This window comes from Mobula hypostoma, chromosome 8 (genome assembly GCF_963921235.1).
Source record: "Mobula hypostoma chromosome 8, sMobHyp1.1, whole genome shotgun sequence".
Classification (NCBI taxonomy): domain Eukaryota; kingdom Metazoa; phylum Chordata; class Chondrichthyes; order Myliobatiformes; family Myliobatidae; genus Mobula; species Mobula hypostoma.
The window spans coordinates 127184833-127473190 of NC_086104.1; the positions used below are offsets into that span (position 1 = coordinate 127184833).

Consider the following 288358-nt stretch of genomic DNA (forward strand, 5'->3'; position numbering starts at 1 on the left):
CTTCACTGTGACACTGACACACACCTCACCCCTCACTGTGACACCGACACACCCCACACCCCTCACTGACACACACCTCACCCCTCACTGTGACACTGACACACCCCACACCCCTCACTGTGACACGGACACACCCCACACCCCTCACTGTGACACCGACACACCCCACACCCCTCACTGACACACACCTCACCCCTCACTGTGACACTGACACACCCCACACCCCTCACTGTGAAACTGACACAACCCACACCACTCACTATAACACAGACACATCCCACACCCTTCACTGTGATATGGACTCAACCCACACCCCTCACTGTGACACCGACACACCCCACACCCCTCACTGTAACACTGTCACACCCCACACCCCTCACTTTAACACTGACACACCCCACACCCCTCACCCCTCACTGTGACACCGACACAACCCACACCCCTCACTGTGACACCGACACAACCCACACCCCTCACTGTGACACTGACACACTCCTCACCCCTCACTGTGTAACACAGACACACCCCTCACCCCTCACTGTAACACTGACACACTCCTCACCTCTCACTGTGACACCGACACACCCCTCACCCCTCACTGTAACAGCGAGGCATCCCACACTCCTCACCCCTCACTGTAACACAGACACACCCCTCACCCCTCACTGTAACACCGAGACATCCCACACCCCTCACCCCTCACTGTGACACAGACACACCCCACACCCCTCACTGACACTGAAATACCCCACACCCCTCACTGTAACACTGTCACACCCCTCACCTCTCACTGAGAAACTGACACACCCCACACCCCTCACTGACACTGACACAGCCCACACCCCTCACTGTGACACTGACACACTCCTCACCTCTCACTGTAACACAGACACACCCCTCACTGTGACACCAACACACGCCACACCCCTCACTGTAACACGGACAAACCCCACATCCCTCACTGTGACTCTGACTCTCCCCATACCCCTCACTGTGACACTGACACATCCCACACCCCTCACCGTAACACTGACACACCCCACACCTCCCACTGTGACACTGACACACCCCACACCCCTCACTTTAACACAGACACACCCCTCACCCCTCACTGTGACACTGACACACCCCACACCCCTCACTGACACTGACACACACCTCACCCCTCACTAAAACACTGACACACCTCTCACTGTAACACTGAAATACCCCACACCCCTCACTGTAACACTGTCACACCCCTCACCTCTCACTGAGAAACTGACACACCCCACACCCCTCACTGACACTGACACAGCCCACACCCCTCACTGTGACACAGACACACTCCTCACCTCTCACTGTAACACAGACACACCCCTCACTGTGACACCAACACACCCCACACCCCTCACTGTAACACAGACACACCCCTCACCCCTCACTGTGACACTGACACACCCCACACCCCTCACTGTAACACGGACAAACCCCACATCCCTCACTGTGACTCTGACTCTCCCCATACCCCTCACTGTGACACTGACACATCCCACACCCCTCACCGTAACACTGACACACCCCACACCTCCCACTGTGACACTGACACACCCCACACCCCTCACTTTAACACAGACACACCCCTCACCCCTCACTGTGACACTGACACACCCCACACCCCTCACTGACACTGACACACACCTCACCCCTCACTAAAACACTGACACACCTCTCACTGTAACACCGACATACCCCACACCCCTCACTTTAACACTGACACATCGCACACCCCTCACTTTAACACTGACATACCCCACACTCCTCACTGTGACATTGACACACCCCACACACCTCACTGTTACACTGACACACCCCTTACCCCTCACCGTAACACTGACACACACCACACTCCTCACTTTAACACTGACAAACCCCACACCCCTCACTGTGACACGGACACACCCCACACTCCTCACTGTGACACTGACACACCCCAGACCGCTCACTGTAGCATTAACACACCCCACACCACTCAGCGTAACACTGACACACCCAACACCCCTCACCCCTCACTGTGACACGGACACATCCCACACCCCTCACTGTGAAACTGACACAACCCACACCCCTCACTGTTACACTGACACACCCCTCACCCCTCACTGTAACACTAACAGATCCCACACCCCTCACTGTAACACTGACACACACCTCACCCCTCACTATAACGCAGACACATCCCACACCCCTCACTGTGAAACTGACACAACCTACACGCCTCACTGTGACACCGACACACCCCACACCCCTCACTGTGACACTGACACAACCTACACGCCTCACTGTGACAGTGACACACCCCTCACCTCTCACCCCTCACTGTGACACCGACACACCTCACACCCCTCACTGTAACACACACATCCCACACCCTTCACTGTGACACGGACACAACCCAGACCGCTCACTGTAGCATTAACACACCCCACACCCCTCACCGTAACACTGACACACCCAACACCCCTCACCCCTCACTGTGACACGGACACACCTCACACCCCTCACTGTGACACTGACACACCCCACACCCCTCACTGTAACACTGACGCATCCCACACCCCTCACTGTAACACAGACACACCCCACACCCCTCACTGTGACACAGACGCATCCCACACCCTTCACTGTGACACTGACACACACCTCACCCCTCACTGTGACACCGACACACCCCACACCCCTCACTGACACACACCTCACCCCTCACTGTGACACTGACACACCCCACACCCCTCACTGTGACACGGACACACCCCACACCCCTCACTGTGACACCGACACACCCCACACCCCTCACTGACACACACCTCACCCCTCACTGTGACACTGACACACCCCACACCCCTCACTGTGAAACTGACACAACCCACACCACTCACTATAACACAGACACATCCCACACCCTTCACTGTGATATGGACTCAACCCACACCCCTCACTGTGACACCGACACACCCCACACCCCTCACTGTAACACTGTCACACCCCACACCCCTCACTTTAACACTGACACACCCCACACCCCTCACCCCTCACTGTGACACCGACACAACCCACACCCCTCACTGTGACACCGACACAACCCACACCCCTCACTGTGACACTGACACACTCCTCACCCCTCACTGTGTAACACAGACACACCCCTCACCCCTCACTGTAACACTGACACACTCCTCACCTCTCACTGTGACACCGACACACCCCTCACCCCTCACTGTAACAGCGAGGCATCCCACACTCCTCACCCCTCACTGTAACACAGACACACCCCTCACCCCTCACTGTAACACCGAGACATCCCACACCCCTCACCCCTCACTGTGACACAGACACACCCCACACCCCTCACTGACACTGAAATACCCCACACCCCTCACTGTAACACTGTCACACCCCTCACCTCTCACTGAGAAACTGACACACCCCACACCCCTCACTGACACTGACACAGCCCACACCCCTCACTGTGACACTGACACACTCCTCACCTCTCACTGTAACACAGACACACCCCTCACTGTGACACCAACACACGCCACACCCCTCACTGTAACACGGACAAACCCCACATCCCTCACTGTGACTCTGACTCTCCCCATACCCCTCACTGTGACACTGACACATCCCACACCCCTCACCGTAACACTGACACACCCCACACCTCCCACTGTGACACTGACACACCCCACACCCCTCACTTTAACACAGACACACCCCTCACCCCTCACTGTGACACTGACACACCCCACACCCCTCACTGACACTGACACACACCTCACCCCTCACTAAAACACTGACACACCTCTCACTGTAACACCGACATACCCCACACCCCTCACTTTAACACTGACACATCGCACACCCCTCACTTTAACACTGACATACCCCACACTCCTCACTGTGACATTGACACACCCCACACACCTCACTGTTACACTGACACACCCCTTACCCCTCACCGTAACACTGACACACCCCACACCCCTCACTTTAACACTGACAAACCCCACACCCCTCACTGTGACACGGACACACCCCACACCCCTCACTGTGACACGGACACACCCCACACACCTCACTGTGACACTGACACACCCCACACCCCTCACTGTTACACTGACACACCCCTCACCCCTCACTGTAACACAGACACATCCCACACCCCTCACTGTGAAACTGACACAACCCACACCCCTCACTGTTACACTGACACACCCCTCACCCCTCACTGTAACACTAACAGATCCCACACCCCTCACTGTAACACTGACACACACCTCACCCCTCACTATAACACTGACACATCCCACACCCCTCACTGTGAAACTGACACAACCTACACCCCTCACTGTGACACCGACACACCCCACACCACTCACTGTGACACTGACACACTCCTCACCTCTCACCCCTCACTGTGACACGGACACACCTCACACCCCTCACTGTAACACACACATCCCACACCCTTCACTGTGACACTGACACAACCCAGACCGCTCACTGTAGCATTAACACACCCCACACCCCTCACCGTAACACTGACACACCCAACACCCCTCACCCCTCACTGTGACACGGACACACCTCACACCCCTCACAGTGACACTGACACACCCCACACCCCTCACTGTAACACTGACACACCCCACACCCCTCACTTTAACACAGACACACCCCACACCCCTCACTGTAACACTGACACACCCCACACCCCTCACTGTGACACGGACACACCTCACACCCCTCACTGTGACACTGACACACCCCACACCCCTCACTGTAACACAGACGCATCCCACACCCTTCACTGTGACACCGACACACCCCTCACCCCTCACTGTGACACGGACACACCCCACACCCCTCACTGTGACACCGACACACCCCACACCCCTCACTGTAACAGACACACCCCACACCCCTCACTGTGACACTGACACACCCCACACCCCTCACTGACACACACCTCACCCCTCAATATAACACTGACACATCTCCACTGTAACAGTGACACACCCCACACCTCTCACTCTGACACCGACACACCCCACACCCCTCACTGACACACACCTCACCCCTCACTGTGACACTGACACACCCCACACCCCTCACTGTGAAACTGACACAACCCACACCACTCACTGTGACACTGACACACCCCTCACCCCTCACTGTGACACTGACACACTCCTCACCTCTCACTGTAACACAGACACACGCCTCACTGTGACACCAACACACCCCACACCCCTCACTGTAACAGACACACCCCACACCCCTCACTGTGACACTGACACACCCCACACCCCTCACTGACACTGACACACACCTCACCCCTCAATATAACACTGACACATCTCCACTGTAACAGTGACACACCCCACACCTCTCACTCTGACACCGACACACCCCACACCCCTCACTGTAACACTGAGAAACCCCACACCCCTCACCCCTCGCTGTGACACGGACACATCCCACACCCCTCACTGTAGCATTGACACACCCCAGACCCTTCACTGTGACACCGACACACCCCACACCCCTCACTGTGACACTGACACATACCTCACCCCTCACTGTAACACTGACACATCCCACACCCCTCACTGTGAAACTGACACACCCCTCACCCCTCACTGTAGCATTGACACATCCCACACCCCTCACTGTGACACCGACATGCCCCACACCCCTCACTGTAACACTGACACACCTGCACTGTAACGGTGACACACCCCACACCTCTCACTGTGACACGGACACATCCCACACCCCTCACTGTGACGCTGACACACCCCTCACCCCTCACTGTGACTCCGACACACCCCACACCCTTCACTGTGACACTGACACACCCCTCACCCCTCACTGTAACAGCGACACACCCCACACCCCTCACTGACACTGACACACCCCTCACCCCTCACTGTAACAGCGACACACCCCTCACCCCTCACTGTAACAGCGACACACCCCACACCCCTCACTGACACTGACACACCCCTCACCCCTCACTGTAACAGCGACACACCCCACACCCCTCACTGTGACACGGACAAATCCCTACACCCTCACTGTGACACCAACACACCACACACCCCTCACTGCGACACCAACACACCCCACACCCCTCACTGTGACACGGACCCACCCCTCACCCCTCACTGTGACACTGACACATCCCACACCTCTCACTGTGACTCTGACACACCCCTCACCCCTTACTGTAACACCGACACATCCCACACCCCTCACTGTGACACCGACACACCCCACACCCCTCACTGTGACACGGACACACCTCACACTCCTCACTTTAACACTGACACACCCCACACCCCTCACCCCTCACTGTGACACCGACACAACCCACACCCCTCACTGTGACACTGACACACTCCTCACCCCTCACTGTAACACAGACACACCCCACACCCCTCACTGTAACAGCGAGACATCCCACACTCCTCACCCCTCACTGTAACACAGACACACTCCTCACCCCTCACTGTAACACAGACACACCCCTCACCCCTCACTGTAACACCGAGACATCCCACACCCCTCACTGTGACACGGACACACTCCTCACCTCTCACTGTAACACAGACACACCCCTCACCCCTCACTGTGACACTGACTCTCCCCATACCCCTCACCGTAACACTGACACATCCGACACCTCTCACTGTGACACTGACACACCCCACACCCCTCACTAAAACACTGACACACCTCTCACTGTAACACTGACACACCCCACACCCCTCACTAAAACACTGACACACCTCTCACTGTGACACTGGCACACCCCACACCCCTCACTAAAACACTGACACACCTCTCACTGTAACACCGACATACCCCACACCCCTCACTTTAACACTGACACATCCCACACCCCTCACTGAGACACGGACACACCCCACACACCTCACTGTGACACCGACACACCCCACACACATCACTGTTACACTGACACACCCCTTACCCCTCACCGTAACACTGACACACCCCACACCCCTCACTGTGACACGGACACACCCCACACTCCTCACTGTGACACTGACACACCCCACACCCCTCACTATAACACTGACACATCCCACACCCCTCACTGTGAAACTGACACAACCCACACGCCTCACTGTGACACCGACACACCTCACACCACTCACTGTGACACTGACACACTCCTCACCTCTCACCCCTCACTGTGACACGGACACACCTCACACCCCTCACTGTAACACAGACGCATCCCACACCCTTCACTGTGACACCAACACACCCCACACCCCTCACTGTGACACAGACACACCCCACACCCCTCACTGACACACACCTCACCCCTCACTGTGACACTGACACACCCCACACCCCTCACTGTGAAACTGACACAACCCACACCCCACACTGTGACACCGACACACCCCACACCCCTAACTGTGACACTAACACACCCCACACGCCTCACTGTGACACGGACACACCCCACACCCCTCACTGTGACATCGACACACCCCACACCCCTCACTGTGACATGGACACACCCCACACACCTCACTGTGACACGGACACACCCCACACCTCTCACTGTAACACAGACACACGCCTCACTGTGACACCAACACACCCCACACCCCTCAGTGTAACACTGAGAAACCCCACACCCCTCACCCCTCGCTGTGACACGGACACAACCCACACCCCTCACTGTAGCATTGACACACCCCACACCCCTCACTGTGACACCGACACACCCCTCACCCCTCACTGTGACACGGACACACCCCTCACCCCTCACTGTAACACAGACACATCCCACACCCTTCACTGTGACACTGACAAACTCCACACCCCTCACTGACACTGACACACACCACACACCTCACTGTGACACCGACACACCCCACACCCCTCACTGTGACACGGACACACCCCACACCCCTCACTGTGACACTGACACACCCCACACCCCTCACTGTAACACCGACACACCCCACACCGCTCACTGACACACAGACACATCCCACACCCTTCACTGTAACACAGAGACATCCCACACCTCTCACTGTGACACTGACAAACTCCACACCCCTCACTGTGACACCGACACACCCCACAGCCCTCACTGACACTGACACACCCCACACCCCTCACTGTAGGATTGACACACCCCACACCCCTCACTGTGACACTGACACACTCCTCACCTCTCACTGTAACACAGACACACACCTCACTGTGACACCAACACACCCCACACCCCTCACTGTAACACAGACACACCCCTCACCCCTCACTGTGACACTGACACACCCCACACCCCTCACTGCGACACTGACACTCCCCACACCCCTCACTGTAACACAGACACACCCCTCACTGTGACACCAACACACCACACACCCCTCACTGCGACACCAACACACCCCACACCCCTCACTGTGACACGGACACACCCCTCACCCCTCACTGTGACACCAACACATCCCACACCTCTCACTGTGACTCTGACACACCCCTCACCCATCACTGTAACACCGACACATCCCACACCCCTCACTGTGACACTGACACACCCCTCACCCCTCACTGTAACACCGACACATCCCACACCCCTCACTGTGACACCGACACACCCCACTCCCCTCACTGTGACACCGACACTCCCCACTCCCCTCACTGTGACACTGACTCTCCCCATACCCCTCACTGTGACACTGACACAACCCACACCCCTCACCGTAACACTGACACACCCCACACCCCTCACTTTAACACTGACACACCCCACACCCCTCACTGTGACACGGACAAACCCCACACTGTAACACAGACACATCCCACACCATTCACTGTGACACGGACACAACCCACACCGCTCACTGTAACATTGACACACCCCACACCCCTCACTGTGACACCGACACACCCCACACCTCTCACTGTGACACTGACACACTCCTCACCTCTCACTGTGACACCGACACACCCCACACCCCTCACTGTAACACAGACACACCCCTCACCCCTCACTGTGACACCGACACATCGCACACCTCTCACTGTAACACTGACACACCCCACACCCCTCACTTTAACACTGACACACCCCACACCCCTCACTGTGACACGGACACACCTCACACCCCTCACTGTGACACTGACACACCCCACACTGTAACACAGACACATCCCACACCATTCACTGTGACACGGACACAACCCACACCGCTCACTGTAACATTGACACACCCCACACCCCTCACTGTGACACCGACACACCCCACACCTCTCACTGTGACACTGACACACTCCTCACCTCTCACTGTGACACCGACACACCCCACACCCCTCACTGTAACACAGACACACCCCTCACCCCTCACTGTGACACCGACACATCGCACACCTCTCACTGTAACACCGACACACCCCACACCCCTCACCGTGACACTGACACATCCCACACCCCTCACTGTAACACGGACAAACCCCACATCCCTCACTTTAACACTGACCCACCCCACACCCCACACTCCTCACTGTAACACAGACACACCCCTCACCCCTCACTATAACACTGACACACCTGCTCTGTAACAGTGACACACCCCACACCTCTCACTGTGACACCGACACACCCCACACCACTCACTGTAACACTGACAAACCCCACACCCCTCACTGTGACACGGACACATCCCACACCCCTCACTGTGACGCTGACACACCCCTCACCCCTCACTGTGACACCGACACACCCCACACCCCTCACTGTGACACTGACACACTCCACACACCCCTCACTGTAACACTGACACACCCCTCACCCCTCAGTGTAACACCGACACACCCCACACCCCTCACTGCGACACTAACACATCCCACACCCCTCACTGTGACACCGACACACCCCACACCCCTCACTGTGACACGGACAAATCCCTACACCCTCACTGTGACGCTGACACACCCCTCACCCCTCACTGTGACACCGACACATCCCACACCCCTCACTGTGACACTGACACACCCCTCACCCCTCACTGTAACACCGACACATCCCATACCCCTCACTGTGACACCGACACTCCCCACACCTCTCACTGTGACTGACACACCCCTCACTGTAACACTGACACACCCCACACCCCTCACCCCTCACCGTAACACTGACACACCCCACATCCCTCACCCCTCACCGTAACACTGACACACCCCACATCCCTCACTTTAACACTGACACACCCCACACCCTTCACTGTAACACTGACACACCCCTCACCCCTCACTGTGACACCGACACAACCCACACCCCTCACCGTAACACTGACACACCCCACACCCCTCACCCCTCACCGTAACACTGACACACCCCACATCCCTCACTTTAACACTGACACACCCCACACCCTTCACTGTAACACTGACACACCCCTCACCCCTCACTGTGACACGGACACACCTCACACCCCTCACTGTGACACTGACACACCCCACACCCCTCACTGTTACACTGACACACCCCACACCCCTCACTGTGACACCAACACACCCCACACCCTCACTGTAACACAGACACACCCCTCACTGTGACACTGACACACCCCACACCCCTCACTGACACTGACACACACCTCACCCCTCACCGTAACACTGACACACCCCACATCCCTCACTTTAACACTGACACACCCCACACCCCTCACTGTAACACTGACACACCCCACACCCCTCACTGTGACACGGACACACCTCACACCCCTCACTGTGACACTGACACACCCCTCACCCCTCACTGTGACACGGACACGCCCCACACCCCTCACTGTTACACTGACACACCCCACACCCCTCACTGTGACACCAACACACCCCACACCCCTCACTGTAACACAGACACACCCCACACCCCTCACCGTGACACTGACACATCCCACACCCCTCACTGTGACACTGACACACCCCACACCCCTCACTGTAACACTGACACACTCCACACCCCTCACTGTGACACTGACACACCCCACACCTCTCACTGTGACACCGACACACCCCACACCCCTCACTGTAACACTGACACATCCGACACCCCTCACTGACACTGACATACACCTCACCTCTCACTGTAACACAGACACAATCCACACCCCTCACTGTCACACTGACACACCCCACACCTTTCACTGTGACACTGACACTCCTCACACCCCTCACTGTGATACTGTGATGTGTGGGATGTGTTTGCCGAGGGGAATTGTTGTTGAGGGAATAGTGTTTGCGGGGGTAAGGTATGAATAGATAGTGTTTGTGGTGGAAGGGGTGTTGAGGGTGTTTGACGAAGGGAAGGGGTGATCAGGCCAATGTGTTTGCCAAAGGAAAGGGGTGTGTATTAACCACTTACCTACACACAATGGTTGGGCTCAGGGTCTGTGCAGTAATTGGGAGGTGAAGGATTAGTTCTGTGGCCTCCTGCAGCCCTGCTGGAGAAGAGGGCCTTTGTGTTGATGGGATTTAGAGGTCTCACTAATCAATGCCTGTTGTTCAAGATACAAGGGGGGAGGGAGTATTTGGATTGAGCAATTAGAGCTGGCAAAGCCAGAATGTGACTCCTCATCTGCTTCACACACATGAGATTAGTTTTGGTTGCTGTCTGTGTGAAGCCCTGAAGTCACCTGAGGTTTGGCTCAAGTCTCACTCTCTCCCTGGGACAGGATCTGCTAGTTTAATTATTTGTCTCAGTGATTTGTTTGCAGAATGAGAAACAAAAGGAACGTGAGAGCGCCTATCACCAGTATTGCAGTCATAGAGCACTGCAGCACAGAAACAGGCCCTTCAGCCCATCTAGTCACTGCTGAACTGTTATTCCCCTCGTCTCACCGAGCCATGCCTGTACCATAGCCCCCCACACCCCTCCCATCCATGTACCGATCCAAACTTCTCTTAAATATTGCAATCTAACCCACACCCTCCACTGACATCGGCTCGTTCCCCAATCACACCACCCCCCGACTGAAGGACTTTCCCCTCAAATATCTCACCCTGCACCCTGCACTTGTGACCTCTGGTTCTCGTCACACCCAATCTCAGTGGAAGAAGCCTGCTTGCATTTATCCTATGACTACCCTTCATCATTTTGTATAGTTCTATTACATCTCCCCTCGTTCTCCTCCACTCCAGAGAACAAAGTCCTCACCTCTTCAACCTTTCCCTTTTACTCCAGTAAGCAATGTCCTTGTAAGTTTTCCCTGCACCCTTTCAGTCTGATTGACATCTTTCCTGTAGGTGGGTGAGCAGGCCTCACAAGCGTGTTGTACAGCTCCAGCACAACACCCCAATTCCTGGACTTCATACGTTGAGTTATTAAGGTCAATGTGCCAAAGCTCTCTTTAAGACCCTATCTAACTCCAATGCCATTTTCAAGGAATTATTGACCTGTTTCTCCTCACTCCTCAGTGCCTTACCATTCACTGTGTAATTTCTACCCGAAGTTAAACACCTTACATTTGTCCGCATTAAATTCCGTCTGCCATTTTCCAGCCCGTTTTCCCATCAGGTCCAGGCCCCTGTTACAAGCTTTGGGAGCTTTCCTCGCTGTCCACTCTGCCCCCAGTCTTAGTGTCATCGGCAAACATGCTGATCCAGTTAACTTTGAGACAGATGACAACTTTGATAACTTTGAGACAGATAACAAGCAGGGAGAGAGGTAATCCTTTACCGCTGCTCTCAGTCCTCTCCGACGCCAAGATTGAACCCAATTTCCTACCTCATCTTGAAGGAGGGAAACGTTATATAGATAGTCGAGTAGGTTAAAGTTTGGCACAACATCATTCACCGAGGGGCCTGTCTCATATTATAATGTGCAATGAATCCCCACTGCTTCCACTTTCACCTGCCCTGTGTACCACTGCGGCCAGTCACTTTTGACAAAAGATCAACATGAACCGTTAGCTTGGTTTCTCTCTCTGCGGGTACGGTCTGTTTAGTGACTCATTTTTCCCTTCCCTGCTGCAGACTGCATTGCGGTCCTTGATCCGTTCACTGGTCGATTGCTGTGTTCTGAACCAGCATGCAGGGTATCTACAGCGAGCAAAAGGGTCTTCATCGCACTCAGGCTGGGTATCACAGTAAACAATACGGCTGCTGCAGGCATCCTGACTGGTTGCAGACGCGGTCTTTCCAGTGCCCGGCAACTTGAGACGTCTGTGCTCCCCGCCACCGAGACCACGTGCAGGAGGCGCTGTCTCAAGAACGTGGCACCCATCAGAGACGCCCACCCTGCGGGCACCACCCCCTTCTCAGTGCCACCATCGGGCAGGAGGCACAGAAGCCTGAAGTCCCACAGAATCAGGTTCAATATCACCAGCACATGTCATGAAACCTCTTGTTTTGTGGTAGCGGTACATTGCGTGGATAATAACAAAAAACTCTCAATCACAGCAAATAAATATAAATTATATCATCATCATCATCATCAGGTGCCATGCCCAGTTTGAGCTTTGACTGCCATGGCCCACACACTCCTGTTTCGGGTCAAGTGGATCAATTCATTGGTATTCATTTCCAGTTCTCTGGCTGCTGTCTCCATCATCATTTGTCTTTGCCTTCCTCTTGCTTTCTTCCCTTCAATCTTTCCCATAATTACCGTGCATTCTAACTCCTCTTTCCTAATCACATGTCCAATGAAGTCACGTTCCCTTTTCATGATCTCATACATTATTTCTCTTTTTGTGTTTGCTCGGTTCATGACATCCTAAATTATATCATAAATATATATCATCATATCATAAATTATATACCGTATAAATTAAACTAAATGAGTATTACTAAAAGAGAGAGGGAAAAATACTGAGGTAGTGTTCATGGATTAATTGTCCATTCAGAAATCTGCTGGCGGAGGAGAAGAAGCTGTTCCTGAAATGTTGAGTGTGTGCCTTCAGGCTCCTGTACTCCTCCCTGGTGGTAGCAATGGAAAGAGGGATTGTCCTGGGTGATGAAGAACTTTAATGATGAATGCTGCCTTTTCAAGGCATTGCCTTTTGAAGGCGGTGAAAAAGGCGAATGGTATGCTGGCATTCATAGCAAGAAGATTTGAGTACAGGAGCAGGGAAGTACTACTGCAGTTGTACAAGGCCTTGGTGAGACCACACCTGGAGTATTGTGTGCAGTTTTGCCTAATTTGAGGAAAGACATTCTTGCCAAAGAGGGAGTACAAAGAAGGTTCACCAGATTGATTCCTGGGATGGCAGGACTTTCATATGATGGAAGACTGGATCGACTAGGCTTATACTCTCTGGAATTTAGAAGATTGAGGGGGGATCTTATTGAAATGTATAAAATTCTAAAGGGATTGGACAGGCTAGATGCAGGAAGATTGTTCCCAATGTTGGGGAAGTCCAGAACGAGGGGTCACAGTTTGAGGATAAAGGGGAAGCCTTTTAGGACCGAGATGAGGAAAAACTTCTTCACACAGAGAGTGGTGAATCTGTGGAATTCTCTGCCACAGGAAACAGTTGAGGCCAGTTCATTGGCTATATTTAAGAGGGAGTTAGATATGGCCCTTGTGGCTACGGGGATCAGGGTGTATGGAGGGAAGGCTGGGGTGGGGTTCTGAGTTGAATGATCAGCCATGATCATACTGAATGGCGGTGCAGGCTCGAAGGGCCGAATGGCCTACTCCTGCACCTATTTTCTATGTTTCTATGTCCTCGATGCTGGGGAAGCTAGCACTCATGACGGAGTTTACAACTTCCTGCAGCTTTCTCTGATGCTATGCAGCGGCCCCTCCAACCAGTCAGAATGCTCTGCACGGTACATCCATATACATTTGTGAGCGCCATTGCTGACATACCTAGTCTCCTCAAACTCCTAATTGAACATGGCCCCTGTTATGCCTTCTGAAGTAGGTGTCCGGATGACCCAAGCACAACCATCAGGAACAGCTACTTGCCTTCAGTCACCGGGTGTCTGAACTGGCCCTACAACCCACAGAACACAACATTAGGGTCCAGCATTGAGTTGAGTCTGATGGTGTCGTTATTTTGTGCTAAGCTCTCGCTTTAGCACGGCTTCTACACCGCCATCAGATCTCCGAATGGTCCCCGAACACCGCCTCACGTTGTTTGCTCTCATTTTGCACTAGTTGAATGGATTTTTCCACTTTAAAAATACAGGTTTCTGACATCGGCAGACAACACACACACACATTTTCATAACATATGTCAGTGATAACAAACAACTTTATATGTAATTTACACATACCACATACACATATATGAGGAAATCTGCAGATGCTGGAAATTCAAGCAACACACACAAATATAATTTTCTGTGTTGGTACCTAGGTGCCTGTGATGCTGATGCAAATTTTTCATTATAACAAACTTGACTTGAACTACTTTGAATTTCCTTTTTTTTTAGTTGGTATTTCAACCGAAGGAGTTTGTTTAAACCTCCCTATCCTTTGTAAGTGACGGAGACACTCGGCAGGTCCGCTGGCTCCTGTAGACAAGCGCTACTATCGCAGGTGGGAGAGCTGCGAAAGAGAGAGAGGAAGTTAGGGCGAAGTTGGTGGAAGTTTTGCAGCATCTGTGCCCAATGTCTAATTTACCTCCGGAGCTCTCTGAAATCCGCCTGCTGTGAACGTCCTTTCTGGGGGCGGCGGGACTGAGACGTGGGTGGCGAGGGACGGGCAGGCGGGCGGGCGCTGCGGTGCCCGGGATCAGCCCGGTTTCGGAGGCGGGGACCGCGGTCCATTGATTGGTGGTTGGGCCGGTCAGTGGATGGGGCCCGGCCATTGGTTGGCGCTAGGGGGCGGGGCAAAGGGTGGGATCGCAGTCAGGCCCCGGCTATTGATTGGCGTTCGGGGCGGGGCGATAGGCGGGGCTACGGTCGGGCCCCGGCCATTGATTGGCGGCGGGGGCCAGGGGCAGCTGGCAGTCAGAGCGGGGCAGCGGGCGGGAAGATGCCGCTGAGCGGCGGCGGGGAGCTGGGGGCCAGCGACGAGCTGATCCGCTTCAAGGACGAAGGCGAGCAGGAGGGCGAACGGGACCTGGCCGAGGTCAAATCTTCGCTGCTGCAAGAGACCGAGGGACCGGAGAGCGGTGGCCGTCCGCCCAGGACCCAGGTCAGCTCCGAGTCGGTGATCCCCCTCGCAATCTCCCGCCGGCCGCCCCGGATTCCCCCGGCAGCCGGTTCCCCCCCCTCCACCGCGTACCCCTCGGCCGCTCCGGACCCCGGGCTGACGCCTCTTGTGTGTTGCAGGCGGAGCGCAGAGCCGAGTCCGAGAGTTTGGTGGAAAAACGCCGGGATCGAGAGGAGGAGGGTGAGTGAGACCGATTCCCCACCCGCCCCAGGACATCTTCCCCCTCCCCACTCGGTCTCCGTCTCCGTCTCCCCCTCCCCTCCACACACTGGATCTCTTGTCACTGCACTGGGTCTGTCTGCACCCCCCTCCCACGCACCCACTGCGCTGGATCCTCTCCCGCACCCCCGCTCTCGATTGATCCCTCTTTTTAACTGTACCGCCGCCCACCAACTCCATCTCTGCTCCTGCACTGGATCTCTCCCCCCACCCCCCCCCCACAGCACTGGATCCCGTACTGCAGGGGTTCCCAACCCGGGGTCCGCCGATCCCTCGGTCTGGCCATTAAAAATGGTTGGAAACCCCTGCCTGACTCGATCCCTGTTTCTCTCAACTTGATCTCTGCTGTGCCTCCTCGCACTGGATCTCCCCCCCCCCTTCCCCATCCCTGTTCACTTACTCTCCCGTACACCCTCCACCTCCCCTTGGCCTTCCATTAACCCCAATCGCCGCCTTTCTCTCCCCTGCAGCGCGGAGCCGGGATGGGGGCTCGTTGTCGGCCGCCACCTTACCCTTTCTGCTGATCCCGGAGTTGGCGGCGCCGCGAGGCCTGCCCTCGGGGCCGCGCACGGTGAGTCCGAAAACTTGTTCAAACTTTTCGCGCACTCGTCCCGGGGGCCGTGTGTGTGTGTGTGTAAGAGAGAGAGTGTGTGTGTGTGCCTGTGCCGGATCTCTCCCGCATTCTCCCATCGCCATGGTCCCACCCCCGAACCGGGCCTCTCAGCCTTTTGTTCTGGACCTCGCTGCACCCCCTCCTCCCGCCCCGCTGTCTATCCCACCTTCTCCCCTCTCCCTCCCATACCCCTGACGCGCGCTCGCTCCCTCCTTCCCACCCACCACCCCCACCCCTACCCCTACCCCTCACTCCCTGCCGCTTTCGACAAATTGCAAAGTTTGGCGCAAGTTTCTGTCGTGCCTCGGGGTAAATTTTTTCCCAGTCTCGCCGCGCCGGGTGTGACTCGCAGAAAGTGTAGATGCGCCGGCAGCCCGACCCAGTAACCTCCCGATATCGGGCGTCCAAACCCGACGTGAGCTGCAGAAGGTTTCCTGGGGGAGTTCGGGGGGGGGTGTGGAGAGATGGTCAGGAGAGTTGTTAGTAAAGTTAGTGAAGACTAGCCATTCTTATAGCCGGGCTGGCCACGTCCTGATGCGTGTTTAGAGAGAACAACTGGCCGGAGGCACAAGATTCTGCAGATCATAAACACAAGGGATTCTGCAGATGCTGGAAAAACAGAGTTATGATTTGGGGTCTCGGCCTGATGTGCTGAATTCCTCCGGTACTGCAGTCCGGAGCAACTCGTACGGAAGGAACTCAGCAAGGTGAACAGCGTCCCTTGGGGAATTGGACTGTGCACGCATCAGAATCTGGTTTAATATCACTGGCGTACATCGAGGCAGTAGTACCTCGCAATATATAATAATAACAAGCTATAAATTATATTGAGTATATATAAACATTTAATTAAACAAGTGGTAGAAAAAGAGAGGACAAAAAACATGAGGTAGTGTTCATGGGTTCATTGCCCATTCAGAAGTCTGATGGCAGAGGGGAAGAAGCTGTTCCTGAATCGCTGAGTGTGTATCTTCAGGCTCCTATAACTCCTACCTGATGGTAACAGTGAGAAGAGGTCATGTCCTGGGTGATGGGGGTCCGTAATGACAGATGCTGTCTTTTTGAGGCATCGCCTTTCGAAGCTGGCCTGGTCGCTGGGGAGGCTGGTGCCCATGATGGAGCTGGCTGAGTGTACAACTTTCCGCAGCTTTTTCCGATCCTGTGCGGCGGCCGCGGTGGCCCCTCCACTCCAGACGGTGAGGCGAACAGTTAGAATGCCCCCCGCGGTACACCTGTAGGAATTTGGTGACGTGCCAGGTCTCCTCAAGCTCTGAATGAAACGTAGCCACTGACGTGCCTTCTCTGTAATTGCAACAATATCTTGAGTCTGGGGCAGACCTTCAGAGATGTTGAAAACCAGGATCTTGAAGCTGCTTACCCTTCTTATCAATGTTCCCTTGACTTCCCGTTCCCGGAGACCACAGACAATTCCTTAGTCGCACTGATGTTGTTGCGATACCACTCAACCAGCTGATCTTTCTCACTCCCGTAACCCCCAACGCCCCCCCCCCACCGTCACCATCTGAAACTCTACCAGGAGTAGTTGCGTCGTCAACAAATTTGTAGAGAGCATTTGGGCTGTGCCCAGCCACACAGTCGTGGGCGCCAGTGTTGATTGTCAGTGAGGAGGAGACGACGGGGCTCTCCCAGTTGCAGAGGGAGGTACGGGGGCCCAGGTCTGGGAGCTGGTTGATTAGGACTGAGGGTACGATTGTGTTGGACACTGAGTTCTAATCAATGTGTATAATGTGTAGGCATTACTACTGTCCAGGCTGAGTGGAGGGCCATCAAGATTGGATCTGCTACAGACCAAGGCAAAACGCAGAGGGTCTAAGTGCTTGCTTAGGCAAGAGTTGATTCTAGCTGTAACCAAGCTCTCAAAGCACCTTATCGCTGTAGATGTGAATATTCATTGAGGCAGCTCACTCTGTTCTTCTTGGGCACTGGTCTGATTGTTGCCCTCTTGAATGTCCGACTGTAGTAGTGAGAGAGGCTGAACAAGCCCTTGAACACTCCCGCCAGTTGGTTGGTACAGGTTGCCAAGGACACCACCTGGGTCTGCTGCCCTGCGATGGTTCACCCAGAGATGTCCTGACGTCGGCCTCCGAGGCAGAGATTGCGGGGTCACCAGATAGTACAGGGATTCGCACGGGTAGCTTTATCCTCCCTTTCAAAGCGAGTGTAAAAGGCGTCGAGCTTACCCGGGAATGAAGCATCACAGGCATCCATGATGTAAGGTTTCACTTTGTAAAAACTAATGGTTGGCAAACGCCGACAGACCTGAAGTACATCCGATTCTGTCTGTAACCTCGATCGGAATTGCCCTATTTGCTCTTCGGAATAGCTTTCTGTGGGTTGCACCTGGCGACGTGTATTGACACAAAACCCTGCACACAGACAGGTTTTGACCCCCCAAGCGTCAACAATTACTGCCTCCCCAACCTCCCCCAGACACCGGTGGACCTGCTGAGCGTGTTACCACTGCAGCTCTGTGTCTCCCAGTTCAGAACCTAACCTAACTGTTCATTATGTCTCAGTAGGACAGCCGCCAGCTCTCTTCCCTGCACCCTGTTTAGTTCTGCAGAATTTCCCAGGCATCTAAAGCAGAATCATATGTTGCAAAATTAGTTGTTTTGCAGTGCAAGACATAAAATTTACTATAGAAATATGGAAAATAGTGCTAAAGCGAATCAGGTTTATTATCACTGATGTATGTCGTGAGATGCAGCAACTGTATATAAAAAAAAGTTACTATAAGTTGCAAAAAGAAATGTATAAACAACTAAATAAGTAATGTAAATCGAGACCCTTTGACCAGTCCTGTCAATACTGACCATATTGTGCTCATCTACACTTGCCTGAATTAGGACAGTTCTGTGCCTTGCCAACTTAATTGTCTCTCCAAATGTTTCTTAGACGTAGCAATTGTATTCGATTCCAGGACTTCCTCTGGCAGCATGTTCAAAGTGAAACTTATTATCAGAGTACATACATGTCACTACATCTAATCCCGAGATTCTTTTCCTGCAGGCATACTTAGCAAATTTATAGAACAGTAACCATAAACAGGATCAATGGACAAAAAGAACTATGCAAATGCAGATATAAATAACCAGCTTTAAATAACAAGATAAAATGAGCGTAGCTATCCCCTTTTGTCCAAAAGCCTGATGGTTGAGGGGTGATAACTATTCTTTAACCTGGTGGTGCATGTCCTGAGGCTCTTGTACCTTCAATTCCAGGTTTCTGAGTGTCTGAGGACTTAACCCTAATGCAACATATTGATACAGCTATAGAGAAGGCAAGACAGCAACTAATTTTAATTAGGAATTTGAGTAGATTTGGTTTGTCAACTAAAACACTTGAAAACGTCTACAAATGTACCGTGGAGGGCATCCTGACTAGTTGCATCACCTTCTGGTGTGGGGGGGGGGGGCTTCTGCACAAGATCAAAATAAGTTGCAGAAACTTGTAAAATTAGTCAGTTCCATCATGGGTACCAGTGCCCAAGACATCTTAAAGGAGCAGTGCCTTAGGAAGGTGGCATCCATCATTAAGGATTTCCACCACCCAGGTCTTGCCTTCTTGTCATTGTTAGCATACAGAAGCCTGAAAGCGCACACTCAGCAATTCAGGAACAGCTCCTTCCCCTCTGCCATCCGATTTCTAAATGGACATTGAACCCGTGAACACTACTTCGCTACTACTTTATTTCTGTTATTTTGCACTGCTTTTTCAACTTATCTATATTATAAACACATATATACTTAATGTAACTCTGATTTTTTTCTCTGTATTTATTTATCATGTATTTCATTGTACTGCTGCCATAAAGTTAACAAATTTCACGACATGGTATTAAATCTGACTCTACCTTTTTACCCGTGATGTACTGGGCTGAATTGTAGGCTTTTACTCTCTTTCTCTCTCTTCTCACATCCCCTTTAAACCTCACAGTTCAAAGTAGATTTATTGTCAAAGTACATATATTTGTCACCATATACTGTCCTGTGATTCATTTTCTTGTGGGTATTCACAGTAACTACAAAGGCACACAAATGAAAAACCACATACAAAGAGGAAGGGCAAGCAACTGCAGTTTAAAAGGCAACGGACTCTGCAAATACAAGAAAGCGAAAAATTAGTCATAACAAATGAATATCGAGAATGAGTTGCGGAGTCCTTGAGAGCGAGTCCATTAGTTGTGGGGTCTGTGTTGGTGTGATTGAAGTTATCCCCTCTGGTCGAAGCTCATGTAGCCCCTTCCTAGTGGAATCAGACAGAGGAATTAATCCAGTGTACTCTGCTGTGTTCTTTTGATTGACTGTAAATGAACAAAATCAGTGCCGATGCCTAGTGTGGATAATGGACTGTCTTCAGACTATTGCATTCTCCAAACCTTCATTTTCATCGTAAGATTCAAGATGATTCTTGAGGCCTTCAAATCTTCGTAGTTTCTAACTTCTTGTAGTAGTGAAATTGTTTCATTTTAACTCCTGGCTGTTTATGGCATCACCAAGACTGAATGCTTGAATCTGTGTTTCAAAAAAAGCAAAATAGTTCTGAATTGTCTTACTACTTATTTCTTCTGAACCATCAGTGACAAAAATCACTGTCTCTTGAACACAAACACATGCAAATAAGCTATTTGAAAAAAAACTTTGCTCTAAGCAAGATGAACTATCTAATGGCCACAGAAGTGCACATGACTGGCGTGAGAAACTTCACCTGTCCCAGTTAAGCAACATAGTGTCCCAAGTAAACAATTAGCTTTTGCCCTTAAAGATTTATCCCAAATAAGCAGCTGCCCCGATTAACTGATGGCCCCATTATCTGGAGTCCAAAGAATATATTTTTCTTATTGTAATTTATAGTCTTTTTAATGTATTGCATTGGACAGATGCGGCTTGGCATGGACTAGATGGGCCAAATGGCCTGTTTCTGTGTTGTGCTTTTCTATGACTCCATGCACTGCTGCCGCAAAACACCAGATTTCACAGCATATATCAGCGATGTTAAACCTGTTTCAGATTCCGATTCATTGCTTTAAAAATGATTTTCGAACGTGCCTCAGCCAGCCCTTCTCTCTCTCAGATCCTGCAGAGATTGGCTTGATTTGAATTCAGGGCCTCCTAATTGTCAGCGGCTGCTGTGGTTTCAATTTCGATGAAATTCTTCATGTTCACATTTATTTAGCACGTGCCTGTCAAAATGTGCCATCTGCAGTAACCATCAACGCCCCAAAGGATGTTCTGGGGGCAACCCTTCTGTCTCAGATCTTGCATAGGTTGGCTCTCTCATTGCCAACAGTTCCTGTGGTTTCAATTTCGATGAAATTCTTCCTGTTCAGATTTAGATTTATCGACCACGTGTCCGTCAAAACATGCAGTGAGATGTGCCATTTTTAATAACCACCGTTTTAATGCCAACCACAGACTCTGGTGCCAACATTGCATGCACGCGACCAACGATCGTATCCAGAGGATCTTTTCATCACAGGATTTATATCAGACTAGTCTATAGATCTAGTCCTGGGTAAGAGTAATGCCCTGTTCCCTTATTAATTCTTTGACTTGTTACTGTAGAAAGCTGATTCAGTGAACATTCCACTCAGTTCTTCCTTGCCAATTTGCTTTGACTGGTCTTTGTAAAGGTATATGCTCTATTATTTCACTACTCTTATTACAAGCTCCTCAAACATGCTGAATTATTCTCTGTCCCACGGTTTAGGTATTGTTATGGGACCCATAAATTATTTCCAGCAGTTACTTTCTTCCCCCCTGTGTTGGTTCTTAGCTGTGCCTAGATTGATTCTGCTTAGCTGAGGTAAGTTTCTTTCTCCTTGTGGCTTCTTATTATCATGGCTGCCCTGTCCTGTCTGGCCCAACCTCACCCTCTCCTGCCCTCCTCCTCCTTCTAAAGTCCATCTCCCCTGCTGGGGCGTAGGGTGCTGACAGCAGCCCACCGGCGTCCTCAGTCCTGAAAGCTTCCACTTTCACCCCACCGCTCCGAGGTGAAGATCCTCCCTCTCCCCGGGATGAGGTCTTTGGAGCTCCTGTTGGTGTTCCTGCAGCTGTGTGACTTTTTACGAAATGGGGTTGCATGACCCTCCTTTTGCTGCCGGGCTTGGGTCCATCTAGGTCAGAGCTTTTCCTGTCCCGTTCTACGCCTCCCTGTTGGTGTAACAGCCCTTTCTTGCATGCGTAACTTCACTTACTGACCCCCCCCCCCCCGATTTATAGTCTCACTTCCAAGGACTCTACAACTCGTGTTCTCAGTGCTTTTTGTGTGCGCAATTTGTCTTCTTTTGCTCTTTGGTTCTTTGTCAGTCTTTGCTATTTAAAGTTTTTGAGAAATAATAACTCAGCTTTAAATGTACCTAATATCTTGGCCTCCACAGCCATCCGTGGCAATGAATTCTACAGATTCACCACCCTTTAGCAAAAGAAGTTCGTACCTGGTTTTATTTAGAGATACAGCATGCTAAAGGTCCAGTAGGCCGATGTGTCTTTAGAATGTAGTCATGGGAAATGCACACAGCTTTATAGTAACCACTACACTACTGTCTTGAACACCTTTGTTCTCCTATTCTGAGGCTGTGCCTCCCGGTCTTGACTCTCACGTTGTCGGAAATATCCTCTCCATGTCCACTCTATCTTCGCCTTTCAGTATTTAATAAGTTTTTCAATGAGATCCGCCTCATTCTGCTAAGCTCCTGCGAGCGCAGGCGCAGAGTCATCAAGTTCTCCTCATCTCCATACATTAACCCTTTGATACCCGTGCTCATCCTTGCAAACCTCAACTGGACTCTCTCCTTCCTTCGATATGGGAGGCAAAACTGCTCATATCATGTTAAATCTGCTTTTAAAATCAAGTCCCCTCAAAATGAATGCATTTGCCTTCCATAACAATGACCCAACCTCCAAGTTAACCTTAAGGGAATCCTGCACAAGGACTCCCCAGTCCCCTTGCACCTCCAGTTTCTGAATTCGCTGTCCTTTTAGAAAACAGCCTATGCCTTTATTCCTTTTACCAAATTGCGCGACCATTCACTTCCCTACACTGTTTTCCATCTGCCACCTTTGCCCATTCTCCTAATCTATCGAGGTTCCCTGGTTCCTCAACACGTCCTGCTCCCCCATTTTGTTTTTTTTTTGTATTGTCGGCAGACTTGGCCACAAAGCCATCAATTTTGCGATCAAATCGTTAACCTATAACGTGAAAGCAAACACGGGGAAAGTCTGGAGGTGCTGGAACTCCAAGCAACACACACTAAATGCTGGAAGAGTTCGGCAGGCCAGGTGGCCTCTAAGTCCTGATGAAGGGTCTCGGCCCAGGATGTCAGCTGTTTGCTCTTTCTTCACAGAGGCTGCGTGGCCTGCTGAGTTCCTCCAGAATCTTGTGGGTGTTGCTCACGTAACATGAGAAGTTGTAGATCCAACACCGACACCAGCGGAACACCATGAGTCACCAGCGGCCAACCAGAAAAGGCCCCCCCTTTTTTTTTACCACGCCCTGCCTTCTGCCAGTCAGGCCCCCCCCCCCCCCCATCCTCTGTATGGAGCCTGTGCTGCACTGGGCTGTGTCCACCACTTTACACTGTAGGTGGCAAACTTCTTGAGGGGGGAGGTGGTGTGTGTGTATAGTCAGGGCAAGTTTAACATATTTTTCTTGCAGAAAACCATTCCAGGTCAGACCAAGTAGGGCTGACAAGAATAATGTCTACTTGATGTTTCAAAAACTACCCTCCCTGCAAACTGCCTTTCCTTCTGGAAAGCCTGTTAAAACAAACCTTATAAGTTTCTTTCCCCTGGCAGTTAATCTGATCAACCATTCTCCTTAGCCCCTTCCCCCCCTTCTATTACCCCCACTGTAAACACTTTAAACCACTGTGTATAATATTATCTACATTGTAAATACACACTGGTGTTTATACTCATTTAATTCCATGAATTAATTCTTTAACCTCTATTGTATATAACTCTTAGGAATAGTTGAACGGTGTTTTTTTGTTGTTGCATGTTGTACCCTGACTGGTAAATTCTTGTACATGTAAATATATACAGTGAATAAAGTTAATCCTTGATTTTAAAAAAAAGCTCAAAAGCAAGTAAGGTTAAGTGGCTCCAAGCTCCCGGATTTTTGCCGGGTGAGACTCAGTCCTTTGTAACCTAGGGTTAACTTACAGTTGGTGCAGAAGTGTGGGACGTGGAAGCTTTCAGGAGAGCGCAGAGGAGATTTACCAGGATGCTTCCTGAATTAGAGCGCACATCGTGCGAGGAGAGGTTGAGTGAGTGAGGGCTTTTCTCTTTGGACTGAAGGAGAATGAGCAGAGGTGTGGATTGAGTGGTCAGCCAGAGCCTTAGTCCCAGGGTGGTAATATCTAATATCAGGGTACATAACTTGGGAGGAAAGTATAGGGGGACGTCAGAGGGACGTTTTTATGCAGAGCTTGGAACTCCCTGTTCCAAGAGGCAGATACATGAGAGACATTTAGGAGACTCCTACGTTGGCACATGGAGGGAAGGGTTTGATTGATCTTGGAGTACATTTAAAGGTTAACACGACATCAAGGACCGAAGTGTCCGTACCGTGCTGGACCGTTCCGTATTCTATGTGGTAAGAATCTGGGGATTGGTTTGGTTTCTTTTTTATTCTGGTGTCGGGATGCTGGAGCAGGGATCCAATCGCAGACCCAGTACTGTGCACACGGTGATATTAATCGACTTACAAATCCCGAAGTGCAAACAAGGTCGGCGTCAAAGGATCAGGTAGAGTTGATATTCAGACGGACAGAGTACAGATACGAATGCTGGAAAGGCTCAGGAAAATTCACTGGCACAATCTGACAACAAAGAGGTGAAAACACAGGACTGAAATACACCGAGCAATACACAGAGGCAGATGATAGGTGGAGCACGGTGAGACGCAGGTGGCAGCAATACAGGTAATAATGAGAAACAGGTGAGGGACGGAGTAGAGCAGGAGCAAATGGCAATTCAAAACCACAGACTGACAGCTAGGGGGAAACACACAAAAAGGTAGAGTTCAACTGAAGGTACCTGGGCTTCGAGGAGTGCAGAGTGTGTGACTGTTCAGGGCTGTGTGGGGTGGGCTTTGCTGATTAATTCAGTCCGTCGTCTTATTCTACAATGGTTTCTAATGTCCTGCAGTACCTGCACATGAAATGGCCCCTGTTGGACATCCAGGCGGCAAGTTCACTCAAGGACGCACCATCTCCCGTGCACATTGTGAGTACAGCAGCGGTTTTGTGGCACTGCGTGTGTTGGGCCTTCTGCTGTAGAGTGGCCGAGGGTGCGAGGTGTGGATCTGGAGGGAACGGGGTAAAGTGCGAGTGTGTGTGTGTGTATATGTGTGTGTGTGTGTGTGTGTGTGTGTGTGTGTGTGTGTGCGCGTGTGTGTGTGTGCGCGCGCGGGAATGTAATAACTGTAGGCCAGTGGGGGAGGATGGGAGGCCACAGGTTTCTGACCACCTGACCACCACTGGAAGCTAGCTTCATCTCCAGGTCCTCGAAGGTTACTGTTCACTCGCGCCCAGCTCAGTCTGACTATGGGGGAGGTACGGGTTGGATTTGTCACATGTACATCAGAACACGCAGTGAAATCCGTCGTTCTGCGTCAGCAATTGGCACAGTTCGTGGATGTGCACGTGTCGCCAGGCCTCCGGCACCAATGTAGCGTGCGCGGCAGAGCACGGCATCGTGGGTTGGAAGGGTCGGCACAACATGGTGGGCAGAAGGGCCTGTACTGTTCACTAGTGTGGAGGAGTTGCCCTGAGGGGAGGAGATTTGCCTGGGGAGGGGAGGGCACAGGTGATTCTCCAGGACGGTAGCAGTGTGGATAGGTTTGCAGGAACCTCGCTAACTTTGCAGCTTCCTCCTCGAACACCCCAGCACAGCCCACCAGGTTTGGTCGACTGGCCTGGCAAACTGCTGCCTGTACACGCCACCCTCCCTGTGAACAAGTTATACCTCAGGTCCTTTTTGAAATCTCTCACCGGGAAACACATGCACTCGATTTTTTTTTTTGTTACCTGTTCCCGAGAAGATTAACGATTCGAGATTAGATTTATTTATCACATATACACCAAGCTAATACAGTGAGATGTGTCGTCTGTATTTAATAACCAACACAACCGAAGGATGTGAAGGGGCCAGCCCGTAAGTGTGGCCACACATCCAACATCTTTCGGTTCCTGCACTCCAACCAATAAAGTCAGGATTGGAGAGAGAGACAGACAGACAGACAAACAAACAACTCATTGGACCGAAACCAGAGCTGGAGTCCCTACGTTGAGTTCAACGCTGACTGGTAACTCCTGCGAGGCCTCTGGTGCCCAACTGTATCGGTCTCTGCCGTTCCTTTGGATTCATCAGGGGCATGGAGAGAGGAGCTTGCTGCATGGGCAACAGCTTGTTCTCAAATCGTACTGCCCTGGCTTGCATTTCTTTTCTTTATTAATCTTTTTATTGATTTAAAAGGAACATAAATACAAACAAGAGGAGAATTATCTCAAATATATATACCAATAGCAATACACACCGAGATTAAGATAGACATTACCAAAATCTTACATATTGTTAAGCTAGTATAAACTATATAATAAAAAAAAGAAAACAGCAATTCTCCTCTTATCAGTTCATGAAGAGGAAAGATAAAACATTGAATTTTAAATGAAGGAAAAAAAACAATACACTATATAAAAAGAACAAAAAAAAAGGGACTGGGCAGTCCATTTTGAGGATACAACCAAAAAAAAAGGACTTTCTGATCAAATCTAAAACTTCGAAAAAATTGGAAGAGTAATAAATCAAATTAAATGAAAATATTGGGTAAAAGCTCGCCAGATTTGCTTAAATTTAAAGGACGTATCAAATGTCCGACTTCTTATTTTCTCTAAACTTAAACAGGACAATGGAGGAAAGCCCAGGCTTGCATTTCACGTGGACAGCAGGGTCATAACATCAGTTTTCAGCCCCAGCCCAATGGAGAGCCTCTGTGTGTGTGTGTGTGTGTGTGTGTGTGTGTGTGTCTATGTGTGTGCGCGCGTATGTGCGTGTGTGTGTGCGGTGGCGGGGGTAGTAGTAGAAGGAAGGGGAGTATTTGGGAAAATGTGTGGAATGTTGTGAAGAATAGAACTGGGCTTAGTACGAGAAGAATTTTAGAGACCAGCAGAGAATGACAAATAATATCTTGGGAATATAAAATCTAACCTCAAAGAGAGAAAGGGTAACAAGCAAAAACATTGGTCACACAGTGGATTTGACAGTAGGGAATAATTAAAACAGCCGAGATGATATTAAACGATATTGTTTATGATAGAGCATATCGAAACCTGCAGGTAGCCAAATGACAAATGACTGAGGAAGTTAGTGGCGGAATCCTAGTGCGCTACTGCATAGAAACAGGCCCTTTGGCCCGTCTAGTCCATGCCAGACTGTTATTCTGCCTGTCACTTGGCCCACACCCGGACCATAGCCCTCCGTACCCCTCCCATCCATGTAGTTATCCAAACTTAAAGTTGAAATTGACACCGCATCCACCACTTCCTCTGCCAGCTTGTTTCACACTCCCACCACCCTCCGATTGAAGAAGTCCACCCACGTGGCCACATAGTGGTTAGCGCGACTATTACAGTTTGGGGCATTGGAGGTTAATTCCGATGTCACCTGTAGAGAGTCTGTACGTCCTGCCGCTGGGTTTCCTCCTGGTTCTCTGGTTTCCTCCACAGTCCACAGGCCAAAGGGCTAGGCAGAGTAACAGTCTGGCATGGACTAGTTGGGCCGAGGGGCCTGTACTGATTAGTAGGTTAATTGGTCATTGTAAATTGTGCCGTCTCAAGGCTAGGGTTACATTGGGGTTTGCTGGGCAGCACAGTTCGAAGGGCTGGAATGGCCCATTCCACATTGTTCCCAATCAATAAATAAATATTTCACCTTTCACCACTAACTTATGACCTCCAGTTCTAGTTTTAGCCAACAGCAGTGGGAAAAGCCTGCTCCCTACCCCTCATAATTTTGTACACCTCTATCAAATCTCCCTTCAATCTTCAACTTTCTAGAGAATAAAGTCCCAACCGATTCGACCTTTCCCTGTAACTTGGGCCCTCAAGTTCCAGCAACAAGCTTGCAAATTTTGCCTGCACTCCGTCTGTCTACTATTTCAAACTAAAACAACTAATTATAGAAAATGTGTCAGGCTGATGGACAGAGCCTGGTGGGCACCACCTTGGGGTGACTGAGCTGCAGAGATATCGTCACCTTCCAAACCTCTGGGGGTGGGGGGGGGGTGAGGAATAGCAAATATCAGTCTGCTACTTGAGAGAGCGAGAGAGAGATCTTTAATCATGGGCCATGTAATACTGATTTACCCTCAACGTTTTGTACTTGACCCCACCAAGACCCCTACATCAAACTTCTTCTTCATCGGATTCTCCTTCAGGTTGAACAAACAACACCTTGTATTCAGTCTGTGTAGCTCCCAACCTGGGGCATGAACATCTATTTCTCCATCTTCCAGTCATTTCTCCCTTTTCCCCTTCTCTCTTTCTCCATTCCCCATTCTGATTACCCCTCCTCCACACCTCCCCATCACCTCCTTTTGGTGACCCTCCCCTCTCCATGGTCCACTCTGCTCTCCGATCAGATTCCTCCTTCTTCAACCCTTTACCTCCTTCAGCTGTCCCCTCCCAGCTTTTCCCCTCATCGTCCTCGCCTTCCCCCTCACCCGCCCCCTCCCCTCCACCTTCTTATTCTGGCTTCTGCCCCGTTCCTTTCCAGTCCCGATGAGGGGTCTTGGGCTGAAACGTCGAACTGTCCGATCCCCTTCTCTAGATGCTGCCTGATTTGCTAAATCCCTCCGGCATTTTCTGTGCACTGCTCAGGAAATCCAACGTCTGCAGAAGCTCTGGTGTTTACGAACCTGATATGTTGTCAGCCCAGTTGGCCTTGGCTGTGGGTGAGAGTCACGTGGGCCATAATCACAATCACGGTCTCCTAGCTGGCTGATGTGTGACTCCCTCCATCCAGCTATCAGTGCCTGTGCCTCCCTGAGATTCCGGGAATGCCGTCTGAGTCGTGGCATTGAATATCTCTTTGGCGGTGTTGTCTTGTTGCTCAGGTTAATTCACTGGATTGGATTCGGTGTAACGGAAGGTCGGGGAGGGGGACTTGTGGCACAGTGGGTAGAGGTGCTGACTCATGGTGCCAGAGACCTGGGTTCAATCCCCACCTCAGATGCTCTCTGCGTGGGGTGTGCTCACTTTCCTGTGGGGTTGCCACCGGGTGCTGGAGTTCTCTCCCACGCGGGGCGCCCCGGGTAGCGGTCAGCGCGACGCTACTACTGCTGGGTGCGCTGGAGTTCAGGGTTCAATTCCAGCGTCTTCTGTAAGCAAGTAGGTTTCCTCTGGCTGCCCTGGTTTCCTCCCACAGTCCAAAGGCTGTCACTCTCACCACCCCCTGAGAGAAGGAGGTTCCCCCCCCCCCCGTGCTCCCCTACTGCGGGCGCCGCAGTAGCTTGGGGTGTCCAAGTTCAATTCCGACGTCATCTGTAAGGAGTCTGTGGTTTTCCTGCAGGTGCCCTGGTTTCCTCCCGCGGTCCAAAGACATTCTGGTTACTTGGTCACTGTAAATCGTCCCTTTAGGCAAGGATTAAATTGGTGGCTCGCTGGGCAGCACGGCTCGAGGGGCCTGTTCCGCTCTAAATCTCAAAATAAGATTAAATAAATCTGAACAGCACTTAGGATCAGAATGTCAACTGGCTGCTGTAAATTACCCCCCGACGTGTGGGTGAGGGAATGTCAGGGGCGTTGGTAGGAATGTGGGGAGAATGTACTGGAATCACTGTCAGGTTAGTGGATGGATGGTTGGGGGTTGGTATGGACTTGATGGGCTGAAGGGCCTCTCTCTCTGTGCTCTGTGACAACACGGTAGCACAGCTGTTAGCTTAACATTACTGTGCAAGTGACCGGCTGCTGTTTGTAAGGAGTTGGTATCATCTCCCCATTCCCTCCTGCGTTCCGAAGGGGTGCGGTTCGCATTGGTGCAATTGGGCCGCGTCTCTAAATAGAACGAAGCGTAGTGTCAAGGCTGAATGGCTTTCTCCTGTGTATTTATGATGGAGGAGGGGAGAAGAAGGTCAGGGAGTGGAGAAGGGGATTTCTGGTCACTGGGGGTGAGGTGTGGGTTCCTCTGAAAGAGTTTGCTGATCTCTCGTCTTCTTCTCTCCGTCTCCCGTAGACCAGCGGTGTGCCCCTGGTTCAGCACCCTCACCATGTGCACCCCCTCACCCCCCTCATCACCTACAGCAACGACCATTTCTCGCCGGGGAGCCCCTCCCCTCACCTGTCCCCGGAGCTCGACCTCAAGAGCGGTGAGTGACCTCCCTCCCTTTGTCTGCCTCGTCGCCGCCTGGCCTTCTCCTGGTTATCGCTGGCTCTCTCGCTCTCTCTCTGTCTCCCTGCAGGACTCCCTCGGGTTCGGCACCCGTCAGAGCTCGCGGCGTTTTACCCGCTCTCTCCCGGCGCCGTCGGACAGCTTGCTCACCCTCTCGGCTGGATGGTACCACCGTAAGACCCTTGTGTTGCTTACCCCTCCCGGCCCCCATTCTCTCGACTCTCTCCAGCTTCCACCGGTGGCTGCTGCTGTCTGTAAGGACATTGTAGGTTCTCCTGTGGCTGTGTGGGCTTCCTCCGGGTTTCCACCCGCATCCCAAAGGCTTGGGAGTTAGTACGTTAGTTGACCAGCGAGTGTAATTGAGCTGTGGGGGCTTTTGGGTCAGGAGAGCCTCTTACCATTCTGTATCCCTGAAAAAACAAAGCAAAGTCCAGTCCATCCCATTCCTGGCATCCGGCCAGCAGTGGGGAGGGTGGTGCCCCCGCGGATCCAGCAAACCCCCACCAGTTTGGATCCTGATCCCCGAAGCTGTCCGGGTGTTGTTTCCCCGGACGTTCCGGTCTCTCCCCTACGTCCCAAAGCTGTTCGGTTAATCGCAAACACAGGAGACCCGGCAAAAGCCTGAGCGGTGCTCTCAAGGTGCTGGTGGAGCTCAGCAGGTCAGGCAGCATCCGGGGAGGGGAATAAACAGACAAGTGTTTCAGGACGGGACCCTCCGACAGGACTGAGAAGGAAGGGGGCAGAAGCCACAATAGGTATGCTGGGGAGAAGGATGGAGTATAGGCTGGCAGGTGATAGATAGGTCTGGTTGTGGGGCGGGGGGGGAGGTGTGTGGGGTATTGGAGGGGAATTGAAGCGAGAAGCTGGGTGGTGATGAGTGGAAAAGGTAAAGGATTGAGGAAGAAGGGGAGGAGAGTGGACCATGGGAGAAAGGGAAGGAGGAGGGACACCAGAAGGAGATGATGGGCAGATGAGGAGAAGCGAAGGGGACCGGATGAGGAAGAGCAAAGAGGGAAAAAAATTACCAGTTTACTCCCCCCCCCAACCTTCCTCTGGATTCTCCCCCCTCCCTTTCCAGTCCTAATGAAGGATCTCCACACAAAACATTGACTGCTTCTTCCTTTTCCATGGATGCTGAGTTCTTCCAGCATTTTCTCTGTGTTGGCAAAGCCACGAAGGCTGGGAGATTGACTGTTTGTTGTAAATGCCCCCTGGTGGGAGCACAGATGTGTGGTGGGGGGGGTGGAATTAATGGGCCCGTGACAGCCTTTAAGAGGAAGAAAGAATCTGATAGGAGAGGAGAGTGGACCATGGGAGAAAGGGAAGGAGGGGGGAACCGGAAGACCCAAGAGTACGATAGGGCTGTTTGGCCCATTGAGTTCTCCCACCACTGGGGTTCTTCAATAGCTTTTCGAAAGAGATTCAGGTGGAGGGAGAGAAGTGGGATTCAAGGGGTTGCTCTGAGTGTCTGCATATGCTCGATGGGCTGAAGGAACTTCTGTGTCAACCCGAAGTACGAGAGTCGGCACAATGTGTACCGATTGTTACGCTGCTCTCAGACTCCACCGGGGAGTTGCACATCCGATCTCACACCATTCCCCACGCACCCGGGCACGCCGGGAGTGATCCTGTTGCTGGGATAGAGACCGGTGGAATCGGGGCCCAGAAGGACAGGAGTCCCAGTGAGAGACCGGGGGAGCACCCTCGGCATTGGAGGGAGCCAATACTGCCTTATCCCTTGAAACCTACCAACTTCAGACTGAACAGATCCCCTTGGGGTAGAGAACCATGAAGGTCCATGAGGAATTATCTGAACCTTCCAGTCCATCTCCTCAGCCTAAACCTCAATCCCAATCCTGAAAGATTCCTGTTTTCCAGCTGTGACTCTTCAATAGCTTTGAGGAACTTGGCCCAACCAGAGGTGGATACAGGTGTAATAAATGATAATTGGAATTCTTTGTCTTTAGAGGGGCCTTTCCTGTGCATCTGCCCCTGCCCTTGGTGTGTGAGATAGGAGAGTGTAGATGGGCCTACCCCTTGTTGTCCCTGCCCTATTTTTGTTTTTTTTACAATACTACAACAAACATCATCCTGTCCTTGTCAAAGATGGTGTTTATCCCCTGCGGTGCCCAACAATTCCAAAACGCCTCTGAGGTACCCATGGGCCACACATGTTGCTTTTCCGTGGTTACCCGGGCAGTCCGGCTCTCCCAGCCCCGGGAGTGTTTGACAGGACAATGCAGACGGAGCTACTGTCTGTATCTAACCCGTATCGGGATAGTGTGGAGGATGCTCCAGTTGGTACAGGGAGGGTGATCCTTAGACAGGAGGGGGGGGGCATTGGTCTGGTATTGTGGACTCAGGGAGACAAGGGAACCACGTTTCACTCGTAGTGTGGCGATGGACCAGGACTTGTGTTAGAACACAGAAAATTACAGGCTCTTTGGCCCATGATGTTGTGCTAACCCTTTAATCTACTCCAAGGTCAATCTAACTCTTCCCTCAAACATAGCCCAGCATCTTTCTTTCATCCGTGTGCCTGCGGAGTCTCTGGCTGTCCACTCGATCTGTGCCTCTTGTCATCTCCGTCAAGCCATCCCTCATCCTCCTTCGCCCCAAAGGGAAAAGCCCTGGCTCATTCGACCGTCACTCATAAAACATTCTCCTTAAATCATCTACCGGGCCGGGAAACCTGGTAAATCTGTTCTGCACCCTATTCTAAAGCTTCCACATCCCTCCTCTAATGAGACACCCAGAACTGAACGCAGCAATGTGTTCTCGGTTTAATATGTCGTGGTCTGTTTTTCTCTGTTTGTTCGGAGTGCCTTGTAATTTGGGATTTTTTTTTCTCACTCCTGTTGTTGTACCACAGGCCGAGCCCCCCCCTCTACTCGATGTTAGCGTCAGGCCTTAGGCCCTCCTACCATACAGCGCTGGCTGCCAACGCCTCTGTGGCCAGGTGGGTGAATCTCCACGACTTCTGGGTCAGGCACTGGCCCCAGCAAGGGAGTCCTGCTCAAATGCCTTGTGTAGGGGGCGGGGGTGGGGGGTGCTTTATCAGAGGTAGTGTCCCTCGCGCAAAGGACGGTGGCGACCGTCCATCACGGCAGCTGCCCTGTATCCTGTGACGGCAACAGTGTCACCTTTCCAGCCCTACGTGGGGGGGGGGGGAGTCAGGGAGGAGAGGGAATGGAGAGGGAGTGAGGAGGGCGAGGGAGGGATAAGGGAACAGAGGAAGAAGGGAGGGGAGGGGAGGGAGCAAGGAGGGTGAGGGAGGGACGAGGGAATGGAGGAAGAAGGGAGGGGAGAATGAGAGGGGGAGGGAGGGATGAGGGAACGGAGGGAAAAGGAGAGGGTGAGGGAGGGATGAGGGAATGGAGGTAGAAGGGAGGGGAGAATGAGAGGGTGAGGGAGGGATGAGGGAATGGAGGAAGAAGTGAGGGGGAGGAGAGAAGGAGAGGGAGCAAGGAGGGTGAGGGAGGGACGAGGGAATGGGGGAAGAAGGGAGGGGAGAATGAGAGGGTGAGGGAGGGATGAGGGAATAGAGGAAGAAGGGAGGGGAGAATGAGAGGATGAGGGAATGGAGGGAAAAGGAGAGGGTGAGGGAGGGATGAGGGGGAGGAGAGGAGGAGACCGGCCACGGGAGACAGAAATAGAGAGAGAGAGAGAAATGGATGGGGAAGGAGAGAGAGAGAGAGGAAGGGTTGAAGGCAGAGGGAGGCACGTCATGTATAGAGCAGGGGATGAGGGACGATCGTGCCCCTGAATTCTGTGACAGCTGGACGGTCACTGGCTCCCACCTGTGTTACCCCACTGGTACAGTGCAGAGAGGCTGTGAAGGCAGAGGGCTGTAGGTGCAGGGAAAGCAGAGTGACATTGCAGCTCTGCACCGTGTGAGGATAAGGGGATGGAAGCACTGAGCAGAAAATAGTATTGTCCGCTGTACAGAGGGTGTGAACAGAGATATTTCCCCACTCACATGCTACAAGGAGCGGTAGAACAAAGGGATCTGGGAATACAGGTCCATAATTCGTTGAAAGTGGCATCGCAGGTAGATAGGGTCGTAAAGAAATTTTTGGCACATTGGCCTTCATAATCAAAGTATTGAGTACAGGAGATGGGATGTTATGAAGTTGTATAGGATATTGGTGAGGTCTAATTTGGAGCCTCGTGTGCATTTTTGGTCACCTACCTACAGGAAAGATGTAAATAAGGTTGAAAGAGTCCAGAAAAACTTTACAAGAATGTTGCCGGGTCTGGAAGACCTAAATTATAAGGAAAGATTGAATAGGTTTGGACTTGAAACGTAGAAAATTGAGTGGAGATTTGACGGAGGTATACAAAATTATGAGGGTTTAGATAGGATAAATGCAAGAAGGCTTTTAAGAGAAGTTTGGATAAGTACATGGATACTCTGAACTTTGATTGGTGGACCTGAGTTATAGGGAAAGATTGAATAGGTTAGGACTTTATTCCTTAGAACGCAGATTTGACAGAGGTGTACGAAGTTATGAGGGGTATAGATCGGGTAAATGTAAGAAGGCTTTTTAAACTGAGGTTGGGTAGGACTACAACTAGAAGTCATAGGTTAAGGGTGAAAGGTGAAAAGTTTAAGGGGAACATGAGGGAAACTTCTTCACTCAGAGGGTCGTGAGAGTGTGCATGCAAGCTCAATTTCAACATTTAAGAGAGGTTTGGGTAGGTACATGGATGGTAGGTGTAGACAGTTTAAATGTTTTCGGCATGGACTAGATGGGGCAAGGGACCTATTTCTGTGCTGTACTGTGTGACTGTATGAAAGGGAGAGAGGTTGGATATACTGCTCCCCACACAGGATGCTGGGGAGAGGCAGAGTCGTTTTATTCCAGGTGTTGGGAAGGTGCCACTACTGTTGGTGCAGATAGCAGGGACTGTGGAGAGCCTGGGGCAAGGAACCGCAGAGTGTAAGGATCAGTGACTCGACGCGAGGAATTGACGGACGAGGTGAGGGAGGGGTGGACCGCTGCTGTGGGACTGTGATGTGGCAGCAGGGCCCCACATTCCCTTGGTCTTCGCAAAAAGTGAACCTAAAGCAACATTCGAGAATGTAAAATAGTACGTGAACCTTTGGCCCACCGGGTTCTTGATTAGTGTCAAAGGTTACGGGGAGAAGGCAGGAGAACAGGGTTGACGAGATAGTAAATCGCAGAGTGGTGGCCCAAATCCCCTAATTCAATCTTAGCATCCTGTGGACAGCACAACGTTGTGGGCCGAAGGGCCTGTAATGTACTGTACTGTTGTATGTTCTATTTTAAATAGAACATATAAGTGAGAATAGTAAAAGTCCAGTAATTTCATAGCAAATAAAATTGAGGTGGCTTCTTCAAATTGATTCCAGAGTTGGCCTCAAGTCTGGAGGAGAGGTTTCACAATGCAGCCATGTGTTCTCTGGAATATGTATGAAAGCTTAGCTATATTTGTCATGTGTGTATCAAAACATACAGTGCTGTTCGTTCTAATGACCAATGCAGTCCAGGGATGTGCTGGCCGGGGGGTGGGGGGGAGTAGGCAGCCCGCAAATGTCAGGACGCATCCGGCAGGCGCACAACTCGGCCGATCCGTATGCCTTCGGGATGTGGGTGGAAATCGGATCACCCGCAGCAAACCCATACAGCAACAGGCAGAACGTCCTCACAGGCAGCAATAGGAATTCAGCTGCGATCACCTCTCTGTAAAATCCGGCTAACTGCTTTGCTACCCTGTTGGGTGTCTAAGAGTGATTTGATCAAGGGCTTTGGAAGGAATTAGAGTAGATGGGGGTAAATTTCATGCCGGAGGGAGAGGCCAAGAGCAGAGATTCTTCCAACTCTGCGCATGGCCATTCAGTAGAGAAGTAAAGAACAGTTCTTTCATCCGATTGACCTTGGATGCGAGGAGCATTCAGAACAAAGTACTGTAGATTTTAAATACTCTCCACATCCACACTATCTAGGCCTTTCAATGTTCGGTAGGTTTCAATGAGATCCACTCTCCCTCAATCTTCTGAACTCTCTCACAAGTACAGGCCCAGAGCCATCAAATGCGCCTCATAAGTTAACCCTTTCAATCCTGGAACAATTCTTGTGAATCTCCTCTGGACCTTCTCCAATGCCAGCACATCCTTTCTGAGATATGGCCCCTAAACTGCTCACAGTAACCTCATATGTGGTCTGACCAACAATTTTTAAAGCCTCAGTGTTACATCCTTGCTTTTATATTCTAGTTCTCTCAAAATGAATGCCAATGTTGCATTTGCCTTCCTTACTTGTGACTCAACTTGCAAGTTGACTTTTAGGGAATCCTGGATTCCCAAGTTCCTTTGTGCCTCTGACTTTGGAATTTGCTCCCTGTTTAGAAAACAGTCTATGCCCTATTAAAGTCCTTCTCTCAAAGTGCATGACCATGCACTACAACCTATTACATTGTCACTTCTTTACCCATTTTCCTAATCTGTCCAAGTCCTCCTGCAGACCTCCTGCTTTTTCAACGCTACATGCCTCTCTTTGTGTCAGATTCAGATTTGGACTTGCTGCGTTTATGAAACATATGGTAAAGTGCGTTAACAATCAGCAGAGCAACAACAAAACAAAGCAAGACCGCAGGAAAACAACCCCCTTTCCCTTCATACCCACCCACCCATTGCTATCAATTCCATCGTGCAGATCACTGGTGAATGGTAGCGGACCAGTGGAGCACCACTAGTCATTTGACCCAAATGATTGGACTCACAGTTGGGTGAGCTGCCCACTGCCTGTTGGGATGGTTTGTAATCTGTCAGCGCGTCTTGTTTCTACTCCTCACTGACTCGCGTCTCTTTGGCAGGTTCTCTCCTCAGCTGGTCACGGCATCACACGGTCTACATGCAAGTGGAATCCCCCACCCCGCCATCGTAACAACGGGAATCAAGCAGGAGCCCAATCACAGCCAGCCCAGTCCGAGCCACATCTCGTGAGTTTTGTTGCGTCTTTGTTGGAGGCTTCAAAACGATGAGCGGAAGATTCAATAATTGGCACGTTGACCTTGATTTGGAGGTTCAAGGGGTCAGGGGTACAGTTGATGAGAAAGCCTCAAGCCAAGATGGTGCCCTTTGTCAGAAATGAGCAAACACAAATATATCCCTGTGTTTACAAATATACTCAGAGGCCTCTTTATCAGGTACAGGAGGGGAACCTGGTGTGGTCTTTTGCTGCTGTAGTCCATCGAACACATCTTCATGGTTGGATGTGTTGTGTGTTCAGGGATGCTCTTCTGCATGCCACTGTTGTACCATGAGGGTTATTTGAGTTATTGTCGCCGTCTTGTCAGCTTGAACCAGTCGGGCCATTCTCCTCCGATCTCTCTCATTAACGAGGCGTTTTTGCCCGTAGCACTGCTGCTCACTGGATGCTTTTTGTTTTGTTCCTCACACCATTCTCTGCAGACTCTAGAAATGTTACCTAAGCGACTTTGACGGCAGAATGATTGTTGGTGCCAGACAGGGTGGATTGAGTACCTCTCATAAACTGTTGACCTGGGATTGTCACGCAGAACAGTCTCCAGAATTTATAGATACAACCCTTTCACCGGAGCTTGTACACTAACTTTTGGGGATGTTCCGATTGAAGAACATTGATTGTAGTAATTGCTGTGTGCATACTGCCCGTACACAAATATCCGTCGCCAAGAAGCAACAGATCGCACACCCGTTTAAAATTACCAAGAAAGTATATTTATCAATTTTCAACATCATCAGACAATTAGTAGGAAAAGAAAGGAAAGAGTAAAAGGGCCCATTACAGTTAATCAAGTCTAAACGTGCACATAAACATTGGAGCTCGTATCGGTAGTGGTTGGGTGTACCACTTCACTCGCAGTGCTGAATTCCCATCACCAACCACAGGGAGAGCTCCCCTTCTCAGAATCCTGCCTCTCGGAAAGGTCTCCTTGCAACAGGGTCTCCCCTTCCGATGGGATCCTCCAGGTTTCTTCCCTGGTGCTCTGCTCTCCGCACCTCCCGCCAAAAGCCCCCAAACCAGACTACTGTTCCTTCAGAAATCTCATCCTGCCCAGCTCTCTAGAATCTTCTCTCGCATCCCACTGGGCAGGAGGTTACAACACATTCCCAGTCAGTCCTGATTGGCTGACACCACATTCTTATGCTGGGCAACATGGCTCCTTATCTTTAGCTGAAGCCAGAACTCTCTTACTAAAAGGACACACTGCTTTTACAGAAAACTACTAAAATAAAAATACCTCACAGCATAGCTGTAGAAATCTCATCCAGAGTATTACACAGAGAATGGTATAAAATGTGCTTATTTGAGTTATTGTCTCCTTCTTGTCAGCTTGAACCAGTCTAGCTAATCTCCTCTGACCTCTCATTAACAAGATGTTATCATCCACTGAACTACCACTCATGGGTTTTTTTTTTAACGTGCCCTTCTCTAAACTCTAGAGACTGTTGTGCATGAAAATCCCAGGAGACCAGCAGTTTCTGAGATACTCAAACCACCCCATCTGGCACCACATTCAAAGTCATGTAGATTACACTTTTTCCTCATTCTGATGTTTAGTCTGGTTCCATTTCAAATGGTTCAACAGCTGAACCTCTTGACCACGTCTGCATGCTTTTGTGCATTGAATTGGTGCCACGTGATTGGCTGACTAGATATTTGCATTAATGAGCGGGTGTACCTAATAAAGTGGTCACTGAGTGCATTGAGGAAGGGAGAGATTTGTTCCATTAGGACTCTCTACAACTGAAAGGGACGAGGAAATGGAATGAATCCATTGGTGTTGGGTCTCCTGAGAATGGAAGTGAGTGGTTTCATTGGGATTCTCCCTAATGGGGGTGAATGGCAAAAAGCTTTCTCCTTTGGAAATGTAATGCAGAAGAGAACGGGAGGAGATTCATTCCCTGAGGTTTCATTTACTGGGAGTGAAAGGGAGAGGTTGGATCCAATGAGATTGTATATCATGGGATAAGTTGGACCTTTCAGTTCTTTACTGGGAGACTAGATGGTACAGCCTCTGAATACAAAGACATCCCATGAAAACGGAGATGAGGAATCGCTTTAGCCAGAAGGTGGTAAATCTGCGGAATTCATTGCCACAGACATCTGTGGAGGCCAAGTGGTTGGGTATATTTAAAGTGCAAGTTGATAGGTTCATGACTAGTCAGGGTGTTAAAGATTACAGGAAGAAACAGGAGATTGGGTTTGAGAGGGATAATTCTCCATTCTGGTTCCCCTCTCACCCCTTTTCTTCTTATCTGCCCATCACCTTCTGGTTCCCATCTGCCCTTTTCTCCCATGGTCCATTCTCCTCTCCTTCTTCAGCCCTTTACATTTTCCACCTATCCCCTCCCAGCTTCTTCACCCCCTTCCCCATACCCCACCCACTGACCTTCCTCCTCAGCCGTTCTCATGTATCAGCCAAGGTGGAATGACGCAGTAGACTCGATGGGCTGAATGGCCTAATTCTGATCCTATGTGTTGTGGTCTTGCTTTGGAAATCATTTGGTTCATCGGGTCGGTCGGAAAACTTCGTACTCCGCTCGTGATCACGTTACTTCACATGGCAAATACAACTAACCGTTATCGTTCGTTTCAGGAAGCCCCTGGCCACGAAGGAGGAGGATGAGAAGAGAAAACCACACATCAAAAAGCCATTGAATGCCTTCATGTTGTACATGAAGGAGATGCGGGCCAAGGTGGTGGCCGAGTGTACGCTGAAGGAAAGTGCCGCCATTAACCAGATACTGGGGCGCAAGGTAAGCTCCAGGCTTAAGTATGTTGTCCGTGAAAACAGGCCAGACACGCCAACTCATCTAGTTCCAACATGTCCCCACTTCTCAAAAATTTCCTTTTCCTGTCTTGATGCAGCTGGGACGAGAAGTTCGGACTATGTGGGTGACTGTAACACATAGGAGCAGAATTAGGCCATTCTGCCCATCAAATCTGCTCCATCATTCCATCATGGCTGATTTATTTTCCCTGTCCCCGTAACCTCCCCCCCTATATAATCAAGAACCTAACACTCTCCTCTTATACCGAATGACCTGACCGCCTCAGCTGCCTGTGGCAATGAATTCCACATATTGCGGTATGGCAATTGTCTCATATCGGACCGCAAAGCACTCCAGCATGTGGCGAAAACTGCCCAGCAGATTATCGGCCCCCAATTGCCCACCCCATTGAGAACATCTACCATAAACGCTGCCTGGGCAGGGCGAAAAGCATTATCCAGGATGCATCTCACCCTAACTATGGACTTTTTACTCTCCTCCCATCCAGTAGGCACTACAGGAGCCTCCGCTCCCGCACTGGCAGGCACAGGAAGAGCTTCTCCCCTGAGGCTGTGACCCTGCTGAACCTCACATCACAGCGCTAAGCAGTATTGCACCCATATTGGACTGTCTCAGTACTTTTATATTTGTGTGCTGTAGCAGTTACTTTTTATTTGCAGTTATTTTGTAAATAACACTATTCTTTGCATTTCTGGTTAGGTGCTAACTGCATTTCATTGGCTTTGTATCTGTACTTGGCACAATGACAATAAAGTTGAATCTAATCTAATCTAGTCTAATATTCACCAATATTCAGTAGGTTTTAATGAGATTTATGACCCCTCCTCCCAGCCCGCCCCATTGTTCTAAACTCCAGTGAGTACAGGCCCAGAGCACCGTAAACCCAGACCAACCACTCTTTGTTGACTCTTCCCAGCAGATGGACAGACCAAGTTGCACAATGGCGTTGAGCTGCAGTCTCTGTCGAAATCATGGCTCGGGCTAAATTGTGGTTTTTTTAGGTTTGTAAGGATGGTTTTGGGGACAGAGAGGGGGGAGCTAGAGGTCAGATTAGGGTTTTGGGATGAAGACGTCGGGGAGTTCGAGGCCAGGCCTCCGGTTCGCATTCAGAGTCCGGCAGTGTAGACGGGTGACGAACGACATCCCTGGACATGGGGCTGCCCCAGAGTCCGGGGATCGGACGTCTGTGTGAGCAGGGCCAGTCGGTTGGTGCACCTAGAGTCCAGGGTCCCGTCAGTCTCTTGTCCAGGGTCAATACTGAAGTTCATTCGGAAGTCCGCAAGCTGGAGTCAGGAGGCTTATCCCAGAGCTGCAGGACTATTTATGTCTGTGGGTGGGTGGGAGGAAATGGATTTGTCTTGTTTGTATGTTCTGTGTGTGTTGTTCTGCTGAGCATTGAGATTTTTCATTGAGTGTTTCCATGTACATGTGGTAAGTAAACCTGAATCTGAATTTTTTTGATGGGTCTCCTGCCTCTCTGGAAACGGTGGACCACCTCAGTTTGAGGCACGGTAGTAATTAAAAACGTAAGATTCGGTAGTTAAGGAAGTGTCCTTTCATGCTGATGGTGACTCAGTGGGTTGTACTCCTGCCTGAGTCAGAAACCACACTCTGGATGCTTGTGCTCAGCAGTCTGAGGGCATCTGTGTTTGGTCTGTGTTGGTTTATGCCTTGCCCCTAGACTGCTGGTCTTCCAACAGCCACCCGTTTCAGTCTGCCTTCCCATTCCGACGTGTCAGTCCATGGCCTGATGATAAGGAGGAAAAAATAACCTCACTCTATCTGGGTAGCCTCCAATTTGATCAAGAACGTCAATTTTCCCTACTTCTCTGCAGCTGCTGTTCCATCCACCTTCCCTCTTTTTCCATTCCGCATCTGGTTCCCCACTCACCCCCTCACCTCCTTCTGGTTCCCCTCCTCCTTCCCTTCCTCCCATGGTCCACTCTCCTCTCCTATCAGATTCCTTCTTCTTCAGCCCTTTACGTGTTCCACCTATCCCCTCCTATCTTCTTACTTCACCGGCCCCCCCCCCCCCGTACCCCATGCACCCACCTTCCTCCTCAGCTGTTCTCACCTATCACCCTGCCCCACGTTCTTAGACTGGTTTCTGCCCACTTCCTTTCCAGTCCAGTGCAGGGTCTGGGCCTGAATCCCCTCCACAGATGCTGCCCGACCTGCTGAGATCCTCAGTATTTTGCCTTGTGCTGCTCCTAGACTGCAAAGTCTGACTTAGTCAGGCCACGCCTGTACGGGGTGGCTGCTTTAGTTGTGAAGAGGGTGGGGAGGGTGGCTATCCTCTCCACATTTCTGCTGCTGAATGCAGCCCAGTCCACAGCACGCGAGGACCCCACCTCCCTGCCATGAAGCTCATCTACAAGGAGCTCTGCTGCAAGAAATCAGCTCCCCACCATCCAGGATATTGCCTCTTGTTGCCACCTTCAGGCGGGAAGTCCCACTCCGCCAGGTCAGGGAGCAGTGATCACCCTAGAACCATTAGGTTCCTGAACCAGTGTGGGTAACTTCACTCACCCCAACTCTGAACTGACTCTACAGCTACAAGCAAAGGCAGACCCACACCACCAGGTTGGGGAGCAGTTATCACCCTAGAACCATCAGGTTCCTGAACCAGTGTGGGTAACTTCACTCACCCCAACTCTGAACTAACTTTACAACTACAAACTCACTTTCAAGTAATTTTCACAACTCCTGTCCTTTTATTTTTTTTTTAATTTTCAAAGTTTCCCTTCTTTTTCACATTGGTTGATAACAAAATTAGGTAATAAATTTTAGTTCAAACTTTTGAGTGCCTCTCCTCGGCGATCCTGTGGGGAGGTGTCTTGGGCGTAGACTGATAATCTTGGTACTGTGTACGTACTTTGATATTAAATTCCCTTTGAGTTTTGAAGTCCTGCTCCATCCTGACAGTGGCACGCGTTGACCCGAGAGGAGCAATCAAAGTACTACGAGCTGGCGAGGAAGGAGCGGCAACTTCATTCCCAGCTCTACCCCGGCTGGTCAGCGCGGGACAACTATGTGAGTAGCTGGCTTGGTTCGGCCAGGCACCCTGAGCTGCGGCGACGAGACCCTCCGGTCCCTTTGTTGGGGAAATGGAGCTGAGGGATGCTAGTAGTGCCTTGACAGGGCCTGGGCGCCGATGTTGGAAGGAGGGGTGTTGATTAATGGCTGGATGTTTGAGGGGGAAGAATGGGGAGGTGTGGTAGCCCAGCAACAGTGACCCAGGTTCAGTTCCTGCCGCTATCAATGTCACTACCTCAGTGAAGCAGCCTCCTTCTTTGTGGCCAGACACTTCCGGAAACAAATGATAAAGATCAGCGCCAAAACATACATGATCAGAATCAGATTTAATATCACTGGCGTAGGTCGTGAAATTCCTTACCTTTGTTAGCAATACAATGAAGTACATGATAAATAACTATAGAGGGAAAAAAGAGTTACATTGAGTATATACACCTCTGTTAAATAGTTAAGTTAAAAATAAGTGGTGCAAAATAACAGAAATAAAAAAGTAGTGAGGTTGTGTTGATGGGTTTAATTTAGAAATTGGATGGCGGAGGGGAGAGGCTGTTCCTGAATCACTGAGTGTGTGCCTTCAGGCTTCTGTACTTCCTTCTTGGCAGCAGAAGAGGGCACGTGCTGGGTGGTGGGGGTCCTTGATGATGGATGCCGCCTTCCTAAGGTACCACTCCTTGAAGTTGTTTTGGATACCGCGGAGGCTGGTACCCATGGTGGAGCATTGTACAAGTTTCCGCAGAAACGTGCTATTTGCGTCGACGGCCAACACCGTCCGAGGATTGTGCTGCCGTCAGCCCGCAAGCATCACCACGTTTCCGGCACCAACGGAACATGCCCACGCCTTACTAACCCCTGACCTGTACATCTTTGGAAGGTGGGAGGAAAATGGAGCATCTGGGGGGGTGGGGCAGAGGGAGCTCACGTGGTCAGAGGGAGTACCATCTCCTTATGGTGAGCAGAAAGAACTGAGCCCCCATCACCGGTGGCTGTAAAGTGTAACACTTGCCACTACGCTACCGTAACGCCCCGTTCTTCCCGCGACCAGGTGGGTTTCCTCAAACGTTCCAAAGACGTTTGGGTTCGTGGTTTAATCGGTCACATGGGCAGTGAGGGCTCGTTGGACTGGAATAAAAAGAACCAAGTGTCGTGAATGTTGTTTGTCATATACATTAATGATCTGGATGATGGGGTGGTAAATTGGATGAGTAAGTATGCAGATGATAGTAAGATAGGTGGTGTTGTGGATAATGAAATAGGTTTTCAAAGCTTGCAGAGAGATTTAGGCCAGTTAGAAGAGTGGGCTGAAAGATGGCAGATGGAGTTTAATGCTGATAAATGTGAGGTGCTACATTCTAGTAGGACTAATCAAAATAGGACATGCATGGTAAATGATAGGGCATTGAAGAATGCAGTAGAACAGAGAGATCTAGGAATAATGATGCATAGTTCCCTGAAGGTGGAATCTCATGTGGATAGGGTGGTGAAGAAAGCTTTTGGTATGCTGGCCTTTATAAATCAGAGCATTGAGTATAGGAGTTGGGATGTAATGTTGTTTGGCACAGACTAGAAGGGCCAAGTTGGCCTGTTTCCATACTGTAATTGTTATATGGTTATATGACAAGGTCTGGGACACTGAAGGTGCAAGGGGGGCTGCCGAGGGGGAGGGATGGGAATTGGACAGGGAAGAGTGGTCAGGGGTCACCACAGGTTGTACAGGGTTTAGTTATCATGGGAGGGCTTTAATAGAGGATTGGCCAGTGGGTGCGGATGGGCTGGAAGTTGGCTCAGGGGCGAAGGGGTTGGTTGGGGGACTGAAATGTTTCCCGGGACTGCGTTGCACTCACTGTCTTGGTGTCCACCTTACAGGGCAAGAGGAAAAAGAGGAAACGCGGCAAACAGCAGCAGACCGAGGAGAGTAACCAAGGTGTGTCCTCCAGACCCCGAGGGTCTGCTCGTGATCGACGTGGGGGTGGCTGGAGCTGAGATGGGTGGGGGTGTTTTACAGCCGGGGTTCCTGCCTCGGACAAGGTTTCTTCAGATGCTTCTGGGGGACGGGCAGCTTGGCAGAGTCAGTACGGGTCCAACATGGGCAAATGGGACAGCATGGAGGTGTTGGGCTGAAGGGTCTGAAGTGCAGATGTGGATCATGGATTAAAACAGCAGAGTTACTGTACGGGTGTAAAGTTACAAGTAACTCCTTAATGCAGGCAGGTGTGTGGTGCTGCACTTTGGGAAGGACAGGCCAGGGTAGGACTGATATGGTGAACAGCAGTGTGCTGAGGAATGGGGTAGAACAGAGGGATCTGGGAATACAGGTCCATAATTCCTTGAAAGTGATTGTAAAGAGAGCTTTTGGCATATTGGCCTTCATAAATCAGAGATACAGAGGAGCTGGGATGTTTTGTTGAAATTGTACTAGACGGTGGTGAGGCTGAATTTGGAGTTCTGCAATACCATAACATGTAGGAGCAGAATTAGGCGATTCACTGTCATGTCTGATTTATTATTCCTCTCAACCCCATTCTCCTGCCTTCTCCTCATAACCTTTGACTGCTTGACTAATCAAGAACCTGTAAAACTCTGCTGTTTAAGAAGTGACTTGGCATGGACGGCTGTCTGAAGCAAGGAATTCCACAGACTCGCCTCCCTGTGGCTGGAGAAATTTCTCTTCATCTCTGGTCCTGGACTCCCCCACTATAGAAAAGTGTGGGAGTCCACTCGATCTAGCCCTTTTCAATATTCATTACCTTTCAATGAGATCCCCCCTCCCCGTCATTCTTCCAAACTCCAGAGAGTGCAGGACCGGAGCCATCAAACTCTGCTTGTATGTTAACCCTTTCATTCCTGGGATCATTCTCGTGAGCCTCCTCTGGGCCCTCTCCAATGGCAGCACATGCTTTTTTTTTTAGGCAAGAGGCCAAAGACGCCTTACGATACTCAATGCAGTCCGACCGAAGCCTTAAAAGGCCGTACTGCATTGTGTGCAGTTCTGGTCACCAATGACAGGAAATGAATGCATCAGTAAAATCAAAACAGTACATAAAAAATTTACAAGGATGTTGTTGGGACTTGTGGACATGAATCATAGGGAAAAGTTGAATAGGTTAAGACTTGTTCCCTGGGGCGTAGGAGAATGGGGGGGAGAATTGTTAGACGTATACAAAACTGAGGGATATAGATAGGGTAAATGCAAGCAGGTTTTTTCCACTGAGGCTGGGTGAGACGAACACTAGAGGTGGTGGGTTAAGCAGGGATTGGCCTTGTTTGTCACATGTACGTACAGTGAAATGCACTGTTTGGTGTCATGTCATCAGTGAGGATCGTGCTGGGCAGCCTGCAAATGGCAGCTCGCTTCCGGCATGCCCACAACTTGCTCACCCTGACGCTTACACCTTTGGGCTGTGGTTGAATATTTCAGGGGAACCTGAGTGGGTGGGGGGTCCTTCTTCAGTCGGGGGCGGGGGGGTGTGGCGTGTGAGCGTGGAACGAGCTGCCAGCAGAATGGTGGACGTGGTTCAATTGCAATATTTAAGAGAAGTTTGGATAGCTGAATGGATGGGACGGGTGCGGAGAGCTATGGTCGAGGTGTGGGTTGATGGGACTAGGCCGATTAATGGTTTGGCGTGGGCTAGATGGGCTGAAGGGCTGTCGTGCTCTATGACTGTGCTGGGGGCAGCCTGCAGGTATCGCCACGCGTCCTGCCGCCAGCGCAGCGTGCCCCGCTGTGTTCAGACCAACACAAGCGGCAAGGTAAGTCCCTTTGCCTCCCCCGTTCTCGCACGCACAGACGGGTGGCTAACCCCAGGGCAGGCCGCCTCTGGGCTTCCCAGTCTCAGACTCGCAGAGATGACTCTCAGTGGTGTAAATTTATATGTGCAGTGCCTCCAGTGTTGTCAAAGAACCCTCCCATCCTTCCCTCACTCTTTTTGACCAACTCCCGCTAAGAACCAGAACTTGCCCGCAGGGTAACAGCTTCGTCCCCCAGGCTGTCTGTCCCAGCTGAAGGACACGTGCTCATCTTGCCCTGGTCATCTTTAATTGCTGCTTTTTCTCGCATGTTTGTACGACTGCATTTTTATTTGGAAAACTGCCAGTAACATTATACTGCCTTACATAAACATGCAGCTTGCACTCTATATCAGTCTGTTGATCTTCAGGCTTGGCCACTCAGGGACCTGTGCTAATTTTAATTTGAGACTGTATGCGCTGCGTGTGACTATAATGTACTGTGTTTGGCACCTCGGCCCCAGGGGGACAATCTTTCATTTAGCTGTGTACATGTGTGTGGTTGAATGTCAATAAATTTCAACTTGCGTGTAGCTCAGTCCGAGGAACCTGACCGCCCGGGTGGGCCATTGTCTCTGCCTGCTCCTGCCCCACTGAACTCGTGTCCTCATACCTTGACCCCGTTGTTTCCTCTTCACACCTCCATCTGCAATTTAATTCCCATTCCCATTCCCGTTCCTGTTCCGACATTCCCCTTGTTCCGACCTCAGGGTGGAGGAGCAACAGCTTGTATTCCATCTGAGTAGCCTCCAACCCAATGGCATGAACATCGATTTCTCCTTCCAGTAAAATAAGTTCTGTTCTGCGCTCTGGTTTCTTACCTACCCATCACCTTCCCTGGATCCTCTCCTCCTTCCCTTTCTCCTATGGTCCACTCTCCTCTCCGAGCAGATTCCTTCCTCTCCAGCCCTTTACCTTTCCTACCCACCTGGCTTCACCTGTCACCACTAGCTACCCTCTCCCCACTTTTCCCCTACCTTTCTATTCTGGAGTCTTCCCGCTTCCTATCCGATCCTGGAGTAGGGTCCTGACCGTGCCTCCGGCGTTTTGTGTGTGTTGCGTTGAACTGGTGTGTCAGGTGCGCGTGCGCCGTGACAACCTGGTCGCTGCCTGACGATCAGTTCCTTCTCTTGCAGAGTCGCTGGTGCCCGGTTCCCGTCGGAGGCTGAAGGTCCGCCAGCTGGTTCGCGCGGACGGGATCTACTCGCTGCCCGTCTCTGCTTCCGCCGCCAGCAGCAGTATCCTGGACTCGCCGCCCTCCCCGTCCACCCGGCAGCCGGTGCCGGAGGCCCGGGGCCCCGAGCAGGCCCAGCCGCTCTCGCTCAGCATCAAGTCGGACACCCAGCCCAAGCCGAGGGCACCCGCCTCCAGCCCCTCGCCTGCCAGCTCCCGGCGCCTCTCCCAGGCTGCCACGCCCACCTTCCTCTTGACTCCGCCTTCCTCCGTTGAAGCTGCCACGCACTCCCAGCACGGTTTGCAGACGCAGCCATTGCCCTTGGTGACCAGGTCACCTGAGTGACCTTTAACCCATGAACTCCCCCCTCCCACCCTCTGACCCCATATTCAGTCTCGGACCCCCTGACCCTCCAGAGAATTTTTTAAAAGATGTTCTTTGAAGCTGGTCAATATTTGACCCCACTTTTTATATTGAAAACTGTAAATAACTTTTTATTACGTTGAGGTTGGAGGAAGTCAAGGAGGGCTGGAGACGGGTGGGTGGGGGCTTCCATTGGGAAGAGAGAGGAAGGGAGGGGTGGTAGATAGAGATGCCCCTGTGCTCACTGCAGCGCATGCTTGACAGACTTTGTGGAGTTCACTACGAGGACCAAGGGTTCTGGTCAGTCCCCGAAATGTATCCTTCTGTCAATAAGGCCCAATTTATGTCCCTGGTGGGGGTATTGAGCTTCCTCAGTTTTGCCAGAGTTCCATTGGTCGCTTGGGGGGAGGGGGTTGCTGATCCTGGGCACTGCCTACTGCTGCCCTTTGGGGTGGATGAGAGGTCGGTTCAGGGTGGCCCTCTGTACTGAGACAATCACATGACTCACAAATTATAGAGATTCTTCCCCCCCAGCCCACCGCCTGAAAAACACACACTTCTTATTCGCAAACAAGAGAAAATCTGCAGGTGCTGGTAATCTGGGCGAATGACAAGTAACTAACACACACACACACACACACACACACACCATACACACATACACACACAGACACACATACACACCCACACACTCACACTCACACGCACAATGCCGGAGGAACTCAGCAGGCTCGACACCATCTACGGGAAAGAGTTTTGGGCCGAGACCCTTCACCCTGAGTTCCTCCAGCATTTTGTGTGCGTGTTACTCTTTATTTGCCCAGTTTATAAGCTGAACTGCATAGTTTAAGTAACAAGGACCATATCCATTGCTGGGGCTGGTTGTGGGCTGACCAAACTGCTTGTTCTCTTGTGGGTGATGGGTACAGTGGGTTTGACTTGAGCTCAAAGATCTTTTCATCCATTTGGTGACTGAGAAATAATGCTTCTCTACAGGAGAATGACCAAACTCGCGACTGCTTCTCCCCACAGTGGAAGAGGCTTTTGACAATTTCAACGCACATCTACTGTGGCTTCCAGTCCTGAGCAAAATTTTTCTCCCTACTTAAAGTGCAGAATGGCTGATTAGCCCAGAAGATCCACTGCCTTCTTGAGAATACCCCCACCCTCCACTCTCCATACCCCTGGGTTATTTTCACTTTGTTTAAAACATGTACAAATTTCTACATAAACGTTATCATATATGAAAGGTTCTAGTTTTTGTTTTGTGACATGGAAATTCCTAGGTTTTGGTTTGGAGTGGGGTGTGCAGATAAGTATCCCAAGGTTTGAAGGAATAGTTGTCAGTGCAAAGGTGGGAATTCGGATTTCTTCTGCTTCTTACTGGGCTGCGACTCCCAAAAGTTTGGACGTGATCTGAAGCATTCAGAATGCAGAGTTTTGTCAAGCTGGGAGAGGGCACAGAAGAGATTTAGGAGGATCCTAGAGGGCCTGAGTGATAGGGAGATATTGGCCAGGCTCAATCTTTATTCCCTGGAGGGGTGACCTTACAGAGGTTTATAAAATCATGAGGGGCACAGATAAAGCAGATGGTCATAGTCTTTTCCCCAGGGTTGGGGAGTCCAGAAGGGTAGAGATACAAGATAAAAGGGGAGAGATTTAAAAGAAACTTGAGAAGTAACTTCTTAATACAGAGGGCAGTGAGTACTTGAAGTGGTTGAGGCGGGCACAATATGGATAGATACGTAGAGGGGAGGGATTTGGAGGGTTACGGGCCAAATGAGGGCAACTGAAACAGGGAGGGAGGATGATGTGGCCAGCATGGAAAGGCCATGTTCTGTGTGTTGGGTTCTGTGAAAAGATCTGCATTGAACAATGTGGTTCTTGCCCCAGGGTGCCCCCCCCCCCAAGCTTGTGGAGATATTGAGGTTGTCTCCGATTTACGTTGTAGGTGGGTGTGTTTGTGCACAAGAATGGGGGTCTGTCGTGTTTCTCTGGAGTGTCGGGAATGAAGGGAGCAGAGGATAAGCTTCCAATGAAAATTAAGGGAGCTCTAAGGATGCCAAAAGGCAGCATTTGAAATGGCCCCCTCAGCCTCTTGAATACTGAAAAGTATTTGGCATCCTCCCCGCTGACCATCTTGCACGGCTAAATGCTTCTGAATAAAATGGTGATGAGGTGTAAGCAGTACTCTTGCAAATCACCGTCTGTGAAAGAGAGTGCCATACTTTCCATGCAGGGGAACTGTGAGAAAACTTCTCCCAATGTTTTGCTTGCATGTTTCCAATTTTCTAATAAAAGTGTCAGATCTTTCGATGAGGAACACAAGAGGGAACTTCTTCACTCAGAGGGTGGTGAGAGTGTGGAAGAAGCTGCCAGCGGAAGTCCTGGATGTGGGTTAAATTTCAATATTTAAAGGAAGCTTGGATATGTACATTGATGGGAGGAGTAAGGAGGGCAATGGTCCAGGAGCAGGTCAATGGGAATAGGTGGAATAATAGATCAGCAGGTAGCAGATGGGTTGAAGGAACCCATTCTGTTCAGTACTGCTTTATGAATGTCATACTTAAGAGGAGAATGACAAAAGTGTAAAACAAACTGATGCCAGAAATTCCCAACAGTTCAGGCAGCATCAGTGGAGAGAGAAACCGCTGATTTTTCAGGTTGAAGAAATACGCCCAGTGGCCGCTTTATTAGGTACACCTACTTGATAATGCAGATATCTAAGCAGCTAATCATGTGGCAGCAATTCAATCCATAAAAGCATGCAGACATGGTCAAGAGTTTCAGATGTTTAAATCAAACATCAGAATGGGGCAGAAATGAGATCAAAGCAACTTTGAGAATGGAATGATCGTTTGTGCCAGATGGGGTGATTTGAGTATCTCAAACTGCTGACCTGGGATTTTCAAGTCTAGACTTTTACAGAAAGTGATGTGACAAACAAAAAACACATCTAGTGAGTGGCAGTTCTGTGGGCAAAAGTGTCTTGGTAATGAGAGAGGTCAGGGGAGAATGGCCAGACTGGTTCAAGTTGACAGGAAGGAAACAATAACTAAATTAACCACCCTTTGCAACCGTAATTTGCAGAAGAGCAGGTGTGAACGCAAAACACATTGAAACCTTGAAGTGGGTGGGCTACAGCAGTAGAAGACTAAGAACATACACTCAGTACCACCTGTACCTAATAAAGTAGCCATTGAGGTGTGCTTTTCAGCAGACCTGGGTGCAAAAATTCTGACACAAAGCTGATTGTCTGCAATTGTTACATGAAATAGTGAATCTCAAAAACTAAATGCCCAATCAGAGAATGAGGTGTGGTTACCTGAGCGTGTTTTGGGATTTGTTGGAATATTACAAGACATTAATCAGTACAACACATTCGGTCCATGATGTTCTACTTGCCAATATCTCCTAAAGCACCTTCATACTTGCTAATGTCCCTCTTAGGCATAGCATACTTCCTGGCACCCCCACAGTGTAAAAAAAATGTCTAATGCTGTGTACATCTTCTGATGTCTCTGGACACATCTTCAGTGATGTTCCTGGAATCATCGGGTGTTTCGGGTCTTTCAACATCAGACAACCTCCTCCAGGTGACCCAGCCGGGGCTGATCAGACCCCAGCTTGTGTCCAGATGGCTGACAACTTATGACTCCATGGCTCCCCTCTTTTGAGTCACAGCCATCTTGAGGCCCTCTCTGCCGCATCGGTGGTACTGCGGATGGCTCTCCTCTCCCTCGATGCCCAAATTGCTGAAGGGGCTGTGAATCCTCTACAACCAACCTCCACTGGGAGACACCTCGCTCTCCATCCAGCCTGCTGACAGTTGCTGACCAGTCCTGCGTACTTGGAGAGCTTCCTTTCAAAGGCCTCTTCCAAGCTATCTTCCCATGGGACTGTCAGCTCCAGCAGCACCTCTTGCTTAGTTGACTCAGACACAAGGACAATGTCTGGTCACAGGGTGGTGGCTGCGATATGGTTGGGGAACTTCAGCTGCTGTTCGAGGTCCACCTACAGCTGCCAGTCCCTTGCAGAGGTCAGAATGCCTGCAGATGTTCTTTTGGCAGGTATTGGCTGCTCCCCAGCTCTGACAAAGGCAATGGTCTGCTTGGAGGGTCGGGACCGCTTCGCCCACTCAACTCCTGCGCTGACGGCTTCAGCGATGGTCTTCAGGATCTGATCATGCCTCCACCTGTACCGTCCCTCACCAAGTGCCCTTGCACAGCTGCTGAGGATGTGCTCCAGGGTTCTTCGCTTGGAGCACAGTGGGCACGCAGATGACTCTGCCTTGCCCCATGTGTGCAGGTTTGATGGGCTTGGAAGCACATTGTACACTGGCTGGATGAGAAATTGGATGCGGTGTGGTTTGGCTTTCCAAAGATCAGCCCAAGTCACCATCCTCTCAACCGCATTCTCCTGTCTTGTCCAAGCTTCCTCTTGCTTCATTCCCACCGCCTTGTAGGCTCTCGTCTCCTCCACTACTGCTCTCACCTCCTCCTGAACTAGACGACACCTTTCCTTCCCTCTGGTGTCCATTTGGGGAGTTGGAAAGGATCCTAGCCCAGCTCGGCCTTGTGTGACGCAGCCTCGCCTCTGCCTCCTGAACAGCTTCCTCTGCCTTCCACTGCCTGCCAGTCCTCACTTGGATCCCTGCTCTAGCCACCTTCGAGTCACTTGAGTCCCTATACTGTAGCACTTCTCTGGCTCTTGTTACCTTGAATTCTTCCTCCAAGGATTTGAAGGGCAGTTGCAGTATGTTGTGGTGTCCATAGAGTGCGATGCTGCTCAGGCTCTTTGGCAGCCCCAGCCATCTCCTGAGGTGGTTGCTAACCCTCTTCTGGAAGGTTTCGACTGTCGAGATCAGAACTGCATAGAAGAGGAAAGGCCACAGGATTCTGGGAAGAATGCCATGCTGATACACCCAGGCTTTAAACTTCCCAGGTAGGCCAGACTTGAATACGGATACGGACTTGTCCACAGATTTCAGCCAGCCATCCAACTCGGTGCAGGTCACCTGAATGGATGTTGTGTCCCTTAAAGAGCTGTCAAAAACTTTGCCTAAGCTCTTGACTGGCTTTTCTGTGATGGTTGGGATGGCTGTGCCTGCGATGCTGAACCGGAACTTGTTCTCCACCTTCCCTTTCCTCAGCACCATCGATCTTGATTTGGCAGGTTTGAAACGCATCCTGGCCCACTCCACCAGCTTTTCGAGCCCTTGCAGAATCCTCCGGCAGCCTGGGACTGATTCTGTGGTGACTGTGAGGTCATCCATGAATGCCCTGATAGGTGGTTGCCGTTGAGTGGAATTCATTCTGGGCCCTCTGCACTCTGGTTCAGCAGACTTAGTGAGCATGTTCATGGCTAGGGAGAACAGTGTCACTGAGATAGTGCACCCTGTGATGATGCTGATCTCTATCTTGTGCCAGATTGATGTAATTGCTCCTGAAGTTGCTGTAATAATCAGCGATAAGGTCTCTGATTCTGCTGGGGATGTGATATTTGGTCAGTGTGAGCTGCACCAGCTTGTGTGGAATGGAGCCATATGCATTTGCCAGGTCGAGCCACAACACTGACAGGTTGCCCTTGTTCTCTCTGGCCTCCCTGATGAGCTGTGTCACCACACCGATGTGCTCCAGACAGTCCGGCATCCCTGAAATGCCACCCTTCTGGACTGATATATCAATACAGGTGTTCTTTGCTAGGTAGGTGCACAGCCGGTTAGAAACTGCACTGAAGAAGACCTTCGCCTCGACACACAGCAGGGAGATGATGTGAAACTGATCTATCTGGGTGGCATTTTCCTCCTTCGGGATCCACACCCCTTCAGCCACTCTCCACTGTTCTGGGATCTTCCCCCTTCTCCAGAAGATTCTCAGGATCTTCCACAGACGCAGCAGGAGTTTGGGGCAGTTCTTGTACACTTTGTACGAGGTGCTGCTCGGTCCTGGAGCCGAGCTTGCCCTTGCTTTGCGGACGACCTCTCTGACTTCCTTTAGCTGCAGCTCTGACATGTCGAACTGCACATCCGGTTCAGTTGGGTCCATTAGGATGTCGCACTCTCCCAACTCCTGCTCTCTTTCAGGATCATTATATACCTTCTTCAGATGTTGGTCTATGTCTTCCTGCGAACAGGCCAGTTTCCCACTGCGCTTCTCCCCCAGCAACTCCTTGGTGAACTTGAAGGGGTTGGCGATAAAGGCAGCACGTTTTCGGGCCCTTTCACGATGCAGCCTCCGATGCCACTCTGCCCGGCGGAGGACTCTGATCTTCTTTCGTAATATGCACATCAGCTGGGCCAAGCCAATGCGCTCCTCTTCTCCTGCCTCCTTGTATTGGGACTTCAGCGCTTTCATCCCCTGCCTGATGTTGTGGATCCTCAATGCTCTTTGGTTCTTTGAGCAAGGTGTTTTGGAGCCTCTCTTCTGCGAACCATTCAGCTGCAATGCTGACAATGATTGTTATCATGGCTTGCAGCTTCCTATCGACCCCTCCCTTCGCCGTTGCCTCCAGAATTTGGTTGACATATTCATCAAACTGCTTCCACAGTGAAGTCATGTTAGCTGCAGGCCATTGGATCAGCCTCCTGTTAGACTTGATGTTAGAGGGATTAGTTTGCTAACATGAGAAAAATGATTCTGCTTTAAATGTTTATTTAACTTTAAACCTAGTTTACACAGTACCTGTACATTGCTCAGCAGCCTTGATTTTAATGTGATCCTTGAGTTTGATGGTTTTCAGCAAGAGTTGAAATATCTAACAAAAGCCTCAAGTCCCCACGTGTAACAATGTACAAGCGGTTTCTGTTTTTTTTTCTGAGTATGTGATTCTGCACTGAAGCCTCTTTCAACAAGGTAGGAGAATGGAAATGCAATGAAGAGCTGTTTGGCTCTTGTCCGAAGACCAAGCAGATATGTCAGTATAACCACATACCACAAAAGTCAGCATTTTGTTGGTAAGGTTGATGAGATTGCCAGGTTTCGGATGCATTGTGACAACGAGTGCTCACCACCTGCAGAGATGTGGTTCTTCCTGTGTTCCAGGGCTCGTCCTCTTTTTATGGAAGTACCAGCTCTAGTAACGGTCCGTCAGATCTCAAGCCTCGGTTTAGGGTACCGCTTACTGCTCCCCCGCAAGAATCCCGAATGCCCCCCGAAGACTTCTATCCCCCCCCTAACGCCCCTTTAGGACATGTAATCGCTCACTTGGTGGTGGGGGCAGTACCATCCCCGTTGGGAATCACTGATCTAGTTTTCCTTCCATTTTTCTATCATAAAATGCCTTAGAGTTTCCTAAATATCTTAAATGTCTCTACCACCACCCCTGGCAGATCATTGCACTCACCCATCACCCTCTGTGTAAAACAAACAAAAAAACAAACAAACAAAACCCTACCATTGACATCCCCCTATACTTTTCTCCAACCGCCTTAAAATTAGCTATTGCAGCCCTGGGGAAAATCTCTCTGGTTGTCCACTCTATCTGTACTTCTTATCTTATATACCTCTATCAATTCACTTCTCACTCCAAAGAGAAAAGCACTAGCTCACTCAATCTATCCTCATAAGATGCAGCCTCCTAGTAAATCTCTGTGCTCTGCTCTAAACATGCGAAAGGGAGTGTAAATGGACTGCCAGATGAACTGCAGTAAGGATATTCCCAGTGGTGGAGAGTCTGGAACTCGAAGTTCACAGTCCAGGGATAAGGGAAAGCCATTTAAAATTCAAATCTGGAGAAGTTTCTTATCCCAAATAGAGGTGAACATTTGGCCCATTGAGTCTGCTCCGCCATTTCATCATGGCTGATCCATTTTCCCTCTCAGGCCTAATTTCCTGCCTTCTCCCTGTATCTCTTCATGCCCTGACTAATCAAGAATCTATTAACCTCTGCCTCAAATATACCCAATGACTTGTCCTCCACAGTTGCCTGGGGCAACAAGTTCCACAGATTCTTCACTCTTTGGCTAAAGAAATTCCTCCCCATCTCCATTCTAAATGGGCGTCCCTCTATTCTGAGGCTGTGTCCTCTGGTCTTAGACTCCCTCAGCAGAGGAAACATCCTCTTCAAGTATATTCTTTCAAGGCCTTTCAACGTTCAATAGGTTTCAATGAGATCCTTCTCATTATTCTGAATTCCAGTGAGTACAGGTCCAAAGCCCTCGTATGATGAGCCTTTTGATCCTGGAATAATTTTCATGAACCTCCTTTAAACCCCCTCCAATGTTAGCACAACCTTTCTTAGATAAGTGACCCAAATCTGTTCCCAATAATCCACGAGGCCTCACCAGTGCCTCATAAAACCTCAGTATTACATCCTTGCTTTTATATTCTAGACCTCTTGAAATGAATGCTAACATTGCATTTACCTTCCTCACACAGACTCAACCTTCAAATTAACCTTTAAGGAAGCCTGCACGACGACTCCCAAGTCCCTTTGTAACTCATATTTTTGAATTTCCTCTCCATTTAGAAAATTCTGTTTTTATTTCTTCTACCAAAGTGTGTGACCATACACTTCCTGACACTGTATTCCATCTGCCACTTCTTTGCCCATTCTCTTAATCTGTCTAAGTCCTTCCATTGTTTTCCTCGATACTACCTGCCCTCTGCCTATCTTCATATTGGCCATAAACTTGGCCACAAAGCCATCAACTCCATCATCCAAATCATTGACATATAACATAAAAAGAATTGGTCCCAACACAGACCCTTGTGGAACACCACTAGTCACCAGCAGCCAACCACAAAAGGCTCCCTTTATTCCCACTGTTTGCCTCCTGCCAATCAGCCACGTTTTATCCATGCTAGTATCTTTCCTGTAGTATTCTGAATTCTTAACTTGTTAAGCAGCCTCATGTGGCATCTTGTCAAAGGCCTTCTTAAAATCCAAGTACACAATACCAACCAATTCTCCTTTGTCTTTGTTGCTTGTAATTTCCTCAAAGAATTCCAACAAGTTTGTCAGGCAAGATTTTCCCTTGAAGAAACCATGCTGACTACCGCCTACTTTATCAAGTACCTCTAAGTACTCGGAAGCTGCATCCTTAACGATTGATTCCCACATCTTCCCAACCACTGAGGTTAGGCTAACTGCCTCTCTCCCTTCTTGAAAAATGGAGTGACATTTGCAATTTTCCAGTCCTCTGGAACCATTCCAGAATCCATTGATTCTTGAAAGATCATTTCTAATGCCTCCACAATCTCTTTGGCCACCTCCTTCAGAACACTGGGGTGTAGACCATCTGGTCCAGGTGACTTATCTACTTTCACACCTTTCAGTATTCCAAGCACCTTCTCCCTAGTATTGGCAACTTCACTCTCTCCTGTCCCCTGACACTCTCAAGATGTTGGCATACTTCTAGTGCCTTGCACAGTAACAACTGATGCAGAATATCTATTTAGTTCCTCCACCATGTCCTTGTCATCCATTGCTCTCCAGCATCATTTTCCAGCGGTCTGTTGTCTACTCTCACCTCTCTTTTACACTTTATATCTCAGAAGGATCTTTTGTTATCCTCTTCAATATTATTGGCTAGCTACCCTTTATATTCCATCTTTTCCTTCTTTATGAGTTTTTTAGTTGCCTTATGTTGGTTTTTGAAAGCTGCCCAGGGATGTCCAAGAAAGGGTAGCACCTCTGGTGGTGAGATTGTTGTGCTCTGCCCATGAGCAGCTTGTCCACCTTTGGACCCCACCTGCAACCCAGCTCTCGCCTGTAGCACCAAGCAACTGTTTGTGGGTGACAATGGCCACACCCCGGTATCCTGCTTTGACAGGTGGACTAAACCAGGATAGGGTAGCCAGAAACCTCCAACGCCAGTGAGGTAGTGATATGTCTACCCCAGCACGTGAAGCCGTTCCGGCGGACTGGGTGGATGAGACCAGCTGCGAGATCCAATGGCCAAGAAGCCAGTGCTGCAACACTTGGTGGAGAGCGAAGGTGTGACAAGGCACAGAAGGTGTCATGTTTATACACTGCAGCTGAGGAAGTCTCCAGTCCTAATGACTTTTTGTACCATTGCACAAAGAATTTTGAGGCCAAGAGAGTGGAACTTCCTCAGTGCAACGTCTTTTTCACTGTAAAACTCCTCCGGCATAGGTACATCATTGTCAGAAACGATGAACAACCAACACATGTTGGTTTTTAAAAGCTTCCCAATCCTTTAACTTTTGCTCTATATGCCCTCCCTCTGGCATTTATGTTGGCTTTGACTTCCCTTGCTGGCCATGGTTGTGTCATTCTGCCCTTTCCAATACTACTTCCTCTTTGGGGTGTATTTATCTTGTATCTTCCGAAATGCTCCCAGATATTCCAGCCATTATTGCTCTGCCATCATCCCTGCTGGTGTCCCCTACCAATCAGCTTTAGCCAGCTCCTCTCTCATGTCTCTGTAATTCCCTTTACTGCACTGCAATCCTGATACATCTGACTTTGCTTCTCCTTCTCAAATTGCAAGGTGATTTTTATCATAATATGATCACTGCCTCTGATGGTTTCCTTTACCTTAAGCTCTCTAATCAATTCTGGTTAATTGCACAACACCCAACACAGAGTAGCTGATCCCCTAGTGGGCTTAGACACAAGCTGCTCTAAAAAGTCATCTCACAGGCATTCTACAAATTCCTTCTCTTGGGATACAGCACCAATCTGATTTTCCCAATCTTCCTGCATATTGAAATCCCCCATGACTATCGTAACATTGCCCTTCTGACATTCATTTTCTATCTCCCGTTGCAATTTGTAGACCACATTTTTGCTACTGTTTGGAGGTCTGTATATAACTCCAATCATGGTCTTTTTACCTTTGCCTTTTCTTAGCTCAACCCACAATGATTCTACACCTTCCAATCCTATGTTACTTCTCTTTAATGATTTGATTTCAATTTTTTTTTAACCAACAGAACCACCTCAACCCCTCTGCCTACCTGCCAGTCCTTTTGATACAATGTGTATCCTTGGATGTTAAACTCCCAGCTATGATCTTCTTTCAGCCATGACTCAGTGATGCCCCACAACATAATACATGCCAATCTGTAAACGTGCTACAAGTTCACCTATCTTCTTCTGTATACTACATGCATTCAAATAGAACACCTCCGGTCCTGCATTCTTCACCCTTAATGATTTTTACATTGCAACTCATCCTGTTGAGTGCCATCTTGCCCAATCATATACCTCTTATTGCGAGCAGTCTCACTACACACTGCCTCTGTAAACCAACTGCCTCTCCTCAGCCCTATTACTTTGGTTCCCATCTCTCTGCCAAATTAGGTAAAATCCTCCCGAACAGCTCTAGCAAACCTGCCTGCTAGGATATTGGTCCTCCTTGGGTGCAGGTACAACCCATCCCTTTTGTATAAGTCGTAGCTCCTCCAGAAGAGATCCCAAGGATCCAGAAATCTGAACGAACCCCTGCTTCCTCAGCCACGCATTCATCTGCTAAATCGTTCTATTCTTGCCCTCAATGGCACATGGCACAGGCAACATTTCAGAGATTACTACCCTGGAGGCTCTGCTTTTCAGCTTTCTACCTAGCTCTCTAAAATCTCTTTTCAGTACTCCTTCACCTTGTCTACCTATGTTATTGGTTCCAATATGTGCCAAGACTTCTGGCTGCTCACCCTTCCCCTTTAGGATGCCATGTACCCAATCTGAGACGTCCCTGACCCTGGCATCTGGGAGGCAACATAACATCCAGGTGTCCCTGTCACAGAATATCGACCCTACTCCTCTGACTTTGGAATCTTCTATCACCACTGCAGTCCTCTTCACCCCTGTTGTCTTCTAAGCCACAGTGCCAGAGACCCAGGCACCGTAGACCCCCCCCCCCAAGTAGATTATCTCCTCAACAGTCTCCGAAGTGGTATAGTCCTTACTGAAGGGAATGGCCATAGGGGTATTCTGCACTGGCTGGTCATTTCCCTTCCTTCTGACAGTCACCCAGCGACCTAGAGGGTAACTGTCTCACTGTAGCTTGTTGTAGATACAGGGGCAGCAAGTCAGAGTAGCGGTTAGTGTAGTGCTTTACAGCCCCCAGCACTCAGGGCTCAGGTCCCGCCCGTCTGTACGTTTCCCCCCGCGCCGACACGAGTTTCCTCCGGGTGCTCCGGTTTCCTCCCACGTTTCGAAGACGAGGTTGGTTAACTGAAAGAAGACATAGTAAGAGATTTGAAAGTGGGAGGGAGAGGGGGAGATCCAAAATGATAGGAGAAGACAGGAGGGAGAGGGATGGAGCTTTCAGATAGTCCGGACAAAGGGTCTCGGCCCGAAACGTCAACTGTACCACTTCCTATAGATGCTGCGTTCACCAGCAATTTTTATGTGTGTTGCTTTGTATTAGGAGCTATCTGGCAGCGGGATGGGTTCCAGGGCTGGTCCCCCACCCCACCCCCAACCCCTCCCGTGCCCTGCGCTGTCCGCTAACGGCCTCCAGGCTCCCAATTCTGCCTCCCGGCCACAGTTCTCATGACGAGACAATAACTCCGCTTCTCTCTGGGGGAGCGCCACCCCGTCGATATATCGTCCCACTGACGCCTATCAACTTGAGCAACTCAACGTCCCAAATCCAGAGTGGGGTCCGGTTCCTAAGCTCTGCCTGGCTGGGCTGCGTGGGACCTCCTCCTCCCAATGGGGCGGGTCTGAGGGAAGGAGGCCACGTAGCACACGTAGCGCCGGTCCTGTTCCATATTGTTGTACGAAGTGGTTAAGGCGTCGGTCTGGTGATCCGAAGGTCACTAGTTCGAGCATCAGCTGAGGCAGCGTGTTGTTTCGTTGAGCAAGGCACTTAACCACACATTGCTCTGCGACGCCACCGGTGCCAAACTGTATCGGCCCTAGTGCCCTTCCCTTGGACAACATCGGTGGCGTGGAGAGGGGAGACTTGCAGCATGGGCAACTGCTGGTCTTCCATACAACCTTGCCCAGCACCTTTAAAATACAATAATATCCAGTGAGCGGCGGCTTTGTGCGTGAAAACGCCTTGTTAGTGAGAGAGGTCAGAGGAGATGGCCAGGCAGGAAGACAACAGTAACACGAATAGCCACGCGTGACAACTGCGGTGTGTAGAAGAGCACAACACATCGGACTTTGAAGTGGATGGGTTCGAGCAGCGGAATACCGCGCCGGGTTCTATTCCTGGCGTTGCATCCCCTTTCGCTGCGTAACGGAGGACTCTCTGCTCCACGGGCTGTTCCCGGGGACGCACACGGAGACAAGCATCCGGTGCTGCTGGCAGATCATCAACTCGGTGAAAGACGCTCTTTGGTCGTATACATCTTTCCAAGGAGCAAATCCACGGTCTCACGAGACTAACGGGTGCCTAAAAACTCGCTTATACGAGCAAAATAATCTTGTATCCGAGTTTTCTTGTATGATTGGGTGGGGGAGCAACGGGGGTGCTTGGGTGAAGATTTCACTGAAGGGGAGACACGGCACCACAGATGCTGGAATCTAGAAGAGAATTGCCGGAGGAACTCTAGCGGGTCGGGTAGCATCTGGTTGAGGAAAGGGATTACCTGTACCGGCCCTGCCTCGAGTCTTGGGACCTCAGAAATGTGCCCGGCTCCTTTCTACCCAGAGCTGCTGTGACCCTCCGGCAGTTCCCTTCCCCACAACAGATCCCAGCACCTGAGGAGTTTGTGTCTGAACTCAGCCGGCATTTGGTTCCCTCTCTGGCGGGAGCTCCTCTGCGCATTATTCCCGGGCACACTCCGGAGCCAGAGCTGGGTATCAACATTTGTGGAGAGCGTTACTCCGCTCTCTCCTGCTACATGCGCGCCGATGCGGGTGCGTGTGCTTTGCTGTGAGTGTGCAAGAGTGCGAGACCTTGTGCATTGTTACCAGTGTGCAAGAGCGTACTTGCTCGCCGTTGCGAGTGCGCCGCAGAGCAAAGCGCTTGCCCATCGTTGCGAGATGGCTCTAAGCGACTTCCACCCATGCTTCGAGACCCGCGGCCACGGAAGCTACCCCTCTAGCAGGCGTGCAGCCACTGTCTGTAACAGCTGCGGGCGTGAGGAGCTCTCTGCGGGGTGGGGGTGCTGCGCCACACAACATCCCGGGCCGAGTACTCGGGGAGCGTGCACACCAGCTCACCGGCACTGACATCTTCAGTACTTCACTCATCCCGACTGCTGTCCCCACATGCTTCAAATGGCTCAAAGGTGACGGTTATAACTTCAGGAGAACTCGCACCGTTCACACCCCTTCCCCTCACATGGCCGGCGCAGCAGCGGAACCAGCAAGCGGTTTTAATCTCCTGGGAGGGCACATCACACGCAACCCCTCAAGGTCCCAGAACACAGCCTACACAGTCAAGGCCTCTGCTTTCAAGTCAAGTCAAGTCACTTTTTATTGTCATTTAGAAACATTTAGGTGCAGGAGTAGGCCATTCGGCCCTTCGAGCCTGCACCGCCATTCAGTATGATCATGGCTGATCATCCAACTCAGAACCCTGTACCAGCCTTCCCTCCATACCCCCTGATCCCTTTAGCCACAAGGGCCATATCTAACTCCCTCTTAAATATAGCCAATGAACTGGCCTCAACTGTTTCCTGTGGCGGAGAATTCCACAGATTCACCACTCTCTGTGTGAAGAAGTTTTTCCTAATCTCAGTCCTGAAAGGCTTCCCCTTTATCCTCAAACTGTGACCCCTCGTTCTGGACTTCCCCAACATCAGGAGCAATCTTCCTGCATCTAGCCTGTCCAATCCCTTTAGGATTTTATACATTTCAATAAGATCCCCCTCAATCTTCTAAATTCCAACAAGTGTAAGCCTAGTCAATCCAGTCTTTCATCATACGAAAGTCCTGCCATCCCAGGAATCAATCTGGTGAACCCTCATTGTACTCCCTCTATGGCAAGAATGTCTTTCCTCAGATTAGGGGACCAAAACTGCACACAATACTGCAGGTGTGGTCTCACCAAGGCCTTGTACAACTGCAGTAGAACCTCCCTGCTCCTGTACTCGAATCCTCTTGCTATGAATGCCAGCATACCATTTGCCTTTTTCACCGCCTGCTGTACCTGCATGCCCACTTTCAATGACTGGTGTATAATGACACCCAGGTCTTGTTGCACCTCCCCTTTTCCTAATCGGCCACCATTCAGATAATAATCTGTTTTCCTGTTTTTGCCACCAAAATGGATAACCTCACATTTATCCACATTAAATTGCATCTGCCATGAATTTGCCCACTCACCCAACCTATCCAAGTCACCCTGCATCCTCTTAGCATCCTCCTCACAGCTAACACTGCCACCCAGCTTTGTGTCATCCGCAAACTTGGAGATGCTGCATTTAATTCCCTCATCTAAGTCATTAATATATATTGTAAACAACTGGGGTCCCAGCACTGAGCCTTGCGGTACCCCACTAGTCAACTATCTGTCATTCTGAAAAGGTCCCATTTATTCCCACTCTTTGCTTCCTGTCTGCCAACCAATTCTCTATCCACATCAATACCATACCCCTAATACCGTGTGCTTTAAGTTTGCACACTAATCTCCTGTGTGGGACCTTGTCAAAAGCCTTTTGAAAATCCAAATATACCACATCCACTTGTTCTCCCCTATCCACTCTACTAGCTACATCCTCTAAAAATTCTATGAGATTCGTCAGACATGATTTTCCTTTCACAAATCCATGCTGACTTTGTCCGATGATTTCACTGCTTTCCAAATGTGCTGTTATCACATTTTTGATAACTGACTCTAGCAGTTTCCCCACCACTGATGTCAGGCTAACCGGTCTATAATTCCGCGGTTTCTCTCTCCCTCCTTTTTTAAAAAGCGGGGTTACATTAGCCACTCTCCAATCCTCAGGCACTAATCCAGAATCTAAAGAGTTTTGAAAAATTATCACTAATGCATCCACTATTTCTTGGGCCACTTCCTTAAGCACTCTGGGATGCAGACCATCTGGCCCTGGGGATTTATCTGCCTTTAATCCCTTCAATTTACCTAACACCACTTCCCTACTAACATGTATTTCGCTCAGTTCCTCCATCTCACTGGATCCTCAATCCCTTACTATTTCTGGAAGATTATTTATGTCCTCCTTAGTGAAGACAGAACCAAAGTAGTTATTCAATTGGTCTGCCATGTCCTTGTTCCCCATATTCACCTGTTTCTGTCTGTAAGGGATGTACATTTGTCTTAACCAATCTTTTTCTTTCCACATATCTATAAAAACTTTTACAGTCAGTTTTTATGTTCCCTGCCAGTTTTCTCTCATAATCTTTTTTCCCTTTCCTAATTAAGCCCTTTGTCCTCCTCTGCTGGACTCTGAATTTCTCCCAGTCCTCAGGTGAGCCGCTTTTTCTGGCTAATTTGTATGTTTCTTCTTTGGAATTGATACGATCCCTAATTTCCCTTGTCAGCCACGGGTGCACGACCTTCCCTGATTTATTCTTTTGCCAAACTGGGATGAACAATTGTTGCAGTTCATCCATGCAACCTTTAAATGCTTGCCATTGCATATCCACCATCAACCCTTTAAGTATCATTTGCCAGGCTATCGTATTTGGACCATAACTGCTGGTGCAGTACACAGAAAAAAGGAGACAAGGTTTTTCAGGACCATGGTGCTATATGAACAATACAAGAACTACACTGAACTACGTAGAAAAAAACACTAGACTACAGACCTACCCAGGACTGCATAGAGTGCACAAAACAGTGCAGGCATTACAATACATAATAAACAAGACAATATGCACAGTAGAGGGCAGTAGGTTGGTGTCAGTCCAGGCTCTGGGTATTGAAAAGTCTGATGACTTGGGGGAAGAAACTGTTCCATAGTCTGGTCGTGAGAGCCCGAATATTTCTGAGGAGGCTGACGAGAGCTGGACTATGGACATCCACACTCACGCAACAGGGAGAGCATCCTGACAAGCTGCACTGGCAAGAAAAGCGCACTGCAGTGGACAGGAAGAGTCCGCAAGGCTGTCCAACGCATCACTGGCACCAGCCTGAAGGCCATCAAGGCCATCCATACAGGAAGGTGCAGGGAAAAGGCAAGTGACACACCCTGTTCATGGACGGTTGTCCCACTCCCGCCAGGGAACAGACTACAAAGCATCCATGCTAGGGCCACTAGTCTCATAAACAGTTCAACACCCCCCACCTATTAACCCACCGCTTCTTTATTTCCGGTCAGTACGGCCTGGCGTCATTTTACAGACATACAATCAATCTGTGTATACAAGCTATCTTATGTATTTACATTTATTGCGCGTTTTTTATTATTATTGTATTCTTTATCTTTGGTGTTCCATCGAATCCTGAGTTACAATTATTTCGTTGTCCTTACACTTGTGTACATGAAACAATCTTGAATTGTGAGTGAACAGCAAGACTTGTCCAGAAAGACAGCGAGCCTCCCCTTCTCCGTTTGACTTCCGGATAGTCGGTGACGTCAGCGCATCGTGGCGTTTAAAGCTGCCAGTGACGTAGGCGCGTGGCGGCTGCTCAGCCGTCAGTGACGTCAGCGCGCTGTGCGGCGAGGCGGGGGCTGACGGCCGGACGGGGATGGCGAAGAGGCGGATCCTCAAGGTAAACGGGGTCGGGGAGGGGGGAGAAAGCGAGCGGTCGGGGCCCGGCCCGGTCTACTTCTCCCGAACATCCGTACCGGGTCTGGAGCGGCTGCTGTGGGCGGGGAAGTTAATCCCCGCACGGGGAGTGGGGCGTGACCCCCGAGTCAAGAGTGGAGGAGTAAAAGTGGGGGCTGGGCGGTGGGGCTGAGGGGGTGGGTGGGGGGGACGGTGGGGCTGAGGGTGGACGGAGGGATTGATGGGGTGGGGAGGAGGGATTGATGGGGTGGGGAGGAGGGACGAAGGGGCTGAGGGGGTGGGCAGAGGAGCGAAGGGGAAGGATTGAGGGAGATGGGGGGTTGAGGGAAGGGATGGGGCTGAGAGTGAGGGGAAGGGGTGAGGAAGGGGCTGAGGGGAAAGAAGGAAGGATGGGGCTGAAAGGGAGTGGAAGGGGTGAGGTGTTCTGGGTGCTGAAGAAGAGGAGGAAGGGAAATAGTTGAGAGTGGGTGGGATGAGGAAGGAGCTAAGCAGGAGTGGAAGGGGCAAGGGGGCTGATAGGAGGGGTAGGGGGCGAGGGATTAAGGAGGCCCAGAGGGGAAGGGATGAGGGGGTAAGGAGACTGAGAATGCGGGGAAGGGGTGAGGAAGGAAGGGGCTTGGAGGGAAGGGGGCTGAGGAAAAGGGAGTGGAAGGGTTGAGGGGTTCTGGGTGCTGGGGGGAGGGATCAAGGAGGAGGAGAAGGGGTGAGGGGGCAGAGGGAGGGATAGGGGTGAGGGATAAGGGGGCTCAGGGGAAGGGATGAGGGCTAAGGGGACAGAGTGCAGGGAAGGGGTGAAGGAGTATGAGGACTGAGTGTGTGGGGAAGGGGTGAGGGAGTAAGGGGGCTGAGAGTGCGGGGAAGAGGTGAGGGAGTAAGGGGACTGAGGGTGCAGGGAAGGGGGCTGAGAGAGAGTGGAAGGACTGAGGGGTTTTGGGTGCTGGGGGAAGAGAAGAGTGGGTGGAAGGGGGAAGGTGTAGGGGTGAGAGAGTAAGGGGGTTGAAAGGGAGGGGAAGGGACAGGAATAACACAAATTGCTGGAGGAACTCAGCAGGGAATAAACAGTTAACCTTTTGGGCTGAGACCCCTCAGCAGGACCTGATGGGGGACTGCAAGGAAAGTTAAGAGGGGAGGGGCACAGAGTGGTGTGGCTGCAGGTGAGGGGTGGCAGGGGAAAGGGGTGAGAGAATTGGTGGGGGCTATGAGGGTGAGCACAGCAGTGGTGGGCAATTTGGGCCCAGGCATGCAATCTCCAGTTGTAGGTGATCAAATGTTTTTAAATTTAAGCCCAAACTGAAATTGTTTGCGAAATAATTTGGAGAGTACACCCACGTTGAAATCACAAAGCTCTCATAACTAGGAATGAGCCCTTGATGTCTGAAGCCACCCCTGATCTTTTTGCAGCCAGGCCAGTGCAATAGGGAAGCGAGGTTGGGTCTGCTGTCCAGCTCTCTGCAATCCATTACTCACGTTGGGTTGTGCTGGGTATAGTGGATGTCCTGGCTACCTGTGTAATCAGTTATATTCACAGAATGTAGAAACGAGCCCTTTGTCCACTGAGTCTGATCTGATTATCCAAGAGTTGTGCACTGGTTTGAGGCTGTGGGGTGGTCTCTCCTGGTTACAGGGGATGCAGGGCTTGCTGGATATGATAATATCGGATACTCCAGGAAATGAAAATATTGTTGACAGGAGAGAATAATGATATCCATTGTTCTGGCAGCAAGGGAGAGCTAGCATTTTGAATCAAAACATTTACTCAGCAACCCGTGGACAGCAAATAGTGAAAGTTTCAAATCAGTAAACTATCATCAGAACTAGGGAAAATTAGAAATCACAAACAAGAGAAAATCTGTAGATGCTGGAAATCTGAGCCTGGTGAAGCTCAGCAGGCCAGGCAGCATCTATGATAAAGCGTAAACTCGGGCCAGCCTGAGATAGAAATCAAGCCTGTTTTAAGTTGTAAAGATTTTGAGGGTGATATGTTGCAGAATAAAGCAATTATTTGTGAATTTTTATGTTAATTTTGTCCCTCTGCAACTTAAAACATGATTGATTGTCTAAATTATCGTCATACTGATGTAAGTTTATAGGTTCAAAACATTAATTGTTTCCCTCTGCACAGATGAAGTATGATTAAAGTGTAGTCATTGTAGATTTTAAGTGTGATTAAAATGACATACACAATCCTCCCTTGGAATGTGTGAGCTAGAATGTATCTCATTGCTAGCTAACAATGGTTTGAAAATTACCTCACCATGTTACAGGAAACATAACTGCACTGGGGAAGCTACAGAGGGGATTTATGTTGTCAAGACTGGACAACTTCAACTATGTGGAAAAATCGCATGTTAAGTGTTTTATTTGATTGAGAGGAGGCCTTCTCAAGAAGTTAGGAGCTATGTGAAGAGGAGGAACTGGTTTCCCTTAAGGAGCAATGGGAGAGGGATTGGCATTTTTTCCCCCTTATCTGGAACAGAAACAGACCCTCTGGCCCACTCTTTTCATACCAACTATCTATTTCCCTCATTGATAAACAGGAATGAACATGGAGCATAACAACAGTACAGACCCTTCAGCCTACCATGTTGTGCTGACCTACTCTAAGATTAATTCAACTCTCCCCTCCTACATAGCTCTTTATTTTTCTTTCCTCCATATGCATTTTGGGTGCGTGTTACTCCTAAATGTCCCTAATGTAACAGCCTTGACCACTACCTCTGGCAGTGTGTTCTGTGCACTCACCCTTTTCTGTGTATTAAGCCTACCTCTGACACTCCCCGCCTATTTTTTTCTTGGATCACTCTAAAATTATACCCCCTGATGTTAGTCATTTCTACTCCGGGGGGGGGGGGATCTCTGGCTGTCCACTCGATCTATGCCTCTTGTCAACCTGTACACAAATTTTGTGAAAATGAGACTCAAGTTGTAAATGAAATTATAGAACACCTGGATCAGAAAACACCATTAAAGAGTGAAACAATGAATGCTTTGGGTTGTTGGGCTCCAGAACTCTGCCTGGAAGGGTGGTAGAGACAAACGTTGGAGCAGTGGTCTGCAAGACTCCAGTCGCAGTGTAGGAGGGTTTGTTTCAACTGAGTTATGCAGTGTGACCATTGTGGAGCGATATGCCATAAACTTGCTACGGAGCAGGGGACCACAAGCACCAACGTGATAAAGAACTGTAGTTGTTGGATGATAGATGTGTTCATTCAGACACCGGAGGGATCTTCCTCTTGCAAATGAAACTGAAAGTTAGTGCGGTGTGTGGTGCCTGTAAATTGTCAGAGGATTGCTAAATATTTTAGTCTTGTCTTCATGCTTCTTTGGCCTGGTGCCAAATATTGCCTGATTATGCTCCATCTAAGTACCCTGGGACGAATTTATTACAGTGCCTATAAAAAGTATTCACCCCCCCCCCGGAAGTTTTCATGTTTTATTGTTTCACAACATTGAATCACAGGATTTAATTTGGCTCCTTTGACATCAATCAACAGAAAAGATACTATGGTGTCAAAGTAAAAACAAATTTCTACAAAGTGATCTAAATTTATTACATATATTAAACACAAAATAATTGATTGCGTAATTACCCACCCCCTTCAAGTCAGTATTTAGTAGATGCACCTTTGGCAGCAATTACAGCCTTGAGTCTGTGTGGATAGGTTTCTATCAGCTTTGCACATCTGGACATTGCATTTTTTCCCCATTCTTCTTTACAAAACTGCTCAACCTGTCAGATTGCATAGGGATCATGAATGAACAGCCCTTTCCAAGTCCAGCCAGAAATTCTCAATTGGATTGAGGTCTGGACTCTGACTTAGCAACTCCAGGATATTAACTTTATTGTTTTTAACCCATCCCTGTGTAGCTTTGGCTTTAAGCTTGGGGTCATTGTCTTGCTGGAAAACAAATCTTCTCCGAAGTCGCAGTTCTCTTGCAGACTGCATCAACATCTCCCTGTATTTTGCTGCATTCATTTTACTCTCTACCTCCACAAGCCTTCCAGGGCCTGCTGCAGTGAAGCATCCCCACAGCATGATGCAGCCGCCACCATGCTTCACGGTAGAGATGGCGATTTTGATGATGTGCCGTGAAAACCTCCAAGGGTGAATACTAGATTTAAAGTTGCCATTTCTACATGTTAACATAAAAATTTGGAACATAAACAAGTCTACATAGAAACAGTTTAAGATTTTGTAAAAATCAGTAATATTTGTCATGGTTGAAAGAAGAAATTCACTTGGATTAAAAAGCAAGATTCAATAACATTAAACATTAGCTTTGTTACATGTACATCGAAACATACAGTGAAGTGTGTTAGCCCAAAGATGTGCTGGTGTTGCCACACATTCCAACACTGCATACCCAGCATGTTCAGTAGAACAGCGCAAGCATCAATAACAACAGCAACAGAACAATTCAAGATAACACAGGCCTCCAACACAAGGACAGGCTGCCTCCGGGCCTCTGGTCCTTAGCCCCGGACTGGCAATCTCCCTGACATCGGATCTTCACCCTCCAGTCTCTGGCCAGCTTGATGAGTATTTCCAGCATGTTATGGTTATTACAGCAACAGTTTCTCTGGCACAGTGCAGGGTGCTACCGAAGTGCTTTAGTTCAGATGCCAGGGAGGCGAAGGTGAGGGGGCAGCGCGTCGGCGGCGGCGGTGGTCCTCGCGCCTGCGCAGCCGGCTGCGCCCCTCGCCGTGCCCGCGCTCGCGCCTGCGCCGGCCTGCAGTGCGCTTGCGCGCCTGCGGGCGGCGGGGCGAGCGCGGAGCCGAGTGAGCGGTGGCGCCGGCGGGGGATGGCGCTGAGGCGGATCCAGAAGGTAAGCGATGGAGGCGTGGGGCGCGGCGCGGCTTAGGCCCCCCACTTCCTCAGTTGCGAGGCATGTCGGGCTATCCGGGCCTGGAGCCGCACAGCCTCGGGGTGGTCCACCGCCTCCAGCGGTCCCTGGCCCACCACTCCCTGGATACTGCACATACCCTCCGCCTTCCCCTCCCTGTTTCTGGATACAGCTCATAACTACTGCCCCTGGGTACCGCAAACACCCGCCGGTCTCCTCCCCGTCCCATCGCCCGCTACCCCCTCCTCAATGTCTTTCCCCATTCACCCACATCCCCGCTTCATTTCTCCCATCCCTACCCTCAGAGATTCTCAGTCGTAATCTCGTGAGTTGTCTACCTCTTTCACCCTCTTGTGATCTTTTAAATTCTGTCGAACCTCTTTTACTTCTTATGTGGTCAACTATCATCGCACAAAACATCTATCATTCCATCTTCATTAAATCCTCTGATGGGACAGTCCTTTACCATTTTCTATCTCTTTAAAAATCAGTACTTCTGTATTCTTTGGTTGTCTTATTCGCATTCTGTTCCCCTATTTATAAACTTCTGAATCATCCTTCAAAGTTTCTAAAATTTCCCATACTCTGATTCTACTGTTCCTTGCAATTTGATAATAAATCTTATGTTTCAACACTGTCTCGCCACAATAGTGAGCAAAGTTAAATAAGTAATTTGGTATTAAAAGAAGAATGAGTCGGACTGAAACTTGACATAATAAATAACCCATCTATTTGTCCTGAGGAAGCCTCTCGGCCAGAAACATCAATGGTTTATTCATCTCCATAGATGCTGCCTGACCTTGCTGAGTTCCTCCAGCATTTTGTGTGTGTTGCTTTTATTTGTTAATCTTGAGTTAAGAAATCCTGAACTCATCCAGAACCATCTGAGGTGACGTCACTGGAGAAAAGAATGTTAAAAATACTTTTGGTTGTATAAAAACAGTGCATCAAGAGGGTCAGGGAGACGTATATGGGTGTTTAAGCTGGCATTGATAAAGGAGTGCAGGCAGGGTATAGAGAAGCTGCTTCCAGCCCAGGCAGTATAAGGAAATGGTGAAGTGATTGTGGTCAACAACAGTAAAACAAAACAGATAGAGAACCACTTGCGATCTTCCTCAGTAAGACTGGGCTATCAAATTGTATTGAGTTCAGAACTCGGGGTTCTAGGTTTGTGGTACCAAACCAGCCCAGATACTCTTTTTCTCCAGTCCCACTTGCTGCACGGTGCTCACATGTTCAGAGTTGTCAACCTAGTCTAGTGTTGTGAATTCAAACTCTGATCTGTGTAACTCTGCCCTTCTAATTCACATTGTTCCTTTGCTTAATTAAGCTCCTGACTATCCAAAACTTCAGAGTTTTACTGTTACTGAGCTTCCTCTCAGTCTCTCCTCATCTCATATCCTTAAGATAACTCACAACGCCTTTGTCCCCTGTATACATTAAACATTGTTTATGGCCGTCATTATGCTTCCTTTGGTTGTTAGCACCTTATTATTTGTCTACCAGTCAGGCATTTCAATCTGTTTTTTGCTTTTTCCTTACTGCATTTTTGTGTTGTATTATCTAATTTATCCCTGGCTTGCTTGACTAATGAACTTCACATACAGTTGGCTCAGCTGAATTCCTGAAGTAAAGGTACCCTTGCCACATACCTAAACTCAGAGAGCTCGCCAGCAAACAGCAGCCTGACTTGTTAGTACTTAGAACTTTGTGGTTTACAGACTACATGCCAGACTCAGTCATAATCTTTGCCTCGCTCTCAGGACTGTCCCACTTGAGATGGTACTTTGGAAAATGGGCTGGAAGGAGTGGGCTTTTCAATATTCCAGATCTTGTGGCATCATCAGTTCACACATGGGCAAATATAACCATATACCCTCCTTCCTCAGAAGGTGAATTGATACTCTTCCATGTTATACAAAGTTTGTGTGAGATGTAGGACTTCTGAGAAACTTTGAACTTTTTTACTGTGCCATGGACTGTTCTTCATCAAGTTATGGTGTTGTTGCACTGTTGTAACTATATGTTATAATTATGTGGTTTTGTTAGTTTTTCAGTCTTGGTCTGTCCTGTGTTTTTTTTTGTGATATCACACCGGAGGAATATTGTATCATTTCTTAATGCATGCATTACTAAATGACAATAAAAGAGTCCTCATAATTTAATCTAATCTAATAATCTAAAGTTTTCAAGAACCAAAGAACGACGGATACATCGTAGGCATTTAAGAAACTCTTAGATGGGCACGCGGGTGATAGAAAAAGGGAGGGTTATGCACAAGGGAAGGGTTAGATTGCTCTGAGAGTCGGTTAAAAAGTCAGTACAATATTGTTGGCCAAAAGGCCTGTACTGTTCCATGTTCCAACAACTGAAATTAAAGCAGTCCACAAAATGAGCCTTTAATGTCCATCAGCAAGAATAAATTGGTTGGAGCAGCACAGATTAGGCTGGCCAAGTGTTGAAGGCCGTAGTTGCCAGAATACGTCTCCATTGTGTGAACAAAGTTTCATTTTCACACCTTCCGTGTTGAGTTGCATCACCATTAAAAGATATTGGTAGACCAATAGGTTTGACAATGCAAGCCTGGGTATCCCGTGGGTGTTATGGGCCATCATCTGGATTATATTCCCATGCATTCCGTAATGTCAAAGTCCTCCCTCTCCCTCTCTAAACTATCACAGACAAGCTGGGTTATTAATCAACGACTAACACAGGAACTCAGCAAGTCATGTAGCATCTTTGGAAAGGAATAAGCAGTCCACATTTCAACTGTTTATTTCTCTTCATGGATGCTGCCCGACTTGCTGAGTTCTTCTGCAGAATCTCTTGTGTTTAAAATCACCAGTCAGTGAAGTGTGCAGGACGCATGAATGAGGTGCCACTCTGCAGCTGTGATACATGTTCCAAACAATGATATAGCTACTTAATCTCCCGGCCAATGGATCCAATCACAGCTCTGCTACTAAAGCAAACCCATATGTATTGCTGTGAGCCATTAATTAATCTGTCCTATTTTGAATGTTTCACAAATTCAGAACGTTCAATGTTAGTGTTACTGTTATAGCTCCATTTGCTGATGCTTCCTTGTCCATTATCTGCTCTGTCCCTGTCACACTTTATCATTCTCATTTTGCTGCATTGCACCATAACCATAGTCTCTCAACCCGTTCCCCCCCCACCCCACCGTCACCTCTAGTCTAAAATCTTAAAGACATCTCTAGTTACCTGATATGTCCAGCCTAAACAATTCCACAGGACAGTCTCCTCTTTCTTGGTGTCAATGTCTTACAATTCAAAACCTCTTTCCCTTTCACTCTCTGGGAGACACTTTCACCTCTGCTCTGATGCTGTGCTGGTTTGCAGATGATTCGAGTAGTAATCCAGGGGTTTCTCACAGAATTACTTTTCGGCATTAACGAGTGTCAGCTACATCTTCCCAAGAGATACCCCAGTATCCAGCCCTGTGGACTGTACAGTAGAAGCAATGCAGCCTTAAGGATTTGAACTTGCAGCTGCAGAGAACAGTGGAGCTCCCTTGTGACCACATTGTATGTTGTGACCAACAGGCATCATTTGTCGGCTGCCCAGCACAAACCCCGCTGATTTGATAGTGAATGCAAGCAAGCTTTATTTCACTGAGGTTGGATGAGACTAGAACAAGAGGTGAAAGATTAAATATTTAAGGGGACCATGAAAGGGAGCTTCTTCACTCAGTGTTTAGTGAGAGTGTAGAATGAGCTGCTGGCAGAAGTGGCGGATACAGGACAGATTTCAACATTTAAGAGAAATTGGGATAGGTACATGGATAGGAGGGGTATGGAGGGCGATGGTCCAGGTGCAGGTTGGTGGGACTTGGCAGAATAATAGTTTGGCATGGACAAGATGAGCCAAAGGGTCTATTTTTGTGCTGTAGTTCTCACCCCCACCATATTACCTCCCACTGCTCTATTCCGAATGGTCTCTTGCTCCACAGTTGCATGGTCATATTACCTCAAGTTCAAGTTTAATTGCTATTCAACCATAGACATGAATACAGCATTCCTCTGGGGCTAAAGTGCAAAACACAGTACCAACAGTTGTACCCAGCACATATAATTATGATAGCAGAAAAACATAGTTACAAAAAAAAATAGCCTAAGTCTCTGTGTGTCTTGGCCTGTATGGATGTTAATCTGGAGCCATGTTTCTGCAAGAACAAGCCTACAGCGGTTCTCCTCTCGTGCTAGTGCAGCTAGAGACAAATGCAATCTAGCCTGCCTTCCACTGAGCAAACACTGGAGGGCAGTATCAATGGGAGGGGCCAGCTCCCAACCCAGCGTGGAATGGTTATGCTTGTGTTTTTGAATCCTGCTGCTTATTTTGGGCTCCACATCCTTCGAGCCCTCAAAGTTGCTGAGCAAGTTGACAGGATGGCTAAGAAGACATATGTGGTGGCCTTCATGTGTTCAGGGGATTGAGTTCAAGAGCAGCAAGGTAATTTTGCAACTCTCTTAAACTCTGGTTAGACCGCACTTGGAGTGGTCTAAATCCTCCAAAGCCTCGAAGGATTTGGAAGCTTCAGAGAGGGTGCAGAGAAGATACACCAGGATGCTGGTTGGATTAGAAAGCACGTCTTATGAGGAAAGGTTTGAGCAAGCTGGGGGGGGGGTTGATGTGATGGGAGGTGTACAAGATGATAAGAGGCATAGATCAAGTGGATAGCTGAGACTTTTCCTCAGGGTGGAAATGGCTAATACAAGGGGGCATAATTTTAAGGTGAGTGGAGCAAAGTATTGGGGATATGGCAGAGGTAGGTTCTTTACATGCATGGAACACACTGCCAGGGTTGGTGATAGAAGCAGATACATTGGGACATTTAAGAGACTCTTGCATAGGCATATGGATGAAAGACGGAGGGAAGGGTTAGATTGATCTTGGAGTAGGTTAGGCCTGTGCTGTGCTGTATTGTTTTATGTTACCAACAGTGAGCGCTGTGTGTTCCACAGTAGGGGCAGTTGCATACCGCAGTGCCATACTTGAGGTTGAGAGTAGCATGAAGCAAGAGGGGCAGAGTATGACAAATCATAAACATATATTCTGCAGATGCTGGAAATCTTGAGCAAATCAAGGTGCTGGAGGAATGCAGAAAGTAAGATTTAAATTTCTTTGGGGTGGGGTGGCGTGCCTTGAAGAGACTTCACAGTGGAGCAGCAAATCATAAACAGAACCAGCACAGCACATACAGACCCTTCAGACCATCATGTTGTGCCAGCCCTTTAACCTACTGTATAAGATCAATGTTACCTTTCCCTCCCACACAGCCTTCCATTTTCCTATCATCCGTGTGCCAAGAGTCTGTTTAAATGTCCCTCATGTATCTAACACCACCCCTGGGTTCCATGGTACTCACCACTCTATGTAAAATAACTTGCCTTTGATATCCCCCTTATACTTTACTCCAATCACCTTCAAACTATAACCCCCAGTAACAGTCCATTCGACCTATACCTCTTATCATCTTCTACATCTCTAGATATAGTTGCCTCTCATCCTCCATCACTCCAAAGAGAAGAGCCCTACGCTCGTTCAACCTTTTTCTCAAAAGGTCTGTTCTCTAATCCAGGCAGCATCCTGGTAAATCTCCTGTGCACCCTCCCTAAAGTTTCCATGTCCTCCTATCATTAGGTGAACAGAATTGAACACAGTATTCCAAGTGAGTTCTAACCAGGGTTTGACCTTGCAGCTCTTGAACTCAGTCCCCCGACTACTGAAGGCCAACACACCTTGACAGATGTTATCTTGATAATGCAGAGGGGAATCAGAAACAAGGGAAGTAAGATGGAGAGGGACAGTTGCATAGGAAATATAAGCGTGCAAATCCAGAACTGGATTAAGCACCCAGAAACGTGAGTTTTGTCTCCTCGTGGCGTCTATGCTTTGCTCCCAAGCTGAATTTAATAATGAACCACCCTTGCTTGCGGTACAGAGAGCTGTCAAGAGTTACACACAAATGCTCAAAATTATTGTTGGTTAGCTGCAGGGTGTTCTGCTTTAAAAACAGAAAAAGCCACAAGTTGAAATGAAGTACTTTTAGCGAAGGCAGTTTATCATTTTTGTGGTTTGACTGTGACTTCAGACCTCAAACTGGCCCAGTAAGTCATCAGTTGCATAATTTTAAGATGATTCAAAGGAAGTATGGGTGGAGGGCTGTCAGAGGTAATTATTTTTATACAGAGTGGTGAGTACATGGAACATTGTTGGTGGCAGAGGCAGGTACATTAGGGATATTTAAGAGACTCTTAGATAGGCATATGGATGATATAAAAATAGGCTATATGAGAGAGAAGGGTTTGATTGCTCTTGGGATAGTTAAGAAGGTTGGCATAATGTCATGGGCCAAAGGGCCTGTATTGTGCTGTACTGCTCTATGTTCTGTTTTGTAAATCACCACTATAACAATGAACTAAACTAGTGCTTCAGGGAGGCAAACCAACCTAATCTCAGAAGCAATTATGTATAGAGGAATGAAAGATAGTTGGATATGGGTAATTAATGCTGGATTTGGTCCATCACCAACAACTCAGATGTTAATTCAATAAAAGAGAAATTGAGTGTTCTTCTTGGACCAGTGGTGGAATTGCTGTGAACAGAGTTTGATATTGTCATGGGTTTCAGTGGGTTTATAGGGGCAGTAACCAGTCAAAGGAGGTTGGCAAAAGAGCTACAAAAGCTTGGCTGTAGTTAAGATCTAAAGTACGTTGCCTAATAGAGTAATGCACACAAAATGCTGGAGGAACTCAGCAGGTCAGGCAGCATCTATGGAGGGGAATAAACAGTCTCCGTTCTGGGCCAAGACTCATCAGGACTGGAAAACAAGGGGCAGAAGCCAGAAAAAGAAGATGGGGGCAGGGGAAAGGAGTACAAGCTGGCAGGTGAAGCCAGGTGAGGGGGAAAGTAGGTGTGTAGGGAAGGGGGAATGATACGAGAAGCTGGGAGGTGATGGGTGGAAGAGCTAAAGGGCTAAAGAAAAAGGAATCTGATAGAGGACAGTGGACCATGGGAGAAAGGGAAAGAAGAGGGGCACCAAAAGGAGGTGATGGGCAGGTAAGGAGAAGAGAAGGGGTGAAAGAATAACCAGAATGGGGAATAGAAAAAGAGATGGGGGAATGGAGAGAAATTACCAGATGTTAAGAGAAGTTGATGCTCATGCTGTCCCAGACAGAATATGAGGTGTTGCTCCTCCAACCTGTGTGTGGCCTCATTGTGGGCAGTAGGGGAGGCCATGGGGCAGAATAGAAATTGGGATTGGAATGAAAAGTTTGGACACCAGGATATCCCGCTTGTTGCATACGGAGCAAAGGTGCTCAACATAAAAGGGTGATGAATACTAGTATAGTGGTAGACCTGAAATAGTAACAGGATAAATAGTTGGAGAAAGGAACTGCAGACTGAGGGTGAGAGACTAATTAGTTACTGTATGGATGAGGTGATGGGCCAGTGTACTCTTTGGTTGTGCAGTGAGAGTTGCCACTGAAAGCTGACAAGCCCGAGAGGCCTCCAGCATTTCCCAGGTGAGACTATACCGACATGTCAGCTTGCACCACACAACCACTTTTTGTTTGAGAGGTTTTAAACTTGGATGAGAGTTAAATATTAGTCAACTCAAATCAATAGTCACACTGCTTAAATGTCTGTTTCTAATATCCTTTCTCTTATCATTGCTTTAGCCAGAGGATGGTGGATTCTGTGGAAGTCATTGCCACAGACAGCTGTGGATGCCAGGTCACAGGGGATATTTAGACAGAGGATGATAGGTTCTCGATTAGTAAGGGCGTCAAAGGTTATGGGGAGAAGGGCTTGAGGGGGATAATAATTCAGCCATGATGGAATGGCAGAGCAGACTCAGTGGGTCGAATGGCCAAATTCTGCTCCTGTGTCTTATGGCCTTAAACAGCCTGCAGAAATTACTTTGTGCATTGCAGTTCTAGATCGGTGCACTGCATTATGAAGGACAGAGACCTGTTTTGTTTTAAATAAAGTGTCTTTTTATGTTAAGCTGCAAATTGTGAACACAAAAATCTTATTAGTTCACCAAAAGAAGTTGTTTTGCCAAAAGAAGTGCAAAAGGTAAATCCTTACAAAAAGTAGCTGACGGTTTCAGAAATATTTACCAGCTCCCTACAACACGTGCTTTCACATGAATTACATCAGTAGTTATCTTGAGCAGAGGATGTGTTCATGCAGTAAAAGGCTGCAGGTTGTTTTGGGAAAACAATGTGGTTCAAGTTTATTGTCATCTGACTGTACATATATACAACCAAATGAAACACAGTGCACCCACAAAACACATCACACACATCACATAAAACAAAATATTACCACAAGTCAGTTAATAAAACACAATTCAAAGTGCATGTAGAATACAGCACATGTAAACAGTACACGCTACAGCAGCAGTAAACAGCTGGCTGTCCTAGTGACGAGACCTCAGTGGTGGCAGGGTATTCATTAGCCTCACAGCCTGAGGGAAGAAGCTGTTGCACAGTTTGCCAATCCTAGTCCTGATGCTCTTGTAACTACTTCCTGACGGTAGTGGGTCAAAGTGATTATGGGATAGATGGTAGGGCCCCTCAACAATGCTTTGAGCCCTTCATGGACAGCACTCCTGGTAAATGTCACACATGGGGGAAGCGGATCCTGCTGATCCTCTTGCTGGCTTTTACTGTCCTCTGTAGGGTCTTGCGGTCTGGTGCCTTGCAGCTTCTGTACCACATGGTGATCCAGCGAAACGGGACAGTCTCGATGGTGCTCCTGTGCAAAGTTGTTTGAATGGGGGCGGGGAGACTTGCACGTCTGAATCTCTTTGGAAACTGCAGACGCTGCTGTCTTGTCTTGATTCAAGAGGAGGCGTTGTGGGTCTAGGATAGTGGTCCATTGTGTGCACACCAAGGAATTTTGTGCTCTTCACTCTACCATAGATACTCTGAAAGAAGACAAATTACTGACAACACAGCAGGCCAGTCAGCATCTGGGAGGACAGAAGCGGCAAGTTTTTAAGATTCCATGAGCTTCCACCTGAGAAAAGTTAGAAGATTTCAGATTATAAAACCATAAGACGTAGGAGTCAGAATTAGGCCACTTGGCCCATCGAGTCTCCTCCATCATGTCATCATGGCTGATTTATTATCTCCCTCAAACCTATTCTCCTGCTTTCTCCCCCTAACCTCTGATGCCCTTACTGATCAAGAACCCATCAACTTCCACTTTAAATATTGTCAATGGTTTATCTATAATCGGAAGAAAAACAGAAGCAATCAGTTGACAGACGGGTGATAGTGCAGTGTGAGAGAGGGATTGGTAAATAGCAGAAAATAGGTCTGGAGGAGGTGTAACTTAAATGTAGAATAAATTATTAGGTAATAAAGGAAACAACTGCTTGCTGCGAATGTATGAAATGAAGTCCAGAAGCTTGCAGGTAGGTGTGAGTTGTGTTGAATTGCGCTGCAGCACTGTAGGAGGTTAAATACAGAGGCCAGAGTGGGATTGAAATTAGTGACAGGGAACGGAAGCTTGCGGTTGCTGTTGTGGGCTGATTGTTTAGTTCCTCCATTGTAGAGGAAACCACATTGTGGGCAGCGAAAGCTGGTGGGGAAAAGTGCAAGTCAATGACTTTTTTACCTGGAGAGTTTTTTGGGAGGGGCCTTGAATGGTGGTAGGGGAGAAAGTCAGAGGGTAGTGTGATACCCCTGCAGTTGTCTGGGAAGAAGTGTGTTGGCTGTGACTGATTGAACTAGAGTGGTTCTTTACTCTGCAATTCAGGTTTGTGTATTTCTACATCTACTGTATATTGGTGAGACCCCACATAGATTGGGAGCCTGCTTTGCTGATTACCTACACCTGAAAAGCAGGATCTCCCGGTGGTCACCCATTACAATTCTGTTTCCCATTCTAACATGTCAGTCCATGGCCTCCTCTACTGCTGTGATGAGACCACAGTCAGATTCGAGGAGTAGAACCCTGTTTTCCGTCTGGGTAGCCTCCAACCTGATGGCATGACATCAAATTCTCGAACTTCTGGTAACTGCACCCCTCCCCCTTCCCCCCTTCACCATTACTCATTCTCATTTCTCTCTCTCACCTTATCTCCTTACCTGCCCATCACCTCCCTCTGGTGCTCTACCCCTTCCCCTTCTTCCATGGCCTCTGTCCTCTCCTATCAGCTTCCCCTTCTACAGCCCTTTATCTCTTCCACCTATCGACTTCCTAGCTCTTAACTTCAACCCCTCCCTTCTCCTGGTTTCACCTATCACCTACAGGTCCACAGTCCCTTACCCGAAATCCTTGGGGCCAGTTGCATTTCGGAATTCAGAGTTTTTGGATTTCAGCACCCCCCCCCCCCCGACACCAAAAAACATGTATGCTCAAGTCCCTTATTTAACCTGTCTCAGTGCGGGGGAGTTTAGGACCCAGTGGTGCACCAAACCTACGCACATCCTCCTGTATACTTTAAATCGTCTCTAGATTACTTATAATACCTAATACAATGTAAATGCTATGTAAATAATTGTTATACTGTATTGTTTAGGGTTTAATGACAAGACATTTTATTTCCAACAAAAACTTCCAATAAAACATAAAAATATTACAGCTTCAAACGAACCGAATGAAACATATGGTAAATGACTTATTGGAATAAATGTAGAACGTCACTGTCACTATAAAACTTCAGTAACTTGTCTTTCTGTTTATTTAAATCATATACAGTGGTAGTTCCGACACTATTTTCTTCAGTAAGACGCTGCACAGACACACCACAATCAAGCTTCTGCGATAGTCATAGTAGTCATAGTCATACTTTATTGATCCTGGGGGAAATTGGTTTTTGTTACAGTTGCACCATAAATAATAAATAGTAATAAAACCATAAATAGTATACTCAGTGTTGCATCTCGGTGGAATGAGTCCCTGGGTGAATGTACTCCTGTGCCCAACCAGTACCTTATGTAGTGGATGGGAGACATTGTGCAAGATGGCATGCAACTTGGACAGCATCCTCTTTTCAGACACCACCGTCAGAGAGTCCAGTTCCATCCCCACAACATCACTGGCCTTACGAATGAGTTTGTTGATTCTGTTGGTGTCTGCTACCCTCAGCCTGCTGCCCCAGCACATAACAGCAAACATGATTGCACTGGCCAGCACAGACTCGTAGAACATCCTCAGCATCGTCCAGCAGATGTTAAAGGACCTCAGTCTCCTCAGGAAATAGAGATGGCTCTGACCCATCTTGTAGACAGCCTCAATGTTCTTTGACCAGTCCAGTTTATTGTCAATTTGTATCCCCAGGTATTTGTAATCCTCCACCATGTCCACACTGACCCCCTGGATGGAAACAGGGGTCACCGGTACCTTAGCTCTCCTCAGGTCTACCACCAGCTCCTTAGCCTTTTTCATATTGAGCTGCAGATAATTCTGCTCACACTATGTGACAAAGTTTCCCACCGTAGCCCTGTACTCAGCCTCATCTCCCCTGCTGATGCATCCAACTATGGCAGAGTCATCAGAAAACTTCTGAAGATGACAAGACTCTATGCAGTAGTTGAAGTCCGAGTTGTAAATGGTGAAGAGAAAGGGAGACAAGACAGTACCCTCTGGAGCCCCAGTGCTGCTGATCACTCTGTCAGACACACAGTGTTGCAAGCACACGTACTGTGGTCTGCCAGTCAGGTAATCAAGAATCCATGACACCAGGAAAGCATCCACCTGCATCGCTATCAGCTTCTCCCCCAGCAGAGCAGGGCAGATGGTGTTGAACGCACTGGAGAAGTCAAAAAACATGACCCTCACAGTGCTGGCTAGCTTGTCCAGGTGGGCGTAGACACAGTTCAGCAGGTAGACGATGGCATACTCAACTCCTAGTCGGGGCTGGTAGGCGAACTGGAGGGGATCTAAGTGTGGCCTGACCATAGGCCGGAGCAGCTCCAGAACAAGTCTCTCCAGGGTCTTCATGATGTGGGAGGTCAATGCCACCAGTCTGTAGTCATTGAGGCCGATGGGGCGCGGCGTCTTCAGCACAGGGATGAGGCAGGACGTCTTCCACAGCACAGGAACCCTCTGGAGCCTCAGGCTCAGGTTGAAGACATGCAGGAGTACTCCACATAACTGAGGGGCACAGGCTTTGAGCACCCTGGTACTGACACCATCCGGTTCTTGCAGCCTTGCTTGGGTTGAGACGTTTCAGCTGTGAAGCCCACCGTGGTGGTTTCGTGTGGAGAAGGGGTATAGTCATGAGAGCAGGGTGGGGGACTGTGAGGAGGGGTAGGAGGGGAGAGTGGAATATGTATTGGTTGGGGGCCGACAACAGATGACTCGTGGGGGATGGGCAGGGGCCACAGTGTCAAATCTGTTAAAGAACAGGTTAAGTTCATTGGCTCTGTCCACACTGCCTTCAGCTGCTCTATTTCTAGTTTGCCGGAACCCAGTGATGGTCCTCCTCCCACTCCAGATGTCTCATGTTGTGCTGCTGGAGTTTCCACTCAAACTTCCTCCTATACCTGTCTTTAGCCTCCCTGATCCTGGCTTTCAGGTCCCTCTGTATTGCCCTCAGCTCCTCCCTATTTCCATCTCTAAACACCCTCTTTTTAGCGTTCAGGATGTCCTTAATGTCCTTTGTTACCCATGGCTTGTTATTTGAATAACAAAGGACAGTTCTTGTCGGAACATTGCAGTCCATACAGAAGTTGATGTAATCAGTGATGCACTCTGTGAGCCCATCAATATTCTCTCCACGTGGCTCACAGAGTGCCTGCCAGTCTGTCACCTCAAAACAACCCTGGAGCGCCTCATAAGCCTCCTCTGACCATTTCCTCACTGTCCTCGAGGTTGCAGGTTTACTCTTCACCAGAGGCACGTAGCAGGGTTTTAGATGCACCAGGTTGTGATCTGACCTTCCCAATGGGGGGAGGGGAGAGGAGCTGTATGCATCCTTAACATTAGCGTACATCAAATCCAGAGTCCTCTCCCCTCTGGTTGTACAGCTCACATACTGCGTGAAGTTGGGCAGTGTTCTAGCCATGGTTGAAGTCACCCGAGATGGTAATGAGGGCACTCGGGTGCTGGGTTTGTAATCTGGCTATGACGGTGTAAATGATGTTACACGCCGACGTTGGGTTGGCAGAGGGAGGGATGTACACAACGACCACAATTGTTGCGAAATTTCCCTTGGCAAATAATATGGCCGGAGTCCAACAGCAAAAAGTTCAATATCTGGGCTACAAACACGTTCCTTGATCGTAATATGACCAGGATTGCACCATCTGTTGTTTACCAGAACAGCAAGCCCCCCTCCTTTACGCGTACCGCTCTCAGTGATTCCAATAACTCTACTTTCTGAATTATTGATAGAGAATATTCCTTCTCTTTTTCTCATTGTTTCCCATAGGTGTATCTGCAGCTCTTTTTGACATTTTCACAGTGAAATTAAACACAAAGTCAACAGTGAACACAAAATGCAGCGAACAGCAAATGCACGTGTAACCAGTACGAGCGCTGAGCCACATCTGACGTCTGGTGGCCTCTGCTAGTGCTGCCACATCACACCTGAGTGACGTCAGCTGTTGGCGAAAAAAAACTTCGGTTTTCGGAGCTTTTTGGTTTCAGAATTTCAGATAAAGGAATGTGCACCTGTACTACCTTGTACTTCTTCTCCTCCCCCTACCTTCTTACTCTAACTTCTAATCTTTTTTATCCAGTCGTAATGAAGGGTCTCTGCCCGAAACATCGAGCTGTTTACTCTTTTCTATAGATGCTGCCTGGCATGCTGAGTTCCTCCGGCATTTTGTGTGTATCGCTTCGATTTCCAGCATCTGCAGACTTTCTGTTGTTTGTGATTCGACTGCTGCACTGTGAAGTCTCTTCCGGAGATGCCTACCCTGAAGAAGTTCAAATCTTCCCTTCGACAGGAGTTCAGTGTAACTCTCTTCGACCATGTGCTCACCCAGACCCGCTACCACAGCCGCGTATCCTTCTTGGGAATGTGTCTTTGCTGCCATTTGTGCCACATGGCTTCCAGATCAGTTTTCAAGCTTCTCAGTTCAAACCCACTGGGGACCCCGGTTAATCACATTCAATCGACTGCTTCTCCTGTCGCGTTCTACGTGCTACGCTTTCTGCCATGAGAAGGTGCCTGGTGTGCCTGCCCCAGTCACTTTTACAACTCCGGGTTCTCTCTCCACCGTCTGCAATGGACCTGTCCAATACTTCATCCTCTGTAGGATCCATGTTGTCAATCACTGATTCTTCGCCTTTCTCACGTCCAGCAAGGATAGGAAGATTACCCATGTACAGATCACTGAACCGGCTGTCTCTAATGCCGGCAGGCTGTGAGCCCTGCTGCCGACCTCAACAATTCTAACAATCCTGGGCAGACACAGAACCCAGACTCCACCGCTATCAATGAGGGTTCCAACGACCCAGGACACCTTCAAAGTGCCTATTGCGCCACCTCCAACTCCAGCCTGGACCTTGACCAACAGCTCCTTCAGACTGGGTCTTTACGTGCTGCTGCTGAAACCCCAGTCTCCCCTTCCCCCACCATCACTCTGCCATTCTGTGTCTCCTGGGTTCTCAGAGACTCCATCTTTCTCCCACCCCACCTTCCCTGAACACCCCAGCCATCCTCCCCCTCTGATACCTGCTCTCATCTATGCTGGGTCTTCACAATTTCTCTGACCTTCTCCTCTCTGAGGCAGAATGTTCTGTCCTCAGCAGGGGCCACATCTTTGTCCCCCTGTGCCCACACCTCAGTGAGTTCCGTGCCTGCCATGATGCTGAGCTCTTCTTCTGCCACCTCCGTCTCTGTGCCAACTTCTTTGATAAGAACTCTAGCCCACACCAATGACCCCTTCTCCCATCTCCAACCCTCCTCCTCTTCCTGAACACTCTGATCTGGTTATTTGCCTGCTCTAGATCTTTTCATTGCTAACTGCCAACGAGACATCAGCCATCTCAATTTTACTATTTCTCTCTCCAATTCTAACCTCACTCCTGAATGCACTGCTCTCCACTCTCTCTGCACCATCAAACCCACAGACAAGGGGGGTTGTGTAGTAGACTGGCAGACTGACCTCCACTTTGCTGAAGCCAGGCAACAATTCTCAGACACTTCCTCTTACCCTTTGAACACAACCCCGCCAAGGAGCATCAGGGCATTGTCACCCACATCATCACTGATTTTTTAACTCTGGGGACCTCCCATCCACTGCCACCAACCTCACTGTTCCCTTACCCCACACCTCCCGTTTCTCCCTCCTTCCCAAGATCCATAAACTTGCATGTCCAGGCAGACTAATTGTTTTTGCTTGTTCCTGCCCCACCAAATTTATATCTGCCTACCTTGACTCCTTCCCACCTGGTCATTTCTCTTCCTACCTACATCCGTGACACTTCACACGCACTTGATCTTTTCAATGATCTCCAGTTCCCTGGCCCTGGTCATCTTATTTTCACTATGGATGTCCAGTCCCTATAAACTTGGACTGTTTACTCATTTCCGTAGACACTGCTCAGCCTGCTGAGTTCTTCCAGCATTTTGTGTGTGTTACTTTGATTTCCAGCATCTGTGGATTTTCTCAAGAAAGATTGTTTAATGTCATTTCCAGTCCGCAAATGTAAAGGAGAATGTAATAATTGTTGCTCCAGATCCAGTGCAGCATATAAAAACACACCTTAAGATGAAGAATGCAATGAGAAAAAAAGCACAATAAATACAGCACTTGTGCAAAAGCCTTAGGCACCCAAGATTTTTATATAAATTCTGTTTCAGATGTTTATATTTTGTCTTCTGCATTAGTGTGTCAATAGAAAAAGGCAAATTTTAGATTTCCTTCATTTTCCTAAGAATTAAATGTTACAGAGATATTTTTGTATTTCATTAAAGAAAACAACATTAAGTAATAAAATCAAATAATAAATCATTTTTCAAATAAAAACTTGATTACTTTGTAGGTATTTAGCCCAGTGCATGATTAAATAAAGATAACAAACAGGTGCCAATGATCAATGACATAATGAGTTGAATTAACTAAACGGTTCTACTGAAACAGAAGCGAGTGTAGAAGGAATCAAACTGGGCAAAGGACAACCAAACTGGAGGGTGAGGGTGCGGCAGATGTGACAGTTTAACTTTCAAGTCATCAATTCCTACACCATGGCAAGAGTGAGCATAGCAACAAGACACTGGTGGTCATCCTGCTTCAGCAGGGGCTCCCAAGCAGAAATTTCACAGCAGACAGGAGTTTTAAGATGTGCTGGCCAAGTTCTTCTGAAGAAGCACAAAGAAACAGGCAAGGTTGAGGACAAGAAACGCAATGGCTGGCCACAGAAACTTGAGGGCAGCAGATGAACGATCCATCAAACTAACGTCCCTTCTAAATCAGAAGAATTCCAGCACTGCTATCAGCTTTGAGCTCAGAGAAACCACTGGAACCCAAGTACACCCTTTTACAGTCTGGAGAAGTCTTGTCAGAAGTGGTCTTCATGGAAGAGGTGCTGCCAAAAAAACATTCCTCCGAAGTGGAAACAAAGCTAGGGGACTTACCTGAGCACATAGACACAAAGACTGGGGTGCTAAACAAGGCAGTAACTGCTCTCGACTGACAAGTTAAAATTTGAAACAAGAAGTAATTTGTCCATAGAAGAGCTTGAGAGTGCAACATGGATGAGTATCCGCAGCCAGCAGTGAAGCACAGCGGAGGTTTCCCGCAGGTTTGGACTGCATTTCTGCAAATGGAGTTTGTGATCTGGTCAGAATTAATGGAATCCTCAATGCTGAGAAGTACAAGCTGATCCTCATCCATCACACAGTACCATCAGGGAGGCATCTGTTCAGTCCAGACTTCTTTCTGCAGGACGACAATGACCTGTGTTGGCCGTGTGTTTGGGATCATTGTTTGTTCTTCTTTTCAGCCAAAAGAGGAACAAGGGGCTCTGCGACGGATGATATGACTTCCACAGAGCCCTGACCTCAACTCATTGAGGCAGTCTGGAATTGACTGAAGAGACAGGAGCAAGCGAGACGGCCAAAGTCTGCAGAAGAGCTGTGGCAAGTTCTCCAAGATGCTTGAAACAACCTACCAGCCAACTTTCTTGTAAACTTGCACAATAGTATATCTTAAGAGAATTGGTAAAGTTTTAAAGGCAAAGGGTAGTCACAACAAATAATTATTTGATTTAGTTTTTTTTAACTATTTACTTCTCTTTGTAGTAATTCTTTTGATATTTAGGAACTCTTCATTATTTTTGGAAGCACCTTCACTTTACAGAAGTTTTTTTTTACATGGGCTGAAGACTTTTGCATAGTACTGTATTAATACATAAGGTAGCCTATATACATTGATTGTATGCCCATAAAGTGATGGCAGGTGTAGGAGAGTCTGTATAAAGGGTGACCCTGACAGGAAATGATGAAGTGGTGGTGGGGTGGAGGTGTTGATAATCCTTACTGCTCTGTTTTTGATCTGACAATTATTCTGCCTCTTTCTGACCTATTATTCTCCATTGTCTCATCCCTTATTATCAGTCCTTTTTTCATTGAATTTCTACCCATCCATCCAGACACTAACGTTCCGTTGTTCTCTCCTTTATCATTTCTGCATTTTAAGATTTAATTTGCTTGGATATCTCCCAGTTCTGTAGAAAGATCATTGATCTGAAACATTAACAGTTTGTTCACAGATGCGGCCTTGCCTATTGAAAATTTACAGTAATATGGTGTACTGCTAAAATCAAACGTGATCATTTCCTTACAGTAATGTAGCGGCTGGCGCAAAGCTAATATTTGGGTGTTGAAGTTTGGAGTTCAATCCTGGTGTTGTCTGTAAGGAGTTTGTATGTTCTTCCTGTGGACACGTGGGTTAGCTCCCACAGTCCAAAGGCTTATTGGTTGGTAGGTTACTTGATCATTGTAAATTGTCCTGTGGTTAGGCTAGGGTTAAATAGACGGGTTGCTGGGTATTGCCAGAAGGGCCTGTTCTACACTGTACCTCTAAATTAATAAATTAATTAATAAATGGTTTTATGGCATATAATATTACGGACCAAGTGATGGGAGATTGGGTCAAGGTGGAGGGCTGCCCTCTGGATCAAAATTGTGAGTAGGTGTCTGGCAAGAGGGAGATAATCAAGGAAATAAGATAAGACTAGGAGCAGAATTATTCCATTTGGCCTTTCGAGTCTGCTCTGCCATTCAATCATGACTGATTTATTATACCGCTTAACCCCATTCTCCTACTTTCTCCCTATAACCTTTGACATTGTTACTAATCAAGAGCCTATCAGCTTTCATTTTTTATATATATATATCTATATACACACACACGCAATGACTTGCCTCCACATCCATCTGTGGCAGTGAATTCCAAGATTCACAACCCTCTGGCTAAAGAAACTCCTTTTCATCTCTGTTCTAAAGAGACACCCTTCTATTCTGAGGCTGTGCATTCTGGTCCAAGATTCTAGGGAACCTCCTCTCCATGTGCACTCAAGCTAGGCCTTTTAATATTCAATAGACTTCATTTAGATCTCTTCTCCCCCCACCCCCTGCTTCATTTTTCTGAACTCCAGCGGGTACAGGCCCAGAGCCGTCAAACGCTCCCTGTATGTTAACACTTTCATTCCCAGAATTGTGCTGGTGAGCCTGCTGGATCCTCTCCAATGCCAGTACAGATAAGGGGCCCAAAGCTGCTCACAATACCCTGTGCGGTCTGACGAATGCCTTACAAGGCCTCAGCGTTACGTCCTAGCTTTTAAGAGTCAAGGCAGTACAAAGGAATGTCTGTTAGGCAATTGTGACCGCGAATGTGCTATCTGAAAATGCGAGCAGATTTCCTAGAACGTTTCAAATGGGAACTTGCTGAACACTTGAAGGTAAAATGTAATTGCAAGAATGTCTGAAAGAGCAGTGTCTGGGGTCGGGAGGTGTGGATCTGCGGAATGACGTTGATTGAGTTACCCTTTCAAAGAAGCAGCACAGATATATTGGGCAGCACACACTCCGTAGTCACTACATTAGGTACCTCCTGTGCCTAATGAAGTGGCCACTTAGAGTCTGTTCAGAGCTTTCTGCTGCTGTAGCCCATCCACTTCAAGATTCAGCATGTGCGTTCACATATGCTCTTCTGTACACCATTGTTGTCACGAGTGGTTACTTGAGTTACTGTCATCTTCTGAACAGCTTAAATCAGCTTGGCCATTCTCCTCTGACCTCTCAGGTGTTTTTGCCCACAGAACTGCAGTGGATGATTTTTTGTTCCTCTGTACCATTCTCTATAAACAGAGACTGCTGTGTGTGAAAATCCCAGGAGATCAGCAATTTCTGAGATACTCAAACTACTCTGTCTCACACCCCCTTTCTGATATTTGGCCTTTACGACAACTGAAGCTCTTGACCATGCTTTTTCGCATTGAGTTGCTGCTACATGATTGGCTGATATTTGTATTAATGAGTGGCCACGGTTTATTTCAACATGCACAGAAAGCTTTTATCCCGTTGATAGAGGGTATGATCTCCCTCTGTTTGTGGCTTTGTGTAGAGCAAATTGTGATAGGGTTATATTTTATGTGGAGAATTGATAGTACATAAATTTTATATCTCCTTGAAACTCTTTTGGTACGAATTTGAATTGAATTGAATGATCTTTATTTTCATTATACATAGGTACAATGAAACTCTGTTTGTCTTCCTCTCAGGCAATTAAATAAAGTGGTAGATAAAAACAAGACAGTAATAGAAAAACAGTATTAAATAGATAAGTAGTAGAAAATAAGTTGCAGCAGCACCAGAATATCACAGTAATGCACAAAGTGCCGTTAGTGCAAGTATTTGAGTCCTTGTGTGTTCACGTGTGTGCTCACAGTTTCAGTCATTGTTCTGTGGGAGTGGTGTGATGGAGGCCGCAGCTCTGGGATAGAAGCTGTTCCTCAGTCTATTTGTTGTGGTTTTTAGTGTCCTGAACCTTTTGCTGGATGGCAGCAGGTCAAACAGGGAGTGGCCGGGGAGTGTGGTGTCTTTGGTTATGCTGATTGCTTTCCTCCTGAGTTTGCTGGAACAGATGGTGTCCAGTCCTGGGAGCTCCATCCTGACAAGTCGCTGGGCTGCCTTCACCACGCGATGCAGGTCTTGTCACTCAGTGGCTGTGCAGCTGGCATACCCCACTGTGGCGCTGTTGGTCAGGATGGTTTCAATTGTGCTTCTCCAGAAGTTAAGCAACAGCTTTTGTGGGAGTTTGGTCATCAAATAAATATTGCTGAAGTCTTGAGAGTTTCATGCCAATGCAGTCGACTTGGCTGACGTATGTTTTTCATTGTCCTTCAGGAGTACCAGGATTTGGAGCGTGACCCTCCTGCACTGTGTTCAGCAGGTCCAGTGGGAGATGACTGTAAGTGGACCAAATTATGGAGCGTGTTTCTGAACTGCTGCTAATACCAGACAAAGTTTTCATTCAATGTGGGAATTTGCTTGATCACACATCTATATTTATATTGCGCCTAAGCGATGACAAAATGTGCCAAAGTGAGTAACGTTGGAGCCTCACTTACTGCTGCCCTCCCCACAGAGGAGGTAGAAGACAAGTTCAGCAGAGGTTTCCAACTGAAGGTTAGATAGTGAAAAGTTGGTTCTACTGGTGAGTCAGTCAGAATCAATGGGGATTTTGTTGAGAAAGGTACAGTTAGAAGAATGTTTCACTCAGAGTAATCAGAGGTTTCAATTTAATCTGCCTTTCCGTGGTGGTGAATAATTGGCTTGTTATGTCACAGATATTCATGTTATAACTAGAAGGAAACTAAATTGTTCCTGCTGTAACATCTTCGTTTGAACAATACCTCCTCACCTTAATCCCCCCGTCACCCTAAAGGAGTTGCACTTTTTGTTTTGTTACTATATATTTTTTATTTAGTCATCATCTCCAATCTCATATGGAACATAGAACATTACAGCACAATACAAGCCCTTTCGACCACAGTGTTGTACTGACTTCTTAACCTGCTCCAAGATCAAGCTAACCTTCCCCTCCCACATAGCCCTCAATTTTTCTATCATCCCTGTGCCTGAGAGTTTCTCAGATATCCCTAATGTATCTGCCTCTACCACCACCCCTGGAAGGATTTTCCCAGCACCCACCACTCTCTGTGCAAAAAAAAAACCTTACATCCCCCTATACTTTCCTCCACTCACCTTAACGTTATGCCTCCTCATATTAGCCATTTCCACCCTGGTAAAAAGTCTCTGGCTGTCCACTTGACCTCCTCCAGTCTTGTATCCCCACTTACGCCATTCTTGCCTCTCTAATGTAATCATTCTACATCAGCAACCATTCATTAAGCCTTCATGGCTTTGTGCTCTGGAAGTCCATCATAAAGCAGTTCTTTGTCTCTTCTAACACTTTTCCTTTAAGATGATCCTTAATATTTAACCCTTTACATTTTTGGTTAACTGCCTATTTTCTCCTTATGTGCCTGGGTATCGTTATTTGATGGAATTCCTGTGAATTCATGGAATGATTTCTGTCGTAAGTTGTTGAAGGCAAATGCAAGATCCATTACAGTAGGTTCATGCTGTTAAAATCATATTCTGACAATTGTAGACGCTGTATTTTTAATAACTTCTCATTTCAGTCATTCCTTCGCTGAACAGTGTCATACTGTACTTCAATGATAGACTAGTAAATGTGGAGAGGATGTTTCCTATAGAGGGGAGTCTAGGATCAAAGGGTGGTGAAACTGTGGAATTCATTGCCACTGATGGCTATGGAGGCCAAGTTATTGGGTGTATTTAAAGTGGAGGTTGATGGTTCTTGATTAGTCAGGGGGTCAAAGGTTACAGGGGAATGCGTTTGAGAGGGATAATACATCACCCATGGTGGAATGGCAGAGCCAAATAGCCTAATTCTGTTCCTATGTCGTGTGTTCTTATGTTGGTATCAGGGTGGGTGTTATACTGAATGTAGTTAACTTGCTGCAAAATAACTAGGGAGACAAATGGTGTGTTATACTACAATGTGAAGGATTAAGAGTATTAGAAAAAGGAATCCCCTCTGTTTGTGATAAAGACCACTCCTAAGAGTATTCCCTGGCATTTGTCACCATACCTGAAGAAGAATTGCAAGATTCAACGTATTCACTGGCTTCATTCCTGAGAGGAAAGTGATGTCCTACAAAGAAAATTCAGTAAGGTTGGTTTGTGCTCGCTAAAGTTCAGAAGAATTAGCCTCACTCTCATTTGTAATTCTTCGATGGCCCTGCAGACTATGTGCTGATAAGTAGTGCTAACAACGCTGAGGGTCGAGAAATAGGAGCAACGTGTCAGGATGAGGGTCAATCTTGAGGACTAGGAAGAAGTAGTTGTGAATAAGAGGTTGTGAACTATATAACTCTGTCCTCAAGAGTTGTGGATAGTTAGCCTTGGTGTGTGTGTGTGAGACAGAGCGAGGGAGAGTGTTCAGACACTGAGGGATTGGTGTTGTGAAAGCAGAGGTGAGACAGAAGTTTCATCGTCATCATCTTGATCTTATTAAATGGCTGAAAGTGTTGGATGATCAACCTGGGCAAGACCAGTTCAGATTTGAAATGGAATTCGTAAAATTTAGCAGGTGTGGAATATGCGATTGAATGCCAGAGAACAAATAGATCGGGTTGCAATGGAAATGAATAAAAAAGTGAGTGTGTAGGTTGTTGAATCAGTTTAGTGTTGACATGAGTTCAGGAGACTGATGGTTGTAGGGTGATAACTGTTCCTGAACTTGGTGGTGTGGGACTTAGGGCTCCTGTACCTCCTGTGGTGGGTAGAGTTCTGTCCTGTAACATCGTTGTTCCAGTGAGTACAGGACAGTACTGTACCATGCAGACTCCGGAGGGATCATATGTGATGTGTTCTGTAGGAAGCAAAGCCTTGGTGATTTAGTGAAGGACGAAGAGAACAGGGATGAAGAAGGTAATCTCTGACTTTAAGAAAAAGCCATTGACACTTTCTTTCTTTCACAGATTTTCATTGGCAAGCCACTATCATGGGGCCAGTAAGTATCGCCTCTTTGTACAGAGTCCCTTTTGCTATCGCTGCCAATGTTACTACTGACATTTTCTGTATTGTTTTACTACAGAGTGACAGCCCTTACCAAGGTGGCGTCTTCTTTCTGAATATTCACTTCCCTTCCGATTATCCTTTCAAACCGCCCAAGGTAACAGCCAGAGCACAGGTCATTCAGCAGTGTTGTTTTGTTACTGCACTCTGCAGAGGGAGTTAAAGTCTCTTTCCTTGCCTTTCCACAGGTTTCGTTCACAACAAAGATTTATCATCCGAACATTAACAGTAATGGAAGCATTTGCCTCGACATCTTGCGCTCACAGTGGTCTCCAGCTTTAACACTATCAAAAGGTATGGGGAAACAATGGGGCACACTCACGGTGTTCCAGTTAAAGTAGAACTTGTTAGACTTAGCGGATGCAGGGGCTGTGATTTTAAGATCTCATCCTCCTGAACGCAAATGTTCCTTAATCTAGTCTGTGCTTGGCTGAACTTAGCCTTGGCCTCATTTGAGATAGGAAGGTTACAAAGGAAGGTTGGGTTGGGTTGATCTTTGAGTAGTTTAAAAGGTTGGCACAGCATCCTGGGCCTAAGAGCCTGTACTGTTTGGTAATGTTTTGTAGATACTCCCTCGTGGTCCTAGAATGTGACTTGATCAGTTAGAACTTAGAACAGTACAGTATGGGAACAGGCTTTTCTCCTCACAGTATTGTTCTGAACTGATTAAATGAGTAATCAAATGGCCAACCAGACCAATCCCATGTGCCTCCACAACGTCCATATCTTTCCATTTCCCTCACATCCCTGTGCCTATCTGAATGCCTCTTAAAAGTTCCTAATGTATCTGTCTCTACCACCACCCCAGGCAGCGCATTTCGGGCACCCTCCACTCTCTGTGTAAAAAAACAAAAACTTGCCCCCACATCTCCTTTGAACAACCCCTCTCACCTTAAATGCATGCCCTTGTTCCAAGTTGCTAGTTATTTGTGCACGTCAGAGATGTTTTTTTCCTCCCTGAGCTCTCTGTGATCATATACTAATCCTGATGCTAGCTACATGTACTCGAACTTGCACCAAGAATCCCATTTATGCTTCGCTCTGGCCTCAGGGACTACATTGGCTGCAGGAGACGCAATACCTATTGGTATTATAGATGCGTGGAGGCTGCTGCCAGGGATGGTTGTAGAGACAGCTACATAGGGACATTTAAGAGACTCTGAGATATGTGGAGGGAAGGGTTTGGTTGATCTTGGAGTGGGTTAAAAGGGCAGCACTACATTGTGGACTGAAGGGCTGAAAGCATGCTGCACTATTCTTAACCTTGTGTGATGCCCTACTCCCCATCTCTGCAGTCTTCTTCAACCTAAAATCTCGGTGCCCCAATTCTAGCCTGATAGTCAAACAAGAAATCGTAGACCATCCTTTGATCTCTCTGTTCGGAGCAGCAGACAAATCCATAGCCCATTATCTTATAGGGAAGAGTCAGTGAGTGAGTACAAGGCAGTTGAATAATGAATCTGTGAAATCAAATATGTCATTTAGTAATCTCTTCTTGCTTCTGATTTCCCTCAGTTCTTCTGTCGATCTGCTCACTGCTGTGTGACCCAAACCCTGATGACCCTTTGGTACCAGAGATAGCGCATACCTACAAATCTGACAGGGAAAAGTAAGTATCAGTATGCAATCTACGTACCGACTACTTGCTCTTCACTTGGTCTATTTGAAAACTGACATTGGGTAAAAAAAAATTATTTACAAGAATGAACCGTTCATTCTTACATTTGCAGACAATACATTAAGTAGTGTCCTGTTACATTTCTTAAAACCAACAAGTGAGGAGCTTTCTCACCCAGCCCATGCAGCAGCACTTGATGTCCATTTGTCCCATTTGTGTTTGTGTCCTTGGGAACAGACCGTACAGTTGAGAATCGTGATCCTGGTGTGTGGAGAGAGGAATCTGCAGTATGGTTGATCTGCCTGGTTTTATTGGATTTACAGTTGAAGAAATAGAGGACTTGTATGGACAGAGTTCTGTGAATTAAAAGCAAGCAATAATTCTCCCCCCTTTTTGCTCCCTCCCCTACTCCATCCCCTCTCCCCATCCCCACCTCCATTCCCCCTCCTCCTGCTCCCCACCCCCTCTCCCCTCCCTCCATCTGTACCCGTCCCGTCTCCCCCTCTTCCCCTTCCCTGTCTCCCCTTCTTCACTCTGCTCTCCCCTTTTCCCCCTCCCCTCTCCTCTCCCCTGTCTCACCTTTTCCACTCTGCTCTTCCCTTTCCCCATTCCTCCACCTCTCCTCTCCTCTCCCTCACACCTTGAACCCCCTTGCCTCCCTTCCCCCCTCTCGTTCCAGGTACAACAAACTGGCCAGAGATTGGACAAACAAATATGCAATGTAGAAGTGACCACCAAGAAACAGAAACTCCTTTACATAATCCGAATGCAAAAATAAAAGCTGGCTGCAGTTTTATGGAATCACCTGAGCCATTCCGAGTGAATGTTGTATTTGGTGAGGAGTTCTGTCGGAAAGCTGGGCCACCCTGCCCTTGGCCTGAGCAATCAGCCAGCCATGTATGGATGTGCATTTTGAAATATACATATTATATAAATGATATCGCCGGTTTCTGTGACAGCAGTCAGTTTGCTGGCTTTCCAACATTTTACCCGTCACAGAGGTGAGGGAGGCAATAGCAACTTTGTAAGTGTTTTGTTTTGGAAGTGTGATGCTTGTTTTCCTTGATCTATTTATGCTGTCTGCACTTCATCTTGTAGAGTGAGTGTGTTTTTTATATATAGATTATATACTTGTGTCTGTATATACACATGTAGAACTCAGCCTCTCCCAAGCACAGTTTTAGTGAATATTGCGATTGGTGGTGTTGGTGACTCAGTTGCATCTGCTGAGTCTCACTGGAAGTGAAGGTTCCTTTGCAGATGTACTGACGCACAACCCCTGGTCAGCCTCCCACCTACCTACCCAAAAGGACTCCCTTGTAACAGGGTATGTTCATCCTCTGATGCCAACACTTGGGTCCTTTCCCAGGCAGCCACCCTGTTGGATACTGTCCCATCCTCATCCTCTAGTGCATGTCTTATGCACTGGCCACCCCCCTGTCATCGCTGCACTTCAGAGACCTCGTGGAGCTGGCCCTGAATAGGTGCCAAAACTGGGACCTGGGACTTGCGTCATTTTACACTGTCTGTAAGGTCAAGGGGGACATGCCTGATTGGTTTCCCTGCCGTCGCCCTCCTGTCCCACCAAAAGACACTACTTCATGTGGTAGGGAGGTCCTGCCACGCCAGTGGGTCAGATATGAGATTCACATCTAGTACTGTAGGCTCTAGCTCACGTGTACTGTCTGGAGTTGTCCCTGGCCCCTTTAGAAACGGTGCCCTCACACTTGAATGGCAGACAGGGCTTTCAGTTCTTTAAGCTGGCTGCAACTGGTAACTGGATCTGCGATGGTTAGCAGATGCTGACGGGCTTTTCATCTACTGGTGCCAACGACCAACAGCACGATCAATGGCTGGTCTGTCACAGAGATTACTGTATCAGCCATATTGCAACCAGGCTGAAGCCTAACTCAGCAGAGGGTGGAGATCAGGTTCCAGTATCTTCCTTTCTGTTTTCTCCCTGGTTTGAGTGGCCCATAATGTAACTGACAGAAGCCTATGGATTGGGGCTTCTGATTCACCTCTTGTGTTTAATCCTTAAGTGTCAAATGGAAGGGAGAGAGAGAACAGTGATCAGAATTGAGAATGATCCAGTAGGGACTGTGCTTGAGGCTCTAATGAAGTTTCATTGCCTTTTGAGCCAACACAAAAACTCTTGCTGCCCGTACGTGTGAGGTGGCTGGGCTCTAGCCCTGGGCAGTTTTAGTAATTCTTGCCTTGCTTCACAGGGTACCTTCTGCTTTGAATGTGGAAAATTCCCTCTTGTGGAGGATTTGAAGTGAGTTTGTAGACTAGGGAATCAGTGTATCACCTTTTACCCACTCTGCCATTGATGTACACCTGCTTGGTCAGTTGTGTGAGCTGATGTCGGTTTCCTGCCAAGGTGTTACCTTGTCTGCAAACTCCAATGGATTCTTTTAAATTTAAATAATGAAGAACTATGATTGAACATGAAAAAGATCAAATATACACTTTCTTTTTAGTTTAAATGATGGGATTTAAGTCAGTTTTCACTGAAATGATATAGCTTTGTGTTGGTACAATGTAGTGTTTCGTCTTTTTTAATGGTATGTTGCAATATACAAATTCCTTTCCTAAACTGTGTGAATAAATTGGTGGCTGGTTTCTGCTCTAACTCACTTGTTGCTCAGTGTCTTTATTGAGATGAAGTGTTGACCCTCAGACCCAGGACACACATGACCATTCAGTTCTGTAGCAAGAACATGGAAAACTATTCACTGTCCTGTTCTCTCCCCCCCTCCCCCCGAAGAAGAAACATTGGACTTTCAGCCTCTTGCGAAGGGGGGCAGTTGGGCTCAGGCATTCAGCCCCCTTTAGACTAGCATCGTAGGAGGCTATTCATCGTGAGCATTAGGTAGATCACATTTAATCGGCATCTCAGAACCACCTGTTTGGTTACAGTAAATATACTCTGCATGAAACAAATTTATCAACTTTTCCTGAAATTCAGTTGAGCGTTCAATCAGTGTTTTCAGGAGCGCACTTCCATTTTTCCCATCTGACTTCCTGCCATCAGCTGTGATTAGCAGGGCTGAAGTTTTAAGGTATGTGTTTTGTTGTCTGACTCCCTTCTGTTGGACCTTTCTCTACTGTATCTGCCTTTTTATCTCAGTCACCTTAAACAATTAGATCACTAAACTGGAGAAAGGTCAGTTTTGATGGTATCAAAAATGATCTGGCAAGTGTGGATTGAGACAGGCTGTTTTCTGGCCAAGGTGTGCTTGGTCAGTAGGAGGCCTTTAAAGGCGAAATTTTGAGAGTACAATGCTTGTATGTGCCTGTCAGAATAAAAGGTAAAGATAACAAGCGTAGGGAACCTTGGTTTTCAAGAGATATTGCGGCCCTGGTTAAGAGAAAATAGGTGCATAGCAGGTAGAAGCAAATGAGGTGCTTATGGAATGTAAGAAATGCTGCAAGAGAACTCTTAAAGAAACCAGGAGGGCTAAAAGAAGACATGAAGTTGCTCTAGTAGACAAGGTGAAGGAGACTGCAAAGGGATTCTTCAGCGGTTTGAACGGGGCACGACTGCGCAAACGCGTGGAGGTCTTCCAGTGAGAACAGCAGGAAGAGTTTAAAAAGAAGACAGCTTTACAGAGCGGGCGTCGGAGGAGTGAGTGACGGAGTAGTGGGAGACAGAGTAGGAAGGCTTTGGCTGAATGGGGCTTAGGCGATAAGGGGTCAAGGCCATAACGGGTCAAGGCGATGTAGGTTATCTGTTTAGAATACAGACAGGAAGTATGCGCGTGAGGCTGGTTTTCTGTGCTCGGTGTCAGATGTGGAAGGTCATGGAGACTTCTAGCCTCCCGGACGGCCACATCTGCACCAGGTGTGTCGAGCTGCAGCTCCTTAGGGACCATGTTAGGGAACTGGAGATGCAGCTCGATGACCCTCGTCTGGTCAGGGAGAGTGAGGAGGTGATAGAGAGGAGTTATAGGCAGGTAATCACTCTGGGGCCTGGGGAGACAGTTAAGTGGGAAGGAGAGGGAAGGGCAAGAAGCAGATGATAGAGAGTACCCCCGTGGCTGTCCCTCTTAACAATAAATACTCCTGTTTGAGTACTGTTGGAGGAAACGGCCTACCTGGGGGAAGCAACAGTGGTCGCACCTCTGGCACAGAGTCTGGCTCAGAAGGGTAGGGAAAGGAAGAGGATGGCAGCAGTGAGAGGGGACTCTATAGTTAGAAGGTCAGACAGGGGATTCTGTAGATGCAGGATAGAAACGTGGATGGTAGTTTGCCTTCCAGTTGCCAGGGTCCGGGATGTTTCTGATTGCGTCCACAATATCTTGAAGTGGGAAGGAGAACAGTCAGAGGTCGTGGTACATATTGGTACCAATGACATAGGTAGGAAAAGGGAGGAGGTCCTGAAAACAGACTACAAGGAGTGAGGAAGGAAGTTGAGAAGCAGGACCTTAAAGGTAGTAATCTTGGGATTACTGCCTGTGCCATGTGACAGTGAGTGTAGGAATAGAATGAGGTGGAGGATAAATGCGTGGCTGAAGGATTGGAGCCGGGGGCAGGGATTCAGATTTCTGGATCATTGGGACCTCTACAAAAAAGATGGGTTGCACTTGAATCTGAGGGGGACCAATATCCTGGCGGTGAGATTTGCAAAGGCTATTGGTGAGAGTTTAAACTAGAATTGCTGGGAGGTGGGGACCGAACTGAAGTGACGGAGGAAAGGGAGGTTGGCTCACAAATAGAGAAAGCTTGGAGACAGTGTGAAAGGGAGCATAGGCAGGTGATAGAGAAGGGACGTGCTCAGACCGATGGTTTGAGCTGTGTCTATTTTAATGCGAGGAGTATTATGATTAAAGCGAATGAGTTTAGAGCGTGGATCAGCACTTGGAGCTATGATGTTGTGGCCATTACAAAGACTGGGATGGTGCAGGGACAGGAATGGCTGCTTCAAGTGCCAGGCTTTAGATGTTTCAGAAAGGACAGGGAGGGTGGCAAAAGAGGTGGGGGTGTGGCACTGTTGATCAGAGATAGTGTCATGGCTGCAGAAAAGGAGGAAGAGGAAGTTATGAAGGGGTTGTCTACGGAGTCTCTGTGGGTGAAAGTTAGGAATAGGAAGGGGTCAATAACTCCACAGGGTGTTTTTTATAGACCACCCAATTGTAACAGGGACATCGAGGAGCAGATAGGGAGACAGATTCTGGAAAGGAGTAATAATAACAGGGTTGTTGTTGTGGGAGATTTTAATTTCCCAAATATTGATTGGCATCTCCCTACAGTGAGTTTAGATGGGGTGGAGTTTGTTAGGTGTGTTCAGGAATGTATCTTGACACAATATGTAGATAAGCCTACAAGGCTGTACTTGATCTGGTATTGACAAGCTGGTCAGGTGTCAGGTCTCTCAGTGGGAGAGCATTTTGGAGATAGTGATCACAATTCTATCTCTTCTACCATAGCATTGGAGAGGGATAGGAATAGACAAGTTAGGGCAATGTTTAATTGGAGTAAGGGGAAATATGAAGCTATCAGGCAGGAACTTGGCAGGATGGTAGGGTACAGGAACCAGGGTGTACAAAGGCTGTTGTAAATCTAGTCTAGCAGAAAAGAAGAGCTTACAAAAGGTTCAGAAAACTAGTTGTAAATTTTTTGGTATATTTTCTTGCTGGCAGTTTGATGTTTATTTTTAGAAGCTTTTTGTATGACGCATGGCTCCGGGGTTGTACACCTAATGGGTTCTTTTTTTTCTCACTTTTTCTGTTTAGTAGGTTTTTTTTGTTATCACATTTTTTTCCAATCTTTAAGATAATTTCTTTTTTGAGACTTTGTAAGTGTTGTTACTTCAATGTACTCGTGTTATTTCTTTTGTATAATATAACAATAAAAAGATTTGAAAAGAAAAAAAATTAGGTAATGATAGCGATCTAGAAGATTACAAGGTTAGCAGGAAGGAGTTTAAGAATGAAATTAGGAGAGCCAGAAGGGGCCATGAGAAGGCCTTGGCGGACAGGATTAAGGAAAACCCCAAGGCATTCTACATGTATGTACGGGCAAGAGGATAAGACGTGAGGGAATAGGATCAATCAAGTGTAACAGTGGAAAAATGCGTATGGAACCGGAGGAAATGGCAGAAGTACTTAATACTTTGCTTCAGTATTCACTAAGGAAAACGATCTTGGCAATTGTAGGGATGACTTGCAGTGGACTGAAAAGCTTGAACATGTAGATATTAAGGAAGAGGATGTGCTGGAGCTTTTGGAAAGCATCAATTTGGATAAGTAACCGGGACCAGAAGGGATGCACCCCAGGCTACTGTGGGAAGTGAGGGAGGAAATTGCTGAGCCTCTGGCAATGATCTTTGCATCATCAATGGGGACCGGAGAGGTTCCGGAGAATTGGAGGGTTATGGATGTTGTTCCCTTATTCAAGAGTAGGGATAGCCCAGGAAATTATAGACCAGTGAGTCTTCCTTCTGTGGTTGGTAAGTTGATGGAGAAGATCCTGAGAGGCAGGATTTATGAACATTTGGAGAGGCATAATATTAGGAATAGTCAGCATGGCTTTGTCAAAGGCAGGTCGTGCTTTATGAGCTTGATTGAATTTCTTGAAGACGTGACTAAACACATTGATGAGGGTGGAGCTGTATATGTAGTATATATGGATTTTAGCAAGGCATTTCATGAGGTACCCCATACAAAGCTTATTGAGGAAGTAAGGAGGCATGGGATCCAGGGAGACATTGTGGATCCAGAACTGGCTTGCCCACAGAAGGCAAAGTGTGGTTGCAGACGGGTTATTTTCTGCATGGAGGTCAGTGACCAGTGGTGTGCCTCAGGGATCTGTTCTGGAACCCCTACTCTTTGTGATTTTCATAAATGACCTGGATGAGGAAGTGGAGGGATGGGTTAGTAAGTTTGCTGATGACACAAAGGTTGGGGGTGTTGAGAATAGTGTGCAGGGTTGTCAGAGGTTACAGCGGGACATTAATAGGATGCAAAACTGGGCTGAGAAGTGGCAGATGGAGTTCCACCCAGGTAAGTGTGAGGTGGTTCATTTTGGTAGGTCAAATATGATGGCAGAATATAGCATTAATGGTAAGACTTTTGGCAGTGTGGAGGATCAGAGGAATCTTAGGGTCCGAGTCCTTAGGACACTCAAAGCTGCCACGCAGGTTGACTCTGTGGTTAAGAAGGCGTACAGTGTACTGGCCTTCATCAATTGTGGGATTGAGTTTAAGAGCCCAGAGGTAATGTTGCAGCTATATAGGACCCTGGTCAGATCCCACTTGGAGTACTGTGCTCAATTCTGGTCGCCTCACTACAGAAAGGATGTGGAAACCATAGAAAGGGTGCAAGAGGAGATTTACAGGGATGTTGCCTGGATTGGGGAGCATGCCTTATGAAGACAGGTTGAGTGAACTCGGCCTTTTCTCCTTGGAGCGACGGAGGATGAGAGGTGACCTGATAGAGGTGTACAAGATAATGAAAGGCATTGATCGTGTGGATAATCAGAGGCTTTTTCCCAGGGCTGAAATGGCTAGCACGAGAGGGCATAGTTTTAAGGTGGTTGGAAGCAGATACAGAGGAGACGTCAGGGGTAAGTTTTTTTACACAGTGAGTGGTGAGAGCGTGGAATGGGCTGCTGGCGGTGGTGGTGGAGGCAGAAACGATAGGGTCTTTTAAGAGACTCCTGGATAGGTACATGGAGCTTAGAAAAATAGAGGGCCATGGGTAAGCCTAGGTAGTTTTAAGGTAAGGACAGGTTTGGCATAGCATTGTGGGCCAAAGGGCCTGTATTGAGCTGTAGGTTTTCGATGTTTCTATATGTTAGGAACAAAAGGATTGCAAGGGACAAAATTGGTTCTCTGGAAGACCGGAATGGTAATCCATGTGTGGAGCCAAAATAGATGGGGGAGAGCTTAAATAATTTTTTTGCATATGTATTTACTCAGGAGATGGACACAGAATCTATAGAAGTGAGGCAAAACAGCATCAACTTCATGGACCCTGTACAGGTTACAGAGAGAGATATTTGCTGTCCTGAGACAAAACAGGGTGGACAAATCCCCAGGACCTGATAAGATGTTTCCTTGGGCCTTATGGGAGACAAGTGCGGACATTGTCTAGACCAGGCCTAGCAGAGATATTGAGTCAACCTTTGTGACAGGAGAGATACCAGAAGATTGGAGGATAGCCAATGCTTCGAAACATAAACCAGGAAATTATAGTCTGGTGAGCCTGACAACAGCTGTGGGAAAGTTATTGGAAGATATTCTAAGGGACCAGATACACAAGTATTTGGATAGACATGGACTGATTTGGGATAGTCAATGGCTTTATGTGTGGTAGGATGTCTAACCAATCTTAGAGTTTTTTGAGGAAGTTACCAGGAAAGTGGATGAAGGCAAGGCATTGGATGTTGTCTACATGGACTTTAGTAAGGCAATTGACAAGGTCCCGCAAGGGAGGCTGGTCAAGAAAGTTCAGTTGTTCGGCATTCAAGATGAGGTAGTAAATTGGATTAGATATTGGTTTTGTGGGACAAGCCAGAGAGTGGTAGTAGAGGGTTGCCTCTCTGGAGGTCTGTGACGAGTGGAGTGCCGCAGGAGTTGGTGCTGGGTCCATTGTTGTTTGTCATCTATATCAATGATCTGGATATTAACGTGGTTAATCGGATCAGTAAATTTGAGGATGATACCAAGAGTTGGGGTGTAGTGGACGTTGAGGAAGGCTATCATGGCTTGCAGCGGGATCTGGATCAGCTGGACGAAATGGCAGATGAAAGTTAATGCAGACAAGTGTGAGGCTTTACACTTTGGTAAGACCAATCAGGCTAGGTCTTACACAGTGAACAGTAGGGCAGTGAGGAGTGTGGTAGAAGAAAGGGATCTGGGAACGCAGGTCCATCATTCATTGAAAGTGGGGTCACAGGTAGAAAGGGTCATACAAAAAGGTTGTGGCACATTGACCTTCATAGATCAATATATTGAGTACAGGAGATGGGATGTTATGTTGAAGTTGTATAAGATGCTGGTGAGGCCTAATTTGGAATATTGTGTGCAGTTTTGGTCACCTATGTATAGGATAGTTGTAAACAAGTTTGAAAGAGTACAGAGAAAATTTAAAAGGATGTTAACAACAGGAATTCTGCAGATGTTAGCAGGTCTGGAGGACCTGAGTTATATGGAAAGATTGAAAAGGTTAGGTCTGTATTCTTTAGAACGTAGAAGATTGAGAGGAGATTTGATAGAGGTGTACAAAATTATGAGGGGTATAGATAGGGTAAATGCAAGCAGGTTTTTTCCACTGAGGTTGGGTGAGACTACAACCAGAGGTCATGGGTTAAGGATGAAAAGTTTAAGGGAAACTTCTCCACTCAGAGAGTCATGAGTGTGTGGAGTGAGCTGCCAGCACAAGGGGTGCATGTGAGCTTGATGTTAAGGTTTAAGAGAAGTTTGGATAGGTACATGAATGGTAGGAGTATGGAGGGCTATGTGTCCTGGTGCAGGTCAATGAGAGTAGGCAGTTTAAGTGGTTTTGGCATGGACTAGATGGGCTGAAGGGCCTGTTTCTGTGCTGTACTTCTCTAACTCCTGAATCTGCTGTTGGCCATATGTGAGTTTGGTGCTTCAGCCAGTGTATTTTTAAAAGAACTATTTCAGACATACAGTGCAGAACAGGCTCTCCAGCCCAACGAGCCCACACCGCCCACTCACAGCCATCAGACCAATTAACCTACTAACCCTCATGACTTTGAAACATGGAAGGAAACTGGAGCATCCGGAGGAAACCCATGCGGTCATGGGGAGACCGTACAAACTCCTTACAGACAGCAGCTGAGTTGGCACTGCCATAGCTTTGCACCAGGGGTCCCCAAACTTTTTTGCACCGCGGACCAGTTTAATATTGACAATATTCTTGTGGAACAACGGGACAAGGGCGGTTCCATATGGGACAAACCAATTTAACCCAATATACGGGATGTCCCGGCTAATATGGGACAGTTGGCAACCCTATGTTCAAGTTCAACAGTGTGTGACAGGGAATGCAGCTGACTCATATCGCCAAATCATATCGTTTCTTCGCGGCCCGGTAGCACATGCTTTGCGGCCCGGTGGTCGTCATTACCAGAGCTTTACATCGACCACTGGGCCACCATGTTGCCTTGTATTGAGAGAAAGAGCAAGATATAGAAGCAGGCCAGTTGATGCAACAAGGTAACACAGTCCGTCAGCTACCCATTCACCCTAATCCCAATTTCTCTTTCCCACACTCCCAACTTCCCTCAGGTTTTACCACTCACCTACACACTAAGGGCAATTTACAGTTGTCAGTTAACCCACCGACCCTCACATCTTCATGATGTGGCAGGGAACTAGACACTGACAGAATCAGGTTTATTATCACTGGCACGTCAATAAATTTGCAGTTTTGCGGCAGCAGTACGGTGCAAGCCATTAAAAAGTTTCTATGAAGATGCAAGAAGAAACATTTTAAAAATAATTAGTGCAAGAGGGGAGCGAGATGGTGAGGTAATGTTCATGAATTGTTCAGAAATTTGACGGCAGAGGGAAAGAACATGAGAAATAGGAGCAGGAGTAGGTCATCTGGTCTGTCAAGCCCGCTGATGGCTGAGCAACGCAAACAAAATGCTGGAGGCCCAGGCAGCACGTAGGGAAAGAGTACAGTCAACTTTTCAGGCTGAAACCCTTTGAATTTCCAGCATCTGCAGATTTTCACTTGTTTGTGATAAGATCATGGCTGATCTGACCATGGACTCATCTTCACCTACCTGCCTTTTCCCCCATAACCCTTAATTCCCCTACTATGCAAAAATCTATCCGACCTTGTCTTAAGTTTAGTTGGTAGCCTCCACTGCTTCATTGGGCAAAGAATTCCACAGATTCACCACTCTTTGTGAAAAGCAGTTCCTCCTTATTTACTCCCATAAATTTACTCCCCCGACTCTTGAGGCTATGTCCCCTAGTTCTAGTCTCTGTGTGTGTCATCAGGCTCCTGTACCTCCTTCCTGATGGCAGGAATGAGAAGATGGCACATGGCCTGAGTGCTGAGAGGGTCCTTCATGCTGGATGCTGCCTTTTTGAGGTATTGCCTTTGGACATGTCCTCAATGCTGGGGAGTCTAGTGCCCGTGATGGAGCTGGCTGAGATTACAGCCTGCTGCAGTCTTCCGATCCTGTGCATTGGTGACTGTGTAGCAGACAGTGATGCAACCAGTCAGGATACTCTCCAGGGCACACAAGGAGAACGTGCAAACTCCATGCACACACACAGCAACAGAGGTCTGGATTGGATGTGGGCCGATGGGGTTGTGAGGCAGTGACTCTACCAGTCGTGTCAAGGTGCTGCCCCACTATAGATCTCTGTTTACTGCCCGCAGCTGGTGATGAAGTAGGTTCTTCACAGCAATCTCTACATTGCCATCTCTAGCAATCGTTGCGTCTCCCCACACAGACGCTACTCCTCTTCCCCGATTTTCATTACTGCCTGGTCGAGGTTGGTCACCAGTTTAAGTCCATGAGTAGGTTATCTTGATTGACTCTGTCAGTGCAGAATTGCACATCAGTGGGGATTCTGCACTATCAGAAGTGATTACACTTCTGGGGAATCCCCGCACTGAGAGGGGCAGTCATGTTGAAGGAGCAGTACCGAGAATTGGCTTATACTTATCCACTGAGCATCACTAAAACAGATCCCTTTGTGCTTTGCTTTCAGGCTTTTAGAGCACCACAGGACCTTCAGTCCATGGTGTTTCTTAACCTACTCCAAGATCAATCTAAACCTTCCCTCCCACATAGCCCTCTATTACAGTATGGCTATCTTGGGTGGATTTGGGGACTACTGAGTTAGTCCCATGTGATGTGTTGTTTCTCAGTGTTAGGTGAACAGGAGTAATGTCGTAAGGCCGGTGATGTTGTGGGGATGGAACTGGACTCTCTCACGGTGGTGTCTGAAAAGAGGATGCTGTCCAAGTTGCATGCCATCTTGGACAATGTCCCCCATCCACTGCATAATGTACTGGGTTGGGCACAGGAGTACATTCAGCCAGAGACTCATTCCACCGAGATGCAACACAGAGCGTCATAGGAAGTCATTCCTGCCTGTGGCCATCAAACTTTACAACTCCTCCCTTGGAGGATTAGACACCCTGAGCCAATAGGCTGGTCCTGGACTTATTTCCTGGCATAATTTACATATTACTATTTAACTATTTATGGTTTTATTACTATTTATTATTTATGGTGCAACTGTAACGAAAACCAATTTCCCCTGGGATCAATAAGGTATGAATAAGACTATGTCCATTTGCCAAATGACCCAATCCCTTCCCAACATTTTTTGGGCCGTCCCTCGTTATTCTTTTTACTTTTACTTTTCATTATTTATTTATTTTTGTAATTCATTGTAATTTTATTTCTCTGTAGCAAAACAAATAGAAGTCAGTGACAATAAACATGCCTCAGGCCTGTGTGATAACTCAGGGAATTGGTGGCGGCCTCTGCTGAGGCCGGCCGCTGGGTGAGCCTGCGGCGCTGTCGGCGGAGGCCGGTGGCTGGGTGAGTGCGCGGCGCTGTCGGGGGAGGCCAAGCGACGACTGTATTTGCGGAGATCGCTCTGCTGCTGCGGCGGCGGCGTTTCCTCAGTCCGAAGCTCGATCCGTAGCGGCTCCAGCGCCGGGAGAGCCGGCCTGTCCCGGCCCGATGTGTTGCCGGGGCAGCGAGCGGGACCTGCAGAGTTCGGCTCGGCGGATGGGCGCCTCGCTGCTGCTGCAGTTGTCGGCCCACGAGCGGGAGCTCGACCTTGTCTTCCTGGACCACAGCTACGCCAAGCCGTGGAGCGCGCACCCGGAGGCCAGCGACGCGCGGCCGGCCCGCCTGCTGTTCGTCACCCCGCGCAGGCAGCAGGAGCACAGCAGGTGAGAGGCCGAGGCACCGGGCACAGCCCGCGGGACTCCTCCGAGCTCCCCTCCCTGCCATCACCGTATCCACTTACCCTTCCGTCCCGCCTTCCCACCCATTTACCCCCCTCCCTCCATCCCTCCCTCAGTCCCGTCCCGTCTCCCCACCACTTACCCCTCCCTCCGTCCCGTCCTGCCTCCCAACCCACTTACCCCACCCTCCCTCCGTCCCGTCTCCCCACCACTTACCCCTCCCTCCGTCCCGTCCTGTCTCCCCACCACTTACCCCACCCTCCCTCCGTCCCGTCCTGTCTCCCCACCACTTACCCCTCCCTCCCTCCGTCCCGTCCTGTCTCCCCACCACTTACCCCACCCTCCCTCCGTCCCGTCCTGTCTCCCAACCCACTTACCCCACCCTCCCTCCGTCCCGTCTCCCCACCACTTACCCCACCCTCCCTCCGTCCTGTCTCCCCACCACTTACCCCTCCCTCCGTCCCGTCCTGTCTCCCGACCCACTTACCCCACCCTCTCTCTGTCCCGTCTCCCCACCACTTACCCCACCCTCCCTCCGTCCTGTCTCCCCACCACTTACCCCTCCCTCTGTCCCATCCTGCCTTCCCACCCACTAACCCCTCCCTCCCTCCGTCCCATCTCGTCTTCCCACCACTTACCCCTCCCTCCGTCCCGTCCTGTCTCCCCACCCACTTACCCCTCCCTCCGTCCCGTCCTCCCACCCACTTACCCCACCCTCCCTCCGTCCTGTCCTGTCTCCCCACCACTGACCCCTCCCTCCGTCCCGTCCTGTCTCCCCACCACTTACCCCTCCCTCCCTCCGTCCCGTCCTGTCTCCCCACCACTTAACCCTCCCTCCGTCCCGTCCTGTCTCCCAACCCACTTACCCCACCCTCCCTCCGTCCCGTCTCCCCACCACTTACCCCACCCTCCCTCCGTCCTGTCTCCCCACCACTTACCCCTCCCTCCGTCCCGTCCTGTCTCCCCACCACTTACCCCTCCCTCCGTCCCGTCCTGTCTCCCCACCACTTACCCCTCCCTCCCTCCGTCCCGTCTCCCCACCACTTACCCCTCCCTCTGTCCCATCCTGCCTTCCCACCCACTAACCCCTCCCTCCCTCCGTCCCATCTCGTCTTCCCACCACTTATCCCTCCCTCCGTCCCGTCCCGTCTCCCCACCACTTACCCCTCCCTCCGTCCCGTCCCGTCTTCCAACCACTTACCCCTCCATCAGTCCCGTCCCGTCTCCCCACCACTTACCCCTCCTTCCGTCCCGTCCTGTCTCCCCACCACTTACCCCTCCCTCCCTCCGTCCCGACTCCCCACTACTTACCCCTCCCTCCCTCCGTCCCGACTCCCCACTACTTACTCCTCCCTCCCTCCATCCCGTCTCCCCACCACTTACCCCTCCCTCCGTCCCGTCCTGTCCCGACTCCCCACCACTTACCCCTCCCTCCGTCCCGTCCTGTCTCCCCACCACTTACCCCTCCCTCCGTCCCGTCCTGTCTCCCCACCACTTACCCCTCCCTCCGTCCCGTCCCGTCTCCCCACCACTTACCCCTCCCTCCGTCCCGTCCTGTCTCCCCACCACTTACCCCTCCTTCTGTCCCGTCCTGTCTCCCCACCACTTACCCCTCCCTCCGTCCCGTCCTGTCTCCCCACCACTTACCCCTCCCTCCGTCCCGTCCTGTCTCCCCACCACTTACCCCTCCCTCCGTCCCGTCCTGTCTCCCCACCACTTACCCCTCCCTCCGTCCCGTCCTGTCTCCCCACCACTTACCCCTCCCTCCGTCCCGTCCTGTCTCCCCACCACTTACCCCTCCCTCCGTCCCGTCCTGTCTCCCCACCACTTACCCCTCCCTCCGTCCCGTCCTGTCTCCCCACCACTTACCCCTCCCTCCGTCCCGTCCTGTCTCCCCACCACTTACCCCTCCCTCCCCCACTCCCTCCGTCCTGTCTCCCCACCACTTACCCCTCCCTCCCTCCGTCCTGTCTCCCCACCACTTACCCCTCCCTCCCTCCATCCCTGTCCTGTCTCCCCACCACCTCCCCCCTCCCCACCACTTACCCCTCCCTCCGTCCCGTCCTGTCTCCCCACCACTTACCCCTCCCTCCGTCCCGTCCTGTCTCCCCACCACTTACCCTCCCTCCTCCTCTCCCCACCACTTACCCCTCCCTCCGTCCCGTCCTGTCTCCCCACCACTTACCCCTCCCTCCGTCCCGTCCTGTCTCCCCACCACTTACCCCTCCCTCCGTCCCGTCCTGTCTCCCCACCACTTACCCCTCCCTCCGTCCCGTCCTGTCTCCCCACCACTTACCCCTCCCTCCGTCCCGTCCTGTCTCCCCTTACCCTCCCTCCGTCCCGTCCTGTCTCCCCACCACTTACCCCTCCCTCCGTCCCGTCCTGTCTCCCCACCACTTACCCCTCCCTCCGTCCCGTCCTGTCTCCCCACCCACTTACCCCACCCTCCCTCCGTCCTGTCCTGTCTCCCCACCACTTACCCCTCCCTCCGTCCCGTCCGTCTCCCCACCCACTTACCCCTCCCTCCCTCCGTCCCGTCTCCTTCCCACCACTTCCCTCCCTCCGTCCCTCGTCTCCCCCACCACTTACCCTCCCTCCGTCCTGTCCTGCCGTCTCCCCACCACTTACCCCTCCTCCCTCCATCCCGTCCCCGTCTCCCCACCATACCCTCACTCCATCCCGTCTCCCACCCCTCCCTCCGCTGTCCCGTCCCGTTACCCCTCCCCCTCCCGTCTCTCCCACCACTTACCCCTCCCTCCCTCCGTCCCGTCTCCCCACCACTTACCCCTCCCTCCTCCCGTCCCGTCTGTCCACCACTTACCCCTCCCTCTGTCCCGTCCCGTCCCCCACCCACTTACCCCTCCCTCCCTCCCTCCATCCGTCCCACCCACTTCCCCTCCCCCCTCACACCTTCCCACCTTCCCACCCACTTACCCCTCCCTCCCTCTGTCCCATCCCACCTTCCCACCCACTTACCCTCCATCCCGTCCCGTCCCGTCTCCCCACCACTTACCCCTCCCTCCGTCCCGTCCCGTCTCCCCACCACTTACCCCTCCCTCTGTCCCGTCCCGTCTCCCCACCACTTACCCCTCCCTCTGTCCAATCCCGTCTCCCCACCCACTTACCCCTCCACCCCGTCACACCTTCTCACCTTCCCACCCACTTACCCCTCCCTCCCTCTGTCCCGTCCCGCCTTCCCACCCACTTACCTGTCCCTCCCTCCCATCTCCCCACCACTTACCCGTCCGTCCCTCCCAGGTTCCCACCCACTTACCCCTCCCTCCCTCCATCCCCTCTCCCCACCACTTACCCCTCCCTCCGTCCCGTCTCCCCACCACTTACCCCTCCCTCCGTCCCGTCCTGTCTCCCCACCACTTACCCCTCCCTCCCTACGTCCCGTCTCCCCACCATTTACCCCTCCCTCCCTCCGTCCAGACTCCCCACTACTTACCCCTGCCTCCCTCCATCCCGTCTCCCCACCACTTACCCCTCCCTCCCTCCCTCCGTCCCGTCTCCCCACCACTTACCCCTCCCTCCCTCCGTCCCGTCTCCCCACCACTTACCCCTCCCTCCGTCCTGTCCTGTCTCCCCACCACTTACCCCTCCTTCCGTCCTGTCTCCCCACCACTTACCCCTCCCTCCCTCCGTCCCGACTCCCCACTACTTACCCCTCCCTCCCTCCGTCCCGACTCCCCACTACATACCCCTCAGTCCCTCCATCCCGTCTCCCCACCACTTACCCCTCCCTCCGTCCCGTCCTGTCTCCCCACCACTTACCCCTCCCTCCGTCCCGTCCTGTCTCCCCACCCACTTACCCCTCCCTTCGTCCTGTCCTGTCTCCCCACCACTTACCCCTCCCTCCGTACGTCCCGTCTCCCCACCATTTACCCCTCCCTCCCTCCGTCCAGACTCCCCACTACTTACCCCTCCCTCCCTCCATCCCGTCTCCCCACCACTTACCCCTCCCTCCCTCCCTCCGTCCCTTCTCCCCACCACTTACCCCTCCCTCCGTCCCGTCCTGTCTCCCCACCCACTTACCCTCCCTCCGTCCCATCTCCCCACCACTTACCCCTCCCTCCGTCCCGTCCTGTCTCCCCACCCACTTACCCCTCCCTCCGTCCCGTCCTGTCTCCCCACCCACTTACCCTCCCTCCGTCCCATCTCCCCACCACTTACCCCTCCCTCCGTCCCGTCCTGTCTCCCCACCACTTACCCCTCCCTCCGTCCCGTCCTGTCTTTCCACCACTTAGCCCTCCCTCCGTCCCGTCCTGTCTCCCCACCACTTACCCCTCCCTCCGTCCCGTCCTGTCTCCCCACCACTTACCCCTCCCTCCGTCCCGTCCTGTCTCCCCACCACTTACCCCTCCCTCCGTCCCGTCTCCCCACCACTTACCCCTCCCTCCGTCCCGTCCTGTCTCCCCACCACTTACCCCTCCCTCCGTCCCGTCCTGTCTCCCCACCACTTACCCCTCCCTCCCTCCGTCCAGTCTCCCCACCACTTACCCCTCCCTCCGTCCAGTCTCCCCACCACTTACCCCTCCCTCCGTCCCGTCCTGTCTCCCCAACCACTTACCCCTCCCTCTGTCCCGTCTTGTCTCCCCACCACTTACCCCTCCCTCTGTCCAATCCCGCCTTCCCACCCACTTACCCCTCCACCCCGTCACACCTTCTCACCTTCCCACCCACTTACCCCTCCCTCCCTCTGTCCCGTCCCGCCTTCCCACCCACTTACCTGTCCCTCCCTCCCATCTCCCCACCACTTACCCGTCCCTCCCTCCCACCTTCCCACCCACTTACCCCTCCCTCCCTCCATCCCGTCTCCCCACCACTTACCCCTCCCTCCGTCCCGTCTCCCCACCACTTACCCCTCCCTCCGTCCCGTCCTGTCTCCCCACCACTTACCCCTCCCTCCCTACGTCCTGTCTCCCCACCATTTACCCCTCCCTCCCTCCGTCCAGACTCCCCACTACTTACCCCTGCCTCCCTCCATCCCGTCTCCCCACCACTTACCCCTCCCTCCCTCCCTCCGTCCTGTCTCCCCACCACTTACCCCTCCCTCACTCCGTCCCGTCTCCCCACCACTTACCCCTCCCCCCGTCCCGTCCTGTCTCCCCACCACTTACCCCTCCTTCCGTCCCGTCCTGTCTCCCCACCACTTACCCCTCCCTCCCTCCGTCCCGACTCCCCACTACTTACCCCTCCCTCCCTCCGTCCCGACTCCCCACTACATACCCCTCCCTCCCTCCCTCCCGTCTCCCCACCACTTACCCCTCCCTCCGTCCCGTCCTGTCTCCCCACCACTTACCCCTCCCTCCGTCCCGTCCTGTCTCCCCACCCACTTACCCCTCCCTTTGTCCTGTCCTGTCTCCCCACCACTTACCCCTCCCTCCCTACGTCCCGTCTCCCCACCATTTACCCCTCCCTCCCTCCGTCCAGACTCCCCACTACTTACCCCTCCCTCCCTCCATCCCGTCTCCCCACCACTTACCCCTCCCTCCCTCCCTCCGTCCCTTCTCCCCACCACTTACCCCTCCCTCCGTCCCGTCCTGTCTCCCCACCCAACTTACCCCTCCCTCCCTCCATCCCGTCTCCCCACCACTTACCCCTCCCTCCCTCCCTCCGTCCCTTCTCCCCACCACTTACCCCTCCCTCCGTCCCGTCCTGTCTCCCCACCCACTTACCCCTCCCTCCGTCCCGTCCTGTCTCCCCACACACTTACCCTCCCTCCGTCCCATCTCCCCACCACTTACCCCTCCCTCCGTCCCGTCCTGTCTCCCCACCACTTACCCCTCCCTCCGTCCCGTCCTGTCTCCCCACCACTTACCCCTCCCTCCGTCCCGTCCTGTCTCCCCACCACTTACCCCTCCCTCCGTCCCGTCCTGTCTCCCCACCACTTACCCCTCCCTCCGTCCCGTCCTGTCTCCGTCTCCCCACCACTTACCCCTCCCTCCGTCCTGTCTCCCCACCCACTTACCCCTCCCTTCGTCCTGTCCTGTCCCCCACCACTTACCCCTCCCTCCCTACGTCTCTCCCCACCACTTACCCCCACTCCCCCTCCCTCCCTCCATCCCGTCTCCCCACCACTTACCCCTCCCTCCCTCCCTCCGTCCCTCTCCCCACCACTTACTTACCCCTCCCTTACCCCTCCCTCCGTCCTGTCCTGTCTCCCCACCACTTACCCCTCCCTCCCCCACCACTTACCCCTCCCTCCCTCCGTCCCGACTCCCCACTACTTACCCCTCCCTCCCTCCGTCCCGACTCCCACTACTTACCCCTCCCTCCCTCCATCCACTCCCACCACTTACCCCTCCCTCCCTCCCTCCGTCCCTCTCCCCACCACTTACCCCTCCTTCTGTCCGCCTCCCCTCCCCACCTTACCCCTCCTTCCCCTCCCTTACCCCTCCCTCCCTCCCTCTGTCCCGTCCCGTCTCCCCACCACTTACCCCTCCCTCCCTCCGTCCCGTCTCCCCACTTACCCCACCACTTACTTACCACTTACCCCTCCCTCTGTCCCATCCTGCCTTCCCACCCACTCCCCTCCCTCCGTCCGTCTCGTCTTCCCACCACTTATCCCTCCCTCCATCCCGTCCCGTCTCCCCACCACTTACCCCTCCCTCCATCCACTTACCCCTCCCTCTGTCCCGTCTCGTCTCCCCACCACTTACCCCTCCCTCTGTCCCACCCACTTACCCCTCCACCCCGTCACACCTTCCCACCTTCCCACCCACTTACCCCTCCCTCCCTCTGTCCCATCCCACCTTCCCACCCACTTACCCTCCATCCCGTCCCGTCCCGTCTCCCCACCACTTACCCCTCCCTCTGTCCCGTCCCGTCTCCCAACCACTTACCCCTCCCTCTGTCCCGTCTTGTCTCCCCACCACTTACCCCTCCCTCTGTCCAATCCCGCCTTCCCACCCACTTACCCCTCCACCCCGTCACACCTTCTCACCTTCCCACCCACTTACCCCTCCCTCCCTCTGTCCCGTCCCGCCTTCCCACCCACTTACCCCCTCCCTCCCATCTCCCCACCACTTACCCGTCCCTCTCTCCCACCTTCCCACCCACTTACCCCTCCCTCCCTCCATCCCGTCTCCCCACCACTTACCCCTCCCTCCGTCCCGTCTCCCCACCACTTAACCCTCCCTCCGTCCCGTCCTGTCTTCCCACCACTTACCCCTCCTCCCTACGTCCCGTCTCCCCACCACTTACCCCTCCCTCCCTCCGTCCCGACTCCCCACTACTTACCCCTCCCTCCCTCCATCCCGTCTCCCCACCACTTACCCCTCCCTCCGTCCCGTCCTGTCTCCCCACCACTTACCCCTCCCTCCCTCCGTCCCGACTCCCCACTACTTACCCCTCCCTCCCTCCGTCCCGACTCCCCACTACATACCCCTCCCTCCCTCCATCCCGTCTCCCCACCACTTACCCCTCCCTCCGTCCCGTCCTGTCTCCCCACCACTTACCCCTCCCTCTGTTCCGTCTGTCCCGACTCTCCACTTCCGTCCCGTCTCCCCACCACTTACCCCCTCCCTCCGTCCTGTCTCGTCTCCCCACCACTTACCCCTCCCTCTGTCCCATCCTGCCTTCCCACCCACTAACCCCTCCCTCCCTCCGTCCCGTCTCGTCTTCCCACCACTTACCCCTCCCTCCGTCCCGTCCCGTCTTCCAACCACTTACCCCTCCCTCTGTCCCGTCTCGTCTCCCCACCACTTACCCCTCCCTCTGTCCCACCCACTTACCCCTCCACCCCGTCACACCTTCCCACCCACTTACCCCTCCCTCCCTCTGTCCCATCCCACCTTCCCACCCACTTACCCTCCATCCCGTCCCGTCCTGTCTCCCCACCACTTACCCCTCCCTCCGTCCCGTCCCGCCTTCCCACCCACTTACCCGTCCCTCCCTCCCATCTCCCCACCACTTACCCGTCCCTCCCTCCCACCTTCCCACCCACTTACCCCTCCCTCCCTCCATCCCGTCTCCCCACCCACTTACCCCTCTCTCCCTCCGTCCCGTCTCCCCACCCACTTACCCCTCCCTCTGTCCCGTCCCGCCTTCCCACCCACTTACCCCTCCCTCCTTCCGTCCCATCTCCCCACCCACTTACCCTTCCTCCCTCCCATCTCCTCACCACTTACCCTTCCTCCCTCCCATCTCCTCACCTCTGACCCCTCCCTCCCTCCGTCCCGACTCCCCACTACTTACCCCTCCCTCCCTCCGTTCCGACTCCCCACTACTTACCCCTCCCTCCCTCCATCCCGTCTCCCCACCACTTACCCCTCCCTCCCTCCCTCCGTCCCTTCTCCCCACCACTTACCCCTCCTTCTGTTCCGCCTGTCCCGACTCCCCACTACTTACCCCTCCTTCCATCCCGACCCGTCTCCCCACCACTTACCCCTCCCTCCCTCCGTCCCGTCCCGTCTCCCCACCACTTACCCCTCCCTCCCTCCGTCCCGTCTCCCCACCACTTACCCCTCCCTCCCTCCGTCACGTCTCCCCACCACTTACCCCTCCCTCCGTCCTGTCTCGTCTCCCCACCACTTACCCCTCCCTCTGTCCCATCCTGCCTTCCCACCCACTAACCCCTCCCTCCCTCCGTCCCGTCTCGTCTTCCCACCACTTATCCCTCCCTCCATCCCGTCCCGTCTCCCCACCACTTACCCCTCCCTCCATCCCGTCCCGTCTTCCAACCACTTACCCCTCCCTCTGTCCCGTCTCGTCTCCCCACCACTTACCCCTCCCTCTGTCCCACCCACTTACCCCTCCACCCCGTCACACCTTCCCACCTTCCCACCCACTTACCCCTCCCTCCCTCTGTCCCATCCCACCTTCCCACCCACTTACCCTCCATCCCGTCCCGTCCCGTCTCCCCACCACTTACCCCTCCCTCCGTCCCGTCCCGTCTCCCAACCACTTACCCCTCCCTCTGTCCCGTCTTGTCTCCCCACCACTTACCCCTCCCTCTGTCCAATCCCGCCTTCCCACCCACTTACCCCTCCACCCCGTCACACCTTCTCACCTTCCCACCCACTTACCCCTCCCTCCCTCTGTCCCGTCCCGCCTTCCCACCCACTTACCTGTCCCTCCCTCCCATCTCCCCACCACTTACCCGTCCCTCTCTCCCACCTTCCCACCCACTTACCCCTCCCTCCCTCCATCCCGTCTCCCCACCACTTACCCCTCCCTCCGTCCCGTCTCCCCACCACTTACCCCTCCCTCCGTCCCGTCCTGTCTTCCCACCACTTACCCCTCCCTCCCTACGTCCCGTCTCCCCACCATTTACCCCTCCCTCCCTCCGTCCAGACTCCCCACTACTTACCCCTGCCTCCCTCCATCCCGTCTCCCCACCACTTACCCCTCCCTCCCTCCCTCCGTCCCGTCTCCCCACCACTTACCCCTCCCTCACTCCGTCCCGTCTCCCCACCACTTACCCCTCCCCCCGTCCCGTCCTGTCTCCCCACCACTTACCCCTCCTTCCGTCCCGTCCTGTCTCCCCACCACTTACCCCTCCCTCCCTCCGTCCCGACTCCCCACTACTTACCCCTCCCTCCCTCCGTCCCGACTCCCCACTACATACCCCTCCCTCCCTCCATCCCGTCTCCCCACCACTTACCCCTCCCTCCGTCCCGTCCTGTCTCCCCACCACTTACCCCTCCCTCTGTTCCGTCTGTCCCGACTCCCCACTACTTACCCCTCCCTCCCTCCGTCCCGTCTCCCCACCACTTACCCCCTCCCTCCGTCCTGTCTCGTCTCCCCACCACTTACCCCTCCCTCTGTCCCATCCTGCCTTCCCACCCACTAACCCCTCCCTCCCTCCGTCCCGTCTCGTCTTCCCACCACTTACCCCTCCCTCCGTCCCGTCCCGTCTTCCAACCACTTACCCCTCCCTCTGTCCCGTCTCGTCTCCCCACCACTTACCCCTCCCTCTGTCCCATCCACTTACCCCTCCACCCCGTCACACCTTCCCACCCACTTACCCCTCCCTCCCTCTGTCCCATCCCACCTTCCCACCCACTTACCCTCCATCCCGTCCCGTCCTGTCTCCCCACCACTTACCCCTCCCTCCGTCCCGTCCCGCCTTCCCACCCACTTACCCGTCCCTCCCTCCCATCTCCCCACCACTTACCCGTCCCTCCCTCCCACCTTCCCACCCACTTACCCCTCCCTCCCTCCATCCCGTCTCCCCACCCACTTACCCCTCTCTCCCTCCGTCCCGTCTCCCCACCCACTTACCCCTCCCTCTGTCCCGTCCCGCCTTCCCACCCACTTACCCCTCCCTCCTTCCGTCCCATCTCCCCACCCACTTACCCTTCCTCCCTCCCATCTCCTCACCACTTACCCTTCCTCCCTCCCATCTCCTCACCTCTTACCCCTCCCTCCCTCCGTCCCATCTCCCCACCACTTACCCTCCCTCCCTCCCGTCTCCTCACCACTTACCCCTCCCTCCCTCTGTCCCATCTCCCCACCACTTACCCTCCCTCCCTCCGTCCTGTCCCATCTCCCCACCCACTTACCCCTCCCTCTGTCCCGTCTCCTCACCACTTACCCTCCCTCCCTCTGTCCCATCCTGCCTTCTCACCCACTTACCCCTCCCTCCCTCTGTCCCGCCTTCCCACCCACTTACTCCTCCATCCCTCTGTCCCGTCTCCCCACCCACTTACCCCCTCCCTCCGTCCCATCCTGTTTCCCCACCCACTTACCCCTCCGTCCCATCCTGTCTCCCCACCCTCTTACCCCTCCATCCCGTCCTGTCTCCCCACCCACTTACCCATCCGTCCCTTCCCCCCACCCACTTGCTCCTCCCCTCTGACCCATTCCCCCATCCACACTCCCAGTCCGTCCCGTCTCCCCACCCTCTTACCCCTCCCTCCCTCTCTCCCTCCGTCCTGTCTCCCCATCCTCTTACCCCTCTCCTCTGTCCCATCTCCCCACGCACTTACCCTCCCTCCCTTCGTCCATCTCCCCACCCACTTACCCCTCCCTTCCCACCGACCCTGAACTCTCCCCTTCCTCTCGCCATCCCAAACCTTAATTCCTCGCTCCTTCTCCTTCTGTTCCCTCCCCCCCACTGTCTTTCTTGTCCCCCGGACCAATCCACCCTCTTGCTGCCTGACACTCTCCCCAATGTCTCCTCAGCCTCTCCACCCTTCAACCCCACTCTCTGCCACTTTCTCCCCACCCCAACCCTCCCGCCACATGCTACTCCCCCCTCCTCAGCCCGCTCTGACCCTCACCCCTCATCCCTTTCATTGTGCAAACAGGAGAAAATCTGCAGATGCTGGGAATCCAAGCAATGCACACAAAATGCTGGAGGAACTCGGCATTTTGTGTGTGTTGCCCCCATTGTGCATGTATATTTTTAAACCTTGCCGTGTTCGCAGCTTTGCCCTTCCCAACTATTTTAGTTATCTGGTTCCTTGTTTTCTCCTTTGGGGCCGCCAGAGGGAACATCAGAAGCATTTTTTCTGTCAACAGCTGCAGCAGATTATAGGTAGTACATCTGAACTTCTCTCTGCTTTGGAAAATATTTGGATAAATTATATACTAAAAGCATCTTATCTAAGTTGCTCGATGCATTATCACAAAAATTTTTGGCGATGTCAGGTATGCTTTCCCATTCCTTCAACTGCATTTACTTCATTTAATCACCCCTTAATCTATCATTGTAAAAAAAAAGATACCACCATTTCCGTGATAGTTGATGTCAAACGAAGCCTGCAGTTACCCAATTTCATCCTTGAGTCCCAGAGTCATACGGCACCGAGACTGTCCGTTTGGCCCACTGGATCTGTGCTGAGTATCAAGCAGTCACTTTAACTCTGATCCTAGCCCGACACATTTTACCTCCCTGTATTCCCCGTCCCCATTCCAAATTTTGCCGTTCACCCGCACACTTGGGGTGAGTCACAGTAATTAGCCAAGCTGCCTGTGTTTGGGATGTGAAAGGAGACTGGACGACCCAGAGGAATCCCACACAGTCATAGGGAGAGCGTGCAAATGAGGATCAGGCCGCCTGAGCTCTATGGTGTTTATTACCATACGTGAAAGTATATAGTGCTCATAGTGCCAGGATTTCTACATCGTTAGTGGCCCTCAGCTGGAATTGGAATTGGTTTATTATTGTCACATGTAAAGTGATACAGTGAAATGCTCGTCTTGCCGACTGCTCGTCCAGATCAATGTTTAGTCCTGATTACAGCTTGGGGCTTTGGAGCTTGCTTAATCCCGGTGTCTCTGTACGTCCTCCCGGTGATCGTGTGGGTTTTCTCTGGGCGCTTCAGTTTCCTCACGCGGTCCAAGGACGTACCGGGTGGGTTAATTGGTCATTGTAAATCGTCCTTCGGTTAGGTTAGGGTTAAATCAGGGTTTCTGGGTGGAAGGAAGGGCTGATTCTGCGCTGAATCTCTGAATAAGAAATGAAAAGTCATTGCGCTGTAATGGTGCAAAATAAAGTGCAGTGCAGCTAAACGGTAAAGTGCAAGATCACAGCAACGTAGATTGTGAGGTCAAAAGTCCATAAGATACAGGAGCAGAATTAGGCCTTTTGACCCATCGAGTTTGCTCTGCCATTTCATCATGACTGATCTGATTTTCCTTTCAGCCCTAATCTCCTGCCTTCTCCTGTATCCCTTCATGCCCTGACCAATCAAGAATCTATCAACCTCTGTCATAAATATACATAAAGACATGGCCTCCACAGCTGCCTGTGACCACAACTTCCACACATTCACCACTCTCTGGCTGAAGAAATTCTTCTTCATCTCCATTCTAAAAGGACGCCCCTCTATTTTGAGGCTGCATCCTCTAGTCTTGGACTCTGCTACCATAGGAACCATCCTCTCCACATCCACTCTATCAAGGCCTTTCACCAATTGATAGGTTTCAATGGGATCACCCTGCATTTTTCTGAATTCTAGTGAATACAGGCCCAGAGCCACCAAATGCTCCTCATGTGACAAGCCATTCAAACTTCGAATCATTTTCATGATAACTCCATCTTATCATACTAGGGAACAATTCAGTAGTCTCATGACAGATGGGTGGAGGCTGCTGTGCTTTGCTGTGTGTGGTGGGTGCCTGGAATGCACTGACAAGGGTGGTGGTGGTGGAGGTACTTGTCAAGAGATTACCATTGACATTTCCAGCGTTTACTGCTTTACATCAGCGGGCAGACCTATTGAATGTTGAAAGGTCTTGATAGAGTGGACATGGAGAAAACGTTTCCTATAGTGGGGAAGTCTAGGACCAGAGGGCACAGGCTCAGAATAGAAGGACGTCCCTTTAGAACAGAGATGAGGAGGAATTTCGTTACCCAGTGGGTAGTGAATTTGTTGGCATATACGTCTGTGAAGGACAAGTCAACGTGTACATTTAAAGTGGAGGTTGATAGGTTGTTGATTAGTAAGGGTGTCAAACGTTACGGGGCAAAGGCAAGAGAATGAAATTGAGAGGGATAATAAATCAGCCATGATGGCATGATGGAACAGATCCAATGGGCCAAATGACTCATTCTTAATCTTGTGTCTTGAGTCTACATTGAAGCTGTGGAACACACCCAAGGTTTCTTGTGTTTTTCAGTGACTGTGAGGTGTCTGTCGATGTGGAGACGGTAGTTCCAATGCCAACCCCTCTTTATGACAACCAGAAGGCTCGGAGTGTGATGAACGAGTGTGAGCGGCACGTTATCTTCGCGAGGTCGGATACGGATGCCCCTTTGCCGCCTGATGACTGGGAGGACCACATGAACAGGTGAGAACTGCGCATGGCAGTAATCGCAGGGCACGCTGTTACTGAACACTACTACAGATATACTTCGGTTTTAATCGATTCGATGCTGTCCAGAACTGGACAATACAGTCACCTACAGCGTCCATAAAAAGTATTCACCCCCCCCCACCCCGGAAGTTTTTAAGTTTTATCGTTTTACAACATTGAAGCACAGTAGATTTAATCTGGCTTTTTTGACACTGATCAACAGAAAAAGACTCTTCCGTGTCAGTATAACAGATCTCTACAAAGTGATCTAAATTAATTACAAATATAAAGCACAATAATTGATTGCATAAGTATTCACCCCATATGACACACAAAATCATCACTGGTGCAGCCAGTTGGTTTTTAGAAGTCACATAATGAGTTAAATGGCGATCAAGGTGTATTGTAGTAAACATACATCTGTATCTGGAAGGTCTAACTGCTGGTGAGTCAATATCCTGGTAAAAACTACACCATGAAGACAAAAGAACGCTCCAAGTCACTGAATATCCTTTGGAATACAGTTAAGTCAATCATCAAGAAATGGAAAGAATATGGCACAGCTGTAAATGTACCTAGAGCAGGCCATCCTCAAAAACTGAGAGACCGTGCAAGAAGGGGACTAGTGAGGGAGGCCATCAAGAGATCTATGACAATTCTGGAGGAGTTACAAGCTTCAGTGGCTGAGATGGGAGAGACTGTGCATACAACAACTGATTCCCGGGTGCTTCACCAGTCGCAGCTTATGAGAGAGTGGCAAAGAGAAAGCCACTGTTTTAAGAAAAAAACTCAGAACTCTCAGCTAGAGTTTGCCAGAAGGCATATGGGAGTCTCTGAAGTCAGCTGGAAGAAGGTTCTATGGTCTGATGAAACCAAAATTGAGCTTTTTAGCCATCAGACTAAAAGCTACGCTTGGCAAAAACATACCATCCCTACCGTGAAGCATGGTGGTGGCTGCATCATGCTGTGGGGATGCTTCACTGTGGCAGGCCCTGGAGGGCTTGTGAATGTAGAGGGTAAAATGAACGCAGCAAAGATACTGGGAAATCCTGATGCAGTCTGCAGGAGAGCTGTGACTTGGGAGAAGATCTGTTTTCCAGCAAGACCCTAAGTACAAAGCCAAAACTGCACAGGAGTGGCTTAAAAACAACAAAGTTAATGTCCTGGAGCAGCCAAGTCAGAGTCCAGACCTCAATCCATTTGAGAATTTGTGGCTGGACTTGAAAAAGGCTGATCACTCACGATCCCCATGCAATCTGACAGAGCTTGAGCAGTTTTGTAAAGAGGAATGGGGAAAAATTACAGTGTCCAGATGTGCAAAGCTGATAGAGACCCACCCACACAGACTCAAAGCTGTAATTGCTGCCAAAGGTGCATCTACTAAATACTGACTTGAAAGGGGTGAGTAATAGTGCTATCAATTGTTTTGTGTAATATATTTGTAATTAATTTAGACCAATTTGTGGTAATTTGTTTTCACTTTGACACTGAAGTGTCTTTTCTGTTGATCAATGTCAAAAGAGACAGATTGATGTAAAACGTGAAAACTTCCTGTGGGGGTGGAGGAGTGGTGTTAATACTTTTTATAGGCACTGTGTCTGGAAAGTTTCTGATATGTTAGGCAAAATATGACTTGGTTTTAAACTGGAAGAGGGTTCGAGGAGCTTCAGGAACATTTTTGTGAGCATAAAGAACCAGAATTGAGTGCCTTAAGGTTATTGCATGAACTTCAAGTGGGAGACAAAAAGCTGCTTGTGAAATTAGATGCAAAGACCAAAGCCCAGCCGGATGAATGGAAAGCCAAAAAGACGGGAGTCAATGGAGATACGAAAACAGAGCATTCACCAGATGATGTTGTAGATGAGGAAACCAAGAGGACGATCAGATCATAAAGGGAGCAATAGGAGGATTAATAAGAGAATACTCCAGTGAAGTAGATGCACCTTCCCAAGATCAAGATTCACATCCTAGAAAGGAGAAAAGAAAGAGGATGATGACATTATCGCTACGGAAATAGAAGGATAAACGAAACCTCATTTCACAAGGAATTAGCAAATTCAGAGATATTCACAAGAAAGTAGAAGTAAGGTGAGGAAAAGAAAGAGAAGTTGTTGAAAAGGAGAGAAGCGAGGATTGAAGTAGTTCCAGGGAGAAAAGCCAAGAAAAGGAGGTGTCTAGAGCTGTCAAAAGTACTTCCTGCAGTCTCAGAGTCAACTCCTACAACCAGCACGGAGACGGCACTAGAACCTGGGACTGTTTTCACGACTACGTCTTACCTGCAAACAGAGTGATCCCCCTTGTCAGGAAAGAGGTTATCCCACAAGAGTAAGAAAACCTCCATGGCAATAAATCTTTACGTCTGAGTGGGGCAATTTAAAATTTACTGTGGTATGGATGTCTATATAATAGTTGTATTATGTAGTATACTGTATATATAGTATATGGATATAAGTTGTGCTGCATTCTATATTGAATTGGAGCTTGTATCTAAACAGGGAGCAGTGTTTAATTAATATTCAGTAATGTAAAAATATTTGATTAGGCACTCTGTTGTTTAAACCATTATGGTTATATGTATGAAGTACATGAAAGGCATCATGCCACTGTGTTATATGCACGTACCTCGCTTGAATTAAAAATGAAAGTACGAGTTATCTCCTGGCTCTGTATTTTAATTAGTTTAGTGTTTTGGAGTTACAAAATGTAACAAAAAGCAGTGGTTTTTGTCACTGATAGTTGTGAGAAATAAACAGTAAGCTGATTCAGAACTGTTTCGTGGTTTCCAACTTTCAGGCCTGGTGATGGCAAAAATGGCTGGGATTGAAAGTGAAATGATTTCACTACTTTAACAAGTTAAGAACAGTGAAGAATTTGAGTGTATCGACAGTCATCTTGAATGTTACACTGAAAATGAAGATTTGAAGTATGCAATCATCAATAGCATTGTATGAAGGCAGTCCATTATCTGCACTGATTTTGTTCATTTACATTCAAATCAAAAGAACACAGCATTGTTAGTTGGAGTAATTCCTCCATCAATAACTATTAGGAAATAATGCACAATTTTATAGTACTGGAGTAGTTTTGTTGTTGTTTCAATTTGATCTGTATTTCATCTGAATGTATAATGGTTACTCAGTTAAACAGTAGCTTGTCTTCTTTTCTACCTTCTTAACAATTTTTAACAATTTCTCCCTGTGACAACTTGGCTTTCCTCTGGGTGCTCCGGTTTCCTCACACATCCACAGACGTACGGGTTAGTTGGTTAATTGGTCATGTGGGTGTAATTAGGCAGCATATGCTCGTTGGGCCAGAAGGGCCTGGTGCCAAGCTAAATTTTTAAAAGAAAGCAGTTTCCTCTGGTTGTGAAGTAAAGATTCCTTACAGCTGGAGCTGAGCTGATGTCAGAAGCTCGAAAGCTCTGATTCATTCGGAGGGACTGGATATCTGAAAATCACCAGCTTGTTGAATCAGACAATCAGTTAAGAAGTCAGAGAGTAATAATGGTGGATTTTTTTTTTAGGTTAGGGTTGTACGAATTTCAGGATGAAGTCACGAATTGGATCCAACATTGCTTTAGCAGGAGAAGCCAGAGATTGATAGTACAAGGCTGTCTCTTGGGAGGCCTGTGACTCTTGGTGTGCCATAGGGTGCCTGGTCCATTGTCATTTATCAGCTATATTAATGGCTTAGATGATGTAATAAGTTGGGTCAGTAAATTTGCTGATGACACTAAGAGGTTCTGCTGCTGTCTTTGATTTGGGGCCATCATCACCTCCCTCTGGTTCCCACTCCTCCTTCCCTTTCTTCCACGGTCCGATCTCCTCTCCTGTCAGAGTCCTTCTGTTGTCCTTTACCTTTTCCACCTGTCACCTCACAGCTTCTTTCTTCATTCCACCTCCCTCATCCACCCACCTTCCCCCACCTCTCACCTGTTACCTGGCAAACGTGCCCCCCCCCACCTTCTTATTCTGGCTTCTGCCCCCTACCTTTCCAGTCCTGACGCAGGGTCTCTGCCCGAGACATTCCCCTCCATAGATGCTGTCTGACCTGCCGAGTTTGTGTGTACAGCGCGTTGTCTCTGGGTGCTGCCCACTCCCCTGCCTTTCCACGTGGTTCCAGTGTCCATTCCTCCTCCACTACCGTCGACTGGTATCTCCAGCTTTGCGTGAAACACAGACTCTTTCTCTCCTCTCCAGGTTGGGCTGGACTGCTGCTCAGAACAAGCTATTCAACAAAATTGTGAAGGCGCTGTACTCAGACCGGCTGGCGAGACTGGCGAACGAGGGGGTGAGTAGAGTGAGCGCTGGTAACTGTAGGCTCCATTCACATACTGAATGAACGTCGTTGGAACTGGGCCGGGGATGTAGGAGGCCATTCTGGCTGCTGGGGAGACTGAAAAGACTGTGACTTGCAAGCTTGCCCTTGCACTTGGATTCCTGTGAGCAGTTTCGGGCCCCGCATCTGGGAAGGAATGTGTTGGCACTTGAGAGGGTCCTGAGAAGGCTCATGGGAATGATACCAGTAATGAAAGGTTTAACATTTGAGGAACATTTGTTGGCTCTGGGCCTGTACTGGTTGGTGTTTAGAAGAATGAAGGGGGATCTCATTGAATCTTGAAAGGTAAAGGGCTAAAGAAGAAGAAGCATAGAGTGGACATAGACAGGATGTTTCCACTTGTGGGAGAGTCTAGGACCAGAGGGGACAGCCTCAGACTGGAAGGATATCCCTTTAGAACAGAGATGACGAAGAATAGATAGTTTCTTGATCAGTAAGGGTGTCAAAGGTTACAGGGTGAAGAGGGAAAATAAATCAGCTATGATGGAATGGCGGAACAGACTCAATGAACTTAATGGCCTAATTTTGCCTCTATATCTGCCTGGTGTTCAGAACCAGGCCGCATGATAGATCCACGCAAGTTTCCTCTCAGTAGGCTGAGTTCGCAGAGACAGGTGCTGGTTGTTAGCAGAAATCAAATCCTACTAAGCTGTGATGCTGCTGTTGGCAAGTAACCAGGCTGGCCCCTGCCAATTCGCACATGAAGAGCAGGCAGAGATACAGTCCTCCATCCAGGGTGACGAGGAATAAATTGTGGAAAGGTATTGTTCTAGTAGTCCTTGTGATTTACTGCAAACTGAAAACTCTTTCAGGCCAGCAACGAGCCGGTGCTGAGGAGGATCACGGTGGACAAGTGTGCTCGCCGAATCCGCCAGGCCCTCGCCAGCCTGAACTGGGACACCAAGTTAACACAGTGGCTGCACACAACGCTGGTGGAGACCCTGAGCCTTCCTATGCTGGCCGCCTATTTGGACGTCCTTCAGACTCTGAAGTGCAAGGTATGCATGTTTTGGCTTCTTGTAGCGTTCTTCACTCCTCGAACTGGCCTGAAGCACGTGACGGTTTGCGAGTTTCTACCCCAATGTTATCGGACTATCGGAACGGTTCCCTGGCACAATAAGATGGACACTTGACCTCACAATCTACCTCCTGAGGGGCAGCACAGTCACGTAGTGGTTAGTGTAACGCTATTAAAACGCCAGTGATTAGGGTTCGATTTCTGTCGCTGCCTGTAAGGAGTTTGTCCATTTTCCCTGAGACCATGTGGGCTTCATCCAGGGGCTCTGATTTCCTCCGGTTCCAAAGGCATACAGGTTTGGGTTAGTAATTGTGGGCAGGCTACACTGGACCTGGAAGCATGAAGACACTTGCAGGCTGCCCCCAGTACATTCTCAGACCGTGTTAGTTGTTGGCACAAACAACTCATTTCACTGAACGTTTCGATGTGCACATGACAAATAAAGCTGACCATCGCAGTGACCGTCCACTCACTAAAGACTGTGTAGCTGTATACTTCTCCCATCCTTACTTGCCTCACTGCGCCTCTGTGGTTTTGCTTGAGTTAGTTACCTGCCTCCAGTCACCACCTGCAGCCCTCACCCTTTACTCCCTCTCTGCTTGTTTGAATGCAGCTGCCAACGCTGATCGACAAAATGATCATCTCTTCTACGGCGAAGTCCGGGGCTGCTGGAGCTGAAGCCTTGCCTTTGCTGCTGAAGCGGCCGTGGGACCCTGCGGTTGGTGTCCTGTCCCATAACAAACCCGTGAGTACAGTAATTTAGGGTTTGGGATGGCTGCCTGGGAATGTTATCTGGTGAAGCAAATTGGAGAAAGCGGGCTTTCATGCAGCCTATCTGTTTTCCAGTTAAGATAGTGTCGAGCCGCAGTCTCCTTCGAGATCGTCTCAGACTTGTTACTTTGTAAGTTCCCGAGGATGTGTTTGAGGACAGAGGTTGGAGTTTAGGGGTCGGGTTAATGTTGGAATTGGAGGAGTTAGAGGTCAGGCTTCCACTCTTGTGTTCAAAAACATGGACGTGAGGATGAAGGGCAACGGGAATCCAAGTCCCCACTCTGTGCTGGAAGGCCAGCAATGCAGATGGTTTGTCCCAGATCAGTGGGTTCTGGGATTGAATCCACGCTAGCAGAAGGCACAATGGTCAGTTGGCACGCTTGGATTCTGAGCCTGGAGTTGGGGTCCCAGCATCGGCTGGTTTGGGGGTTGATACCAAAGATCAGAGCCCGAAGGTCGATCGGAAAACCAGAAGTCAAAGCATGATGGTCGAGGCCTAGAGATTGGAGGCCAGAGGCCTGTCTGGGTGGGTGAAAAGGAGGAAAAGGGTTTGTTTTACTCTGGTTGTTTTTGTTGTCTGCTTGACATTGTGGGCACGCTGTGTTGGCACCGTAATTTATGGTGGCACTTGCAGGTTGCCCCAGCACATCCCTAGGTGTATTGGTTGTTGATGCAAACACTGTATTTCACTGGATGTTCCTATGTATGTGTGATGAACAATTCTACATCGGTGTCTGAAAAGGGTGAAGGGATGGGAACTCCAATTCTTTGGGTTTGTAAGGTGTTCTCTGTTTGCAGGTGAATGGTGCAGCTGAGGCTGGGGTTTACTTATTGGCTATTGCTAACTACACTTGGGATGCTGGTGGGGCACTAACCCAGGAGTTTGGGAATTTGGGATAGGAGTTGTGACGTGGTGATGGTCTATGTTCCACGTCCCATGGCTGTGGTTGTGACGAGGACTGAAAACCACTACTTGAATGTTTTAACACTTGTGCTTTCCCTGGCAGAGTAAGATCCCAGGGTCTCCACTGCTACTCATCGCTCCCAGTGGCCCCGTAAATAACATGACATCTACCTCGCGCAGGAACCGTTTCTGGTTATCCCAGCTGTCTTGCTTGGGAAAGGTCAGTTGAGCCCCGTGCGTGTGAGTGGTGAGGGCTTCGGACTGTGATGGGTTAATCTGTGTTGTGCCAGCATGGGTGCTGTTCCCTGAGGAATTGTGCACATAAACTGTGTGACAGCTTTGTAATACTGAATCACGGAGTTAGACAGGCCGTTGGGACCAAATCATCCACCTGGACCAACGTGTTGACAAGAGAGTGGGGTTGAGAGGGATAATAATCAGCCATGATCGAACGGCAGAAAACACTCAAATGGCCTAATCGCCTAATTCTGCCCCTGTGTGTTAATGGTCTTGTGTCTGTCAAAGCCGGATCCATTTGTGTGCATTCGGCCCTCATCCCTCTAAGCCGCAGCCCCTCGGTTAATGGTAAGGCTCCATGGTATACAGATGTTGGGAAGCCCTTCTCTAAGCCATGCATCTGTCCGCATGTAAAACATTAGAATTGTACCTGGCTCTACAGCTTTCTCTGGTAGCTCATTCTATTTTCAGACCACCTTCTTTTAGATCATTCCCCTCTCACTTTGAACAGAACAGTACAGGCTGTTCAACTCAGGATGTGCAGTCCTTTTAACCTATTCTGAGATCAAATGAACCCTACCCTCTCACGTAGCCCTCCATTCTACTGGCTTCCTCCTCCTTCCTTTTCAGTCTTGATGAAGGGTCTTAACCCAAAATGTCGGCTGTTTATTCTCTTTGATAGACATTGCCTAACCTTCTGAGTTCCTCCAGCATTTTGTATGTGTTACTCTGCCTGTCTAAGAGTTTCCAAAATGTCCCTAATGTATCTGCCTCTACCACCACCCCTGGTAGCGTGACCCGTACATAACTGTATGACCTGACGTTTCAGCAGTATCCTAAAGAATCTGGTGAACTGCGCACTCGACCGGGGTGACCACTGCTGGAGTGGGCATGGGGCTGGATTGAAACTTCAGGCTGGAATAAAGAGACGGGGCCCAGGCCCTGCAGCAAAAAAACGAACCAATGTTTAGCCAATTTAAGCGCTGAGCCAGATTAAAAAGATTGAGGTGTCAGAGCCAAGGGGCGAATGACAAACCGGTGTTCAGCTCACGAATCCTTGATGGAACTGGCTCTGCGGCCTCTGGGGCTCCTGGACTGGCTCTGTGGCTGTGGACTCACCTTAGGGGATTCTGTAGTTCACGTTCTGTGTTTTATTTGTTTACTTTTTTTTACTGTTTGCCCAATTTGTTCTTTTCTTCGCACATTGGATGTTTGACGATCTTTGCAGTGAGACATTTTTGTGGATTTTATTGTATTTCTTTCTTTGTATTGTGGATGCCTGCAAGAAGGCGAATCTCGAGGATGTACATGGTACACATACTTCGATAATAAATGTACTTTGAACTTTGTACAAGATAAAAAAAAAAGATCAGCAACATAATGTCCTAATTCCTGAACCCAACACCCAGACCGATAAAGGGCAGCTTGCCAAACTGAGCCAATAGGCTGGTCCTGGACTTATTTTCCATCTGGCATAGTTTGCATTTTGTTGTTTGATTGTTTGTGGTTTTTGTATTGCTATATTTATGCTCTGTTCTTGTTTGGTGCGGCTGTAACGAAACCCAATTTCCCTCGGGATCAATAAAGTATATCTATCCATCTGTCTATCCAAACACTACCTTCAACACCCTACATACCTGTGTCGCCACTTTCAGAGAACTATGTACCTGTACCCCAAGGTTCCTCCCACCCCTACCCACTGAATTGGGAAGGAGGGGTCAGAGAGAGGGTTAACTCTTCACCCTTTCCCACTGGGCTGAAGAAAGTATAAGATACCAGAAGACATAGGAGCAGAATTAAGCCATTTGGACCATTCGATCATGGCTGATTTATTATCTCTCTCAACCCCATTCTCCTGCCTTCTCCCTGTAATCTTTCACGCTCAGGCTAAAGAAGAACCTATTAACCTCTAATTATATTCAATGGAGACATCCATGGCTGTGGCAATGAATTCTACACGCTCTGAGTAGGGCCCCTGGCCCCTGATTAAAGGGAGGGAGGTGGCAGTGGAGGGTTTGAGTTGGGTGTAGATATTGGGAAGAGGGGGCTTTGGGTGCATGTAACAAGGGGTGGAGGGGTGAGGCAGATGTTTGGCTTCAGTGGAGGAGAGAGCTGTGTGTACATGTGGAGGCCATTAGGCAGTTGCTGGCTGGTTGAGGGAATGAAGTTCTTGTCATCCTGGAGTGTTGTGTGAAAGAGCGGTGGGGGGTGCAGGGAGGAAGGTCACAACTGGGTCTTCTTGCAGGGGTTTCACTGCTGGTTCTCGCCCAACAGGTTATCCCAGTCACTGTGCACATTGCCAACGGTGGCTCAGGAGTGAGTGTGTCGCAGTGCCTGGAGCACATGATCGGGGCTGTTCGAGCAAAGATCCTGGAGGTCGGTGGTGTGATGCTCTGAAGTTAGTGACAAAAGATGCTCCTCTCACCTCCCAGCTTCTCACCTCATCCTCCCTCCCCCATCCACCCACCTACTTACCTTCCCCAACCTGGCTTCACCTCTCTCCTTCTAGTTTTTACTCCTCCTCCTCTCCCCCACTACCTTATTCTGTCGTCATTCCCCTTTTTGGGTCGGGAGCTTTTGATGAAGGGTCTTGGCCCAACTTTTCCCATTCTTCTGGCTTGCCTCCTGGGGTAGGATCTGGGATGTAGCTTTGAATTACAGTATTTCAATGGAGTAATGAATCCAAGTTCACAATGTGTGGTACAAATTGTAACTGTATTTCTGTCTGTCTCTTTCAGCTACAGACTCACTTTCCAAGCAGACCGATTGTACTGATGGGTTGGAATGTCGCGGCTCTCGTTGCTTGCCACGTAAGGTGTCGTGAGTCTGGCCTGTCAGATCTGGGCTCTCACTTAGCATGGTGTAGCTCATCTCAGACTTCTGTACTCGCTTCTCTGCCATCAAAGGGTGGCCCTTGCACTAGCTCGCGCTGCACTTCACCTGGAGGAGCGTTGCTTTATTTTATGGCTGAGAAATCAGCGCTGGGAAGCAAAAACATAAGCAGGAGGCTAAGTTACAGAATGTAGAACAGTAAAGCACAGGAGCATATCCTTTAACCCTCCGTGTGCCGAGCATGATGCTAATTAAACTCAATCTCTTCTGCCTCCACATGATCTATATCCCTTTAATCCCTGGGTATTCATGTGTCTGTCTAAAAGCGTTCACCGCTGCTTTCACCACTCCAGTAACTAACACTGTATCAAAAGAGGAATTTATTCTAACCCCCACTCTCTCCCCCATTCCCCATCCACTTGCATGCCGTTCCTCTAGTAATTGACATTTCTACCCAGGGAATTGCATGTGATAAGAAATAGGAGCAGGAGTAGGCCATCCGGCCCATCGAGCCTGCCCCACCATTCAATAAGATCATGGCTGATCTGTCCGTAAACTCAGCTCCGTCTACCTGCCTTTTCCCCATAACCTTTAATTCCCCTACTATGTAAATATCTATCTAACTGTATCTTAAATATATTTAGTGAAGAAGCCTCAACTGCTTCCCTGGGCAGAGAATTCCACAGATTCACCACTCTCAGGGAAAAACCGTTTCTCCTCATCTCCGTCCTAAGTCTTCTCCCCTGAATCTTGAGGCAATGTCCCCTAGTTCTAGTCTTGCCCACCAATGGAAACAACTTCCCTACTTCTATCTTATCTATCCTTTTCAAAACTTTGTATGTTTCTATAAGATCCCCTCTCATTCTTCTGGATTCCAGAGAGTATAGTCCCAGTTGACTCAATCTCTCCTCATGTTAACCCCTTCATCTCTGGAGTCAACCTGGTGAACCTCCTCTGCACTGCCTCCAAAGCCAGTATATCCCTCCTCAAGTATGAAGACCACAACTGCACACAGTACTCCAGGTGCGGCCTCACCAGTACCCCGTTTAGTTGCAGCATGACCTCCCTACTCTTGAATTCAATCCCTCTCGCAACGAAGACCTATATTCTGTTTGCCTTCTTAATAACCTGTTGTACCTGCAAGCTAACTTTTTGCGGTTCATGCACAAGCACTCCCAAGTCGCTCTGCACAACAGCATGTTGCAATCTTTCACCATTTAAATAATAATCTGCTCTTCTATTATTCCTTCCAAAGTGGATGATCTTGCATTTACCAACGTTGTATTCCATCTGCCAGACCTTGGCCCACTCACATAACCTATCTAAGTCCCTCTGCAGACTTTCCACATCCTCTGTACAAATTGCTTTTCCACTCAGTTTAGTGTCATCAGCAAATTTTGCTATGCTACACTCAGTCCCCTCTTCCAAATCATCAATGTAAATGGTAAACAGCTGCGTGCCCAGCACCAACCTCTGCAGCACCCCACTCACCACTGACTGCCAACTGGAGAAACTCCCATTTGTACCAACTCTCTGCTTCTGTTGGTTAACCAATCCACTATCCATGCCAATACACTTCCTCCGACTCCATGCATCCGTATCTTATTTATAAGTCTCTTGTGCGGCACCTTATCAAACGCCTTCTGGAAATCCTACATTGCCTACATCCTTTTTTAAAAAGTGGCGTGACATTTGCTGTCCTCTAATCCGCCGGGACCTGCCCAGAGTCAAGAGAGTTTTGATAAATGATTACCAATGTGTCTACTGTAACCTCCGCCAATTCCCTCTGCACTCTGGGATGCATCCCATCAGGACCAGGGGACTTATCTAACTTCAGGTCCTCGAATTTGTTCATCACTATCTCTTTAGTGACAGTGATTTTATCAAGGTCCTCACCTCTCATTTCGTCCATAACATCATTCTTTGGCATATTAGACATGTCCTCCACTGTGAAGACCAACGCAAAATAGTTGTTCAATGTCTCCGCCATTTCCTTATCACCCAATATCAATTTCCCCTTCTGGTCTTCCAAGGGACCTACATTGACTTTAGCCACCCTCTTCTGTTTTATATATTTATAAAAACTTTTGCTGTTTTTATATTTTGTGCTAATTTATTTTCATACTCTATCTTACCTTTCCTTATTTCTTGTTTAGTTGTTCTTTGTTGCTTTTTTAAAGTTTTCCCAATCCTCCTGTCTTCCACTACTCTTTGCGACTTAGTATCAAATTAAAAGCTCATGTGTACAATCTTTTATTTCCTTAGTTGTCCAAGGCTGGCTCTCCCCACACTTCCTGTCCTTACTTTTGACTGGAATATACTTTTGTTGAGCATTGTGAAAAATCTCTTTGAAAGTATTCCACTGTTCCTCAACTGTCCTACCAAATAGCCTATGCTCCCAATCCACATTAGCCAACTCCCCTCATCCTGTTGTAGTCTCCCTTGTTCAAGCATAATACACTAGTTTTAGATCTAACTATTTAATCCTCCATCTGTATGCGAAATTCAATCATACTGGGATCACTCTTTCCAAGAGGATCCCTGACTACAAGATCATTAATCTTACCTATCTCATTGCACAGGGCTAGACCTAAGATGGCATTTTCCCTTGTAGGTTCACTAACATGCTGCTCAAGAAAGCCATCACGGATGCATTCTATGAAGTCCTCCTCAAGACTTCCTTGACCAACCTGATTCACCCAATCTATGTGGAAGTTAAAATCCCCCATGACAACTGTCATTCTGTTCTTACAAGCCTCAGTTATTTCTTGGTTAATCGCCTCTGCCACTGCAATATTTTTATTAGCTGGCCTATTGACAACTCCAACCAGTGATTTCTTTAACCTCTACCCAGATGGACTCAACATTCTCCTCTGTAGATCTTATATCGTCTCTCACAATCGCCCTGATCTCATCCTTAATTAAGAGTGCCACCCCACCTCCTTTGCCTTCCTGCCTATCTTTCCGTATTTCCTGCTATCCTTGGTTTTATACATCTTCAGTGTAACTTCCTGAACTTGTCTTCAATGCCCTGCCTCAGGCTCTCTGTGTGTGTGCTCAAATTCCTCAGGCGGTATGCACGTGCACAGAGTCCACAAGGACCTCCAGTTACTCTCTGCCTCTTGTTCCCTGCATATTTGCTGTCTGGCATTCCGTAAGACACAGAGACAGAATTAGGCCATTCAGCCCATCAGGTCTAATCTGGCAATCCATCATGGCTGATTTGTTATCCCTCTCAATCCCATTCTCCTGCTTTTTCCATAACCTTTGATGCCCTTACTAATCAAGAACCTATCGACTTCTGCTTTAAATATACCCAATGACTTGGTCTGTGGCAATGAATTCCACAGCCTCACCACCCTCTGGCTGAAGAAATTGCCCCTCACCTCTGTTCTGAAGGGACATCCTTCTATTCTGAGGCTGTGCCCTCTGGTCCTAGACTCCCCCATGATAGGAAACATATAGTTCCCACACCTCCTCTGTCTTCCCTTCAGTCATGCGCTCTGCTGATGTTTCTGCCCATCCCATGGCATTATAAACATTAAGCAAGTTTGGGAAACATACAACCTGCTGACTGCTCGGTATATTAGTCAAAGTGATTTATGTCACTCCTTTCGCAACTTTAGGATCTTCCATGGTGGTTTTCAGCCAACTTTGTATTGATGTGTACTCGCTACATACTGGTGACCCCCCTCCTCCCCCCACCCCAACGTTTCGGCTGTTCGTGTGACAGGAATTCACTCTTTAAAAATTCAACATTCAATGTATATTTATTATCAAAATACATACATGTTTCCTTGAGATTCATTTTCTTGCAGACATTTACAGGGGGAAAAATAAAATAGAATTTATGAAAAACTATGTATAAGCAGATTGATGAACAACCGGTGTGCAAAAGACAAATTTTGCATACTGAAAACATGAGTTGTAAAGAGTTCTTGAAAGCTGGTCTGTAGGCCTGGGTCATAGAATCAGTTCAGAGTCGTGATGAAGGAAGTTATCACAATCACAGATCTGACTTGGAATAAAATTCACTCTTGGGCAATTTGTGAGGGAGTTGGAGGTTGAGGAAGAAAAGTAAATAGATGCAAGATTTTTAAAACTTACATTTTTTTGATGCATGCACAGATGTCGAAGGTTTGCATTACATAAAATCACGAAACAGACAGAATTCTAGGAACACCCCACTGTACCACGAGGGTCACCGGTACTGAATAGAATGGAGCCTGAGGTTATCTTCTATCTGTGCAGGTTTCTGTGATGGAGTTTGTGTCGGCTGTTGTCTGCCTTGGATTTCCTCTTCTCACTGTGGAGGGACCCAGAGGAGTAAGTGTCAAATTGTTTTAATTTCTTAAAAGTGATTTTTGGGATAAGCATTGGTGGTTAAATATAATTATATTTCAATTCAAGGAATGTTCTTGGGTACAGAACAGGCTAGACACAAGGTATAGCTCTCCGTGCACTTCCTTTCGTATACTCCAGGGTGGGACATTATGGAATGGATATAGGTAAAGCTCCCCTACCCTTTCATGTGGTTTCAGGGCAGAACACCTCGAGAAAACCCATGCGTCTCACAGGGGGGACGTGCAGACGACTTACAGATGATGTCAGAATTGAACCTTGAACTCTGAACTCTGACGCCCCAAGCTGGGACAGTGCCATGCTAACCACTGGAGTATTGGGGTTGATGTAGGATGGGTTGAAATGGACAGTTTTTGACTAGCACAGACTTTATGGGCTGAAGGGCGCGTACCCAGGAACTTCAGGGAGCAACTCCGAGTTGGAAACAGCTTGGTGACTGTTGGGTGTTCTGGTTTCCTCCCACAGTCCAAACTCTCGTGAACTCCCCTCAAACTCGACCACTTACTCACATACTAGGGGCAGTTTACAGCTGTCACAGCCTACGACTTAGCAGTACAGGCAACACTTGTGGGCTGCCTCCAGCACGTCTTTGACCTGTGCTGGCCATTGACGTAAGCGAAGCATTTCTCCGTATAGCACAGAATGCTGGAATAAAGAGCTGACCCAGCTGACCTTGAGGCTGTGGTCGGTTGCAGTGCTGTTAATTGCTCTGGACTCTGCTTTCAGGATGTTGATGACCCACTGCTGGATATGAAGACCCCTGTACTGTTTGTGATCGGGCAGAACTCAGTCCAGTGCAGCACAGATGCGATCGAGGATTTCAGGGAGAAGCTGCGAGTTGAAAACAGCTTGGTGATTGTTGGGGGTGCCGACGATAATCTCAGGTAGTTACCTTGTTGTGGTAGCGTTTCCATGACTGATGTTAGAAGGTTGTGGGTTCAAAAGCACTCCAGAATCTTAAGCCCTGACGAAGGGTCTCGGCCTGAAACGTCGACTGCACCTCTTCCTAGAGATGCTGCCTGGCCTGCTGCGTCCACCAGCAACTTTTATGTGTGTTGCCAGAGTCTTAAGCCTTCAGTTTCACTTGTGCCAACGAAGATCAGATTTGGGTTCTGTCCATATGTGAATGTACCACATTATTTGTCGTTTTCAGAGTCATCGATTTGTTTCAGTAGTGGTGAGGCCACCTGTCTCATTGAGTTTATGCTAGGTTCTGTAGAACAATCCTCTACAGTCCATTCCTCAGCCTTAGCTCTGTGCCCTGCAAGTATTGATTCACACCTAACGTAATTTTTCATCCTAATTGACTGTCGCCTGCAGCAGCAGGAGTTGAGTTATTGACTGTTGGATCCTGTGCTTTAATAATAATGGCCAAAGTCCTGCAGAGAGTGACAAAACAGATTGGGCCTATAACCTTCACCACTGTCGAGCACTACCCCACAGAAACAGGCCCTTCAGCCCTTCTAGTCCATGCCAATCTGATCTGAGTAGTCCCATCGACCTGCACCTGGAACACAGCCCTCCGTACCTCTCCCATCCATGTACCTATCCAAACTTTTCTTAAGTGTTGCAAACAAACCCACATTTGCCACTTCTGCCAGCAACTCATTCCACACTTGCACCACTCGTTGAGTGAAGAAGTTCCCACTCAGGTTTTCCTCAAATGTTTCACCTTTTACCCTCAACCCATGACTTCTAGTTCTAATCTCACCCAACTTCAGTGGGAAAAGCCTGCTGGCATTTACCCTTCATAATTTTGTATAGTTCTATCAAATCTCCCCTCATCCTAAGGAATAAAGTCCTAACCTAGACCATCTTTCCCTCAGATCCTCGAGCCCTGGCCACATCCTTGTAAATTTTCTTCATTCCCTTTCAATTTTATTGATATATTTCCTGTAGGTGGATGACCAGAACATAACATGACCAGTGGTGCAGAGATCGTAGTTGGGTTGGTATTGAATAAGACAGATAAATGGCCCACTTATTCACTGTCCTTAAGTTGTCTTGTGACAAGACTTGAGCTTCTGTTGGTCCCAGAGAGCGAAGTGCCATACGCAGACTGTGCTACTGAGCTGCACAGCGGCAAACACACGGTCTCTGTCTCTGGCTTCTTGAGCCTGAGTGAAGAGCCTCTCCTGGTCTGGGAATGAAGGATGTGCCGGGTGGTTGCGAGAGGCAGGGGCGTGGGTGCGGAGAGGTTTTGGTTGGTCCGGGTCACACCAAAAACGTCGTTTCTTAACTGCAGGATCAGCAAAGCAAAGAAGAAGCTGGAGGGTCTGACACAGAGCATGGTGGACAGGTGTATCCAGGTGAGCAAACCGTGACGCCTGTGTACGTGTGTGCACTCACTGCTGTCCACCTTACCCCCAGACTTCCTCTGTCCTGACTCGTTCTTTGTGCTCGCATGGACTGCCAGTCACCTTCCTTATTCTGCAAGACCCCACCCCTTACTGTCTGCCTGCTCGGAACTTTCTTTAGCCAGGGAGTGGCGAATCTGTGGAATTCTTTGCCACAGGTAGCTGTGGAGGCCAAGTCTGTACGTACATTTAAGGCGGAGGTTGAATAGTCAGGGCATGAAGGGACACGGGGAGAAGGCTGGAGATTGGAGCTGAGAGGGAAATTGATGAAATAATGGTACAGACCCGATGGGCCAAATGGCCTAATTCTGCTCCTGTGTCTTACTTCATGACATGTGCCAGAGATATCAAACCTGATTCTGACTCTGCTTTCCCTCGATGTACTGATGGTCTGTAAAGTTAGCATGCAAAACAAATTTTCTCACGTTATCCTGGTACATGTGACAATAATAAACCAATTTAGCAATTTAAATTGGTTTGTTACTGTCACTTCCATTGAAACACAGTGGAAAAACTTGTTTTGCATACAGTCCATACAAATCAAATCAGTACACAGTGCATTGAGGTAGAACAGGGTAAAAGAATAACAATGGGGAATAAAGTGTAACTGCTTTCAGGAAAGTGCAGTGCAGGCAAGCAGTAAGGTGTGAGGCTATGAGGTACGCCACAAGCCTCTGCTCTTCTCTCCCTCTGAACTCTGCAATTTTTCCCAAGCCCCTCACCTCAGTCTCTCTGGAGGCTCACTTTTCCCTCATCCCTCCTGTAAGTTGGCAGGAGTTGCTAACAGCCCTGTGCCCATTGTTGATCTTTTAATCTCAGGATGAGATTGGTGACTTCCTCACTGGTATCCTGACCAAGACTGAGACACAAGCAGGGATTGAAGCCAAGGAGGTTGACATGGAGAAGAGAAAGCGATCTCGGGACGCACGCAGGGACTTGGCCTTTGAGCTTTCGGAGCGAAACAGCCGACCTGTGTCACCGTTCAGCCGAGTCCCAGCCTCTCCCTCAGGTTCTGAGGTAAGTATCATCACTCAACAGTTCACATGTGTACCGCCAAACGAAACAACGTTCCCACAGGCCAAAGTGCACAACACCTACATATAACTCTCACATGACACATAAAGTAATATTACCACAAATAGTTAACAAATAATAAGGTGCATTTACAGCACAATTTAAAAAGCAAACAGCATAATGCTGCTGGCACTTCATATGTGTTGAGACCTGGGTTGTGGCAGGGAGTTCAATAGTCAGGTAAGTCACTCAACGCTACCTGTGCCCTTTGACTTCACCATCGAGGATATCTACAATGGACGGCATTCATCATTAGGGGCTCACTGTCTGGGACATGCCCTCTTCTCATTACGATCATCAGGAAGGAGCTATAGGAGCCTCAGTGTTTTAGGAACAGCGTTGCTGTACTTATTTTGTATTTCTTACTGTAAATTCTAGTATATTTTATGTACTGCTGCTGCGAAACAACAAATTTCACAACATATGTCACTGATAATAAACCTGATTCTGATTCAGCCACAGTATTACCCTCCCTGTCACTGTTCCTTCTGCGCCCTGTAATCTGTAGCAGTCACTGGGTTCAGATTCCACTCGGATAGTTGAGTTGATGGTCTGGGCCACCACTCTAGTACAGAACTGCGCAGGAAATAGTCATAGGCGAGAGGTCTGATGTTTGCTGTCTTACATAGATACAAAGGATCGCTGGGCCAATGCTTTGTCCATCAACCATCACCTTTCAGCGTTGATTATCTGGCAGCAATTGTATTGCATTTTGGGGGGCTCTGGTGCCCCTCCTCCTTCCCTTTCTCCCATGGTCCACTCTCTTCTCCTATCAGATCTTTTTCTTTAGCCCTCAACTTTTTCTACTTGTCACCTCCAGCTTTTCACTTTAAGGCCCTCCCCCAGACACCCACTTTCCCCCTTGCCTAGTCTCACTTCTACCTCGTACTCCTCCCTCTTGCCCATCTTCAGGCATCTGTCCCCTTCCTTTCCAGTACTGATGCAGGGTCTCGGCCTGAAACGTCAGTTGTTTATTCCCCTCCATAGATGATGCTGAGTTCCTTCAGCATTTTGTGTGTGTTGCTCTGGATGTCCAGCATCTGCAGAATCTCTTGTTTCTGCATTTCCTTCCCATCACACTGCCCCAGTGAGTGAGATGGAAACAGATAGAGACATAGAAACATAGAAAATAGGTGCAGGAGTAGGCCATTCGGCCCTTCGAGCCTGCACCGCCACTTATTATGATCATGGCTGATCATCCAACTCAGAACCCCGCCCCAGCCTTCCCTCCATACCCCCTGATCCCCGTAGCCACAAGGGCCATATCTAACTCCCTCTTAAATATAGCCAATGAACTGGCCTCAACAGTTTCCTGTGGCAGAGAATTCCACAGATTCACCACTCTCTGTGTGAAGAAGTTTTTCCTCATCTCGGTCCTAAAAGGCTTCACCTTTATCCCCAAACTGTGACCCCTTGTTCTGGACTTCCCCAACATCGGGAACAATCTTCCTGCATCTAGCCTGTCCAATCCTTTTAGGATTTTATACGTTTCAATCAGATCCCCCCTCAATCTTCTAAATTCCAACGAGTACAAGCCCAGTTCATCCAGTCTTTCTTCATATGAAAGTCCTGCCATCCCAGGAATCAATCTGGTGAACCTTCTTGTGGATGTGGAGGTCCATGTGTTTTTAAAGGTCGTGTAGCAGTTACGCAATGCTTTACAGCACTGGCAGTAAGATTGCAGTTTGATTCCACTGTTTTCTGTAAGGAGTTTGTACATTCTCCCTGTGACTGCATGGGTTTCCTCTGGGTGCTCCAGTTCCCTCCCACAGTCCAGATAGGTTAGGGATTAGGGTTAGTTTGTTGTGAGCGAGCTATGATGATGCCAGAAGCATGGCGATGCTTGACGCAAACAGTTAATATCACCTCGTGTTTCAATGTAGTCGTGACAACTAAAGCTAACCTTACCTTACACCCATGTCCCATCTCTGGCAGGGCACGTCGAGTGTGTCGAGCAGTCCCACATCCAGCCCAAAGACGAAGAGCTCATCCTTGTCGCCTGCCCAGAAGGCCAGCCTGATCACAGCCACTGCCACGGCCGCCAGCCAGTCTCCCAGCCTTTCCGCACAGTTCTCTCACATCCTTAAACAGCACATGCAGAAGACGGGGACTGTGCTGACCCAGAAGCAAGCTCAAGGTAACTTGCTCCACATTTCTTCCCATGTTAGGGCACCAATTGATCACTAAACTGTGGGCCATTTACTACAGGTGGAAACTCTGCTCTGGCATTCACTGGAATAGAATCTTGGCATGTTTTGTGTATCTGCTACAGATTGGTACTAATCCTTACTAAGGTCTAAAATTAATTAAGACCTGTACGGTTGGATCCTGATGCTAACTTCTTTTAAAGTTAGGAATGAGACATAAAACTTGCTGCTTGCGATCATTGTGTTAAGTGTTACAAATGAGGGAAGGAGGAGTGTGATGAGAGAGAAAAGAGCAAGGGAGAGAGAGAGCCTGAGGGAAAGAGAACCAAGCTGGTTTGGTCGTCTTGTAATAGTGCGATCACTCGAGTGAGTATGATGTTCTCCTAAGCAATTGTCTGTTGGCGGGTCCTCAACTGCCTGCAGAGGCCGATCCAGGATCGGAGATGTGCAGGGCAGGTTTTTGTTTTACACAGAGTGGTGGATGCCTAGATTGTACTGCCTGGGGTGGTGTTGGGGGCAGACACCATAGTGGAAGAAGCGTGGAGCGCAGCGATGTGGATCAAATTGAACAGCACAGCACTGGACTGGCCACTCAGCCTAAGTTGTTGAGCCGATTTTGATGCCAAATTATACTAAACTGAGTACCATCCATATCCCTCGATCCCCTTCGAATTATACTAAACTGAGTACCATCCATATCCCTCAATCCCCTTCATATTCATGTGTCTTGTCTAAGAGCCTCTTAATCTCCACCAAACTGCATGCTTCCACTGGTGATTGATTCCAAGCATCATCTACCACTCTCTGGAGTTAAGAAAACACCTTGCCCCTTATGTTGTCTTTAAACTTTAAAAGCATGTCCTCCACTGTTCGACATTTCTAACCTAGGGAAAAGATTCTGACAGCTTACCCCATCAATGCCTCTCATAATTTTAAAAACCTTTTATCAGGTCTCTCTTCAGTCTCCAGCGCTCTACAGAGAACAACCCAAGTCTGTCCAACCTTTCTCTATACCTCATACTCTCTAATCCTGGCAACATCATGATAAACCTCTTCTGCAATTCCCAGATTAAGCAACACCTACCACTTTCCTGCCCTGCCCATTGTTGTGGTGTGGATGAAATCAATGGAGAGAGTGTTACTGGTAGATACAAAGCAGCTTCTTCATTCGACACAACAAGGTACAGCAGGCATCATACGGCTGGAGACGCTTTCAGTAGAAAGGTCTGCTAGCCCAATGTGGGCTCGATATTTATATGCTAAACACAAAGACAATCACTACTTAAAAAGTTATAGACAATGCAAAAACAATGCTTCCTTTTGAAGCTACATACAAAACATCACACCTTCTGACTTCATCCTTTCCTCCTGACGCCAACATGTCTGGGTTGGTATCCACAGCCTTTAGGAATGCAAGTTAGATCCACAATACATTTATTTGGCATTTTACGTGCTAACATAGAAGGCAATTCATATCTATGACGTATAGATAATACTGTCTTCGAAACTGCCTTTAAACTTCACACTTCCATCCGCAGCATCTGGCTAATATCCCGATAGTCACAGCTTTTAGGAAAAGCATTGTTGTGAATTCAATCCACAGTACTTTGTCAAACAGAAGACTGGTGACCAGAGTCATTTAAGTGTAAATGAATCATCTAACCAAAAACTCACTCTAACACCTATGTCTGAAAGATCTATAGATTTGGCATCATGGTTAGCAAGAGACTGTGGGCCGAAGGGCCTGTTCCTGTGCCGTATTGTTCCATATTTATGTTCTAAGTTGGGCTCTAGGAAAGTTGTCTGCTTGGACTGGGGGATTTGCTGTTAGATGACCAGCAACCCTCCTGGAGATTGCTCCAGGCAATCAGTCACAGCTTGCAAAGGGTTAATTCAAATCTGAAGGAGTGAGTCAGTGTCTGACTTGTATAGCCAGTATTAGATTGTATAGCGGGAGGCACGGTATCACAGTGGCTTAGTGTAGTGCTTTACAAAGCCAGTGATCGGAGTTTGCTTCTCACCACTCTCTGTAAGAAGATAAGGCGTTCTCCCTGTGACTTGTGGGTTTCCTCCAAATGTTCTGGTTTCTTCCTACATTTCAAGCGTGTACAGGTTAGGTTTAATGGTTAGTGAGCATGCTTTGTTAACGATGGAAGTGGGTCGCCACTTGCTGACTGCTCCCAGCATACCTTTGGACTGTGCTGCCTACTGATGCAAAAATGGCGGATTTCACTGAGTTTTGATGTACATGTGAAAAGTAATGCAAATTTTAAAAATTCTTTATGCCTTGTGATTTGCTGATGTTTCTGTCATTGGTTTCAGCTCAGTTTGCTGCTTTCCTGAAGCAGAATATGTTGGTGAAGAAGAATTTGAGTGTAGCCAACTCATCCTGTGTCTTTGGTACGTACGTGTGTGTGTGTGTGTGTGTGTGTGTGCATGTGTCTGTGTGTGCATGTGCATAGTGTGCTGTGTACAAGTTCTCGCCAGTCTGCCCTCCCTGCCTTTCTTTCCCCAGCCCCGTGCAGTGCTAGGGTTAACAGCATCTCCTCCAATTAGGTATTTCATTCGCTTTGAAAGTGAGAAACTTGGTTCTGCAATTGCAAAGGTGAAGGGCCAGAGTGGTCTTTGTGCTGTAGGCAGTGGCAGACGTGGACCGGGCTCTAGTACAATGAGCTCTTTTACATTCACCCACAAGAAGAGGTGGAGTGGAAATACCGAACTGTACAGGCAACGTTATGCACGTGTGGCTTCCACAACAACTGGGGCATCAGGTTACATAGAATCATGGAGCACTACACCACAGAAAGACTCTTCAGCCCATCTAGTCCAAGCCAAACTATTATTCTGCCTAGTCCTATTGACCCACACCCAGACCATAGCCCTCCATACCCCTCCCATCTGTGTATCTATTCAAACGTCTCTTAAATATTGAAATCAAACCCTCATCCACCACTTCCGCTGGCAGCCCTATCAACATTCACACCACCCTGATGGTGAGTGAAGAAGTTTCTTCTTGGGTTCACCTGAAATACTTCACCTTTCAGCCTATGATCTTTGTTTCTAGTCCCTCCCAACCTGAGTGGAAAAAGCCTGCTTGCATTTACCCTATCTATACCCCTCTATCAAATTTCCACTCATTCTCCGACCTTCCAGGTATTAAATCTTTTCCAAGAACTCAGTTCCTCAAGTTCCAGCAACATCTTTGTAAATTTTCTCTGCACTCTTTCAATCTTATATCTTTCCTGTATAGATGACCAAAACTGGATATAATACTCCAAATTAGGCCTCACCAACATCTTGTACAACTTCAACATATCATCCCAACTCCTGTATTCGGTACTTTGATTTATGAAGGCCAATGTATGGAAATCTCTCTTTCCAACCCTATCGACCTGTGCCACCACTTTCAATGGATTATAGACCTGAATTCCCAGATCCTTCCTCGCTGCCCTTTACTATACAAGTCCTACCCTAGTTCATCCACAGAAGTGCAACACCGCACACGTGTTTCCATTAAATCCCATCTGCCATTTACTTTGGCCTTCCTCACTGTCCAGTACACCCCAAATCTCGGTGTCATCTGTGACTCATCATCCAGATTGTAGATATAGATGACAAACAACTATGGACCCAAAACTGATCGATCCCTGTGGCACACCACTAGTACCGTCCAGAAGCAAACGTCTACTACCACTACCACATCTGTGTGTGTGTGTGTGTAAGGAGTAGTAGTTGGAGAAACCTGCCTCTCGCCCTTCACGTCTGCTGTACTGTCCATGGTATCGTTGCTGAACTTTAACCTGGGCACCACTTGCCTGCGTCTACCTCGTATCAACATCTCAGGGGGTCTATCCTGGGCCCGCCATATCAATGCAATCATGGGGAAGGTATACCAGTAGCTATATTTCATTAGGAATTTGAAGAGGGTTTGGTAGGTCACCAAATTTGTACAGATGTACGGTGGAGGACGTTCTGACTGGGCGCATCACTCATCCAGCACCACCAAGCCTCCTGACCATCTTCCTTTGTTTTCTCTGCTGTGAATGCCCACAAGGAAATGAATCTCAAGTTAGTATACGATGACTTATACGTCCTTCAGTAACAAATTGTCTTTGAACTTTTGAACCCTCGAGGACATTTTCAAAAGACAATGCATCAAGAAGACTACGCCCATTTTTGAGGATCTTCCCAAATCAGGACATGCCCTGTTCTCATTGCTATCATCGGGGAGGAGATGCAGGAGCCTAAAGACACACACTCAGCAATTTAGAAACAGCTTCTTCCCCTCTGCTAATAGATTTCTGAATAATTCATAAAGATTGACCTCACTTTTTGCTCGCTTTTGTGCTACTAATTTATATTATTGTAATTCATAGTGATTTCTATGTCTTGCACTGTCCTGCTTCTACTAAACAACTTTCATGACATATGTCAATGCTAGTAAATCTGATTCCGATTTTGAATATTGGAAACTTGGACATAAAATGCTGGAAGCACTCAGCAGGTTATTATCAATGATAATAAACCTGATTCTGATCCCCAGTTCCTCTATTGATCCGTAGTTCCGGTGTCCTCGGACCAACAGGACGCAGCAGAAAAGGATGATGCAAAGGCACAGCTGAAGCGGAGGCAGCCTTCAAGCCCAACTCAAGTAGTCTCCAAGCCTGCCAAACGTGCCAAGATCAAGGTCACCATTCTGTCCCACGGGGATGCGTCCGCAGCTGCAGCCATGCCCTATGCTGGAACCAAGGAGGGTGAGCGTTGTACTGGGTCTGCTGAGCGCTGAAACTACAGATCCCAGGGTACGGGGTCCCGTGCCCATTGTCCCGCTGAAGGAGGGAGGGGAAAGGCAGACATAGAAGGGATGTACAGGCCGGAAAGCTGGAGAGGCTGATGCTGAGGGCAGTTTGGGTAGTGAGAGACTGTTGTGATGCCTGAGGAGGAAGTGTAGGGTCACTGATTGATAACTGGGATTATAGCACTTGTTTATTGATTTATTTTTGTATATTCAATATTAGATTAGATTATGAAGATACACAGTCCTCTTTTATTGTCATATAGTAATGCATGCATTAAGAAATGATACAATATTTCCTCCGGTGTGATATCACAAAACACAGGACAGACCAAGGCTGAAAAAACTAGCAAAACCACATAATTATAACACATAGTTACAACATTGCAACAACACCATAACTTGATGAAGAACAGTCCATGAGCACAGTAAAAAGTTCAAAGTCTCTGAAATGTCCCACATCTCACGCAGACGGGAGAAGGAAGAAAAACTCTCCCTGCCATGCCCAACCACAGTCTGACTCTGAGTCGTCCGAAAACTTTGAGCCTCTGATCTGTATTGATATATTTATTTTTATTTAGATATGAATTTGTATACAGGTGTGCGCCGCTTAGTGTCCATTCGGACAACGTCTAATCGCATATACGTCTGTAGTCCCGATCGGAGAACGTGACGTAGCGGACGTAACCAATCTCGTGTATCGCGCGTCTCTTGAGTGTAGTAGCATTATCTCTCTGTTTAATTTTCTTCCGAAAATATTACCGTAAAGTGCATCATGGCTTCCAAATGCATGTTATTCGACCTGAATCTTTTCCAGTGGAACACTGTTGAGAACAATGATGTGGGTGATCCTCATCATCTTTGATAAATTGTGATATAAGCTAAGAAAGTGTTTACATAAAAGTTTAAAAAGTGAAAAAAATTAAAAAGGTTAAAATGAAATAAAAAATTAGTGTTTGTATGTATTATAGTGTATAGTATACAGTTTTAGTGTAAGTTCTTGGCTATTTAGTCAATACAGGTACATTACAGTACTCCATATAGGTTTGCTAATTATATAACATGGTGTTCGCACAACATCCAGTTTCACAGAACATAACGTGGACGTTAAGGGACACATACCTGTATTTAATTAGTGTCCCCCACATTTTGTGGAGTGCAGTTTTTCTGACTTGCTCCTGGTGTCATTGGTATCGCTTTCTCGTTGTCACGTGTACCGTGATCCAGTGAAAAGTTTGTCTTGCATGCTGTTCATCCAGATCAGATCATTACACGCAGAGCATTAAACAATAACAGTGCAGACTAACGCGTGACAGCTACCGAAAGACTGTAGTGTGGGTAAATCCAGTGCAAGTACAAGGTCGTCCAGTGTAGATTGTGAGGTCGAGTCCAGCTTACTGTACAAGAGGTCTGTCCCAGAGTCCGATGAGTGGGGTAGAGACTGTCCTTGAGTCTGGAGTATGTGCTTCCAGGCTGTTGTATCATGGGAGAGGGGGAGCCGAGAGAATGTCTGGGGTGGGTGGGATTAAGTAAGCTCAGTAAGCCGTCTGCTTTACTGAGATAGTGAATAGTGTAGACAGAGTCCATGGAGGGGAGGCTGGTTTCTGTGATGTGCTGAGCTGTGTCCACAACTCTCCGCAGTTTCCTGTGGTCACGGGCGGAGCAGTTGCCGTACCAAGCCATGATGCATCCAGAGAGAATGCTTCTGTGGTGCGTCGATAAAAATTGGAGCTGGAGATACAGAGCAAAGCTTGTCTTGCACACTGTTCATACAGATCAGATCATGACACAGTGCGTTGAACTAGAACAAGGTAAAACAGAACCAATAAAGCACAGTGCAGTGGCAGCTGGTTTTCTGTCTGTACTCTGAGCCTGTGGAAGGATTTGATCTGATAATGGAGAGACGGGTCTGCAAATTAGTCTCCAATTACCTATTGCTACGCATTTCATTGTGAGCAGTCTGCCTTTCTGCTGGCAGATCCAGTGCAGAGCTGATCCTCTCAGGCCTGGGCCACGTCACCAGAACTGGGATCCCTGTCCACACACTGCTGGGTTAGGGGTCTCATCCATCTGCAGTCTGGGGGGGGGGCGCGTTGGTGGGGGCACAGGTTGAGTAGATATTAGACAGAGGAGCAGGATTAGGCTATTCAGCCCATCGAGTCTGCTCCACCATTCATTGAGTTATTATCCCTCTCAACCCCATTCTGCCTTCTCCCTGTAATCTTTGATGCCCATTCTTATAAAGGACCTGTCAACCTCCTCCATAAATATACACAGTGACTTGGCCTCCACAGCCACCTGTGACAGTTAATTCCACAAACCCTCTAGCAAAGGAAGTTGCTGTCATCGCTGTTCTAACGGGACACCTATTCTGAGGCTCTGCCCCCTGGTCCTAGACTCCTCTGCTATTGGAAACATCCTCTACACATCACTCTGACTAGGCCTTTCCATATTCGATCGGTTTCAGTAAAGTCGCCCCTCATTCTAAACTCCAGCGAGTGCATGCCCAGAACCATCAAACTCTCCTATGTTAACACTTTCGTTCCCAGAATCATTCTCATGAGCCTCCTCTGGATTCTCACCAATGCTATCACATCCTTTCTTAGATGAAGGGCCCAAAAATGCTTCAGAAGTCTCTCAATGTAATCTGACTAATGCCTTATAAAACATTTTGGGGGAGAAGCAAATATCTTTCACCCTAAACTATTTTTTTTCTCAGCTGGCGTGTTAGCTGAGGGCTGTCATCTGCTCTGACCTGTGGTTTCTTCCTCCTTTTGGCAGGTGGTGTCCCAAAACCCCTGACGTTATCTGTCAGTCAGCCGGGATCTGGCCCCAAAGAGCTGACTGGATTGCTCACCAGTCAAAGGTAGGTGCAGCCTGGACCGAGCCAGGAGTCATTTACCGACAGCGGGTCCTTACTGACAGGGATGGTTCAAACAGGCCTGGTGTTGCGCTTCACACTGGAAACTGGGTGGATCTGACCGGGCCTGCTGCTGGGTACGAGAGGTGGCCTTCAGCGACAGCGGCGGGTAACGGATCAGTGTGGTCTCCGGGTAGCTCATTTGTAAAGTTGGCTTGTAATGCAACATCCGTTACAAGTGTGGGGAGGTTTGTTGGAGGGTTCAGGCCTGTACAAACCCTGGTTATCACCCGCCAACCTTCAGATTCCTGAACCAGCATGGATAACTTCACTCACCACGACACTGAACTAATTCCATAGCCAATGGACTCCGCAACTCATGTTCTCCGGTATTGTCCATCCATATATAAGCTTTTCCACATTGGTTGCTTGTTAGACTTTGCTAATGTATAGTTCTTCACAAATTCTGTTTTATTTCTTTATTTTCCTGTAAATACCTGCAAGAAAATGAATCTCAAGGTAGTATGTGTACTTCGATAATAAATTTACCTTGCACAGCCACCATAGGGAAAATGTTAAATAATGATTATTAAAGTTATAGCAGGGAGAGTTTGACAAATTCACAGCACAAAATACGTATTATATTCCCATATAAAGACTGACAAGCAACCAATGTGCAAAAGAAGACAAACTATGCAAAAATAAAAATACTGACAACATGAGTGTGCTATGGGACTGTCAGTCTCTCTCTCTCTCTCTCTGTGTGAAAGTCCCATTCTCTCTCCCTTGTGCCTAGATCGGCCTCTGTGGACTCGTTCTCCAGTTGCCCCAGTACACTCTCCTCAACCGCCCTGACCAGTAACACAACAGCCAGTGCCTTTCACAGCATCCAGGCCCGGAAGTCTTCAGCCCCTGGCTCTACCGCACCGCCGCAGCCTCACCTGGGACCTGCCGCAACAGGTACGTAATCCCAGTGTTCACTCCAAATAACCGCCAGGGAATTCTGACAGTGGGCACAAGACTCAGTAACAAAGGGCTTGGGTAAAGGGGATCGGCAGAAGGATGGGGGGGGCACGGGGGGAGCCGATGTTAAAGAGCTGGTTGTTGAAGCCCCTGAGCATTTCACCTGAAATGCCGGTGGAAGCAGAGTTATTTGGGAATTTCCACTGGATCAGCATCTAAAGGAACTGGGGATGAGGGATCAACAGGAAGGGAGAGGACCAGCAAAAATACAATACATTAATCTTAGAACTTAGAACAGTACAGGCCCTTTGGCCCACAGTGTTATGCCACCCTTTAAACTTAAGCTTGATCAATCTAATCCTTTCCGGCATTGCCCTCCATTTTTCTATTACTGTATCCATGCGCCTATCTAAGAGCATCTTGAATGTCTCTAATGATCTGCTTCTACCACCGCCCCAGCATCCACCACTTTTTTAAAAAAAACACTACAGAAACAGAGTTAGGTTTATTATCACTGATATACGTCATGAAATTTGTTGTTTTGTGGCAGCAGGACAGTTCAAGTTAAGAAATATATAATATAATATTAAATAAATATTGAAAATAGAGCAACTATGTCTCTGACACACTCTCTGTACTCAGCTCCATCACATTAAAATTATGTCCTCTCGTGTTAGCTGTTCCTACTCTTGAAAAAGGTGCTGGTTGTCGACTGTATCAGTGCCTCTTAACTTCTTATCAAGTCCTTCTTCGTTCCAGAGAAAAACTGTAGCTGGCTCAACCTTTCCTCATAAGACACGCTCTCTAGTCCAGGCAGCATCCTGGTAAATCTCCTCTGCACTCTCACTAAAGCTTCCACATCCATCTAACGAGGCAACCAAAACTGAGCACAATATTCCAAGTGTGGTCTAACCAGGGTTTTATAGATCTGCAACATTACCTCGTGGCTCTTGAACTCAATCCCTGACTGATGAAGGCCAACACACCATACACCTTCTAAACAACCTATCAATTTGAACGGCAACTTTGAGGAATCTATGGACTTGGACCTACGATCCCTGTGTTCCTCCACGCTGCTAAGAATCCTGGCACTAGCCCTGCATTCTGTCTAGAAGTTTGACTTTCCAAAGTCTTTTCTGGGTTGAACTCAGCCCAGCTCTGCATCCTGTCAATGTCCCGTCGTAACCTATGAGAAACTTCTACACTGTCCACAGTTCCACCAGTCTTCTTGTCATCTGCAAACTTACCAACCCACGCCTCCACCTCTTCATCCAAATCGTTTATAAAAATCGCAAAGGACCCAGAACATATTCCTGTGGAACACCATTACTCACTGACCTCCAGACAAAATATGCTCCTACCACCCTCTGCCTTCAGTGGGCAAGCCAATTCTGAATCCATGCAGCTAAGTTTCCCTGAATGCCATGCCCCCTGACTTTCTGAATGAGTCTACCATGGAGAGTCTTGTCAATCACCTTTCTAAAATCATATACACTGCATCCACTGCTCTAACAATCAGTTTGTTTTGTCACCTCCTCAGTGAAGGACAGGTACGTGGATGGGAAATGTTCGCAGAGATATGGGCCGAGCACTGGCAGATGGGTGTAGCGTAGATGGGCATCTTGGTCAGAATGGACCGGTTGGTCCTGTTGCCTGTAATGATTGCTGTGTGCTTTTTGTTCAGTATTTGGTAACTTTCTGTTCAGGGACACCGGCCAGCTGCCTCCTCCAGGGACTCAGCTTTAGCCTGCAGGACATGGGAACAAAGACCACCAGTTTGAGCTCCACCACCTCAACTCAGGTACAGCAAGCGAGGTGCCCAATGTTTGTCGCGTAACAAAGGTGTTGTTCACTACAAACGGGTAGGGAGCACTTTTTGAGACTCTTTCAAACCTGGGTCAGTAAAAACCGATATTTTCAGTCTTTTTTAATTGTATAAATGGGGAAAGAATCACGGCCGTAGAGCACCACGGCACACTGCAGGCCCTGAGGTCCTTAACATTGTGCTGACCTTTCAGCCGACTCCAAGATCCATCTAACCCTCCCTCACACGAAACTCTCCCCTTTTCTGTCATCTCCTAAATGTCCTTCATGTGTCTGTGTCCACCACCATCCTGGTAGTGTGTTGTGCACATAAAAACAAAACTACCTCTCAAGTTCAAGTGTAATTGTCACTTAACCATACTCATGTGTACTGCTAAACGAAACAGTTCCTCTGCAGCCAAGGTGCAAAACACAGCACATAACACATATATAATTACACAGAGCACATAGCACATGGCACACAATCGCTCGGGGCGCATGGCACTCAGTCGCTCGGGGCACGTGGCACTCAGTCGCTCGGGGCGCGTGGCACTCAGTCGCTCGGGGCGCCTGGCACACAGTCGCTCGGGGCGCGTGGCACTCAGTCGCTCGGGGCGCCTGGCACCCAGTCGCTCGGGGCGCCTGGCACCCAGTCGCTCGGGGCGCCTGGCACCCAGTCGCTCGGGGCGCCTGGCACCCAGTCGCTCGGGGCGCCTGGCACCCAGTCGCTCGGGGCGCCTGGCACCCAGTCGCTCGGGGCGCCTGGCACCCAGTCGCTCGGGGCGCCTGGCACCCAGTCGCTCGGGGCGCCTGGCACCCAGTCGCTCGGGGCGCCTGGCACCCAGTCGCTCGGGGCGCCTGGCACCCAGTCGCTCGGGGCGCCTGGCACCCAGTCGCTCGGGGCGCCTGGCACCCAGTCGCTCGGGGCGCCTGGCACCCAGTCGCTCGGGGCGCCTGGCACCCAGTCGCTCGGGGCGCCTGGCACCCAGTCGCTCGGGGCGCCTGGCACCCAGTCGCTCGGGGCGCCTGGCACCCAGTCGCTCGGGGCGCCTGGCACCCAGTCGCTCGGGGCGCCTGGCACCCAGTCGCTCGGGGCGCCTGGCACCCAGTCGCTCGGGGCGCCTGGCACCCAGTCGCTCGGGGCGCCTGGCACCCAGTCGCTCGGGGCGCCTGGCACCCAGTCGCTCGGGGCGCCTGGCACCCAGTCGCTCGGGGCGCCTGGCACCCAGTCGCCCCGGGCGCCTGGCACCCAGTCGCACAGAGCACATACAGTCACAAAAAAAATGATATCAATACAAGTCCCTAAGTGGTATGGCCTGAAGATTGATGGTGAATAAATGCTGTCCTGCCGCCATGTTTCTGTATGAACGTGCGTAGCAGTTCCTCGAAGGACCTATTCCACGGTCTATCTCTAATTAAAAGTAGATCACAAGAAAACTGTTTAAGATCCACACTTGCACCGTTTGTTGGACTGGGACAGGCTACTGTGATCAAGTGCGCCACCATTCTACCCCCCCCCCACCCCCCACTTTTTTCTTAAAATCTGTGAGATAAAGAACTCAAAGTGGGAAGGTAAACCTTGTTGAGCGTCTCTGTTCTTCCACCTGGCCGCAGTGGCCATTGGATGGGTTTCAGTTGGCCAAAGCCAGCAGCAATTAGGCAGGAGGGGTTCAGGAACAGTTAATACTGTCACAGTGATCAGGTTCCTGAACCAGCACTGTTCACTCATCTCAACACTGAACTGATTCCACAACTTCATTCACTTTCACAGACTCTTCATCTCATTTTTTCTCGATTTATTGCTTATTTATTATTTTTTTTTCTATTTTGTATTTGCATAGTTTGATATATTTTGCACATGGGTTGTCCACCTTGTTGGGTGCAGTCCGTCACTGATTCCATTGTGATTCTATTGTGTTTACTGTGAATGCTCACAAGACATTAAATCTCTGGGCTGTACGTATATGGTGACAAACAGGTACTTTAATAAATTTGCTTTGAACCCCCACAAGTCCCAGGATTCACTCTTACCTCCAGTCAGACAAACACTCACATGGTGCAGGTTTCTTTCGGAACCCACCCCTGGGAGATGTGTGACATTGGGCTACGTGGTCTCTGAGCACTTGGAGCCGTGGTGAATGGAGGGTGCCATGGCTCAAGGACAATGGGAGACTTTGGCCCTGTCCATCCTCGTGAGCCTTCTGCGCACCACACCAGAGTCTTACTTAAGTTCAGTGTTAAAGATCGTGGGGCAGCAGGGTTGGTGTAACACTTAGCATAACGCTTTACAGTAGCGGTCCCCAACCACCGGGCCGCAGAGCATGCGCTACCGGGCCGCGAGGAGGCAATATGATTTGGTCAGCTGCACCTTTCCTCATTCCCTGTCACGGCCACTGATCAGCCATTACACATGCGAGGTCATGACCCGCGCATCATCCGTGTCAGGGCGGGAAGGCGATCAACTCCTCGAGCTTGCAAATGACGACGGGCTGAAAAGTATGTTTGACATAACATCTCTGTCAGCATTTTGGATCAAAGTCAAGATTAAGTATCCTGGGATAGCCACGAAAGCACTGAAAACGTTGCTTCCATTTCCAACATTTTTCTGCGAAGCGGAGTTTTCTGCAATGAATGCAACGAAAACTAAACTGTGGAATAGACTGGACAGAAGGAACCCCTTTTGAGTATCGCTGTCTCCCATCACCCCTCGATAGGACGGTGTAGTTGCAGGGAAACAAGCCCAGGGCTCCCACTGATTCAGCGATATTGGTGTGTTGCAATGATTTTATATGTTCATATGGGGAAAATATGTGCTGTGCGTTTAATATCCAAATATTACTTAAAATGTTATGATGCTATTGACTTATAAGTGACCTATATAACCATATAACAATTACGGCACGGAAACAGGCCATCTCGGCCCTTCTAGTCCGTGCCGAACGCTACTCTCACCTAGTCCCACCGACCTGCACTCAGCCCATAACCCTCCATTCCTTTCCTGTCCATATACCTATCCAATTTTTCTTTAAATGATCATATCGAACCTGCTTCTGCCACTTCTACTGGAAGTTCATTCAACACTTCAAGCTCCCCTGGTAATTGACTTATCACTATATCCATGCGAGGAAAATATGCGCTGTGTGTTTAATATTAAATTCATTAGATAAACCCTTTTAGAAACAAAATTGAGTGTATAACCCACTTATCACCTATATTCCGGTAGTGATTAACACCCACCCCGACAAACAGAATCGCCAAAAAGGATTTGCTGGGGGGTGGGGGGGGGGAATCGGCAGGTCATGACGTACATGCGCATTGGTGCCCGCGCAAGGCTTCATGGTTATTGTAGTCTTTTGGGTAAACAACGCATTTGACTGCTACTCTTGTTCGTTGGCAACCCTACCCCCCCCCCCACCGATCGGCCGGTCTGCAAGAATATTCTCAATATTAAATGGGTCCGCAGTGCAAAAAAGGTTGGGGACCCCTGCTTTACAGCACCAGTAACTGGGGTTCAATTTCCACCACCATCTCCCTCTGAGTTTTCTCTGTGTTTGTTCCGGTTTCCTCCCACATTTCAAAGAGGTACACATTAGGGTTAGTGCGTTTTCAGCATGCTATGTTGATGCTGGAAACATGGCAGCTGCCCGCAGCACACCCTCGGGACTTTGTTGATCGTTGACGCAAACACCACCTTTTGCTGTATTCTTTGATGTACATGCAACAAACCTAACCTCTCTCTTTATCTTTTAATCTCTTGTGAGCCTTCTGCGCTTCAGTCCAGGGTCTTCTGGACGTTCAGTGATAAAGATCAGAAGTTGGGTTTATTCACAGCTCCATTAGTGTTGAAGTGTGGGATTCCTGGAGTGAAAGTGCTGGGGGATTAAACCCTCCAGGACATCCTTTGTTCTGGAGGGACAGGGAACTGGGGCATGGGAGCCCACGGGGATTCCCACCACTGCCTATAAAGAGTTTGTATGCTCTTTGTCTGGGTGTTGCAGTTTCCTCCCACAGTCCAAAGACGTACCAGTTGGTAAGTTAATTGGCCATTGTAAATTAGTCTATGATTAGGTTAGAGTTAAATAACTGGGCTGCTGGGCAATGTGGCTCGAAGGGACGACTCCTTGCTGTATTTCAATTAAAAAATGTTAAAAGACAATGCTGATGGTACAGGGATAGTGTTGGAACAGGGTACAGAGGAGGGTGTGAGTTGGTTGGGTGACTGGTGTCACTGGAGTTCTGTGTGATGTGTCTCTGCCTCTGATTCAATCCCAATGTTGTCCACAGGCCCAAACCACGAAGAGTGCCAGCTCTGCTCTGGGAGCTGTCACCACCACAAACCCCATTGTCCGCACAGTCAGTGCCTCAACGGCTTCGGGGACCCTGAGCGGCAAACCTACCTCCATCCAACACCTGCTGAGCAACGGCGGACTGGCCAAACTGACCGGCAGCTCGGCCGGCCTGACAGGTAACCCCTGAACACCCTCAATGGGTGTCACTTGGGCATGGGAGTGTGATTGTTCACAGTCCAGCACTGTGACATCGTCTCAGTGCATCCGGCTGATAATGTGGCAGGGATTTGGGGCACAGCATGAAATCAGAATGGGATTGTAAAGCCCAAAAGCAGCAGCAGGAAGTTCCGTGCTCTGTAACCAATGTCTGGGGAGATTTAACTCCACCTGGGAGAATTGCTGTGGCCTCAGTTCACTCTCATCCGAGGGGGACTGCACTCATTCTGACAGTGTGACCCTCCGTCAGTACTGTCCCTTTTTGCAAACGTACAAAACTTCACTCAAATATAAATGGCATACAAAGGTCAGGAGTTACAGTACAGTTTAGTTACTGAATTCAAATTAAAATACAGTAATTAAGGTCCAAAATGTACTCAGTTCCCTGGGGGAGGGCCTCTGTTCCTGGAAATTGCCCACTGAACCCATAATGATGGCACGTTCCCTCTCTGAGGGCACTCTGGCAGTCAGCTCGGGCAGAGCCCTCAGCAGCCCACTGCCTGGACCCGCGAGTGCCCATCTTGCCAGCCATCCTCTAAGCGACCCGCCCCCTTGCTAGGTGCCTGTAAACCAGGAGTGTGGGCTGAAGGGCAGCCTGAACTCGAGGAGCGGCCCCTTCAGGTATTCCAGCAAGCGCTCCACGTGGGCATGGACCGACTCCTCCCACCCACAGAAAGGACGGGTATCTGAACCTGCTCAGAAAACTATAACATGGTGCTGCCCTATGCAACACCCTCTACCCCAGGTCCCCAATGTACAGGGGAAAGGCCCCTGCATAGAGAGACTTACCCTGAGGGCCTCCCGCACTGCCTGATGGTAAGGCAGACCGCCATGGTGTGCCCACACGGCCGACGAGGGCAATGAAGTGAAAAGTGCAAGAGCATCCCGTAGTAACAGTCTTGGAGCATCGTGCATTGGCACAGTGGGCAGCTCTGCGAGGCAGCTCTTGCTGTGTGGGACTGCACTGCCTTATGAAGGAGATCTCGGGGCCTGGGTCTCATGAGCACCTCTAGCGGAGCAGGGTTTGGTGTGGCCGGAGCCACTCCACACCCCTGAGCCACCCCCCCATGCCCCTGAGCCACCCCCCGCCCCTCAAGCTGCTCCCCTCGCGCCCACCGTGGTGGGATGGGAAACGACCTTCCTTGCGGCAAGATCAGAGGGGACCCTACACGAGACGTGCAGTAGCTCCCGGTAAAACCCTGACGGCCCCCGCATAGCAGCACGGCTAATGCTCAGTGCCGGGAGCTGCTTACCCTCGTGAAGGCAGAGTCTCTGGCGAAGGAAGTGTGTCGCCAGTGCGTGCCACCTCAGAGGGTGCTCAGTGCAGGGTCCTGAGGAGGAAGCTGCTCGCTAGGTATATACTCACACCAGTGACTGACCCCACTCTGCAATCAGAAAACTCATGACTGCAGCAGAGACCCAGTGCCTCCTGTTGCCCAGAAGAAGCCCACCAACTTCTTCTGCATCTTGGTGACAAATACAGTGGGTGGGACTGAAGGAACCAACTGGTTAATGACTATTTCCCTGCCCCGGAATGAGATTGCACTGAGTAGACCCGACCAGAGTCCCAGTCTTTTGTCTCTAAGTCCCACCAGTTCGCTGGCGAATTCTCCACAGCAGAGCTTGGGTAGAGCCCTAGGTACAGGTGGTGTGTGATGCTCCATGCAAATGGTCTTGGCTCCTCTGGCAGTGAGTCCCTCTCCCACTGACCCACGAAAAGTCCAGAGCACTTTGTCCAGTGGACCCTGAGAAGACCCACTGGCAGTCTCACATCCATCCTCTGTAGGTCTACAGGGTCGGTGACCATAGGGAGGACACATGGGCATAAGCTGAAAACGCTGCCCTCATCTCTGGCTTATGCAGAACCAGGCCTGTCGACCGGTTCCGAAGAAGGCACAGGAAAGGCTGAACGTAAACAGTAAAGTTGCCCTGACATCGGGCAGCCCTGACTTAAAGCAAAAGTGTGCTTTTGAGGAGCCTTTGACCTTTATCAAGCACAGCACAGCAGCGTACAACAGACAAACACAGGCAACTAAATGCGGTCCGAGTCTGAACGCACGGAGTCCAGAGGAGGTAGTCATGATCCATCTTGTCAAGTGCCCTCTCCTGTTAAAGAGAGAGAAAGACAACTGACAGGCCAACCTGGACAGATGGATGAGGTTGCAGCCAAGGTGAATATTGTCCTGAGTGGATCGGCCCAGGACGGTATAGGACTGGTTTGGGTGGTTGGTTTGCGATAGCACAGAACCCAGATAATTGGCCAGTGCCCGGGCAGACATCTTGTATTTGGTGCACAGGACAGACACCAGGTGGCAGTTCCTCATGCGCTGAAGATCCCCCTTTGGCAGCAGGACCATGACTGCCCCACGCCAAGAGAGGGGCATCTCACCTGTGCCCAGGCTTTTGCCCAGGACCCTGGTATAGTCAGCACCCAGTATGTCCCAGAAGGCCAGGAGGAATTACACAGTCAACCCATCCAACCTGGGAGCTGCATAAGGGTGTTGGTCAGTTCCTCCAGTGATGGGGAGAGTCCAGCCACTGGTCAACCTCAAGTGCAGCGATGGGTTAGTAAATTTTCTGCTGACACAAAGGTTGGGGGTGTTGTGGATAGTGTGGAGGGCTGTCAGAGGTTACAGCGGGACATTGATAGGATGCAAAACTGGGCTGAGAAGTGACAGATGGAGTTCAACCCAGATAATTGTGAAGTGATTCATTTTGGTAGGTCAAATATGATGGCAGAATATAGTATTAATGGTAAGACTCTTGGCAGTGTGGAGGATCAGAGGGATCTTGGGGTCTGAGTCCATAGGACACTCAAAGCTGTTGTGCAGGTTGACTGTGTGGTTAAGAAGGCATATGGTGCATTGGCCTTCATCAGTCGTGGTACTGAGTTTAGGATTTGAGAGGTTCTGTTGCAGTTATATCGGACCCTGGTCAGACCCCACTTGGAGCACTGTGCTCAGTTCTGGTCGCCTCACTACAGGAAGGAAGTGGAAACCATAGAAAGGGTGCAGAGGAGAATTACAAGGATGTTGCCTGGATTGGGAGCATGCCTTATGAGAATAGGTTGAGTGAACTCGGCCTTTTCTCCTTGGCGACGGAGGATGAGAGGTGACTGATAGAGATGTATAAGATGATGAGAGGCATTGATCGTGTGGATAGTCAGAGGTTTTTCCCAGGGCCGAAATGGCTAGCACAGGAGGGCATAGTTTTAAGGTGCTCTTAGATACAGAGCAGATGTCAGGGGTAAGTATTTTATGCAGAGAGTGGTGAGTGCGTGGAATGGGCTGCCGATGATGGTGGTGGAGGCGGATACAATGGGGTCTTTTAAGAGACTCCTGGACAGGTACATGGAGCTTAGAAAAATTGAGGGCTATAGGTAACCCTGGTAATTTTTAAGGTAGGGACATGTTCAGCACGGCTTTGTGGGCCAAAGGGCCTGTATTGTGCTGTAGGTTATCTATGTTTCTAAATCTTCCCACAGCACTCCCCGCGCTTCTTCACTTCACGTGTGACAGCGACACACAAAATGTGTGAACTTCTTTAACGATTCTCACCGGATCTGTGATGGAGAAGCCATTCCCTAACTGCAGCTCCATGAGTTTCCTGTGCACACCCCTCCATTTCTCCAGAGAGTAATAGAAGGATGAGGCACAGTCCAGATCTTCTAACAGCTGGGTCTTTGACCTCGTGAAGGCACCTCAGGACCCCTCAAGCTGCAGGTCCCTCAGTGCTTCCTCCTTCCCCTGGTACTTCTGACAAAGCAGTGGATTCCCTCTGATTGGGGTCAGCTGAGACGTCAGGTCAGGCAGCTCTATCTCGAGCCGCTTGATCTGGCACACCCACTTCTTGATCTACGCTCTCGTGTTTTCCTTGTGTAACCCGCAGGTTTGGCCAGCATCTGTTTGTCTAGGGTAAGACAGCCTCTGGCCCAGCCAGACTGAGAAATCTCGTTTGTGCGGATGCTGCGTGATGTGTTGCCCGCTTACAAATCCAAACTGCAAAATATCAGACAGTACACCATATGCAATTAAACAATTGAACTTTATAAATCTTAATCTGACTATAGGGTTAGAAAAGAAAATAAAAAGAAAAAGGGCCCATTTTAATGAAGCAGCCTAATGTGCACGTTGGAGCTCACGGTTCTGTCCATTCGTTCCCCATCGACCTCCTCTGAGCGTCACTGACCATCAGACCCTGACTCCCAGTCCATTCCGTCTGCTGGTCTACCAACTCTGTTCGCGTCTTCTCTTTTCACCTCTCGCCGACAAAAGGCGGTGAAATCCCTGCTCCCAGTCACACAAAAAAGAACAAGATGCCTCTCGTTGAATAGCGCATATTCCAAAACCCGCTTTCTCTAGTCATAGCCCAAACGTTGCTGCTACAGAGAAACCGGTACATTAGCAGTGAAACATTACAGAGAGGATATTACATTAGCAGTGTAACCTTACAGTGTGTTACACTTGCAAAAGAGTCAGACGTGATGATCTTTGCCCACGTTCCGCCAAACCCTCAGGGAGGGGAAACCCCTCTGCTCTCTCCTCCTAGAACAGACGGAACAAGACCCAGAACTGGCCATCCTTATTAAAATGCTATTATGCTGACCCGCTCACGTAAGCAGAAGGTTTAGTTCTGCCCAAACCAGGCGGTGGTCTGAGAATGGCCACCAGCACATGGGAGACATGTACAGGCAGTCGAGTCGCAAACCACCACCTCCCATGATGGTGGTGCAAGCTGTACACCATCCAAGCACACGGTGAGATCCAGCAGGCATCCTGATTTCAGCTTGTTTAGTTTCAATATCTCCGGCTGGAAGTTTGGGGCCAACAATATTGCCACCCCTCTCAAATTGGAGCTGAGATGGCTCATGTAGACAGACACCCATCCAGGAGCCAGGAGGATTTGTCTCCTAGAACAGTGTGGGTTTCCTGCAGGAAGCTTACTGCATATCACCATTCCCTGAGGACTGAAAGATGGTGGAACCTGTGGTAAGCCTCCCTGCCACCGTTGATATTGTGGCTTGCTACTGTGACTTACTAAATAGTGCAACACTTTGGTTAGTGGCAGCAGGCCTCCTTACCCTGGCCTGTGCACACCTAGCAAGACTGTCAGGAGCTCCCTCCCAACCATTTCCAAATCCCTTCCCTTTTTAAGGATGGTGTTGGACTGATCGCATTACCCCAGACAGGTCCATCCACTAGTCAGCGGCTCGTCGGGCCTTGCCTGCGCTGAGAGTCGGCTAAGAACTCCCGAACTTCCTCCATGGTAGCAGTCTAAGATTCACTGCTGGGGACGTGCTCCTCCACCATCTCGGCTTCAAAAGACTCCTCGTCCCTGTCACTTCATCCCAGGCCATCCCCGTCCTCACTCTCCCATTCACACATGCTCCTCCCATGACCGGAAACAGCCCCGTTCTCGCTGTCACAAGCCCAGCTCCCCCGTAATCTCAGCAGCCTGTTCTGGTGCAGGGCAGGGCTGGCCCCCTGCTCGCCGACACTGCTGCCGTGCTTCCTGCCCCTGGTTTGGGAATTCCTTCGCTCTCCTGAAAAGCCCTGGCTCCTCCTCCTCCTGTGAAGGAGAGGCCTGGAGATTTTCCTTCTTCCTCTTGGCCTTCCTGCCCTTTACCTCAACCCACACCTCCTCGCCAAGCATGGCGCACTGGTCTCCACTACAGGGTCAGGAAGGACAACGAGGCAGAGGCTTGCCCGGGTAGAGATAGCGGCCTGGCATTTCGGGCAATTCTGACAAATATGCCCAAACTCCTTGCGGGCGTGGCATTGTGGCTGGCCCCTGGCCCAGCAGATTGGGTAGCGCTCCCTCCATGCCACAAATTTAAGTGCCCCTCGGCATCCCCGGCCATTCCAACTCCATGAGTACCTCACGATGGAAGTGTACACACGTGCCCAAAGTGACCTCCGCTTGGCTTGAGAAACATACGGGTGACAAGGAACCTTTCCTCACGCAAAGAACGCAGGTGAGGGAGGAGGTCTATTTCATGGAGATGAAGGTGCATGTTATAGAGAGTCACCCTCTGTACGGGACCTGTCGCCACATTTACCCACCGACTCAGGGCAGGGACATTGCTCTAGACTTCGATGCATCTTACTGATCCCAGTTATACCCTCATCCCCACCTACAGACACAGCCATGAGAGCGAGCACTTAGATGCATTGCACCTTTTTGTTTTAGAGTAATCAGTCTGAAAGGTGGTGGCTCCTCAGGAGTTCTATTACCAGAGGCTACGGTTCTGCATAGGAACTAGGTCTCACCATTTTGGAGCTGCAGCCTGCCATGTTAAAGCCCCACACAGTCTGAATTCAGATGCAGCTGAATTATCTCAGTCACAACCCATCAGTCTTTTGAAGAGCAGTTCTGAGGAGAGTAAAGTCAGTAGTCTCGGCTAGACAGGCAGGGAGGTGTGTGCAATGATACCCCAGCGCTGACTGTCCCTGTGCATACCTGGGCCGCTCCAGTGTTTCTCTATCCGAGCAATTTTCCAAGGGTTCGCCACAAAGCTCTTCGCCCGGTCATCCGAGGCCGAGTACTCCAGGTGGAAGGGTTTACCAATGATAACAGCCGGAGAAATCTGCCCCAGTACCTTCCCAGTGAAAGTGGCAGGCACGGTCACTGCCACGGCCTGAGCACACACTCGGCGAAACAGCCTTCCTCCATGAAGCAAACTACTGCAGTCCTCTGCCAAAGGTGAAATACTCTCTCCTACACCTTCCTCCATCCTTGTCAGTGTTTATTCCCAAAATAACTTGACCTTTTTCCAAGAGCTCACGCATCACCATCCATCCCGCAGTGTGGCCCTCCCTCAGTACTGCCTATTGCACAGCATGGCGCTCAGTACTGTCTCCTTTACACAAAGTTTATTCAATGGCGACAGTATCACAACAGAAGCCTGCTGAATATCCAGTACTCAAAGCTACACAGAGCTCACTCTGTACAGTTTCACTATTATTACTGGCTACAATGCACTCAAGGCACTGAGGGACCCACTGTTCCCCATTGCTCCTTCTCCACGAACACCAGAGCACAGCAGTAGCCCTGGAAAGGGGCAACCAGTCAGCTCAGACAGACCCTTCAACTGTCCGCTGCCTGGACCCACAAATGGACTACTTGGCTGGGCGCAGAGTGAGCCTCCCCCCTTTGCATCGGGTTCAGCGTGACGCCACCTCAGTACCTGCCGATATCCCCCCCGAAAGCCTGTGCACGTCACCTCCTGCAGACTTTTCTGTGCCCGCCGCTGACTGTGCTCCTCCTTCCCGTTGTGCAGGGGTGAAGCCTCCGACCACCATCACTGTGACCCTGAGGACCCAGGCGGGCCGAGTGTCCACCCTGGGCCAGCCCTGTACCACAGGCAACCTCAGCCTCGAGGGGATGGAGCCGGAGATCAGAGGCTCGGAGGCCCAGGCGAGTGACAGGCAGGTGAGTGAACTCGTCTTTTGCAGAGGTGGGTGGGGGCTGTCCGTCGAACAGAACAAAGTGGGAGGGTGGAGCGCTGGCCCGTACCAGACAGTGACACCGAGTCCGGGCCCTCAGAGCAGCAAGGACTAAGCGGCAGTTTTATTTGTCACTTGTGCATTGAAACACGGTGCAGTGTGTCGTTTGCATCAGCAACCAACGCAGTCTGAGGATGTGCTCGGGGCAGCCCGCAAAAGTCGCCGCACTTCCAGCGCCAACATAGCAGGCACACAGCTTGCTAACCCTAACCCACGCGTCTTTGAAACGTGGGAGCAAACCAGAGCACCCGGAGGAAACCCACGCGGTCACGGGAAGGAAATGCAGTCGCCATACAGACAGCAGTGACAGTTGAACTCCGATTATTATTACAAATTTTTTTTGTATTTGCGGTTTGTCTTTTGCGCGTGGCTTGTTTGTCAGTCTCTGTGTGTAGTTTCTCATTGATTCTGTTGTATTTCTTTGCATCTGCTGTGAATGCCTGCAAGGAAACGACAGGTGACAGGTATGGTACCAGAGGATTAATGCTAATGTTCCGTTGCTTAAGAGAGGCCCTAAAAATAAACCAAGAAATTATAGGCTAGTGAGCCTGACATCAGTAGTGGGGAAATTAGTGGAAGGTGTTTTAAAGGACCAGATATATGGGTATTTGGATAGACATGGGCTGATTAAGGAAAGCCAGCATGGCTTTGCACATGGTGGGTCATGTCTAACCAAACTTTTTCGAGGAAGTTACCAGGAAAATTGATGAAGGCAAGGCAGTGGGTGTTGTCTACATGGACTTTAGCAAGGCATTTAACCAAGTCCCGCATGGGTGGTTGACCAGGAGGTTCAGTTGCTTGGCATTCAAGATGAGACAGTAAGTTGGATTAGACATTGGCTTTGCGGGAGAAGCCAGGGAGTGGTAATTGATGGTTGCCTGTCTGACTGGAGGCTTGTGACTAGTGAGATGCCACAGGGATCAGTGCTGGGTCCGTTCAATGATCTGGATGATGTGGTTAACTGGATCAGCAAATCTGCAGATGACACCAAGATTGGGGGTGTAGTGGAGAGCGAGGAAGTCTATCATAGCTTGCAGCGGGATCTGGATCAACTGGAAATGGCAGATGAAAGTTAATGCCGACAAGTGCAAGGACCAACCAGGGTAGGTCCTACACAGTGAACAGTTGGGCACTGAGGAGTGTGGTAGAACAAAGGGATCTGGGAATACAGGTACATAATTCATTGAAAGTGGTGTCACAGATAGATAGACCGGTAAAGAAAGTTTTTGGCACGCTGGCCAAGTATTGAGTACAGGACATAGGATGTTATGTTGAAGTTGTATAAGACATTGGTGAGGCCTAATTTGGAGTATTGTGTGTAGTTTTGGTCACTTACCTACAGGAAAGATGTAAACAAGGTTTGAAAAAGTGCAGAGAAAATTCACAAGGATGTTGCCAGGTCTGGAGGACCCGAGTTATAAAGAAAGATTGTATAGGGTAGGACTGTATTCCTTGGAATGTAGAAGACTGACATTTGATAGAGCTATACAAAATTATGAGGGGTATAGATAGGGTAAATGCAAGCAGGCTTTTAAGAGAAGTTTGGATAGGTAATGGATGGTCTGGTTATGGAGGGCAATGGTCCTGCCGCAGGTGGATGGGAGTAGGCAGTGTAAATGGGTCAGCACCGACTAACTGGTCCGAAGGGCCTGTTCCTCTGCTGTAGTTTTCTGTGACTAAGACTCTAAAATGAACGTCAGGGTTGTATATGGTGACATGCGTACTTCGATAATAAATTTACTCTGAACTTTGATTGCTGATGCCCTGAAGTATTTCGCTAGCTATTACCTTACTAAGGTACTAACAGCTACTAAGGCTGAAAGATGGGCAGACACAAGTGTAATTTTAAAATAAAACTATGATGATGGTATTTAATTGCCACGAAAGGGAAGACATTCTAATACAGTTATCCACTGCCTTCATCACTTCTCATCCAGAGTAACTGGGTGTACCATCATGCCATCAAACATTGCAAAATCCTCCTGGCCCCTTGGCGTGGACTAGATGGGCTGAAGGGCCTAGTTCAGTGCTGTAGTACTCTCTTAATGCATTGACAGTGCTGTCCTGGACAAACAGTCACGGCTGTTCTGACAGAATTGTACCTTCCAACGCTAGGTTCTCCACAGACCCCAAGTAGGTCCTGCTACACCAAGGGGCGGGGTGGGTGGGGAACAGGACAGTGGTATACTGGTGGGAGGGAGTGAACTTGCATCCTTGATCTGTACTCAATGTCACATGAGATCCCACGGTCCATATTCTGGCAAAGAAACACCATTTCCCATCTCCAGCTAATCAACCTTTGTGGCTTCATAATGAACACATGGACAGGGCCACAAGTGTATTCTTGATGGGAAGATTTGGTAAATTGGTTTATTATTGTCACATGTACCAAGTACAGTGAAAACTAGCTTTGCATGCCATCATACAGATCAGTAGTAATAAAGACAAATGGAATGTTAGTATTTATTTTGTGAGCGCTAAAATAACGTCGAGGCTTTATAAGGCATTGGTCAGGCAGTGGGTAGAAGTTAACCGTCGAGTGTGGTGGTACATGCTGTCAGGCTTTTGTATCTTGTACCTGATGGGACATGTTGGGGTCATGCCAACTGAAAAAACTAGGGCACTTTCTTGTTCACGGTGTATATGTGATTGGACCAGGGCAGGCTAATAGTGACATCCTCTCCTAGGAACTTGAAGCTGAAAGCTCTCTCAACTACTGCATTGCTTGCGTACGTGCTCACTAGCACCATTTTGAGGCTAGCACTTACTTGGAAGAAAATCGCACTCTCTGGTGTTACTGGGGTTGTGATTCAAGTGGTTGGTCCAATCTGCTTCCACCTTCAGATGCCGAATCCGAAGCAGTAACTCTGACCCTCTTGTTTTCTCTTCGCAGTGCTCTGACCCTCTGCTCCCAGTCCCAAGACCCCAATGTATCAGCACTGTTGACCAGACCAAAGTAATCGCGACACGAGACGCAAGCAAAACTCAGTCCCCTGCGGAATCAAGTTCAAATCCCCAGAGTTTATGCTCATCTGTAGGTGAGTCTGCAGTCAGTGAAGGCACTTGCTGACTTTGACCTCAGTCTATATTCAACGTTATTGAATATTGAAAGGCCTACATGGAGTGGATGTGCAGAGGATATTTCTTAAAGTAGGAAATCTAAGACCAAAAGGCACAGTCACAGAAGACAAGGTCATCCCTTTGGAACAGAGATGAGGAGGTGTTTCTTCAGCCAGAGGATAGTGAATCTGTGGAATTCATAGCTATAACTGGCTGTGGAGGCCAGCTCATTGGCTCCAGCTATACTGGACCCTTTCTAGTTCACCTTCTGCTCAAACCAGTGCACTGATGATTTCATAGCTTCAGACGTTCACTCCATCCTGTCCCACCTAGAAAACGATGCCTCATACTTTTAAAAAGCATTTACTTTTTATTCACAGTCAGTTATTTTGTAAATAACGCTATTCTTTGCGTTTGGTTAGATGCTAACTGCATTTCATTGGCTTTGTATCTGTACTCGGCACAATGACGATAACGTTGAATCTAATCTAATACGCCAGGATGTTGTTCATTGACTTCAGCTTGGCGTTTAACACAATCATCCTTCGGAGGCTGGTGGGTAAACTGTCCTCATTGGAACTCAGCGCCCCTCTCTGTAACTGGATCTGAGTTGGCAGTTTCATCTCAAGCTCCCTCACACTGAGTACTGGTGCTTCTCAGCGTTGTGTGCTCAGTCCGCTGCTGACTCACGACTGAAATGCCAGGTCCAGCTCAATCCACATCATCAAGTTCGCTGATGATACTGCGGTGGTCGGCCTCATCAGCAACAATGATGAGTCAGCTTACAGAGAGGAGGTAGAGAGGCTTGTCAAATGGTGTGAGAACAACCACCATTTTCTCAACATGGACGAGACAAAAGAGATGATGGTGGGCTTCAGCAAGATGCCGGTCGACCGTTACACGTCGATGGCTCTGCTGTGCAGAGTGTGAAGAGCACAAAGTTCCTTGTGTGCACCTAATGGACGATGTAACCTGGACCCTCAGCACCTCATCGTTAGTCTAGAAGCCACAGCAGCGTCTGCACCCTCTGAGGAGACTGAGGCGTGCAGTGCTCCCCATCCCCACTCTAACCACTTTCTACAGGAGAGTGGCCTGTGTGGCTGCATCATCGAGTGGTACGGACTGCAGGACCCTACCACAATAAACCACCAACAGGATCACCAGGGAGGAAGGAGATGCAGGGGCATCGGGACTAGGACTTCCAGGCCGTGAGTCTAATGAATATCCTGACACTAGGACAGATTACTGTTTTCCTGTGCTGTGTTCTATATGTACTTTGAAATTTTTTTAAACTATTTGTGATATTTTGTTTTATGTGCTGTGTGTGATATGTTTTGTGGGTGCACTATTCTGGAGGGACGTTTTGTTTGGTTATATTCATGTACATTCAGATGACAATAACCTTTAACCTGAACGTGATATTTAAAGCAGAGGGTTGATCAGTTCTTGATTAGTCAGGGCATCAAATGTTACAGGGAGAAGGCAGGAAAATGGGGTTGAGAGGGATACTAAATCAGCCATGATAGAATAGTGGAGCAGACTTGATGAGCCGAATGGCCTAATTTTGCTCTCATGTCTTTTGGTCGTATTTAGTCTTTTGAAGTTGTGCTTTACTACTCTGGTCAAAGTGTTGTCTGGAAGTTCTGTAAGCTTTAGTGGTTTATAAAAATGAATGCAGAAGCATATGATCGTCACCATGGCTAAGATTGAATTACATGAGTGATGTCAACACTCTTGGCCTTTTGCCTCACGAACAATGGAAGGCCGAGTATTGACAGAATTAGAGGGTCGATGTGTTGGGGTGCAGGGTTATAAGAGGTGTGTAAAACTAGAGCTGTTTATTGTTAAGGAGTCACCCCCTAAATCAGAAGGCAATTGAGGACATGTTCCACAGAGCAGTGAAAATGTGTAACTTATTAGTGATGATTGAGGTAAATGGCAGCTGTGGAATTTAACTTCAGAACATAAAATTCGTCCCACAATGTTGTGCCAACCTTTAACCCATTCTAAGATTGATCTAACCGTTCCCTTCCACATAGATCTCCATTTTTCACTCATCCATCTGCCTGTCCAAGAGTTTTTTAAATGCACCTAACATATTGGACCAGAGGGGTTCCAATATCCTTGCGGGCAGGTTGGCTAGAGTTGTTTGGGAGGCTTCAAACTAATTTGGCAGGGGGTTGGGAACCAGAGTGATAGAGCTGAAGCTGAGGTAGCTGGTTTACAAATAGATGCAATGTGCAGTGAGGTGAGGCTGTTAGAAGGGCAAAATTGCAGTCAACAGGATGTAAAAGGCGGACGGTATTGAACAGCACTGAAGGTGTTATATTTGAATGCACACAGTCTACAGAAAAAGGTAGATGAACTTGTAGCACAGTTGCAGATTGGCAGGTATGATGTCGTAGGCATCACTGAATCATGGCTGAAAGATTATAGCTGGGAGCTTAATGTCTCCAAGGATACACATTGTATTGAAAGGATAGGCAGGAAGGCAAGGGGCAGTGTTGCTCTGTTGGTAAACAATGAAATCAAATCATTAGAAAGAGGGTCTAAAGGTGTTGAATCATTATGGATAGAGCTAAGGAGCTGCAAGGGTAAAAAGACCTTGACAGGAGGTGTACATAGACTCCCAAACAGGAGTAAGGATGTGGTCTACAAATTACAATGGGAGATAGAAAATGCATGCCAAAACGGCAATGTTGTGACAGTCATGTGGGATTTCAACATGCAGGTAGAGTGGGAAAATCAGGTTGGTGCTAGATTCCAAGAGGGTGAATTTCTAGAATGTCTACGAGGTAGCTTTTTAGAGCCACTTGTGGTGGAACCCACTAGGGGATCAGCTATTCAGGATTGGGTGTTGGCAAATGAACTGGAATTGATTAGAGAGCTTAAGGTAATAGAACCCTTTGAGGAAAGTGTCAGTATTTGAGAAGGAGATGCTAAAGTCAGGTGTATTAGTATTACAGTGAAGGAAAGGGAAACACAGAGGCATGAGAGAGGAGTTGGCCAGAATTGATTGGAAAGAACACTGGCATAGATGATGGCAGAGCAGAAATGGCTGAAATTTCCGTAAACAATTCAGAAGGCACAGGATATATACATATCAGAGAGAGAGAAGTATTCTGCAGGCAAATGACACAACAGTGGCTAACAAGAGAAGCCAAAGCCAACATAAAAGCCAAAGAGAGGACATATAATAGAGCAAAAATTAGTGGGAAGCGAGAGAATTGGGAAGCTTTTAAAAACCAATAGAACGCAAATTAAGAAGTCATAAAGAAGGAAAAGATGGAATACGAAGGTAAGCTGGCCAATAGTATTAAAGAGGATACCAAAAATTTCTTCAGATACATGAAGTGTAAAAGAGAGGCGGGAGTAGGTATTGGTAAGATGGAAAATGAGGCTGGAGAGGTAGTAATGGGGGACAAGGGAATGGCGGACGAACCGAATAAGTGCTTTGCATCAGTTTTCACTGTGCAAGACACTAGCAGTTTGGTGTAAGTTTCAGGTCTCAGGGGTCATGAGGGATGTGAAGTTGCCATTACTAGAAAGAAGGTTCTTGGGAAACTGAAATGTCTTAAAGATAGATATGTTACCTGGATCAGATGGTGTACACCCCAGAATTCTGAAAGAGGTGGCTGAAGAGATAAGTGATGTTCTTTTGAGAATCACTAGATTCTGGTCTAGTTCTGGAAGACTGGAAAATTGCAAATGTCATTCCACTCTTTAAGAAGTGAGAGAGACAGCAGAAAGGAAATTATAGGACAGTTAGTCTGACCTCAGTGGTTGGGAAGATGTTGGAGTCAATTATTAACGATTAGGTCTCAGCGTGCTTGTTGGCACATGGTAAAATAGTCTATAGTCAGCAGGTTTCCTGACAAATCAACTGGAATTCCTTGAAGAAATAACATGCAGGATAGACAAAGGAGAATCAGTTGATCTTTTGAAAATCTAAATACAAAATGCTTTTGGCAAGGCTGCTTAACAAGCTACATGGTATTACAAGAATGATTCTAGCATGGATAAAGCATTAGCTGATTGGCAGGAGGCAATGAGTGGGAATAAAGGGAGTCTTTTCTGATTGGCTGCTGATAACTAATGGTGATCCACAGAGGTCTGTGTTGGGGCATATTCTTTTTTCGTTATATGTCAGGGATTTGGATGATGGAGTTGATGGCTTTGTGGCCAAGTTTGCAGATGATATGAATAGGTGGAAGGACAGGTAGTTTTGAGGAAGTAGAGAGGATACAGAAGGATTTAGATTAGGAGAATGAGCAAAGTGGCAGATGGAATACAGTGTCGGGAGGTATTTTCTAAGTAGAGGGAAAAACACAAAAAAAAAGGGGTAAAGGAACTTGGGAGCCCGTCTGCAGATTCCCTAAAGGTTAATTTGCTGGTTGAGTCTGTGATGAGGAAGGCAAATGCAATGCTGGTGTTCATTTCAGGAGGACTGGAATATCAACACAAAGATGTAATGTTGAGACTTTTATAAAGGACTGGTGAGGCCTCACTTGGGAATATTGTGAGCAGCTTTTTGGGCCCCTTAGGAAGGATATGCTGAAACTGGAGAAGGTTCAAAGGAGGGTCATAAAAATTATTCTGGGATTGAATGGCCTGTCATATGAAGAGAGTTTGATGGCTTGGACTGTATTCACTGGAATTCAGAAGAATGAGGTGTGACTTAATTGAAACTTATTGAGTGGTGAAAGGCCGATAGAGTGGATGTTGAGGATGTTTCCTATGGTGGGGGAGTCTAAGACCAGAGGACACAGCCTCAAAATAGAGGGGCATCCTTTTAGAACAGGGATAAAGAGTGGTGAATCTGTGAAATTCTTTGCCACAGGCAGCTGTGGAGGCCTAGTCTTTATGTATATTTAAGGCAGAGGTTGATAGATTCTTGATTGAACAAGACATGAAGGGATATGGGGAGAAGGCAGGAGATCGGGGCTGAGGGGACAATTGGATTAGCCATATCAATGCAGAGTAGATTTGATGGGCCAAATGGATTTTCTTTCCTATATCTTACAGCCTTATGGTATCTACCTCACCATCACAAACAAGGCATTCCACGCACCGATCACTCTGTATATTAGTCCAGGGGTTCCCAAAATTTTTATGCCATGGACTCCGGGTCAAGAACCCTGTATCAGTCATATGCACCGGGGAAAAGTCTCTGGCTCTGCACTCAAGGTAGTACTATATTTAAGGACTTTGATGATAAACTTGCTGTGACTCATCTCTATCAAATCACCTGTCCAGCAAAACTGCCAGTCATTCAATAATTTACTAAGTTGATCCTCTGTGACTCTGGATCTGCATGGTTCACTGATATTGTAATGAGTCAGCTGAACCTTAATAGACCACTTGGTATTGATCTATGAACTGAGTATGATGGGCAAAACGTCATCCATAGTCCTACTCACGATATCAGGGCATTGCTGTCCATGCTGGGGAAGCTGTCCCAACACTAGTGAAGCATCAGCCTCAGTTGTACTTGAAGAATCATTATTTTGTAAGAGTGCTGTCAATATCACCAGCATATATTTAGGCTTCTTGACACGTCCCCAAATCTGTTCCATCTGCCACCAATGTTGAGGGCAGAATAGAGAAACCCACAGGTGGTTGTGTTCCATAGAACACACCAAGTTATTCCATCATAGTTACCATCTGAAACCTGCAACACAATCGTGAGAACCTTTAGGACTGCAGTTGCAGGGGTTAAAAGTGTTCATGCTACCCTCTCAAAGACGTTTACCAATTTTTTTTATTAGAGATTCCAGCCCATAAGCTATGGAAGGAAAACAGAGTCGGGGGAGAACATACAAGCTCATTAGATAGCGACAGAATTGACTCAAGTCTCTGGCACTGTAATAGCGTGACACTAATTAATTTTTTTGAAAGCCTCTTCTGTTTGTCTGGTTAAAAACAGCATAATTGTAGAAATATGGGGAGGTGAGTGTGATCTTGCATTGTTGTTACCTAGTATTGAGGAGCTGCACTGTCCAATGTTTAAAGCTCTAGTCAGTGTTTGATCATTTTTATTTTCCAGTTACTACAAGTCCAACAAAGACTCTTTACGTGATGTCTGATGCTAAGATGTCTGCTCTCACGAAATCTATCATCACTCCTCTGGAAATCTCAACTCAAAGATCTCTGGGGACTCCACCTTTGAACACAGCGAGTCCGATGCTGAACCCCTCCATCAGCAGCTCCAGTATGATACTCTCCAAAGCAGGACCTGTCCTCCGGAGCTCCTCCAGCACCACCAACCTAACACTGGGCAAGAGTGAAGCGAAACCTGCCTCAGGAGGGGAACGATTCAGCCTGGCAAAGAGCCAAGGCTCAGTGGCTACAAGTACAGAGACCGTGGGTAAAGTGCCCTCGGTGATGGACCAGGGTAGCACTATCATTCACACCACAGAAACTCCTTGCCTTGTAGGTCCCCTGGTGACCAGTGCACAGCAGTTACCATGACTCCCGCAGAACAGTGGGAAATGTACAGAGACAATGATTTGCGTATTCCTTATTTTTGTAATATTTTATTGCGTACATTGGACCCTGTAGTAGATGCTTCTTTTGTTGACTCCAGCTCTCACTCGATCATCCCTGCAAGAGGGGCCAAATCAGATTTCTTTCCTGCTCCCTTCACGCTGACAGGGAGTGGAACAAGCAATCCAAGTTGGAAATGAGTTGGCAGTAAAACCCTACAGCAATGACATTTCTACTGTCTCTAAGAAATAAAGACCAGGAAAACAAGCTTGTGGATGTAAGATTCATTTAATATTTATATTTCTGTAAACAATACAGTACACTAGTGGGCAAGCTGCCCCTAGGAGTGATCAACATTGGGTCCCGAACCATGCAGTAAGATTCATTCAGTGTTGGTGAGGTACAAGCTTGTAATAGGCCCCACAAGACGGACAGCGTTGAGTCTCGCCATCGTGAAGCCAGAACCAGATGACAGAAGTGTTGTCCTCCTCACCTGCAGAAACAAAGCTCTCTGTCAATACTCTGCTCCTGTTCAGATCATTGCAATACTGCACAGGGCTCTTGTGTATCAAACAGAGCTTTTCAATCACAATACCAATAACAGTCTTGGAGATAAAGCATTTTCTATTCAATCATTCAATCTTAGTAACTAATTAAAAATAGGCCTAGTCACTGTTGCATTCTATCCTCCAGAAGTCCTATAGAAATCCTGACTTCATTCCCTGACGGGGTTGAATCTGCCCCTGTAGTAAATTAATATGCAAAACTTTTTTTGGGGGATGAATTAAAATGTTCAGGGGAGAAGCATAGAGGCAACATTCCAGTCAATCAGGACGTAATGACCTGTAATTAATTTTCATGTTCTTTGGGGATAGTGCAGTCACTGTGGTAAATAGGACAATGCCCAATAGCTCTGAAAAACAAGTGTGTACTGCTCTCAGATCCAACCTCAACAATTTGCAAAAACATTAATCTCATCCATCACAAACACAGACTCTGCAGGTTAGGCAGCATTTATGGAGGGGAAGAGTCCCTGTACCAAGACTGGAAAGGAAAGAAGCAATGGCAAGAGTAAGATGGTGGGGTGGGGGGGAGAGAGAGAGAGAGAGAAGCTGGGAAGTGATGAAGGAGGAACCAGAGGGAGGTGATGGCCACCTGAGAAGGGAAGCTGAATGGAAAAAGACAGAAGTGGGAGATGGGAGAAATTATCAGAAGTTAAAGGAATTGATGTTGATGCCATCATGCTGAAGGATACCCATATGGAATAACTGACAGTGTTACTTACACACACAGCCCACCAGCCTCTTGTTGGTGATTGATGGGACAATGTGAGGATCACTCTTTGTCCCAGCATACTCCTTTGGTTTCAGTACGTTGTATGGATCCTGACGGAAAAAATGAGACCAAGTCACATGCACTGCAGTGCTAGCTCACTATTTCTAGGCCAGTGAGGCAAAGAGCCTGTTTCAAACTCAAGGCAGTGGCATATTGACACTAAACAGTGAACCTTCATTGGGTTACACACAAGCTATAACTATGAGAAACAGCAGGCTGGAACAAATGAGGTACTGACGTATAAAAAATGAAAGAGAGTACAGAAGACGGAAACCAGGAGGACTAACCTAACCGAAGGTGTGAGGTTGCTCCAGTATACAAGGTGAAAGAGAATCTTAGGGGCTTCTACAGATAGATTAAGAGCAAAAGGAAAGCAAGGGACAAAACTGGTCCTCTGGAAGATCAGAGTGCTAATCTGCATGTGGAGCTGAATAGGGGAATATCTTAAATGGATTTTTTACATCTGTATTACTGTGAAGTAGTAAAGTGGATTAGACATTGGCTTTGCAGAGGAAGCTTGAGAGTGGTTATAGATGGTTGCCTCTACAACTGATTGGAGCTCTCCAACTAGCGGTGTGCCACAGAGATAAGTGCCGGGTCTAGTTGTCCGTCATCTATATCAATGATCTGGATGATGTGTAGTAACCTGGACCAGCAAATTTTGCCGAAGACACCAAGATTGGGGGTGTAGTGGACAGCGGGGAACACTATTAAAGCTTTCAGCGGGATCTGGACCAGCTAGAAAAATGGGATGAAGATGGCAGATGGAATTTAATGCCAGGTGTTGCACTTTGGTAGGACCAATAGGGTAGGACTTCCACAATGAAGAGTAGGACACAGAGGAGTGCGGCAGAACAAAGGGATCTAGGAATGCAGATCCATAATTCCTTGTGTCACAGGTAGATAGGGTCGTAACGAAGGCTTCTGGCATATTGGCTTTCATAAGTCAATGTACTGAGTACCAGTCCTGATGGTTCCAGCCCAAAATATCATTCATTTCTATAGATGCTGCCTGACCTGTTCCTCCAGCATTTTGTGTGTGCTGCTTTGGATTTCCAGCATCTGCAGACTTGCTTGTGCTACTGACTGCAAGAGTTGGGATGTTAATTTGAAATATTATAAGACATTGTTGAGGCCTAATTAGGCATATTACGTGCAGTTTTGGTCACCTATCTAAAAGAAAGATGTAGAAGATTGAGGGGAGAGTTAGACAAAATTATGAGGGGTATAGAGAGGGTAAGCAGGCTTTTTCCACAGAGGTTGTGTGAGATTACTAAAGGACTTGAGGTTTAGTGTGAAAGATGAAATGTTTAAAGGGAACATGAAGGGGAAGTTCTTCACTCAGGACGGTAAAGTGAGGAACAAGCTGGTGAATCCAGGGCCAATTTCAACATTTGAGAAAAATATTGGATAGGTACTGAATGGGAGGGCTATGGTCTGGCTGCAGGTCAATGGAACTATGCAGATTAATGGTCCAATGCACTAGATGGGCCGAACAGCCTGTTTCTCTGCTGTAGTGTTCTGTGACTATCACATTGACAACAACTGGGCTCAATGAGACAGGATGGTCAAGGAGGCACAGCCCAACTGATCAGGGCAAGTGTGAAGGGCCTTTGATCAGCAAGTAATTGCAGCAAATGTCTAACCTGTCCCTGTCTCACTCACCTGGAATTTCACATATGATGATGAGGCAAAGAGCTAGTGGACAGCCAGGTCTTTTATCTCTGGGTCAAAATGGCTAATGCATAGCTTTTGGAGGAAAGTATAGAGTGTAGGTTGGAGATTGCATATATAACCATGTAACAATTACAGCACAGAAACAGGCCATCTTGGCCCTTCTAGTCTGTGCCAAACTACGCAGAGAGTGATGAGTACATGGAATGGGCTGGCAGTGATGGTGGTGGAGGCGGATACAATAGGGTCTTTTAAGAAACTCCTGGATAGGTACATGGAGCTTAGAAAAATAGAGGGTTATGGGTAACCCTAGGTAATTTCTAAGGTAAGGACATGTTCAGCACAGATTTGTGGGCCAAAGGACCTGTATTGTGCTGTAGGTTTTCTATATTTCTGAAAACAAAGCCATTGACTACATACAGAGAATGAAATCGAGACATGAGAAAATTAATATTTGAACAAAATTTTCAGGGGAATTTGCACAAATAAGTATGGATTGACGAGAGGAGAGGATGTTTCCTATGGTGGTGGAATCTAGTATTTTTTAAAGTGTTGGGTGCATGCAACACGCTGCCAGAGGTGGTGGTGATGGAAGCAGATGCATTTAAGAGACGCAGATAGGCACATGGATGATAGCAAGATGAAGGGCTATGTAGGAGAGAAGGGTTAGATTAATCTTACAGCAGGTTAAAAGGTCATCACATAGTGGGCCGAAGGGCCTGTGTACAGGCCCAGGCCACTAACCAACCCCCAGACGCTCTGCAATCCCACATCCTTCACTTCTAACTTTTTCTGTTGTACATTACCAGTCTTTGCCTGGAAAACTGCCAGGATTGCGTACATACCTTCCCGGTTTTCATAGCCTGCATAATTATCTTTTCCAGTCCTGTCGCCTGTTCCTCGTCAGTAGGAATGCCTGCAGTTTAGAGAGGGAGAGCACACCAAAGGTCAGTATCTATATAAACACAGTCAGCACAGGGACAGTGAAGCAGAACAAGTGCACCCTCCCAGTTAAATCACACCCCTAAAAGCAATTCAGAATAAAGGAAAAATATCACCTCAATCTTCATTCCACAACGTCTCAGAGCGGGAGGTGGCATCAGGTGTGCCCTAACCAAGCTGAATTCAGCCACTGCCTCAAATGCCATGTCCTAAAAGATCTGACTACTGCGCCCTCAAAAATCCCATTTTTTAATCAAACTACTGCAAACAATCTTGCAGTGTTTCCTCCAAATCAGCCTTTAAATTTAGATTTTCTCTATCTCTGATCCTGCAAGTGCTCATGATCTCCAGAGTAACTACTGTACCAAACCATTGCAACATTTCCTTCCTGCGGGTCTGGAAAACTGTTGCTGGAACGAGAGCAAACTCTCCCCCATCAGCTTGGCCTTGCCCCATTTGGATACAGTTAGTAAAGTTTAAACTCATCTTAAAGTCTAAAGAAAAACCAGAGAGGATGAAATAACTCGCAATCAAAGACTGATTCAACTACACCAACCAAATCATGACTGAATTACCAAAGGGGTTATTCTGTCCCAGCATTTCACCCAAAGCGATCAACTACTAACTGTGATCTCAACCCCAACTCTCAATCAATGCTGGGGTCAGAAGCCTCAGCCCAGCAACAGTAGGCAGTGCAAGGAAACAGCCAGTAAGTCTACTCTTAAAGACCATCAGGAGCAGAATTAGGCCATTTGGCTTGCAGAGTCTGCTCTACCATTCGATCATGTCTGATTAAATTTCTGTCTCAATTCCATTTGCCTGCCTGTCTTGCTAATCAAGTAATTACATATCTTCCTATTGGCTTTCAGAGCCATCAGAGGCAATACAATCCAGATTCACTACCCTTTGGCTAAAGAAATTCCTCCTCATCTCTGTTCTAAAGGGACATATTCAGAGGCTGTGCCCTCTGGTCCTAGACACACTCACTATTGGTGAAATCCTCTCCACATCCATTCTATCAGGCCTTTCAATATCAGATGCACTGTTCTGTGCTGTTGTTTCTCTTCCTGGGAACATCCTTCAGTGGGTAGTGGCATTCTCCATTTTGGTAGACTTGCCTTTACTCTTCCCCTGGAGCCAAATGCAGACAAAGAGGAGAGACCTGGCACCTCTCTGACCTGACCTCAGCACCGTCAGTATGCCACACTGTTAGTACTAACACCCAGTTATGAGCCTGAGAAGCTCGACAAAATGCAGCAGTACAAAGCAGACAGCCACAGCATGAGGATTATAGCATCAGTGGTGCAGATTGTTATGACATTAGCAATCCAGAGGCTAAATCAATTGGCACCATGATGGTGTGAAATTTAATGAAATTTTTAAAACCGCATCACTAATGACCATAAGACTATCACATCACATAAATAGTATTTGGTTCACCAATGCCCCTCAGGTAAAAGACTCCACTTTTACTTAGCCTGGCATCTCTGTACCCACGGTAATGTGGCTGACCTTGACCTATCATCAAGCTGTCCATCAAAACCCCACCATAAATCCAAGGTCAGAATATCAACCCAGTTACCAAATCTGGACACAGAAAATTTGATCCCTACCGAAGTCAACCTCTTACAAACATATTGGTGCTTAGATGAGTAAAACCAAACCACAGATCTGTCGATCCCAATGTTGTTATAATCACCAAAGAGCACTGACAACCATTCAGCTCATCAAGTCCACGCCAAACTGCCATTCTGCCCATCACGTGCCTGACTCCTTCAGAACATTTGGGTACAACTTGAGCAGGGCAGACCATTCATTCGAGGGGTATCCTTAGGTCAAAGTACTTCAGGAAACCCTCAACATTGACTGACACCCCAAGGAGTCTCCTAAACACAAATTCTGCAAATCTTCAGCAACACACACAAAATGCTGGAGGAACTCAGCAGGTCAAACAGCAGCTATGGAGAGCCTTATGATGAAATTTGGACAAAAATGGCCTACTGACCATCTATCATCCTCCCTCAGCTGTTAACGTTGAAGCAGCACTGAGGCTGAGCAGTGTATTTAGGTGATGGACAACTCCCATCAGCAAATGTGCCTCAGTCATAGATCAGTGTAAATGGCTATATGCCAAAAGGCGCTCACCAGAAGAGCCCGTAGGCTGCGGTGAGAGAATCTAACCAACCTTGTCCTCGTCCTTGTTACAGAAAGGGCAACCACTGCACAGTACTTGTAGAGATGTGCCCCATCTCCATACTTCATCAGGCAGTGTGTCACAACCATGGTACAAGTGATGGATTCATAGTTCAGAGTTTCCATCGGCCCTGTGGACTAACAACAGCAGAGCTGCTTCCCAGCCCAGCCATGAGCCTGGTGACCCGGCATACCCCTTGCTTCCAATTACTATCAAAGCAAAGGACCAACGCGAGTTCAATGGGTTACCAGATACTAAGGATGAGGTGCCGTCCTTACAAAGGTGAACAGTTCTACATGCATACCGAACAGCAAAAGCAACATGCAATGGGCAGAGCTAAGTGACCCAAACACCAAACATTCTGACAAAAGCGCTGCAGTCTTACCACAAATAAGAAAATCTGCAGATGCTGGAACACACACAAAATGCTGGAGGAACTCAGCAGGCCAGGCAAAGAGTACTGTCGACGTTCCGGGCCGAGACCCTTCAGCCTTTACCACGTCTAACTGCAGCTGGTGGGGCGACAATTCTATGCCTGCAGCTCTAAAGGAATCCTCGTCTTCATCAATGTGCAGATCAGCATGGGAGTAACAAAGACAAGGCAAAGCTCCTCCAGCCCAGTTTAGCCAGAAGTGCTGTGGATGGTGTTTATCCACTTGTTCCTGATGGCTTCACCATCACTGAGGACAGTCACCAGTCAGTTCCATGTGATGGCTGAGAACAATGAATGCAAATGGAAACTGAGAACAGACCCACTCTAATGCTAGGTTTACTTAGAACATAAACAGGCCCTTAAGCACACAATGTTAACTTGCTCTAAGACAATCTAAAGATTTCCTCCCAAACAGCCCTCTATTTTCCCATCACCTATGTGCCTAAGAGTTTCTCAAATGTTCCTATTGCATCTGCCTCTGCCACCATGAAGCTCCAGAATTAACTGATAGTCAGTGAAGCTATTCCTGTATACAGTACTGTGCAAAAGTCACTACTGCAGAGGTTCTTCAATACAATATCCAAGCCAGCCCCCCACCCCCCCCAAAAACATCTTCAGTTGTTTTACAAAGAACTTTTGCTGTAGACGATGCAATGTTGAATTCTACTAACGTTTCTCAGAAAGTGAATCAGACACAGCCTGAATGTCCAGGCTCAAACTGCTTAAACACAAATGTCATGTACTCCCAGTGGCCACTGAGTGTATGTTTGTGGTCTCCAGCTGCTGTAGTCCATCCACTTGTGCGTTCAGATCTATAGATCTATATATAGACAGACATAGACATAGACATAGGGTGCTTAAAACTTTTGTACGATACTGTGTTTGTCAATATGGAGCAGAGAGCGAGTTTGTAAATCTGGCAGGAGCAAAGGATGCTGAAAATGGCAAGGGTGGAACACCAGAGGAGCGGTGTGGAACAGGTGGCAGAGGAGTGCCAGGGGCAGGGGGTGGCATGGGCGCAGACACCGCTAGCCCGGAGACACCAGGCCAGGTCATTTGATTCCAAATAATCATTACAGAATGGCTGTCTGGTGCCTCCTGCTCCCTTCCCCTTTTCCCAACCATAATACCCCTTCCCTCTCTCAGTCCACAAGAGACCCATATCAGAATCAGGTTTATCACTCACATGAATTTTCTTTTATGGCAGTACAGTGCAATACATAAAATTATGGCAGCAGTACTGTGCAAAGGTTTTAGGCACCCTGGCATTATATAGACTTGCATAGTACTGTAGTTACAACACTGCTATCTATGATTTTACTCAGGGTAATCTTGTTCACAAGGAACAGAAATCAGACCAATTACTGTCCAATTGGTCTACCACACACCCATCGGCAAAATTAGGCTAAAGTTGTCAACAGTGCATCAAAAATAACACTGAACAATAACCTTTTCACCATAACCACGTCACAGCTGTGGTCCAAACACAGAACCAATGAGCTGAATTCAAAAGGTGGAGAGGGGATGTCAGACACACACAGAGTTCTCCCAACACGGAGCACATTCACATAGAGTACTGCCACAAGAAAGCGGCAACCATCGAAGGTTCCCACCATCCAGGCGATGCTCTCTTCTCACTGCTGCCATTGGGAAGGGGGACGGTGGGGGGGTGTGGAAACAAACTTCAGCCCACACGACCAGGTCCTACAACCATCAGGCTCCTGAACTGGTGTAGGTAATTCCAATTGCCACTACTTTCAACTCACGTTCTCATTGTCTGCATAGTTTGACATCTTTTCGAACAGAGGTTATTTGTCAGTCTGTGTTTATCTGGTGTATTTTATTTCTTTTCCCTATGAATGCCCGTAAGAAAATGAATCTCAGGGTCATATATGTACTTTAATAAGAAATTTACTTTGAACTTTGAGTGTGGCATCAAGGAACTCGACACTAAATCTTAGCAACACTGAAGCCAATGGCCATTCCTAAAGGATAATTAATTATACAGTTGCTAGGTCGCTGCTGCAGAGGTTCTTCAATACAATATCCAAGCCAGCCCCCCACCCCCCCCAAAAACATCTTCAGTTGTTTTACAAAGAACTTTTGCTGTAGACGATGCAATGTTGAATTCTACTAACGTTTCTCAGAAAGTGAATCAGACACAGCCTGAATGTCCAGGCTCAAACTGCTTAAACACAAATGTCATGTACTCCCAGTGGCCACTGAGTGTATGTTTGTGGTCTCCAGCTGCTGTAGTCCATCCACTTGTGCGTTCAGATCTACTCTTCCACACACCACCGTTGGGATGTATGGTTATTTGAGTGACTGTCATCTTCCTGTCAGCTTGAACCAGTCTGGCCATTCCCCTCCGACCTCTCATTAACAAGGTGTTTTCACCCACAGAAATGCCTCTCATGATATTTTTTTGCAACATGCTCTGTAAAATCTTTAGGGACCATTGTGTGTGAAAATCCCAAGAGATCAACAGTTTCTGAGATACTCAAACCACCCAGTCTGGCAAAAACTCTATTACCACACAGTCAAAGTCACTTAAATCACATTTCTTCCCCACTCTAATGTTTGGTCTGGACACCAACTAAACCTCTTGACCATGTCTACATGCTGTTATGCATTGAGTTGCTGTCACACGACTGGCTGATTAGATATTTGCATTAATGAGCAGATGCACAGGTGTACCTAATTCTGAGTGTCACCATGTACTAACCGGAGATTCATTGTCCTGCAAGCTTCAAATCCTACCTCTGGCAGTATTGTCATTGTTAGCAATATACACAATAGAAAAGACTGAAGACTAGACACAGCCTGCATAATGAAAGGCACCAAAGGTATGATTGATAAAAATCAAAATATAACAACAGACAGAACTTATTTAAGAAGGTTCAAGAGGATGCATGGTTTGTAACTCCATTTTGCAAGTCTTCACCAAACAGGATATGACTAACATCGCAAAGTAGCTGTACAATGGATGTTATGCACAGACACAAACTGCATTCACGGGGACTGGTAATTGTTGGAGATGCAAGCTCACAGTTCTGCAGGATAGCATTTCCAGCAATGCAGCTGATGAATTCCTTTTAATTTTCCAAAATCACTTAGATCCAGGGAACTTCTTATTGGACTGGGAAATAGCAAATGCATCCCCTTTATTTAAAAATGGAGGGAAACAGAAACCAGGAAACTATAGGCCTGCTAACATCAGTCATAATGGAAACTTCCAAAGTCATTTACAGATAATATAACTGATTTTTTTTAAACCAAAGGGACCTTTTACAATGGCTATGTGAATTTATAAAGATCTTTGAAGTAACAAGCTGTGGATAAACAGAATTGATAGAATACTGAAGGTTTCCATTTGATAAGGAAGGACAGCAAAGGTTATTGCAGAAGAGAAAAGCTTAGCATAAAATAGTAACACGTGGGTGTGGGATAAATGACTGAATGGCTAAAAGAAGGTTCTTTTTCTGCAATATACGTACCAGAAGGAAACCAGGTTGGGTCTTCCTTATAAATAAAAGACCAAGGAAGACGCTAAAGGAATGGTTGATAGATTTGCAGATGACACAAAGGTCAGTAGCAAAGAGGACCATAGGATACTACAAAGAGACAGGGACAGATGGAGTGAGAGAGTAAAGAAGTGGCAAAGAGACCGTAACAAAATGTGAAAATGTCTATTTTGGCAAGAAAATGAAAAGCATTATCTCCCAGATAGCAGATCACAAAGCTTTGAGACACAGAGGAACACAAATGGGCAAGCTTGTGTATAATTAGCCATGGCAGGTTGCCGGGAGAGCATTAGGAAAGCGGACAATCATTATCTATCACTTAGCAAAATGAGTAATGAGTACAAAAGTTGGAAGGATATGGTTCAATCTGAAGTCAAAGCCCACTGCAGGCCTGGAGGCCTGTCTTGGAGCTGGAGGAATAAAGGAGCGACAGAGCAAGAATTTCGATATTCATGTGATGACTAAGCAAATCAGAATCAGCTGTACAAGAACCACATCTGGGAGACTGCATTCAGTATTGATCTTCTCAAAGATGTTAATAAGCAGCTCAGGTTTATTAAGTAAACTTCTGAAATGGATAGATGGTCTTATGAGAAACAGCTGGCCCACTATTGCTTGGAGAGGATACTAGATTGAAATATTCCCAGTAGTCTTGACAGAGTTTGCATGTAGTGGATGTTTCCTCTTGTGGGCTAAGGAGCTAAGGATTATTGTGCAGAAACCTGCAGGCACCCATTCAGAATGGCAAGACACATTTTAATTTCCCTCAAAGGGCTGTTTTTAAAGAGTTCAAAACACTCTTTAAAGTGCAGTGGAGACAGACTCTTCCAATATTTCAGGCAGTGATTGGCAGACTCTTGGAAAAAAAAAGAAGAAAAATACTACAAAAAGATGGCAGACTTTAAACCATAATTGGATTAGCTATGATTTTAAATGTCAAAGCCCACCCGAGTATCCTACTTCTACAAGGTACATTCTGCAGCTTGCCCAAACTCTATCACTCAGCTTCAACAATCAGACTCCCCTTCCACCCACCCAACACCCCCCATAACCCTACTCAGGTCACCCACACATCCAACCAACCCCCTGGGCCTCTCACATGCACTCCCTCCATCACCCATCATTCCCGCCCCATCCCCAGCTCCCTCCCCACAACCCCACTCAGGTCACCCACACATCCAACCAACTCCCTAGTCCACTCCCTCCACCCCCTCATTCCTTCCCTCCATCACCCATCATCACAACCCCACTCAGGTCACCCACACATCCAACCAACCCTCTGGGCCTCTCACATGCACTCCCTCCATCACCCATCATTCCCGCCCCATCCCCAGCTCCCTCCCCACAACCCCACTCAGGTCACCCACACATCCAACCAACTCCCTAGGCCACTCGCGTCCACTCCCTCCACCCCCTCATTCCTTCCCTCCATCACCCATCTTTCCCTCCCCATCATCACAACCCCACTCAGGTCACCCATACATCCAACCGACCCCCTGAGCCTCTCACATGCACTCCCTCCATCCCCTCATCCTTCTCTCCTTCCACCCCTCATTCCTTCCTTCCCTCCCTCCCTCCACCCCTCATTCCTTTCCTCCCTCCATCCCCTCATTCCTTCTCTCCCTCTACTCATTCCTTCCCTCCCTCCACCCCCCTCATTCCCTCCCTTCACCCATCATTCCCACCCCATCCCTAACTCCTTCCCCACCAGTCCCCGAGCGGTTCCTTTCCAGTTTCCGGCTGGTGACCTTCAGGCCTAGGCTTTACTCTAGACTAAGGCCCTCGGCCGCCTCTCCCTTCTCACTTACCACCCGATGCCAGTCGCCGACCGGGGACGCGGCCCATGCCCAGGGCAGAGCCGGGAGCTCGAGTCGCCACCAGCCCCAGGCCCCGCCGCCCACCGAGCAAACCCAACACCGACGCTGCTCGTGCCGCCATCTTCCCCTCAGAGTAGGCCCCACCTACTCGCTCCGCCCCACGTGATCATCACGTCGCACGCTTCCCCTCGAGGCCTGTGATTGGTTGGCTGGTGGACCAGCCGCCCATGTGATCGTCCAGACACCCGCCTACCCCCAAGGAACTCCGATTGGTTGGCTGGTTGCCTAGCGACTAGGCGGTGACTGTTGAGCAGGCGCAGGAGGCCGGACTGTCAGTAGCGTCGCGTGTTCGATTCCCGTCCGCGATGTTGTCTGCGTGGATTTCGCCGGAGCTCCTGTTTCTTCCCACATCCCGGGACTGGGTAGGAGAATCGATAGACAATAGACAATAGGTGCAGGAGTAGGCCATTCGACCCTTCGAGCCAGCACCGCCATTCACTGTGATCATGGCTGATCATCCACAATCAGTCCCCTGTTCCTGCCTTATCCCCACATCCCTTCACTCCGCTATCACTAAGAGCTCTATCTAACTCTTTCTTGAAAGCATCCAGAGAGTTGGCCTTCACTGCCTTCTGAGGCAGAGCATTCCATATATCCACCACTCTCTGGCTGAAAAAGTTTTTCCTCAACTCCGTTCTAAATTGTCTACCCCTTATTCTTAAACTGTGGCCTCTGGTTCTGGACCCCACCCCCCCAACATCGGGAACATGTTTCCTGCCTCTAGCCTGTCCAATCCCTTAATAATCTGTCCTGACGAGTCCTGACGAAGGGTCTCGGCCTGAAACGGCGACTGCACCTCTTCCTACAGATGCTGCCTGGCCTGCTGCGTTCACCAGCAACTTTGATGTGTGTTGCTTGAATTTCCAGCATCTGCAGAATTCCTGTTGTTTGCCCTTAATAATCTTATATGTTTCAATCAGATTCCCTCTCATCCTTCTAAATTCCAGTGTATACAACCCCAGTTGCTCCAATCTTTCAACATATGACAGTCCCGCCATCCCGGGAATTAACCTTGTGAACCTACACTGCACTCCCTCAATAGCAAGAATATCCTTCCTCAAATTTGGAGACCAAAACTGCACACAGTACTCCAGGTGTGGACTCACCAGGGCACTGTACAGCTGCAGAAGGACCTCTTCGCTCCTATACTCAACTCCCCTTGTTATGAAGGTCAACATGCCATTAGCTTTCTTCACTGCCTGCTCTACCTGGAGCATGTCAGGGAAAAATCATTACAGGAAAATGGAGCAGTCTGGAAAGCTGGCATCGGCCTGATGGGCCAAAGTAAATGTATTATCAAAGTACGAATATGCTGCCATTATCTTGAGATTCATTGTCTTTCAGGCACTATTTGAGAATTAAATTCAGAATCATTGATCACATGTACATCGAAACATACATTGAAATGCGTCATTTGCATTAAGGATGTGCTGCGGGAAGCCCACGAGTATCACCATACTTACAGGAAAATAACTAAATACAATAGAATCAAAGAAAAACGTGCGTCACAGTTCCCGACGAGACGTCTGATTGCATAGCTGGAGAGAGAGAGTTCAAAAGAAGCAATTGGGGCAGTTCCTGATGTTACATTGGATTGTGCATAATTAGGCACTTGGCAAGGGCCAATAAAAAGAAATTAGGTTTACGTGGAGTGGCCATTGTGTGATTGGGCCAGTATTGGAGTGGCAAGGGGAGGTGAAGGCTGTAGGTAGGTAAATCGTTTATGTTTTTTTTTCTTTCTTATTGCACAGTGAAAGCAGTGGGGTTGCCAAGTAAGGTTGTGGAATATTCCTCTTGAGGGATGTGAGCAGGCAGGGAGACCTCCAGTGTCCCTGGTGACTGCACCTGCAAGAAGTGCAGCTACAGCTTCTAACAGGAACTGGATGAACTCTGTATCATTCAGGAGGCTGAGGGCCTGATTGACAGGACAAACAGAGAGGTAACTACACCCAAGGTGCAGGGCACAAGTAACTGGGTGACCGTCAGAAGGGGGAAGGGGATAGGCAGCCAGTGGTGTTCCCCTCAGCAACAATTATACTGGACACTGCTTTGGACCTCGCTCTGGGGGAGATGACCTTGCAGAGGAAAACCACAGCAGTCAGGTCTCGGTACTGAGTCTGGCTCTGTGTCTCCGAAGGGGAGGGAGGAGAAGAGGACTGCAGTGGTGACAGAGGATTCCATAGTTAGAGGAGCAGACAGGGGATTCTGCGGACATGAAAGAGATACCTGGATGGTATGTTCCCTCTCAGGTGCCGGGGTCAAGGATGTTCCTGATCAGGTCCATAGCATTTTAAAGGGGGAGCATGAGTGGCTACAGTCATGGTACATACTAGTACCAACGACACGGGTAGTAAAAGCAGGACCTCAGCTGGACAAACTCAGCAGGTCAGGCAGCATCTATGGAGATGTATGATTTTACATCTTACTCAAATATTTAATACTGATGTATTAAATACAAAAGACACCTTCCTGTTTAGCTATAAACAACTTAATATGGAGTGTATCACAATCTCTGGATTGCTGCCCATGCCACGTGCCAGTGAGGGTAAGAATAGGGTGATCTGGCAGGCTGAGGAACTGGTGCAGGGGGCAGGGATTCCGATTTCTTCGGGGAAGGACAGGGAGATGATAGTTCAAAACTGCAGTCAGTGGGATGAGTTGAAGTGTGACATGGGTCAGAATTGGAAAGGGTGTTGAAACTAGACTGTCGGTGTTACATTTGTACACAGAACAAGGTAGATGATCAGGTAGCACAGTTAGAGATTGGCAGGTGTGACACTATGGGCATCACTGAGTCATGGCTGAAAGAAGATCATAGTTAGATTAGATGAGATTAGATTCAACTTTATTGTCATTGTGCCAAGTACAGGTACAAAGCCAATGAAATACATTTAGCATCTGACCAGAAATGCAAAGAATAGTGTTATTTACAAAATAACTGCGAATAAAAAAGTGCTACATCACACAAATATAAAAGTACTGAGACAGTACAATACTGATGCAATACTGCTTAGCGCTGTGATGTGAGGTTCAGCAGGGTCACAGCCTCAGGGAAGAAGCTCTTCCTGTGCCTGCTGGTGCGGGAGTGGAGGCTCCTCTAGTGCCTACCGGATGGGAGGAGAATAAAAAGTCCATGGTTAGGGTGAGATGCATCCCTGATAATGCCTTTTGTCCTGCCCAGGCAGCGTTTATGGTAGATGTTCTCAATGGTGGGTAATTGGGTGCTGATAATCCACTGGGCAGTTTTCACCACATGCTGGAGGGCTTTGCGGTTCGATACGGGACAATTGCCATACCACACTGAGAGGCAGTTGGTGAGTATGCTCTCAATGGTACAGTGGTAAAAGTCCATCAGTATCCTGGGACAGAGGTGAGCTTTCTTCATGCTCCGCAGGAAATGAAGGCACTGTTGAGAGCTTAAACATCCATTGTATCTGTTTTGTTTTATAACTTCAAAACATTAAGTTGCTTGAAAGGAAAAGACAGGAGTCCAAAATGTGAGTCCAACTTTGTTTTTAACTTTAAGCGAGGCACAACGTATCACATGGTGGCATGATGACATATGCAATTTACGTACTTTTATAGATATCCCACAATGCGTTATAAAAACAACAAAGAATGCTTGATCGAACAGTATATTTACAAACACAAGAAATTCTGCTGATGCAGGAAATCCAAAGCAACACACGCAAAATGCTGGACGAACTCAGCAGGCCAGGCGGCATCTATGGCGATGAATGATTTTATATTGGTGGCATCCGTTAGTCTTGCGAGACCATGGATCTCTACCTGGAACTTTACCAGGGCGCAGGCCTGGGCAATGTTGTCTGGAAGAAGGCAGTTGCCCATGCTGCAAGTCTCCCCTCTCCACGCCACCGATGTTGTCCAAGGGAAGGGCAAGGGCCGATACAGCTTGGCACCGGTGTCGTCGCAGGAGTTGCCAGAACGAGGTTGAAGGCAGCGTCGGACTGCCTTAGGGACTCCAGCTCTGGATTTGTCCTCAGGATTTACTCCGAAGCCTTTCCCATAAGTGGGTATGGCCGCAAGGCAGCGGAGGTTTGAAATCAGAGTTTTCCCTCTCTTCCCAGGCTGACGAGCTCCATCTACCCGAAAATGATTTTACATATTACTCAAATATTTAATACTGATGTATTAAATACACAACACTCCTTCCTGTTCAGCTATAAGCTCCAAATCAATACAGAGTGCATCATAACTTGTATACATATACTATATATTGGTTGGTTGACATCCGCCTGTCTCGAAGGACAATGGGTGATGATGATCATGATCACAAGCCTGGGTGTAAGGTATGGAGATCCTGAGATACCCAGTCTTCAAGATCCCCCTCTTGGCCTCACTAGTGTAGTCCAAAGGAGAGCTTATGAAGCAATACATTTGGCACCAGCTTGGCTGCAGGAGCTGGGGAAGGATGTTCAGTGACATCCACTCCGGATTTGCTGTCTGGGTTTATTCCCACAGCTCTCATCTGTCCCGAGGCTGCCCCAAGGCAGTGGGGCTATTTACTTATAGCTGGGGACACCGTATATACCGTATGTTGTGTAATACAGCTACTATATAGATATCAATAGCATAGTATATTGTAAATTGTTCCATTCAGGCCTGAAGATTTATCACTGTGAGGCGTTCTTGCTCTTGTGGGGTAACCTCTTTCCTGACAGGAGGTCAGTCTGCTGAGACGTAGATGTGAAACAGTCTCAGGTTCCGGGCCTCCCCCGCAGTGGTTGTAGGGGTTAACTCAGAGACTGCAGGAAGTCGTTCTGACAGCTTTCGACTCCTTTCTTCTCCTTTTCTTAGGTCTTCAAGTCAAGTCAAGTTTATTGTCATTTCGACCATATACTGCTGGTACAGTACACAGGAAAAACGAAACAATGTTCCTCCAGGACCCTGGTGCTACCTGAAACAACACAAAACTACACTAGACTATGTGAGACAGCACAAGGCTACACTAGACTACGTAAAACAACACAAAACTACACTAGACTATGTGAGACAGCACAAGGCTACACTAGACTACGTAAAACAACACAAAACTACACTAGACTATGTGAGACAGCACAAGGCTACACTAGACTATGTAAAACAACACAAAACTACACTAGACTATGTGAGACAGCACAAGGCTACACTAGACTACGTAAAACAACACAAAACTACACTAGACTATGTGAGACAGCACAAGGCTACACTAGACTACGTAAAACAACACAAAACTACACTAGACTATGTGAGACAGCACAAGGCTACACTAGACTATGTGAGACAGCACAAAACTACACCAGACTATGTGAGACAGCACAAAACTACACCAGACTACGTAGACAGCACAAAACTACACCAGACTATGTGAGACAGCACAAAACTACACCAGACTACGTGAGACAGCACAAAACTACACCAGACTACGTGAGACAGCACAAAACTACACCAGACTACGTGAGACAGCACAAAACTACACCAGACTATGTGAGACAGCACAAAACTACACCAGACTACGTGAAACAACACAAAACTACACCAGACTACGTGAGACAGCACAAAACTACACCAGACTACGTGAAACAACACAAAACTACACCAGACTACGTGAGACAGCACAAACTACACCAGACTACGTGAGACAGCACAAAACTACACCAGACTATGTGAGACAGCACAAAACTACACCAGACTACGTGAGACAACACAAAACTACACCAGACTATGTGAGACAGCACAAAACTACACCAGACTACGTGAGACAACACAAAACTACACCAGACTATGTGAGACAGCACAAAACTACACCAGACTACGTGAGACAACACAAAACTACACCAGACTATGTGAGACAGCACAAAACTACACCAGACTACGTGAGACAGCACAAAACTACACCAGACTATGTGAGACAGCACAAGGCTACACTAGACTACGTAAAACAACACAAAACTACACTAGACTATGTGAGACAGCACAAGGCTACACTAGACTATGTAAAACAACATAAAAACTGCACCAGACTCTGGACCTACTTCGATCCTTGCTTCTCTCCCTCTCAACCTCTTGTCTTTCATTTTCTCACCTTCTGGAAATCCAAGTAAATAACATCCATCTGTTCCCCTCTATCCACTGCACTCGTTATATCCTCAAAGAACTCCAGTAAGTTTATCAAACAGGACCTGTCTTTGCTGAATCCATGCTGCATCTGCCCGATGGATCCATTTCTTTCCAGATGCCTCCCTATTTCTTCTTTAATGATAGCTCATACTGTCTTACATTAAGTCTGCCATACCTGCTGACCTTGATAAATACCAGTTTGCGTATCGTGCAAACAGATCGACAGAGGATGCAGTTATCACGGCTCTCCACACAGCCCTTACAAGCCTGGATCAGGATAACACCTATGTAAGAATGCTGTTTGTGGACTACAGCTCAGCTTTTAATACAGTCATCCCCTACAAACTGGTGCAGAAATTGAGCAACCTGGGCCTTGGCAGCTCACTGTGCTCATGGATACTGGATTTTCTGAGTAACTGACCCCAAAGTGGCAGGATGGGAGAACACACATCATCTACTCTCATCCTGAACACCGGTACACCACAGGGGTGTGTTCTCAGCCCCATCCTCTATTCTCTTTTCACCCATGACTGCTCTACCATTCACTCCACCAACACCATTGTCAAATTTGCTGACGATACCACCCTAATAGGTATCATATCAGACTGTGATGAGACAGCCTATAGGGAGGAGGTACAGCATTTGACAGAACGGTGTTGTCATAATATCCTGGAGTTGAACATGACAAAAACCAAGGAGCTGATAGTAGATTTCAGGAAATCAAAGCGCGTGGGGCACTCTGCTCTGCAGATATACAGGAAAGAGGTGGAGAGAGTAGAGGGTTTCAAGTTCCTCGGCGTCCACATCTCGGCTGACCTCACCTGGACTGCTCAATCTCTTATCAGGTGGGGAAGGCCCAACAGAGGCTCTACTTCCTAAGAAAGCTAAAGCACGCTCTCCTCCCTCATCACCTGCTGATCAACTTCTATCGGACAACTATAGAGAGCCTCCTGACGTATTGCTGTGCAGTGTGGTTTGCCAGCTGCACAGAACAGAACAGGAAGGACTTGCAGCGGGTGGTGAGGGTAGCAGAGCGGGTTATTGGCACAACATTACCCTCCCTTAGAGACATTTATACTGGCAGACTTTAAAAGAAGGTTACTTGTATTTCAAAGGATCCCACTCATCCTGGACATCACCTGTTTTCCCCTCTACCTTCTGGGAAGAGATACAGAGCATTAAAAATGAAAACAAAGAGACTCCTTAACAGCTTCTACCCACAAGCAGTGAAATGTATAACACCCCCTTCCCCTCTCCTGCCCCCCTCCTAAGACGGCGGCAGCTAAATGCATCACACTTCCAGGAATGGCAGGTGTGCAATTGTCCTACCCCACCCCATCCATATATTATTAACTTTTGACTGCACTCCTGAGGCTTTAGAGTTTATTTTATGTATATATTCTTTGTCATGCTGCAAAATGTTGAGCTGCTAAACTGTGTTTCATTGCTCCACGACAATGACAATGAAGATATTCTTATTCTTATTCAAGCATTTTCCCAACTACAGATATTAAACTAACTGGCCCTATAGTTAGAAGGGTCTCGGCCTGAAACATCGACTGCACCTCTTCCTACAGATGCTGCTTGGCCTGCTGCGTTCACCAGCAACTTTGATGTGTGTTGCTTGAATTTCCAGCATCTGCAGAATTCCTGTTGTTGGCCCTATAGTTACCTGCCTTTTTCCTACATCCTTTTTTGAACAGTGGCATGACATTCACCGTCTTTCAATCTGCCAGTACCTGCCCAGAGTCCAGAGAATTTTGGTAAATGATCATCAAAGCCTCTACTATAACTTCTCCCATTCCTTTCGGTACCCTGGGACGCATTCCATCAGGACCAGGGGACTTATAAAGCTTCGGGCCCACAACTTTGCTCAGCACTACCTCTTTAGTGATAGCTACTGTATCGAGGTCCTCAGCTCCCATCGCATACATAACGTCTCTCTTTGGCATGTTCGATGTGTCCTCCACCATGAAGACCGATACAAAGTAGTCAATCAAAGCCTCGGCCATTTCCGGACTCTAGCAGGAATGACAATAGAACAGCAATGGCTGGAGTCTGAAGGCGCAGGGTAGATACATCCCAGAGATGAGTAAGGGAGGATGACACAACCATGGCAGTAAACAGAAGACAAAGACAGCATTAAAGGAAAAGAGAGTGCTTGTTATATAGCAAAAGTTAGAGGATTGGATAGCTTTTTAAAACCAACAGAATAAAACTAAGAAGCCATAAGGAGAGAAAAGATTAAATAAGACCATAAGATATAGAAGCAGAAGTAGGCCATTCAGCCCACCGAGTCTGCTCTGCCATTCGATCATGGGCTGATCTAATTCTTCCAGTCATCCCCACTCCCCTGCCTTCTCCCCATACTTCTTGATGCCCTGGCTAATCAAGAACCTATCTATCTCTGCCTTAAATACACCCAATGACGTGGCACATATGAAGGTAATATAGCCGTAACATAAAAGAGGATACCAAAAGCTTTTTTCAGGTGTAAAAAAGAGGCAAGAGTAGCTATCGGACCACTGGAAAATTACACTGGAGAAATAACAATGGGGTACAAAGAAATGGTGGACACACTCAATAAATATTGTGCATCAGTCTTCACTGTGGAAGACACTAACAGTTTGCCAGAAATTCAAGAGTGTCGGGCTGCTGAGTGTAGTTGTAATTACTAAAGAAGAGGTGCTTGAGAAGCTGAAAACTCTTGAAGGTAGAAAAGTCACCCGGACCAGATGGTCTACACTCCAGGGTTCTGAAAGAGGCAGCTGAAGAGATTGTGGAAGCAGTAGTAATGGTCTTTCAAAGATTACTAGATTCTGGAATGGTTTTGGAGGATTGGAAAATTGCAAATGTCACTCCACCCTTTAAGAAAGGAGGGAGACAAAAGAAATGAAATTATAGACCAACACACATCAAAGTTGCTGGTGAACGCAGCAGGCCAGGCAGCATCTCTAGGAAGAGGTACAGTCGACGTTTCGGGCCGAGACCCTTCGTCAGGACTAACTGAAGGAAGAGTTAGTAAGAGATTTCAAAGTGGGAGGGGGAGGGGGAGACCCGAAATGATAGGAGAAAACAGGAGGGGGAGGGATGGAGCCAAGAGCTGGACAGGTGATTGGCAAAAGGGATATGAGAGGATCATGGGACAGGAGGCCCAGGGAGAAGGAAAGGGGGGCGGAATCCAGAGGATGGGCAAGGGGTATAGTGAGAGGGACAGAGGAAGAAAAAGGAGAGAGAGAAAAAGAATGTGTGTATATAAATAAATAACGGAAGCGGTACGAGGGGGAGGTGGGGCATTAGCGGAAGGTTGAGAAGTCAATATTCATGCTGTCAGGTTGGAGGCTACCCAGACGGAATATAAGGTGTTGTTCCTCCAACCTGAGTGTGGCTTCACCTTTACAGCAGAGGAGGCCGTGGATAGACACAGTAAAGACCAGTTAGCTTTCAATATTCGGTAGGTTTCAGTAAGATTCCATCCCCCACCACTCATTCTTCTAACCTCCAGTAAGTACTGGCTTCAGTGGTTGGGAAGGTGTTTGAGTCCATTTTTGCAAATGAGGTTTCAGGGTTCCTGGAGGCACATGGTATAATAGGCTAAAGTGAGCATGGTTTCTGAAGGGGAAACCTTGCCTGACAAATTGGTTTGAATTCTTTGAGAAAATGACTCTCAGGATAGACCAAGGAGAGTCAGTTAATAAACAGCAGACTTGGGTTTTCAGAAAGCTTTTGACAAGGTGCCACACATAAGCTACTTGTCAAGGTAAGAGCCCATGATATTATGGGGAAGGGACTTCATGGATAGAAGATTGGCTGACTGGATAGGGGGATCCTCTTCTGCCTGGCTGATGTGACTAGTGGTGTTATGCAGGGGTCAGTGTTTGGACCACTTCTTTTCTCGTTTTACAGTATGTCAATAATTTCGATGACAGAATTGACAGTCTTATGGCCAAGTTTGCAGACATGTGGTGGGGCAGGTAGTGCTGAGGAAGCTGGGTGTATGAAGAAGGACCTAGACAGATTGGGAGAATGGGCAAAGAGTGGCAGATGGAATATACTGTAGAGAAATGTATGGTTATGCACTTTGGTAGAAGGAAGAAAGACACAGACTATTTTCTAACTGGGGAGAAAATCCAAAAATCAGAGGTACAAAGGGACTTGAGAGGCCTTGTGCAGGATTCCCTAAAGGTTAACATGTAGATTAAGCCAGTAGTAAAGAAGCCAAATGCAATGTCAGCATTCATTTCAAGAGGACTAGAATATCAAAGCATTGGTCAGACTGCACATGGAGTGGTGTGAGCAGTTTTGGGCCCCTGATCTAAGCAGATGTCCTGGTATTGGATAGGTGCAGAGAGGTTCACAGGAGTTAAATCAGGGATGAAACAATTAATGTATAAGGAGTTAATGTATGTTAATTTATAAGGAGTGTTTGATGGCTCTGGGCCTGTTCTCCCTGAAGGATTAGGGGACAGAGTGGCGGTAGTGGTGGTGGTGGGAGGGAAATCTTATTGAAAGGCCTATCTGACGAGATGGACCCGTTGACCAATGGCGACATGTTGCAGACAGCGCACAAAACTACTAGATCCTCTTCTTTTTCTGAACTGTGATGGATTGCAGCCTGTAATTTCCCTGTTGAAGACGTACATTTGAGCCAAGTAAACAATCTGGTGCTTTTGCAGTCTCCTAGGGGATTCGGCGAGGATGAGAGCAGAGAGTGCCATCGCTGGGGGTGACTGCATCGATTCCTGATGGCGGAACATGACCCTGTGACCGGCTCCATTGCTCCGCGTCGAGCAAGATTAAAATCGTCGAGGATGAGAGTGGGAAATGAACAGACATTGAACGCTGTCTGCCTGCATTTGACTGGGTCTCCCTCTCTTCTCGCTGCTGCCAACGAGCAGGAAGTGCAGGAATCTTGGGTAAATCAGCCATGATCGAATGGTGGAGCAGACGCGATGGGCTGAATGGCCTAATTCTGTTCCTCTGTCTTAGGATCTAAAAAACAAACATAAATAAAGACTTACAAAGAAACAATGTGCAAAAGATAAACTGCAAACAAACAAAAAAATAATGTTGTCGAGGTCCTTGGAAGTGAGTCTGTAAGTTGTGGAATCAGTTCAGAGTTGTGCTGAGTGAAGTTATCCAGGCTGGTTCAGGAGTCTAATGGTTGGAGGGTAATAACTGTTCCTGAACCTGGTGGTGTGGGACCGAAGACTCTTGTACTTCCTTCTCAATGGCAGCACTGAGAAGAGAGGACAGCCTGCATGCTGGGGGCCCTTGATGATCAATGCTGCTTTCTCTCTGGAGTTCAGCAGAATGAGAGGGGAACTTATAGAAACATACAAAGTTTTGAAAGGGATGGATAAGATAGAAGTAGGAAAGTTGTTTCCATTGGCAGGCAAGACTAGAACTAGGGGACATTGCCTCAAGGTTCAAGGGAGAAGATTTAGGACAGAGATGAGGAGAAACGGTTTTTCCCAGAGAGTGGTGAATCTGTGGAATTCTCTGCCCCGGGAAGCAGTTAAGGCTTCCTCACTAAATATACTTAAGAAACAGTTAGATAGGTTTTACATAGTCGGGGAATTAAAGGTTATGGGGAAAAGACAGGTAGGTGGAGCTGAGTTTCCAGACAGATCAGCCATGATCTTATTGAATGGTGGGGCAGGCTCGATGGGCCGGATGGCCTACTCCTGCACCTATTTCTTATGTTCTTGTGACAGTGCTCCTTATAGATGTGCTCAGTGGTGGAGAGAGCTTTGCCCATGATGGACCACTTTCTGTAGAACTTTTCTGTTTCTGGTCATTGGTGTTTCCACACCAGGCCATGATGCAAACCTTAGAACATTCTCTGCTGTACCTCCATCGAAGTTAGACACATGAACATGCGGGGCAAGGAAAGATATGGATGACATGATGGCACAGGGGATCGGCATCATGTTCAGCACTGAAATTGTGGGCCGAAGAGTCTGCTCCTAGTGTTCTAGTTTCCCTGTCGAAGGAGATTAGTTCACTTGGATAGCATTATTAAGGGCTCAGTAAAGAAATGCTTGCATTTTCCAGCCCCATGTTTTAACCAGCTTCTGTATACATGCCTTGGATTGGACACTTGGGTATTTCCAAGGATTGAAGTGCAAATCTATCTCCCAGAATTAGCCATACAGGTCCAGGAAATTCTGCAAAGGCTCAGCAGGTCAGTCAGTATCTGTAGAAGCAGTTAATGTTCCAGGTGTAGAACCTGTCACCAGAACACATTCCTGCCCGGGTCCCTTCAGTTCTGAGGAAGGGCTGTGGACCTAAAATGCTAACATTTTCTCTCCCCATGGACGCCGTCCGACCCACTGAGTGTTTACTGCATTTTCAGTATTCATTCTGACTTGCAGTATCTGCAGATCCTTCTAATTGTCGTAATTAGACAGTAAATGCCATTTTGAGCCACGGACAAGATAGATCTTATTTAGATCCCTGTAACCTGAGTTATATGGAAGGGTTGAATAGGTTAAGACTTTATTCTCTGGAGTATAGGAGAATGAGCGGAGATTTGATAGAGGTATACAAAATTATGAGGGGTATGGATAGGGTAAACGCAAGCAGGCTTTTTCCGTCTAGGCTGGGTGAGACTAGAACTGAAGATCATAGGTTGAGGGTGAAAGGTGAAATATTTCAGGGGTACCGGGGTCGGTGGGGGGTTCTTCTTCACTCAGAGGGTGGTGAGAGTGCGGAACGAGCTGCCAGCAGAAGTGCTGGATGTGGGTTCGATTGCAACATTTAAGAGAAGTTTGGTTAAGTGGATGGGTGAGAGGGGTGTGAGGGCTACGGTCCTGGTGTGGGTCGATGGGACTAGGCAGAATGCCAGTTCAGCATGGAGTAGATGGGCTGAAGGGCCTGTTTCTGTGCCGTGGTGCTCTATGATTTTTATGACAACCCACAAGTGTGGGTCCCTTTCAACAAACAACTCCATCATCTGGAATACCAAACCCTGAGTTGTGCTTTCTGGTGGTGGCATCCGTTAGTCTTGCGAGACCATGGATCTGCGCCTGGAAAGTCTTGCTTCAGTCTGTCGCGGTGAGGTGATGCTGGAGTGTCCTCTCCAGGGTGCAGGCCCGGGCAAGGTTGTGTGGAAGACCGGCACTTGCCCATGCAATAAGTCTCCCCTCTCCAGGACACCGCTGTTGTCCAAGGGAAGGGCAAGGGCCGATACAGCTTGGTACCAGTGTTGTCGCAGGAGTTGCCAGAACGAGGTTGAAGACAACATCGGACTGCCTTAGGGACTCCAGCTCCAGATTTGTCCTCAGGGTTTGCTCCCGAACCTTTCCCATGAGTGGGTATGGCCGCAAGGCAGCAGAGGTTTGAAATCAGAGTTTCCCTCTCTTAGACGGACTGTCTTCCCAGGCTGACGAGCTCCATCTACCCGAAGCACTGGTTTTAAGGGGCCAGGACCTGCCTTCGCCCCTTTCTCCTGTCAGTAGAAACAGTTCCACCGGGCTTTGAGGCTAAGCCATAGGAGTAGGCCAGGAGTTGGACTTGGTTGTCAGAGGCTATTTGAGGCGCATGCCGTGAGGAGAACTTTTAGGTATGGAAGTGATGCACTAGCAATTACTCCAAAAGACTGGAAGTAGAGTAAATACTGAAAGGCTCTTATTAACAGTAAATGGACCAACGTCCATGCTGAGTATCTGTCCCTGGACTGAGGGAGGAGCAGTGGCAGAATCGCCTTTATTCAGGATCTGTGGGAGGAGCCACAGGGGCAGTCAGCAGAGGGGCGTGTCCAGACAGGTAACCCAGTTACAACATATATACATGGTTTACCACAACAAGCTTGCCCCCACTACCACTCCTTGGCTTGACAACCTTGGAACCTGTGTTTTCTAATGGATGTGGAAATCCCCAAGTTGTGTAATAGCATTGAGTCAAATATGTAAAGTGACTAGAAGAGGGATGTGACTTTTGGTCAAATCATCTCACCAAGGTATTGGCACTGATTAAACAAAGAACCGTTAAATGTATGAATCAAAGTGACTCAGCAGTGTAGGCTTAGTAATGGTGACACACAGCACGCACGCACATCGAGAGACAGTGACGCCAGAATCTGGAGCAATTCAGTGGGTCGAGCAGCATCTGTGAGGGGTGGGGGGGTAAAGGAATTGTGGACATTTTCGGGCCGAGACCCTCTGTCATTTCCTCCAGTGGGTTCAGATTCAGATTTGTTTATCATAGGTATGTCAAGGCAGTAAAATGTGTTACTTGTGTTAACCACCAACACACCAAAGGACGTGCCGGGGGCCGAGCCAGCGAGTGTCACCACACGTTCCAGCGCCAACATAGCACGCGTATAACGCTCAGCAGAACGCGAGGAACACCAGAACGAAACAAGACAACACAGCCTCCCACATCTCCCCACCGATTCACACACTCAGACAGCCCTTCATCCCCACACTCTCAGTTATTGGGCCTCCAACCTCCCGTCCTTGGCCTGGTCTCCTAGATTTGAACTTCGAGCCTCTGCCCTTGGACTTGCTGAGCTCTCGATTTTCATCTCCATACTCTGCTGACCTCCGAGTATTGACCCCAGGACCCGCTGATCACAGGTTTAACCTTCAGGCCTTGCTAAACGCGGGTTATTTGTTGCCGATCATGGGTTGCTAGGATTTTTAATGCCCTCCTGCTCTTGGAGACTAGCATTCCGGCAAGGCAAATGGATTTTTACACGTTTTGTGGGAGATAGCATCTTGTATATGATAGGGTCTTTTAAGAGACTTTTGGATAGGTACATGGAGCTTAGAAAAATAGAGGGCTATAGGTAAGCCTAGTAATTTCTAAGGTAGGGACATGTTCAGCACAACTTTGTGGGCCGAAGGGCCTGTATTGTGCTGTAGGTTTTCTGTTTCTGTGTATCTATTGATCATGCCTTTGTGAAAATAACACTAGCATTATGCACCATTAAAAGTTGCCTTGTTTGTTTTTATTTGTTTTGTTCCGATTCTATTTCTTGTAAAAAATTATGTATTTATTTATGTTTAATTTGTGCTTTTCTTATAAACGTTGGGTGTCTGATGCTATATAGCCCTGACACTGCTGCAAGAAAGTTTCTCTGTTGCCCTTGTGCGTATGACATTGAAGTGGATGATGTTTAAAGGGATTCTTCAATGGGATTTAGAGGGTTGTGGACCAAATGCAGGCAACAAGGAGGAGCTCCGGGTCAGCACCGATGAACAGGGTCAAAGGGCCAGTCCCCATACTGTTTAACTTTAGAACTGTGGCGTGCTACACACAGCACAGAACGTTACAGCACAGTACAGACTCTTTGGCCCATGATGTGGTGCTGACTTTTTAACCTACAAGATCAATCCAGCCCTTCTCTCCTACATACTCCTCCATCTTTCTATCATCCTATCTAAGAATTTCCTAAATATCCCTCATGGTTCTGCCTCTACCACCAGTGCATTCCATATGTCCATGATATAATAAGCCTACTTTGAAGGATCGTCTTCATTCAGAAGACGACGGGTTAAGGACAAGGGTATTATCTTCCACAATGTTAAGGATGCTGCGATGAACGTTACTGTCAGATCTGAGGATAGAAATGATTCACTTAAACTATTTGGCAGAAAGAAAACAAATATCGTTTGAAATCTAGGACCCAGCTGCAATTTAATTCATAAGCTTGAGGTTCTGCAGAAATCTTGAGCAACGCACACAAAATGCTAGAGGAACTCAGCAAACCAGGCAGCGTCTGTGGAGGTAAACAAACAGTCAATGTTTCGGGCTGAGATCCTTCATCAGGGCTGGAAAGGGAGGACAAAGCCAGAATAAAAATCCAGCCACCTGCCAGCTGGTACTCCTCCTTCCCCTCCCCTGTCTTCTCATTCTGGCTTCTGCCCCCTCCTTTTTGTGTCCTGTTGAAGGGCCTCTGCCTGAAACATCGACTGTCCGTAGATGCTGTCTGACCTGCTGAGTTCCTCCAGCCATTTTTGTATGTTGGAATTTAATTCATCTGAGATTGCGTTGTTTGGTTTTTGTCATCAGCACCGAGTGAAATGTTTTCCGGACAGTGATCCATTCAGGTATGGGGAGATTTAAAACTTGTTAAATCAAAGATTCAACTGAAATCCTTCAAATGATTATGAGGTTCAGGTTTAATATCAGTGACATATGTTGTGAACTTTGCTAATTTAGCGGCAGCAGTACATGGCAAACACATGATAGTGGTGAATCTGTGGAATTCTTTGCTGTGGGGGCCAAGTCTTTATGTATACTTAGGGCAAAGACTGATAGATTCTTGATTGGTCAGGGCATGAAGGGATATGGGGTGAAGGCAGGAGATTGGGGCTGAGAGGGAAATTGGATCAGCCATGATGAAATGGCAGAGCAAACCCGATGGGCCGAATGGCCTGATTCTGCTCCTACATCTTTATGGTCTTATAATATAGGAAAAAACCTGTGAATTACAACAAGTTAAATAGTTAAATTAAATAAGTAATGCAAAAACAGGAATAAAAAAAATTAGTGAGGTAGTGTTCATGGATTCAATGTTCATTTAGGAATCGGATGACAGAGGGGAAGAAGCTGTTCCTGAATCGCTGAGTATTGTCCGTTCAGAGTTCTGTACCTCCTTCCTGATGGTAACAGTGAGAAGAGAGCATGTCCTGTACAGGAACAGAGACCTGTGCTAGTCTGAGGACCCAGTGCCCACCTGCGGTCTTCCATGAGGGCACAGACGGGAGGTTGGACAGTGAGGGGTCAAGCCCTCTATGGGGGGTTGTATGGGGGACAGGCCCAGCCAAAGAGTGTGTAGGAGAGGGAAGGGGGTTCATCCTTCTGAGTGAGGAGGGGAAGGCAAGTGGAGGAGGGTTCAACTGCTCCAAGGGTGGGATTGGTGGAGGTCACCCCAGATCAGTTGGGAACCAGGGGAGGGGATGGGAGTGTGTTTGTTCTCAGAGAGTTGGGGGCAGGAGGAGGAGAAGGGTGAGGGCTGGTCTTTGGGGGCAGGATATGTGGGGGGCGCCTAGGTGGAGGTGGACAGGGCAGAGAGGGAGGGGCGGGAGGGAGGAGGAGAGGTAGTGAATGTGGAGGGAACATGGGACGCAACGAGTGGGGAGGGAAGGAGGGGAGAGACGGAGGAGGTGGGAGAGGGGGAGGTAGGGCGGGATCGCCGGCTGCCTGCGTCCGGCCCCAGTCACGGCTGCGGGTCCCGCACAGCAAGCGTTAACCTTGCGCCGCCCGCCAGCCCGGAGACTCGGCGGCTGCGGAGCCGCAGTTCAGCGGGACTGCGGAGGTGTTCCAGCAGAGCCGGGAGGGAGGACGCCCTTCTCTCCCGGTCTGAAGGGATCGGCGGGTGTCGGCAGACATCATTCGGCCGGGCTCGCTGACAATCCGGTCCAGGGCCTTCGGACGCGGCCCTTCACACCCTCCCGCTCCTTCCTCAGCAGCTCCGGCCGCCGGCTGCCTGTTCCTCCGGGCCACCGTAGGTGAGTTTGCGGCTCGGTTCTCCCGCATCCCTTCGTGTACAGTCTCGAGGGGCTGAATGGTCTCTCGCTGCTCGGGAGATCAGTCTCCTGCTGTCCCTGAGGAATGGTGTAGAGGGGATGATTGGCCCCATGTGTCAGTCTATGGGTGAGGCTACACACACACATAATCAGCAGGTCAGGCAGCGTCTATGGAGATGAATCAACAGTGGACTTTTCGGGCAGAGATCCTTCAGGAAGGCTCATCACAGGCTTTTCCTATGAAATGACTGCCTCCTGCTCCAGCTTCTGTGTAGAGTGTTCACCTGGTACTGCTGTGCCTCTGCCTCGACTTCCAAGCGGTCCCATTCCTGTGTAAAGCCATTCGGCCCATTGAGGCCATGATGGGTCTTTATAGAACAATCCCTATTCCTCTGCTCCATCGTTCTCTCTCTGCAGCCCCTGCAAATGATCTTCCCTCACTTCCCATCAGAAACCTAAAGGCAAAAGATGGCAGATGCTGGAATCTGGAGTAACAACTATGCCGCTGGAAGAACTCAGCAGGTCGGGCAGTATCTGTGGGGAAAGAAGGGTGTAAGGTGAGGTTTCTGGGATGGGGATAGGGAAGATTATTTTATTCTATTGCTTAGGAGCACATTGGGTGGGTTAGAGTTTGGGAGGTGATAGGTGAAGCTGGATGGGGAGGAGGTGAGGGGGATATGAAGGGAAGAGGGGTAGAACAGAGGCTTTTAGGTAATAGGTGGACCATGTCCCTACCATTGCTTCCCCGTCTGGTTCCACCTATCATCCATCAGCTCCTGCCCCATTCCCTCCCTACAGATTGTTATCCTTTCCTGTTCTCTCTGAGTCGTAGAGTACTACAGTACAGGAACAGGGTTTTTGACTTCTCTAGTCCATGCCAGCCTGACCTCCTGCCTAATCCCATCGACCTGCACCCAGACCATAGCCTTCTGTAACTTTCCCATCCACGTACATATCTAAACTTCTCTTGCTTACAACCGAATCCACATTCATTACTTCCACCGGCAGCTTGTTCCACCCTCTGAGAGAAGTTGTTCTCCCTCAGGTTCCCCTTAAATATTACTGCTTTCACCCACCTATGATCCCCTAGTTCTAGTTCTACTCAACGTGACGGGGAAAAGCCAGCATGCATTTACCCTAAATGTACCCGTCACAATTTCACATACCTCTATAACCTCCCCTCATTCTTCTAGTGAAGGGTCTGGTGAATGGTCTTGACTCCAAAACACTTTTCGCTCCACAGATGCTGGTCAGGCTGCAGAGTTTTACCCTTTAAAAGCTCGATCGACTGTTTCCATCATCTCTACCAGTGCAGCTTGTAAAGAGCAATGGTGTTTTTAAAGAAAATTCTCACATTTCCCCTCTATCTTTCAGCTGTCTCTTACAGTTTATTGGAAGTTATTATTACTGTAAAATTTTAAGTTGAATTTATGCACAGGTGCAATGAAAAAATTAGTTGCAGCAGTATCACAGACGCAGAGTGTCAGTTAAAAAGCATTAATAAGAAAAACATAAATTAAACAAGTTATGTGCGGTCTTTTTACAAGAAAAAGTCAAATTCAGATCTGAATCTTCAGGCGAGCTTTATTTATCACCCGTGCAATAAAACATACAGTGAAAACCTAAAGGCAAAACATACATTGATTGGGACTCCCATACTGTTAGGGGTCTAGATGGTTTAGAGTTTGTAAAATGCGTTCAGGAAAATTTTCTAAATCAGTATATAGAGGGACCAACTAGAGGGGATGCAATATTGGATCTCCTGTTAGGAAACGAATTAGGGCAAGTGACAGAAGTCTGTGTAGGGGAGCACTTTGGTTCCAGTGATCACAACACCATTAGTTTCAATTTGATCATGGACAAGGATAGATCTGGTCCTAGGGTTGAGGTTCTTAACTGGAAGAAGGCCAAATTTGAAGAAATGAGAAAGGATCTAAAAAGCGAGGATTGGGACAGGTTGTTCTCTGGCAAAGATGTGATTGGTAGGTGGGAAGCCTTCAAAGGGGAAATTTTGAGAGTGCAGAGTTTGTATGTTCCTGTCAGGATTAAAGGCAAATTGAATAGGAATAAGGAACCTTGGTTCTCAAGGGATATTGCAACTCTGATAAAGAAGAAGAGGGAGTTGTATGAAATGTATAGGAAACGGGGTAAATCAGGTGCTTGAGGAGTATAAGAAGTGCAAGAAAATACTTAAGAAGGAAATCAGGAGGGCAAAAAGAAGACATGAGGTTGCCTTGGCAGTCAAAGTGAAGGATAATCCAAAGAGCTTTTACAAGTATATTAAGAGCAAAAGGATTGTAAGGGATAAAATTGGTCCTCTTGAAGATCAGAGTGGTCGGCTTTGTGCGGAACCAAAGGAAATGGGGGAGACCTTAAATAGGTTTTTTGCGTCTGTATTTACTAAGGAAGCTGGCATGAAATCTATGGAATTGAGGGAATCAAGTAGTGAGACCGTGGAAACTGTACAGATTGAAAAGGAGGAGGTGCTTGCTGTCTTGAGGAAAATTAAAGTGGATAAATCCCCGGGACCTGCCAGAGTGTTCCCTCGGACCTTGAAGGAGACTAGTGTTGAAATTGCGGGGGCCCTGGCAGAAATATTTAAAATGTCGCTGTCTACGGGTGAAGTGCCGGAGGATTGGAGAGTGGCTCATGTTGTTCCGTTGTTTAAAAAAGGATCGAACAGTAATCCGGGAAATTATAGGCCGGTGAGTTTAACGTCAGTAGTAGGTAAGTTATTGGAGGGAGTACTAAAAGACAGAATCTACAAGCATTTGGATAGACAGGGGCTTATTAGGGAGAGTCGACATGGCTTTGTGCGTGGTAGGTCACGTTTGACCAATCTGTTGGAGTTTTTCGAGGAGGTTACCAGGAAAGTGGATGAAGGGAAGGTAGTGGATATTGTCTACATGGACTTCAGTAAGGCCTTTGACAAGGTCCCGCATGGGAGGTTAGTTAGGAAAATTCAGTCGCTAGGTATACATGGAGAGGTGGTAAATTGGATTAGACATTGGCTCGATGGAAGAAGCCAGAGAGTGGTGGTAGAGAATTGCTTCTCTGAGTGGAGACCTGTGACTAGTGGTGTGCCACAGGGATCAGTGCTGGGTCCATTGTTATTTGTCATCTATATCAATGATCTGGATGATAATGTGGTAAATTGGATCAGCAAGTTTGCTGATGATACAAAGATTGGAGGTGTAGTAGACAGTGAGGAAGGTTTTCAGAGCCTGCAGAGGGACTTGGACCAGCTGGAAAAATGGGCTGAAAAATGGCAGATGGAGTTTAATACTGACAAGTGTGAGGTATTGCATGTTGGAAGGACAAACCAACGTAGAACATACAGGGTTAATGGTAAGGCACTGAGGAGTGCAGTGGAACAGAGGGATCTGGGAATACAGATACAAAATTCCCTGAAAGTGTCGTCACAGGTAGATAGGGTCGTAAAGAGAGCTTTTGGTACATTGGCCTTTATTAATCGAAGTATTGAGTATAAGAGCTAGAATGTTATGATGAGGTTGTATAAGGCATTGGTGAGGCCGAATCTGGAGTATTGTGTTCAGTTTTGGTCACCAAATTACAGGAAGGATATAAATAAGGTTGAAAGAGTGCAGAGAAGGTTTACAAGGATGTTGCCGGAACTTGAGAAACTCAGTTACAGAGAAAGGTTGAATAGGTTAGGACTTTATTCCCTGGAGCGTAGAAGAATGAGGGGAGATTTGATAGAGGTATATAAAATTATGATGGGTATAGATAGAGTGAATGCAAGCAGGCTTTTTCCACTGAGGCAAGGGGAGAAAAAAACCAGAGGACATGGGATAAGGGTGAGGGGGGAAAAGTTTAAGGGGAACATTAGGGGGGGTTTCTTCACACAGAGAGTGATGGGAGTATGGAATGAGCTGCCAGACGAGGTGGTAAATGCGGGTTCTTTTTTAACATTTAAGAATAAATTGGACAGATACATGAATGGGAGGTGTATGGAGGGATATGGTCCGTGTGCAGGTCAGTGGGACTAGGCAGAAAATGGTTCGGCACAGCCAAGAAGGGCCAAAGGGCCTGTTTCTGTGCTGTAGTTTCTATGGTTTCTATAGTTTTTAAAAGCGTCATTTGCATTAACAACCCACATAGCTTGAGGATGTGCGGGGGGCAGCCCGTGTCACGATGCATTCTGGCACCGACAAAGCATGCCCACAACGACCACACCAACAAATGCCCACAATGTCCAGCAGAAAACAACAGCCACCCACTCACGCACACAGGCAGGCCGCCAAACCCAAGACAGGTCACCTCCAGGCTCGCAGAATGCAATTACATAAAATAAAGTCCATTTCCGTACCAAGTGGTCATTGTGTTGCTAGACCATAACGATTAGTCGAATTAACTCTTCTCTTCAAGCCGGGTACAGGTAGCGATTACAGACTCTGCCATCTTCTTCAGGGATGGATTCAATCAGTTATAATTGATACCTATCCCTGGCTTGATGAGTTTATCCGTTATATACGCCAGGAAAGCATCAGATCCTTTTTCCATAACAATCCTTCCACCAGGCCATCAGACTGCTTAATTCATGTTGATGCTACTGTATTTCCATGTTATATTGACTATCCTGTTGTACGTAACATTTATTGTAAATTACTGTAATTGCACATTGCACATTTGAACATAAAGATTTTTACTCCGCATGTATTTGAAGGATGTTAGTAATAAAGTCAATTCAATTCGATTTGATTAGGTCTGTCGTAATCACAAAGAATCGTGCAGATGCCGCAAATCCAGAGCAACACACGAAGCTGAGCGAGCTACAGCTTTTCTCTTTGGAGTCAAGGAGGATGGGGGGCGGGGGGACTTGCTGGAGGTGTATGAGATGAATCGGGACATAGTTAGAGCCAGCACCTTCTCCCAGGGTGAAAATGGGGCAGAATTGTAATGTGATAGGAGGATGGGAGAGCCAGGGTTTCTTTTTAACACAGAGAGCAGTGGATGTGTGGGACTTGCACGGGGTGCTGGTAGAGGCAGATACATTAGGGACACTTAAGAGACTCTTCGATAGGAACACTGATGATAGAAAAATGAAGGGCTATGTGGGAGGCAAGGGTTAAATTGATCTCAGAGGAAGTTAAAAGGTTAGCACAACATCATGGGCCGAAGGACCTGTGCTAGGCAGCAAAATTCAAGTTTGAAGTTCAAGTTTGTTGTCATTCACCAACACACGCGTTTACTGCTAAATGGAACATCGTTCCTCTGAGACCAAGGTGCAAAATACAGTACATAAATCACACACAGCACAGATAATATTAACGTATTGAGAACATTCTGTAGCTGTCACACACAGAACGCTGTTGGAACCCAGCAGGTCAGGCAGCATCTATGGAAATGAATAAACAGTCGACATTTCGGGCTGAGGGTCCTCAGGACTGGGAAGGAAGGGGGAAGATGCCAGCATGAGAGGGCGGCAGGAGGGGAAGGAGGACTAGCTAGAAAGTAATAGTTGAAGCCAGGTAGGCGGGAAAGGTAAAGGGCTGGAGAAAGAGGAATCTGATGGGAGAGAAAGGGAAGAAGGGTGGGGGGCACTAGGGGGGAAGTGATGGGCAGGTGAGGAGAAGAGGTAAGAGGCCAGAGAATGGGGTAGAGAAGAAAAGGGAAGGGGGAGGGAGGGGGGAAATTACTGGAAGGAGGAATTGATGTTGGTGCCATCAGGTTGGAGGCTACCTGGATGGAATATGAGGTGTCGCTTCTCCACCCTGAGAGTGGCCTCATTGTGGCCATGCTGGAGGCTGGAGGCGATCTAGACAGAATATGGGGTGCTACTTCTCCACCCGACGTGTTGGAATGGGAAGGGGGACAGGAATTCAAATGGCTGGCCACTGGGAACGCAAACATGAGGAAATCTGCAGATGCTGGAATTTTAAGCAACACACATCAAAGTTGCTGGTGAACACAGCAGGCCAGGCAGCATCTCTAGGAAGAGGTGCAGTCGACGTTTCAGGGCGAGACCCTTCGTCAGGACTAACTGAAGGCAGAGCTAGTAAGAGATTTGAAAGTGGGAGGGGGAGAGGGAGATCCAAAATGATAGGAGAAGACAGGAGGGAGAGGGATGGAACTAAGAGCTAGCAGTTGATTGGCAAAATGGATATGAGAGGATCATGGGACAGGAGGCCTAGGGAGAAAGATATGTCTATCCACGGCCTCCTCTACTGTAAAGATGAAGCCACACTCAGGTTGGAGGAACAACACCTTATATTCCGTCTGGGTAGCCTCCAACCTGATGGCATGAACATTGACTTCTCAAACTTCCGCTAATGCCCCACCTCCCCCTCATACCCCATCCGTTATTTATTTATATACACACATTTTTTTCTCCCTCTGTCCCTCTCACTATACCGCTTGCCCATCCTCTGGGTTCCCCCCCTCCCCCTTTTCCTTCTCCCTGGGCCTCCTGTCCCATGATTCCCTCATATCCCTTTTGCCAATCACCTGTCCAGCTTTTGGCTCCATCCCTCCCCCTCCTGTCTTCTCCTATCATTTTGGATCTCTGCCACCCCCTCCCACTTTCAAATCTCTTACTAGCTCTTCTTTCAGTTAGTCCTGATGAAGGGTCTCGGCCTGAAACGTCGACTGTACCTAGAGATGCTGCCTGGCCTGCTGCATTCACCAGCAATTTTTATGTGGGCCACTGGGAAATTCCGCTTTTGGCAGATGGAGTGGAGGTGCTCGACGAAGCGGTCCCCCAATTTACAGTAGTCCTCACCAGTGTAGAGGAGCACCGGATACAACAGACAACCCCAGCAGGCTCGCAAGTGAAGTGTTGCCTCATCTGGGGCCCTGAGGAGGTGAGTGAGCAACTGTAGCATTTCTGTCGATGGCAGGGGTACGTGCTGGGCGGGAGATTAGTGGGGTGGGACAAATGGATAAGGGAATCACGGAGGGAGTGATCCCTGCGGAAAGCAGAGAATGGGAAGGTGAAGATGTGTTGGTAGTACTGTCCCGTTGAAGATGACGGAGAATGTTGTGTTGGATACCTCCACAGATGAGGCAACTCTTCACCCGCGAGCCTGTTGGGGGTTGTCTATTGTATCTGGTGCTCCTGATGTGGCCTCCTCTACATTGGCAAGACCCATCGTAAATTGGGGGACCGCTTCGTTGAGCACCTCCGCTCCATCTGCCAAAAGTGGAATTTCCCATTGCCCAACCAGTTGAATTCCTGTCCCCATTCCGGTTCCAACCTTTCGGGCCATGGTCCTTCTGTCATGATGAGGCCACTCTCAGGGTGGAGGAACAACACCTCATAATCCGTCTAGATGACCTCCAGCCTAATGGCATGAACGTTGATCTCTCCTATCGGTAATTTCTTTTCACTCCCCCTTTCCTCTGTTCTGTTTCCTACTCTGGCCTCTTTACCTCTTCTCCTCCTGGTGCATCTCCTTCTTCCCTTTCTCTCACGATCCACTCTCCTCTCCTATCAGATTCCTTCCTCTCCAGCCCTTTACTTTTCCTATCCACCTGGCTTCACCCATCACCTAGTCCTCCTTCCCCTCCCACCACCTTTTCATTCTGGCGTCTTTCCCCTCCCTTCCCAGTCCTGACGGGGAGGGGTCTGGGCCCGAAACGTCGACAGTCTATTCATTTCCATTGGTACCGCCTGACCTGCTGAGTTCCTCCAGTGTTTTGTGTGTGTTGCCCTAGATATGCAGAATCAAGCTGACATGAAGTGCGTACACTGTATGAGATGTAGTCAAACGTACAACGGTACAGTGCTACTGGGGCTGTCGTAGTGGGTACGGGGTTGTAGCAGGGTGTTCAGAAGTATCACAGGCGGGGGGAAGAATCTGTTACCCAGCCTAGCAGTCCTTTTCTTGTACTGGAGAACCTCCTCTCTGACGGTACGGGGTCAAGGAGGTTGTGGGACGGATGGGAGGGGCTCTCAACAATTCCCTGTTCTGCGTTCTAAGCTCTTGGTAATGAAAGTGTTGAGTTCTGCGGGAGTGCAGCAGGCTTCACTGGCTGATGTACTGGATAAGCAGTTGAGAGAGTGGGCTTGGCCAGGATCACGGTAGATCACCCATCCCGTGAGAAGACAGTCAGAGCCTGGGCCTACGTGAGTGCCGACGGCAACACCTCGGATGCGAAAGGCGTGAGTGGGGCTGAAGTTGTTGGACGTGAGGACAGGCGCATTGCGGGTCAGTGGGAGGGTCACTGTTCACAGGGCGACGTGAGAGCGTGGCGGTCAGTGCGGCGCCAGTGACCCCGGTTCACTTCCTGTCACTGTCCATAAGGAGTTTGTACGCTCTCCCCGGTGACCATGTAGGTTTCCTCCGGGTGCTCCGGTTTCCTCCCACAGTCCAAAGATGTACAGGTAAGTAGGTTAATTGGTCACATCGATAATTGGACTTGTTGGGCCTGTTACCCTGCTATCAAGTCAAGTCAAGTTTATTGAAATTTAACTATATACATGTATATGACATATAGAATCTATATAGAAACGAGGCAACATTTCTCCGAACCAGGGTGTAAAGCACAGTAATACACAGAACACAGGATAACTTACGAAGGCAGGAATAAAATCTACAGATGAATCACACATAAATAACAAACTAAAGTGCATTAAGAGCCCACAGGTGATAATTTTGTGTGTAGCTCCAGATTACAGGAAAGTTTTAAGGAACTTACTCCATAAAATAAGACCATAAAACATGGGAGCAGAATTGGACCATTCAGCACATTCAGTCTGCTTTACGATTCCAAAATCCTCTCCATGTCCTTTCAATATTTGGTAGGTTTCAATGAGATCCCTATCATTCTTCTAAACTCCAGGTGAGTGAAGGTCTGGAGCCATCAAACGTTCCTCATAGGTTAAGACTTTCATTCCCAGGATAACTCCCATAAACTGCCTCTGGACCCTCTCCAATGCCAGCACATCCTTTCTTAGATAAGACGCCCAAAATTACTTTCAATATCCAAGTCTGGTCTGACCAATACCTGGTAAAGCCTTAGGCTTTATAAGAAGGTTCCTCCAGAATATAAAGTTATTTTAAGAAAGTTAGTCTAGATTACAGCTTCGAAGTTCTAAGTAAATTTACAAAGTACAAATTGCAAATGACACTCCACTCTTCAAGAAGGGACAGAGGCAGAAGAAAGCAAATTATGTCAGTTAGTCTGACCCCAGTGGTTGGGAAGATGTTGGAGTCAGTTACTAAGGATGAGGTCTCAGGGTATTTGGAGGCACATGATAAAATAGGCCGTAGTCAACATGGTTTTCTCAAGGGGAAATCTTGCCTGACAAATCTGTTGGAATTCTTTGAAGAAATAGCAAGAAGGATAGACAAAGAGAACTGGCTAATATTGTGTACTTGGATATTCAGAAGGCCTTTGACAAGGTGCTACACACAAGGCTGCTTAACAAGCTAAGAGCCCATGTTACTACAGGAAAGATTCTAGCGTGGATAAAGTAGTGGCTGATTGGCAGGAAGCAAGAAGTGGGAATAAAAGGGAGCCTTTTCTGGTTGGCTGCCGGTGACTAGTGGTGTTCCACAGGGTCTGTGTTGTTACCGATTCTTTTTACCTTGTATGTCAATGGTTTGGATGATGGAATCGATGGCTTTGTTGCAAAGTTTCAAGATGATATGAAGATAGATGGGGGGGGCGGGGTGCAGGTAGTTTTGAGGAAGTAGAGAGGCTGCAGAAGGACTTAGACAGATTAGGAGAATGGACAAAGAAATGACATGGAATACAGTGATGGGAAGTGTATGGTCATGCACTTTGGTAGAAGAAATGAAAGGGTTGACTATTTTCTAAATGGAGAGAAAATACAAAAACCTGAGGTGCAAAGGGACTTGGGAGTCCTTGTGTAGGATTTTCTCAAGGTTCATTTGCAGGTTGAGCCTGTGGTGAGGAAGACAAATGCAATGCTAGCATTCATTTCACAAGGACTAGAATATAAAAGCAAGGATGTAATGTTGAGGCTTTATAAAACACTGGTGAGGCTTCACTTGGAGTATCGTGAGCAGTTCTGGGCCCCTTATCTTCGAAAGGATGTGCTGAAACTGGAGAAGATTCAAAGGAGGTTCACACAAATGATTTCAGGGTTGAATAGCTTGTCATATGAAGAGCGTTGGATGACTCTGGACCTGTATTCAATAGAAATTGGAAGAATGAGGAGTGATCCCATTGAAACCTATCAAATGATGAAAGGCCTTAATAGAGTGGATGTGGAGAGGATGTTTTCTGTGGCGGGAGAGTTTAGGACCAGAGGACACAGCCTCAGAATAGAGGGGCGTCCTTTTAGAATGGAGATATGCGGGAATTCCTTTAGCCAAAGTGTGTTAAATCTGTGGAATTCTTTGCCACAGGCCGTTGTGGAGGCCAAATCTGTATGTATATTTAAGGCAGAGGTTGATAGATTCTTGGTTGGTTAGGGAATGAAGGGTTATGGGTTGAAAGCAGGAGTTTGGGGCTGAAGGGAAAATTGGATCAGCCATGGTGAAATGGCAACTAGACACGATGGGCCAAATGGCCTAATTCTGCTCCTATATCTTGTGGTCTTTCATTTATGTAACCATATACAATCCTGAGATTCGTTTTTGTGGCATACTCTATAAATCCATAATAGATTAATAACCATAACAGAATCAATGAAAGACCGCACCAACTTGGGCTTCAACCAGTGTGCATCAGACAACAAACTCCGCAAACACAAAATAAATAATAATAATAAAAAATAAATAAGCAATAAATATCGAGAACATGAGATTAAAAGTCCTTGAAAGTGAGTCCAGAGAACATTTCAATGATGGGGCAAGTGAAGTTATCCCCTCTGGTTCAAGAGCCTGATGGTTGAGGGGTAATAACTGTTCCTGAACCTGGTGGTCTGAGTCCTGAGGCTCCTGTCCTGATGGCAGCATTGAGAAGAGAGCATGGCCTGGGTGGTGGGGGTCCCCGATGATGGATGCTGCTTTCCTGCAACAATGCTCCATGTGGATGTGCTCAATGGTGGGGGTGGTTTACCCATGATAGATTGGGCTGTATCTACTACTTTTTGTAGGCTTTTCCATTCAAGGGGATTGGTGTTTCCATACCAGGCAACGATGCAGCCAGTCAATATACTCTCCACCACATATCTATAAAAGTTTGTCAGCGTTTTAGATGTCACGCCAAATCTTTGCAAAGTCTTAAGGGAGTAGAGGTGCTGCCGTGCTTTTTTGGCAATGGCCCTTGCGTGCAGATGAAGGGAGATCGAGGAGTGAGAGCCATTGTTTGTTGCTGCAGGTTCCAGCGTCTGCGGTGTCTTGCGCGTCCGCTGACACGTAGGTGGTTTGAGCTGCTTCGCGATTTGGCAAATCGGCAGTGACTCAGGTTTGTTTTCCCCTTCCCAGGAGGCCACCGATGGTGCGAAGAAGGCGTGGGCGACGTTGACAGTCTCCTTCCTCCGTTCACGCTGGAGTGTACAAAGAGCAGGGGGGTGGGCTGAGGGAGGAGGCCCCCCCCCCCCCCGCACCGTCGCTCTCAAGGAAGGCCACCTGGTGCCGCGTGCCCGGGCTCTTCGAAGGATGGACTGGAAGCTGAACGGGACGGTGAGGTTCCTGCACGCCTCCTGGCTGAACACGTCACTGCTGGTGGAGCACTTCTCCCTCTGCTCAGACCCCGTGAGCAGCACCACTTTCCTGCTAATGGCCTACAGCGCGGTGATGGCGGTGGGGCTGATCGGCAACACCTGCCTGGTCCTGGTCATCGCCCGGCAGAAGGAAATGCGCAACGTCACCAACATCCTGATCGCCAACCTGTCCTGTTCGGACATCCTCATCTCCGTCATCTGCCTGCCCGTGACGGTCATCTACACCATGATGGACCGCTGGATCCTGGGCGCCCTGCTGTGCAAGCTGACCCCGTTTGTCCAGAGCACGTCCATCACCGTCTCCGTTCTCTCGCTGGTCCTCATCGCCTTGGAGAGGCACCAGCTCATCATCAAGCCCACCGGCTGGAAGCCGACGGTGGGACACGCCTACTTGGCAGTGGCCATCAGCTGGCTGGTGGGGTGTTTCATCTCCTTGCCCTTTGTGTCCTTCAATGTTCTAACCAGCGACCCCTACGCCAACATCTCTTTCCTCCCGGAGGGGCTGGCCGAGCAGGTGGCCTGCATCGAGCGCTGGGCCTCGGAGCGCCAGAAGCTGGCCTACACCACCTCCCTCCTGGTCTTTCAGTACGGCCTGCCGCTGCTCCTGATGGTCACCTGCTACTTCCGCATCTTCCTGCGCCTGCGCCGGCGGCGGGAGATGGTGGACCGCCCGCGGGACAGCAACCGCCGGGTCAGCCACAGCTGCAGGGTGAACATCATGCTGGCCTCCATCGTTGTGGCCTTCGGCCTCTGCTGGATGCCACTTACCATCTTCAACACCGTCTTCGACTGGGACCACGAGGCCATCTCTGTCTGCCACCACAACCTCATCTTCTCCCTCTGCCACCTGACAGCCATGTTGTCGACCTGCGTCAACCCCATCATCTACGGCTTCCTCAACGCCAACTTCCAGAAGGAAGTGAAGGCCTTGCTGTACCGGTGTCGCTGTGGCGGCTCCTCGGAGAGGTACGAGAGCTTCCCGCTGTCCACCGTCAACACTGAGCTGTCCAAGGCTTCCCTGCACCAGGGCTGCCCTAACAATGTCTAAACTCTCAACCCGGATTTCTGGAAGGCCTTTGACAGATGTGTATAAGAAGGTCTTTGACAAGGTCAGCACACAAAGCTGCTAATCAAGAGCCCGTAGTGTTATAGAAAATACACTTGCATGGACAAAGGATTGGCTGACTGGCAGAAGGCAAAGAGTGGGAATAAAGGGGGCCTTTCCTCCTTGCCAGTGACTAGTAATGTTCCACAAGGGTTGGTGTTGGGTCCTCTACTTTACACCTTATATCAATTATCTGGATCATGGAATCAGTGGCTTTGCGGCCAAGTTTGTGGACGATACAAAGGTAGGTGCAGGAAGCCGGAAGTGTAGAGAAAGCAGGGGGGGCTGTAGAGGATTTGGACAGATTAGTAGAATGGGTAAAGAAGTGGCAGATGGAAAACAGCGTAGGGAAATGTATGACCATGCACTTTGGTAGAAGGAATAAAGGTGTAGACTACTTTCTAAACGGGGAGTGATTTCAGAAACGGGGGGTGCAAAGCGGACTTGGGAGTCCTAGTGCAGGATTCCCTAAAGGATTGGTGGATCAATTGACTACCATCACCCATGAGACAGGCTGTGCTGTCCATCCGGGCCCTGTCCAGATTTACAATCGAAAGACCCTGCATTTGGTATCTGCATGTCGCCAGAGGTTGCTTTATACGATTGAAGATCAGCTGGACGGGGGTGGGGGGGGTTGCAGTGGCTGGATGAATTACCCACCCTGGACGTCATGCCCCAGTCGGGCAGAGGAACCGGGGCAGTTGGGGAGGAGGCATGAGAGTAACTTCACGTCTTCTGCAAACGGGGCTGTGTTTGTCCATTTCCCAGGGGGCCTCCCTTGGGCCAGAGCTGGTTCCACGAGCCGGTTTGTGTTTGAGGCTTAATGGAGCTCCGGTCATCCAGGATCGAGGATCAACTTTATTCACTGTAAACGTATTCAGAATTACTGTGGCGTGTTGGTGCGACTTGCCACATTCAACAATTACAAAGAACAAAGAATTGTACAGGAATAAAGTTAGAGGTTAAAGTACGGACTGGAAATATTATAAGTATAAATGCCAGCATATAATTACCTGTACAATGAAAACAGCTTTATAAAAAGCGGTTTAAAGTGTTTACAGTGCAGTGTAATAGTGAAGGTAATAGATAGAGGGGTGAGGGACTCACTACAATGGTTGAACAGACTAACTGTCTGAGAGAAGGAACTTCTAAGAAGGTGTTAATAGCCCTATGACACTTTCCAAAATGGAGCTTTACAAAGAGCTAGTTTGCAAGGTGGATGATGTCCACAATGATTCTTCCTGCCCATACAAGCCCAGCAGTGGTGGCTATTGAGCTGACTGGCACCCCAGGGTGCTCTGCAAGGATCGGAGGGGAGGGGGTCTCTGGATGGCTCAGGGGCTGTCCCCCTCGGGGTCAAGGATGTCGATGGAGTCCGCCCTTTGCTCCGACATAAGAATGGAGTCACCTCTACGGGGCCACGTTTAAGATCATACATTGCATGCTGTGTAATCATTTCTGTTCAGCTTGTGTGCTTGCTGTTGGACTTCCCGTGTTAAACAAAGAGCCTACACTTGCTGTGTCTTGCTGGAAGATTTTAAACCAGGTTATCTGTAATTATATTATGTGCAGAAAAATCAGGAAGGCCTAGAACACAGGCTCAGAGGCCTTTGACCTGGGGCCCAGCATTTGGAGTCTGTAACTCAACCCAGAGTAAAGCGGGAAGGGTCAGTAACTCACTTTCTCTACCAAAGAGCAACCAGGAAATTTGGATTATATAAACACAGCTGCACGGAAATAATCTTTGACTGCTGAGGAAAGCTGGGAAAGCAGCACCCTTTCAAGAAAAAAAATCTTAAAATACATGCAAATATCCTGTAGATACTCTGGTGTTTTTTCCTCACTCAGGCCCGTCTTGAAGCCTCGTCAGGCTGAGACACGCCTGGGAGCCTCCTGCGGTGAGGGCCAGCCGATGTGGTGAACGAGAATGGGGGAAAGGGGCAGGAGCTCAAACAATGAGGACGGCTTTATCCCCACAGGAGCCTGTGGCTCACCCTCAGAGTATGCGTCTGTGTTTGTAAATATTTTAAATCTCCTTCTCTTCTATCTACAGACAAATGATTGTTTAATTACAGTTCTATAACAACTCAACGTCCATTAAAATTTACCACACTGAATAATTTATGTATTCCTTTATTTTAAGACTCTTTGCGTTTCTACAAGATTTTCTGCCTCTGGATCAGGCCATTTGGTCAACCATGTTTGCGTTAAATTTATAATCACAGTATCTGTATGTCACCATATACTGTACAACCCTGGGATTCATTTCCTTGTGGGCATTCACAGTAAGTACAAAGAAATGCAATAGAATCAGTGAAAAACTACACACAACAAAGACACAACCAACCAACGTGCAAAAGATAACTAACAAACGTACAAATATGAGAAAGAAACAAAAACAAAATGATAGTAAGTAACAAATAAATATAGTAACATAGAAAACCTACAGCACAATACAGGCCCTTCGGCCCACAAAGCTGTGCTGAACATGTCTCTACCTTAGAACTACCTAGGCTTTACCCATATTGAGAACAGGCAGTTGCAGGATCTTTGAAGGTGAACCCGTATTGTAGGTTGTGGAACCAGTTCAGTGTCGGGGGTGAGTGAAGTTACCCCCTCTGGTTCAGGAGCCTGATGGTTGAGGGGTAATAACTGTTCCTGAACCTGGTGGTGTGGGACCTGAGGCTCCTGTACCTCCTTCCTGATGGCAGCAGTGAGGAGAGATCACGGCCTGGATGATGGAGGTTCTTTATGATGGATGTTGCTCTCCTGAGACAGCACTTCTTGGAGATGTACTCAAAGGTGGGGAGGGCTATTCCTGTGATGAACTGGGCCCTATCCTTGACTTCCTGTTGATCATGACCCCAATCCACACTAATTCCATCTCCCTGCTCCAAAGTCAAGGTAAATTTATTAACAAAGTAGGTATCTTTCACCATATACAACCCCGAGATTCATTTTCTTGCTGGCATTCACTGGAAAATAAAGAAATGCAATATAATTTATGAAAAAATGTACATAAATAAGAACAAACAGTGTGCAGAAGAAGATAAATTGTGAAATAAATTTATTCTGTTCATGTGCCTGACTATCATATCTGAGTTTACTACCTTCCCTGGCAGCCTGTTCCAGACACATAGAAACATAGAAAATAGGTGCAGGAGTAGGCCATTCGGCCCTTCGAGCCTGCACTGCCATTTATTATGATCATGGCTGATCATCCAACTCAGAACCCTGCACCAGCCTTCCCTCCATACCCTCTGATCCCCCTAGCTACAAGGGCCATATCTAACTCCCTCTTAAATATAGCCAATGAACTGGCCTCAACTGTTTCCTGTGGCAGAGAATTCCACAGATTCACCACTCTCTGTGTGAAGAAGTTTTTCCTAATCTCGGTCCTAAAAGGCTTCCCCTTTATCCTCAAACTGTGACCCCTCATTCTGGACTTCCCCAACATCGGGAACAATCTTCCTGCATCTTGCCTGTCCAATCCCTTTAGGATTTTATACGTTTCAATCAGATCCCCCCTCAATCTTCTAAATTCCAACGAGTACAAGCCCAGTTCATCCAGTCTTTCTTCATATGAAAGTCCTGCCATCCCAGGAATCAATCTGGTGAACCTTCTTTGTATTCTCTCTATGGCAAGGATGTCTTTCCTCAGATTAGGGGACCAAAACTGCACACAATACTCCAGGTGTGGTCTCACCAAGGCCTTGTACAACTGCAGTAGTACCTCCCTGCTCCTGTACTCGAATCCTCTTGCTATAAATGCCAGCATACCATTCGCCTTTTTCACCGCCTGCTGTACCTGCATGCCCACTTTCAATGACTGGTGTATAATGACACCCAGGTCTCGTTGCACCTCCCCCTTTCCTAATCGGCCACCATTCAGATAATAATCTGTTTTCCTATTTTTGCCACCAAAGTGGATAACTTCACATTTATCCACATTAAATTGCATCTGCCATGAATTTGCCCACTCACCCAACCTATCCAAGTCACTCTTCATCCTCTTAGCATCCTCCTCACTGCTAACACTGCCACCCAGCTTCGTGTCATCCGCAAACTTGGAGATGCCGCATTTAATTCCCTCATCCAAGTCATTAATATATATTGTAAACAACTGGGGTCCCAGCACTGAGCCTTGCGGTACCCCACTAGTCACTGCCTGCCATTCTGAAAAGGTCCCGTTTATTCCCACTCTGCTTCCTGTCTGCTAACCAACTCTCTATCCACATCAATACCTTACCCCCAATACCATGTGCTTTAAGTTTGCACACTAATCTCCTGTGTGGGACCTTGTCAAAAGCCTTTTGAAAATCCAAATATACCACATCCACTGGTTCTCCCCTATCCACTCTACTAGTTACATCCTCAAAAAATTCTATGAGATTTGTCAGACATGATTTTCCTTTCACAAATCCATGCTGACTTTGTCCGATGATTTCACCGCTTTCCAAATGTGCTGTTATCACATCTTTGATAACTGACTCCAGCAGTTTCCCCACTACCGACGTTAGGCTAATCGGTCTATAATTCCCCGGTTTCTCTCTCCCTCCTTTTTTAAAAAGTGGAGTTACATTAGCCACCCTCCAATCCTCAGGAACTAGTCCAGAATCTAACGAGTTTTGAAAAATTATCGCTAATGCATCCACTATTTCTTGGGCTACTTCCTTAAGCACTCTGGGATACAGACCATCTGGCCCTGGGGATTTATCTGCCTCCAATCCCCTCAATTTACCTAACACCACTTCCCTACTAACATGTATTTCGCTCAGTTCCTCCATCTCACTGGACCCTCTGTCCCCTACTATTTCTGGAAGATTATTTATGTCCTCCTTAGTGAAGACAGAACCAAAGTAATTATTCAATTGGTCTGCCATATCCTTGCTCCCCATAATCAATTCACCTGTTTCTGTCTGTAGGGGACCTACATTTGTCTTTACCAGTCTTTTCCTTTTTACATATCTATAAAAGCTTTTACAGTCAGTTTTTATGTTCCCTGCCAGTTTTTTCTCATAATCTTTTTCCCCTTCCTAATTAAGCCCTTTGTCCTCCTCTGCTGAACTCTGAATTTCTCCCAGTCCTCAGGTGAGCCACTTTTTCTGGCTAATTTGTATGCTTCTTCTTTGGAATTGATACTATCCCTAATTTCTCTTGTCAGCCACGGGTGCACTACCTTCCTTGATTTATTCTTTTGCCAAACTGGGATGAACAATTGTTGTAGTTCATCCATGCAATCTTTAAATGCTTGCCATTGCATATCCACCGTCAATCCTTTAAGTGTCATTTGCCAGTCTATCTTAGCTAATTCACGTCTCATACCTTCAAAGTTACCCCTCTTTAAGTTCAGAACCTTTGTTTCTGAATTAACTATGTCACTCTCCATCTTAATGAAGAATTCCACCATATTATGGTCACTCTTACCCAAGGGGCCTCTCACGACAAGATTGCTAATTAACCCTTCCTCATTGCTCAAAACCCAGTCCAGAATAGCCTGCTCTCTAGTTGGTTCCTCGACATGTTGGTTCAAAAAACCATCCCGCATACATTCCAAGAAATCCTCTTCCTCAGCACCTTTACCAATTTGGTTCACCCAATCTACATGTATATTGAAGTCACCCATTATAACTGCTGTTCCTTTATTGCACACATTTCTAATTTCTTGTTTAATACCATCTCCGACCTCACTACTATTGTTAGGTGGCCTGTACACAACTCCCACCAGCGTTTTCTGCCCCTTAGTGTTACGCAGCTCTACCCATATCGATTCCACATCTTCCTGGCTTATGTCCTTCCTTTCTATTATGTTAATCTCCTCTTTAACCAGCAACGCCACCCCACCTCCTTTTCTTTCATGTCTATCCCTCCTGAATATTGAAAATCCCTGAATGTTGAGCTCCCATCCTTGGTCACCCTGGAGCCATGTCTCTATGATCCCAACTATATCATAATCATTAATAACAATCTGCACTTTCAATTCATCCACCTTATTACGAATGCTCCTTACATTGACACACAAAGCCTTCAGGCGCTCTTTTACAACTCTCTGCCACTCTCTGTACCTGCCACTCTCTGTATTAAAAGAGAACCTGCCCTGTAAGCCTCTTATAACCAAGCTGAAGGTCAAAGTCCAGGACTCAGGGAGTCTGAATGTTGAAGGCTGATGTGGGTGAGTCTGACAACAGAGGCCAAAGGTGGGTTCTGTGAGCCTGGGCCAGGGAGTGGAGGTTAGAGGCTTGATGCCCTGCAAGTCTGACATCTCTGTTCTAAAGGGGCGCCCTTCTATTCTGAAGCTGTGCTCTCTGGTCCGAGAGTCTCCGTGTCCGCTCTATCTAGTTCTTGTATTATTCAGTCAGTTTCAATGAGATCCCTCCCTCGTTATGAGACATAGAACACTACAGCACAGAAACAGGCCCTTCAGCCCATCTAGTCTATGCTGAACTATTATTATGCTGAGTCCAGTTGACCTGCACCCAGACCAATGCTCTCCCATTAATATTTCTGTAACATGTTAGGCTCAAATCTCCTCAAACTCCTAAAGAAATGTAGCCACTGGCATGCCTTCTGAGAACTTACATCAATATGTTGGCCCAGGACAGGTCTTCAGAGATGTTGATAACCTTTGAACTTGAACAAAGACACCCTTTTCCACTGCTGACCCCTCGATGAGGATGGGTGTGGGTTCCTTTGACTTCCCCTTCCTGAAGTCCACAATCAATTCCTTGGTCTTACTGATGTTGAGTGTGGCTCCGCTGCTCACTGAAAGTGGCGATCAAAGTAGATAGGGTGGTCAGGAAGGCGTACAACACCATTGGTTGGGCTTCCATAGGGTGGTCAGGAAGGCGTACAACACCATTGGTCAGGCTTTGAGTACGTCAGGAAGGAGTACAACACCATTGGTCAGGCTTTGATAGGGTGGTCAGGAAGGAGTACAACACCATTGGTCAGGCTTTGATAGGGTGGTCAGGAAGGCGTACAACACCACTGGTCGGGCATTGAGTACGTCAGGAAGGAGTACAACACCATTGGTCAGGCTTTGATAGGGTGGTCAGGAAGGCATACAACACCACTGGTCAGGCATTGATAGGGTGGTCAGGAAGGCATACAACACCATTGGTCAGGCTTTGATAGGGTGGTCAGGAAGGCGTACAACACCACTGGTCAGGCTTTGAATATGTCAGGAAGGAGTACAACACCATTGGTCAGGCTTTTATAGGGTGGTCAGGAAGGCGTACAACACCACTGGTCGGGCATTGAGTACGTCAGGAAGGAGTACAACACCATTGGTCAGGCTTTTATAGGGTGGTCAGGAAGGCGTACAACACCACTGGTCGGGCATTGAGTACGTCAGGAAGGAGTACAACACCATTGGTCAGGCTTTTATAGGGTGGTCAGGAAGGCGTACAACACCATTGGTCAGGCTTTGATAGGGTGGTCAGGAAGGCGTACAACACCACTGGTCAGGCTTTGATAGGGTGGTCAGGAAGGCATACAACACCATTGGTCAGGCTTTGATAGGGTGGTCAGGAAGGCGTACAACACCACTGGTCAGGCTTTGATAGGGTGGTCAGGAAGGCGTACAACACCACTGGTCGGGCATTGGGTGTGTCAGGAAGGTGTACAACACCACTGGTCAGGCTTTGGGTACGTCAGGAAGGCGTACAACACCACTGGTTGGGCATTGAGTGTGTCAGAAAGGAGTATAACACCATTGGTCAAGCATTGGGTGTGTCAGGAAGGCGTACAACACCATTGGTCAGGCTTTGATAGGGTGGTCAGGAAGGCGTACAACACCACTGGTCGGGCATTGAGTACGTCAGGAAGGAGTACAACACCATTGGTCAGGCTTTGGGTGTGTCAGGAAGGTGTACAACACCATTGGTCAGGCTTTGATAGGGTGGTCAGGAAGGCGTACAACACCACTGGTCGGGCATTGAGTACGTCAGGAAGGAGTACAACACCATTGGTCAGGCTTTGGGTGTGTCAGGAAGGTGTACAACACCACTGGTTGGGCATTGAGTGTGTCAGAAAGGAGTATAACACCATTGGTCAAGCATTGGGTGTGTCAGGAAGGCGTACAACACCATTGGTCGGGCTTTGATAGGGTGGTCAGGAAGGCATACAACACCATTGGTCGGGCTTTGATAGGGTGGTCAGGAAGGCGTACAACACCACTGGTCAGGCTTTGAATATGTCAGGAAGGAGTTTCCACACCATTGGTCAAGCATTGGGTGTGTCAGGAAGGCATACAACACCATTGGTCAGGCTTTGATAGGGTGGTCAGGAAGTCGTACAACACCACTGGTCAGGCTTTGGGTGTGTCATGAAGGCGTACAACACCATTGGTCAAGCATTGGGTGTGTCAGGAAGGCGTACGACACCATTGGTCGGGCTTTGATAGGGTGGTCAGGAAGGCGTACAACACCACTGGTCGGGCATTGAGTACGTCAGGAAGGAGTACAACACCATTGGTCAAGCATTGGGTGTGTCAGGAAGGCGTACAACACCATTGGTTGGGCATTGAGTATGTCAGGAAGGTGTACAACACCATTGGTTGGGCTTCGATAGGGTGGTCAAGAAGGCGTAAAACACCATTGGTCGGGCTTTGATAGGGTGGTCAGGAAGGCGTACAACTCTATTGGTCAGGCATTGAGTATGTCAGGAAGGAGTACAACACCATTGGTCAGGCACTGGGTGTATCAGGAAAGCGTACAACACCATTGGTCAGGCTTTTATAGGGTGGTCAGGAAGGTATACAACACCATTGGTCGGGCATTGAGTATGTCAGGAAGGCGTACAACACCATTGGTTGGGCTTCCATAGGGTGGTCAGGTAGGCATATAACACCATTGGTCAAGCTTTGAGTATGTCAGGAAGTCATATGGTAGGTCTATAACAATTTGGTTAGACCACAGGTGGAGTATTAGATACAATCCTGCTCGTCTGTAGAGGGAAGGACTTTTTAACCTAGTTCAAGATCAGTCTAACTCTTCCCTCCCACACAGAGACAGACAGAGCAGCACATCACAGGTCCTTCAACCCATCTAGTCTGTGCTAATCTATTAATCTACCGAGTCCCATCAATTTGCACTGGCACCATAGCCCTCCATAATCCTATAATCCAAGTACCTATCCAATTTTCTCTTTTTCACCTTTCACTGTTAACCCATGACCTCTGGTTGTAGTCCCACCCAACCTCATTGGAAAAAGCCTGCTTGCATTTACCCTATCTATACCCCTCATAATTTTGTACACCTTTAACAAACCTCCCCTCATTTTCCTATGCTCCCCAGGGAATAAAATCTTAACCCATTGAACCTTTCCCCATAACTCAAGTTCTCAAATCCTGACATCCTTGAAAATTTTACCTACACTCTTTCAATCTTATTGACATCGTTGCTGTAGGTACCACAAGACTCCAAATTAAGCCTCACCAACGTCTTCCACAATTTCGACGTAACATCCCAACTCTTGTACTCATATTTTGATTTATGAAGCCCAATGTGCCAAACACTTTCTTTATGATCCTATCTACCGGCAACACCACTTTCAAGGAATTACGGATCTGTATTCCCAGATCCCTCTGTTCTCAGTGTGTTATACCTGGTTTGTCCTCCCAAAATGCAACACCTCATACTTGTCTGTATTAAATTCCATCTGCCGTTTTTCAGCCCATGTTTCCAGCTGGTCCAGATCCTGCTTCAAGCCATGGTAGTTTTCCTCGCTGTCCACTACGCCCCCAATCTTGGTGATATCTGCAAATCTGCTGATCCAGTTTGTCGCATTTTCATCCAGATCGTTAGTGTTAGACAACAAGCACCGATCCCTGTGATCTCTCTGCAAGATGGCTCCTCTAAATCCCGCGGTCTGTTGCGTGGTCTATAATATAATCCTATTAATGTGATCATCCCTTTCTTGTTCCTCAGTTCCACTAATATAGCCTCTGCAGAGAAGCTGTCCTGTCTGAGCACTGACCAGTAATACCACCCCTTCCCCTCTAATCTCTCCGCTCTATTCACGCCGAAGATAATGGATCCCCGGCACGATGAGCTGCCAGTCCTGCCCCTCCTGCAACAAAGTCTTACAATGTCTATAATTCCTTGTACAGATCCATGACCTAAGCACATCCGCCTCTCCTACAATACCCCTTGCATTGACGTATATGCAGCTCAGAATATTACCTAGGCTTAACGACATTTTCCCCACTATCTGTTCTCGTGTTCTGGTTCCCATCCCTTGCATCTGTAGTTTAAAGCACCCACCCTCATTCCCTATACAGCATTAGCAGACCTTCCCACTGGGATATTAGTCCCCCTCCTGCTGCATGCTGTCCCTTCTGTACAGGTCCCACCTTCCCTGGAAGAGAGCCCAATGATCCAAAAAAAAAAAATCTGGAGCCCTCCCTCCTGCACCATCTCCTTAGCTACGTGTCTGGCCTCACAAGTATGTGGCATAGGAAGCAATTCTGAGATCAAGGCACTGAAAGTACTGTCACTGAACTCCCAGAAGTCACTTTGCAGGACCTCGTCACCCTCCCCACCCATGTCATCGGTACTGGCTGGCCCGCACCCTCTGGCTAGTTACCCCACCCCACTGTCATGGACTCGATCCAAGATGGCCCAGACCCTGGCACCCAGGAGGCAACATACCGTCTGGGAATCTCGTTCCACAGGACTTCTTCCTGTCTGTTCCTCTGACAAGTGGATCCCCTATCACTACATATGTGAGATACGTGGCTGGGGTGGGTGGGGCAGAAACCATAGTGGTGTTTAAGATTGTTTTTGACACATAAAGGCTTGCACACCTGCTCATTAATGCAAATATCTAATCAGCCAATCGTGAGGCAGCAACTCAATGCATCGAAGCATGCGGACATGGTCAAGAGGTTCAGCTGGGCATACTATGCTTAATTATTCCTTACATCTTGTTGGAAAACATCACTTTGGGGTATGTGGGCGTTGTCATCGTTGTGAAACAGTTAACATATTCTTATACAAGGTTGCAATAAAGCAAATGAAGGCTGCACTACCAGCTTTGGGCGTTGACAGTTTAAATTTAAAGACTTCTCTAAGTTATGGACAAACTTTAGAAAATCTGCAGACGCAGGGAGTCGAAGCCACACACACAAAATGGTGGAGGAACTCAGCATTTACGGAAGAGAGTAGAGTCGACGTTTCGGGCCAAAACCCTTCAGCAGGACTGGAGAAAAAAAAGCTGAGGAGTAGATTAATTCGGAGGAAGGTGGGAATTAAAATGGGAGAGGGGTGTGGAGGAAAATTAAGCTTGAAGATGAAGGGTTAACAAAATCACGAGGACAGCAGGGTGGGAAATGGGGTCTGTCTGTCTCCCCATACAAATGAGCAATAAGTCCTGTTCGAGATGACAGTTGTTAGTAACGAAGGATGAGCAGGACGTTGTGTGTAAGGGGGAGCCGTCAGCCCTCGAGGCTAAATGACCAGTAGCATGGTTTCTTATAATTACTGGGGAGGTTCCTTCTGCCTTCAAGGTTACATAACTAACGGCTGGGTTTCTCCTAATTAATGGGGAACTGGTTGCGTTTGTGGGGACCCGATGTCTAATCTTGTGTAACGTGTGGAAGCAGCTGAACTCGGTCGATAAAGTCTCAGCAGGAACTCATGTCCCGTGAAAATCGGTGAACTGCATGTATTTCTGTGTTACATTGACTGTTCTACTTATAATAACTTACTATCATTGCACGTAACGTAAAGATTTTTACCCCTCAACGTGAAGGATGTAAGAAATAAAGTCAATTCAATTTTAAGATATAAAAGACCATGCTTGTGCTCGCTTTAGCAAAGTCACTCAGTGGGCTCTCCGCTGTTACGTAATAAAGTAATTAAACCGAATACTGGGGTCTGTGTCTTTGTTTAGGTCTAATCGGTGATAGTAAATCTCCCCGATTTGGAGGGAAGAAGTTATTACTTAAACGTATCGGACACCCTAATTAATTCCTTGATCAGAGTCAATGTGCATGATCCGAACATTTGTAGGGAGAGCACTTGTTATGAAACGGTGCAGCATTTACAGTTTGAAGGCAGCAAAGGAAACATCTGATTACCAAGTTGAGGACACTTTGGAAAGTTTGTTAGGATATTTGGGGCAGGCACTTGGGAAAGTTTGTTAGGATATTTGGGACCGACATTTAGGAAAGTTTGTTAGGATATTTGGTACAGACACTCGGGAAAGTTTATTAGGATATTTGGGACCGACATTTAGGAAAGTTTGTTAGGATATTTGGGACCGACATTTAGGAAAGTTTGTTAGGATATTTGGGACCGACATTTAGGAAAGTTTGTTAGGATATTTGGTACAGACACTCGGGAAAGTTTATTAGGATATCACTTGCCATTGGACTTGACTTCTTGGTACTAATTTGCGGTTTTTGGGGGCGGAATTAGTGGATAGGCTTCATGTCGCCTTGCTCCACATTCTAACTCAGTAGGTGGCGGTAATGCACCTTGTGTTGGTCCTGCCGACCGCCTCTAAACTTCACGAGAAAACCAAACTTCAAAATCGGGGGAAGAAATGAGATCTAAGCGACTCTGACCGTGGAAATGATTGCTGGTGCCAGACGGGATGGTTTGAGCTTTCTCAGAACCTGCTTATCGCCTGGGATTTTCCGGCGCGAGGCTCGAGAGTTTACAGACCACGGTGCGAAAGACTCAAAACGCATCCAGCGAGCCGCGGTTCTAACATCTCGTTAACGAGGGAGAGGTCAGAGATTGGGCAGGCTAGTTCGAGTAACGCATTACAACAGCGCATCTCCGAACGCACGACGCACCGAACCCTGAACTGGATGGGCTACAGCAGCAGAAGATCAGGACCATGTGCCGACAGAAGTGACTGATCTAATCTGGGATCATAGGCGGCAGAGGGAGGCATGATAGACCCAAGCTCCCGTGCTCTACTGATTGAAAATACAGCCAGAAGCGGGGAAGGGAGAAGTGTCCCTGTCAACTGCGAGTGGTCCGACTCGTCACCGCTCCGCCCCGTGACTTCATTTCCTCCTCCTGCGGCAAATTCGCATATCTTCTGAGTGAAGCGCTTGTGACTTTCCTTCGAAGTTTATTCGATTTTTGTATTTCTTCGGAAGAAGCTTTTAAAGTGTTTTTTTTGGGGGGAAGTGGGGGTATTTAGCTTTCATTTCGCCCCATCGGATTCGTGTTTCCCGTCCTCGGCTTCTGCTCGCCTGGATTGTGGAAAGTGTGGAAAGTTTGGGAAGCGTGGTTGAGGATTTGTTTTTTGCCGGGAAACCATGCAGGGCACGGGACTCGCCTGCCTCCGCCGCCTCTTCCTCGTACTCGCGGTGAGTCCGGTCTGTGTGAGCGGGACCCCTGCCTCTCCCCGAACCCCTCAGTGGGACTCCGGTCCTCACCCTGCGCCGCCGAGACCCTCGCATCATTCCCGCTGCTTCCTCCTCAATCCTTCACTCCCCTCCCCCACTCCTCCCAGACCTTCCCCCTGTCCAGATTATCTACCCCACCCCACTTTTTAATTTTACTCCTTGACCTTGCGCGGAGATTTGTATTCCTCATCTTAAAAGGAAGATTGTACCTTGCTTCAGTCAGTGCAGCAAAGATTTCATCAGACTCGTGCCTGGGTAGGTTGGGAAAACTAGGAAGGACGTGAGATTCCATGGGAATTTCGGGACATTTTCCCTGTCACAGGGAGGCCGGGATCACGGCTCGCCGTGTCAGTGTTAGGGTTGGGGCAAAACCAAGTTCGGGATATTTCTGGCCGTAAATAGAACGGAGGGAGAGGGGATGGTGTAGGAAAATGGCGCCCAGACCTCCCCTTATGCCGTAGATGAATGGGCAAGCAGGAGAAAGGGGCCGAATGGCTTCCCCACACCGTTTCAATGTTTTGTGTAATAGTTACATAATGTCATATGCAGGTGGAAGGAAGATTTTCGACTCCGAACCACAGAATCGGAATCAAGTAGTGAAATGCGGTAGCACCGCAGTGCAATACATAGACTAACATTACAGTGAGAATTGGACAGGAGTTTGTTCGGCGGTTTACAGCTGAATGGCAAGAACGCTGAACTTGATCTGAGCGAGAGAGTGCTCAAAAAGAAAGTAGAAAAAGTAAAGAGCTTTGTAGGAAAAGTGATTTTTGAATAGCAGCTACTGTTCAGTAAATTTAACATTATTATTTAATCATACACATTTGTTAATTTAATAACGTAAATGAATAGTGTTTTGTTTGAACAATTTATTTATTAAATTAGTAGTTGTTGATCCAAAGCAGAAATGCAACAAGGAGCTGAGATATTACTGTTCCCACCACTGAGCCGCGAAGGAGCGGCGTGACAGTCAGTCCCTCAGACCAGTGCCTGCTCACCTGACTTTGAACTGTGGCTCATTGTTTCCCATTTACTGTGGGGTGGAGCTGGCGGAGGGAGGCGACCAGACTCCGTAACAGGGAGTGGGGTGAGGAAGACCATGCCAGCGGCTGAGCAGTAAAACGTCAGGAGCTGCTTGCTTGTTTTTAAACTTCTGAAAGTTGAAAATCTTACTCGGTTGACTCAATTGTGTACGACAGCGACCACATGCAAATTCAGATCACACATTGGTATGAAATTGATTTCTGTAATATAGATTGCTGTCATGTGACCTCAGCTGATGTTACTGTATTGGTTTATAAAATGTGAAATTAAAGGCATCCGTTAGTCTTGCGAGACCGTGGATCTGCGCCTGGAAAGTCTTCACTCTCCAGGGCGCAGGCCTGGGCAAGGTTATATGGAAGACCGGCAGTTGATGTTACTGTATCGGTTTATAAAATGTTAAACGTGTCCTAAATATGTTTTTATTGCGGGAGTTCAGTGAGGCAGCCTTACTGCTCCCCCTGTGTGATCTCCAAGTCTTTGACCCTGTGCTCACCCATCACCTCCCAGCTGGTACTCATTCCCCTCCCTGACTTCTGCCCGCTTTCTTTTGGTTTGGAAACATTGACTGTTCCTTCCCCATAGATGCCTGACCTGCTGAATTCAGAATCAAGCAACATAAATACTATCAATTACAATAAGTAATGCCAGCAGGGCACATAAATAGCGTGGGTCTATTCATGGACCGTTCAGAGAGTCGATGGTGGGAGTAGAGGGCATGCCCTTTGGTGGTTGGGGTCCTTAATGAAGGATGCCTCCTTTTGAAGATGTCCTGATGGTGGAAGGCGATTTCCCCCCATGATGGAGTTGACTGCAGCTTATTTTGTTCCTTCCGTACCAGACGGAGATGCAGCCAGTTGGAATGCTCTCCACGGCGCATCCGTAGAGATTTGCTGGTCCTGGGTGACAAACCAGATCTCCTCGAGCTCCTGACGCGTTGGACCTTGAGGTGGACGGGCTGCAGCAGCGGAAGACCGTGAACACAGGCCGAGTGGTCACCTTGTCAGGTGTTGCTGTTTCCTTTGCCGAATCAACGTCCTGGAAAACTCCAACAGCTTTGCTTTTTCTGAAATTAAAGAACAATAGAAAGCATTTTCTCTGGATGCCATGTGGCTTGTTACGCCGCCCTGTGTAACCGCTCTGCCTGTGAACAGGAAATTGCAGCGCTGTGGGCACGTAACCAACTTCCCCTTGGAGAGGAGCATCTACTCTTCTCGCTACCTCAGCAAAGCAGCCAGCGTAATCAACCCCCACCCCGGGCATTCTCTTCTCCCCTCTCCCAGAGTCACGCTCAGGCCATTCAGCTCCCCCATTCCATCGTGGCTGGTTTATTATTCCTCTTGACCCCATTCTCCTGCCTTCTCCCCATGAGGCAGAAGGTGTAAAAGCCCAAGAGCACACTCCGCCAGGCTCAAGTGATCCTTATACAGCGCTGTTATTAGACTTCTGGCTCCAGTAAAATCCCACCCACCTACCTTCCCCCTTGTCTGGCTTCACAGATCTCCTTCCAGCTTGTACCCATTCCCTTCTCCCCAACCTTCTTATTCTGGCTTCTTCCCCCTTCCTTTCCAGTCTTCAACGAGAGTCCTGGCCTGAAATGTCGACTCTTTATTCCCCTCCACAGATGCTGCCTGACCTGCTGAGATCCTCCAGCATTTTGTTTGTCTAAAAAAAAAAATCCCCCTTGTGGGCTTTGGCCACTGGTGAGAGAATACTGTTGAATTTTACTGCTGTTAACCTGTGGACCATTCAAGTGTAAGGAAGGGAGATTGGTCCCAGTTTGTTGTGTAAGACCATAGATGTGGGAGCAGAATTAACCCATTCAGTCCATCAAATCTCATTCCATCATTATCCTCTCAACCCCAATCTCCTGCTTTCTCCCTCTAACCTTTCATGCCCTGTCTAATCAAGAACCTTTCAACCTCTGCCTTAAATGCACCCAGTGACTTGGCCTCCTCAGCCACCTGTGGCAGTAAATTCCACAGATTCTGGCTAAGGGAATTCTTCCTCATCTCCATTCCATATGGACGTCCTTCTATTCTGAAGCTGTGCCCTCTGGTCCTAGACTCCCCCACACAGGAAACATCCACTCTATCTAGGCCAGGGATTCCTGAACTCTTTTTTTTGTGCCATAGATTTCTACCACCAACTGAGGGCCCAAAACTGCTCACAATGCTCCCAGTGAGGCCTCACCAGTCCCTTAAAAAGCCTCAATATTACATCCTTGCTCTAATATTCTAGTTCCACCCCTCTCCCCCCCCCCACAAAATGAATGCTAACATTGCATTTGCCTTCCTCACCACTGACTCAACTGCAAATTAACCTTTAGCGACTGCTTGGATTTTTGATTTTTCTCGCTGCCTCCTCTGTACAAAGAAGACTATACTGATGCAGTGTGCTATGTACAGACGCCTGTAACTAGTTCTGGGATGGCACGATAACGTACCAGGTAGCGTAAACGCTTTACAGCACTGGCAAGCCAGGTTCAATTCTTGCCGCTGTTTGTAAGGAGTTTGCACGTTCTCCCCATAACCGCGTGGGTTTCCTCCGGGTGCTCTGGTTTCCTCCTGCGTTCCAAAGATGTGCGGGATAGCAGGTTAATTGGCCAAATGGGCAGAATGGGCTCGTGAGGCCGTGCTGTATCTTTAAACAAAATCTCGCATTCTGGATATATCTCCGGACGTTTGGAGGGTGCCCTGATCAAGATGAGAAAACGAGCGAATGCCGTTTGGAATGAAACCCTGCCTGTCGGGGAAAAGAATGGAGCCGCACAGAAACTGAATTTTCTTCCGATCAAAGGAGCCCATTGATTTCCTTGGATGTGGCTTCCTTCCAGCATCCCCCTCCCACGCCCCTCCACCCACCCTCGCTCCTCTCTGGACCTGGGCTCATGCTATGATACTGGTTTATTATGGACGCGTACTGAGACACTGTGAAAAGCCTTTGTTTTGCATGCCATCCATACAGACTGTGCTATGCACAGTCACTTTGCCGTCAAGTTACAGAAATGTATTATCAAAGTATATACATGTCACCATGTACTCCCCCTGAGATTCATTTGCAGGCATTTGCAGGAAAATGAAGAACTACAATAGAAACTATGAAAAACTATACATAAAGACTAACAAACAACTAATATGCAGAAGAAGACATTGTGCAAGTATTAATATAAAAAGGTGTAAAAAGAAAACTTGAATGCAGAATAGAGTGTGACAGTTACAGAGAAAGTGTAATGATGAGGTACATTGGAAGGGGAGTTCATTATTTTAGTGTACGAGAGGTTCATTCAGGAGCCTGGGAATGGTGGGTGTTTAGCTGACCTTGAGCCTTCTTTTAAAGATGAACTTCACTTCTTGCGTGTCCATCAAAACTTGGTGAAACGTGTTGTTTGTGTCAGCAGCCATCGCGGTCCGAAGATGTGCGGGGTGGGGTAACGTAGCACGCTTACTAACCCTGACCTGCGCACCTTTGGAAGGTGGGAGGAGACGGGATGAGGGAGCTCCCGCAGGAAGCCCTCGCAGTCACCGGGAGGGAAGTACAAGCTGCCCGCGGACTGCGCCGGGAGTTGAATCCTAATTGCTAGTGCTCGAAAGCGGTGCGTTAACCGTGCCACCCCTACGCGGAGAGGGGAGACGTGAGGGTGACCGGGGCGGGGGAGGTCTTTGTGGGCTCCTTTCCTGAGGCAGTGGGAAGTGTAGATAGAATCGGCTGGTTTGTGTGATGGACTAGCTGTATCTATCACTCTCTGCTTGCTCCCCCCATTCTGATACACAAGCGCTGTGTCTCAATTCTTTAAGGTGGCCAAATGGGATACTCAGTGTAAACATTCTCAGTGGCCGGACGGTGCAGAGGGGATCTTTCTTCTGGCTGGGGGTCTAAACCAGGGGTCATCTCAAAATCTTGACCAGAGGACCGGAAATTAATACATATTACCTAATAATTTTATAATAAGAGCTTTTATTAATACATAGACAGATGGATACTTTAGTGATCCCAAAGGAAATTACAGTGTCACAGTAGCATTACAAGTGCACAGATATTCGAATATGCCCACGTGGTGGAGAATTACAAAGGTTTACCACCCTCGGGTTGAAGACCTTTCTGTACATCTCTACCCTGAAGGGACACTATCTTATTTTGTGGGAGGAGAAGGGATTTGGGGGTTGATGTACCTGTTCCATTTTGTTTGTTTTTTTTTGTGGGAGGAGGGATTTGGTGGTCGATGTACCTGTTCCATTTTGTTAATTTTTTTGTGTGGGGAGGGGGGATTTTGGGGGCTGACAGTCTTTCTTTTCTTCCCTGGTTTCATGGCTACCTAGAGAAGAAGAATTTCAGAGTTGTATACTTTGATAATAAATGAACTTTTACTACCATTAGGCATAGGAGCAGAATTAGGCCATTCAGCCCATCTAGTCTGCTCCGCCGTTCGATCATGGCTGATTCATTTTGCCTCTGAACCCCAGTCCCCTGCCTCCTCCTCGTGACCTTTGACACCTTGCTCATCAAAAGCCCATCCACCCCCGCTTTAAGTATATCCGGTCTCCGCAGGGGCCGGGGCGATGAATTCCACTGACTGAGTGTGCTGTAATGGTGTCCAGAGGTGAGCGACTTTCGGGAAGCAGTCCCTTTTACTTTTTTTTAAACGCACATTTTATTCCTTATCCACACTTTAACCTCTAACTTGTTTTTTTAAAAAATATAATTCCCTATTCTTTATAATCGTTGAACTTTGTTTGTTGCGTGCTGCAACCTGACCAATGCACCACAGCAAATTCCTAATACGTGTAAATGTATCTGGTGAATAAAGCTGATCCTTCACCCAACTGGGAGACAGCAATGGGGGAACAGAGTACAGGAACAGGCCCCCCCCCCGGCTTACTGACTCTGTGCCAGTCATCAATTACCAATTCACAATAATCCTACGGTACTCTTTTAAAAAAAAATTTACTCTTATTATTTACTCCCCAGATTCCAGCCCTCACTTGTACACTAAGGGCACCTTACTGGGTTAATTTACTAACCTGTATATCTTTGGGAGGTGGGAGGAAACGGGAGCAACTAGGGGAAAATCCACACAGACACAGGGAGAACGTGCAAACTCCACACAGACAGTGCCGGAGGTTGGGATCGCTGGCACAGTGACCGGCTGCCCCACTCCCAGCGGCTGGGAAGGGTCAGTACATTCAGTGAGGGAGGCTGATAGATCGTGGCCGAGTGGTCAGCAGAATTATTTACAGCGCTGGCTGTCACTGATCGGGGTGCAATTCCTGCTGGTCTCCGTAAGGAGAGGGTGTACTCTCCCTGTGACTGCATGGACTTCCTCCAGGTCTTCTGGTTTGCTCGTGTATTTCAAAGATGAGCAGGGTAGCAAATTGTGGGCACACTATGAGGGTTGTGTAGGCGTGTGGCCAAGTGGTTAAGGCGTCGGTCTAGTGATCTGAAGGTCGCTAGTTCGAGCCTCAGCTGAGGCAGCGTGTTGTGTCCTTGAACAAGGCACTTAACCACACATTGCTCTGCGACAACACCGGTGCCAAGCTGTATGGGTCCTAATGCCCTTCCCTTGGACAACATTGGTAGCAACGAGAGGGGAGACTTGCAGCATAGGTAACTGCCAGTCTTCCATATAACCTTGCCCAGGCCTGCACCCTGGAAACCTTCCAAGGCGCAAAGGAAACCTTCCAAGGCGCAAATCCATAGTCTCACGAGACTAACGGATGCCTATATATACTATATATGAAGGTTGCAACACTCAGACTGTGTTGGTTGCTGATGCAAAATAACGCATTTCACTGCGTGTTTCCATGTACATATGATAAATAACGCTGATCTTATTTATGAAGGGAAAGTCATTGGGTATATGTAAATTGGAGGTCCTTGATTATTAAGGGCATCAAAGGTTACGGGGAGAAGGCAGGAGAATGGGGTTGAGAGGGATAATAAATCAGCCATGATGGAATGGCGGAGCAGACTTGAAATGGCCGCCTTCTGCTCCGGTGTCGTATAGTCCAGAGGAGGTTCATGAGAATCATCCCAGGAATGAAAGGGTTAATGTGTGAAGAGCGTTTCAGGGCCCTTGGCCTGTGCTCACTGCAGTTTTGAAGAACGAGAGCAGATTTAATGGGGCAAATGTCCTAATTCTGCTCCAGTGTCTTGTGGTCTACAATCTTTGTGGGAAACAGATAACCTGTGTAATAAAGAGAGAAACAGTCTAAATAGCCTAATGCCTGGTTTCCAACACACTGGCTGTCCACACGATCTTTGCCCATATATTCTTGGACCCCCTCCTTCAAGTCACATCTCGTCTTCCTTCCCTCCGAAGAGAAAAGTCCCAGTCTATTAAAGTTTAACGATTTTTATAGCAGCATCTCGGTTGGGACTTGGAGTTTGAATTGAGTGCATCATTACAAAGGAATGTGAGCGATTATTTTCACCTGTATTCAGGAATGCCGGCCCCTCCCTGACTGACGGGTTTCCTGTCTCTTTTATTTCTAGATGTGGCAACATCATTCATAATCTCCGACTCACGCTTGATCAAACACTTTGTGCAAATGCAATCAAAAACACCAATCAGAATCAGGTTTATTATCACTGCATGTAACAAAAGTTAATTTGTTAACTTAGCAGCAGCAGTTCAATGCAATGCATAATTATAGAAGAGGAAAACAATAATAAGTAAATCAATTGCAGTATATGTATATTGAATAGATTAAAAATCATGCGAAAATCAGAAATAATACATATTAAAAAAGTGAGGTAGTGTTCAAAGGGTTCAAAGTCCATTTAGGAATCGGATGGCAGAGGGGAAGAAACTGTTCCTGAATCACTGAGTGTGTGCCTTCAGGCTTCTGTATCTCCTACCTGATGGTAACAGTGAGAAAAGGGCATGTCTTGGGTGCTGGAGGTCCTTAGTAATGGATGCTGTCTTTCTGAGACACCGCTCCCTGAAGATGTCCTGGGAACTTTGTGGGCTAGTACCCAAGATGGAGCCGACTAAATTTACAGCCCTTTGCAGTTTCTTTCGGTCCTGTGCAGTAACCCCTCCATTCCAGACAGTGATGCAGCCTGTCAGAATGCTCTCCACAGTACATCTATAGAAGTTTTTGAGTGTATTTGTTGACATGCCAAATCTCTTCAAACTCCTAATGAAGTATAGCCGCTGTCTTGCCTTCTTTATAACTGCATCAATATGTTGGGACCAGGTCAGATCCTCAGAGATCTTGACACCCAGAGACTTGAAACTGCTCACTCTCTCCACTTCTGATCCCTTTATGAGGATTGTTACGTGTTCCTTCATCTTGCCCTTCCTAAAGTCAACAATCAGCTCTTTCATCTTACTAACGTTGAGTGCCAGGTTGTTGCTGTGACACCACTCTACTAGTTGGCATATCTCACTCCTGTACCCCCCCTCGTCACCATCTGAGATTCTACCAACAATGGTTGTATCATCAGCAAGTTTATAGATGGTATTTGTGCTATGCCTAGCCACACAGTCATGGGTATAGAGAGAGTAGAACAGCGGACTAAGCACACACCCCTGAGGTGCACCAGTGTTGATCGTCAACGAGGAGGAGATGTTGTCAACAATCCGCATAGATTGTAGTCTCTGGTTAGGAAGTCGAGGATGCAAAACTGGAAATCTGAATTTCCTCCCTCACTCAGGCAGTGGTTAAATGCGTTAACATCCTGTAGTAAACTTGAAAAGATCTTGCACAGTCTGAGGAGGAAACCAGCAACGTATGAAATAATATGGGGCTCCTTTTTGGCCTTATTACCATCATTACACCGCCTTGGTGACTGAATTGGTATGGATACCTGCCTTCCCGTGCTTCTATCTGCTTACTCTAGTAATATATACTTCATTAATACACATTAGGACCTCATACCTTACTTGATCGAATTTTTGTTTTTGCTATTTTTCAATTGTGAACGGGGAAGAAATTTTTACCATACCAGGGTTGTGTGGGGGGGGGGGAGGTGGGAGGGAGTATTTTGTCTGTTTTTTGTTTGTTTTTTTTCTTATGTGTATCTGTTTATAAAATACGATTTTTTTTAATATATGTTAAAAAAAGGAAGTCGAGGATGCAATTGCAGAGGGAGGTACAGAGGCCCAGGTTATGCAACTTTTCAATCAGGATTGTGGGAATGATGGTATTAAATGCTGAGCTATAGTCAATGAACAGCATCCTGACATAGGCCACACACAAAATGCCGGAGGAACTCAGCAGGTCATGCTGCATCTGTGGAGATGCTTTGGGCCAAGACCCTTCACTGGGAATGGAAAGGAAGGGGCTAGAAGCCAGAATAAGAAGGTAAGGGGGAAGGTTACAAGCTGGCAGGTAATAGTTGAGACCAGGTGAGGGGGAAGGGAGAAGTTGGGAGGTGAGAGGTGGAAGAGGTAATGGGATGAAGAAGGAAGAATCTGATAGGAGAGGATGGGGGAAAGGGAAAGGGGAGAGGCACCAGAGAGGTGATTGGCAGGTGAGGTAAGGGGTAAAAAGAAACAGAACGTGATCTCATTTTGATAAATAGAAATTATGTTTCCAATGTTGGGCGTAGGAAAACAGGCCCTTCAGCGCAACCCGTCCTGGTGCTCACCGGGCAAATCCCATTTGCCTTTGCTGGGCACGTATCCCTCTAAACTCCTCCTATCCATGTAGTCCTATATCTGGTAGTGCCGTGGTCAGCACGACGCTTTACAATGCCGCTGATCACCGATTGGGGGTGGGGGTGGCGGGGTGTGAATTCCTCTTGCTACCTGTAAGGATTTGGCTTGTTCTCCCTGTGATTGTGTGCATTTCCTCGTGGTCCTCTGCATTCCTCCTACATTGTAAAGGTCTACGGTTAGGATTAGTGAGCCGTGGGCCCTAATTGTGAGGTAAGGGGTGTGTGTGTGTGTGTGTGTGTGTGTGATCACGAGACATCACTTTCTGAAGATATTCTCGATCTGAGGAGACTACATGTCTGCAAAGCTCTGCAGCCTGTTTGCGATCCTGTGCAGCGGCCCCTCCGTACCAGTCTGTGAGGCGACCAGTTAGAAAGCTCTCTAGAAATTTGCTGGAGTCGTTGGTGACGTACGACATCCTCTGAAACTCCTGAAAGCGGGTGTAGCCACTGACATGGCTTCTTCCTGATTGCATCAGCTTTAAAGATGTTGACGTTCTGGAGCTCGAAGCCACCCACCCTTTTCCTCAATGAGGACGGTTGTGTGTTCCCCGAACTTCCCCTGCCTGAACATAATGTTGATCAGGCTCCTGTTGTTTGACTCCACATAACCAGCCTGCCACTGTCAAACCCATTGTCACATCTCAGGTTGTTCTGGCTACCATCCTGTGACAGCAAAGTGTTTCTCATCACAAGACAGCCTGTCCAACGGTGGCTTATACAGTTCTCAGGAAATGAGTGTCTTTTTTACTGAATGCCTGAATGGCTTGCGCCATTTCCAATTCATGACTAATCTGACAGAATAGGCTGCTATTTTTGTATCTGATCTACAAACGAGTTGTTTGTACTTTGATTGTTTATGCTTTGATCTTTGGCCTGTACTGTATTGTATCTCAGTAAATTCGTGTGTGGTCCAAATATAGCCATGTCATCGCGGAAGCAAACTGGATTAACAAGTGTGATGAGAATACACATAAAATTAAGATGTTTGCTGGCCTAGGTCAGCATCAGTGGCATCAGCAAGTGGTCTGCCACCTGGCCTCAGGGGAAGGAGAGATAAGGAACAATGGAGCAGCATCTGGAGATGTGTAATGAAGGGACGGGGGAGAGAGAGAGCTGTCTGGAGCGGCTCCCCCTTTGAACCCTGAACTGTTTGAAGTGGTGGACAGGCGATGCCCCAGCAGGGGGATAAAAAGGGACAGGTTCGCTAAGACAGACACACGCCACCCGAGGTAACGAGACCCTGGAAACGGTACGCTTCTCACGAGTCGGTGAGAAGTACCAGACAACGGCCAGGGTGGAAAGGTACGATCAGCGGGAACCCGGTGTGTGTCCGCCCTTGCCTGGGTGCCGGGTTCACTGCAGAAGATCGACCGCATCTGGAGGAGGGGTCACAGTCGGTGATCTCAGGTGACATCACCAAGGACCCGCCCAAAAGTTGCTTGTGAGCCATATCGCCGGTCTGTGAGTGAAGCCGTGTCTGAATGATCAGTTGTTCCTGTTCTCTCTCTCTCTTCCCCCACGTTGTCCATCGCCATGGCAACGATTACTGCGAACTGAACTAAACTGGACTGAACTTTGAGTCACTTTGAAATTTGGTCATTTACCCCTAGACAACGATAGAGCTTGATTGATGCTGTTATCTTAATTCTGTGCACATGTGTGTTTATCATCGCTGAACTGTTGCATTTATTATCCTTTCGATTACTGTGTTGCTTGTTTCTTTAATAAAACTTTCTTAGTTCTAGTACTCCAGACTCCAACTGAGTGATCCATTTCTGCTGGTTTGGCAACCCAGTTACGGGGTACGTAACACAGGGATCGTGCTCGCAGGTGCCGCCTCACTTCCCAGCATGCCCACAGTTTACTAACCCCGACCTGCTCGGCTTTGGACTGTGGGAGGAAACCGGAGCACCCGGAGGAAACCCACGCGGTCGCGGGGAGAACGTACAAACTCCTCGCAGACAGCGCTGAGCATTGAACCCGGGTCGTTGGCGCTGTAACAAAGTTACGCTGACTGCAATGCCACCTCGCCGTGTCTGTTCCTCCCCAGGGCCCGACTTCACCATTTATTGATTATTTATTCCACATGGAAGTGAGCGTTGCCAAAGGTCAGTTTATTGGCAGCTGGTCTTTGGGACGGGGGGGGGGGTGCTCAAAGCACCTGGCGGGAGGAACAGGGAGAATGTGTAAACTCCATGCAGACGGCGCCTGAGGTGGGGATCGAACCTGGGTCCACCATCGTGCCCAATTTGTTCTTTGTTGGTAGATTGGGGGACCACTTTATTCGGCACCTTCCCTCCATCCACCACCAAAGGTGGTATTTCCTGGGGGCTATCCATTTTAATTCTGCTTCCCATCCCCTGTCCCACATGCCATTCCATGGTCACGAGGAGGCCAAATTCAGGTTGGGGGCAACAGCACCTCAAAATTGCATCTGGTTAGCCTCTAAGCTGATGGTGTGACCATTACTTTGGACAATCAGACCATAGGACAGAGAAGCAGAATTGGGCCATTTGGCCCATTTGGTCTGCTCCACCATTTCATCATGGCTGATCCATTTTCCCTCTCAGCCCCAATCTCCTACCTTCGCCCCGTATCCCTTCACGCCATGACTGATCAAGAATCGATCGACCTCTGCCTTAAATATACCCAATGACTTGGCCTCCACAGATTCATCACTCTCTGGCTAAAGAAATTTCTCCTCACCTCCGTTCTAAAAGGATGCCCCTCTACAGTGAGGATATGTCCTCTGATCTTAGCCTCCCCCATCACAGGAAACGTCCACTGCACGTCCACTCTTTTGAGGCCTTTCATCTTGATAGGTTTCAATTAGATTCCACCCCCACCCCCCCCATTCTTCTGAACTCCAGTGAGGAGAGGCCCAGGCCCATCAAATACTTCTCATATGACAAGCCTTTTGGTCTGGGAGTAATTTTTGTGAACCTCCTTTGAACCCTCTCCAATGTCAGCACATCCTTTGTTAGACAAGCAGCCCAAAGCTGCTCACAATACTCCAAGTGAGGCCTCACCAGTGCTTTGTAAAGCCTCAACATTACATCCTTGCTTGTATATTCTAGTCCTCTTGAAATGAATGCTAAGATCACATTTGCCTTCCTCACCATAGACTCAACCTGAAAATTAACCATGAGGGAATCCTGCATGAGGATTGCCAAGTCCCTTTGTACTTCAGATTTTTGAATTTTCACTCAATTTATAAAATAGTCTATACTTTTCTTTCTTTTACCAAAGTCCATGCCCATACACTTCCCGACACTGTATTTCATCTGACACTTTTTTGCAAATCCTCCTAATCTAAAGCCTTCTGTAAACACTCTACTTCCTCAGCACTTCCTGCCCCTCCCCCACATATGAGTCATCAGAGAATTTCTGCGGTGAATCAGTGTTGTACCTAAAGTCCGAGGTATACAGGGTAAACAGGAAGGAAGCCTCTACAGAACCCAGTTCTGCTTCTAGCCATGTCTGATACACAGGCTGTGAAGCCATACTAACTGTGCTTTGCCAGTCAGGAAGTCCATTACCCAGGATACAATGGAAGTGCCAACCTGCATTGAACAGAGCTTTTCCCCCTAGCAATGAGGGCTTTTATGTTGGCATTGAATTCTCTTGTTAGCCACGGTTGTGTCTTCCTGCCTTTAGAATACTTTATTCATCTTTGGGATGTATATATCCTGTGCCTTCCAAGTCGCTTCCAGAAATTCCAGCCATTGCTGCTCCGCTGTCATCTCTGCCAGTGTTCCCTTCCAATCAATGTTGGCCAGTTCCTCTCTCATGCCTCTGTAATTCCCTTTACTCCAGTGTAACACTGATTCATCTAACTTTTAGCTTCTCCTTCTCAAACTGCAGAGTGAATTCCATCATATTATGCTCACTGCCTCCTAATGGTTCTTTCCCTTAAGCTCCCTATTAACCAAGTAAGATGTCATTTCCAGGACACAAGTTGTAGGAGAATGAAATAATTGTTTTCCAGATCCAATGCAGAACAAAAAGAACACAATATTAATAAGAACCCAGTAAATATAAATACATAATGAAGTTTACATATATGGATTGATTGTATGTACATGTGACAAAGGGCAGTGGTCCCCAACCTCCGGGTCGCAAATCATACAGGGGCGCAGCGGTAGCTGGAGCGCACCCAGCACAGAAAAATGTCAAAATAAATAAGCTAATTAATTACGTGCCGGGCGGCACCTAATTAATTAGCTTGTTTATTTTGGCTTTTTTCTTAAAGATGTGCTGGGCGCGCTCCAGCTACCGCTGCACCCCTGCATGATTCGCAACCCGAAGGTTGGGGACTACTGACATAGGGCACAGGGGTGTCTGTACATAAAGTGACTGACAGGAATTGATAAGGTACTGGTGGAGGTGTTGATCAGCTTTGGTGATCCTCTGTACAATTATCTCTCGGTCCACTCCTGTCCCCTCTCTGTTTGGGAGGTGCTTGGAAGAGATGAGGTTCACTCTGGGATGACATGAGGTGTGGTCTGAGCTATGCACTTGCTCACCATAATGGAAGAAAAGAGTAGAACACACACAAAACCCAGAGGAGTAGAAGCTGTCAGTTTACCTGCATGCCCTGGGCTCTGACCAAAAGTTTCCATTAGTAATTTTGACGGTGGGAGGGTGCACCCTCGAACTCACTGCACACAAACACACACACACACACACACATTTACATCTCCTTCAGCGCATTTCCTGCACGAGAGTTCAGTGCTCCTGAGATGGCCGAGGTGAATTAAAGTAATGTCTTCATGCATGGCATTGAGGGAGGGGCTTTACTGCAGGGGGTCACACTGTGGGAGGGGGCTTTACTGAGGGAGGGTTGGTGTGGGGGGGCAGTTCTGAGGGACGCACATTGGGTGAAGTTAAACTTGAAGCTGCCCCCTCCCCTCAACCCCCATCCCTCCCCAGCATCTATAATGGGCACCTTCCCATGTACTGTAAAATGTGCCATGAATTTCTTCTTAAGTTTCCACTGAATATTTAATCCTCAACTAATCATAGCAGACAAATGCCAACCTTCATCAAAGGTAATTTTGTGTGATCTTTCTGAAGTATTTTGCGAATTGTTTGATAAGAATGCTGTTTTTCACATTTCAATGGTTGTGCTGAAGTCCTTTTTATGCCGTGAACAGGGGAAGCCTTCTCTATCGGCTTTGAATTACTGCAGGGAATTTCCGCTCTCCTCGTGACTTTTTAAAAAAGTTTATTAAAAAGGAAAATGGGATAATTCTTGGCATCATTCCTTTTGGAATTCTGGGAAGCCATGCGATCACATTAACACAAGTCAAACTCTCTCTCGTATCTGCAATAAATTCCAGTAGTTAATTCCAATTTGAGATCATTTCTGCAAACTTCCTCTGGACCCACTCCAATACCGGCACACCATTCAATCTTCTATGTGATAACAAGTAATCTGAAATTACTTTTGTGTTCAGCTAAAAACAGTCCATCATAACTAAAAAAAACAATTCTGAGGAAGCAACACTTTTGAAAAAAATTGCTGTGCAGTGATATTGAAAAGGTGAACGTGGAGAGGATAGAAGGGGGAGAGTCTAGGGCCAGAGGGCACAGCCTCAGAACAGAAGGACATCTCAGTAGATCAGAAATGAGAAGTTTCTTTAGCCAGAGGTTGGTGAATCTGTGGAATTCATTGTCATAGACCAAGTCATTGGATATATTTAAAGTGGAGGTTGATAGCTTCTTGATTAGTAAAAGCATCAAAGGTTATGGGGAGAAGGCAGGAGAATGGGGTTGAGAGAATAATAAATCACCCATGGTGATTATTTTTATATCGTAATCCTCTCAAAATGAACTTCGCCTTTGCCTTCCTTACCACCAGCTCAGCCTACAAGTTAACCTTCAGGGAATCCTGCGCAAGGACTCCAAAGTAACTTTGCACCTCAGATTTCTGAATTTTACTCCCCATTTAGAAAATATTCTATGCCTTTAATTGTTCTACCAAAGTTCATGACCATACACTTTCCTACACTATATTCCATCTGCCACTTCTTTGATCATTCTCCTAATCTGTCTATTTCCTTCTGCAGACTCCCTGCCTCCTTAACATTACCTGCCCCTCCACATAGCTTCATATTGTCTGCAAACTTGGCTTTTTGTTTACATCATCCACAAACTTCACTGAGATATTTGTTATAATATGCAAAACAATGTGAATAGAACATTATGGTACTATTATGAATAACAGGCAAAAGGATTCAAGGCAGCAAGGTTGGAATTGATTGCAAGGCTCAGAGCCCGAGTGAGTTAGAAAGGATTGAGGTAAATATCATCTACTGAGTCATGTATAGCAGTTTTGGGATTTCTGAAATGTTGGAGATTTACTGCGTTCTTCCCTGTTCCCCTTGGCGTCTGACTGCGCTAGTCCAACAACTGTTCAAACTTCTCTTGTCCCCTGTTTCGGGGCAACGGTAATGTCGGTGACTGAGCGGTCCGGGGGTCCCTGGGTGTCCTGCAGCTCGGTCTGAGTCTCAGTTCCAAGGAGCACTTCAACCTTCCTGTTGCCTGGCAGAGGAAAGGGTCGTGTCCTCGGGGAAAGAACGTGGTGAACTTTGGAACTCTGTACCCAAGAGGTTCAGTCACTGAGGATATTTAAAACAGAACTTGGTTTTAAGGGATTTGAGGGATAGCAGTTATTGCAGGGAGGTGTGACTTAAGCTGAGGGTTAGCTACGAACATCAGAATCAGGGTTATTTTCACTGATGTATGGTATACTGTGAAATTTGACGTTTAGTGACAGCAGCTATGCGCAATACATAAAGATTACTGTATGTTACAATAAGAATATCTTGTATGCAACAGATCATAAATCAGCGAGCTGGTTTGTTATGTCTCCCCTCTCGCTGTGAAATGGAGACACCTCTTTTTCCCGTATTAGGGGAGAGAGAGAGAGCCTGTGGTATGTCGAATACTGGGTGAACGAGTAGTCTTTGGGATACTGCAAATCTGTGTCTTTATTGATGCTTTGCTGCACGCTTGAGTGCTCGGTGGGGGGGGGCAATGCTTTTTGCTGGTGGGGGGTGAAATCGTTGCTTTGCTGCTGCTTATGCGAGGGGGAGAGCTGGGGGGAGCTTTGGGGGTTCTAACATTTAACCGTCATTCATTCTTTGGGGCACTGCTCTGTTTTTGTGGATGTTTGCGAAGAAAAGGAGTTTCAGGATGCATATTGTATACATTACCCTGACATTAAATGTACCCATTGAAACAAACAATGCTAAGCAGGACGAGCAAGGTGAAGATGTTGGCTGCTCGTGACTCGTTCATGTGTCCATGGATCATTCAGAAATCTGATGGCAGAGGGGAAGAAGCATTGAATGTGGGTCTTTGGGCTCCTGTCCCTCGTCCCTGGTGACGTGCCCTGGATAGTGAAGGTCCTTTCTGACGGACGCTGCCTTCTCGAGGCATTGGAGCAGGCATGAAGGGCAGAGTGGCCCTGTTGCTTATTATGTTCTTGCAGGGGAGCTTTCAGCAGTTGGCCGCAAATCTGAAATTCCGCTTGGGACCAATTTCCTCCTCCTGACCGAGGAACAGGAACAGTACTTGGACACACAGTCCACACACTTGTGTCTCGAGTAGTGGAACTCCCTGCAGACTAAAACAGTGCTACTCCTGGTGAAGGAACATGCCATACCTTGAGGGAACGCTCACTGTCACCCTGTCGGACTGGAATTTCAATGGTGTCGAGCACCAGTGTCATATGAGAGGGTCGTGATTGGCCGACACTTTCACCTTGCACTAATCGTGCTGCACACCGGTTGTGGAATCATGTTCAAGTCTTTGTGGGGGGGGGGGTTCCTTGCCCAGGATTGGAGGAATGCTGAAGAGCGGGTGGGCGTCAGGAATGCGAGGAAGGGTGTGTCAACAGAAGATTGGAGCAAATAAATCATTTTTTTTTAACCAGAATGAATTAAATAAGAAACAGCCCGGGATGTTCAGAAGAAATCTGACTGCCTTGTTAGACCAGTTGTAGAAAGCAAACGTGCAGGAAGAGCAGGTGCTTCCTGGAATGGAACGCTGGCCTTCGTTGGCAGAGCTTTGAAGTACAAAAAAAACAAAAGCTGTCCGCCCACTACAAGAAATATTGTGCTCAGTTTTGGACTTCTCATCTAGGAAAGGGTATGAATATGGTGAGGGTTCACCAGAGGGGCTCCTAGTCGGACAGAGGGGTTGAGTGAGGACAGAAGGGGTCAAGTACTCCCTTTTTCAGTGGGGTTTAGAAGAATTGAAGTTGAGTTTATTGTCATTTGAACAAGTACGTGTCTGCAATTTCCAAAAATGTATGGGTTAGGGTTAGTAAGTGCGGGCATGTTATGTTGGCGATACTTGTGGGCTGCCCAGCACCTTCCCGAATGGGGTTGGTCGCTGAAGCAACTGACGCATTACAACTACACATGACAAATAAAACTAATCTTTAACTCTACTGTGCAGTGAAAAGCATAGCGGACATACAGTGTCACAGAAGCAGCGTTCACAAGAGAAGCACTTCAGGATTCTGTACCGCCTGCCCGATGGTAGCTGCAAGAAGACGGGATGTTTTGCTCGACGTTGCCTTCTTGAGGCAGCGCCTGAGGTAGATACGTCCGAGGGTAGGGAAGGATAGGCCCGCGATGTGCTGGGCAGCCTTCACTGCGCTCTGCAGAATGCCAAGCGTTATGGGAAGGCAGCGTTGGTGCTGAAATGTGCAGGAGGTGCACGTGCAAGCTCGATCTCGACGATTAAGAGCAGTTTGGGTAGGTACGCGGATGGTGGGGTTACGGAGGGCTGTGGTCCCAATGTGGGTGGCAGTTTAGATGGTTCAGCGAGGATTTGATGGGCTGAACGGCCTGTTTCTGTGCTGTACTTCTCGGTGACCCTGAAGCCCAGGGACAAACTTTACGGGGCTATTTGGCGTAGAGGGGGAGAGGGTAGTGATCTAAAGATGAAAAGTGTGCTCTGCCTGTCGCAGTTACATCCAAACGTGCAGTGAACTGCCTCATTTGCACCAACAACACGTCTCCGACTTACTAGCCCACATGTCTCTGGACTGTGGGAGGAAACCGGGGCACCCGGAGGAAACCCACGCGTCCACGGGAAGAACATGCAAACTCCTTACAGACAGCAGCGGGAATTGAACCTGGGTCGCGGGTCGCGGGCACTGTAAAGCTCTGTGCCAACCACAACCCGACTGTGCTACCTGGTCAAGGTCAAAGTCAAATTTATTGTCAGACTACATACACATCACCACCTACGACCCTGAGATTCTTTTTCTGTGGCCATACTTAGTAAATCTATAGAATAGTAACTGTAAACAGGATCAATGGACAGCAAACTATGCAAATACAAATATCAATAAATAGCAATAAATAATGAGCGTGAAATAACTCAAGGTCAGGGGTCAGAGTTTCAGGATATTGAGGAAGACGTTGGAAGGATGGTGTAACCCTTTTACACAAGATGGTGATGACCATAACCCTGAATATATTTTAGATGGTGGATGGATATCTGCACACGAGAAACATCAAGGGGTGTGGGGGGTGAGCAGGAATATAGTTCAAGTTCAAGTTTAATTGTCATTCAACCATACTCATGTACACAGCTAAATGAAGCATTGTTCCTGCAGGACCCCAGGTGCAAAACACAGTACCAACGGTCACACAGACCACACAGCACACACAGTCACAAAAAACAATAATAGCGCAAGTCCCTGAGTGGCATGGCCTGAAAATTAATGGTGCTTGGATGTTGTGAGCCATGTTTCTGCAAGAGCAAGCACGCAGCAGTTCCTCATCTCTCCCTGGGTCAGCCGCAGACGAAGGCGATCCAGTTTATCTTCTTGGGAGCAGTATCGACGTGAGAGCTAGATGGAACATTCACGATTGCTTTGAATGACGGCCCACTGGCCTACAGCTGCTATGCCTGTATCCCAAGCTCCTCCCAGAGGAGGGAGAGGCTGGGGTTTGAGCAGGGTTAGGAGAGACATTTGCTTTGTTACTGCAGGTCAGGTGGCCTCAGGTTCTGGTGTTAGAGTGTCAGTTGCGGAAGGCGTGCACTTGACAAGGCTGTGGCAAGGAATGGTTTCCCTCCCCTAGGTGTCAGCTGATGCATCTAGAGTTCTTGTGGCTCCACGAAGAAAGGGAAAGTATAAATGAAAGGTATTCCCAGCAGCTGAGAATTGCTAGTAATTGGTGCAGTTCATCTAGGACTTTTGTTAAAATTCAATGTTTTTTCCTTCCTTTTCATGAACTGATAAGAGGAGAATCACTGGTTTCTTTTTATTATATATTTTACGCTAGTTTAACAATATGTATGATTTTGATCATATCTATCTTAATCTCGGTTTGTATTGTTATTGATATTGTTATTGTTCGAACCCAGCCAGCTCCCCAGGCACGCTTTCCATCCGTGCTGGATTGAGCGTCGAGCTAGCAACTCGACCTTGTGAAAAAGAAATTGCCTGCTACAGAAACATCAATAGCAAAAAGTTGATGGCCTCTGCTCCCTGTGAGTTCAAAGGCAATTTCTCTTCTTCTTCAGCAATAAGTATCCTGCTTTGGATACTGCTGGGGGTGTGTGGGGGGGCATAACCCATCAGGGAGCCAGCAGCCAGGCTAATGGCACTGAGGCTGATCAGGGAAGGGTAAAGACAGGCAGAGCGTTAGTGATAGGAAATTGATAGAGAGGCGGACGGGATATTCTGTGGCTGCGAAAGAAACACCAGGATGATCTGTTGCCTCCCGGGTGCTGGGTCCAGGATGCCTCGGAGTGGCTCCAGTACATTCTCATGGAGGAAGGTGAACAGCCAGAGGTCATTGTACATATCACCACCAACGACGTAGGCAGGAAAGAGGAAGCGGTCCCACGCAGTGAGTTTATAGAGTTCGGAAAGAGGCTCAAAAGAAGGAGCTCCAAGGTAGTAATCTCCGGATTACTCCCGGTGCCCCAGGCTAGTGTAGGTAGGAATGGGATGATAGCACAGATTAATGAGTGACTTAGGAGATGGTGCAGGGGGCAGGGTTTCAAGTTCTTGGATCATTGAAACCTTTTCTGGGGAAGGGGGTGACCTGTACAAGAGGGATGGATTGCACCTGAACTGGAGGGGAACCAATATCCTGGCCGAGAAGTTTGCTAATGCTATGCAGGAGGGTTTAAACTGGTTTTGCAGGGGGCTGGGAATGGGAGCAACAGGTCAGTAAGTGAAGGATTGGACTTGGAAGGTAGAGTCGGGGTGAGTACTGAAAGGCAAAATCAGAACAACCGGTATGATGGGTCAGATAGTCTGAAGTGTGTGTATTTTAATGTTAGTATTATGGGTAAAGGTGATGAATTGGATCAGTACATGGAACTGTGATGTTGTGGCCATTACATTATTGCAGACATCTCACCCTGCAAAAACTCATTTCAGGGAGGTAGCACCATCAATTTGCGGGAGACTCCTGGAACTTCTGGGAGAGGTGGGATGTTTGCAATAGAGTAGCTCCTTCGCAGCTGGCCAACTAGTTTAAATAACGTTAGCTATGCTAATGAACGAATGACACCCGTTAAACTCACCTCAACATGTCTTTTACAGTCTTAACCCACCATGGGCAATAGAAAAGTCACTGTTGCAAACAGTGCAGTGAGCAACACTGTCATTATTTTTGACCCCTATTAGGCAGGGGTACACTTTAGTGTAGTCTGGGGTGACGTACGTTTTATATTTTCTGTTTTTGGAACACTGTCCCATGGCGCGCTCGCGCTCTCTCATGGATGCTCTCTCGCTCGTTCTTGTGCATGCTCTCTATCACTCTCACTCTCTCACGCTCTTTCTCTCTCACGCTCTCGTGCTCGCTCTCTCTCTCGCTCTCAAAAAAAATTGGTTTCCAGGACATTGTATCTAATTTGTGGGCATCAGGGAGTCACTAGTAATATGTGGGAGACCCCCGGAACTTCCGGGAGAGGTGGGATGTCTGATTATGTCACACCCTGGCCAACGCACCACAGCAAATTCCTAACACGTGTAAATATGCACTCAGTGGCTATGTTATTCGCTACACCTGCTTGCTAATGCCAACATCTAATCAGCCAGTTGTCAGACAACTCTGCATAAAAGCATGCAGCCATGGTCAGGAGGTTCAGTCGTTGCTTAGACTGAACATCAGGATAGGGAAGAAATGTGTGATCCAAATGGCTTTGACAGTGGAATGATCGTTGGTGCCAGATGGGGTGGTTTGAGTATCTCTGAAACTGCTGACCTCCTGGGATTTTCATGTGCCAGCAGTCTGTAGAGTTTACTGAGAATGGTGCGAGAGACCAAAAAAAACATCTAGTGGGTGGCAGATCTGTGGACAAAAACACTGATAATGAGAGAGGTCAGAGGAGAATAGCCAGAGGGTGCTCAGGCTGACAGGAAGGCGACAGTAACTCAAATAACCACACGTCGTAACTGTGGTGTGTGGAAGATGTCTGTTCACACATGTTGAACCTTGAAGTGGATGGGCTACGACAGCGCTGTGTTTTAAGGAGTAGGTGATAAAGTGGCCATGGGTGCATATGATGATCCAAGTTGATCCCTGGAAAGGTTAAAGGAGGGAAGAAGTTCCTCTGCATCTTCCTTCAGCTCTCCATCATGCATCACAAGGCTTAACTTTGGATTAATACCACCCTTGTGAAGCAGCGATGGCACCTGTTGCAACGTTTTCCACTCCGTCAATTTGTGTGTGTGTGTTTGCTCTGGATTTCCAGTGTCTGCAGAATCTCTTGTGTTAATCATCGTTCTTCTGTTCAGTGTCTTGCTGTAGGGCTGTCTGTGGGTCTCGCTGCACACGGGGACCCTGTGAAGGGAGAAGTGATTCAGGGAAGTTATCGCAACCGGATTGTCCGACATCCTGATTGCGTCACGGAGGAATATTACGCTGTGAGGAGTCACCTGTGCTGTAAAAAATGCCCGGCAGGTAGGTTGTTGAATGGACCATTCTGCTCTTGTACGGACAGGTTGAACTGCTGGTTCAAGAGCAGAGGCAAGGCCTGGACTGGTCCTGGCCCGGTGGCCTGATCCGTACATTGCCAATTTTGACCCCTTGTGAGCCTAACATCGGTCCCACCATCTCCCCACAGCAACGTCTTAACGTCATCTTCAGGACAGCAGCTGCTATTGCTTGGCTGATCTGAACACCTGAAATTTGTGACTAGATTCTTTACTGCTTTTGAGTTTCAGAGCATGACAAACAGGCCCTTCAGCCCATCTAGTCCATGCCAAACCATTATTCTGCCTAGTCCCATCCACCTGAATCCTGACCATGGCCCTCCGTACTCCTACATGTACCTGTCCAAATTTCTCTTGCCTGTTAAAATCGAGCCGCTGCCCACCACTTCCTGCTGGCGGCTTGTTCCACATCTGCACCACCCTGAGTGAAGAAGCTGCCCCTCATGCCCCATTAAACATTTCACCTTTCACCCTTGACCCATGGCAACGCAGTGGGGAAAATGCCTGCTTGCATTTGCCCGATCCGTAGATGAAACAGGTTCCGCCCAGATTTCAGAGACGTATGGGTTCGGAAGTTAGGGGTAATGCTATGTTGGAATGCTATGCCAGAAACTGGGCTGCCCGGGAGGCTGTGAATGCAAGCAACATGTTTCGATAAATAAACTTGAACTCTGAACCCTGTGGCTCAGAAAGAGCCTAGTGATAGGAGGGATAGGAGACCCAGAACCATTCAGGACTGGATTCCGTACTATTGGGCCCTTTCTGCCCAGTGGCCCTGTTTGTAATAAGTAACTAGGTTTGATTAGCTTTGTGTCAAATGTACATCGAAACGGTGCTTCGCATCAATCACGATCGGGGGGCAGCCCAGTTTCTAACTTCCGAACACATATGTCTCTGAAATCTGGGCAGAAACTGTTTCATCGAGAGGAAACCCAGAGTCACAAGTCAAAGTCTGTCCCAGCCTTGTGGCCCATCAGGCCGGTGCTAATGCTGGTTTCTGTGAAGCAACTAAGAGTACAAGACACCCCCAGATAGGACGCCAGTCTATCGTGAGGTTAACCCCCAGCATTTGCCGGTACCCATTTTCAGCTGGGTGGACTGGAGCAGTGTGTGGTTAAGTGCCTTTCTCAAGGACACACACATTGCCTTGGCCGAGACGCGAACCAACGACCTTCAGATTGTGAGCCCAACACCTTAACCACTTGGCCACGTGCCACACACATGTGGTCACAAGGAAAAGGTACAAAATTACTACAGGCAGCAGCAGGGATTAAACCCGAACGCTGGCACTGTGAAGCGTTACAGTGACCCCCTACGCTACTGTGACACCCTTGCTCCTGACTTGGGCCCCATAGACTTGCCGAGTTCAGTGGTCGGGCGCAGACGCCCGCTTACGGCCACAGCAGGGCAGGCCGTCCACTGGCGTCTGGCACCTCCCACGTCCCCCGCGGCCAAACACCCCCACCTGCCTCGGTGTGTCGACTGACTGCCCGCCCTGTGTTTGCAGGAACTCGCGTGGCCGCGCATTGTCAGAAGGACCTGGACAGTGCAAAATGCCAGCCCTGCGCGGCAGGGGAGGAGTACACGGAGTGGGAGAACGGGCTGGAGAAGTGCCTGCCTTGCCAAACCTGTCGGGAAGGTAGGCAACGTGGCTGATTGTTCCCCTGGCATCTGGGTGCTGGTCGGAGGCTGGTCATTAGTTGCTGTGAAAACTTCACATCACTTCCCCGCCCCCCCACGCCATCTCTGTACGGCCACATGTTAACACTGGGTTCTTGAGTTGCCCCTGACTCGAGGACAGGGCAGCGTTTGAAAAATGGGTTCATAGTGCACTGTGGGGGGAGGGGTGCTGAGGGTGCATCCCTGTGTGACAGAGGCAGCACCGAGGGAGGGTCACACTGTGGGAGGGGTAATACCGAGGGAGGGTTGCCCTGTGGGAGGGGTGGTACTGAGGGAGGATCACACTGTAGGAGGGGTGATACCGAGAGAGAGTCACACCATGGGAAGGGTGGTACTGGGGGGGGGGTGGTACTGAGGGAGGGTTGCACTGTGGGAGGGGTGGTGCTGAGGGAGGGTCACACTGTAGGAGGGGTGGTACTGAGGGAGGGTCGCACTGTGGGAGGGGTGGTACTGAGGGAGGATCACACCATGGGAGGGGTGGTACCGAGGGAGGGTCACACTGTGGGACGGGTGGCACCGAGGGAGAGTCACACTGTGGGAGAGGTGGCACCGAGGGAGGGTCACACTGTGGGACGGGTGGCACTGAGGGAGAGTCACACTGTGGGAGAGGAGGCACCGAGGGAGGGGTAGTACCGAGGGAGGGTCACACTGTGGGAGGGGTGGTACCGAGGGAGGGTCGCACTGTGGGAGGGGTGGTACCGAGGGAGGGTCACACTGTGGGAGGGGTGGCCGAGGGAGGGTCGCACTGTGGGAGGGGTGGTACCGAGGGAGGGTCACACTGTGGGAGAGGTGGCACTGTGCCAGCTCTCTGGACAGAGCTGATTTCTCTTTTCGGATACAAATCCTGAAGATCAGTGACGAGGATGGAGGGAGGTGCCAGAGTTTCATCTTTGATGGTAGCTTCTTCTGTTTTGCCATATTTGTGGAGTCTGTTGTCTTGCGACAGTGGCGAGGCGGGGTGGGTTGAGGTAAAAGGGCAGGAGGCTAAGAGGAGGGAGAAACAGCTCTAGGCCTCTCCCCTGCAGGAGAAAGAGACACTGGTTTCCCGTTGACCTACCCTGGATGGCAGGATATCTCGATGGCTCAGCGAGGGCTTGAAGGAGCCGTGGGAGGATCTGGTGATGAGGAATATTAACTCTTCTGAGATTGAGGTCACGAGAACTACCCATATCAGCAAAAAAAAAAGGCCAGTCCTCCGAATCTGAAGGTCAGGAACTGACTAAGGGGGCACACCTCCCCAGAATGCTCAGGGGGCTGTCAGAGGAAATGTCTCCCTCGTGTTTCGTGAGCACATGCCCTCTAGGTTGACGGGTACCCCTCCCATATGGGGGCAATCTAAGGGGACGGACTTGCCCCTCTGTTGGGGTGGTGCGCTCGTAAGCAGATATCCGCTGGGGAAAGGGTTGACCCTGCTGAATGGGGGTTTACTTGCAGAAGGGGGTTTGCCAGTAGGGGCGGTCGCTGCAGAATCCAAGTGGCCTGCTGGAGGCCGTCGGGTCCCGAGGAGATCTGGAGTACTCCTGGCCACTGGCCTTCCCAGAGGGGCAGAGTGCCGGAGGCCTGTCGAATATTTAAAGGCTTACATAGAGTGGATGTGGAGAGGATATTCCCTGTAGTCGGGGAGACTAGTACCAGAGGGCACAGTCTTAGAATAGAGATGAGGAAAAAATTCTTTAGCCAGAGGGAAGTGATTCTGTGGAATTTATTGCCCCAGACGGCTGTGCAGACCAAGTCATTGGGTGTACTGAAGTCCCTCTTTGTACGGCGGTTGAGAGGTTGCAGCCCCTGTTTTGGCTTCACTTCAGCCCCGCACTCCTGATCCATGGGCGGGGGGGGGAATGCTCAGGGATTTCCCGCTCGGCCTGCTCCTGGGCCTTGGGTCCGGGTGGCGGGCCTGCCCAGACTGGCTGCCTGTCACTCACTCTCGGGGTTTACAACCGTGCCCAGGTATCCCTGGGGAGTGGGAGCATATGGGAGTCATCCTACAATGGGAGGGGTGCCCCCCTCCCCAGGAATTGATTGTACAATTGTAGTTTAATTTAGAAGCACAGCACATTACAGGCCCTTCGGCCCACAATGTTGTGCTGACCATGTAATCTACTCTAGAAACTGCCTAGAATTTCCCTACTGCATAGCCCTCTGTTTTTCTAAGCTCCACGTACCTATCTAAGAGGGTCTTAAAAGACCCTATTGTATCTGCCCCTACCACCGTTGCCGGCAGTGCACTCCACCACTCTCTGTGTGAAAAACTTACCTCTGATATCCCCCTTGTACTTGAGAGTAAATAACTCATAAACTTGATTTATAAGATGTTTTGTGTTGTTTTCAAATAAACTTTTCTAGAGGGCGGGGCCTCTGGTCAACTCCCTCTTCGTGGTGAGGCGGCCCTAAGCAAACTCACTCGCTCCCCCTGCCCGCAGGACCTGTGAGATTCCAGCCAGCCTCCATCCTCACCCGTAGGTCCCCCACCCCCTCCCCTGGACAGACGTGTGGATCAGTAATTTCCCATTGTGTGGGTGTGTCTCTCCCTCTCTCTCCACAGATCAGCGGCAGGTGTCCCCTTGCACCCCGCAGAAGAACACGGTGTGTGAGTGTCGAGCTGGGACCTTCTGCGCCCCCGATCAGGCCTGTGAAGTGTGCCAGAAATGTAAAGCCCAGTAAGTAACGTCCACCTCCAATATGAATGGACAGCGTGGATTTCCATTGTTCAGTACAAATAATCTTTACAGTGTGACACCCTTGTGACCCTGCCCTTGGGCCTAGGCCTAGGCCTGTGGGCTGCAGACACTCCCACCACAACCTGACTTATAACACTTAGACTCTGCTCACTGGTGCCAACTGTACCATCGGGCAGAAGACACAAAAGCCTGAAAGCACATACCACCGGGCTCAAGGACAGCTTCTTCCCCTGCGTTTTAAGACCATAAACATCTCCCCAGTGTGACAGGATGGGCTGTTGATCTGAATCTACCTCATTGTTACCTCGCGCCTTATTGACTATCCGCACTGCACTTTCTCAGTAACTGTAGCACTTTAGTCTGCGTATAAAGTCCTCACCTACCTAGCCTCACCCTATAACTTGGGTCCTCAGGTCCTGGCAACATCCTTGTAAACTTTTCTCTGCACTCTCTCAATCTTTTATTGATATCTTTCCCGTATGTAGATGACCAGAACTGCACATAATGCTCCAAATTAGGCCTCACCAACATCTTATATAACTTCAGCGTTACATCCCATTTCCTGTACTCAGTACATTGATTTATGAAGGCCAACATGCCAAAAGCTCTCTTTATGAGCCCATTTACCTGCAGTGCCACTTTCAAGAAATTATGGCTCTGTGTTCCCAGATCCCTTTGTTCCACCATACTCCGCAGTGGCCTGCTGGTCACATTGTAGATCCTACCCTGGTTTGTCCTCCCAAAGTGCAACACCCCACACTTGCCTGCGTTAAATTCCATCTGCCATTTTCAGACCATCTTCCCATCTGGTCCAGATCCTGCTGCAAGCTTTGGTGATCTTCCTTCCTGTCCATTAAGCCCCCAAACTTGGCTGATTCAATTTATTACATTATCATCCAAATTATTGATATAGGTGACAAACAACAGCGAACCCTGCACTGACCCCTGGGGCATTCCATTAGTCACAGGCCTCCAGACAGAGAGGCAACCATCTACTACCACTCTCTGACTTCTCCCACCAAGGCAATGGTGAATCCAGTTTACTACCTCACCCTGAATGCCAAGCGACTGAACCTCCTGGGTGATCAGTCCTCCATGCTGGACTTTGTCAAATGTCTTGCTAAAGTCCACGTAGACATCATCCGCTGCCTTTCCTTCATTAACTCTCCTGGTAATTTCCTCAAAAAACTCCACAAGATTGGTTAGACTCAAATAAACCAGCTTGCGTGATCCCCAAGCACATGTTGGCTGGGACCAATTCCGTACCTCCCACCATGCATATGTAGGCCAAAACCAGCATGGGTCGGTATTGATGAAATCCTTTAAGGTGTTAAACCGCAACCATAATGATCAGGTAGGCACGGAGAGAATCTGTATTTACTGGCAGTACTTGTACTGGCTCAGCTAGCAAACACAAATTTACAAAACTCAGTCCCTCACACCCCAAACAGTGAAAGAATAGTAAAGGTAATATCTGGGAAAACAAGTCTATGCCAGCCAGGCATTCTTCTTGATCCCAATGTAATCTCCATCCACTTCTGGTTGGTTGCTCCCTGTACTCCCAGATTTCTCCATTCTCGCTCTTCTTGTCAGATCAAACTCTGTTTTAGTTTCATTGGCTCAAGCTCACCTGACTGACCCCTGTATCAGCTTCTGATTGGATGGGACCCAAGCTCACCTGACTGGCCCCTGTATAGGCCTCTCATTGGATGGGACCCAAGCTCATCTGACAGACCTCTCTATCAGCTTCTCATTGGATCTGACCTAAGCTCTGACTGGCCTGTATCAGCTTCTCATTGGTTGGGACCCAAGGTTACAAGCAGTATTGCTTTATGACTCTTGCACCCAGACTTGCCCTCTAGATAGTTTCCAACTCAGACTGGTTCAAACCTGTCCAAGCAAGTAAGCCAGACCACCAGACCCACAGGCCGCTCCTCTTGCAAGCCCGTGATTTTACATAATCAGCAGCTTCTTGTCCAAAAGCGGTCTCGGGTTCAGTAGATCATCAGCAGAAATCTCATTGTGCCCACGTTCAGTTAATCATGCTCTGCTTAAGGTATCCCTCAGCGAGAACCAGTTCAGAAAATGCTCACCCCCATTCCTGTAACCACACGGCAAGAGAAAAGACCTTTTGCTTTGCCCGTTTCCACTGCCCTTGCCTCATTCCTCTTTGCTGAATTGTTCTTACTGGCCAACACCTTGCACCCGATGAACGATTGTGTGATTCCGTCTGATCTTCCAGCTGCCCAGGGGGTGAGATCACGAAGAACTGCACACCGACTTCGGACACTGAGTGCAGAAAGGCCAAACCTGAAGCTGACTCCACAGCAACAGGAGGTGGGTGCCTTCTCCTCGTCTTTAACAACTCCACTATTGTTACAATGGCGTTGGCATCAGTAACCGGAATCTCCTTCCCTTTTCAGGCAGTTATGTGGCAATCGTGATTACCCTTGTTGTCATCTTGGTTCTCAGTTTTGCCATTTCAGCCATGTGTTACAAGAGGGAACTATGTGGTAAGTCTCAATGTACCCTGCCTGCTCACTCTTGCACCATCCCCTCTGAGCTTGTAATGTTTTATTCTGTTGACCCTGACCCTGATCTTGTGACTGAACCATTGACAAGGTTGGTGTTTTTGTTGAGGATGGCAGACACTGGCTTCCCCCCCCCCCCCACACACACACTTCCCTCTGGCTCCTTTCTCACTATTACCATCGGGAAGGAGATACGAGGAGCCTTGTGTCCCACTAGGTTCAGGAACAGTTGTTACCCTACAGCCATCCTGAACCGGCTTAGGGTAACCTCACTCGCCTCAACGCTGAACGGATTTCACAACCTGTAGGGTCTCGGCCCGAAATGTCAGCTGTTTATTCCTCTCCGTAGATTCCTGGCCTGCTGAGTTCCTCCAGCGTTTTGTACGCGCCACAATTTACAGGCTCATTTCCAAAGACTCCAACTCATGTTCTCGATTTTTTAAAAAATATATTGCACTGTTTGTCTTCTCTGCACATTTTTGTCAGTCTTTGTATAATTTTTCATTATTGTATTTATATTCCCGTAAACATTGACAATAAATTGAATCTCTAGGTAGTATATGGTGACATGTACATAGTTTTATGATAAATTTACTTTGGCCCTGACTCCACTCAACATCAAATCACTGTTTCTAGACAGTCCCTGACTTCTGACAATCCCCCTTGCCAGCCCTGCCTCTGGCCTTAACCTCACGTTCCTTCAAGAGTACCAGGTCCATAAGTCCTTCCAACTTAACCCTGACCCATGGGAGCTAATCCTCCTTGTATTGGGACAGGCTGAACTTGAATCCGAGGGGGACCGATATCCTTGCAGGGAGCTGTTAGGAGTGGTTTAAATTAATATGGCAGGGGGATGGGAACCAGTAGGATAGAGCTGCGGATGAGTCAGCAGGTTTACGAGTAATGATGTAATATGTAATTTAAATGTAAGGAAGGACAAGCCGACGATTGGGTACAACTGCAGACAGAGGTAAAGTTCAGGAGGGTGAAGAATGCAGGACTGAAGGTGCTGTATTTAAATGCGCGTAGCATTCAGAATAAGGTGGATGAACTCGTGGCGCAGTTATAGATTGTATGTCTTTGTGGGCAACGCTGAGTCGTGGCTGAAAGAAGGCCGTACTTGGGAGCTTAACATCAAAGGATGTACTTGGTATCGAAAGGACAGGCAGGAAGGTATAGGTGGTGGTGTAGCTCTGTTATTAAGAGATGGAATTACATCTTTAGCAAGAGGTGGCACAGGGTCACAGAATGTTGTATCTTTGAGGGTGGAGTTAATTGAAACTGCAAGGGTGAAAAAACCATTATGGGAATCATGTATAGGTCTCTAAACAGTAGCCAAGATGTGGGGTTGAGATTGCAAAGGGAGCTGGAAAGGGCATGAAATAAGGGTAATGACACAATTGTGATGGGGGACTGCAATATGCAAGGGGATTAGGGAAAATCAGGTTGGTATTGGATCGCAAGGGGGGAATTTATTTGATGCCTACGAGATGACTCTTTAGAGCAGCTCGTGCTCAAGCTGACTAGTGGAAAGGTTATCTTAGATTGGGTGTTGTGTAATAACCTAGATTTTATTAGTCAGCCAAACATAAACCAACCCTTAGGAGGCCGTCTTTAAAATGCAATCTGAGACAGAGAAGCTGAAGTCACATGTATCAGTATCGCAATGGAATAAAGGGAATTACAGAGGCACGAGAAAGGAGCTTGCCCAGGTGGATTGGAGGGAGATAATGGCAGGAATGACAGAGATGGCTGGAGTTTCAGGGAATAGTTCACAAGGCGTAGGATAGATATGTCCCACAGAAGAAGTTGTTCTCAAATGGCAGGGTTAGGCAACTGTGGCTGACAACGGAAATTAAGGACTGCATAAAAGCCAAGGAAAGACCATATAAGGTAGCAAAGGTGAGTGGGAAGTTGGATGACTGGGAAGCTTTAAAAATCCAACAAAAAGCAGCTAAAAAAGTTAAAAGAAGGGAAAAGATGAAATATGAAGGTAAATGAGCTGATAATATAAAGCAGGATACTAGGAGTTTTTAAGGGAGGTGAGAGTTGATATTGGACCACTGAAAAATGCTGCTGGTGAGGTAGTAATGGGGGACAAAGAAATGGCAGATAAGTACTTTGCTTTATTCTTCACTTTGGAAGACACTAGCAGTATGCCAGAGGTCAGTGAGTGTCAGGGAACAGGAGTGAGGAAAAAGTGCCAGCAGACTGAAAGGTCTTAAGGTGGCTAAGTCATCCTGGACCAGATGGACTACATCCCAGGGTCCTGAGAGAGGTTGCTGAAGGGATCACTTGATTCTGGCATGGTCCTGGAGGATTGGAAAATTGCAAATGTCATTCCACCCTTTAAGAAGGGAGGAAGACGAAAGAGAGGAAATTATCGGTCAGTTAGCCTAAACTCAGTGGTTGGGAAAGAGTTGGTGGAAATTTTAAGGAGAGGTTTCGAGGTACTTGGAGACTAATAATTCAAAGTCAGCGTGATTTCTGTAAAGGGAAATCTTGCCTGATGAATCTGTTTGAATTCTTCAAAGAAGTAACAAGCAGGCTGGACAAAGGAGAGGCAGTGGATGTCATTTACTATAGGAAGGTTATACTGTATCAACCTGTACTTCAAAGGCAGTTTTAGAATCAGTACTATAGTACAGAAACAAACCATTCAGCCCATTTAGTCCATGGGAAATTATTATTCTGCCTAGTGCTGTCATCTTACAGCTGGACCATGTTCCTCCGATCAATGTGCAAACTTATCCAAACTTCTCTGTAATGTTGAAATCAAACCCACATCCACTGGCAGCTTATTCCACACTCCGAGTGAAGAAGATTTCACCCCCCCCCCGCCACTCATCTTCGCATGTTTACTTCCCTATCTGGTTTCTACAGGGAAGTCTAGTTGCCAATACCCACTGTTTGAGTGGAGGGTCCCCCTCTCGCTAGCAAGGAGGCGATACTCCCAGCTAAAAAAGTAGTTTAAACAGTTTTTTTAATGATACATTGAAATTTTAGCCAAATAATTCTTGACACGTACTTGAAATTTAGGAGTTCTAACTTACGCAGCATGTCCGGATTAAAAAAGGTTTACAGATGACAAAGGATTGTCAAACACAGGTCCAATTCTCACAAACCAGAAGGACTTTCCATTGAGTTGTGGACAAACAAGCCATCCATCAAGGCTGAGGAATGAATTCCGCTGCGTCATGTTTGTGCCCTTTTCCTTGTCATTTCCAGCAATTCCTGTAAAGTTCAGTGGCGGTGGTGGACCAGCATGAGGTGCATTACCGCCACCTACTGAGTTGGAGTGTGAAGCAAAGAGACAGGAAGTCTAGCCACTAAATTCCACCCCCTCCCCCCCAAAAAAACACATAATATTAAAAAGTTTAAAGCTTTTCAGAAAGTCAAATACACTACAATGTCAGTGCTCTCCTAACAAACTTAAACTTAAATCTCCTTAAACTGTCCATGTCTGTCCTAAGATCTTAATTCGGCAATTAGATGTTTCCTTTGCACCTTATAGGAACTGCATTCCAACAATAAATGCTGCACCGTTTCTTGACAAGTGCTCTCCCTACAAATCCTGGGATTATGCGTATTGATTCTGAACAAGGAATTATTCAACCTAGGATGTCCAATACTTGCATCTCGTACTTTGATAACCTTGTCTTGATAGTCACCTGAAACAAACAGAAACACTTGAACGACCTGCCATTTGATCTTTTGAACTATCTCTTCCTTGCACATATTGCTAAACTTCCTGTGCAATTACTCCTGATTGTGATCTTTTCCTGAGGGCCCGGATCAGCCGCAGGCAAAGGGAAAATCCATGGAGGAGTGACGGAAAGGGGCGGTCTAGGACTATATTCCACATCAAACAACCCAAGATTTTGTGTTCATTCATTTCCCGTCCACCTAAAGCCAAGATCCTTATGAATGCAGTGCTCCCAACACTCAATGTTGCTAATATTGGATGATCAACTTCATGTCCTCCTGCGTTAACCGAATAACCATTGCGAACAGTAACTGTGTAATTGGAAAGGTGCTTCACCCATTTCTACCAGTCTTGCTGAATTTGGAGATGATTTAATAGCATCACAACATAATCTCAATGCTTGAGCTTCAACTTTATCTGGGGGCTTTAAGACCGCTGGCGAGGCTGACCCATACGTAACACATTCATCATCAAAAACAGATCGGATTAAAGCAATATACATGTGTTAAAGTGACCTCCTACTCCCACCTCAATCACACCCAACCAAGCACCTCAGCACATTTAAGGGTTTTTACACGTCTCTAGAATTTTATTCACACACACCTTCCATGTTTTGTGTCTATCTATGTATCTAGAAGCTTCACCACTGAGGTGACACTTGGTTGAGAGAATTATCGCATAACTTGAGATGTAACGTGGATGTAAATATTCCTTTTAGGAAAAAAAACAAGAGCTTGAGTCTTTGCAATAGAAAATTTAAACCCCCCACCAGCATCCCCATTGCTCTGCTTCAGGGGTTTTTAATGCAATGAACCCCTACCATTAACGGAGGGGTCTGTGACCCCAGACTGGGAACCCCTGTGTCTACTTCATTAACAGCTGTGTGCATGGTCCGAACTATATAACTTGTATCCCTGCCTCTCCTCCACTCTGCGCCATCATCAGCAGATAATGTTTCAAATCGTAAACACGAGGAATTCTGCAGGTGCTGGAATTTCAAGCAACACACATCAAAGTTGCTGCGTTCACCTGCGACTAATGTTTCAAACGTTTTTATTGTGAAGCAACATCAGCTTAACCACAACCGACAATGTCCTAAAGTACAATGCTCCTTTTTTCTTTTCTTTCTTATAACAACATAATGAAAATCAAATGAATGTACGTGTAGGGTCACATACCCCGTGACAGGTTAAAGAACCAGCAGAAATGGAAAAACACCTTGGAGTCTGGTATTGCTGTTAACTAATACTATTTATTAGTAACTATGCAATGCAGTAATATAAATTCAGATATATCAACCAGGTTAGCAATGATTATATATATATATGTGAGGAAATATAAAAACCAAGCTTCTACAAGCCTAGGGGGTAAATGGATACAGTCTTACAATGATGGGTAAAGGGAATCAGTTCAGTTCGTGGTATTGAGTTGAGTAGTGATGGAGAGAGAGAGGTGTCTAGTTCTTCAGGTGAGCTGATGCCGTTGATCTTCCCATTGTCCTCCGAAACTTCCAAGTTAGCCAAACTTGACCAATTTAAGAGCACCGTCTTCAAGTGATAATCTACCAACCCAGGCAAAGGTTAGACACACTGACAGACTCCACAGGGTCGCTCTTTCACGCACTAATAATCACAGATCGATCCCTCAGAGTTGATCCTCAGTCCTACACTCGTGGGCACCTGAACAGGATAGTGGTAACTTCACCACACCTTAGTGCGTCTGCGTGTCCTGTGAAACAAGCAATTACACTGGTTTAAATACTGTTGTGCTGAACCCCAGCTGTCCATCAAGTAGCTCCTCCCTTCTCTCTCTGTAGCAACTCAGAAGCTGCAAGTGTCCTTGCAGAAATGTCTCTCTCTCTCTTTCTCCCTCTCTCTCTTTCTCTTTCTCTCACTCTCTCTTTCTCTCTCTCTCTCTCTTGCTCTCTCTCTCTCTCTCTCTTTCTCTCTCTCTTTCTCTCTCTCTCTCTTTCTTTCTCTCTCTTTCTTTCTCACTCTCTCTTTCTCTTTCTCTCACTCTCTCTCTCACAGCTCTCAGCAGTGCCTCCACCAGCTGCAAGCTCTCTCTCTCTTTTTAAAAGCACCATCCATAACGGATAATTCAGGATCCCGTCACAATAGTAAACAAGCAAAAAGGCAAAGGAAACCCTACTACTCTGCTTCCTTTCCCCTTCTCACCCCTCCTGTATGTGCTGTTTAGGTCCTACTGCCCCCCACCCCCCAACACTCAGTTCAGCTGTCGGTCTCTTCTAAACACAACGGTAATGGTTGCATCATCAGCAGATAATGATGTGAAAATGTCTGAGCCAGCATTTAAGAAAATACCATTAATCATGAAGTTAAAAGGGAGTGGGCTACATGCACTTCCCTGTGGAGCCCCATTCATTCACTATTTTGTACTCCTTGGAGAATGTTGTTCCCTCCCTAACTTGTATCTTCCTATCACAAAAAAATCTTGAATCTCATTGAACCTATCACCTTTTCCAGTTCAAGCAGCAACCCCTGTGTCCATAACATATCAGAAGCTTTCACTCCATCAAAGAAAACTGCCACCACTGATCTTTATTAACTTGGCCTTACGAGTATCAGGTTCCAGACTCAACATGGTCATTCTCCCTTTACGAAATTCAGATTGGTTTTCAGTAATTTTCCATTACTTTCTGCAAAGTAAGAAGGCTTTCCATTCTTCTCATTATCCTACATGTGAGATTAGCGACATAGGCCTATACCTGGAAGGATCTGATTGATCATTAATGGGATCAATATCAGGATAACTACCTCTAATTTCCAAGAAGCAGGGAGCCTCCTTTAACCCATATTGTATTAAAGAATTTCAAAGCCACATAAGTTTTGGATCTGATAACCGTGTAAACACATTATAACAAATATCATCTTTCCCAGCTGTTGTCTGACCAGCACTATTGATAGCCTTTTTAAGTTCAGGCAATGTAAATTCAACTTCCAAGCCAGGAACTGGAACATTCTTTTTTTTCTTCTCAGCAATCTAAGGATTGTTTGCTAAAACTTTTTCTATAAGACTCTCTCTTCTTTACTTAAATTGGCCAAATATGTACACTGACGTGTGTTTGTTTGCTAACACTTCTGCTTTTTCAGAGTCGGTAATTACAACTTTCTCCCCACCCTACAAAACCGGTAATGCTTCAAGTTTTCTAACCCCTCCCATTTTCTGTATTATACCCCAAACTTCCCTGCCCTGGATCTCTTTCCTAATGCTATCACAGTACATTCTCCAATACTTTATTTTTTGCCTTTCTCATTACTTTTGTAACTATGGCTTGAGCTCTTTCACATTGTGTGGAAGATGGCCGAACTGCCTAACTTTCCTCAAGTTTTATTCTGCTCCTTTACACCTCTTTTACGTTCGTCCGTCCACCAGAGAACATCTGTCCATTGATTATCTCCCCATGATCTGGGAATTGATTCCTTAGCTATTGGGTTGAGTGCAGAACCAAGGTACTATCTCTCAGCTTGATATCCTCCAAAACCAAACGATCAGGAAATCTGCCTTCACATAAATCATCAAATGCAACCCAATTTCCCTTTTTAACATCCCATCTGGGAAAGAAAGCAAGAGGAAGACAAAGACAAATGATGATGGAGACAGCAGCCAGAGAACTGGAAATGAATACCAGTGAATTGATCCACTTGACCCGAAACAGGAGTGTGTGGGCCATGGCAGTCAAAGCTCAAACTGGGCATGGGACCTGATAATGACAATGAATCCCTGTGCTCTTACCATCATCCAAACACAACAAACATTTTTCTTCCAGAAACTGTCCCATTCACATTTATGTCACTGCAACTCCACATAGTACCGAGCTTTGAAATCCCCACACCATATAACCTCATTTTTCCCATTTCCACCTGCACTTTCCAATATATCAGGCGTCATATTTCCAAGGGTTATAAAAGTTAACTACTATTCTTTCCCCCAATTTCAACCACAATTGACTCAAACAACTTCAATTTCCATAATGATGTGCTGTCTCATTTCAACAAGGGTGGTCTCTCATCCATTACCCAGTTTCCAGTTGCACCTTACATCAATGTAACCTTGTATCTTAAAACTTCGACAAGAGTTAGACAACTCAAATTCTGACAGTGAACCTTGACCCCTACAAAGCACAGGACTGGGAAATAATCACTCCCCATTCAATCATTCATTACATCCCAAAATGATCACTCCCCATTCAGTCATTCATTACATCCCAAAATGATTACTACCCATTCAGTCAGTCATTACATCCCAAAATGATCACTCCCCATTCAGTCATTCATTACATCCCAAAATGATTACTACCCATTCAGTCAGTCATTACATCCCAAAATGATCACTCCCCATTCAGTCAGTCGTTACTTCCCAACTACCAAGTCCAGCAAGTGGAGCAGAGATAAGAGTCGAGTCCCGACAAGAGCCCCAACTTTGGCAATGTCCTTCCTTGGCTGTCTTTCATCATTTAAACAAATTAAACCACGCTCATTCAGAAACTCCTCTACTACTGCCCCATTAGCATCTGTAGTGTTACTGCCCGGCAAACTGCTATGCATTAATCTATGAACACTTGATCTATTCCCCTTATCATGTTGTACACCTCTTTCAAGTCACATCTCATCCTCCATCCAAAGAGAAAATCCCTAGACGTTGTTAAAGTTTAAGATTTACAGCGGCATCTCCAACGTCTTATTGTCTATTGGTTTTATTCGATTGAACTCCTAATCCCCAAATGAAAGGCAGCCCCTTATTCTGAAACAATAACAGGGTGAACCTGATGGCATGAACATGGACTTCTCTAACTTCCACTAAGGCCCCACCTCCCCCTCGTACCCCATCTGTTACTCATTTTTATGCACACATTCTTTCTCTCACTCTCCTTTTTCTCCCTCTGTCCCTCTGAATATACCTCTTGCCCATCCTCTGGGTCACCCCCCCCTTTTCTTTCTTCCCGGAGCTCCTGTCCCATGATCCTCTCGTATCCCCTTTTGCCTATCACCTGTCCAGCTCTCGGCTCTATCCCTCCCCCTCCTGTCTTCTCCTATCATTTTGCATCTCCCCCTCCCCCTCCAGCTTTCAAATCCCTTACTCACTCTTCCTTCAGTTAGTCCTGACGAAGGGTCTCGGCCTGAAACGTCAACTGCGCCTCTTCCTATAGATGCTGCTTGGCCTGCTGCGTTCACCAGCAACTTTGATGTCTGTTGCTTTCACTATTAACCTTGTTCGGCCTCCTCGAAGTCAGGTGTTCAGCGAGATCACCTCAGCTCAATGTCAACAAATCCAGTAATCTCGTAAAATGAGATGTCAGTTCCCGGAACACTAGTGAACTGACATCAGACTGAAAGCCCAACAGCTCAAATCATCGAAGCCCCGCATAGATGATTCTGCGCTCCTTTCTCTTTTAAATTACTTGCCATACCTGGTATTAACTTTGTGTTTCATGTATCAGCTTGCCTGGATCCTTTTGTACAACAGAAGTCTATTGTCTCTTTGCATTTAGACATTATTCTGCTCTCTTGTTTTTGCTCTTCCTGCCGAAGTTCGAAGTAAATTTATTATCAAAGTACGTATATATCATCATATACTACCCGGAGATTCATTTTCTTCTGAACATTTACAGTAGAACAAAGAACTGTGATAGAATTGATGAAAAATCTGCATGCAAAGACTGACAAGCAAGCAATGTGCAAAAGAAAAACTGTGAAATTACAAAAGAAATAACAATTACTTACACTGGCACAGTGAAAAATCTGGCTTTATGATACAAACTCATAAAAGAAATCACACCTTTCTATAAATACAAGCCTGATCCAGTTTTGGAGTCGGAATACCACAAATTATATTCTGACCGATCAGTTACTACAGATAGGACAATCTATAGTGACTGTCCAGATGTAATAATACAGGATAAATAAGCAAGAACAGCTTATTTAATAGATATAACAATTCCAAACACGCACAACCTACAGAAATCAGTAAGTGAAAATCACCAGAAATGTGCTGAATTAAAAGAGGAAATTGAAGGACTTTGGAATATGAACAAGGTATACATTGTCCTGGCAGTAAAATGTATAACTGGTGCATCCCAAAGTCACTGCACGATAGCACTGAACAATTAGGGCTACACAGTAATATTCCTGTAAATCCCAGAAAGTCACAATACTAAACACTACTAGAATAGTGCGAAAGTTCCTAGCAATTGACAAATGAGTGTGCTTGGCTATGCCTGTGCCTCAGATTTTACCAGCTTGAGCCAAAAAAGAAATAATACTATTGTGTCGCTCAGCAAACGCCCTCATCTTATACACCATCTGATTTTTTCCCCCCCCCGTCACTAACCCTTTGCCTCTCTGTGAACTCTTTGTACCATCTTCACTCCTTGATTTTATATTTTTCAATTTTATTTTGAGATTAAAAATAGGCCAAAGGAGCCGAATTCTGCCCATGTGACCAATTAACCTACTGACCTGTTTGTAATGTGGGGTAAACTGGAGCCCCCAGAGGAAACCCAGGTGGTCACAAACTCCTTGTGGACCTAAGCTTAAGTTGAGAGGGAGGAGGTTTAAAGGGAATCTGGGGGATACATTTTTCACAGAGTCTGGAATTAGCTGCCCGAGGACGAAGTGACAACTTCCACATTTAAGAGGCACATTGAATAAGCAGGGCATGGAGGAATGAGGGATTTGAACTGGGTTTGCCGGTGCTGTAACAGCGTTACACTATTCCCACCCGCCAGCCCCATTGTTCATTAGCGAGAGGAATCTCCTGAGTGCTGGGGGGGGGGGGGCGGGGGTTGCCACTGGTGTATCCATTACATAGTCTCAGCCACTGAATTAGCTTATCCCACCTTGAGAGATGCAAGGACCTGCGCTCCATATTGTATAAAGGCATGAAGCTAACTGCCTTCTCACCTCTTCTCTGTGTTTCTTCGCCTTCTTGAGAAATGTAGATTGGAAGCAGAATTTAACTTAGACGAATATGAAGTGGTAAACCAGACAGGATATACACGGTGAAATGCAGGGCTTGTTTTCGAACAGAAAGACCTTGGGGGTTCATTTCTCCCCCGGGTTCAATTTTGTCACTGTATGAAAGCAGTTCGGGCATACCTGGGATCTAGTGATCACAATTCCATTTGTTTCAAGATATTTGACCTTCTTCAACCATGGAACTGAGTTTAAGAGCTGAGAGGTAATGTTACAGCTACATAGGACCCTGGTCAGACCCCACTTGGAGTACTGTGCTCAGTTCCAGTTGCCTCACTATAGGAAGGATGTGGAAACTATAGAAAGAATGCAGAGGAGATTTACAAAGATGTTGCCTGGATTGGGGATCATGCCTTATGAGAATAAGTTTAGTGAACTCAGCCTTTTCTCCTTGGAGCGACGGAGGATGAGAGGTGACCTGATCGAGGTGTATAAGATGATGAGAGGCATTGATCGTGTGGATAGTCAGAGGCTTTTTCCCAGGGCTGAAATGGCTAGCACGAGAGGGCACTGTTTTAAGGTGCTTGGAAGTAAGTACAGAGCAGATGTCAGGGGTAAGTTTTTTACGCCAAGAGTGGTGAGTGCGTGGAATGGGCTGCCGGCGATGGTGGTAGAGGCAGATACAATAGGGTCTTTTTAAAAAATATTTTATTTATGATTTTCTACAAACTACAGCATAGAAGAAAAAAAATCAATGGTATAAATAGAAGGATCATTGTGATACAGACAAAAATAGCAAAAATACATATCTTAACAAATGAGCAAGTGACCCATATTAAAAATGAAAAATTAGAAAGGAAAGCACCCAACTCACCCAGTATCCAACTCCAAGCCACCATTATATTATACAATAGGGTCTTTTAAGAGTCTCCTGGATAGGTACATGGAGCTTAGAAAAATAGAGGGCCATGGGTAACCCTAGGTAATTTCTAAGGTAAGGACATGTTTAGCACAGCATTGTGGGCCAAGGGGCCTGTATTATGCTGCAGGTTTTCTGTGTTTCTAAAATTATGGAGAGGTATAGGTCTGGTCCTCAGGTTAAGATTATTGACTGGAGAAAGCCCAGTTTTAATGACATCAGAGAGGGAGTGGTAAGTGTGGATTGGGACGGGCTGTTTTCTGGCGATGCAATTCTTGGTAAATGAGAGGCTTACAAAAGTGAAATTGTGAATGCATTGGGCAGTGTAAAGACCTAGAGGTACAAGTAAATAGTTCTCTGAAGGTGATAGTACTAGTAGACATGGTATGGTTATGTTCATTGGCAGTGGTATTGACTATAAGAATTGGGATGATGTTATAGTTGTACAAAGCTTCGAATATTGTGTGCAGTTCTGGTTGGCACACTCTAGGAACAATGTGGTTAGGGAAGAGAGGGTGTAGAGGAGATTGACAGTGATGTTGTCTGGATTGAAGGACTTCAGTTTCAGTAGAGATTGGTTAAGTTGTGTCTATTTACCCTGAACAGAATTAGACTGACAGGTGACGTGACAGAGTTCTATTAAATTATGAGAGACACAGATAGAGTTGGTCGCCATGTCCCCTTGATAGGGGCGTCTTAAACTACAGGACCCAAGCTTAAGTTGAGAGGAAGGAGGTTTAAAGGGAATCTGAGGGGTACCTTTTTCACAGAGTCTGGAATTAGCTGCCCGAGGAGGAAGTGGCAACTTCCACATTTCAGAGGCACCTTGAATAAGCAGGGCTTGGAGGAATGAGGAAGTAATATGCAGAGTGGGGTTGGTACAGATGGGTGTGGCAGGTCAGTATGAATGCACGGGGCCGAAGGGTCTGCTTTTATAACATACTCTGTAAATAGTTGAGGTATCAATCCACGAAGCATCTCTCGAAGTACAGTTTATAAACCAAAAAGGAATGATTCTTCCCGACTTCCCACTTTTTTGTTAGTTAGTCAGTTCCCATTCACGCTAACATGTTCTCTCCACTGTCAGGAACTCTCACCCAACGTAGAAACTTTTTGTTACATCTTATTGAGCGTCTTCTGTAATTGCAAATGCTCTGCATCTGTTAGTGTCCCCTTATTCATCTCTTTAAAGAACTGTACTAAATGTGACAAACATGATTTCCCTCCTGACCAATTCTGACCACATATTCTCTATTTGGGTATGGACCCAAAGATCCCGCTGTTTCTCCACACTGTTTAAAAATCCCTTTATCCTGCCTTCAAGTTCGACCTTCCAATGTGCATCACTTCACACTTCTCCAACGTTTAATTATGTAGGTTTGTGACTCTGTGTGAGTGTATAGGACTAATGTAGAACTGTGCATGAAAGGGGCCCCCCACAACCGTGCGGTATTTGGCCGCTGCAGATCCTCTGACAATCTGCCCTGCCTGACCAATGATGCAAACTGCCCGGACAGACACAGCCTTCCCCCAGGGTCACCGTTTATCATGACGGCAATCTCTCACTAACACCACAGATCCTCGGGCAGTTCAGTGACCCTACGCAGTGACCTCTGCCCACGACACTGGAACCACGGTGCGCTGCGTGTATCCAGCTTTGTGGCACGGTGGCATAGCGGTCAGCGTAGCCCGTTCCAGCGCCGGCGATCGTGATCGGGGTTCAATTCCCGCTGCTGCCTGTACGTTCTCCCCGCGACCGCGTGGGTTTCCTCCGGGAGCTCCGGTTTCCTCCCACATTCCAAAGATGTTGGGGTTAGTGAGTAGTGGCGGGCATGCTGTGTTTGTGCCAGGCACGCAGCGACCCCTGGCGGGCTGCCCCCGCCCCCCCCCGGCACCTTCTCGGACTGTGTTGGTCACTAACACAAACGACCCGTTCCACTGCATGATTTGATGTACATTTAACAAATAAATTTGTGCTTGCTGAGAGGCTCGACGTGACGTCGCCAGCTTTTAACAAAGACTTTCCTTTGTTTTCTGCAGAGATAATGAGGAAGATTAATGGACGCTTGTACAAAAGGGATTCAGCAGGTAAGGGAAGAACGGCCAGAAAGTGAAAGTGTGCTGGGACGGTGTAGATGTCCACAAAGGGCAATCCCAGAGTCTTTCTATTGTGTTATCAAACACTAATAAAAATCCTTTATTACTTTTTAATCGTTCATTATAACACGTCTTTTCTCTCATGGGCCACTTTATTTTGCCACTTATAAACAATAAAGAGACAAACAAGGAAGTCGGTGGAAGAAGATCTAACAACCCAGGGGGAGAACACTCAGACTGCAGACAGACAGCACCCAAGGTCAGGATCGCACCTGGGTCCCTGGAACTGAGAGCCAGCAGAACCTGGGTCCCTGGAACTGAGAGCCAGCAGAACCCAGGTCCCCAGAGGGAGAACACTCAGACTGCAGACAGATAGCACCCAAGGTCAGGACCACACCTAGGTCCCTGGAATTGAGAGCCAACAGAACCCAGGTCCCCAGAGGGAGAACGCACAGACTGCAGACAGACAGCACCCAAGGTCAGGATCACACCTGGGTCCCTGGAACTGAGAGCCAGCAGAACCTGGGTCCTTGGAACTGGAGCCAGCAGAACCTGGGTCCTTGGAACTGGGAGCCAGCAGAACCCAGGTCCCCAGAGGGAGAACACTCAAACTGCAGACAGATAGCACCCAAGGTCAGGACCACACCTAGGTCCCTGGAACTGAGAGCCAGCAGAACCTGGGTCCTTGGAACTGAAGCCAGCAGAACCTGGGTCCTTGGAACTGGGAGCCAGCAGAACCCAGGTCCCCAGAGGGAGAACACTCAAACTGCAGACAGATAGCACCCAAGGTCAGGACCACACCTAGGTCCCTGGAACTGAGAGCCAGTAGAACCTGGGTCCTTGGAACTGGAGCCAGCAGAACCTGGGTCCTTGGAACTGGAGCCAGCAGAACCTGGGTCCTTGGAACTGGGAGCCAGCAGAACCCAGGTCCCCAGAGGGAGAACACTCAAACTGCAGACAGATAGCACCCAAGGTCAGGACCACACCTAGGTCCCTGGAACTGAGAGCCAGTAGAACCTGGGTCCTTGGAACTGGAGCCAGCAGAACCTGGGTCCTTGGAACTGGGAGCCAGCAGAACCCAGGTCCCCAGAGGGAGAACACTCAAACTGCAGACAGATAGCACCCAAGGTCAGGACCACACCTAGGTCCCTGGAATTGAGAGCCAACAGAACCCAGGTCCCCAGAGGGAGAACATTCAGACTGCACACAGATAGCACCCAAGGTCAGGATCACACCTGGGTCCCTGGAACTGGGAGCCAGCAGAACCCAGGTCCCCAGAGGGAGAACACTCAGACTGCACACAGATAGCACCCAAGGGCAGGACCCCAACCAGAATCCCTGGCATTGGAACCAGCAGAACCTGGGTCTCCAGAGGAGAGGGTAGCAGCAAGACCTGTTTCATTGTTTACTGCCCTGTACCCACTGCCCCCCAGAAGCCTCCTTTCACTCCAGGTCAGTGGTCTCAACCCAAGACACTTGCTGTCCATTTCCCTCCACAGTTGCTGCCTGACCCCATGTGCTCTTCCAGCTTCTGGTTTGTTGTTTCACTATGAAGGCCCCCATCAGTGTCCTAAGATAAAACAGTCTTATTAGACCTGTCCAGGGAACCTGTTGGTTGGCTTCATTCCAGTGGTAGACTGTACTGTAATGAAAAAAATTAAGCAGCAGATGGCAGAAATACATTTAAAAAAAAACACACCCAGACTAACCTACTGGACTTGTCTATGTGCTTCTGTAACTTCGATATTCTCTTGTCTATGATAACACCATTTAATTTGCAATGCTGTGTGTACGTTGACAGGGAGAACATAGAAGTTTGTAAATTCTCCCCGTCACCACGTGGGTTTTATCTGGGTACTCCCACACTCCAAGGGGTTAGGGTTGGTGAGTAGTGGGCATGCTAAGTTGGCAGCATGGAAATGCTACCGTTGTAAATGGCGTTAAGGCAGGTCTGGAGAGCTAACAAAGGGTTTTGACTGCGGAATGTGTTAGATTTCCTGATTATGAGCTTTTTTATTTTTATGTTCCGAGTGTAAAGTTTCCATTGTCTTTTTCAGATTCTGAATACCAAACCGTGCATGTAGCACCCTCTGAAGCGGTAAGTAAATGGTTCAGGGAAGAATGGCCGGAATTGAATTGACTTTATTTCTTACATCCTTCATATACATGAGGAGTAAAAATCTTTACATTATGTCTCCGTCTGAATGTGCACTGTGCAATTTATAGTAATTTGCAATAAACTGTATGTATAGTAAGATATACAACAGAACAGTCAATATAACATAGGGATAAAATTGTGTCAGCGTGAGTTAATCAGTCTGATGGCCTGGTGGAAGAAACTGTCCCGGAGCCTGTTGTGAGGCCTAATTTTAAGTATTGTGTGCAGTTTTGGTCAGCTACCTACAGGAAAGTTTCCTGTTCTGTTGCCTTTGACATGATAGAGTGGGAGGGATGGGAGGTGGGGTGGTATTACCAGTCAGGGAAAATGTCACTTCAGTGCTCAGTCAGGACAGACTGGAGAACTTGTCTAGTGAGGCGTTCTGGGTGGAACTGAGGATTAAGAAATGTACGACCACATTAATGGAATTTTATTATAGACTACCCAATAGCCAGCAGGATTTAGAGGAGCAAATTCTTAGAGAGATTGCAGGCTGCTTCAAGAAACATAAGATTGTTCCAGTAAGTGATTTTAACTTTCCCACATATTGACTGGGATTCCCACACTGTAAAAGGGCTGGATGGGAGAGAGTTTGTCAAATGTGCTCAGGGAAGTCTCCTTTATCAATACATAGAAGTCCAAATTGCAGAGAGTGTGATACTAGATCTGTTGGGGAGTGTGACAGGGCAGGTGACAGAAGTTTGCATCCAGTGATCATAATGTCACTAGTTTCAAGGTAATTATGGGAAAGGTCCTTGGGTTGAGATTCTAAATTGGAGAAGGGCCTTTGGCAAGGTTCTGAATGGTTCAGTTGCTTTGCGTTTGAAATGAGGTAGGAAATTGGATTGGATATTGGCTTCACAAGAGAAGCTGGGGAATGGTAGTAATGGTTGTCTCTCTGACTAGTAGTGTGCTGCAGTGATTGGTGCTGGTCCTGTGGCTGTGTGTCATCTATATCAACGATCTGGATGATAATGAGGTTAACTGGATCAGCAAATTTGCAGATGACACCAGATTTGGTGGGTGTAGTGGACAGAGGAAAGACTATCAAAACTTGCAGCAGAATCTGGACCAGCTGGGAAAATGGCAGATGGAATTTAATGCAGACAAGTGTGAGGTGTTGCATTTCGGTAGGACCAACTAGGGTACAGTACTGTGCAAAAGTCTCAGTCACAAAGATATAGTTAGGATGTCCAAAGCTTGTGCATGGCACTGCTGCTGCAAAAAGAAACAAATTTCATGACGTACGTGAGTGATGATAAACCTGATTCTGATATGGGTCTCTATTGTGGACTGGGAGTGGGAAAGGGGCAGGGAGAGGGGAATCATGGTTAGGAAAAAGGGGGAGGGAGCGGGAAGCATCAGAGAGACATTCTCTAATGATCAATAAACCAATTTTTTGGAACCAAATGTCTCAGGGCTGGGTGTGTCTGCACCCATGCCTGCCCTCATCCCTGGCACACCTTCTCTGCCTCCTGTTCCACACCCCTCCTGCAGCACTCCACCCTCATCATTCCCAACATCATAAACTTGCTCTCTGCTCCTCGTTGACAAATACAGTACTGTGCAGAAGTCTTCACTACCCTAGCTAGTGTGTGTGTGTGTGTGTGTGTGTGTGTGTATGTATCCATAGCTAATACTTTAACACAGTACTGTTGGTCTTACACAGTGAACAGAAGGACAGAAGGGCACTGAGGAGTGTGACAGAACAGGGGTACCTGGGAACACAGATCCATAATTCCTTGAAAGTGGAGTCACAGGTAGACAGGGTCATAAAGAAAGCTTTTGGCACATTGGCCTTCACAAATCAATTATCGGGTATTATGTTGAAGTTGTACAAGACGTTGGTGAGGCCTAATTTGGAGTATTGTGTGCAATTTTGGTCACCTACCTACAAGGTGTGGGCACGTGGCCAAGTGGTTAAGACATTGGACTAGCAACCTGAAGGTTGTGAGTTCGAGTCGCAGCCGAGGCATCGTGTTGTGTCCTTGAGCAAGGCACTTAACCACACATTGCTCTGTGACGACACTGGTGCCAAGCTGTATGGGTCCTAGTGCCCTTGGACAACATTGGAGTCGTGGAGAGGGGAGACTTGCAGCATGGGCAACTGTTGGTCTTCCATACAATCTTGCCCAGGCCTGCGTCCTGGAGAGTGAAGACTTTCCAGGCGCAGATGCACGGTCTCGCAAGACTAATGGATGCCTTTAACCTACAAGGAAATATATCAATAAAAATGGAAGGGTACAGAAAAAACTTTACAAGGACGTTGGGACGACTTGAGGATCTGAGTTACAGGTAATGGTTGAATAGGTTAGGATTTTATTCCACTGAGTGGAAGAACGAGGGGAGATTTGATAGAAGTGTATGCAATTATGAGGGGTATAGTTAGGGTAAATGCAAGCAGGCTTTTTCCACCTGGGTGAGATCAGAACTAGAGGGTGTAGTTTGAGGGTGAAAGTTGGAATGTTTAAGAAGAACATGAGGGGGGATCTTCATCCATAGAGGAGCTGCCAGTGAAAGTGGTGGATGTGGGTTTGAGTTCAACATTGAAGACAGACTTGGATAGGTCCATGGATGGGAGGGGTGTGCGGTTTGGGTGCAGGTCGATGGAACTAGGCAGGTTAATGGTTCAGCATAGACTAGCTGGCCCAAAGCAATGATCCCCGCCCCCAAGGTGTGCGCACGCTTACATCGTTCGCTACTAGCGCACAAAAGGAATTTAAACTGCGCACAAGAGGTTGTCGCCCTCTACCTCATTGGCAGGTTAAGTATATTTCACGATCGTACACAATCACATTTCCTTTTCCAGTTTCTGATGTGGACGGTGTCGACAACGTGCAGTTTGCGATGATTTGTCTGCAGATTTTAGAGCTGGCTTATTTATACTGTTTTTATTGAAGAAATTAGTCATGTTGTTGTCACTGGGCAAAAAGTGGAACAGTGCTGGAGTTTTGCGCACACTGGTCATTACAAATCAGAGGGAATATTGGGCCGAGGGGCCTATTTCTGTGCTCTAGTGTTCAATGACTGTTCTATGACCCTGTCCTAAAACCTTCAGTGACCACCAGTCGGAGACACAGAACTAATGTCCGCTATTTCTTTCAGGTCAGTGAGAATCACCACAGAGAAAATAGGACTTCAGTGGACACCTGCATTTACGTGATTGATACTGATGTTGAGCTATCTCAGGCTGAGAGTACAACTTTGCTTCAGAATAGCCCTGAAGGTCCAGCCGGATCTGGGCCAGTCGCCAAGGGCTCTGTTAGCCTGCCGGTAGGCCATGGCGACGACTCTTTGGGACAAAGTGAACTGACAGGCCCCAAAGATCTTGCTTGTACTTTTGACACCGGCCAACTGTGCCACTGTGGGGCAGCTGCCATTACAACGAGAGGATCTAGCAGCACGGAGAGCTCATCACAAAATACACATGAGGCTTCACCTTCAGCTCCATACCGAGGCACGGTAAGACACCATTCTCATCTTCCACCTTTAGGACTTTCACCTTTTTCTCTTCCCCCTCTACATGTTTTGAAGAAGTTTAGAATCATCCGCTTTGTTAGGAAAATCAGGAAAGGCCAGTATGTAAATGAATGAATGCGGGGGCGGGGATACAAAGAGATTTGGGGTCAGGGAGGGAGAGTTAGAAGCAGGTTTATTATCACTGGCATACGTGGTGGAATCTGTTGTCTTGTGGCAGCAGTACATTGCAATACTTCAAAAATTACCACAAGTTACAAAAAGAAATGTATGAAAAGTATATTTCAAAACAGTGGATTTCAGTTAATTGGGACACATGGGGACCAGTACATTTTGACCCAATTAAGCAGCTGCCCAAAATAACCAGTTTTAAGGGAAATAGTTCAATGGTTTCTAAAGTACCTTTATTGTCAGAGAAATGTATAGAATGTACATCCTGAAATGTTTTTTTCTTCGCAAACATCCATGAAAACAGAGGAGTGCCCCCAAAGAATGAATGACAGTTAAATGTTAGAACCCCAAAGTCCCCCCCCCAGCTCCCCCCCTTGCATGTGTAAGCAGCAGCAAAGCAATGATCTCCCCCCCCCCACCGGCAAAAAAAAGCATTGGCGCCCCCCCCCACTGAGCACTCAAGCGTGCAGCAAAGCATCAATAAAGACACAGACTTACATTTACCTCAAAGACTACTCGGTCACCCAGTATTCGACATACCACAGGCTCTCTCTCTCCTTAATAAGGGAGAAAGAGGTGTCTCCATTTCACAGCGAGAGGGGAGACATAACAAACAACTCGCTGACTTGCGATGGTAAAGGTCCTTTGCGTTGCTTTTTCCAAGCTCTGTGCCGAAAGGACTCGGGTCTCTGGGCATGCAGGCAGCAGGCAGATCACTGCTTTCGATCTTCCGTCTCCCATGACCCACCAGTTTCCTGCAGAGACACCAACCCTCAATCCGCCCATCTCCAGAGCCGTGAGATCTTGGACCCCCAAAAGTGAGCGAGGCTCTTAGGCTGCATCCTTGGTGTATCGAACAACGGCCAGTTGTGGAACCCCGAGAGTGGGTCCCATTCCTGCAAAGAACCGAAGTCGACGTGTAACTCCAGGTCAGGGTCTTCAAAAGAACCCTGAAAGGGAAAAATATAGACATTAGAGATAGAAATAGAGCTGTTTCTGAAGATCAAGCAAAGGAGTCGCCATTAGGTGACATTGTCTCCTCCTAAACTCCTCCTCATCAATCGTCAAAGATATTTAAAAAAAAGACAAACTACCAGTTAACTAAGTAACAAATTAGAACACAATTAATACCACTACAGTACTATAAAACTGTGTATTAGTTCCTAATAGTTATCGATGGAGGAATTCATCCTCTGTACACTGCCGTGTTCTTTTGATTGAGCGTAAATGAACAAAATCAGTGCAGACTCCTAGTCTGGGTGATGGACTGATGATTGCTCCCTCCAAATCTTTATTTTCATTGTTACATTTAAGACGATTGCCAATACCTTCAAATTCTTTGTGGTTCGTAACTTGTTGAAGTAGGGAAATGGTTTCATTTTTTACTCCCAGCTGTTTATGGGCCTGAATGCTTGAAACTGTGGTGAGCAAGACAGATCTAAATTGTCTCACTGCTTATTTCTCGCCATCTGTCAGTGACAAAAATCACAGCTTTTTAACACAAACGCAGTTGACACAATCTTAACAGCTAATCGCTCTGAGCGGCCACGCAAGTTCGCACGACTGATGCTAGTTAGAAACTGATCAGCGGCAGCGTGTCCCAAATTAACAAAGGGAATCCAGGCTGTTCTCTTGACTAGTTTTTGTTCTTTAAGAGTTGTCCCCAGTAAGCAGCTGCCCCGATTAACCAATGGACCAATTACAGAAAACCACTAGAGTGCAAAAAGGGAGCAAATTAATGGGGTAACGATCATGGATTACTCAAAAATCTGATGGCAGAGGGGTAGAAGCTGTTCCGAAAGTATTGACTGTCTTCATGCTCCTGTTGGCTCCTCCCTGAAATAGCAAAGAGAAGAGAGCGTGTCCTGTGTGATGGGGTCCTTAATGATGGACGCTGCCTTCCAGAGGCACTGTCTTTAGAAGATAGAAACATAGAAACACAGAAAACTTACAGCATAATACTTCGCCTCACAAAGTTGTGCCGAACATGTCCCGACCTTAGAAATTACTAGGCTTACACATAGACCTCTATTTTTCTAAGCTCCATGTACTGATCCAAAAGTCTCTTAAAAGACCCTATTGTATCCACCTCCACCACCGTTGCTGACAGCCCATTCCACGCACTCACCAATCTCTGAGTAAAAAACTTACCCCTGACGTCTCCTCTGTACTTACTCCCCAGCACCTTAAACCCGTGTCCTCTTGTGGCAGCCATTTTGGCCCTGGGAAAAAGCCTCCGACTAGCCACACGATCAATGCCTTGTGTGGTCCTTGGTGGTGGGGAGGCTAGTGCTTGTGATGGAGCTGTCTGAGTCCACAACCCTTGGCAGCCTCTGTCGACGCTGGGCGTTGGAGCTGTGGTGGACCTGTTTCAAGGATGGGGGAGGAGGAGAACCAGGCAGTAACAGCAAGGAGCCTCCGGAGGTCAGAGTGGAAGCTGGGGTCTCTGGCACACAGGCAGTGGCTTCCATGTGACCCCTGGTTAGGCCTCAGGCATTTTGGGACGAAATGTTCTGTGAAGCCCTTCACTTCCTTTTGATCTCCCACGAAACCCACTTAAATATCTCTGAAACAAGGGGAATAAATTGGTGAATTACATACTACTATTTAACTATTTATGGTTCTATTACTATTCATTATTTATGGTGCAACTGTAACAAAAATCAATTTCCCCTTGGATCAATAAAGTATGACTATGAGGTGAGCTGTTGGTAGGTAAATGCTGTTTTAATTCACCCAAACCCCACAGAGGGTGAAAGTCCCAAAGGGTTGGAAACCGTAATGCTCACCCGGTGGGGAAAGGGAGAACGTGAAAATAGGATGCTTTAATTTTCTGGAAAGTAAACAAAACAAATCATTTTGTACTTTTTTTAAAAACACACAGGAAGCCAGGAGTCATCAACATCATTGTACAGATGATGAATCAGTGGATTTAGAAGGTAATTTCCCAACATATTTACCTCAAACATGTGCGTTTGTTACCTGGGACTAGAATTGAAAACTTCTGTTTAGTTTTTTGCCTGTTAGGAGATTAGACTGTCAAAGTCAAGTTTATTGCCAGATTCACAAGAGCAATAAAAACTTGCTGCAGCATTCACAAGAAAAACGTAAACAATTTATACGTTTTTTAAACAACGAAAGCACAGAACAAAATGAACAGTCCATTTTAGTTCAAGGTGGTGGTGATAATCTTGCTAAGCTGCAGTGATTAGTGTTCAGCTGGCTGTTTTGTCAAAGGGAAGTAGCATTCTTGAACCTGGTGGTGTGCGACTTCGGGCTTTTGTATCTCCTGCATAATGGTATCTGCATTCTTTGTATTCAGATGCCTCAGTAACATTGGCCCCTCAATCTCCTCCACCCAGACAACTCAAGATTCCATTCAACTCTCCGAGATAGAACGTAGATCACTGTAGCACAGAACAGGCCCTTCGGCCCACTCTGCCGTGCTGACCATTTAAACTTCTCTAAGATCAACCTAACCCTTCCCTCCCACACAGCCCTCCATTTTACTATCATCGACGTTCCTGTCTAAGGGTTTCTTAAATGTCACTAATGCATCTGCCTCTACCACCACCCCTGGCAGGGCATTCCACGCACCCACAGCCCTCTGTGTATGAAACCTTCCTCTGAAATCTCTCATAAATTTTCCTCCAATCACCTTAAAATTATGCCTCCTGGTTTTAGCCATTTTTGCTCTGGAAACATGCCTCTGGTTGTTCACTTGATTTCATCTTGTACACCTCTGTCAAGTCAGCTCTGATCCTCCTTCACTCCAAAGAGAAACTCCCGAGCTTGCTCAACCTTTCCTCATAAGACATGCTCTCTAATCCAGGCAGCATCCCCTCTGCACACTCTCTGAAGAAAGCTTCTACATCCTGTGAGATGGGTGCATCTGACCAACTCTGGTCACTTGCATGTCCACAAATTTAGTTCGTCCATAATGAGGACCTGACTAATGCTCCCTCTAAGGAGTTTGATGTGCACGCATCTTTTGCTTCTCGTGCACAATGGAATTGGTGTCGTGAGGATGGACCTTAGGACCCAGGGGAGCCGGGGAGCTCAGGAACTGCCACCCACAACTGCTGCTGAATCCACAGTATTTCTGTTCCGTTGAAGGGTGCTGTTAACACATTAAAATTAATGGATCGATAATTCTTTATTTCACTCTCTTCAAATTTATATTTACTCAGGACTCAGCAGCGGCTGCGGGCGACAGTTCCTGAGGAGCTCCCCGGCTCCCCCAGGTCCTAAAGTCCATCCTCTTAACGCAAATACTTGGTGCAATTCCATTGTGCGCTCGTAGTAAAAGACGTGTGTGCGCGCGCATGCACCTTGGAGAGAACTTGCAGGCTTTCTGTGTGCTTAAGCTCTGATTTCTGTGTGCAACGTTCTGGAATGTTCCTCCTTAATACTCTTTTGCAATGGTCTGGATCACCTCCTCTCATCCTCTTGATGAGTTTGATCCTAGTGTGTGATAGCCCTGCTGGGAGAGCAATAAAAGATTTTTTTTAAAAGTAAATCTCGGCCCAAAAAGTCTCTTTATTTTCTCCCCTAGATGCTGTTTGATTTCCTTCAGCATTTTGTGTGTGATGCTCCAAACCGTAATCTTTTGGTTTTTTTTCTCTCTGCTTTCAGACTTAAGACAGAGTTTTATCCTGCTTGTTAATGAGGTACCTATTAAAATGTGGAAGCAGTACATGCGGAAGCTTTCTCTGACTGAAAATGAGATTGAAACGGCGGAGCAGAACAACAGTAAAAATGTGACAGAAGCAAACTACCAGATGCTTAACACGTGGCTACAGAAAACGGGGAAGGGTGCCTCTCTGCACACTCTGCTGAGCACTCTCAAGGAAATGGACCTGAATGATGCAGTGCACAACGTACAGAGAAAAATTAGGCACGAGCTGAAACAAAGAAAATGACAATTTTGGACCTACTTTTATGAGCCTGTCGATCGATTTCAAGCTATTCTACGAGGAAAGAAACAGTCTCATTTCCTCAGGCTTTGCGTCTTCTTTACTCTTCCTGCAAACTTGTTCTATCAGTAGTTGGGATATCTGTCAAGAGAATAAATTTTGGATGTTTGGGTTCTCTGTATTCAGGAGCTTTTCGACCATCCTTGTGAATTACGTTGTCCCAGCAGGAGAGTTTGAACGTTCATGGCTGCTTCCTTTACATTCCCAGACATCCCACCTCTCCCTGGAGTTCCAGGAGTCTCCCACATATCGATAGCGGCTCCCTGATGCCTGCAAATTATATACAATATCCCGGAAATCAGTTTTTTAGAGAGGGAGAGGGAAAAAAGAAAGAAAGAAAATGAATGAATCCTGTTTGGTGTCTCTTTGTGCTAAGTAGACCTATCAGTTTTCTCTGTAGGCGGGCTTTACAATCGGCCTCTCTCTCTCTTCCATATTCCATCAGTTCAGTTACTGCTGTCTGTAATGACCGACAACTGTCGAAGATGAAGTACGAAAGCCTGGTGAAGAAATTCCCAAGGCTGGCGGTGACAACCTGACTATACAGACTGAGGCTGTCTTATACGCAACACACATCAAAGTTGCTGGTGAACGCAGCAGGCCAGGCAGCACCTCTTCCTAGGGATGCTGCCTGGCCTGCTGCATTCACCAGCAACTTTGATGTGTGTTGCTTGAATTTCCAGCATCTGCAGATTTCCTGTTGTTTGCTGTCCTATACGGGCGGGGCGCGTTGGCGTCTTAAAGGGGATTGGAGCGGGGTTTAAATTGGAACAAAATTCCAAAATTGTCCGCTAAGACATCTTTTAAAATGTACTCGCAGCAAGCAAGTTCTTCGGGGTTTTTTTTCCTGAAACACTTCCACTTACAGGTACATCGAAGCACGTGATGGGTTTAAGCGCAGCCGTTTTCAGAAGAAAAAATGATTTTAATAAATACCCGGCCCCCACCGAGGTCTCGTCATGAGGACAGCGAACTGTTTACCTGTGCTGCGCAATTTATATGCATTTTGAATCACACTTCATTAAATAATATAGTAATATATTGTTTTATGTGGTGTGCGTGATATATGTAATGTGGCTGCACCATGGTCCGGACAGAGGTTGTTTCGTTTGTGGGCAATCAGCCAGATGACAATAAACTTGAACTTGAAGATATAGAACTCCTAAATCACTCATTTAAAATCCCCCATTTCGATGTAAAAGAGTAAGTTCTGATCCCAACTATTGCAGGCAATGTGTGTGTAGGTGTGACTACGGACGCATATGCGATCGGATGTGTCCGAATGGACGTTAAGCGGTGCACACCTGTAATAGGGATACACCTTATGCTTTTTTTTCTTTTGGGGACCACAACATATTAGGGAGGCTAATCGCAGGGAAGGCTGATCAAGTATTTCACAGTTCTTTTCAGCAGAAAACCAAAGTCTGACAGAGAAGGTCACTAGAGCTGAGGTGTACTTCACATCTTTCATCGTTGAGCATAACCTGCCATTCCAGGTGCGTAAGCTATTCAGGAAAATGTGTCCTGATTCAGAAATAGCAAAAAACTATGCCTGCTCATCAACCAAGACAGCAGCTATTGTGAACACGGCACATGAAGACAGAATTCAGAAGTCAGCTGTCTCACAAAACACTTGTGAATCTGATGTCTTGCAAAATTAACAAATTCATTGACACAGACTGCCATGAGGTTGAGACTTCCGGTTGGGACCTCCCTGAAATGAGTTTTTGCAGGGTGGGATGTCTGCATTGCAGTACTGAAGAATGGTGATTAACAAGTTTGAACTGTGATTTTTTTTTTAAACTGTAATTTCATGGCAGCAGTACTCAAGCTCAAGTTCAAAGTTACTGGTATTCAACCACCCAGCTAAACGAAACATCATTCCCCTGATGTAGAACACAGGGTTACCATCGGGCACGTAGAGTCACACAATGATGTTGGCTCAAGTCTTGCGTGCCTTGGCCTGAAGATTTGACGAGTTTCGACATAACGTGCAAAGTGTCTGTTTGTAGAAGATAGTGTGAAGTTCCAAGCACTATTATAGTTTTAAAAGAAAGATGTGAACCTGCAGCAATACAAGTGAACAGGGCACTCAGACCCATGTGTTCACATCTCTAACAATTCTGCTTTTTACGCTCTGCTGATTACTGCCTGACAGCAGGAAGTCAAAGAGCTTGACAGGCTCAAAGTAACTAAATAAACAATGGCATTAGAACTTATGAAATTGTATTTAATTGGCTTTTATTTCTGTTCTTTGAGTTTGGGAGTTCAATGACAGTGTTTAGAGGATTTATTTATGGGATAAATCTTGATTTATTTATACGTAGTTTATTAATTGTACAAAGTATTTATATTATCTGCCTCAGGTCATTTGTTGGGTTTCAAAATTAAGCAAAGAGTAAATGTAGCTTTATTGTATTTTGTGTGTGTGTTTTAATATTTTTGATTGTTAAAATGTTAATTTCAAAAGACTGAGAGACTGCTGGGGCAAGTCAAAGTGCTGAGTTCGGGTCTGCTGGAAGTTGGAGGCATACACCAGCCTGCTCTGGGATTGTCGGACTGTGTGGGTGGGATGGAGAAACGGGGCTGTTTATGTTTTTGTTGTTTGTTGTTTGACCGAGCATTGTAGTCATGTTATATTCGCGCCGGAGTGCACTGGGTAAATTTGTCAGCTGTCCCAGCACACCCTTGGCTGTGTTGGTTCTAAACGCAATGACAGATTTGCAATCAGAATTAATAAATAAATTTTAAAGCTTGAATCTCGAGGTTGTGCTGTTTCAGAGTGAATTGATTGATATTGAAAGAAAGCTGCAGATTGTGGAGGCCCAAAACAAAACCATAAAATGCTAGAATGCCAGGTAAGTCGGGCAGCATCAGTGGAAAAGAGAATAGATCAAAGAACCTCTGCCGGCTTTTTGTGTGAATATTCCAGCTAAAGAAATCAGAATGGCCTGGGTTATAAAGGCCCCAGCTTGTGAAATGACCTCCCTAAACCCCAGCGTTCTCCCTCCATTGAGACATCTCACCACACTTAAGACGGTGGGTGCTGGCAATGGGAGCCACACACCATCTGCTGAGGAACTCAGCAGGTCAGGCAGCATCTATGGAGGGGACTAAATAAACTACATTTCGGGCCATAAGGTATAGCGCAGAATTGGGCCATTTGGTCCATTGAGTCTTCTCTGCTATCCCATCAATTCCCTCTCCCTCCCTTTATTATCCCTCTCAACTCCATTCTGTCTTC

General features: G+C 48.1%; 6 protein-coding genes across 11 annotated transcripts; 5 read left to right on the top strand and 1 right to left on the bottom strand.

The window, feature by feature from the left end:
- The first annotated feature begins 16009 nt into the window (after positions 1–16009).
- LOC134350256 (transcription factor 7-like 2) lies at positions 16010–50840 on the top strand. Of its 2 annotated transcripts, XM_063055272.1 has the most exons (12): positions 16010–16183; positions 16321–16381; positions 16891–16991; positions 26207–26284; positions 31292–31424; positions 31518–31620; positions 34320–34406; positions 38288–38413; positions 41057–41216; positions 44178–44285; positions 46152–46209; positions 49208–50840. In XM_063055272.1, the coding sequence occupies exons 1-12, from the start codon at positions 16022–16024 to the stop codon at positions 49588–49590; spliced, it is 1560 nt and encodes a 519-aa protein (XP_062911342.1). In that variant the 5' UTR covers positions 16010–16021; the 3' UTR covers positions 49591–50840. The 2 variants fall into 2 exon arrangements, with proteins under 2 accessions (XP_062911342.1, XP_062911343.1); XM_063055273.1 differs by lacking the exon at positions 34320–34406.
- Positions 50841–67081: 16241 nt separating this feature from the next.
- LOC134350916 (ubiquitin-conjugating enzyme E2 D4-like) lies at positions 67082–99400 on the top strand. Of its 2 annotated transcripts, none has more exons than XM_063056753.1 (7): positions 67082–67159; positions 92372–92435; positions 95038–95069; positions 95154–95231; positions 95323–95428; positions 96650–96743; positions 97432–99399. In XM_063056753.1, exons 1-7 carry the CDS (start codon positions 67136–67138, stop codon positions 97475–97477), a joined length of 444 nt encoding a protein of 147 aa, XP_062912823.1. In that variant the 5' UTR covers positions 67082–67135; the 3' UTR covers positions 97478–99399. The 2 variants fall into 2 exon arrangements, with proteins under 2 accessions (XP_062912823.1, XP_062912822.1); XM_063056752.1 differs by lacking the exon at positions 67082–67159 and adding an exon at positions 71253–72003 and having other exon boundaries at positions 97432–99400.
- Positions 99401–109296: 9896 nt separating this feature from the next.
- kansl3 (KAT8 regulatory NSL complex subunit 3) lies at positions 109297–175711 on the top strand. Of its 2 annotated transcripts, XM_063056755.1 has the most exons (22): positions 109297–109660; positions 123251–123421; positions 127627–127717; positions 128578–128763; positions 129397–129528; positions 130562–130678; positions 132970–133071; positions 133434–133505; positions 137779–137853; positions 138616–138773; positions 140135–140198; positions 141066–141263; positions 143256–143457; positions 145790–145867; positions 148030–148221; positions 151044–151128; positions 151919–152082; positions 153792–153886; positions 158173–158353; positions 165673–165824; positions 168792–168936; positions 175005–175711. In XM_063056755.1, exons 1-22 carry the CDS (start codon positions 109446–109448, stop codon positions 175427–175429), a joined length of 3300 nt encoding a protein of 1099 aa, XP_062912825.1. In that variant the 5' UTR covers positions 109297–109445; the 3' UTR covers positions 175430–175711. The 2 variants fall into 2 exon arrangements, with proteins under 2 accessions (XP_062912825.1, XP_062912826.1); XM_063056756.1 differs by lacking the exon at positions 168792–168936 and having other exon boundaries at positions 175005–175171.
- Positions 175712–175713: 2 nt separating this feature from the next.
- Positions 175714–187514, bottom strand: LOC134350918 (cytochrome c oxidase subunit 5B, mitochondrial-like). Its single transcript, XM_063056757.1, has 4 exons — positions 187355–187514; positions 179299–179369; positions 176730–176829; positions 175714–175937 (listed from the first exon to the last, which is right to left on the bottom strand). Exons 1-4 carry the CDS (start codon positions 187482–187484, stop codon positions 175831–175833), a joined length of 408 nt encoding a protein of 135 aa, XP_062912827.1. The 5' UTR covers positions 187485–187514; the 3' UTR covers positions 175714–175830.
- A 17195-nt stretch (positions 187515–204709) lies between these two features.
- Positions 204710–219832, top strand: LOC134350257 (neuropeptide Y receptor type 1-like). 3 transcript variants are annotated; one of them, XR_010018859.1, is made up of 2 exons: positions 204710–205005; positions 211585–211654. XR_010018859.1 is itself a non-coding variant. In XM_063055275.1 (2 exons), exon 2 carries the CDS (start codon positions 216561–216563, stop codon positions 217671–217673), a length of 1113 nt encoding a protein of 370 aa, XP_062911345.1. In that variant the 5' UTR covers positions 204710–205005; positions 216387–216560; the 3' UTR covers positions 217674–219832. The 3 variants fall into 3 exon arrangements, 2 of the variants coding, with proteins under 2 accessions (XP_062911345.1, XP_062911346.1); XM_063055275.1 differs by lacking the exon at positions 211585–211654 and adding an exon at positions 216387–219832; XM_063055276.1 differs by lacking the exons at positions 204710–205005; positions 211585–211654 and adding exons at positions 211743–211847; positions 216387–219832.
- A 10687-nt stretch (positions 219833–230519) lies between these two features.
- On the top strand, positions 230520–285719 carry LOC134350919 (tumor necrosis factor receptor superfamily member 1A-like). The gene is made up of 11 exons (XM_063056758.1): positions 230520–231060; positions 253589–253754; positions 255294–255425; positions 258009–258123; positions 260387–260481; positions 260568–260657; positions 274276–274323; positions 276390–276430; positions 279596–279952; positions 283023–283077; positions 284774–285719. Exons 1-11 carry the CDS (start codon positions 231010–231012, stop codon positions 285058–285060), a joined length of 1437 nt encoding a protein of 478 aa, XP_062912828.1. The 5' UTR covers positions 230520–231009; the 3' UTR covers positions 285061–285719.
- The last annotated feature ends 2639 nt before the right edge of the window (positions 285720–288358 follow it).

Excerpts from the sequence above, each read along its gene's own strand:
- LOC134350257 (XM_063055275.1), top strand. The coding sequence starts at position 216,561 with ATGGACTGGAAGCTGAACGGGACGGTGAGGTTCCTGCACGCCTCCTGG.
- LOC134350916 (XM_063056752.1), top strand. The coding sequence starts at position 71,734 with ATGGTTATTACAGCAACAGTTTCTCTGGCACAGTGCAGGGTGCTACCG. Across the intron at positions 72,004-92,371 it reads CGCTGAGGCGGATCCAGAAG|GAGTACCAGGATTTGGAGCG; the intron begins GTAAGCGATGGA and ends ATTGTCCTTCAG. Across the intron at positions 96,744-97,431 it reads TACAAATCTGACAGGGAAAA|GTACAACAAACTGGCCAGAG; the intron begins GTAAGTATCAGT and ends CTCTCGTTCCAG.
- LOC134350919 (XM_063056758.1), top strand. The coding sequence starts at position 231,010 with ATGCAGGGCACGGGACTCGCCTGCCTCCGCCGCCTCTTCCTCGTACTC. Across the intron at positions 258,124-260,386 it reads TGCCAGAAATGTAAAGCCCA|CTGCCCAGGGGGTGAGATCA; the intron begins GTAAGTAACGTC and ends CTGATCTTCCAG. Across the intron at positions 274,324-276,389 it reads GTACAAAAGGGATTCAGCAG|ATTCTGAATACCAAACCGTG; the intron begins GTAAGGGAAGAA and ends TGTCTTTTTCAG.
- LOC134350918 (XM_063056757.1), bottom strand. The coding sequence starts at position 187,484 with ATGGCGGCACGAGCAGCGTCGGTGTTGGGTTTGCTCGGTGGGCGGCGG. Across the intron at positions 179,370-187,354 it reads TCGGCGACTGGCATCGGGTG|GCATTCCTACTGACGAGGAA; the intron begins GTAAGTGAGAAG and ends TCTAAACTGCAG. Across the intron at positions 175,938-176,729 it reads GAGGCTGGTGGGCTGTGTGT|GTGAGGAGGACAACACTTCT; the intron begins GTAAGTAACACT and ends TTGTTTCTGCAG.
- LOC134350256 (XM_063055272.1), top strand. The coding sequence starts at position 16,022 with ATGCCGCTGAGCGGCGGCGGGGAGCTGGGGGCCAGCGACGAGCTGATC. Across the intron at positions 16,382-16,890 it reads CCGGGATCGAGAGGAGGAGG|CGCGGAGCCGGGATGGGGGC; the intron begins GTGAGTGAGACC and ends TCTCCCCTGCAG. Across the intron at positions 31,425-31,517 it reads GGAGCTCGACCTCAAGAGCG|GACTCCCTCGGGTTCGGCAC; the intron begins GTGAGTGACCTC and ends GTCTCCCTGCAG.
- kansl3 (XM_063056755.1), top strand. The coding sequence starts at position 109,446 with ATGTGTTGCCGGGGCAGCGAGCGGGACCTGCAGAGTTCGGCTCGGCGG. Across the intron at positions 128,764-129,396 it reads TTCAGACTCTGAAGTGCAAG|CTGCCAACGCTGATCGACAA; the intron begins GTATGCATGTTT and ends GTTTGAATGCAG. Across the intron at positions 145,868-148,029 it reads CAACTCATCCTGTGTCTTTG|TTCCGGTGTCCTCGGACCAA; the intron begins GTACGTACGTGT and ends ATTGATCCGTAG.